This window comes from Poeciliopsis prolifica, unplaced genomic scaffold (genome assembly GCF_027474105.1).
Source record: "Poeciliopsis prolifica strain line A6 unplaced genomic scaffold, Auburn_PproV2 SCAFFOLD010, whole genome shotgun sequence".
Taxonomy (NCBI): Eukaryota; Metazoa; Chordata; class Actinopteri; order Cyprinodontiformes; family Poeciliidae; genus Poeciliopsis; species Poeciliopsis prolifica.
The window spans coordinates 1691056-1902876 of NW_026562385.1; the positions used below are offsets into that span (position 1 = coordinate 1691056).

Sequence of the window (211821 nt, forward strand, 5' to 3'; positions counted from 1 at the left end):
CCAAAAAGCCTGGATTACAAAAACAACCTGATGACGACTAAATCTGTCCAAACACGTACCCCCCATCCCAAATCCCCCCTTCCTGCCTAATGTTGAAGAAATCATGAACTGGGTCATGCAGGCTCCAAAAGTCAGTGCTATTTCTGTCATGTAAATACATTTAGTTTTGCGTTGGTTGCAGTTCAATGTGGCTCTATGTCATAAGCTGCACAAACCAGGGTAGACAGAGTGCACCTGAGCAATCGGAGCTGATTCAGGAAGCAGCTTGAGATCAAGAAGGACTGCATATGACTGCCTCCCCCCACCCCCCTCTTCACCCCTGCCTAAAATGTTTCTTCTCTCATCAGACAAAAGGATTAAAGGCATGTTTGAGTACACAGAAAATTCTGGGCACTTCGGAAAAACAGGCGAGGGTACATGCGAGCTGTGATACCAGCTTTGTTGTCCTTGCTCCTTTTGAACTCGCTGAAAAATGCATGCGGGGAAGGTAAGCTTCAAAGAGCTGTCACAGCGTATCTGTACGTCTGCCATTAGATCCTGTGAGTTAAAAGACAAGCAGTAACGCACACTAACAGGGAACATCTGAGCTACCACAGGCTAAATAAAGTCTGCTGTTGCTTCTCATGTGTAAACAGGGGCGGTATTCTCTTCTTACCCTCCACGCTGTGAGATTGTTAAGATGTCCTCTTACTAAAATGTCCCTCCCACCCCAACGTCTTCGAACTTCTCAATGTCAACAGGAGCTCATTTGGTGCCATTCCCTGCTCTCTCCTTTTATTTCCTCTCTCCTCAACCTACTTGCACCTCATGTTCCAACCCCTACTGATAATGATGTGCTGATTATGAGGCTCTTAGGCCAGCAGATTGCTCTCCAGTCTCATTCGCATGCAGTGGAAAATTGCTGCTGTCTTGGAGCCCCCACCCTGCTGTGCGTATCAGGCAGGTTGACATTAGCAAGCTGCTGGGAACAGCGCTCAGGCATGAGGGCAGGTGCTCCGTCTCTGTCTCCATAACTGCTCTGCTGCAGAGGAAACAGAGGCTGCCTGATGCTACGAGCCATGCTGTGGGGGCACCACAGGCAGGTGTCAAACAATACAGCATTGTGTAGCTGACATTTAGGCATGCATGCTTTCAGAATAGGTATTTTCATTTGCCAAGTGACACACCACGGGTTCACGGTTTTGCAAAGAGGGCTGAGAAAAATGACTCCTGCATCTATTAACATAAAAAAACACTACCGGTAAGTTATTTAATGAATGCCAGAAATCCTGTGCTATAGTGTTCTTAATTAAACAAATTAAGCCTCTTAGTTGGTTAAATTAATGTTATTGACTAAATAGGTGGACTAAAGTCATCTCGCCAGCCAATTATGGCCTAAATTAATTGAAATCGGACAGTCAAATTAACTCAGCACTAACTAATTTATAAACGCCTTTTATATTTTTTTTAATCCAATTTTTTTCCCCCTACTTTTTTTAAAGCTTTGACATTTTCAGTTAATGTTGATTATCCGGCCAAGTCTTCAAGGAAATTTTCACAGCCGTTAATGGCGGCAATTGCATAATTGCCGCCCTGGGTGAGACCTTTCTTTTGCGACCACCCTAACTAATTAAAATGCAAGAAATCATCAAAATTTTGGGTTGGGAGAAATTACAGAGCAGTCCTGCACAAAGATTGCAAAATACTCTCCTCCCTTTTCTTAGCAGCACGCAGGTGCCACCAACTCCCTGTGGAATGCACTTACGTAAGCGCAATAGAAAACTTGTTGAAGGGGCAACTGGCAAGTAAATACTAAATTTCAATCTGTTGCCTCTGGACTCCCGTTTTTCTTATCCTCACCATTGCAAAAGACCCAGAGCAAAATCTGCCTCTGTTCAAAGCGTTAGGAAAAGTACTTGCTCTGTTAGTGGTTAAAACCCAAGTCATTACTTCAGTGTAGCCGGATGTGGCAGAAAGTCATGAAACTTTTAACAGGTGTATATTTACCTCTGTGTTGCATCATCTCTCCTTTCAGTCTGTTGACATTTGGGAACTGAAGGGGTCGATTGCTGTAGAGTTAAAAACTAAATATTTTCCCATTCTTGGCTGAGGAGGGATTTCGGATGCTCAACCTTCTTCTTTTCTCTTTAGCCATGTCTTTAAATTTGTCAGTAGCTGAAAAAAGGCTGAGCTGTTTATGGAACCTTTTTTTTCACTTGTTTAAATTTGCCTAGAAAGTAATTTGATAATAAAATAATAACATTTGTAATGGATTACCTTGGAAAAAGAAATATATTTTTGATGCAATGAAATGGTGATTTTTGATATGATAGGAGACAAAAAAAATCAAACCCCTTCTCACAATTTTGTATCATTTGGAGCTGTAGAACCAACCTGCTCAGCATCTGCCTTTTGTAGCTTACCCTTATTTGTTAGAGGGTGTCTTTGACTACTTACTGGACAACATGTTGCCAGGTTACTTTAGGTTAACATCAGCAAAAAAAAATTCAAATAGCAAACCAGCTCAGTTTCTGAAAGCTGCTCTCGTTCTATCAACTTGCTCGATCTGAAATGGGTTAATTTAAACAAGCTTTGTTTAAGATTGGCCCTGTGCTGCCTCACTTACTCATGCAAGCACATGAGTAAGTGACCATGAAACACCAAGCTTTTCATCTGTAGGTAGACGTTTGTGTTTCCATGGAGTATGTCTCTTTTAAAGTAGAAAACAGGCTGATAACTCTCCCCATCTTTGTTTCCTCCTCCTATTTCTTTTCTTCTACACAGCCCATCATTTGACACACATGTTGCTGATTTTGCAGCATGGATGTGGGTTTTTCTTTCTTGTAAATGAAAAAGCGTTCTCTCACAAGTGCCAGCAGATTGCATGCACACTGCGCGGAGCTGCTGCATCAATCATGACACCTCGTCTACAGTACCTCACAGATAAAATCTGATTTATGCCCAGTAACAGATCACCTCACAGCTCCTTCTCTGAGACAGAGGTATGGCTGCAAATTGAAACATGAAAAACACATCCGAACTCCTGCTGCAAGATGAATAACAGTTTCTGAGCAAAAGACATTAGTGGGAAGCATCGCATACTCATGTTCAGATTTGTTTTCTCTCCTCAGCAAAACCTAAATTCATTCTTCTTCATCAATCCTGGTCAGTTTGTAAAAGGAAATGATTCTGAACGTGTACCTCTACCACATTGTAAAATCTTAAAGCTACAGCATGCAACTTTTATAAAAATATATATATAATTTTTTTTTTACATTTAAAATATGTATTGTTGGAACTGTCCATGTTGTGACAGTAAAGTGAGACAGATAACCTGTGAACAAAACAAAAATCAAGTTGTTCTGCTAACTAGAAACAACCAATCAGAGCCCAGGTGGGGGGACAGGGGCGGGGACTCTAAGCACTGTAAATAATGCTTATGTTCATGCCGCTTGCCCTCTGTTGCTCTTCTGATGGCAATAGCTGCACAGGTAGGAACTGGTGGAAGTCGATCTTTTCACGGATTATCTCTCTCAAATTATAATGTCACAACATGGTGATAGTTTTAACAAATATGTAAAGAAAGTTATTTATTATTTGCAAAAATAAAGTACTAAAATACTGTATGCATAGACAAAGGTAACCTGAGTAAATGTGTAAGTTAGATTTGAAATGATAATTTCATATAATATGTTAAATATTGAGCATGGAAGTCCTACTAAAGGTCATGCCACAGCAGCTCAATCATATTATGACCATGCCATAAACAAGAAACAAGAGACTGGCCTTTGCATATTTTTCTTTGGCCAGCAACCTTAACCTTAACTGAGGCAGAAGAGACTTGAAGTGTTTTAAATATTGCTCTAGGTTCTTTAGTGACTTTGTAATAAAACCATGCCCTCTTGCAGTAAATTTGGTAGGCCTTTCTCTCCTAGAATGATCCATCACTGTTCTATATTTTGTCTCTCTGCAGAAAATGTCTCTTACTGTAGTTCACTGGACTCCTTTTGAAACCTTTTGTAACACTTGACAGCATGTTAGATGTCAATATTTTTGCTTCTTATCTGCGATTGAATTTCTTTAGATCAGGCCGCAACATATTCCTTTTAGAGATACTGTAGTTTGATTTATGCCATCAGATTGATTCTGTTAAAGTAATTTCTTCATTCTACTTGACAGGGAGTAAAAAGGCCTGGATAGTCAGGGGAACTGAACTGAAAAACAAGGTTAACTGAAGTTAATTCACAATTTAACAAAGGGTGGTTGTAACACATTGGCCTTTTGCAGTTGGATTTTACAGTGAAGATGAAGAGTGAGGCAAAGTCAGCTGGAAACAGTAATGATTTATTCTTCACACGGCATCAATGAACTCATAATTTGTGTGCAAATTATTATGTGCAAATCTATGCTTAATCTGCAGTGCTAAATAAAGTGTTTGTTAATAAAGTGCAAAAAGTGCTTTTAAAGTGCTATACAGTGACTAAGTAAAATAGTCCAAGGAATAAAGATATCTTCATTGCTGTGGTGGAGACCAAGGAGCCAGTTATGTCTTCACATAGCCCTCAATGGTGTGGGTAGTCTTTCTCTTAATAAAAGTAACATTTTTTGTTTGATGGATTGAAACAATTAAGAATGTCCAAAAGCAAAGACAGAAATCTCTAAGGAGAAAATACTGTTCAATGCAACTGTATATTTTGTTTAAAACAATATTAGGTAGGCCTCAGAATATTAATAATATCAAAATATTATTCCACTATTTCCAGGGGGACAACTCAGTTAAGAATATTGCCTTGAATCACTGGCATAATTGGTTTCCTCCAGTCTCACTTTGATGTAAATAACATTAGCAATTTTCCACTCATTTTGCATTGATCCTTCTCTGTGGAATTGTGCCCCAAGAAGCGGCTGGAAATTGAATGTCTCAAACCGAAGATGTGAAACGCACATTTCATTCAAGCTGTCAGAGAGGCTGCAGCCACCTGAAAGATGCAACATTACTTGGATTGATTTTGTACCTTGCCCAGCAGCGATTCCTGTCCACCATGGGCTGAGGGAAACGAGCTCCAGAAATGGCATGCACCTACGTGCATATGTTACATTTGATGCACCACCAAGTCAAGCAGTTACTGTATAAATCTGCCTTATGCTGCTGGACGGCATATTGTCGCTGTTTGCTTTCAGAATGGCTATTTTCACAAATCGACTCTCCTTTAGCAATTTGACATTTGCTGAGTGATTGCTGTGTTTCCATGTCACACCGCGTGACCTTCAAAACTCAGAGTTGACGATTATTGTTTCAGCTGGCTTTCCAAGTCCATGATGGACTGTGCAATATGAAGTTAAAGCAGAAATCATTGCTGCGAGAGTTTCTCTTTTTCCTCTCATCTAATAAAAAACAATATGCTTCTTGCTGATCGTTGTTGTCAAATTAAAAAAAAGCGCAAAAATTGAGTTTGAGCTCTGCATACACAACACAGAAATCGATGATTACCTCACTTTACTGCAGTTATGAGTTTTTTGTGAATGAATCAATTTAGCTGGTCGATTATAACAACCTCTTTCTTCTTGCACAAGGCAAACAGTTCATGAATCACGAACAGATGGTATCGAAGCTGGAATGCGACAAAGTGAATCTACTAACATCTCAACTCTGATCATTTTAGATGAGCAGCTAATAGTGCTTGACTTTGTCTTTTATCTATTTCTCTGTAAAAGTAATTCAGAGCACTTTCTTCTATAGAACAGCTCTGAAAAGTGTGGATAGCCATGTTAATTTGTGTGTTTGTGTGAGATATTGACAATGACTCAGGTTTAAAAACAAGTCCAGCTTTGCTGTCACTTAAATCAAGAATAATTGAACAAAAACAAATCTTCTGTATTTAATCTGATGTGTTCTACATGTAATGCAAATGTCCTTTTTCTGCATATGTTAGGGATGTGAATGTAAAATGGCAGCCTTTTCATTCATAATAAACATCCAACTCTGGCTAGAATCTTCTAAACCCTTTTGGAGAAATATGTCATGTAAAAAAATTACCAAACGTAAACCAAACTGACAATGAAACATGGTGGCAGCAGAATTATAATGCCGGTGCATAAGATTATGAGCAATTCACATAAACTATTTAATCATAATTTGATTAAAAACCCTTTAGGTTTCTTCTAGAGAGTTGTAGTATCACACTGATTTTGTATTTCAATAAGGTAAAACATCCAAATCAACTAAAGGATTGTTTAAAGATTCAAAGATTTGAAGTTCAGAATGATGTACCCAGAGTCCAGAACAAATTCTGTGGGGTTTCCTGAAAGATTGTAGACAAGAAATGTCATCAGGAACAAATGTCAAGATGTGGCATACAGATAGACAAATTCCAAAAGAGCTATGTTTCGCATTACATGTGATGTGAAAAAAGGTTTAAAGTGACTATGGTCTCTTTTTTTACATTATGAAAAACGGGGCAGTATGTTAATAGGGTTGTGTGCAATTTCAGAGTTACTCTATATGTAACCCTAAAAAAAAATCTGTTGCTCCTTCTAGCTCCTCACGCTATCTTTTGGCTAATGGCATCATGCTGCTAAATCCTTTGGCCGCCAAGCCTCGCCATGGTATGTTATGGCATTATAAGATACCCTGGGCACCCTAAAGATTAGCTGGGATGAATGCCGTTTTAGATGCCAGAGGACTGTTTCGATTACACACTGGTATTAGCATGTGAAATTCCTCCCAGAGACTGTATAGTATGTTTAAGTGTGCTGCAGCAATACCTGCTCATAACGGCATCTGTTCAAAACAGAATCCACACCCATACTTGGTTTTAATAGCATTATGTTCCAGATCTCTGTGGTGCCCTGTGCCAGATGTTCATTGCAGTTTGGAAAAGCTGAAGGTTGTACATAAGTATTACCCAAGGCAGAGTGGTGACTGTCGCTTGACATCTGAAAGTGCAAAGATATTTGAGATCTAAAGATTTTGAAACACCCAACACTGAGAGAATAGACTTTAAGGAAAGAAAAAAATAATGAGCGTGTTTAACCCAGCTGTGCCAGCTCCACAGAAATTAAACGATCGTCTGCTCACTCTGGATCTGTTAGATGAATTTTTCACGCTGAAGATTACAGGGTGGAATGCTTGTAATCAGATCAATAGGTTTGAATTATTGGACCGTACAGATGCCATATCATTATTATTATAGCACATTAGCCGGTGAAACTTCAGCACACTGATTGGCCCAAGTAGCTTTGCTGTGACAGGTTGATTTATGCAGTTTTCTGTAGCTTGGGGTAGCATAATCTAAATGAATGTTCCAGAATTTTAGAATCCTCTCATGTGGATTTGATACAAGGTTTCATCTTTATACCACATCAAAAAGAAAACTTCAGATTAAATTCAGAAGCTTTGCAGCAAATCCTTGTAATTTTTATAAATGAGAAGATTGTGAAAAACACGAAAGGGACTTTTCTGAGTTAGACTATATGTCTTTAGATTTAAATGTAGGAGATGTTTAAAGTCAGAGAAAAGTGACAGATTTTAATTTAGACTTGAAAATGACAATACAGCACCACACCATGACATACAAACATTTGGTAAGACAAAATGGAGACACATAAACAAAATACAAAAACATTTACTGGAGACATTAAAACTTGATGCATTTTGCAAACGAGGTTTTTCAAGAGCTAGAGCTAAATTAAAAAGAGAGACAAACTATAGAGAGGGGGCCTCCTTTATTAGTCTTTCTGCAGGGAAATTTGCAGTTGTTGCTATTGACAGCTTTTATGGGATTTGCCTCAAGCTGACACATTGATTCTCATAAAGGAACAATGAAAAACATCCTACCAAAAAAAAAAAAAATCCCTGGCATAGAAAACATCAAAGCTGCTCAAATTTGACAGAGCAGTTCATGTCAAGGGGTTTATTGTCTCTCAGGTAATTTCTGAGTCCCAATATGCAGTCCACGTCCTCAGCTGTTTAACACCAGAGTGCCAAAGCCACACGCGGTTAACAAAGCAAGTCATCATTTTCATTAGGGAAGCCACTTGAGCTAATCATAGGAAGCTCTTACCGGATGATTGTGCCAAAAACATAAGGTGTCCTTGTGACGTCAGGGCATTGTGTTTGAGGCTGGTCAGCTGCAGTAACTTCGCCAGACACACACTTATGAGAGAGGTCATCTTTGTCATTAAGAGCATGGAGCCAGACCTTTTATCCTGGCACTGAATATTGCTGCTCTATAAAATTGATTCAGAGACAACCAGTAATTGTGTCCTTTAAGTCCATTAAATGTTCACCAACGAGCAAGCCCGCCATTGTCTTTTCGAGTTCAATCTAAGACTAAAGAGACTGAGTACATTCCAGGTTCATGTGGGCTTTTTTTTTTTTTTTTTTGCCAAGAGGCAATAAGATAGGGACTGTGAGATATTATCTCCTGATGATGCAACGTCTTTCTCCAATCTTTACAGCCATCCAAACCCCCAGCAGAACGGACCCTGGGCTTTCTGCAGCTTCAATAGTTTACAATTGACTTCTTATCTGTATTCCCTACAGTGCAGTCTTTTGTGTTAGAACTTGGGACTTACAGCTGTCAAGTGATTGCACTCAAACCCACCAGAAACAGCTTTATCATTGCTATTTCTCAACAATAGTTGAACCCGGATATTTACATATACAGTATAAAAACAGAACAAAGCTTTGTTTCTCCCCAATACAATATGACTGAACCTTTCCTGATTTGAATCAGTTATAATTACAAAATAATTTCTAATTTACTTAGAAACTGAATTTTATTATTTTCAAATGTTGAAACTTATAGATTTCCTTGGTAGTTTGAATGACCTTTTGAACAGCTTCATCCCACAGGTCTCTCACAACGAATTGCTAAAATGTTGGTGCATTCCTCCTGACAGAAGAGGTGTAACCCTATCAAATTTGTGGAATAACTTTCTCACACACACACCTTGGGGCTCTGTGATCAGGCCACCCAGAACATTGACACACTGAGTGTGTTGATAAACACATTTTGAAAAAGGAAAAATTCATCTCTGAGGCACAGAACTCTGCTGTCCTGAACAGTATAATAAGTTAACATTCTCAATCCCACACATGTATGATCGTCCGAGCACCCAATTTCACCTTCAACATTTGGAAATTGTACTCAAGGTTGACACATTCTTATGAGTGTCCTTCATTAATATTTGTATGATTACAAAATATTTGTATGTTTACAAATAAAAAGTGTGGGCAGTTTTTCATTTATGAGGTAAATGTTTAGAATACTAGAGTTTTGTTTCAAATTAAATAGTAATTCCACATCAGAATGATTTCCCTGTTTTATATTTACCCACTTTATCAAACTTTGGCAGGAAATCCAAAAGTATTTTTAAAAAAGCTTTATGAAATGTTCGTTTTTCTTTGTTTTCCTCTAATCTTCCAGTTTACATTAACATGTAGCAATGAAGACATTCCAGCCAGTCTGTTCCAACTCCGTTTTGTCAGCCATAACAACTCGACAGTGGCTCCCAGATGGTTATGGCAGGGGATGCCAAGTAGCTGCTCCTGGAACTCCTTCCGTCGAGGAAAAACAAGCATGAGCGGTTGTGAAAGGGGCTGAGTGAGGCCTGTCTAGTGTTTGCACACACATGCACACAAACACACAAACACACTCCTACATACATGACAGGATGTGGGAGAATCTCAATGAGTTATTTGGACAGAGGGCAGGTCACCAGCAGATTAATGGAAGCTGAACACAGACTTTGTGTGAGTCAGATTTGGGTTTCAGTCAGGACGCAGATGCGGAGCCTTGAGGGGAAGCTACCACTGGCCCGTGCGGTTCTCTGTGACACTTCATCACAGCTCACCTCTAGTGGATGTGACTTTAAATGCACCAGAGCCAAAAACAGCTACCGCCATGCTTTTTTGTCACTTCTGATCTCACAACGCAAGGCTGGCATGTCTTATAAATTCAGGCAAAAGGGCAAATCTCCTCAGTGTGTTTCAGAAGTCTATGCTCTGCTTCCTGCCACAAAGAAATTCCTGTCTATTTCTAAAAGCCTAGAAATGGTTTCCAATTAAAGGTAGAGTTTAAATCATTTTTAAAAAGTATTAGATTTGTAAATTTTTTGCCCAGCATTTTAACTTTTTGGTTGAACCCAAGAAATGTAAACAAAGGTAGCTTTATTGAATATCAATTGAATTATCCATGTAAGCTTAACTGTGGTGCAAAAATATTGGACTTTTTATTTTGCTTCTGCTATGTATTACCATACAGAATCTTTAACTGCAAAATTTACTTTAGTAATAATGCTTCATTCTTCTACAACTAAATAAGCTTATTGTATTTAGAGAAATCGCAACACTTTTGAATTTTGCCCGAATTTATTTTGCCAGCTTGTCTTGGAAAAGGTTTCACCCTGTTATTCTTAAGACAAAAATCCAAAACAATTCTGCAGTTGCTCCAAAAAAAAATGTTTGACTTTCAGGGGATTTCTCTTGCCAGGAAAGCTTCCTCCCTGTTGCTTTCCTGGCAGGTTCTTTGTTTTTCTTTCTGAACAGGACTTGTTGTACTTAGCTTCCACATTTCGACCCACCGTTTCTTTTAGGATATTCGAGTGTGTATGTTCCTGTGAGGGTAAGAAGGGCATTAAAGACTGAGAAGAGGAACACTTTTTGTTCTCATTAAGATCAGCAGGTTCTATTCGACTCAGGACTATATTCAGATCCACGTCTTTGAATTTGTCTGGCACATGATGGATGAGAAGGAAAAAATGAATAAGAGGTGTCCTTGTAGACAACAAGTTAATGAGGTGAATGCACGTCAAATCTGTTCCAACACGTTGGACCAGTTGTTACAAGGGTTTGCATCTTGTCGATACAATTTGTATCGACAAGTTTCACTCGACATCTGTCGAGTGAAAAAACTAGAGTGGTGATCCCAGTACAGTAGGAAGTAGACCGGAGTGCATAAGTCAATAACTAAAGGCTTTCTCAGTTTTCCTGAGAGTTTCTCTGCAGTTTTTGAAAGAAACATCCAAGTGATCAAATTCTGAAATAGCAGAGTGGCTTTCATCCTGACTACATCTCTGTTTTTAAATCACATCTTATAACACATCTTTTTACCTTGATTTCTTTGCTACCATGTGACGTGTTGACGTTAGTTTGTTTTTATTTTATTTTAGTTTTTGTACTTGGATGGGTTTATCTGTTTTTTTTGTGGGGGGTGCGGAGGGGTTTACATTTGTGTATTTTATTCATTTTACTTGTATTCTATGTTCAAGGACTAAATTGTCTAGACTCCAGAGGTTGGGCAAAGAGGAATACTGTAATAACAGTTGGAGCTCTTTACCGTAGACAAACAGTCAAAATATCATGCAAATACCTGCTCTGCTGTTGTTAGAAAGATTAAACTGTTGTACTGCAAATACATTTGTTTCCATTGATCATTAAGAATTTATTTAAATTTTACAAATTGTATGAAAAGAGGGTTTTTTTCTAGTCTAAAATTTTGACTTTTTCTCATTGTTAGAGTCTCAATATATTCTCAGAAACAAAATAATCAGAGTATTTTTTTAACTTAGTTATATTTTTTCTTCAATTTTAAGTGCTTCTTTGATTGTTTTTGCTAGGTGTCTATCTGGAAAACTACATTGCACAATTTGAACTTAAAATGTTTCTTATAATTTCCTTATTAGATGAAATTTTGCTAAAAACTGCTTCTGCAGTTTTTAGAATAGACAATGGGTTTAGAAGGAGCTGCTTGTTCCGTCAAAGTCAATATAAATTTTATTTTTGGCCCGTTCACAATCTCAGTAACAAAAAAAGAAGATTGCTTACCCAATCCTTTTCCATGTCTCCTTAACATTGTTTTTTTTTTTTTTTTTTCTGGACTAGTCTGTATCCCATTTATTGCTTGGTCCTCTCTGCGTCTTTGTTGTTCTAATTTCCTGTTTCCTTGTCTCCAATGCTTCTTCACGAACTTTGTTCAAATGTCAAACAGCAGCTGCCAGTGCCTTGCAACTGCAGTTCATGCTCATAAATCTGTGCTAATTCTCCACCTCTCCTCTATAGTATATAAATCTTCTCACTCACAAGACCAATGGCCCCTTTTGACGAATGGGCAGGAGAAAGCACTCTGAGCTGAGCAAACTCCAGAAGATTGTGCAATTCGCCCAAACACAGACACAGACGGAATTACAGTATAAATGAAATTCATATAGAAGGGGCTTCTTAACAACTTTAATTCCTGATGGAATTCTGTATGGTAGAAAATTGCCTCTTATGCTACTTTGTTATCTCATGTAATTTCTAATAGTTGTTGCCAAATGAAGTTTCAATTGGACATCAACATCATCATTTGGAATGAAACTCTGGAAAGAGAAAATATCACTTTTCATTTCATCTCAGATCTTACTTTATCTTTTATCAATAAATTTAGTTCTGAGTAACATAAGCCTTTACAGGGAATTATTTCAAAAGAGAACCATGTTGTGAAGATTTAGTTGTCGGGTAATAAACACGGAACAAACCAGCTTATTTTGTGCTTCATTAACACAAGTTGCAGGCTCACTTGATCTCCATGTGAACACATTTCATCAAGTTGATCATGCATCTTGACTTTTTACAGAAGTCCAGTCATAATTGATTTGTTTGCCTCAATAGGAGCAAAAGGAGAGAAAGAGACAGCTCACTGGATCACTGAGTGCCTGAAGCTTTCCAGACATTTTGATGACACAGTCCCTTGCCACAGTTTGTACATTTGTTCATCACTTTCAGAACAAAATGAAAGTGCAACAGATGTTATTCATCATTATAAAAACCCTGTCATGGTGTCGCTTTGTCGCAGTTCGCACTGTCAGGTCCTTCATATCGCCACGACGAGGAAACAAATGATGGTCAATCTCCAAGGATGTGTGGATAGGGGCGGTGGGACTGATCAGACTGACATTGTTGACATTAACAAAACAAATTGCTAATAAGAAAACTCACTGGTCAATATTTACAGTCAAAATAAGCAGAGGAATTGTTTTGGAGATGCAGGATTATTCAGGATGTTATAAAGCTAAAAGCTCTGCTAAAGTTAAAAGTAGAACCTAAAAGATCTGCTAATACTATTGTTTCTGTACTGTTTATGGACAGCCATAGTAGGCCACTGGCAGTCATCAATTGATATCGTTCTTACTGTTACTAGCTTCAGTATTCCTGTTTTAGGCCTTATAATAGTAGATTAAACGGCCAACTTGGTGGTCCAAAACTCATTTGAACCCCTCAATTTATCACTGAGGTAATAAATTAATATTCAGTTTTCTAAAAGGTTATTCATTATGAACTCAAATTATTTAACATATTACTTCATGAAAATATTTTTACTTTAACCTCAAATGCAAAATAAACATTTACAAAATATATATTTTCTGGTCATACTGAACTGTGACATCACTGCATTATTTTTATTGGTTCTATTATTCTTTGTTCAGTTTTATCTTAATAGTTAAGTTAGGTTGTTTCTAGCTTAATAAATCCACGCAAAGCTTCCCCGGCCAAGAATTGAGTGCATGGGAATACTTTTCAGAAGGCTCACATTTCTGTTAGAAATATTCTTTTATTTATCCAATGTAATGTAATCTTCTAAAACAGCAAAGTTTGAATGTCATTATCTGCAAGATATGATCACTTCTGGTTCAAAATATTTTACTCCATGTGTAATGAGTTTATTAAATACAGTATGCAAGTGTCATACTATATTTCAGCAATGAATGACAAAAACATATTCAACTTTATCACAACATTAAAATTTTGGGGTGTGGACAAAAAGGACTTTCCATACTTTAAGAGTCTCCAACAGAAGGTGGGGAAATACTGACAGACACAACACTAAATACTGAGATTATTTTAAAACAACTGTTAAAGACTCATGCAACCAAGTTATTGTTCTTTTTTTTTGTGTGTGCTAGCAGATTTGTTCGACTTTCAGCTGAATTGTGAAGGATAAACATCACATATGTGTAAAAAACACTTGGCAAATAGGAAAATATTTGCACTGGTATAGTTTTTTTTTAGAAAACAAATATCTTATTAAAAGGAGTGTACATTGTTGAAAGGCACTATGTGTATAAAAAAGCCAAAATGACCCTGTTTCGATTTTTCCCCCTTTTCTCTTACATCAGTAACTTCACCATTTTACCCACCATTTAGGTTTCACTTCACACCCACTTGACAGGACTGATGTAGAGATACAGGATGCAGGAGTAGGGACCGTAAAGGATTGGACGTATAACTTGGGGAAAAATATGAGCATTTTACCGGTCCCACTGACACCCTGCAATAGCAGGTGCCCCGCCTCACTCCCAACTCCTGCTATAATTCATAGAGTTCTGCTACGTCTTCCAATGACAAGTCCTGTAAATCTCTGACTGGTTTTACTGCTTAAAGTCCTACTCATAGCTTATCTTGACCCATCCTCCCAAGGCAAGCTGTGGAAGCCCATTGTAAACATCTCGCCAAGCACTAGTGGAGCCGGTGATGGAGTGGCGGAACTCGGATAATGCGTGTCAATGTGTTCGCAAATGTTTGATGGGTTCTGCACACAATCACAGTAAAATTGTTGTGCGCTGAGGTCAGTGTCTGTCTGTGAGTAAAGAACGTATCTACAGCTGTAATCTGATTATCCAGACTCTAAGCGAAGGGCTTATGAGGGTTAAGTACTGCTTTCCATTAGTTGTCTGACACTTATCACCTCGATTCATTACATATTATTATCCCTGATATAATCTGAAACGACAAACACATTACAAAACCAAACCGTTGCTTTACTTTTGGTTCTTTGAATTTAGGAAGCATGAATCTTTGCAGCAGCCTTTCTTCCTGACAACAATCTTCTGGCTGACTAGACTTAACAGTCCTTCTGATTGTTATGTATGCATGATTGATGTTTAAGTGAGAGATGGGAGCATATAAGGGTCTCCTTTAGAAATAAGACCAAGGATATTGGCTGTAATTTATACAACAGTGCAGGAAACTCCCTTTCGACAGAATGTCACCTGATGTTGAGTGGTTGTAGGTGGTTGCATGTTTTTCTGACAACCCACTTGCCGTGCTCATCAGTGGCTGCTTGTGACCGTCGGTGTGTGTGCACTTGAGGTGATGGCTGTGCTCAGCACAGGTGAGGACTGTGTGTGGGCTGCTGTCACCCACCCTCCATCATTCCTCCTCCGCTGCTCCACCTCCCCCCCCTGAATCTCACAACTGTTTCATGTCATTCATTAATGGATGCCCCAGGGCCAACAATAGCTCACTCCGGCCTTTTATTGCCGTCAAGGTCAAATCTACTTCACTGTCGTTCACCTGTCACGTTCAGCCCGCTGACATTTGTGTTACTGGGAACAAGAGGGAATGTGTGTCTCTCTGCAGAAAAGAGGAAAGAGCAGTGAAAGAGATGAAATGACAGTGAGGAGGAGGAAAGAAAATAATAAAATGTCAGGAGAGCTGCCATGTGAACAGATGTAGTCTGTTCTCTGTCCTTGATTAACTGTGATGAGTGGGGCCCCAATGAGGATATAATATGTAAGAAAAAATATAAGAGCAATCTGTTTCCTAGGGAGCATTTTTACTCATAGCGTCTGCAGGTTTTTTTTGTAATTAGTTTCACAAGACAGTTGAAGAACTAGTAAAATTACATGACTACAAATGAGTAATTTCAACATCATTATTCGTTTTTTTAATAAATAAAAGTACTTTAATAAATCACACACTGCTTTGCTGCTGAAATACAAGTTTGAATGTTTGTTATGCATTGGAACCACCATAGTTTTGACAGTACATCCAAACAACGGTCAGTGATCGCTTCATCAGTTTGTTCACAACTCAAATCACTGTCATCTTACACAAACAAGCAGTGTCTGGAGACTGTTCCTGTCTCCAGTCATCTTTTCCTCTTCCTCCTGTTAGGTACAGAGCTTCACACTGCTGTGTTCATGTCAAACTCCAGCTGCAACTCATCCACAGCCACATTGGTTTTAAAGGTTAGCCTCAAACTCCATCACTCTGCTGGGATGTAGACTTACTCACCCAGTCAGTCTTGTTTTAGCTTGGTTTCAATCTATGAGTGACTCAACAGTAGTTTATTTTTCGCCATCTGCTGTCGTCTTGGACCTAACACATTTTTCAGTAGACATTAATCTCCCTTACTTCTGTTGAACCATCATCAGAGGAAGCATTTCTAAAGCTGGCTAGATGTATGAAACAATAGACCTAAATAATCTCTTATGTTTCACAATTGAGAAAAATATTTGCATTTTCATTAATATCTCTGAAATAGTCACACAAAACAACATATTTAGTATTTAGTACCTTTTTGATACTACATCCATCATAATTCTTTTCTTTTGGAGATACTAAATCCATCATTTTTAGTATTAAATAACGCTTACAGAGATGCATGACTAAATATAGCAGTACACTTTTGCAAAATTAGCTTTCGTATCTTAAGTATCATACCTGCAACAAACCTACAACTGAACTCTAAAACATTTTGGCACATAGTTTGTTACAAAGTTCTGGCAACCCTTATAAAATGCAGAAGAAACATACTAAAATCCCTCTAATCTATTGCAACAAAACATCACAAAATGTAACATCCAGCATCACATTTTGGAGAATATTTAGACTGTATTTTTTTATTTTTTTTATCTTTTAGGTTTTCCCCATTTGGGTTTTTCACAATGATTGAAAAAAGCTAACCCAAAGAAAAAGAATGTCATTGTAATCAAAGCCATAAGGAGCCAAGATCCCATTATAGGCAGCTGCTTACTGTAACAACTTCAGTGTAATAACAAGGGGCAATCACCCGTTGCAAAATAGAAGTGTTTGCTTTTGCAACAGACCTGCTCTGATTGTTAAAAGCACCTGACAATATTATGGAAATCATCTCTCTTTGCTTATATTTTGCTTGCACTAGTCCTGTTTTAGCAAAAACTGTATGTGATGTTGACAAACTGTAAAGCTACTTCGCTTCTAATCAGGCCTCAGACTAAGATGAAGTGTTTGTATTCATTTGTTTCTGTGCATACAGGTTGAATATTTAGCTGTTATTTTTAAACGATGTTTGGGAGCTTTGGTGGTCTGAATCTGAGCGCTATCAGTACTTCTTTGAAAGTCGACTGAAGATGAATTTATAGAGAAGATGTGGAGAGAGAACTTCAGCTAGAGCAGAATTGACTTCTGCAAAATTACTTTCAGTCGATATGAAGCAGGTCTCTGTGATCTTGGAATAGTTTTTTTTTCCAAGCTAAAAAGCTGTGGTGAAGGGCTCCTCCTGCTTTCTGACTAGCACTACTCACTCATTTGAAAATGACCTCCGTGAACACAGTATTCTGCAAGATACAATGTGCATTACGTATTGCACTGATAGTTGCTCTGATCTGATATCAGAGCTCTAGTCCCAAATGGGAACTCTACAAATGCTGTGCACTTACTATTTTGCTACTGCAGTTTTTATGAAGCTATATTTATATTCCCACCATGTTGTAGTAAGTTACCTCTGGTACCACTCACATAATAGGCTGTTGTCATCTTGAAATGACTCCCCTTATCTCTGTTCCTTCAATAATCTAGTTTCAGTCCAAAACTTTTCCCCATTTTGTCCCTCACTGACAAATGCTGTTTATACATTTTCAGCTTCTTTTAATGGCAGCTTCCTTCACATTACTGCACAAACCAAGTGGATTTGTGTTCTGTCATCACTGTGATTGGCTCTTGATTGATGTAGTCAGAGCTGGTATCAGAGTGACATTGAAGTGTCTCTCAAGTGTTTACACAGCTTTGATTTGGCATCAGTCTTAGGAGAGGAAAATAGGTAAGCTCTTTTTTAAAAAAAAAAAAACCTGTTGCTTCTATATAAATCTTGATTTTAGAAAAAAGGCTTCATCACCCCAATAATTGTCTTGTCTTTTTTATCACAGCAGCCATTTGTGAAACTGTTGCCATCTTCTTCCATTTTCCCTGGACTAACAAGGTTATTGCTGTAGTTGTAATCAAATAATTGTTTCATTTGTTCTGCATGGTTCATTATCCTTGCTTTACCACTGTCCCTATCTTGTAGGTCCCATGACAAGAAAGCCTGAGAGAGAACATCTCTGCGAAATTTCACACTCATAACAGAAAAACGCTTCTGTTCCGGTCGCAAACGTTTTGACTTTGCAAGAACAGAGAACACGTCTGTTTATAGTTGCATTTAAGGATGTCATGCTGATTCAAAGGGGAGATTTCTTCTCTGTTCGTCCCTCATCTTGGGAACGACAGAGATGATGACTGAAGCTTGGCCTCAGGGGTACGGTGGGGGGAGGTCTGATATCAGCGAATGCATTTGAAAGTTAGTCAGGCTGTTCGGAGAACAAACACTGCAGATGGCAAGAACTTTAGATGCAGCTTGAAATAGAAAAACTCACCCAGCGTTCACAACAGACTGACAGCCAATTATCAGCATCTCTTTTCTTCACAGTGTTCCTTTTTTGTACATCTCCCATTCCGATTCGGGACTTAAGAAGAAGGCCATTTTTTCCAGACAGTGATTTCTTCCAATATCTCATCTCCCGGCGCCTTTTTCATTCATGTGTGCGTTTTTTGGGTTTTTTTTATAACACCGAGGCAGGATCTCCCATGGGGTTACAGTCTTGCAAGCCTTACAACTGCAACTGCTGCCTACAAAGCAAAGAGGAATGCAGACCGACTGGTGTCTGCCCCTATATTTGTGAGGATTGGAGATATTGCTCTGACCGCTGTTGTGACGTCTGCTGCCAGATGTGCGTGGACCTGTGCTCTGGCTTGTGTTCAGGAGACTGCAGCTACACTTTCTGCACACTCTGTCTTGTTCTGGTGCAGCACTGCCTTTTACTTTTCACTGCCCGACAAAGTGAAACATCAGAGGTACAGCGTAAGTAGAATTGTGATAAGGCTGCTGTTATACTAATTACCTTGTTTCTATCCCAGCTAACTGAATGTTTTATCTATTTTGGAAGCTGCAACCCCAGAACAGCTTGCATAGCTGAGCATCGGAGACAAAAGCACGACCAGAAGCCTCGAAATAACTCACAGGTGAAACATAGTTAGCTGCACAGCCCTAATTGTACTTGTTCTGAAGTCTTGGCAACAGCTGCGGGGCCTTAATGCAACTCGGTCCTTTGTTTTCCTGAAGAAACAGATAAATGGGAAATTCAAGTGCGCTGTCTCTAATGAAAAGATTTCTCAGTTGAGCTACTAAACGCGAGCAAATTCTTAAAAACTTTCAGCCAAGAGTGGCCCAGAATTCATCCTGCCACACTAATTGTACACCTGCAAATGGCATTTAAAGATAAAAGAATTGCAATTCTTCATAAGACGTGAGGCTAATTTCACAAAGACTTTATTGAACACCAGGACTATTCAGATCCAAAAGTTGACTTACATGCAAAATAAGAAGACACAAAGCTTTGTTTTCTTGCTGTCAAACATCAAATAAGACTAAACTTTCGTCTTTCAGAAATTAATTGTATTGTCAAATGGTGGAATAATGGAATCTTTCTTCAAATTCAGCAGTTTTAACATATTTCTTTAATATTTGGTAGAAATGCCTTTTAAGCTGTGACTCAAATATGTTTTAGTGTTCTTCCACAAGCTTAACCAGTAACTTCACAGGGATTTTGTTCCTTCCCTCCTGACAAAACATAAAATCAGTCTGGAATGTGGTTCTGACTCACCTTTTCATTGTCATTTGTTTTTTAATCAGACATGGCATTTCTCAAAGTTTGTCAATGTCTAGCTTTTTATTTTCCTTTTGGAGTAATGTCTTCTTCACATGGCATGATTTAAGAAATGTCGTCAGATTTTCCAAATCTCTGTGAGCATACAGAACTGATAAAAGTACAACAGGTTTGATCAACACACCACACACGACCTGATTCCACTCACGAACATTTCGGTTAAAGAAATTCCAATAAAACCCCCCAACATACCATACGTGAATTTAGAATAAACAAACACGGATGACGATGTGGAAGCAATAGTGATAATTTGTGTTATAGTTAGTGTCAGTGTCAAGCTCTGATTGAATAAATAGCCTTATATTTTTAACCTACTTATGTTATGGTAATGATGGATAGTTGAAAAGTTACCGTGTTTATCAACTGCAGTACCAGTATTGCAAATTGAGTGGGAATAAGAAATGTGATTGAATTATTTTAAAAGACATGGAATGATTTGGCTTTATCTGTTGCTGAACAGCAGAAAGTCCTCAGCTATACTGAGCTGATCCGCAGGAAGAAAACACCTGAAATTTGATTCCTGACAGACGTGTAGAAAGTTGAATCAATAGAAAGTGAAGCAAAAAGAGCAATGCAGTGTCAAGGTTTTGATCGCAGTTTGTTGTTTGAGGCAAACCCACTGAGGTTTTGTGGATGTGTACAAAATGACTTTTCTTCTCTTTTTATGCTTGGCTGAAAGCAAATGCACATCACTCTGCCTGGGAGGACCACTGTTGTGCTTATATGCACATAACTGCAACCTGCACTCTAGAGGCTTTAGACACTGTTTACACATAACAAATTTGTCAATAAAAATAGTGGGTAAATGCTAACATCAAGAAAAAAGCTGAGAAGCCTTATTCACAGAAAAGTTCCAGAGTGAAACTAAATAAAAAGTCCCCCAAACCCAAATTTATATGTCAAATAAACTGAATTTATGGTCTCAAGTCATTAATGTACTTGCGAAGAACGACATTGATGTCATTGTCTAAACAATTACCAACACATCAATATTAAAATTGATGCGTTGACCCTGTGTTTAAATGTAAAATGTGTTGAAAGTCAAAGTTACTCTTTGATCACTACATACATGTTTCTGGCAGTGAGCCATCTCTTAGACCTGACAGCTACACCAGATGACCATAAATGGATAAAAATAAAAAAGTTGATAAATTCATTGGTGAGTGTGAAGAAGGAGTTATCACAAGCCGTGATGTAGTCCAACAATGATGTCTGTGCCGAACTGCAAGCACCCAGATATAAACACAATCAACAAAAACGTACTTTTTGATTTCAGCACAAACTTGCGTGGTTCGTCGAGTGATGCACACGCAGTGTTCCTGCGTCAGTTGTCATATCCAAGCTAGCTTGTAACTTTGAGTGTCAAACATTTTCCCAATTCAGATATTCAAACAAAGCCATTTGCGGACTAAAGCGATCCAGTAGGGAGTCACATAATGATGTAACAATGTCTTCTTCCTTTTTAAATTTTTTTATTTTTATGGAGGTTGGCAAGCAACTTACTGATATGCATTACCGTCATCTACTGGAAAGGAGTGTGGATCGGGACGCTGCATGTATGTTCTCCCACCAAACAAACAAACAAATAAATCAATAAAACTTATATCCTTTCTATCAATTTTGTTTTCTTTAGGTATTTCATTAAAGAACAAAAATATTCAGAAATATAATTTTTTTCCAAAATATCTTGTATATTTAACTGTAATTAATTTTCTTGTTATCGTCATACTAATTCCCTTTTCTCCACAGAATATTTAGAACAGAACAGCAAAATATGTTTTACTGTCTCTTCTTGAAAACAAAAATCACAATTTCCTGTTGGATGTTTTTTTTTTTTTTCATTTTAAATAATGTACTACTTAAAATGGATGTATGATCAAAACATAATCTGGATATAATGGTTTCCTATGTAACGACATCATCAGGACATGTTTTCTTTCAAATTGAATATATTCTTTTTGGTCACGTGTTTATTTATTTTTATGTTTTTGGGGGGTGAAGGGGTTTATTTTGATAAAAGTGCTTAAGCTAGAAGTAATTGTTTAATTTTTTGTTTGTGTGTGTTTGTTTTCCCTTATTCTTGGCAGAGCCTGTGACTATAAAAGACGGCTCTGCACTGCAGGGAGTCAGTCTTAAACTCCCAACAGATAATGATGGTGATGGACTTCTGTGCTGCTATGAAGGTACTGTTTTTCTCCTTTTGTACATTTTCTTTGTATGTCTTTTTGAATTGTTTATTTATTTATTTATTTTACAATGGGCATCCTGCCTGGAAGCCCATTGTAAATACGCAACTTTTCTCACCTGAAAAAGAGCACAATAAACACCCTGGAATTGAACTACATCTTTGATGTATCATTTCTTGTCCAAGTCATAACAGAGCCTAGCCATTGTGAGACACTTCTTATTTATTACATTTCTTCAAAGAATCAAAAAGTTCATAATTTTAAAAAAACTGTCTTCTAAAGCTCTTAATGCAAATGTGTTATTATGACAATAGATTGGTCATTTGCTAAATTGTGTTCAACTTTTCTAATAGTTCAACCCTTTTACCATTTTAATTTTGTGAATTTACAACCACGACATTCAGTGACTTCTGAGATTTTATATGATTGTGTTGAATCATGAATTGGAAGAAAATAATTTCACAAAGAAAAGTTTGGCATCCATTTTCATGAATCAATGTCTTGCAGAATAACTCATGAAATTCTATCATTACCAGCTTTTGCAAAGGAGCTCAAAGGTCAACAAAACCGGAAGGAAACTATCTGTGAGCATAAATTATTGAATCCACAAACAAATTCTTATTTGGTTTGAATCAGGATGCTGACATGAATATGGTTGGGATTGGATTATTTGGCAGTAGATCTGTCAAGATGTTTAGGGTTGTTGTGCTGGAAAGGGAATCTTCGCCCCCTATGTTGTTTGTGCCGCTGTTGTGATTTTAAAGAGAATTTTCCTGTATTCAGCTGCATCAACCTTCACATAAACTCTCATCAGCTAAATAGTATTAATAAAAAAACCCCATCCCAATAGCATTAAGCTGCCACCACCATTTTTCATGTGCAGTGGTAGTTTTCTACAAAACATAAAATTTTGAATGTAGGTCAAAAAGTCAAATTTTCATTTGACCAAAATAGCTTTTTCTACTTGTTGTTTTTCTTTCACCAATACGTTGAGGTGGCAAACAGTAAACATAACTTCTATCTTTCTATCAATGGTGGCCTATTCGTCCCTTTGTGACATTACACCCAGATTTATGGAGTTTCCTAACCCGAACTAATACATGTCCTTACAACATGTTCTAATACCGAAGCTGTGTGTGTGTTTTGGAGTTTGCACTTACTGTTTCTCTTTAATATAGTTTGGTTCATTCTGTGCACAGTGCTTTAATTTAGTTTCTGCTCTGCTTGACTTTCCTGTTCCTGAGGTTCTTTGTCATCTTTTTGGATTATCCTTTTGAGTCATTTTGGTCTGCAGAATGACTGTTTAGTTGTATATTTCTGGTATTTTCTGTGTGACTTCATCTACCCCCCTCATTTAAACTCACTTGGTCATATTTTTACCTCCCTGCTTCTTTCTCAGCAATTTCTTAAATGCAATTATTCATGTTTCCCAGCATTTAAACCTCTAAGTTGCTTCTTTGTGTGATGCTTTTGTTGTTCTTCATCAATAATGTTTGTCTGATGCAATCTGTCCTGTTGTTGCCCTACCTCGGTTTTGGGTTTGCTTCAGTTTTTGTAAGATTTTGGATTGTCTTGTATAAACTCATATCCATCAAATGAGTTTATTCAAGATAGATAGATAGATAGATAGATAGATAGATAGATAGATAGATAGATAGATAGATAGATAGATAGATAGATAGATAGATAGATAGATAGATAGATAGATAGATAGATAGATAGATAGATAGATAGATAGATAGATAGATAGATAGATAGATAGATAGATAGATAGATAGATAGATAGATAGATAGATAGATAGATAGATAGATAGATAGATAGATAGATAGATAGATAGATAGATAGATAGATAGATAGATAGATAGATAGATAGATAGATAGATAGATAGATAGATAGATAGATAGATAGATAGATAGATAGATAGATAGATAGATAGATAGATAGATAGATAGATAGATAGATAGATAGATAGATAGATAGATAGATAGATAGATAGATAGATAGATTCTATAATAATAGATATTTCTATTAGACCTATTCTTAATTAATAGGATTAATACAACCCTATTGTATTAATCAACTCAGACATTGATCACACCATAACTTGTATTGCATTTTTACCCAGCAGGTTTTAGACTCCATGTTTGATGCTCCCTTATCAGTAATACCATTCTAAAAAAAAATAAGAAAGTCTAACATCTTGTGAAAAAAGGAAAAAAAAATGAGGATGTTAGTTGTCCAAATTTGTGTTCATTGCTACAGTTGTGGTCTTGTTGGATGAAATTTGGAAACACTTGGATTGTACGCTAATAATGAGAGGTATTTTTTTAAAAGTTAATTTTTCAGTTTCCTATTTTAGTTTGGGAGCTCTTTCATTTACAACCCTTTCTGTATGACCTAAGGTTATTTGGGGCTCCAGCACCAACTGCATCTGTGCAAATTAACAAAACACTACTGTTATATTGGATTTTTATTGCTCTGTCTCCCAGTGCAGAGGTTTCTAATCCTTAGATTGGTAGCTCAGTATTCCCAAAGACTGCTGCCATGTTTCACAAAGTCAAGCAGAGCGATTTAATAATATATGCCTCCTGGCCAGAGCTAGGTCTCATACAGATTGACAGCTTCCCGTTTTTCTTACTCTTTATTTTTTCACCTTAAACAGGATGAATTACGAGTTGTAAGCAAAAAGAGAGAGCACGAACTCAAAGTTAGCATGACCCACAGACGACTTGCACATATCAAAATGGTCAGTGGAATGTTTATCTCCCCTGTCTCTCAGGCTGACTGACAAGTGTGTATTGAAGAGAGTCTCACCGCTTCCTCTCACAGAGACTGAAAAGACGAGGCATGAGCTGCAGGTCTGATGAGGTCGGAGATGAGAAGGCCAGAAGATTTGACAACAGGTGTAAAAATAGCTGTCTTCCCAGTGCCGGGGATTGCATATACGTGAATTTGCAACTTCACATGATCCCATGTGTCACAGCGAAAGTCTTATAACCACTTTCTATCTTTCTGCAGAGTAAAAATCGCAGCTTGGTGCCATGATATGATGGAATGAAAGCGGTATTATAAATGTCTTTTTGCTTTGTCTTTCCAGATCAGTGGTCCTTACAATGAGCTCAGGATTATTGTTGTCATCATGGCTGAACAAAAAGCTGCTGAGCAGAAGTGAGATTTTCCTTATCTGATGAAAATGATATTTTTTTCCCGAATCATATCCAAGTGATGGCAGAGATGGGATGTTGGACTTTTATCGCTTTGTTTCCACCTCATCACTGTAAAATCTTGTTTGAAAAAGGATTTCAATCTGAGCTTTTGCTTTACGAATATGAATACATTCTTTCTTTCGTTTCAAAACTAACTTACTGTAAAAGTATGCTACTTAATATAGAGTGCAAATGTGTGCTTTTTTTCATAAGGGAGATTAAAGTGTGAACAGACTGAGGTTTTTGCCCACATTCTACTTCAGAGCACTCAAATTTCAGCAGGAGTGAGCAGCACTTTGAAGAAAACAAAAACATAATTTGGTTTCACACTCACACAATATTATATATTTTAAAGAGGAAAGAGTGCCCCAGGCCACGAGGCACCATTTCTCTTCCTCTGAACTAAACCTTTTTATTATCCTTCACAAAATAGCTAGTTTATGGTAATTTCACTGATTGGATGAGCCATGCCCCGAGCATCACAAAAGGTAGGGAATGAGGAAAATATAACATATACAGAGTGATATGTATAAGACTGAATAGTGCCCTCAATAGTCCTCACGCATCCACCTGTTTTCTCCTCTTTCTTGTTCCTTTGGGCATTGAAGTGCATTTGGTCTGGTCCACTGCTAAGTAACGGTCCCTTTAAAATTCAGCAGATTCACCTCATGGCCTGCTCCTTCCTTGAGGTGACCTCATGTATTTTGTATTGTCAGTTAAAAAAATCCTGGATTGAGATTTTTGACTGTTTTTTAGGAATCGCTTTTCAAAGCAAGTTTCAAAAGTGTACATAGCCTTGCACATGAGCATTATTACCCTTGCAATAAATTTTGTCATTTGAAATGTGACTATAAGCCTCCAATGGCATGATCTTGTCTATAGTTAACTGGCAAATGTATGTGATAACGATCAAATATTTTGCAAAATACTAATGAAACACTTTGCATATTTTCACATTTCTTGTCTTGTTCCAACCACAATCTCCAGTGGTTTGTAACTATACTTTATACATCTAGTCAAAATAATGCATTATTTTGAAGTAAAGACTGTTGACTGATATGGCCAAAAATATTTAATCACAATCCCAGCTACAAATCTTTTTGTGCAAGTCTGACCAAACCTTGCACATCTAGAACCATTCTGACATTCTTTGTAAAATAGCATCACTTTTTAAGATGTTTCACGTCTTTAATTAAACATTAACTGTGCAATTCTTGAATATGATTTGATCTAAACCATGCACTTGGTTCTTTGACTGTAACTTTGCGGTTGTTGTTAAGCTGGAAGGTGATAAGTTTCCCAAAGTTAATCCCATTTTCTTCTTTCTTTAGTCACATCCATTTATGAATGGTGACCAATCTTGCTAATAAAAGAAAAACAATGGCAAGTTGTTGTCACATTTTATTATAATAAAGATGTATTGATCATTATGTTCAGTATTCTTTCTGATGCAGCATTTTATCTCTAGATTACTATTTTACAGAGAGGTTGACTGTTTTTACTGATTTAGTTGACTTCCAAAGATAGTGCAACATTGCACTGGAGTTTATTCAACAATAATATCATAAAGTGGGCCAAACACAAATACAGGTCACATTTTTCATAAAACTATACATTATAGTTATATTATACATTACTTTGTGCTGTCCTCATGTAACAAAATTAAAGTAGGATCCAGATAAAGGAAAAACTGGGGATTAAATCAGAAAATGTGAGGATTGATTTGTCTAAAGTGGAAATGCCATCTGGTTAACAAATGCTGAAGAGGAAGAAACAAATACATACTGCCTTATATTTGTGGCAAACTAATCTGCACATTGTCTTTTGCTAACAGCTGAGAGATAATTCTTTCTGTATCAAGTGTACTTCAACAAATAGCAGAATGTATCTACACAGAGTGGTAACAGTAATAAAAAGTCACGGTGAGGCAGGCCCCAAATGACTCCGAATGTACCTCAAAAACATGCAGAGTGAGGAAAATGTCTGATGCAGTGGGGATTTTTACCTGACTTCGCCGTCTTTCATCTTCCTGCCTCTCTCTTATCTCTCAGTGTTTGAGTAGATTCCTCTCACCTCTTTTTTTTTTGTATCTGCGATCTCCTCTCATGAATTTCATTGCCTTCATTGAACGTTTTCTTGGTTTGGAGTTTGGAGTGATGCTATGCATTGTGTGCCGCTGTCAGTCAACTAGATTACAGCACATGGAGGGTCTTTATTGTTCATTCTCCAAAAATAAGCAGTTGGCTCCCAACATCCTGGCCAGATATGTCTAAAGATGTCTCCTTTTTTGTCACTCTGGGGGTTTGTGATATCAAAAACAAAACAAAACAAAACAAAAAACCCCAAAACAATCAAATCTAAAGATAAAATTAGATTAGATCCTGCAAAGCTTCCTTTTCTGATTCCATGCACATGCTGATCTTGAACTCGCAAATGTTTTCTGATCTAATGAGCAAAAGGAAATCAAATAGATGCTATTCAAACCATTTCCACTGTATTTGTTTAGCATCAAACAGCATATCCTCTCCTCACTTGTCAACACACTCACTCACCTGACAGTTTAGATAGACATTGCTTTGTGTGATATACATTGCTCTTCCCGTAGAGAAATGGAATGAGCTCATCTGTGACAGGGAAATTAATATTGCTGCAGAGAGAGGGCTCCTTTAGGATTAAAGATGCACAAGACTTACCACATCAAAGGTGATCTCAAGTGAGACTGTCTGAGTTTTCCTTTTTTTTTTTTTTTTTCTTTTTTTTTCTGCTTCCTTCATGTCCAAATCAAACTATTGCAAAGAAAATTTGGAAAAACAAAAGCATAAAGCCCTTGAGGCATTGTTTTCTTATTTTCATCCTTGATATTGTTTAGTTATTTAATGGCTTCACTTTTGGAATTTTTGTATTTTTGAGCGCATTTCCCCTATATAGTAACCACCCGCAAAACAAATGGCTTTAAAAGTTTAATTATCTGTCAGAGAGTGGAGATGGGTCGGAAGATGGTGTTTTCCTGTAGTGTGGGGTTTTAGACTCTGAAGATGTATAGGTGAGACTTAAAAAGGATCGGGAAGAGTGTATGATGTCTTATTTTTTAAGTTTTTATTTTCAAATTGGATTTTTTTTTTTTGACCACTCAGAAACCTCCAGCTTATCCTGCAACCCAGTCCTCCCACTCAATTTCCATCCCACCATGTGAAAATTGGACTGATATAAAGATGTGAGCTTCTGATGGAGAAGGCCGTCTAAGATCGGGGGAAAAAAAGAGGGCAGGGAATGGCAGAAGATTCAGACGGTGAGATATTGGGGAGAGTGTGAGATGGAGAGAGACATGGTGGCAGCACACTGATTTCACCATTTTCAGGGCTGCAGATCTCTCACCTAGATCTTTCTGTGATAGCTTTCCCTCGTGACGAGAAACTACAGTTTACTTTCAAATACTGGAAGCGTATGCATCACCTAGCAGTTTATAAAGAAAGTGTTTATACAGATGGAAAAAAAACAAATGCCAAAGAAGTCCAAAAACATGATATAATCCTTTTGGATCCACTTAGAATTCAAAACAGGGCTGAGTTGAAACAAAGCCAGCCTCCAAAGCCCATCTCTCCTTCTTCTCTTCTTCCTCCTCCTCTGTCTCTTCGTCCTCTCAGGTGGACAGAACAAAACTACGACAATGCCATTGCTCATTTTGATTCATTGCACACAGCAATTTAATAACAGTCAAACACAAATCTCTGTACTTCAAATGCATCTCCAGTGCTCTTCCAACAATGGAGTATTTAACTGATTGAACAGCATGCATAAAAAGGAGGGCGAAATCGTTAGCTAAAAGTAAAGAGTGAAATCAATGAATAGAACCGAAGCCTAATAGTCTGGTGGAACAGTGTGTGTGCTGTTAGTCTGCATTCATAATATATGGGTTGACAGCCCATTAGGCCCTGTTAAAACAAAATCAGATTCTGGCCTCTCCCCAAAAGCCATTAGCCGATGGGGTCAACCTGAAGACAACCTGGTAATTGACCGATTGATTTAGGAAAATTGTTGGTCTCTGGGAAAAGCAACAATTTTGTTAATTGCATTTTTAAAAGTGCGCAAAGGGATTACAGGTGTGTAACAGAAATGACAGTACTGAGATTGGTCCAGCAATCAACCTGTCCTATTACTGCCATTTTCTCTTAGAACATGCCCTCCCAGCTCTCAACTGCACATCAAGCACATTACCTTGAGTACTGAATTGTTGTAAAGGGAAAAGTTGAAAGCCCTGCTGAGGGTGTAGAATAACAAAAACAGAGATGATGCTTTGTTAATGATGTTTAAAAAGTGGAATGTGCATGATTAAAGGATTCAGGTTGATCAGATAGGACAAAAACGAAAAAAGCTGAGTGAGGTTACATCAGTAAATTAATTACATACTTTTTTGGCTTTTGGCCTTATGGATTTAACAGGTGTTCACACACCTATTTAAATATCAGATTTTGTAATGTAAAAATGAGGTTTTGAAAAATCACTTTTTATATGACATTCATCCTGTCCAGTTCAAATGAAAAATACTTTAATAGAAGTAAAATTCAAGTACTTTAAATAATAAATCTTAAACCTTCAGGACAATACTGTGTTGAAGCAATTCTTGATTTCGGTTCAGTATTTTAGTTTTTTTGAGTTCACACTTGTCATCAGATTTAGTGAAAGAGAGAAGTTCTGCATGTGAATGCTGGTCAGGAAGGTTGTCAAAAGGCAAGTAGCAAAACTGAAAGAGCTCTCAGTATTTTGAGTAATTATTGGCTCTGTTCATGTGAAAATCATTACGTCCATTTCCCATATTTCTGAACTATAGAGTAGGGCTAAGAGTTCTCAACTTTCCATTGTATCTCTGGCTGTATGTTATGGTCCTAGCAGAAGGAGAACTTCTGTCCCAGTAGCAAAAGGTTTTGCAGCCTTTTACTGTTTTATTTTCCCCAGGACCCTCCTGAATTAAGTCCAAACTATCTTATCTATTCTAATCAGCTACTCTAGTTCTACTGAAAAACGTTAAACCACACCATGATACTTCCATCACATTTTATTATTTTCATGATGTAATGAGGGTAATCTTCAATGTGAGTTTTTTTTTTCACTTTGCACTTTGGATGTACTGCTGGTCAAAAAGTTCTGTTTTATTCTCACTTCTCCAGGTAAACTGCAAAGAGAATTTCTTATGGCTGTCTTTTAAATATGTCCACAAAGTATTTCTAATATAATATAATATAATATAATATAATATAATATAATATAATATAATATAATATAATATAATATAATATAATATAATATAATATAATATAATATAATATAATATAAAACAGTGAAAAGCATATAAATTTCCTTTTATTTCACAGATATATGAAAAGTTTCATATATGTGTTGCCGTATCACATAACTTCCCAATCTATGGTTTGTCAATAAAATACTTTGAAATTTGAGGTTGTGATGTAATGAAATATTAACTAGTTTGAAGTGTGTGAATACTTTTGCAAGGAGCTGCATGTAAAACAAACAGCAAACAATAGATGTTTGCGTGTTTCCATCATGTTGCAGGCTGAATTTTAGGGACATTGCACCAGGACTCAGAGGACCTCACGAAAACAAACATGTCTGGATTTCATAAAGGTGAGGGAATAAAGACAGCAGCTACTACATTACCTTTGGGAAATCTGATCTGCCTGTAAACAGCATGGAGTGTGCAGCACAGCACCTTTAAGCATCCACCTATCTGACCTTCTGTCAACAAATCCTGGTGGTCAAACCAGGAGCAGTTGCATGTCTGATGAGGAGAAGTAGGAGGTTGAGGAGGAGGAGGAGAACGAGGTATCGCATGAGGTAGACACTTTGCCCTGCAGGCAAAACTTTCGACAGTGGTGGAAACCTGCTGCTTGGTTACAGTGATGAACGACTTTGCCTACCCTCTGATAATTGCTCACTCAGGGGCAGAGAGAGGTCGATTAATCAAAAGGAGCAGAGGTACTGCAAGACTCCTCCACCTACAGCAATTCTTTGCATAGTACCCCGCCACCCCCGCTCCCCGGGGAAGACCCGGAAGGTTTGACACCAGAAGGAATTGGTCTGGTCAAGAGAGTGTCACTCTGTACTGACAGTCGGCCACCACCTGGTGGCAGACAGTTTAATGTACTGAGCGTAACACTCATGAGATAATAAAAATGAAGATGGGAGGGATGTGAAGAGTGAATCACATTTAAGAGACTGTCAAATATAATAGTTGTCAAACTAACTTGAAGCAATTTGCTCCAAAAGGACTGTCTTGTTTTCTTTGTTGGCGTGACAGCAAACATATAAACGAAGGTGGGTAGAGAAAAGGCCACTTAATTGATTTTTTTAGACATAATAAAAAATGTTTCTATAGATGAAGAGAAAGTGTTTGTTGTATTTTAAAGAGATAAGGCAATCTCAAGATAAAGGATTGCAGACAGCCATGTACGATCTTTAAGAGAATAAAAAACATTTCTTTGGTCTGAATGAAGGGAATTGTCACCAAAGCTCCGTCTTTTTTGCTGATATTGTTGTGCTGTGTTTAAAATTTCGTGTGAAAAGGAGCAAGTTTTGAAACTATTCTGCCCTTAGATCTTCTCACATTGCAGGATCCAATACGTTTAGTCAGACTGATGTTTTGTGTGAGAGTTCAGCAACAGAATGGGGTTTGAGGTTGATCAATCTCTGATCTGCCTCGGAGGGAGTCAGAGTGAAAATGGCATGCATTTATAATTGCATGCCATTTACAAATGCAGGCGGTGCATGCTGCGCATCATTCTAACCAGTGGTCTTAATATCACCCAGCTGACTCTGTGATGTTTCTTTCCTATCACAGTTTCAGCACTCAGAAACCTTTGCTTTGCGTTTCTAGTGGATCAGAAAACATTATGTAATACCAAAAAAGGAAAATAGATACCGTTGAAGCCAGAGGTTTACAAAGGTCTTATTCGCAGCAACAGCAACAAAAAAACACCCTGGCCATCTTTGGTAAATATCCCTCACCTTTATGAAATCCAGACATGTATTTTTGTTTTCAAAAGAAATGGTCAGATATGGGTTTTTAGGCTTTCTTTTTTTATGTATCCATTGAAATAAAACAATTTTTTCAACTATTATTATATTGTAGGTTCTAATTTGCTTATAACCAGCCTGTTGTAAAATTCATGGCTTCCATATGACAGTGTGACGTTTCCACTGTCAGTAATGATTTTGTTTGTCATCTGCTTTTGTTTATCCACTGTTTTTTATTAAGTCAGCACTTCATGCTTTCCTCTGCTCGACAAACTTTATGGAGATTTGATTTGATCATCCAGTGGCACTTGACACTATTGAGACTCCCAAAAGCACCAAAAACTGTTGAAATGACCAGCAGCTATTGGCCTCATTGGTCAGCAAACTCATCTGACCTAAAGGCCACAGGAAAGTATGAGGTTCCATACCTAACAATACACCCAAGCTAATAAATCAGACTGGATTCCCTTAACGTCTCATCTGTCCCACAGGCGGCCCACCTTCATGCTGCTGCACAGTTATGTAGTTATTCATGTAGAAAGAGGTCCGACTAAGTATTGAATGCATATACTGTACAGTTCATAATTAAAATGAGATATCTGCCTTAAAATCTTACTTTTTGGTTTAAATGTTCAAATGATATCTAATTTTCTGAGAAACTGATATAAGTGTTCGCCTTCAAAACTTAACTGAAATAAATGCTCTGGACATATTTGACTTTCTGTAATAAACATATCTCTTTCATTTCTTATTTTGAATTAGAAGTATTCACTCAGTTATGCCAAACTCTAAAAGATAAAATATATGTAGCTCTGCTGTATGCTGTTCTGCATGTGAATGCTATGATTCACAAAGAGACTAAGCCTAAAATATCAATCTTTGAGTCAAATTGCTGATGAAGGAAATTACAGTATTAAAAGAATCAAACTATTGTTTTTCTAAATGTTTGTGTGTGCAAGTGTGGGTATCGTCTAGATACAGATTTTTAGGTGCACAGTTGTGAAATATCTCCTGAATGATGGAAGATTTTACCCCATACAGCTCACAGAAAACGTTTGATTTGCTGAGATAGTAAGCCCTCTATAGTAAGCAACTCAAAGAAAAGAAGAAAAATATCCTCAAAATTGACATGATACATTTAAAAGGATGAATCCAGATAAAAAACATATTGTTCTTAGTTTTCTTAAAAAAGATTAAAGAGTGTCTCTTCTTCATGACTTCTAATTGTGCCAGGTGGCTCACAAGTTCCTCTTACCAGCCTAATGTTGTTATATTTAGATTTATGGAAGATATTCTGCCTCTGTTATCAGGACTGAGCTCACTTTTTATTGCCTCTTTTATTGGTCTATAAAATCCTTGAATACACTTTCATTCAAAGATGCCTTGTGTTTACATGTGAAGTTATTTGTCTGAAAATATCCCTTTTATGGAAGTGGTTACATTCTTAACCTTAGAAAACATAGCAATTGGTTTTACTAGTATTTTATGACTGACTTTTTCTTTCACTGAGTTATGTTTGTGCTAACAGCTGTAAAAAGGTTGTTTTTTTTTCTTTTTGGAGAGAAGAATAAATTACTTTTCATTTTCTCCTGACAGCTGATTCAATACCAACTGGCAGTACAGTACGCAAGTATGCAAACCCTAATTGTCTAAATTGCTTTAAGCATCGGAGAATTATATGTTACCTCATTAGTAAACAAGCGTTAGCTTGTCAAGTTAATTTATGCTAATTACGCATATAGAGGTTTGTTTACTTAGATTAGATTGTGTGTAAAAATAATTTTTGTATTTGTTTTTTGTGGATTGCATTGTTAAAATTAATATTTTATTCTACTGCACTCATAATTAGACTGTGAGGTTGTTATACTGCATACCTGATGGAAGTTCATGACTTTCTGCATTTGTGTTGGTCATAAAGTATGATCAAGACAAGTCTAATGGTCCGAGTAAGCCATTAGAATTGGCTAATGGCCGTTAAATTAGTCTAATGGCCTAATCTGATGTATGCAATTAGATCAAATTCATATTTTGGGACAGGTAATCCGAGCAGATGCAAGTCAGGTAAAACCTTCCCAAGTTAAGCAAACAAACAGCATTATGCTTCTTTAACTTGATGTGAATTGGGGATCAGAAATAACAGAAAACATTTCTGCTGCTGCTTGTCAAATCTGGGTGAAAAACATACTGCTGATTCAAAAGTTTAAGTGCACTCACTATGACATTGAATGTCCTCAGGTCTGTGCCTTATGAGTTTGTTTGAACTTTTCTTTTTCAATGTAAAAATATGATACAGGACTCATCTATGCTGAACTTTTAAATCCAGTTTGGATACAAGTTGGAATTCTCTAATCCTCATAAGTACAGACTCAGATAAACACATTCTCAACTGATATACCGCCTCATGCTTTTGTAACCATCGGTGAGTTTACTGACAGTGACATAAACTCACCAAAAACAGTCTTGGTGTGTGTTTGGGAGATACACGAGTTTATTTGTGTCACATTGGAACACAAAATATAATTTAAAACTCCTTGACGTTTTTGTCTGCTTTGTGCAGTGCACCTCTAGCAGCAAAACAAATTCACAGCATATTTCCATGATGCTATAGTACTAAATAATTTCAGTTAGTACAATCTCGTCCAAGCAGACTTCTTCTTATGATGATCTAAAACTTAAAAACATTGTCTTGTTTGAACATAAAACTTAAAAGGTGATTGTTAAGGTTTTGGCTTGTTGGGAGATGAAAATTGCAGCATATTTAGAATTTATTGGTTTTAGATCAGCTCTCTCTCCACGAGGTGAAACTTGTCTCTTTGGTGTTTCTTGCAGGTTTCCTGTTTAGTTTTAGTGGTTCCATAAACTTGATAGTGTGGTCAGGTAACCCAAACAAAGCTTACAGTAAATTATTGATGTTTTTTTTAATCATTTAGTATAAGGTTAATTACATTTTCCACTGCAAGTAAATCTGTTTGAATTTTTATTGATCAAAATCAAATCTTCATGTGGTGAAGCTGAGAAGCCAGAGGCATATTTTATAGCGGAATAATTTCCTCTCTCCAAAAGGAGGCTCACACACACCCATTCTCCTAATCTTCCAATTCAAGTCAGCATGAGACACACCACAGTTAATTATCCCTCCAGGCTGAGTGCGGACATTCTCATCCTAGACCTAGCCCTCCGTCCCTAACTCCTTCCTCCGTGGGTAAGAGCCAGTGCTTTTAGATGGGCCCACATGAGTCCACATCACACAGCTGGCCATTAAATGAAAATCAGTTTGCCCAATCTCATCCCCACACACAGCAATCTACATCTACCCTTCCCATACCACAGTCTGCAGGCAGCCTGCCTATTCCACTGTCCAGTTTATTTGCTGTGTGTAAAATGGCTGCCCTAATCTGTCCCAGCGTGGACCACACAGCTGCTCTAATGAGAGGCGGAAAAGGGATGCCTGACATCTGGGACTCACATTATTGTCTCTCCATTTTACTTCCTCTGACGGCTTATCTCAGTTTTAGCTCAGCTCGTCATATTAGACTGGACATCAGCAGTGTGATCAACCCCAACAGAGGAAACAAGCAGCACGACAATCTTTTAGAGAAATATATAAAGCCATGTGTCACGTTGCTGCGAAATCTTTAATGAGAACTCATTCTCAAGCTGTTTGCTTGCTACATCCGTTTTACATACAGCTGTTAAGATGGAAGAAGCGTCCTCTCACTTGCTGCACAGCTCATCTGCCAGACAGTTGCAGGAATTAATTGCAGACTTGGGGCCCACAGTGTAACCGCAAACTTAGTTCACTGTGGAGACTGGTACTGCACTGGCTGCCAGCACAACAGGTTTTGGCTTATTTTCCCCACACAGTATATCTTCCAGCAAACATGTCCATCCAGCATTTGAACTCATTACAGCTCAATTAATTCAGGTCAAACAAGGAATTAAATCAACACATTATCTCATGTTTGTTTTGAAGTAAAGAGAATCAGCTTTTCAAGGTTTTAATGATCTGTTTCTGTTTAAGTTTTACTGTAGGTGTTAAAGCATTGCCCAGCCCCACAAGTGCAGAAAAACCATCTGCGGTTCTCTGACACTCTGCATATAGTAAAGTGATTTACTGATTGATCTTTTCGCTGCATGCTGGACATGCTATGTTCTACTCTGTCAAGCACTAGTGCTTTAACCCCAATGTACAGGCTCAATTAGTCAAGAAGACTGATGGTGTGCTCAAGGTGAAAACTAACTCTTGACTGTATGCCTATCTGTCTTCACGCTGTCATTTACAAGATCACTGGTGGTTCCAGCATAAACGCCGCCCCCTGTCACGTCCATCCTTTTGGGTTTACAAGAATATGACAAGATGACAGAAAAAAAAAAGAAAAAGCTGCACATAGTGCACACCACACACAATGGCAATCAAGGGAGTGAGCAATAACTCACATATCAAAACCTGCCAGTGCACACAATCATGGTGCTAAGGGTTTCCTGTGCGTCGTACATGTAAAAAAATAGGAAACAATTCTCTTGTTTGAAACTAATGAAGACCCAATTAGCTCAACCATCCTCAAAGTGTTATGTATATTAAAAAAAACATTCTGATTAGTGTTGCCTGTTTTACAAAAATAAATCATCTGTAAAGAGAAGGAATGCACATAAAAAGCAAGTATTAACAGGTAGTTAACACAGAAGGCCCAAGATAAAAACCGTAAACTTTGCTCGCTTTATAGAGTGGATACATTTAAGCATGGCAAATTAATTATGGCTGTGATGGATGGCAAAGGCGAAAGACGAAAATAAAAATCTACAGCTTGCAATAAAAGAAGCAGAGGGATGTGAAGAGCACGGGTGGTGCCTGTGCATGAGTGAGTAAAAGACCGGCTATCACAAGCTGCTCGCATTTGCCAGCAGCTTTGGGTCTCCTCTCTGCAGCTGTAGATGTACGTTCACACATAAACAAGATAAATTGATTACCACCTCTTTCTGATTGCACCCCCCGCGCCCTCTCCTAAATCTAAATTGCAACTCCAGAGACAAAAACAGGACATCTAGCTGAAATGAAATCAGTCTCTCTCTCTTTCTTTCTCTCTCTCTCTGTCTGTCTCACATGGACAAATAAAAGCTCCAACCTTTTAGTGAGAAAAGGGAAAAAAAAACAAAAAAAACTCAAATTATAATTTGCCACCTGGGACATTGCTGTCTCCATTCTGTTCTTGGTATTGTTTTAAAATATGAAAACAGATTTCCTTAAAATGACAACGCTTTTATCCATTCATTTGACTTCAGCTTCATAGATTCCCTCCACATCCTGCAAACAATTGGACATTATTCTGCCAGAATCCCTATCTGTCTAATTACCTACTGACTTTACACTCCATTGACTTGGGTTCTTAGCTTTTCAAATTATACAATGCATTGTGCTTTAAACAAAGACAAAAACTACTTAAAATTCAAAGATTAGGCTCATTGAAGTATGTCAGCAGTTTTGAGAGCACATATCTACCATGGAATAATTCATATCCACATTCCCAATCACTCATTTCAACACATGGCATCTGCCCTCATTCATATCTGAACATGTTTACTCTCGTACTCCATGCTCTACAGTGAGCTGCAGCTATGCGTTTTTTTAACATGGACCACAAACTACTTCTTTATGTTTTCTGTCTGTCACTCAGACAGGACACTTCATATGAGAAGGAATCTGAAAGCTAATCCTTACTAGAAGCCATTATGTGTTATGCTTGTCCACTGTTTGAAATGCAACACCATGTCGAGCCGAAATGTTCCCATTTGTACTCTTGTCTGATTTAACTTAAGAGTGTAAGCCTATTTAGTTGAGGATGCTGGAAAGCGTGCCAGGCCTGAAGGATTTCTTTGGCAACACTATGGAACAAAACAGCTGAGCTTACAAAGCATCACTGGCATAAAGATGAGGGTGATATCACTTTATATCCTCACCAGTCACCCATGCGTGATGCTTGGCCGGTTCTTGGAAGCGGACTCATTACCAGTGTCAACAAGGGTAGCGCTTTTGCCAGAAATCTCGCTGCGCTTTATTTTCATGAGTGGCAATTTCCTTCTGTTTTTCCATTAGCAGTTCGCCAGTCAGCTTTACAGATAAGCTGTGAGAGGGCTGTCTATGCAGAAATGTTTTTTAATCAAATGTGTAAGTGTACAGTAAGTAAGACGGATGTGAACAATTGACATTTGTTTTCAAAAAGAAAAAAATAATAATAACGGAAGAATTAAATGAGAGCACTCAACAGCTGTGTTGTAACTTTCGACATACTCAGCAAATTATTTAAAAAATTTATCTGTGAATTCTCAATAAATAAAACAGGTTAAGACATATAAACTTCAACATAATCTTGCTATTAGGCAGCAAGAAACAACTGATCACATAAGTTTAAAACTTTAGAAAAAGCATTACTTCAGCTTCATTTTGGTTAATATGTAAATAGATGAAATAAAACAGTAGAGAAAAATCTGTGCCATATTACTTCGATTTGAAATGGTTTTAAAACTTTTGCAGATGTCAAAAGCTTGAAGTTGAATTTAAGAGAACTAACAGCATGTTGACAATGTTTGTTTCCACAGAGCAATATTCTTAAAAAACATAACAGGACTGAAATAAACAGAGTAGTTTTGATGGCATAAATCTTCATTAGAAAGTTTTTTTTTTTCTTAACATGTTTCACCAGACAAACAATATAAAACAATAGTGATGCAATGCCTCACAACATAATAAACTGAATGATGAAAAGCTTTATAGCAATAGCTACATCAAGCTAATGTAACGTGTGAATGCATAGAAATAAGTGCAGTAAAATAAGTCATTACAAGAATGAATGAATAAATAAATGGAAAAATGTAATAAAGCTTTCTAAGCTGCACTAACATCTTTTATTTTATTGTAACTGACAAACCGGTTAAGCCTTTACTGGCCATAAACTAATAAGTGGAAACAAATAAACCCTTTACAGATTGTTGTGAAGCATCATTTGATATTTTTAACAGAGGAGGATTTTTTACAAGTGTTTCAGAGGTGATTCATAAAGTGGTGAAATTGATATTTAAAAGCAGTCTTTTTGGTGTTTTCTTTTGGTAATTACCTGAGAACATATTGTGTGGAATTCAATTGGATTTGATCCGTTTTTGCAATTTCCCAAATCTTTGTAAATTCAGAGATCTGGGTCAGTCTTCACATTCACTAGAGTGAAAGACTTAATAAAGCAAATAAGGTCAACAATTTGGAGATTTTTCTTTTCTTTTTTTTCAGGAACAAATAATTTAACCCTGTTTTCTAATGCCCCTATATTATATTTCCATGAAGGCCCAATAAACAAACTAAATATTTTTACATGCAAAGAGCGTGTCTGCTTCAGCTTTGTTTGTTTCCACTCCATGGACTCACTAGATCAATGGAATGCTGTTGCAATTATTACCATCAGCAACCATTTGGAATGATTGGATTTGCTCCAAAGACTGAAAAATAGACTTAGGCTGTATCGTATGGTCGACTTTGCACTGCTGTAAATCTGTAATTGGATAAATTGCGAGCAAGAAAGCTACTTCCCAGTGGGGAGATTGGAGCGGGGGTGCTGATGTCAGTTCAGGTTTTTCTCCTCTCAAAAAAATCATTATTGTGCGGAAAAGCTCTTGTAGCGCCGGGCACCAACATCAAATATTGACTAAGAATGAAAGTTTTGTTTTACAAAAAGACAGTCAATTTGTCTTTTGATATTTAATTGGACAATTTGGAATTTGGAAGTCAAACCTTGTTTAAAATATACTTGAAGAAGTTTTATATTTAAAGCTGGTGTTGGCAGCAGAAATAAAATAGATTAAATGTTTTTACCTCCTACTTACTGGTATTTAAGCTTTAAAAATTCCAAAGAATTCTCTTTTAATTTTTTGCTGTTTTTTTTTTTTTTTTTTGTAAGATTTGGCGCAGTCAGCAAAAAGTCTAGACTAAAAAAATAAAATGACATTTTGAATACCTAGAACTGGTGCAGCATCACATGAAATCAATTTAATTGAATGGAAAATAAAATAAAAATAAATGGCCATGAGTTACTTTGTTGCAGAATTTGATTTTTCAGTCTTTACTTTGCAATTTTGATGTCATCAGTATGCATTCCTATGTCTCCTTTCCATCCAATCACTGATAATACAAATTAAACAAGGTCACTTTTCACTCTTTCACTTCAGCAATCTCCTTTGAAACACTGTCTCAACAGACACAATTATTACATGTGGCTATGGTATCAGAGGGACCACAGGCATTTTAAAGTGGCAATAACCACAAGATTGCAACATTGATATTGCACTTTAATGCAATCTCAGGAGCCTCTGAGCAGCCTCGGTTTGATTGGATAATACTGGCGCACCAAGCTCTCAGGCATAAATCTTCATTCATGTATAAATCACTCAAAAATAGAGCAAGAGGATTTGAGTCACAAATCCTAAAAAAAGCAATAACCACATGAGGAAGGAGAAGTCCAATACGAGGCATTTTCCACGTTCACTGAGCCATGAGAACTTGAAAGAATCTGAGTAGTGTAGGAAGTAAATGATAGGGCACAAGGCTGTTCAATACACTTTTGAATAAACCAATCATTCCAGTGATTGTTATGGAGACAGTCAATCAGGAGGCAAATCCAGTGCTGGTTAAATACACTTCAGCATGTGATGAGCAGAAAACCTCAACTGTCCAACTGCCAAAAATGACAATGGCTTCAAAACGGATTCTTATCTGTTGAACATTTTCACATTTTTGTCACGTTACCTAACACCTACACAAACTACAATAAAAATAAATAGTTTTTAAATATATTTTCCACTCATACAGCTGCTCTCTGAATTCCTCAAAACTAGTTTAGAGAACGTCAGTGAACCAACAGCTTCATGGAACCTAAAAAAAAGTGGGGGTAGCATCATGCAGTTGGGATGCTTTTCCACAGCAGGCATTGGGAATCTGGTCAAAGACGACGTGAAGATGCATGTGGAGCAAAACAGGACACTCCTGGAAGAAAACCTTCTAGAGACTGCATACGACTTGAGACTGCGATGAAGGTTCACCTTCCAGCAGAATGACAATCCCAAAACTACAACCAGGGCTACAGTAATTTAGATAAAAGCATGCACATGTTTTAGAATCTAAGTCAAAGCTTGATGCAACTAAAAATCTTTTTTTAAGAATTATATATATATAAAAAAGCTGTTTGTATATGCTATCCACGTAAACCAGCTGAGTTTGAAGTATTTTCAAGCAACAATTTCTCTGCGCAAAACTGGAAGCTAGATATTTCTAATACTTGCAGCTATAATGGAAGCAAAAGCTGACCCTACAAAGAGTTGACTCGGGAGGTTGATTGCACATGCCTGAAATAGTGTTTGGATATTTGTCATAGAAAAATTAATGAATCTATGCTTGTTATCTGTTTCTCACAACATTTTGAACAACAAAAAAGAAAACATAGATAAACAAAAAAGAGAAAATGAAAAAACTAGACCTACGAAGGTCAGTTTACAAAAAAAGGAGCAGGAAAAAGTATAAAATTATTGACTTCCATCCACTTGCTACCCTATAATTTATTACCATATTACATGATTCTGTTTACAAAAAAATAGCCTTAATACGCATCGATATAGAATCTCTGAATTGAATCCATATGTATGGTGTTTATTTATACACTGTCAACATTGAAATAAATATCCAATTGGCTAATAAATGATTGCAATAGAAATGCACATTACCAAGCTCTGTACTGAAGACATATTAAACAATGTGTAGGCCTACATTCACATTCACACACACACACATATTAATAATTAATATATTCTGCAACCTAATATAACCTGACTTCCTCTCTATGGAACACATGTTTCTTGCACATGCACTTTTCAACTGAATTAAATCAGCAGCTTGAATTGAATGTCTAATTTGTTCCATAATTTCACTCCACAGATCGAGATGCACAAAAAAAGGTGAAGACAACCACGCGAGCTACTGCTTCTATTTCCCAAAGTTGTTCAGCTTTGTTGTGGTTTATTGCCAATGAAATGCATTAAAGTTTGTGGTTGTAGCGTGAAAAAATGTGAAGAAGTTATAGGATTACAGGTAATTTTTGTTTACATGATATTTGCACTCTGCCTTTTGAATTTTAAGCCTGGAATATGAGATCCATCTAACAGAATTAGGTGCAGCCTGAGCATAATCTGCCGGAATATTTGTCAGTTGAGCACTGACCATCAGTTTTATCTTCCACTATATGGCTTAATTTCTCCGGTAGTTTTTTTTTAAAAATTTATTTACTGTGCAGTAACGTGACTTCAAAGTGCTCTTTGATATGGATCTCCTGTAACATCATGACCCAAATTGCTGATCCTCAGAGATTCTGATGAAAGGCCCAAGAAAGCAAAGGATCTGATCTATAAACTGCTGTTCATTAAAACAGAAACTTTATTAGCTTATGATTATGACTCTTTTGCCAACATTATGCACAAAGGACATCTATCTAATGATAGGCTACTTCGTCACAGATATTAGCAGAGTAGAAAAAGGGGTAGAGGGTTTCTTGGACCCATATCCGAAAAGTGTTGGGCTGCCACCTAATGGTTCAGCATTAATAGTTTATTAGATATATAAAAAATGCCAAATTCACCACATTTTGTTTTAATATATAAGGTTGAAACTAGATATTTGCATTCACAATAGAAAAAGAAAGATTTTTCCTAAAATATGTTAGATTAGATCAGGGAAAATATTCCTGTTTTGAAAATATTTTGTAAATAATTTCCATTTACTAAATGGCAAAATACTGAGAGGGATTCTCTAAATATTTGTATTGTCTCCTTCAAATTCACACATTTAATTTCATTAAACTTAGTATGACTTTTAAAAAAATATCCACAGGTGGAGTTAAATATCCAAAGCACAGACAGTGCTTCCTTGTATGCCATGCAGTGTCATGCTGTCTTTTTATACCGTGGCGTCTTTGCTGTGACACTTCTATAAAAGTTTTTAAGCAGAGTTTAAATATTCTATATTAAGTGTATTAATAAGTATTATATGAAGACATCCAGTGCTTTGCATGACCATGGCATCCCTGTGCTAAAGTAATATGTGATGTATGGAAATTACATATTTATCTGCACCAATAACTTTAAAAAATAAGAAGAAAATTGATCCAAATGTACAGAGGACAGACAGGTGCAGAGGAACTTTGATTCATTTCCTTCCTTTGTCTTGTTTTGCATTGATCCCATCAACTTGCTTTCAACACTGAGAGTGAATGGCATGGGTATCACAAGACATTTGTCTGGAACCAAATTCTCCCACTTCTACATGCGGAGCACAGTCAAAGAAATTCATATTCATGCAGCACATTTCAAGTGTCACCTACTAGTATTCAGCCCCAAAGCACACTCCCAAGCTGCACGGGCCACGGAGGTGCATCAAAGCATCCCAATAATAAAAACAGTTGCCACAAGATAGATGATTTAGTTTGAAAGCAAACCACCCTATGTTCCATTTGAGATAAAAAAAAAAAAAAACTTTTCCTCAGAGAACAATTTCCGCAACATATTTTCCATCTTCCCTTTTATCTGCAAATGGACTGTTTCAATTGGCACATTTCCATTGTTTGGCTGTTTACTTTAGCTAAGAGAGTGATGGTATTGCACACAATGCAGGTCCTTTAAACACATTCATGGATAACAGAGGTGAAGCAGTGTCCAGTAACTCAAATAAGAAAGTAATTCAACAACAGGTAAAATATTCAACACTTGCGTTTTTTGTCTTTTTACAACAAGTATATCAGTGTTTTAGTTTTGGGAAATACATTTTAATTATTTTAATTAGGCACGTTGAATTTATTCATGTTTGCCTGCTGTGTCCAGACCAATTTATTTCACAATTGTAATTGCACCAGTTTCAGATTTCCTTTCTCCTTTTTTCCCCCTTTGTTTTTTCTGTCAGCAGCCTTCAAAGCTGTTCCAAGGACTTTGAGGCTGAAAATAGGAACAAAAACCATAATATTAATTCAGGGTTTATCACAATGGGCAACATGTTAAGAATGAATTACAATCCCAGGAACATTCCGTCAATATCAAATGTCAGTTGTATGTTTGCATATATATAAAAAATTTATAGATAGATATATCTATTTATTGTTTACTACAAATACAAAATATTCACTAAATGCTTTTTTTGAAGGCTGTTCTTTTAGTTAACTTCATAGCATGATTGAATCCTTGTGACTTAGTCGTATCTCTAGTGTAATTACTGCTGTGACTATCTGGGCAGGTTTCAGCAAATATCTGTGTCCTTGCAGCTAATTTTTGACTTATGAAGAGAAACACGCATCCTATTGTCTCTCCTACTTTGAAGAGTGGCTTAGAGAATTGGACCAAGTGCCAAACCATATTTATGGATATTTATTGTACCTTGCCACGATGTGACAAACGTGCCAACAGCACTGAGCTCAAAATTCATTTTACTTTCTAACAAAAGGCTTTTGGGACAAATATAACTGCAAGTGAAGACAATGAGACTGGAAAAAAAAAAAAAAAAAAAAAAAAACTGAAGCTCATTAACATACTCATTACCGTTCACCTCATTGTCCACAAGAGGTCAGACATAAACAGCAGAAGTCGTAAATAGCAGTAAGACTTATCTGTGCGCGTTTCAACTGCAGGCAAAAGTTTTCCAGGCCGCTCATAGCAAAACGCCTCATTTCTTTTCATAACTCGCTTTCAGACGAGCACAGTCGAGCTTCCCCAGTGTGAAGACACAGTTGAGAGATAAAGCGGGCCAGGCCAAGCACACAGGGCTTGATAAAGATGTTGTGATTTTTTTTTTAATCGCTTTAAATTTGCTCAAAATTGTGGCTGAAGTTCACTTTTTTTCCCTCCTTCTTCTTCTTCGTTTTAAAAGGGCAAGATGTTCGCGGGGTTGGTTTGCTATTCTCTTCCTGTTTTTTACGGGTGCAGTAAAGACGTTCCGGCCGCAGGACTCAAGTTGTTGTCACGCCTTCCACGGACAAGGAGGCAGGTTCACACAACCCGCGATCTCGGGATGTAAATTTACTCTTTGTACTGATGTTTTGCAGCCATGGGGACAGCAACGGGACTCAGATACTGTTATCTACACTTTTTCAAAGTTGTAGCAAATAGAATATTTTCCTCCTAATTATCTGCGACAGCTTTTCAACAAACCTACTTTTTCTTTTTCTTTTTTTTTCTCCCCCTTCTGTTACCCAAAACCAATGAACATCTGAGAGTCCAAGAGAGAAACTTGTTTCACAGCTTTGTTGGATTGACTCTTCAAGCAGTAATGGCCATTGCCCGGCTTGATTATGTGGCTCCGTGGTGGACATACTGGCTGCACAATTTCCCACACTTCAATTTTCTCTTCCAGTCGGTCGACAACGCTTTCAGACCGGAGGAAGCGAGCTATCAGCAGGTCGGTAACTGTACTTGTGCGTCGAAGCGCACGTATTTTATTTGCTCAACACTCACTTTCATATGTAAATATTGCATCCGGGCAGCCTATATTTTTGGGCAGAGAGCGCCTTAAACTGCTGTGTTGAGAAATAAAGGACCCTCTGTCACACACTTTCCATTATTTTCATCTGTCCACACCAGGATTTTTGTGTGTAGTTTGGTCCTGATCTAAGGAAGTTGGAAATCATGCTGTACTGCCATTTTCACATGATAACCCGTGACTTGTATTAGGAGAGTTGGTTATGATGTGCTTCTGTACCCTTACGTCAAATATCATCAAATGTAAATGATTCAAAACATGTTTAAATGTACTTTTTAGTATTTAAAGCCACTAGGACTTCAAGTATCAGAAACTAATAGCTTTATTTCCACAGGAGAAATAAGTTTAGTAGTCATGCATATCAGACTTACTATTTCATTTATAGCATGACATTTTCCCCCCTAACCTATAATTAACATTCTGCATATCAGCAAAAAATATTTCTGTCAAGTTTTATTATTATTATTATTATTATTATTATTATTATTTCTAAAATCTGAACTTCTCTTTTTACTCAATTTTCATTTCCAACATCTTTGGAGAATACCACTCACCTCAAAAATTCCTGTTATCCATATCCAATCAGATGTGAAGTATTAAAATCGACACTTTAAACATAAGTTGTACTGCAGAAGATAAAATAAATTGCTGTACACAATCCATCGTGGAGCTCAGTTCCTGTGATTAAAATGGGATCTGTAATGAAATGCATATTGCAAAAGTCATGCTCAGTTGAAGTCAGATTTCCACCTGCAATCCACAAAAAGAAAAAAAAAATAGTAGCGTTTATCTGTTTTGTACTCCAATTTCAATTTGGTCTCTGATATGTTTGCTTCCATACAGGGATATATTGCTATATCTCAGTACTTTAAGAATCAAAGCATACACATAGCACCTAAAATTAGATGCTGTTTTTCTGTTCCAATCAGTCATACAGCTTCTTTTTTCAGGTAGGAAAGTAACAGTTCTTATTTTATATAAGCCTCTGTTTCTTTAATCTGCATTGCTTTAAGAAAACGTAGCACCTTCTCAATCTCTGTGAAACTTGTGTATTGCTCACAAGTTTCTATCTATCTATTTGAAACGTATGAAAAATGTTGAGAAAAACATCACTAACATAAATCTGTGGTTGCCTTTTGTGATTTAATTCAATTATAATGAAATTGGCTTACACACTTTAGCCAATTTCATACTATCATCTTTTTGCCACCACAGATGATCAATATTTTCTGGTTAATGTCAGTTCAGTTGTTGTTCTTTAGTGTTTGTCTTCCGTCTCTCTCCCCGTCATGCATCTGTTCCCTTGTTATGGGCCTGGCATCCAGTGGAAATTGAAGTGTCAACATGTGTAATTACCAAACAATTGAGTGGAAAATTAGAGAAGCAAGTAGAGGCAGCATTGCTGCTGTAAAGAGCCTGAACTGAGTTGTTGTGACAGAAAATCCAACCAGTTTGAACCTCTCATGGGCTCACTTCTGGCTCATCAGAAGTGACCTCCACTAAACCATTAGCGAGTCAGTGGATTAGCAGTTTGGCCTTGATTGAAGTTAAGATGAGACCAGTTGTCCTCTACTCATTGTTTGGGTTGGTTTAAGCTTGTGCATTTAAACTTAAATGTTTGATCATTTTAAAAAGGAAAATCTGGATTAAAATGGGGAAAAAGATCTGAGCATTACATGAATTCAATCATGTGTTCAACAATGAGTCCATGTTTCCATGCAGTCTGGGAAAGTTTGAAAATGTAGTACATGCAGTACCTGGAAAAAAAATTATTTCCAGATTTTATTCCCTCATCCATTTCCACAGACTCTCATCCTTCTTTTCCTCCTTCCTTCCATAGATTTCCACAGATATGATTTTGAATAAACATATAATTTCGACATAAATATGTGCAGGAACCTGTTTTCATGGTTTTGTTAGAATCCACCAGCTTTTTTGTCAGAGTCTAACCATATTACACTAATTCAAATTCAGCTGCAGTGCCAACTGAATCCAAATGTAATGATTAGTCAGAGATGAAGGTGTAAAATCATTTTGTCAGTCAGCCAGGCATCCACTTTGAACTTTTCAGCATTGATATTTGCAGAGCAAATTATTTGCAAGTACAATTAGGGTCATGCTTTTGTCATGTCTTTGAACCTAATCGACTGCTGCAATAATATGAGTTTCAAGTCCTTAAATGATCCCAGTAATGAAATGTGTTTCATGTGCATCGTTTTATTATTTGTTAACAAAAGGGTTTTTCAAGTGAATAATTTCCTGTTTCTTTTTTTCTGCAACAGTGACCCCTTCCCCCCTTGTGTGTGTACAGTCTTCAAGCTTCAAATACTTTGCACATTCAGAAATCACAAGACTAAAGGAAAGACACCAAGTCACATGACCCTCCCTTCCAACAGTCCTGATAATTTTGTCCTTCTCTCTCAGCCGCAGTCAGAGATTATTTTTAAGATGTACTTTCCCTAAGACGACAAAGAGCTATGCTCTTTTTTTTTCTGTCTTAATTTTATGTGGTCAACGGTTAGCAGTAATAATGTTAATAATGTTGACAAGCGTGATATGTCGGCTCTCTAACCTCAGTAACATCTTTGAACTTGACTGCTGTTGCTCTTGGCGGGTTGTTTTGACTCAATTAATCCACCACAAGGTCGATGGGGTCAGCACTTACATAAGATTTGTTGACAAATTTAAAAAGCTCATAACAGCCATTAATTTCACTGATGGTATCTTTTTTGTTTTCTTACTTTTCTCAGTCTCTAACAGTTTTGGCTTGTGCTGGTGCTATCGGACTCGCTCTGAGCCTCCTAATTCTGGCCGTGTACTTGGTGTGTCTATTCTGCTGCCGTCGGAGCCTGGATGAAGAAACCAAACGGCCCGACACCTGTTGTGTCACGTGGGTCGCAGTTATTACGGGTCTCATAATATGGTAAGTTATAAAATAATCCTATTGAGTTTGGTCTTTTTCCAGAGCTGCATCGAGATGAGGATGTTGGTCAATTAAGTGACGCAGTCACCAAATGAACCTGGTCATTATAGGTTTCGTCTGGATTAGCATTTACTGGTGTCTCAAATCTAATTCTCTCTTAAATTGTCATTGATGCCTGAGAAAAAAAAATCTAGTAAACAGTTGTAATGAAGTCTCCAGTTTTCTTTGTTAAATTTACAGCTTTTTGTGATGATCTTGGATGCAGTGGCTTTTTATTTCTTTGTATCTTCTGTTGTTTTAAACTCCTTGACCTCACAGAATGTGTTGCTCTGTGCATGTCGGTCCATGTGGATAGGGAGTGCTATTAGAGCAGCCAAGACTACTTGAAAATCTCACAGTGCTCAGCTTGTCATCTCCTGACAGGTGTGCCATCAAGCAGGATTAATGGCTTAGTTTTTGGTGCTACAAAAATCTCTTTTTTGATAAAGATCCCCACTGTAAGAGCACAGTCTGCTTTGTCTCAGTTTGTTACAGCACTTTTAGATAAAATGATGCTTGAAACGTTCCACAAACTTTATGCATATTATAAATTTGTTTTTGATAATCATTCAGTGGAGAAATAGTCTGACTTTATTTAATTTTTTATGTTTTCTAACTTTATATCATTCATATCATAACTAGAACAATTGTAAGGCACATTTAGCACCCAAATAAAAGGAGCCTTCTTAATTGTGCAAAAGTAACAGTGTGAGAAGAATGTCCTTAATATCCTACTGCTATGTGGCTTTTAATTTGGTAGTTTTCCCTAATATACAAATATTTATTCTCGAAACAAAATCCAAGACTATTTAAATCTATTTAAATAAGAGCAAATCTTACCTCCACAAGTAAGTAGCACTCTCACTCAGCCTTGAACTCAAAAATCATCTCCAAAGGTTGGTTTTCTCACATTTCACAACAAAAACACGAAAGTCAGGAGAATCACCTATTGCAATGACCTACAATTAAAAGATATAAGTGCTGAAAACTCACAACACACAGCAGAGGTGGGCACTCCTGGTCCTCAAGGGCCGGTGTCCTGCAACTCTTGGATGTCTCCCTGGTCCAACACACCTGAATCCAATAGCTGAATCACCTCCTAAATGCAGTCAAGTTATCCAGAGTCCTGCTAATGACCTCTTTATTTGACTCAGGTGTGTTGAAGTAGAGCTACATCTAAAAGTTGCAGGAGACCTGTATTTTACCCTGTTGTCCATTTAACTTTCACCAGCTTCCCTGCACCTGCTATAAAAGACCACTGTGAGGCTTCCACCTTGATATTTTCCAGTTAGGATGATGTGTATACAATAATGTGCAGCATTAGCTTTCGTTCGTGCAAAGCCTTTTGTGTGTTAGCCAGGAAGGTCAGAGTTGCTCGTATCTGACCTCATTCCACATGTTTCGGTGTGTTCCCTACACGTGTTGTTTGTTACAGAAAACAAGCATCTCTTTGAAAAATGACTTTATTCTTGGCAGTGTTCTATGAGACTGAGATTTATAGAATGCATGACTAATAGTTTTCATCTAAACAGATCTCAAGTAACCTGAGGATCTTTGCAGAATGCCTAGAAATTGAGAGGCTGCATTTGCTGCTTTTCTGATTAATGTTCTTCTTGCCCAGCCTGTCAGTTTAGGGCACAGAACTTCTCAGAACTTTCTCTCTGACTTGTTTGCTGTGTTCTTTCAATTTGATGATGCTGTATGTTCACTAATGTTTCCTGACAAATCTATGTGTCCTTGTGGAGCACTGCAAAAGTGAGTGAGTGAGCTTTATGTATTTTGTAGCTTTCACAGACATAAATAAAATTCAGAGCATAAAAATTGAAACATGATACCCACAATTTATTTCAATCAGCTCTAAAATGAATTCACTACCTTTTGAGCAAGAAAAAGTATCAAACCATATACAGAAGACCTTCCATCCCATTTATATAAAAGGACACTGAGTGCAATGCTTGAAATAAGAAAGACAGCTTGCAAACATTTTCATTTTAACTGTTATTTCTGAGTGCAGCATCAGGTTTTTAGAGCCATATAACACAAAGACAGCTTGGCTGTATTCATCTTCCTTTATGTTATACACCTTTGCATCAATAAGAGAGAAAAAAAGAAGGGTATTGGAATCAAGATGAGATAGTTGGGTTTTATGGGTAACTAGACAAGTGTGAAGCTTTTGGAGTTGCATCGTAGAAATGAATGTGCATTTGCATATGATTTATTGTCGAAAGGCACCTAAATTAAACCAAAAGAATTGGGTTTAAAAAGATCTTAATTTAATTGTTACACTGATCCAGTTAAGGTTGTGACACTGATGGGATTTAACTTCGTTAGCTCCCTTTATCTATACCTAACAACTACTACAGCACATGAAACTACTGCTGCATGCAATGCTATGTAAGAGGGCATGATGTTGTTATGGAAGGTTGTTCTTGACCTCACTATGTCATGTTTGCTGTGGTAACTATTGCTTTAATTATAGCACAAAAATTTTAAAGAAGTGCACACTGTGTGATATTTCTCTTACATCTGAACAGGATATTCCACAAATAAATGGGATTTTATGGCCAATCTACTTCAGAAATGTCCTTTAATTGATGTTGTTGAGATAATCATAGATTGTTGGATTCCTATTTGACCTCACAGAATTGATTATGTATAATTAAAGAAGGACGTGCCTCATCACATAAGGTCCTGTGGTTGATAGTGTTATCAGATCAGCGCAAGTCATCTGGTTGTCAGTGACCCTGTAAGAACACATGGGATGTTCTGGTGTATTGACAGCCAAGCTAGCAGCAAATTATAATGCGCAGATTCACATAAAAATAGGAATATTAATTTTTTTAAAAATAGAAAGAAACTAGATGAATAAGAGGAGAGTACCCCAGATGTTAAAAACGCTTAACTTTACAGCTGTCATATGGTGGGATGTTTGTTTGATATACTGAATATGTTCTTCTACTTTTATAAAACCAAATTTTGGTTTTATAAAAGTAGTATGCTGTATGTGTTATTCACTACATACAGCTTTACAATCAGCACATTTCATTAAATTTACAGCTATAAGAGACAAAGCACATCCCTTAATGTTTTTTTCTTATAAAAGGATTGGGGTAAATTCAATTTAGTTATTAAATTTAATATAAAAAAATTCTCCCTTGATTCAGTTTCAGTTGCCTCTAATGTAGTTTGGAGTCTTTTTTTTCCCCTACTGGGGGCTGTGTTGTTTAGCTCCATGCATAGAAGACAAACAGAATTTCTTGTTTACTCGTTCACACAACAAAATATTGTGGCATCTATATATCCTGTTCTTTGTCCCGGTTCTTTATTGCTTTCCTTTCCTTTTGTATCTTCTGGTTGCTACAGGGAGAGGTTTTGCACTGCCTCAAAATTCCTAATGCTTCCCTTGAGGCTAAACTGCCCCATGATGTTCAGTGTGCCTCATTATTGTTTCATTACTGAGTCATTAGGTGCTCCTCATTGTTGCTGATGTGTCATCTTGGCAGCAGGGTTAATGAAGAGCTTATTGTGAAGGCCAACACATATCAGCTCAAACACAGAAGCTTTGAAAAGCATAAAGCACATCAATGTTGTGTGGTTTCTTAACCAAACTCAATTTAGTATTTTTTTAAACACAACCGTGTAGCTGAACTTATACAGACTACTCTAATTGCATCTGTTTTTGGTTAGATTTGATTGTACTTAATGCGCCCCCGTGACCTTTTTCAGAACTAAAAGAGAGAAACGAAGCAGGTTTTCTGTTTTATGTGCAAATCTAAATAACCTCCACCATTTCTAACTATGATGCCTAATGTTATTTAAATTATAGAAATGGAATAAGAAGTTTCAAACATGTTTGAGTTATTACTGCTCATTTTAGTGTAGATTGGTTGAAGTAGGGTTTAACTAACTGATCTAATCCTCCCTACTGTGGAGGCTTGGGCTCAGTTCTGGGAGACCAAAGAAGGTGAGAATAATGGATTGGGGGTATCTCACTATGGTGCCTTCTCTCTTGCTGGTTTGAATGCAGACACGGATTCAGCCATCACGAACTCATGTAACAAAATTTTTTAGTAAGAAACATGAAATTGTAATGCACAGAGCACATGGATAATGGATAGAGAGATATCCTATTGAAAATTATGAAATTCAGTTTGCCATTCTGCTGAGGTTTTGTGTGATCCTTGCCCATATTTCGGCAAAGTACAAAGAGACAAGTGATACAAACGTTGTTGGTGAATTTATTCAAACACAAAACCGATGTTAAGGCATCACAAAGGTGTGTATTTAATGTTTTGCTAGAACGAATGTACACTATTTGCATTATAGTTGAAATGTAACAAAATGAAATCCTGCCAACAAATCAAATAATTTCCTTTTTCTAAAATTCTCCATCGTGCAGTTCTGCTGTAGGCGTGGGTTTCTATGGGAACAGCGAGACCAACGATGGGGTCTACCAACTGACCTACTCCCTCTACCATGCCAATCACACTCTGGATAGTATCAACAGTCTGGTGAGAGAAGCCCTCCAACCTCTGCAATTCACAACATCATGAATATTGAAAATGTCATGTTAATCAGATCAGTATATCACCTCTGCTAAAAGCGTTTACTTTTATTGGAGGTAAAAGAGTCAGTTATATAAGGTAAAAATTCACTTCTATTTCATACTTTGCCAGCTTCATAAATAGTTTGGTTTATGAAAGCAGGCTGTTTATCTGCAATACAAATCAAGAAGTTGACCAGGCAATAACAGTGAAACTAGAAAATATGATCTCTAAGATGTGCTGTGAATGCTTCTTTCATTATTAATAATTTAGAAAACAGCAAATGTGTGATCCTTGCGTGGCATGTTGGAAGAACAGCATTACAGCCGGTAAACAACAGAGCCCACTCTGTTTAGAGCAGCACTTCACTGCAGTGGGTATGTATCCACTGTTTTTGTCACACTAGGGGAATTTAGGTGACTTCTGTTGGAGGATGTGTAAATGGGGATTATTTCCATACAACTCCTGACCTGTATTCAGGGAAGTTATTCTGGGAGGCTTAGGGGCAGAAGGAATTGGAAAGAAGAAGGAGAGTAAGAAAGCAGCCTCGCAAGAAGCAATAATCACAATGAGGAAGAAGAGGATTAACTCCCATCTGCTGTGCATTAATGGATGCTAAGCCGCTCGTCTTTCTATCTTCTGCAGTCCCACTATCTATGGCACATGTGTGTATTCTTGAACATGTCAGTATTATATAGCCACTTAAAGGGCTCATACATCACATATTTTATCACCATTGAGACAAATTAGCGTTCCAACTAGATTGTTATTTCTGTCTATTAATGGCAAAATGAGATTTGCATGACACTTTAAACTGGGCGTGAAAACAGAAATTTGAGATTATCATTGTTCTAATGTTATGTGCTTTGTTAAAGGACACTTTTTAAAAAAGAGGATAAGTATATTTTAAGCACTTTTCAGAAGTTGAGATCTTTTAATTTGCCAAAAAACCTATTACCATATACGGATAGCAGCAGAGAGCATATAATGGCACCATCTGCAAACCTCTTCCGGTAATCTCAGAAAATACTGTTTTTTTTTTTCATAAAAAGATGATCATGATGGGAAGGGGTCAAAGGGAAAAGTGGGAAAATGGTTGTTTATTGGCAAGACAGGTAAAGCATTGAGTGAGCACTTTTGCTGCAGATATCCTCTTATGCAGAAAATGTGAATGACCTCCATGGAAGTGAAGCAGACGCACTTTCCCTCACTCACAAAAAGGACTCTTTGCACAAAATGCTTTTTCCCCTGAATTATGACACAGTTGGAATCTTGAATTCAAGGGAAGAAACAACCAATAACTCAGTAAGGAAAACATGATATAAGTTATGATGTAGCTTGGACAAATATCATCAGAAATGAGTAAACAAATATTCCAAAAAGATGGTCTTGGCCGCTGTTTGTGAGCATAAAGTTTGTTAGTTAAAAAACATCTTTGCAACGTGCTTTCATTTTTATGTGTCCACCACTCCTAGCCTTCTTGTATTGAAATTATTGTTTTTGTCTCCAAGCTACTACTCTCAGACGTTGTTTTATTCAGGCCCCTATCCGCCTCACTGGATCCATCATCATTTGAATCTTCATTTTAGGAACTCAAATAAAAGCTGGAGGTTTTTCGTTTAACTTTTACTACCTTTGCTTTGGGTTTTATGTGTTATGCTTTTGGGTTTTCCTTTGGTTGTAGATTGTTGTTTATTCTCTGTTGTCTTGACCTTGCTCTTTTCCTATTTCCTTTTTTGCTTCTGTATTTTTACATTTCAGTCATAACAATTCAAATGACTAATCCTGAATATAACTGAGAAGTAAATTTGTAAAAAAAAAAAAAAATAATAATAATAATAATAATATTTGCCCTTTAAGGTCCTTACAATACTAAGTTATAATATAACAGTTAAAACATTTCTTACAAAACAACTGAAAAACACAGCAAGCCAATTTTGGGAAAGTTATTTTTAACTACATTATTCAGTGCTAGATGTAACAATAACTGTAGAGGTGGAATGCAGCTTTGATTATTCTACACTCTTTCAGTTGACTTCCTCTCAGGTTTCCTTTATTGATTCAACCCTAAAGCATGATATATATCATGGCTGCATACGAAGAATTAATGCTCCCCAGAGAAACAAAGGCTTTCTTGTGTGCAAAATTGTAGGCTGATGCATCTTACTCCACTTACAGAGCTGATGACTTGGGCATCGAGCTGTCCTAGAAAGCTGAAGCTGATTTTGGTAGTGTTTAGTCTTGCAATTTAGAGTAAAAAGACAATTTTTTTTTGTTAGTGTTTTTGACTGGTTTGAGCGGTTTTGTTTTTCACCTATTTTGCAGCATTTTGGTAATTTATTTTTTATGTTTTGTAAAGAAGTAATCCAATCTTAGTCATCCTTTCTATTTTCATATCAGCTTCACAGTTCTTTACCTAGGTCAGTGATTTTCTCTAAGAAACGTTGATGCTGCTCATGGCTTTTAAGGGTGTTCCTATAATGAAATTGACAGGCTGCCTGTGATGTCTCATAGTGAGAAAGATTAGATACAGACCATTCTCCTTTTGCTATTGAACGGGGCCTTTGATTGTTCACACGCTTTCTATAATTCAGTCTTGTTTCTCATGTTCAGCTTGCAATATTAAGGGCTCTTCACAGCTGCCAGGAAATAATGGGTGAGAGAACATTGCAATCACACTGTATCGAAATGTGCATTTCCAATTTAAGGGAGTGCACACATTTTTACGTGCTGCTTCCTTTTTAAAGTTAAAAGCTCCTTTGTGATTTTTGCAACCAAATGATTGCTACTTTTTGCCTCATGAATATGTTATATTAATTGTCTTTTTTCTGGAACCTGATTCTAAGTCTTTTATCTTTGTTGACTTTAAAATTCCACGATTAATTTTTATAGCAAAAGGAACGAAGTGATACTGTTGAGCCGTGGATTTAAAAAAGGTATTTTAGGCAAAGCAGCAGCAGAGTCTCAGTTACAGCCATGTCCAGTATGGAGAATCTTCTTTATGACCCGCTTTTCTGAGTGGGAAAAAAGAACTATAATCCATTTTTAAAGGGAGACAGGGCAGTCCAGATTAGGGAAATGTGGACCACCCCCAGCAACTTCCACAGCAACTCACTGATGGATTCCATTTTTCACAGTCAGGCAGAAGGCGTGTGGATAAGATCCGAGGCGTTCTGGCAGGAACTGTGAGGGATGATGAACATAGGGGTGGGGAGTGAGAGCAGGTTACTGGCAATCGTAACACTCTACCCTTTGGGACTGCTTCAGTAGAGGCAGGGCCTGTATCTGTGCAGCATCTCCACATCAGTGCTCATTCTGTGAACCTACTTAGAAATCATTCTTGGCATCTCTCAGCAAAACTTAATCAGGGTTATGATGTTTCTGCAGTGTTGAGGAGGCAGATAAACTATCTTCCTTGAGATACGGTTTCATAGTGAAGGACTGAACTTTCTCGGCTAAGTTTATCTAATGAGTTGAAGAAATGAAAAGTTATGGTGAAAAAATGCAAAGAAAGAACTTCAAGATACTGCTCACTGATGATGGGCTGCAGAATTTAACATCTGTTCAGGATAACTTTGCACCATCAATTTTTTGTAAAGTTTAGAACCCAAACTGAAACGCTTTGATGTTTATTTTTATATGTCTTTGAAGATAAGAAATCCTATGCAGTTTAACATTTAACCAAACTGCATGATTGACAACAAACCCTGTACACACGCTTTTTTAAACATGTAAATCTTTGCTCATTGCTTTAAGTTTTTTGCTTAAAATAGTCAAAGTTATATAATAGTCAAAATAAGTGAACATGTGGCAGACGGTTGCTGAGAACTTGTTAGGAGCTGGACATGGAACATTATGGTCATAGTGAGTGTTCAAGCGAGAAGGACATTTGAAAAATTGTATAAATTTAGCAGAAAATACTGTTCTTAATCAACCTGTTCTAAAAATTCGGAAGGATCTGAAAATATTTGCTAATATGAAATCCAAGAAATATGTCTTAGTGAAACGAACTGCTAACTTCTTGTTCTAAGCACAAACACTGGTTAAGACAGAATTTTGAAAATTATTTGTTATTCACAGGTAATAGAAAGCATTCAAAAGTGAACATAAAAATATGCTGTATTTGTCATCAGAACAAAGCAGAAAAGAAACATGGTGGGTGTTCGAAAATAGCAGCTGCGAATTGCAGACAAAGGAGGGCACCTGGATATAGAAAAATGGAGGAAGAATACTCAAATTTATTCAGGAAAAGATTCCAACAAGGGAAATGAGAATAAATATAAGATCCCCTGCTGTCTTGATATCAATTGGTAAGAAACTAATCTAGCAGAGCTGAGTTTCGACTGAATCATATACATCAACTTGATGACCTCAAATGCGCAACTCCTCTTTGTTTAATTAGAGGGTTAATTAGAGATGTATTGATCAGAGTTTTTGTGGCTGACTTACGATTCCTGATTGTTTTCAAACATCTTATCTCTTGATATAGATTTGATCTGATTCTGTGTTCTCTAAAAATAAAACAATTTACATTGAAAAGTTGAATGTTTTCTACTTTGTGGGGAAAATTACTGTCATCGCATAATGTATAACAAACAAAACAGGACCGGATTAAATAGTCGTGCTCTGCATTGTTGGAAATCTACATTTACAATGAAATTTCCCAGGTCCTTGGGCAAAAACACCCACAGTTAAAACCTAACTGTGCATTAATTTTTATTTTTATTTTATTTTAAATATAAAATATAAATATTCCCACATTTATTTTTGTATTCTCTGTCACTTGTTCAGAGTCTTGAGGTTTTAAATCTGTCTGTGAATTAAAAGAACAGTGACTCAATTCCTTTGTATTCATTCAAAAATAAATGCAAAATGTATTTGCTCTTTTTAGTGATGCTTCTTGTAAATTTCATGTAATCAAAGACTTGTGCAATAACATGTCTTTAAAGAATTATTAGTTTTACATTCTGACATTATTTACTCCTGTAAAACACAGTTGGGAGATATGTTATGTATATTAGCTCTTTTATCTCCTATGTTGTATTTTTTATCTGTTTGTATTCTGATTTTGTAGTTGATCTAATTTATTTTTGTTTGAGGTGCTGCTGTGTTAGTGTGATACAAATTTTTCCTCTGATTTCACATTCTTCTTTTTTGTCTCTTTTGTCTCCAGTGTGATAACCTTTTCACAGACACTTTTTTAAAATGTATTTATTTTTGTGCTTGTTTAGGTTGAAGGAGCTCGAAGCAATGTGGAAGCTGGACTTAAACAGCACCTAGAAAGGCTGGATGAGATCTTTGCCACAAAGATTGAGTATCTCCAGGCTCTGCGCTTCCTGCAACTAATGGTCAACAACATTATCCGCGAGCTGACGGCTCTGCCAGACATCAACAAGTCCGAGATTGACTTGGCAGCCATTGCAGACCAGACTGCTTTCATTGAGTATTACAGGTAGGTGGAGCTTAAGCAGCTCCACTAACTTGATAGAGATGATTTTGGTTTATATGCATGCAGATGGGGCAAACATGCTGCTTCGAATGAAACAGCAGTAGAGATACAACTCAGACACAGAGCAGATGGGATTTTATTGATCTCTCCTGAGAAATTCAACCCGGAAAAGCTATTTGTCCTGATTGCTAAATAAATGGAAGTTGAAATTGAGCTCATTTTCCATCATGCAGTTGAGTTCTTACACATATGCCCTCCCCAGATAATTATGCATGGCAGAGTGCCTATTTAGTCATAAATGATCTCCATATCCGAAAATGGTTAAGTCAATGCTAGTGTGTAAGTTCCTTGATGCCAGACATCAGTAAATCTATCTGTCTGTCTGTCTGTCTATCTGTCTGTCTGTCCATAATCCTGTAGTTACAGGAAGTTACAAGAATACAAAGTGATTCCTCAAATTCCAAGCAAAGCGCAACCATCCACAAACACACATTGTACTATTAGTACTAAAACCTCCCAATAACAATTTCATTCATCACCCACCAGGACTCCACATGGTGTGTATTTTTTCTACCAAAACCGGATTTTCCTTTGGACCACAGTTATCTGACACTGATCCCCCGGCTCTTGATTGGATTTTATGTGGCCATTGAACAACCTGCAGCAGAGTTTTATTGAACAGAAAATGTTACAGCAATCCAGTGCTACTTGGGGAAAAAAAATGACACTATTCTGTTATTCTAGCATTATAGTTTTCTCTACTCTCTCTTTGAATTCACTTACGTCAAGATGCTTCAGCAGTTCTGCTTTCAGAGACAAAGTAAAACTCCACCGCCTCCATTCATTTATGGTCTTCTACGAGTGAAGTAATGGTTTATTGAGTTAAGAGTACCTCTGCACTTCTTTGTAAGCAGGAGGGAATCATATTCGGCACTAATTATATAGCACAGAATGAATGGTCTAGTAAATGGTGAGTTCATAGTGTCTTGAAGATTTGCCTGCTTGAATCACGTTGCAAATATATCTCAAATGTATCATGCTGTTGAGCCACTGGGTGCTGAGACTTACTCATAGGAACTTGCTTGGCTGGCCCCAGAACACATATATGCACACTCACACTTCAAGAGGAACCTCAGTGTCAGCCATTCTTGTGAAGGACATTTTCAGTGGAAAATGAAAAATTAATGTCCATGGATTGGCTGTGTTGAATTATTAAGCCCAACAAGATGGAAATTACCTGCTACAGACAGACTCTTAGTAGAAGACAAGGGTGCTGATAGAAGAGCCATACAGACATGTTACACCTCATTCGTGGACAAATGTCGGGCCAGCATGTGCTGATTGTATGTTTGCATATCGAATGTTGTTTGTATGCAAAAGGTAACAGTGAAGCTTTTTCTTGATGCAGCACTCTTCTGTTTTGCAGATGGCTGACTTACCTCCTGCTGCTGATCCTTGACCTGGTCATCTGCTTGGTCATGTGCTTGGGAATAGCAAAACAGTCTCAATGTCTGCTGATCACGTAGGTACCATGAATGCGAACTTAAAGGAATCTGCCTCTTATCTCAGTGTAAGGCTCCATTTTCTGTGTGTTTGTTGTTCTGATTGAGAGATCACAGTAAGGATGGGCTTCAGCCAGACTCACTGGTACCATAAAAAATGACCCCCTCCATTAACAGAACCCAAGATAGCATTAGATTTTCAAATAGCTCTTATTTATCTCCTGAGTGGCATCTCCTTCATCTGCAAATACAATTACAGCAGCCTTAATCTACCAAACCCTTAGTCAAAGCAGCTGATTGAAAATAGCTTCAAATTAAAAAAACTAAAGAAAATCGACAGAGACGGTGCAGTAACGCTTGGTTCTTTAAATTTACGGCAGTGATACAAACCAGCAATGATGTCTGACAGGCAAATCCACATTTCAGGCTCCCTATCCCATTTGCCCAATTTAGTGCAACCTACGTGTCAGTGTTACCAGATGATGCTCAGGATCGCTACTCACATCCCTCTCTAATGGGCCCCCACTAATGCCTATTGATCGGCTGAGAAGGATAAGACTGCTCCCTTAACTAATTATTAAGTGCTCTCAGGCTGCTTTATTGGTGCTTTCAAGAGGGTCCGAAGAGTGAGTCAGTGCAGCGAAGCCGTCCTCTGCCTTTTTATATCCATCACAGGGCCATTTTTTCCTCCTTTTACACCGCTTATCTAGCCCACACGCAGAGCCCTTTCTCAAGCTTCATGCCAGCAGTCACTTTAAAAATCTTGATAATAGTTGGAAAATTTTGTGCAATAGTATCTTTGTGCAACTCTTCAACATTAAAGCGCTGTCAGTTGTCAGTCCTTTAAGGCTAAGCAAAACTAGACCACCAGCCGTCTCTCCAATACTTAATGGTGGTTAGAAGCCAGCAGATTCCGACTGGAGCCTGTGAAACTATTACTGGAGTTTAATTAAGTAGAACATTTTCACAGTTTCTTGTTGGCTTTAATCTATAATGCACCACAGCATTGTGGGTTATGCTTATAAGCTGATAAGAGTAAATCTTCAGTCAATAGACAAGAGGAAAAAGCACATTTATGGTTTGAAATTGAGATAGAGTCTTATTGAGAGAAAGTATTTTGTAGATTTTTGTGAAAATCCTTCTATAATATCTATATCTGCCTTTAACACTGTCAGTCTCCATAATGCTCTTATTTTCTCTAGGATCATTGGTTTTGTGATACTATCCTTGGTTCTAAGCTGGGCTGCACTAGGAAGTGGCACCGCAACAGCTGTGGTGAGTAAAAGAGGCACATCTGTTATAAAACAGCTTAAAAAAAAACATTTCCCATTATGCTGCTTAAAGAGGCTTTTTCATTTACTTTCTTATATTTGTTTCATGCAGTTCCTCCGAAGAGGATATCTGCCAATAAGCTTCTGGACCAACTAATAAACATGTTGATTTCTTTAAAGGAGTCTGTGTAGTTTATATTAAGCTCTTTACTAAGGTCAGCCACACAGTAAAGCTGATTACGCATCCCAAGTCTTTTAGATCCAAGAGTCTTTAACCTCACTGCAAACAAAGGAGCTTCCTAGCTTTAATTGCGGCTTCTGCTTTCTTTAAAATCTCTTTTTTAAGATCTCGTTCTTAAAGAAAGCTTGTTTGTCTCCTGCTTCTTTTAAGGTTCCTTATTTTTCACAGCTTGTTCTATCTTAGAAGCTCTTCACCATGTGTTCAGCGCATCTAGGTTTTATGTGGTTAATGGTGCTCGCATTAGGAACGCTGTTGGGGGTTTAGAAGATAACTCTATGGTTCCAGCCTTCCCCCATCCCTCGTGTCCACGACAGACAAACCTCACATCTGTGTGTTGACACTGAGGATTTGACATCTGGTCAAAGTTTCAAGGGAGACAAAAGGAAGAGACTGTGTAAAAGTTTCAAACCAAAGTTGAAGGCAGACCAGTGAAGACGCTACTGCTGCAGTAATCAATTCGGCTAAAGATAAAAGCATGGATACATTTCTATAGATCTTGCTGGGATATTAGGTCTTTATTTCTAGAAATGTCTGTCAGGTGACGGAAGGCTGACTTTGTCATTGTCTTTATTCGTATTTGAAAGTCCAGGTCGGGGTTCATCACTACAGCAAGATTTCAGGCCTGATCATTCAGTTCTAGCTATAATAAGTGAGGCTGAGTGCTGACTTTTTATCATTCCAAAAAAAATAAATTCCAGTTTGATGAAGGATTGTGTTTAGGACTACAAAACAAAAAAGTTTACCTTCCCTAAAGTTGCCTGTTAATTGACATAATTTGAAGGTGATGTTTTTTTAAAGACTCTTGTGTTTTATGGTGAGAAGTTTTTGAAACCTGGCCAATGTCTGGAGTGAAACATTACTTCCTTTTTACAGGCAAAAGTGCTTTCGTCACATTTGATGTGACTTCGACCTTCAATCAGGAAGTTACAAATAAATGTAATTTTGAGGTCCGACCCCTTAATGGTTAAGTTTAAAGCTGATCAAGTTCAAAGTTCTTAGAAGGAGCTCATGTGTAAAATATCAAGATAGTGGATTTAAATCAAAATGGCTGATATCCTGTTTTGATGAGAAACTTTTTTCTGCCCTGCATAAATATGGATGTATATACAAATTGTAAAACTACTTTGTGGAGCTGCAGCTTAGGGGTCTCTGTGGAGCTTTTTTTCCTCTCTTTTTTCTTTTTGTAACCTTTAATACCCATAGATTTTCACCACCCTTAATGCCTGTGTAATGCTTGTTGAGTCTTTGCCAGTTTTCCGATTTTCAAGAAGGCAATTCATTTAGCAAAAAACTAAACCAAAAAAACAAAAACCATGGGAGAATAAATGTTCTCAATAGCACTGCTGAGGGGTTATTATTCTAGATACATAGATAGTTTGGCTTTTGCCGATTCTCATCCGCTGACCCATTAGCAATTGACTGCAGATTATTATTTTTTAAATGTCTCTGCAATAAAGCCTCCAAGATGTCAAACTCAGATTATCTAGAATACTTGGGTAGCATTTGTTTGTGTTGAGTTCTTTCATCCATCTTATTGTGGAATAACAGGTGAACTGGGGTAAATTTACCAAACAATTATCCTCATCAGTTAGCCAACCTGCTGGCATCTTTCCATATACAATATACATCAGAAATGTCCTAATGTTGTTGTTTTTTTTTGGTAGCAAGATCAACTTGCGTGTAAAAAAATCTTGTTCTCCAATGTAGGACATTATGCAAAAACAAGCAAATAAACTTGTTGCACCTACACATCATTAGTTAAAAAAAACATGTTTTTTTTTCATATGAGACATGATGATGGTGGTGTCCTAGAAAATCCTCAGATTTATACATATTTGATGAGAAGGAGCATAAACAAAATGTCCCTACAAGTATAATGAGACAGAGATGGAGAGCAACTTCCAGGCAGTCCTGGGTTGAAAACAGTGTCATGTGATTGGGACAAGCGTGTGCTTCATGCAGGAGTTTGCATGTTTGATCGTCTTTCTTGGATTCAGGACTTTAAAACAATTACTGTGAAATATGCATGCATTTACTTTTAGTGTCTCATTATGCTAAGTTACAGTCAGATTACAGAGTGGTGATCAGCGTTTAAGGTCTTTGGTTCGGCAAACCATAGGTTTGTGGTAGTCTTACACAGATTTCACTTTCAAAGACTAACACTATTTGTGTCAGAATGATACTAACGAGCAAGTAGTTACAGACTATAATGAGCCTGCTGAGTCATTTGTTACATATGGGTCTTCTGTAGTTTTGTACCATAAACATAATGAGATTCTCTCAATACACAATTCACTAAAAATACCACAGTATTCCTGTAAAAGCAGAATGTATAGTATGATCTAATTTGTTTAATTTAAAACAGAGATGTTGCAAATTAATCATGCTCCTTAAAAATAACATAACATTAATTATTATAACATTTTTGTAAAGTGGTCTTGATGTTGATACAAAGTTAGTGAAATGTTCAACTTATCACCCACAAAATTTAATGTTAATTTTCAAGCAAATTTAACTATTACATATTAAGCACAGTTGGCATTCAGCTTTATGGAAATTATGAGGCTATTATGAGTTAATTCATTATGCCATCTGGATGGACGCCTGATTCATAAACATGTGGCTCCTACCTTTACCATTATAAAGTAGTTAAGAAAATTTTGTCTTCATAAATGTAATGAGTGGTGCTCCATGTTTAGTAGAAATCTAAACGTATCCAAACTGCTCAGGTTGTTTCTAAATGTGAGGGAAAGGGTGAGGAACCTTTTTGCAGTGTGCAGTAATGAGTAATGATTTTTCTTAGCAGTTTTAAGATTGTAGCTTCTAAAACTCAGTATAGTTTATTGAATGTTGCCAATCCAATGCATAAATATATATATGTGTGTGTGTGTGTGTGTGTGTGTGTGTGTGTCTGTGTTGCATCACTTGTTGGTAGAATCAAAGCAAGACTGCTCCCTGTCATGTCCTTTTGAGCCTACTTCACAGTGACAAGTTGGAAAAAGACACCTCTTGATGGTGACTGACATTTACGACAGTGGACATATTTGAAATAGATGGGTGTTTGATCTGGAATGATAACATGTTCCTGGTTGCCTTTGAGCTTTATTGGTGTCAATTGAGTTCCAGCTTTAAAATATGTGTGTGGTGGAGGGGGTTCTAGATACCATATTTGAAACCATCCTGTCTCATGGGGATAAAGAGAAAAATGCCGTTGGTCTGTGTGTGCACATTCGCGATTCTGTGTTGATGGATCAGAGACAGTTGGAAAACTTAAGTACTTTTCTTTCATGATTAGCAAAGCGTGGCATTTTTCTGTAAGGTCAGCAATTCCTAGAGCCTATTCCAGCACACTGACGGTTTTTATCGTTTCTAAAAATGTATGCGTCTGTATATGTGGCGAGATCTGGGTTAAAATAGTTTACTGCAAACTCATGCACTATGACAAACCACTTTAAAGAGGATGAAATCCTGAAAACCAAGATGTTTCTCTTGCAGAAACATTATCTGTAACTCCCCCATCTGAATGAAGTTTTATTCTGTTGCTTCACATAAATTTGGGTTTGCACGTTATGCAATTTGTAATGCATTTACTTTAGGCGGTAATGTGCTATTGTTTTCTCCCAGGGCACAAGCGACTTCTGTGTGTCTCCAAATAAATTCATTGTTAACCAAACCAAGGATTTCCTCACTGCAGGTAATTTATCTTGCACAGACACCAGCTCTTGTCTCTGAACATTAAGGCATGATACTAACCTTCCTGTTTCTCTCACCTTGCAGATGTTGCACACTATTATTTGTTCTGCAGTCCGAATCTGCAAAACCCCTTCCAGCAGGTATTGACCAAATGTCCTGGCTATCTTCTTATCCGGGTAGTCATTCGCAATAAATCACACACTAGTAAATCGATTACAATTGTAAAAGGTGTGCTTTTTCTTGTTAGATGTAGCTAATTTATTGCGAACCCCTACTTGTGAAAAAAAAAAAAAAGAAAGAAACGCGGGTCACAGAAGATTTATTATTGCCGCATTACTTATTTTAGGTTTCAAGTTTCAATATAATTTGTGTGTTTATTTTCGTCTGTATGACCCATACTTCTGGTGCTTTTATCTGTTTGGGTTTAAGCCCCAAAGTAATCAAGGATGGAGTGCATACATTCTGCAATATATGGATTTTAAGTTAGTTGACATTTTTGTCTTAAAAATCCTTTATTTAATTTGTCTTTTGTAATATTTTAATTTCTCAAAAGACTAAATTTTAGGTATCAGTTCAAGTTATAATTGCAAAAAATAATAGCCCTCAATCCTTACAGTATTGTAAGGATTGAGTTTAAACACTTTAAACAATTCTCTATATAATCAATTTTGTTTCTCAAACAAAATCTAATGAAATGACATTTTTAACCTCTTTTTATAACATGAAATATATTTTTTAAATAACATTTTTATGTTGTTCTGATGTGTTAATGCAGCGGCTTTTGAGTGTTTGAAGTGTGTTTGCTTATCACTTTCTTTTAAATTACTTCTTAATGAAACATTTGTATTCCTTTCATGTCCCTAAAAAAGGCAACTGTGTTTGAAAAGCTGATCCACTAACATCCTCCTCCCAAATAATAACAGCAAAAATGCCACAGCTGCTGAGCATTCAGATTAAAGCTGGCTCAATATTGCAGGTTTGAAACTGAACTGCTATTCAGAAGCTGATCATTTTCAAGGCAAACCAGACTGAGTCACAAAGCCTTGTCAAATAAACACTAACCCATTTTTACGTGTACAAGCCTAACAGGAGGGAGGATTATTATTACTATTTTAGAACATTTTCAATGACAGATGGTGTGATCTCAAGTGGCTCTGCCTTCATGAGACATATAATATACATCTCTCTGAGAGGATAAACCTGTGACCTATAATTACTTAAAAATCCTGGATGTTTAGCTGTCATTATGGCACCCATGTCTGCAGCAAAGTGATGCCTGCTTTGTCTGAAGAGATAATCCCTAATCTGATGGCCCACTTGATATAAACATTGCTCTTTTGTTTCTGTTTAAGATTATTAGTGCAAAAAGGGGAGATGATAGTGGGAAAGATAATTTATGTGGTAGGATAATGTAGGCCTATCTATTTAAGGTCTTCTTTAAGCCTTTGTTAGCACCAAATTTGTTTACAAGCTAAATCTGCATAAACACTGCTCTCCTTAATAAGATCCTCATTGTTTGTTTTTGATATTTGCCTATGTGGTATAAGGACTGATTGTGCTTTTTTTTTTTTTTTACAGTCGCTAACAATCTGCCAGCGTTCTCTGACCACAATGCAAATCCAGATCCAGGGCCTGCTGCAGTTCTCTATGGCCATTTTCCCCACAGCTCAGGTATAAGCGGTGGCCCCAACAGCCCACCATTTCCCCCGGGCTGTGGAAGGTTACATATCATTGTCTCCCCTTGTGCACCCTTTCTTTTTTTTTTTTAAAGAGAGACCTTTTAGGGATCCAGAGGCTGTTAAACTCCACAGAGTTCAATGTTCACCAGTTAACAGCCTTGCTTGACTGCCGCGGGATACATAAGGTAAGGTCAGAGTCTGACTAGGACACTTTTTAATAGAAATGCTTTGAAACAGAGCTCAAAGCCACTTAGAGGCCCAGCTTGGCTGATGTTTGACCTTATCTCTGTGTACTTCTATGTACTGACACCACTTTAGCAGTTTGCACGCTGTGTGTCTGGGAGAGACGGGCTCTGCTCTCCAATTTCAGTCTAATAATAAAAGACCAAGTTTCAACTTATCTCACCTGTTTTCATTTTAGATAAGAAGGCTTTGCATATATCAAAATTGGACTGAGGACTACATTCAAATGTCAGCTGGATTGTAGAATGCTGAACCAAAAGGCCATCTTTCCAGAAATTTATACCAGTTAAGTTACATATAACATAACTGTATTATTCACTAACAAATGCAGACAGAAAGTGGGGAAAGTGAACTATTATAAAGACGCTAAACCTACGTTGAACTAAGTTGATACAACTAGATGTACAAGAATGTAGCTGATCTTTAAAAGTGGCTATGGCCGGCCAGTAACTTAACAGATTTCGACAACTCTTTAAGAACATTCAAGCTGTGAGATGTTCACTTATCATCCTCAGAACTTTAAGTTGTAGCCTACCAATCAATTTGTCATTCTGCTTGAATTTCTCCATTTGATTCCCTTTTTTTTTATTTTTTTTTATTATTTGCATATTCAGCTCTCACAAAAATGAGAAAATGTATTCTGGTTGTATCTCCCTTGCATGGCTGCATGAACTGGCAGTCCATTCATTTGGCGCAGCATGCATTCTGTAATCATATCACTTTAGCTTACCCAAACACTATCTCTCCTTCCGACTGCCAAGTGATGGGATTTTTTTTGTTACCTCTTCACACTGGAGCAGACTGGAATGATAGCGATGATATAACTGTACTACAGGTGCATGCATGGTGTGTGATGAACAGATAGAACTGTGCTCATTATCGGCCTGTTTGCCTGCTGATCATTTCGGCTGATGCAGCGATTCTGCAGAGACATTGTTTTGACTGGAGAATCATCTTAATGGACTGTTGAGGACACAGTAAGGTTTTCATCACAACTTGACTCAAAATAATCTCTAAAAATCTGTGGGAGATCTGTCTTTTCCATACTTCTCCGGTGGCTTTCTAAAATTAGGGTCATGTGTTTTTATTTTTTGCAGTTTCTTGAAATTATTCAGTATTTACATGTAAAATGGTTGTAATGTCACCACAGGAATGTGTAGTCAGTCTAGTTGATTTTTTCTGATTTAAAAGTACATTTACAGCAAAATAGCATAATAAAGAAAACAGTTAATATCCTAAAATGTTGTTCAATTAGTGACAAACTATATTTTAAAAAGTTTGAGAATTCTGCAGCCCTGACAGCAAATGCCAAACATTAAACCACAACTTTATTTTTCTCAGAACTTGCTTGGCAGATTTAACAAGCACATCTAAGCAGCAACGCATCCTTAACATGCATATCATCAGAATTAGTCTTGAGATTCATATCTCGACAACTATCTCTGCAGTGGAAGACTGGAATTGCTGATTGTCCATCTGCAAAACAACACACAGCCTTCTGCATGCAAAAGCCTTGTTTCAACATGGTTTTCATGTACTTCTCTAGTTGTGGATGCGTTTAAGCTGCTTTATAAATAAAAAAAGTAAGAGTGCAACAAGATTCATATCGAATCAATTAAGGAAAAGCATGCGAAGCCAGCCTTCCTTGCTTGCTCAGAATGGTGTCTGTGAGGGTAAAATGTGCACTGAAGGTTTGCTTGCCTGAGGAAAATCTATACAATTTATTAATACAAGTAAAAATGGCTTTTAGGACATTCAATGATACGATGTTATGTTTTCTTTCTTCTGAAGATTAAAAATGATCTCTTTCAGGACTACCTGGATGCCCTCATGGGTGTGTGCTATGACGGCGTGGAGGGGCTCCTCTATCTCTCTTTGTTTTCTCTTCTGGCTGCCTGCGCACTCTCTGCCATGCTGTGTGTAATTTTCCGACTGTGGACATTAATGGGCAGCAGGTCAGCACTGAGTGAACCCCCCTACCTCATTGTGTACTGCCCATCGTGTTCTTTTGCAAAATGTTCACCCTCCGTTTTGTCTGTCTGTACTTCTGTCTCGTCGTGTGGTTTTTTTAACTTTCATCCAGGGAGAAGGAGTACAACGACATCGATGAGGAAGACCCGTTCAACCCACAGGCGCGCCGGCTGTCGTTTAACCCCAGAAGGTCCAACACACACAGTTTCTGCAGCTACATCAGCAGCCTTGGCAGCCAGGCCAGCCTTCATCCTCCTCCTCAGTCTCAGTCTAATTCCACCATACAACCTCCTGAATATATGTAAGCTCAGCAGCAGATGACTGTGTTTTTGAATCTGGATATTTAACCTCTTAGATTTTTCCTCTCTTTGCTTAACAGGAATCAGTCCATGCTGTTCGGAGGAACCCCTCGATATGAAAACGTTCCTCTCATAGGGGGAGGATCTCCGCCTCCTTCGGTTCGTTGGCCTTATGGGGCTCTAGTGACCGTAGTCTGATAATGATATGCAACAGCATGCAGAAAGTTATGCAGAATGTTATAATGCAAAACAGAAGTTCTCAAGAAACTTCTGTTCCAATTTAAGTGACTGAAGAGGGACATCTGATGGCCATATGTAGAAGTGCATCTCCTTTGTGGATCTTTCTTCTTGTTTGCTATTGATATGTTTTGATTTTTTATTACAAGATAGTAGTAATTCATTCTTTAGTTAATGCTAAACATTTCCTCATATGTGAGCTGGTTAAGCACCATGTGTTTTGCTTCAGTTTAGTAAAGCTCACTTAATTGTAGCATAGTATGTGTTTTGTCTCCAGAGTTTAGTGATAAATAATAGATAAAAGATGGAAGACAGATAAATCCACAGTCCACATCTTGGCTTTGTGATGTTTTCTTCCTGCTAAGATTTCTTGCTTCTGTGGCTTGAGCAGCTTTCACAGCATACCAAAGACTAAAAACACCTTTTGTGTGGGTGAAGGCAAGCAAGAATCTGAATCATTGTCTAAAATGTTGCTATGCAAGGCACATTTTTATCAGTTAGCGATATCTCTGCTTTCTGTCTGCTCATAACAGAGAAGTTGGAAGCTTTAATAAAACACATGCTAAATAAGAACTTGAGTTTGCCTACATTTGTAGTTATGATTTGGATTATTTTTTCTTTTGGTTTTGCTTTCCTACATTTTGCTTTTTTAATTTTCATGCAAGCAGTTTATCAGTGGCATGTCTAACAGCTCTGTGAAAAACTATTTTCTTTTTTACTCCTCAACTCAGACTTTGACAACTGTAAGTTTCTATTGATGTTCATTCTCTTCATTTCCATTCATCTTCATTCCATATTTTTAACGCACACCTTAGAATCCTTAGATATTGTAACTTTGACCCAGCAGCTCTCAGTTACCCTAACTCTAGCACTGTCCAACTGTTGCATGTGAGTGTAACTCTACCTTTTGCTTATGCTCTCTGTGTTCTGTTTTACCTGCTTTTCACAACAATTTGTTTTTTTATGTCCAAATGATGTGAGTTTAAGACTGAAAATTAAGGAGAAACTGAAGTTATTTTCTAAATTGGCTACACATTAGATAATTTATACATATGTGATAACCAAACTGCATCAACAGCACTTTAAAGCTAATTTCATGTGTCTCTTACTTGCAGTATTCACCCAGTATGAGGACCACATACCTGTCCATAACTGATGCCCAAATCAGACACTTGAGGACTGACTTCCAGGTGTAAGCTGCTGCCTGCTAAACCCTTCTCCGTGCATCAGTCAGAGCAACTGAGTTCCTGCTGAGAAAGCTGTCTTCATGACATAATCCTATTTACGGGAACAACAGACTCTTGTCTGATCTCAAGCATGAAAGCAGGTCATATGAGATAGTTACTTCAGTAAGACATCAGTGCAGTGTTTGAAGATGCCAGAATGCAGTTTTGAAAAGAGATGGCCTCAAAGGAATCAGTTTCTTTTATGGAAATCCTTAAACTGAAATTGAGACATGTCTATCAGTCAAATTAAAGTTGAACTGAAATAATTCAGCCATGTTTTTTTTTTAAGTGTTAGGAAAACCTTTGACAATCATGACTCAGTACTTTGATGGTGAATGAGAAGAAGAATTGATTCTATCAAGATCTTTGATCAACAACAAATGTGTTTGACAACAGTGGGACAATCTTTTGACATTTCTGTGACCTCTCGTGCAACACGAAACATAACATCAACTTTTCTGAATATTACTTGCATATGTGTTGAAAACTTAATCATAGCTTGTAATTTTGCTTAGAAGAGCCAAAGATGCCTTTTAATAATAAGTCTAAATGACATACCACTGGTGTTTTATGCAACATATGAGGACATAGACGCATGTGTGAAATAAAATTGACATTTAAGTCTTTAATTATTTTTTATCTTTTTCAACTTTGTTATAAGTAAGAAAAAATATATATATGCATCACTACAAATAAATGGTTTCTCATAATGTTGTGGCTTATATAAATGTATTTTACTAAATGGAAAACAGTTTTGAAAGATATTTCTGTAAATGTTATTATTTGCTGTTTGAATGCTGACTAATATTTCAAGCTACAGAAAAAAATACATCAGATTTTACGTCTGATTAGATTGGCCTACAGTTGTAGAAATACTACTTTTAAAAGAATTCAGTGTGACATGATGCATTTAATATATGCTGAAGACAAAACTAATCATACACCTTGAAGATTTTGATCATTTTCAGTCAGCCAAAATAGTATCTGCTTTTCATAAAAAAAATATTTATTTGTATTTACAGCTTAAGAGAAAAGAATACATCAAATTATTTATACACTTCTCAATAATTTATTTAAGTAAAAACTTTAAAAACAACATTCTTGTAATTAAAGAAGAACCGTCTTCAGCAGCAATAGATTAGTGTAGTCATTTATCACTTCAGTTCCTCACTTTTTTGGAGGGATTATCTCACTCTTCTTTACACCACTAGATCTTTAAGGAACAAGATCATTTGTTTCTGCTTACCTCTTTCAGGATCCATCAAACAGTTATCCAGGTCCAATATTTATAAAGCAAGTCCACATATAAGCCTTATGAATATTTTTTAAAAAGTTAATAAGAAGTGTTTGTACTGATCTGCTATGTTCTGTTTTCTCTAAGCATTGCTTTGTTCACTGTGATCAACCATCTCTTCATGTGTCCTAAAGACATAGTTTCAGCAGCCTACTAAAACTCAAACCCCTGTTTACCTGGAGGTGCTTATACCTCCTGGTTATCAGTTAATCAATAGTTAATACACTATTTGCTGTGTACTATTTCAATAGTGTAGACTTAGAAATAGTGAAGCTTTTCTCAGCGACTCTAGTCACAGTAATGAAAATGATTTTTTTTCTGTAATTATGTTTTTTGAACAAAAGATTGCCAGAAACAACAGAAAAATGTGGTAAAATCACAAGTTCCAGATTTTGTACCATGGTTGAACACAGATTTGCAGCTCTGACACATCTGTCAGGTCTAAAAAAAACAATTTGAAGCACTTTGTAATTATGCTTTGATTGTTTTAAATACGATACCATCCTGGAATCAGGATACCACTCACGGGTAATTTTTTTGTGCAAAGATGATTGCTCTTAATGGCAGTAAAAACAAAAAACAAAAAAACAACAACAACAACAAAAAAATCCCCCAAAAACCCTAGTCCATTTGTTTCTTTCATTCTTTTATACTGTTACATCAACTTGCAAAAATGTGTATTTTCATAAGAACCTTTTTACAGACCTAAAATCACAAACTTATTATCTGGACTGGAGAACCACTAGTTATTTCCTCTATAACTTGCTGTATAGTCATTAAGAAAAATAAGTAAGTTCATAAATAAATAAAATAAAAAATACATACATACATACATACATACATAAAAGAAGGAGCTGTCCAGGGTGCTAACCATCAATCAGTAGGGGGTGCTGCAGTTGAAATATAATAGTTTTTCTTTTAGCTTTATGCAAACTGATGCCATCATATGGCTGTTGTTATATTCTATGTAATAAATTATTTTTGCATAAGATTAAGAGGTACCGAAAGATTTTAAACTTAAATTCCGAAGCGAAGTCATACCTCGGACGTTTCGTCCTTCCTCGCCTGCCGTAGGAAACAAGACGAAAATCGTGCGGACATGGCGTAAGCAGCTAGCCTGCTAGCCAATTGAGGCTGCTTTATTACCATGACAAAATGCTCTACAACGAGTCGCATTGTGTGTGTCGATAAGGGAGGATGTGGCTAAATAATGGGAAACGTCTTTGGGAGAAAGAGCCGATCCTCTCGTGTAACGGAGCAAGACAAAGCCATTTTGGTAAGCCGAACAGGGAAGCTCCGTAAGATGAGCTCAAAGCTATCAAAACAAAATTATCTGTGCTGCATTACATGGAATACCGCTTGCCGGGATCTATCCTTGGCATTTATCTCTGGGTTTGTGTTTACTTTTGCAGCAACTGAAGCAGCAGAGAGATAAACTGAAGCAGTATCAAAAGAGAATCACCTTACAGCTGGAGAAGGAGAGACTTCTGGCTAAGCAGCTGCTAAAAGATGGCAAGAAAGAGTAAGCAGACTTCGAGATGCAAATGACAGCAGTTTGTAGCAGATCCCAACCAGTGGCATCACTTGTTGTGCTTTAACATGTTGCAGAAAAGCACTGCTGATGCTTAAGAAGAAACACTACCAGGATCAGCTACTAGAGAAAACCGAGAGTCAGATTTCAAACCTCGAACGTATGGTGAGTTTAATTTCTTTATTCTTTAAAAATATTTAAACATGTGTCTTGATTAAGCTGAGGTGAAGTCCCCTGATGCATCCATGAGGAAAATGAGTCGACTGTAGAACCTTGATCTGCTGATTTTCTGTTCCTAAAACACTTTTCTTTAGTTTTGCATGAAAACAACATTTCTACAATAAAATAATAATTCAGGTTAACCAAAAGCTACACAGACAGTCAAACAGGATTTCATCCTTGCTTTAAAACAGGTGTGTCAAACTCATTTTCGTTTTGGTCCAAATCAAGATTATGAAGGCTCTTAAAAGGCCGGTTGTGCCAGAATGTGTTGATAAAACTTGTTCACAAACTGTTAATATGCCAACGAATACTTAAAATTACATAATATTATTGAAGATCTTTTCAGTCCCTTCAGGAACTAATAATAAATGTGACTGTTTATTTACTCGCTGTATAAATCATGGACTAAAATCATACATCAACTAAATTCTCAAGAAACTGGAGGGATTGATTGATATAAATTGGCAGTAAACAGATAAAAACTGCATTGATATGATTGATAATATAATATTTAATCACACTTAGCGTTTAGTCTAGTCTGTGGAGAGCCACATGAAAAGCTACGGTGGGCCGGATTTGGCCCCCGGGCTTTGAGTTTGACACGTGCTTTAAAACAAAGACAAAATCATTATAAAAGTCACAGTTTACACTGTGTTTGGCATTTTATTTACCTTTTACACAATTAGTGTATTCGATGCAGTTAGCATTACGAGGCGTAGACTTCATTTTCTCTCTGTATTCCCTTGAGTGAATTGAGTTTTTACTCAATTCATTGTGAGATTTCCAAACAATTTCCAAATCCAGCATGATCTGTGACAATCAAATTCTTCAAAATAGACCAACTTTGCTGTAGTGTTTAGCTTTTATGTATTTTAAGTTTCAAACGCTAAAATTACTAGCCTAAACTTAGTTCTTCACCAGACTTTGTGTTAAACATCTTGGTGGTATTGAAAAATTTCACCGTTTTCTTAGAATGTGAAATCATGCTTAAAATGATCAGAGTCTCCCCCCCTCTGTGTGCAGTGTTAAGTTAATTGTTAAATCTTAACAATTGACTTAAATGTAACAAAACAACCCAATTCACCAATTTTGAATTGACCGTTTTGTTTTGTTGGTGTGCTTATCATTTATTCTGCAACTACGTTTTTAAAAATGTATTATTTGTTAACAGGTTCAAGATATTGAGTTCATGCAAATCGAGGTGAAAGTCGTCGAGGGGCTTAAAATTGGCAATGAATGCCTAAAAAATATGCACGAGGTACATATTTAGTTTTCTTTTTTCTTCTGTTCTCTGTTTAGAAATGTACCTTTGCACAGTCGTTGCACCCTTAAGTTTCTGTACTTCAGTGTACTGTGTCAGAGTTTCGTCTGATTGAAATGCTTTCTATAATGTGATCCCTGCAAAAAAAAAAAAAAAGTTGAAGCAGTGCAGAAGGCTTTTGGATCGTGATACAACAACATAGCTGATGCACATGGCTTTGAGATTAAAGGATTAAAGAAAAGCCTCGTCGACATCACTCTGAGTGTTGCACATGCTTAGATACTTAGACCTTATGTAGAGGATTTGCAAGTCTGACAGAATGTGAAAAAACTAACATTTTAGTCTGAAATTTAAAACCAAATCCAATGTGTGTGTTTTTTTTCTTCCACAGATCATGTCGATAGAAGACGTGGAAAAAATCCTAGATGAGACCCAAGAATCAATTGAGTATCAAAGGGTACTTCAGAGTAACCTATATGCAAATGATTCCATTTCCTGTATATTTTTAGTTGTCTACTGCTTTTAAATGACCTTTTTTTGTTTGTTTTTTACTTAAAATAGTGCAGATATGTCTGTGATTAAGATGCGGATATGCATCAACAAGTCTGTCTACATTTTGCATTTGCAGCACATAGATGAAATGTTGGCTGGAGTCATGACACACGAGGATGAAGAAGCAGTTTTAGCAGAATTAGAAGCTATCACTCAGGTGGGTTCTAAGATGGATGTTAATATTTATTCTAAAAATGTCTCAACAACCACACATCTCCATTCGCTGCTCCACATAAATTTATCCATAATGTCGATCCTGAACTGTTGGTTGCGTCTTTTGGAGAAGAGCTGATTCATATTAATTTGCATATTTAATTTCAGATTTTTAATAGGTTTCCAAGGGATTTTCAACAAGTCACAGCCGTGTAAGAATCTAATTACAAGTTGTAACTGAAACAATGAATTATGCAGATTTATATGGATTAAAGTCTGCATTGTGTTCTAATTGTTTTTAATGATACACTCTGTCAGACTGTGAAAAATGACTATGTTTCATAATTATGTGTTGGCACCGGTTCAATGACTGCATTTATTCGTATTATATAAATAAAACTCAAAGATTAGAGTGAACTGAAAATAACAGTATTAAGGGTAGAGTTCATCTTACTGGAGAAGAGCAGCACATTTCACATTTTCCTTATCAGTGTCATTGAGGTCATGTACTGCCTAACTTCAATTATAAATCCAGTTAAATTCAGTTTTAAACAGCCACATCAGAGGCTTCATTGAGGAAAGAAAAGCAACACTGAAACTTTCAGGCAGTTTTTTATGGCACACGTCATTTTTAATAATTGCTAAGTTAGCAATAGCAGTTACTAATGCTGACTGACACCTAAATTGTTGCTTAACTTATCTTGCACTTTGGATTTGCTTACATCTGGTACAATAGAAACATCTACTGTCCAGGTCTAAGAATCAAACTTTCCATCATTTTTCTTATACCAGATTTGGTTATAAATGTCTGGATTAAAACAAGATAGGAGATACAATCTTTAATGAGAGTTTATCTCTTGAAAGATGAGTCAAACTTCAGGAATTATTTGGCTTGGAAAAAAAAAAAATCCCCAAAACATGTAACCTTTCATGTATAATTTACAATCTCACGCTCTCCAGTTGAAAGAGTTTTACATCAGCTTCTACAAGAAGGAGAGGGAAAAAACTGCTTAAATGTACACCTTTCAAGCTCCGCTACATTCTGCAGTGAACCATGAAACTCACAAAGTAAGATTTGTGGAAGAAGATGTTCTGGATGGATGAGCAAGATATGGATCTTTTTGGCTTTACTTGAGGAATACCACACCAGTTTATTTTTTTATACTAATGGCTTCAAGATGCTTGAGGGTTGGTTCTTAGGATAGCATTTTTAATGAAGAAGTTTCTTATTTCAGCCTCAAGCTATCAATAAATAGAATAAAGGTGCGCACAACTCTGTGTTCATGAAGTCTGTAGATACCCTTTTCTTTTAGCTTGTGAACGAAACATTCCTTTAAACCTCCAGATGGTTTTATTTTTGCTTCTTTTTTTTTTTTGTTTTTCTTTTTTTTATTCAGGAAGAAGATGTAGCACTGCCAGAGGTTCCCACTGCCCTTGTTCCAGAGATAACAGAAGCTGCTAAAGTTGAAACAGGTAGACTTTATCTATTTATTCTACTCATCAAAAAATGTTTCAAACTTAATTTTCTTTTTTTTATTTTTTTAGAGAGGAAAGAAGCAAGGAAGCAAGAGGACAGAGAGATGCTGGCAGCCTAAAAGAATTTCTGGTTGATACCCAGCACTGATCTGCGAATAAAGCCCCTTTAGTTTTGTAAGAAGGGGAAGATTTGTATCCAACATAAGACTTTTCCCTCAATTTACACAAATATAAAGTGAAACATTGCATTTCTGTCTGTTTAATTTGGAGTTGTTTCATAGGCACTGTGCTGGTTGAGGCATTTAGAAAAAATAGGATTTTAGATGTTTTAAAATGGCCATGAATCATTAATGAAAAATAAAACCGTTTTAGATAATAAACTAAGCTGTAAAAAAGTTAACAGTTCAGACTTTTTCTATCAAGTTGTAGAGCATGCATTTATCCAGAAGAGGGCATTGTTTGCTGTCTTATCTGTGGTAATGCACTTTGACAATGTACTGCCTCCCCATGACAATGTCATCAGTGCAGTGAACGTTTTTATTGTCAAGAAATAAAAAGCTTGCTGAAAGTGGGAGTTACTTGGGAGAGGAATGTGATATGTGCAGCCCTAGATTTGGAAAAGTGGGCATCAATTCATGTGAAGTTCAGAACAAATAGATCCCAGTGGTGTTTCGCAAAGCCTCTATGACTGGCAGCGTTTGTACCTGAAATATCATATTGGAACCTGAGAAGTCGACTAACTGCGGATGAACTACACATATACCGAGACCTGAAACACGTTATCCCAAATGACCCAGTGAACATAAATCAGACATATGACCCAAAGAAAAACTGTTTGCCAATTACGTGAATCCATTACTTTATAGCACAAATCAAATTTATAGAATCGAAATAAATTATGTGTATTATTCAGGCTCCACTTGGTCATAGGTGTGGGAGGCGTTCACCAAATCCACAATTTAACAAGATAATGCGACATTCACGACTATAGGAGTTTTGCCTTTGGTGTATTTGCAGTAAAATTTAAATTATTAACCATTATGTGGCTATTTCCTTGGGTTATGCCATGACTCTTTCTATGTTGTCTGTGTACGTCATGTTAAGAATAACTTCGCACAGTATGTTGATACCACCCAATATCTTCGAGATAGTGAAACATACGGCATTCGGGATCGGTCCGTGAATGCAGCAGCGGGCTGTCAAGCAGCGGAGAAGGAAGGTGTGTTTAGTTTGCAGGTTTCGGGAGCGCAAACCTCATTCCTGCGGTGGCGTTTTTGTCGCTCGCTGTGAGCTCAAACCTGCTTTTTCTACCTGTTCATTCATTCGTTTTTTCTTTTCTTTTCTTTTTTTTTTACTCGGATAAACGCTTTTGCGATAAAAAACCGTTTATGGTCCTGGCTGAAGATTTCACCATGTCTCGCACTGACGAGGTTCATCGATTGACGGAAAATGTTTATAAGGTAAGGCTGAACTGACGAACAAAGTTTGGAGATATGCATTGTGCTTATTTGTTTGGCCATTAAAATTACGTAGAAGGCTTAGAAGTGCACTGGTAACGTTCTTGTTAACATCTACCCCCCCAAAAAAAGCGCAAAAGCTGAGTTGGTTGCAATATTTCAAATTCACAGTCTAAAGAAAAACAACATCCAGCCATGTTTCCCAGGTTAATTAGGGCGACACCTTTCAGCCAAAACTGCTCACGAACCTGCAAAATCAGGGTCACCGTCTCATTACACGAAGGCCTGTTGAGTTAGTCCGCCTCTGTGCTCATGACAGTTTTAGGTTCGGTTGGGCTATTCCCTGTAAACCGGTGGATTTATACAAGCCCAGTTCTTTGAAATGGGAACAGCCTGCATTCCACAGGACTGCGTTTGGCAGGGAGGGTTGAGTCTCTGTTGCAACAAGTAAACATTTGTTCTCTTCCTCTCAAACCTGATTTTCATACAAAGACATGTGTGGTCTTGGTGGCTACAGTTTAATTCTAAAATGCAGGAATGAGGCTAAAAAGTTGATTTTATTTGAGGATAAAAGCCCTATCAAGTAGATTAGTTTATCTGATGTATGTTATCATTTGAACCAGCATGGAATGACACCTGATGCATAAACGGCTGATACAATCATTTATATATGTTTATGTGTATAGACAGACACACATATATGGTGCTCCAACCTGGTTCTTGATTCAAGTCCTGTATCTTCAATTTATTTTTTATTTTTTTTAAGATGTCCAGTCCTATTGGCTAAATTATTTCATACAAATTATTTTTGCTATAAATTTAATTTATTCCAGTAATTTAGCTCACTATGAAACACATTATGCAGATTAATTACACTGACATTTTCCTGGTTTTAGTTTTGTTAATTATGAGAATTTCTCCTTACAGCTATTGAAAACAGGACAGTAATAGACCAGGAATTTGCACCAGATGAATAACAAAACAATTTTAAGAAATATAGCCTTCGTGAAATGTATGTTTAATGCTTAGAGGTTATTTTCCAAAGGTACTAACGATCCCATCAAAACACATATAGCAATTTTTTAAAATGTGGCTTTACGTCCTTCCTTGTCTTCAATTTAAAACCTGATTCATTAAACAAAAATAGCTGAAACTTATGACTAATGTTGATGATTCTGGAAACTTTGATAAGCGTGCAGTCTTCCAGAGTTGCAAGGATTTGGTAGGTCCTCTTTTTAGGGTCAGTTGAGGTTTTCTATTCATTCAAATGCAAACGCAGCAGTAAACCTATGTCACTGGGGAGGAGGCACCCTGTCAGAGCCGTGACAGGCAGGAACTCTGAGGGGCAGTGGAGTGATAAGGCAGTCCCTCTCCTACTCTGGGGATCTGACCCAGTGGCAAATGACACCCAACCAAGACTCCTTTTTTTTTCAGTTTAAAAACATAAAATAATGAGGTTCAATTTAAAAAATAAAAAAAGAAGAATTTTTAATTGTTTTTTTTCTTCTGCTTGTTAAATGTATTTAACTTTTTAAAATAATTTTGAATAATTATTTAGTTCACTGCTGTGGGACGTACATGGTTAAAGAGGGAATTCTAGATATAATCAGTGATACAAATAGTTGAAGAAAACTGACCAATACCCTAAGATTAATCTTTTAAAAAACATGGCTTTTTGTTTTGTTGTTAAAACTGCAAATCTAAACTATGCAAAGCAGAAATGTAAATATTTGAGCAGCATCAGTCAATTAGTGATGGTTCAGAAATTGACCATTTGGGATTGTGTTCAGCGAGTCAAATACTGAAAAATCAACTTAAACATATTTACTGCATGCATAGTAAGTAAGAACTGCCACCAGATACATTTAATAAAAATTTATCTACTTCACCCTGTTTTTTATTTTTAATTTTTTGTAATTTTTTTTTTGTAGTAAACCTCTGTATAATTCTGTATAATCTTTGGAAGAAAGATTCGTGAGTAAATAATGCATTATTTAATATTTAATTCAAATCATAATTTTGCATTTTGGGGTGTGTCTTAAATATTATAAAAAGATCCTAACTTGTGAGGAAAATCTTTGGAGCCTCTTCTTCCAATGACTGTGATCGACAGTCTTGTGTCATCTGCAAACCAAAGATGATAAAAGTCAGTTGAAAAAGTTAAGTTGAACCAAAATTTCTCACTAAAATGAAAGAGGATTACACTTAGTTTAGTACACCACCATAATTTCAAAGCAGTTTAATCCAAAATAAAAAAATTTCAAGACAATTTTAAGCTAAATAATTTTCTTATTTTCTTGATTAACTTGATTTATAGATTATATTAAATATTGGAGAACATGTATTGTATTCTGATCCTCAAAAGGCACTTTAGATTGATAATTATTCAATGTTTATTGATTAGAATGTTTTCTAAGTCAGTCCCTAATTTTTTTTAAATCAGAGTGGAAAACCGCTAATGTTTGTGAAGAAGTAATGATTGGTTCTGCAAGTCTGCTCTCTTGCAGTTTCTCTGCCATGTAGGCATTCTGAGTATGTCTGTAATTTTTCATTCTATACTATGCAAGCAAAGATCTTTTGAGGAAGGAGAGTTGTTAAAACATGTGGTGTCTGTAAAGAAGTTGCAGCAAGCAGCTGGCAAGATACTGAGTAATCATCAGGGTAATGAGGGAGGTAAATGCTGATGTGTCTCGTCTTAGCCCGATTTACTGTGTGTAAGGGTGAGACTAGGGATTTTGAATCTCCCCTGCAAGCGTTGTGCTTTCAGTAAAGGTACCGGGCACACCTAAGCTTTGTGAGATGATCTTGATCAGCAAGGGAGTTGGCATGGGAAACCCAGCAATTTTTGCATGATCCTTTGTTGACTTGAGTTTCCCCTCCTTCCTGTAGGCAGGCAGCCCCAGACATGGCGGTTTGCATCTAGTTATCCCCATGCTGACTTGGTGAGACGGATACTTAGGACTGACACTCTGTTGATGTGTGTCTGCACTACTGTCATCTCCACCAGCTGGTCATGTCTGCATAGGGTGGCGCTTCAGGTCAAGCCTCTTACGAAGCGGACGGCTGAAGTCTGAGCGATGACCTAGCTTGCTTAAAGTGAGCAAACAGATTGATTAAAGCAGAAGCTCAAGAAAAATGAGTGTGGCTTCATACACTTTTATCCTAAACGGTGAGCAAAATGGAAGGCTCCACTGAGGCAAAGTGACCCAGCACGCCCTGTTGAGGAATTTTTTTTTGTATTTACTTAGTGTTTGTCAGAAGAAAAACACTCTGTAAATACTCAGTATCTCTGCACTGCATGTATCTAGGATACATGCAGTGCAGGTTTTAAACACACCCTGGGCAGGTGAGGCAATAGAAGGGTGTGACTCACTTTCAGCAACCCTCGGGACAACTCACATTTTCCCATGCATTACCACACCCCGATTGTCAACACAACCTGGAAAACAGTGGACAGTTTTGTCAAATATCTCTTAATGTTTTGATCTATTTTGCCTTGTATGAGCTAATGGTGATGTGAGTGTTTGTAAGATATTTTCTTGCAACACTTTGGACACTTTAATTCCAGCTGAAGATTGCTTAAACACCAAAGCCTACCTTAGCATTGTTGCTAATCATGTCCATCCCTTCATGTCCAGCTTCAATATTTTTCCAGCAGAATAATATTGTTATAACGTTCAGCTCATCTAAGCTGGGTTCTTGATCAAGGCAATGAGTTTGCTTTACTCCAGTGGCCTCCACAGTCACCTGAATCTGAATCCAGTAAGAACCCTTTTAGATGTAGTGGACTCATCATGAATGTGCTGCCAACAATCTGTAAAACCTGAGTAATGACATTACTATATTAATAAAGGTCCAAAATCTTTGGAATGTCTCAACTATCTTAATCTGTCATGAAGAGTTAAGGGAGTTTTGTATGCAAGAGGAGTCCAACACCGTACCCACAAGGTGTTACTAATGAAGTGAACAGTGACTGTAATATGTAATAGTTTGGGTCTTGATTGCAACCTTATCGTGAGTTTCACCATTATTGTCATTTCAGCCATACTTTGTTGATAAGAGAACTACACCGAAACAGGTTGTCTCTTAGCAACAATGTGCCATTATTCTTATGCATTCTTATGTGTCAAATAACTCTTTTTTTATTTTTTCAAAGGGTGCTGGGGAGCTACCACTCGATCTTTTACAAACATGCATGTCTATCTTTGAAGAGATTTCATGAGGATGCTTAAATTCCTCATAAAAGCTCCCAAATGGGTCTGACGTAAACAGGGCTGGACTGTTGTATAAATTCAGCGCTGATCCTGTGGACTCTCCTGAAGAAACTGTTTGGAGTCGCTTGTATGAAGACATAACCCAGAGCTTCGTTTGCTTTTCTTTTTGTTCTGGCAGAGTATGGTCACATCAGACACTGCTTGTTTAATAATACAAGATTTAAAAGAGTCTGAAGAGACTCAAGCTCCATAACATCTGCTTCCAGAATATAGTGCTTCAACAAGTTGATGCTTGCTGAAGCCTGGGGCTTTGAAATGATTGCATTATCCACTGCAGGAGGCTCCATAATCTTCATTGCTTATGGAAGAGCAGATTTTGTTCTGTGCCTTTGACTGCGATGCAGAGAGGACTATTGCTCTACACACCCACCTTCTCTGCACGTCTGGGGGCGGATGGTTTAGAGACATTTCTCTTTTTTTCTTTTACTCAACGTTGCTTTTTCAAGGGCAGAGACTGGCAGTACTAACTGTGTACAGGCTGCAAAGAAGCCTCGGAACCGTCACGATGCATGCAGTTGATTTGAAGTCACGTTGTGAATGTGGCTGCTGTCTGAAATGACACTATAGCAAACATGAATGTGACTGTGCTTGAAAAAAATAACACTGTTATGTGGGTGGGAGAAAAAAAGATAGAGAGGGGGAAAATAGATGGAGACAGTCCAGATCCTTGTTGAAGTCCCTAATTACTGAAGAGGGAGAAACTATAATTATAGACTGAAAGAGGAACAGAGACGGAAAATTCTAGTAAGTACTGTGTAAATGCAGTGGACAATGGCCTTTCATGGAAGGGTCATAAACCGAACGTCGACATGCCTGTGGCAATTGTGTCCATGTCTGAGACAGTGGCTGCCACTTTGGGCAACACTGACCACACTATTTTACACACATTTTGCAAGTGGAGTAAGCAACAAAATCCTTACTACTCTGCACAAAGGAGGTAATTCTGCATGCATACCCACATGAAAACTGTGGCATTATGTTAAACTTAAACACATTTTAATAATTTTGAAGTCTTGCATGCTGACAAAGAATTAAAAACCTGCAGAAAAGGTGATTAAGGTTCAACCTCATTCTGTCTTAAAGGGTACTGAACACTTGGTTAAAAAGACTGACCTTCAAGAAGCCTAATCTGAACAGCCCTCATGTTTTTATAGTTAATTTTAGCTAAATATTAGAAATGTTTTCTGTTCACCTTGCAATGTGATAAAATAAAAATAATAATAGCACAAATTCTTAACAAAGACCATCCATAGTTAATAGGAACCTTTTTTTCTAAAAACGTTGAAATTGCCACGCTAAATAAAATATGCTGATATCTTTTGTGAAGTAATCAAAATGTTTTCATCAATTATGAGCTATTTTTTTTTCTTTTAAGTTTAAAAAAAGTGGTCAGCTTGGTCAATTTTGAGAGAATTAGAAAGGGAGCCAGTGATCTCTTCTCCAGAATAGACTTTATTTTTCTGGATAAAGAACTAAAGCTTTAAAGTAGGTATGGATCTTGGTTGCCATAGATACCAGCCTCTCTGTAGCCGAATGATGCTAAGGTGTTTTTTGGGGGGTCACTCTGACTTCAGAAGGCAGTGAACAAAGTAAATGGCAGGTCTTATGGGTAAATAATATGTTATGCCGTGGCACCAAGAGGTGAAGAAGGAACAATAGAAATAAATTTTACGGCAACTTGATTTTCCTCAACCTGAGGCCTCTGAGACTATTGGGGCCAAACACACTAATAAAGTTTAATGTTTTGTCAAGTTGTGACTGAATCAGCTGAAATAGTACCTTGTAGCTTTTTCCATAGTGATAAAAGAAAAAGGGCTGGAAGTTTTAGGGGTATTTAGAGGGGGAGGCAGTTTTAACACGACAGTTTTGCTTATCCATAGAAATCATGACTACTGATCTATTGCACACTGGAAGCGGTTTATAGATGGAGCTACCATCTGCAGTGAAAGTAAACCAAAGATAGTCAAAAATGATATATCAGCATATTCTTCCTGGTCATAAGGTAACAGAGATGATTGCAAAGACTGCATTTCTAAAGTTTAAAAACTAGTTTGCAAGGTGCTAATTACTTTGCTAGAGAAAGAGAAGATTGGATGTTTTAAAGGAATTATTCAAAACCTATTTAGATATAGATTGTTGTTTTTTTTTGCCACATTGGGGTTTTTGTTCTTTTATTGCACACACAGTCATGCTAGACTTAACGGATGTGAAAGCAGCGTCTTAATTCTATTTATGTTCGAATTGGAACAAATATTGTAATTTCTGAAAGATCTGGAATAATAAAGTAGCAATATTTATAAATCTTTATTTTGTGCAAACAGCATTAATAAACTATTAATTTATAAAGACTTGTCATGGGCTGGTATTAGATGCTCACCACATGACAAACCTGACAAAAATATCACTGATACATGGTGTTACAGTATCTAAACAAGAATTAACAAAAAGCATGAAGTGATTTCTTCTAACAGCAGCTAAGATTATACATCCATTTGTAATAATAAACCAATTAAAATCAAAATTAATTTAAGTCATAGTTTTCAAGTGAACATTCCCATCATACCCGTTTTGGCACGTTTAGTACGGTAACACGTGTATATGGCTAATTACATTTAGTTAAAAATTAAACAAAATACAGATTAATTGTATTTTTAGTGAGATATGTGGCAACAAGCTGCTTAAAAGCCATTTGCAACTATTGACAAGTCATGCCACTTGTAGCTTTTCTCAAAGGCCACTCAATAAATACACTGTAAGAACAAAAACTTGAGCTCTTGGGGCAACAGGAATAAAAATACTTTGTTTTCTGAAGCCTAGGTTTGGGAGATCTTACAATTTGTTCTTGACACATCATCATCTAGGAAGAATTGTTTCCTAGTGTGGTGTCTGGTGAACACTTTGTGATTGGTCTGAAATGTGAAGTGGAGATGGTTATTACACTCCTAGAAGTTCTTAGGCCAGGACTAGAAATTGCCCTGGCCTAAAAGAAGTCTGTCCTCATCCTGGTCATCTTGAGTGAAAGAACAAATTTCTGTGTTCTTATGAAAGAAGTTAAAGCTGTAAAGCTGTGCCATTCCTTTAGTTGCAACATCATGGTCATGTGTGCTTTTCATGACCCTGCTGTACAGATTTACAATTTGTCTTTTTCAGTAAACAAGGGAAGAGTGGAAGACGTATTTCAGCCAGCTGATGGAGTGGAGTGACAAGTTGGGCACGGCTGCATGACTATTTGCTTCTCTTGTTTTGTTTTTTTTTCTCTGGCTCAGGAGTTGCTTAATACATGGGAAGGAGGAATGAATTTGGGACACATATGAATTTGTTGAGTCTTGACGCCCAGATAACAACCACTGTAGACAACTTATGAACATCCGCCAGTCTATTGACAATACTTTGTTTCACAATCCTCTCAATACTGAAGTTATTCATTTTTCTTGTGCAACTTTTACTAGTACACTCAACTTTCCATGAACATGCCTGGTCACAGGTATGACCTTTAATGGTTTATGCTTTCTGTCTGCAGTTGTCTGATGGACAACTGTCAAGTCAGCAGTCTTTCACAAGATTTTGTTGGCCAGCCCATAACATCCAGTTTTTACATATATTTAAAATTGGTTTAATCTTTCAGTCAAATTTCCTGAGAAGTTGACTTTTATAAATCATAATAAAATGATCAGAAACATGGTTCAAATGTTTTACTGAGTATAATGAATATTGCAGGCAGTAAAATTCAGTGAGTTACTGATATGAACATTGTGACATTTTGTCATTTCTTGTTGTGGATAGATATAGGTGTATGTTAATACAACTAAAGATTTCTCCCGTTAAAGATCTGAAAGTCTTTGGTCTCCCTTATGTGTGCCTGTCTGAGTTTGACATGACTAATTTGTCACACAATGAAAGATTCTGTAGTTTTACACAACAAAAGAAAAATTGCATGATTCTGAAGGAATGTCCTCTGTTCAGTCTTAAAATGTGATCCTTTGACAGAATTTGTTGAAGAAGCAAATATTCACATGATGTTTGCTTTCAGATCAAACACAGTGCATAGTCCACTTTGGTGAGGAAAAAATTGCAAACTTTGTGTGTGCTTTAGTCAGGATAAATGCAAGTACCTTAAACCATTCAGCGTAATCTAAGTTCATAAACAGTCATATTATTCTCCACATTCCTTCTACCCTCTGTTAATAATTGCTTGAAAATCCCAATACATAGCGGACACGTTCCTGTAAATCTTGGATTGGCTGCCTCAACAATCTGCTTGTATGTAAAGAGAAAACTCAGAGCAGCAACTTGTCTATTTTTCAGCTTGTACTGAAATTAAATTATCCTTTCTCTGGCAAAATTTAATAAGGAATGCAGCCATTCCAAACTGTGTTCTGTCTTTCCAATATGGCAACAAGTCTGATGTTATCGGTTGTGACAGCGAGGGGAAAACTATTTGTGATCAGCTGGTACTGGCCAAAGCACCAAACTTATTCCCTTGGGTGAAGAAAGAGATAAATAACTGTAAAGTTTGGCACAGAGAAGTCTCTAGAAAAGTCCAGATATAATGTGTACATATTGTCTGCTTTTCTTCAGGGCAGCTTGTTGTTAAAATGGCATGAATCATAAGTATATTTTAACAATCAGTTAATTTCTTAAGTTACTGAATAACTTGCCTGCAAAAGATATTCAAGTTTGATGTTTGTGCATACTGATATAAGTGAAAATGTTCATTTGGCATTTCATATTGTTGTCCTTTTCTTGATGGAAGTAGCTGGATTATCAGAAAATCAATTATCTAAATTGTGAAAGAATTCCAAGCTCCAAGGAAGCTGGGAAAAAAAAATCAATCTGTACCCCATTCTGGTTGTAAACAACATCTTTAAACTCGATACCAATCAGCAAGGGATTCTTAATTCACTGTGTGGTTTGTTGTGATTCATCTGATCAGCTGTACTTCACTTGTGGCAGATACATGTTCTGTCTGATCACCTGCTTCCTGTCTTTGAATATGCATTTTCTTTTCTAAATAGTTTCTATGATGGACTTTCCAGATGTTGCAGGTCAGGTATAAAGTTTTTATTTTATTATTTTATTTTTTTAAACTTTATACCCTGCTGCTCCCCTTTTCCACCAAACACTTATCAGTTTCAAGTCAGCCATTCTTCCTCCTGAAGGACACTAAAGCCTGTTTAATCCAATCACAGTGTCATGCAGCAGTAAGTTCATATCCTGTTCAGACTTCTGAGAGAATTAGATTATTCAAGACTAAATTACCACATTGGTACTTGCACTCTGTGGGTTCAGACAGAATAATTTTCACACATTATAATCATGAATTCTTTTTGGTTGTCTTGATTTCTGTGGTAATTTAGAAAATATTTACATTCTCCCCTTCCCTTTAACCTGATTAATCTTTTTGTGTTTGATGCAAGATTTTAAATGCCTGTCCGGTTTTCCTGAGGTTGTAATAATTGTATTAAACGTTTTAGTTCTCTAAGGTATTGGGAATACTTAGGTTAGGTTGCTATTGTTTTTGTGAGCTTAAACTTACCCTTTATAATTGTTCTTTTCCTCATTATCTGTCAAGACTATCTATATGGCTTGTTTAAGTAATTCTCATAAATTTAGGTAGGATTACATTTTTAAGCTGTTTGCTATCATAAACTAGTGTAGTATTTTCCTGTAGGCTTCTCAACAGTTTTTTGAAAACCTGCAATGTTGTGTATTCACCTATCACAAGCTTACAAATCTGTGACATCATCTAGGGTTTCCCAAATTGTTTAAGGGCTTAGTAATCAAATTAACCTCTGCACATTTTTGACTTTGAGGAAAGTAAAAATGGGGAAAAAAAAAACCTAATTTCAGAATTCTGATATTTAGAAAATTAAGATAACTTGGTTAACCCTAACAGAGCTAAGACACTAACAGTTTCGGTTGATGTAATGTAAATCAATCATTTTATTTTGTATCTGAACACTTGTTTATAACTGTATATCACCCTGCAGATTTTGGTAGACTCTGCAATCAAAATTGTCATTATTTGGCTGTTTTATTGGTGGTGTTACTCCTGGATTCGGTTCCTCAGGCAACACAAACTGAGGTTTCCCTCAAACTGTCTTGCCAAATAGTAAGACACAGCGGTTCTGATATGTCTGAGCTTGATTCAATGCCCTTTGCCAAGGAGACTGACTAGATCTCTTGGAAATGCAGCTCTTCTGTTAAAGGCATATTCTAATATTCATTTCTTTATCTTTTTTTTTTTTTTTTGCTAAAAATGGTCTTTATGTTTGTGAATCTACATGTCATTGTCTTTCTTTATATTCTCTGTAGGTTACTTCATTAGCCTCAGCTGCCTTTTCTACCTTTCACTGCATGGCAGGTCTCTGCAGTGTGACAAATATATTAGTCAGGAGTGTTTTCTTCACCTGATCAGGGGGTTTCTCAGGCCCTCCAGGCAGGGTTGTGGTTCCAAAAGAAAAAAAAAAAGGATCGGGGGAAGGGCGCAACTGAACAGCTGATGGGATATTGGCTTGTTTCAGTGTGTGAGTGCCCCTGGTTTTAATCAGCTGGTGTTACTTTCAAATTGCCCCCTTAGCATGTCATTATATTTGTGTGTGTGTGAAGGTGTAAATGTGTGACAGGGGAGAGCAGAAAGACTAAGCAGGGAGGAATGACTCCTCCATTGACTGCATTTGCTGTTGACTTAAGATGTTTTGACCTTGTTTCAGCGGCTTCTTACAAATTAATTTACTCTGAATTGCTTTATCCCTAATGTTTTCATGTATCAACAGTCTTTCTAGTTGAAATGTCTTTTTCTTTATTCTTTTTTTTTTTTTTTTTTTTTTTTTTTTTTTACATCTCAGCCCTGAGACAATCATTTGATTAATTTTGCAGAACACATTTCTTTGCCCTCTTTCAATTGTTTGCTTTAATTTTTGACTTTAGTTCTAGTAAGTGAATTTCATTCTCGGGAATGATGGAGACCACGTTTCAGCCATAATTATTCTTTATTTTCTTTTTAAAATGAAAGATGATACAACTGATGTGGAAGTGAATATACTCCACATTAATTCTTAATTTTTCCCACTTCCTTTCCTCTTTCCACCATGTCATACAACCTCAAGTGTCTCCTGGCCCCATTTTCCCAATTAGCTTCTACAATTAGGGTAACGATGTAGTACAGGAGAACTGGGATGACAAATTTAGCAACAATGACAGGAAATGAAGACTGATTGCCTCCTTGTCCTTTCTCTTCTGCATGACATGTGAAAGCGCATTGTAATTTTGTCTCTTATATAATACTTTTTATCTCTGAGCCATCGTGTAATTGTATGATTAGGTTTGTCCTCTAGTTGCATTTATTAGTGTTTTTTTTTTGTTTTTTTGTACCCTGGTTGTGGATCAGGAAGCCTGTTTGCAGTTAGTACAAGAAAAGCAGCTAAGCTTGTGTCAATTACCTTTGACCTCTTCAGTGGGAGAGAGTGCTGTAATGACGGCTCACTGGGACTTGTGTTTTTATATAATCCTCCCACCCATTTAAAACAACGTCATTCTATTATATAGTTTTTGTATTAATGTAGGTGCTTAAATAAGTGTGCTTTTGTGCAAATAATATTTATTCATTTTATTTTTTTGGGCTCCAGTGCCCCTATAAAAAGGGATACCTTTTTATTTTCGTGACTAGTTTTACTATTTATACAAGCATATTTAACAACTGAGTTGGAGTTCTCCAGTTGTTTCAGAATATGATGCATAAATACCCAAAAGACGAGTGAGGTATGTTGCTCAAATGCAAGTTGTTTTCATAGATTTGACCATGTGATCTTTGCAATCCACACTGACATTTTATAATTACTGTTGGTACATTACAAATGTTTGGATTGCTACCTTTTTACCAAAATAATAGATGACTTGACTACATCTGCTAATATTCTGTGATCAACAGTGGAAATATACCTGCACAATACGAAAACATTCAAATCATGCAATGACGATGTGATTTGCAGTAAATAAATAACAACTTTACTGTCTCAATGTTATGCTTTTGTGTGAAAAGTAGACCCCAGGCAGGAATTTACTGAACTTCTGAGCAAAACCATGAATGTATTACTTCCATCTGAAACACATTGTTTTAATGACTGAGTTTATCAGAGAACTACTAAAAATGAAAATGGGTTGTATTTCAGATTTTGCCCTTTTCATATTCAACTGGCATAGAGAGCCTGGATGCCTAGTATTTACATAAATGGTGTCGCCATTAAGGCAGTTCAATGAAATATTAATATTGCACATATTGATATAGTGATAAAACATGGGATGTATGTGGAGTCTGAACTAAAGGTTTTTTTTTATTTTATTTTTTTTCAATTTTTAAAATTGAAATATACCACCATTTTAAAATTCTATTATATTCCATTCATCAACGGTTTTGTGTGGGCTTACGTTTTTTCAGATTATTTGTTTTTGCAAATTTTGTTTTAAAAAAGCCATAATTTGTTTACGTTTGATCTCTAAGGACTTTGGTACTTATCGCCTGTGAGAACTGTCAAAAATTGCCATTTTCACTGGTTTCACAAACATAATGAAAGCTCTACAAGTAACAAATGGCTTTTGTTTCTTAGCATACAGTTATCCAGTTCAGGTTTCATTAAGTCTAAGTGCTTTAGACTTTGAACCACAGATGCTCAAATGCAATCAGGCCACTTAAAGCAAACACACCATAGCAAAAAAAAAAAAAAAAAAAAAAAACAAAGCAGGAAAAACGTGACATAAAACTATAAAATATTTATTTAGTGCAGAAACAGACAACATTCTAATTGGAGCACTGCCTTTACAGAAAGAAATTTGGTTTTCTTGTTAAGGATGACCCAATCAGGTTATGCTTCAACAACATTAAACTCACCTACCAATGACTAAATGCTCAAGTTTATGTTTGCCAGTTTTCTTGGCAGTTACAGTTTTCTTGGCAGTTTATGAGGACAAAACATGAAGACAGATGTTTTGTCCTCATAAACATCAAGCAGAAGAGCTTTTAGTTTCTAAGCATGTTTGATTGATATCCTTTCAATAAATCAGCATATTGACAATACCAAAATGTGTTTTTATTCAGAGCCATTTGCTGAAATGCGAGGCAAACTTTAGCTTTAGCTAAGTTTACTTTCTAATATGGTGTGAATTGCTAACAGTTTGTCTCATAGCAAATTATGAGACAAACTAGTTTGCTATGAGAAACTATGTCTGTTTCAGTTATTCACTTTTGGTCTCCAGCAGAGCTTTGGTCTCACAAAGCATCCTTCACCCATATCTTCCCCACTCAGCTCTTCCAGACAAGTGGCAGAAGCAATTAGCTAACAGCTGGTGAAATTGTAAATCTGCTAAGGTTATCATACATATTGCGGTTCAGTCAAACACTCTTTAGAATGGATGTAAACAGCAAGAGAAGCACTGTCAAACACTCTTTAGAATGGATGTAAACAGCAAGAGAAGCACTGTTATGATGAAATGATGAAGGCAAAGTGCCTTTAAATATAGGAGCTTCTTAAAAACACAGAGATCAATTTCAAGGTATCAAATTATTATGTAAATTTTTACAGAACATTTTTGTTACTAAAGGTAACATGGTTACTTGATTATCCTTTCAGTCCATTTATTATTTCAGTTTCAGTTACTACTTATTCATGTACCTCTTTTGGTCATTGTCTTCCCCTTTCTGTGAACCAGTTTAATCTACTTGTGTTGTCCAGACTTTCAATTTGAGCACAATCGGGTCCTACATAACAGAAGTTACTGTTGGTAGTTTACTGTTAATGAAAGCTTTTGAGTTGTTCAAATGTGAGTCATTGATATTTATTTTGTAGGTGGGTTATGCAGCACTCAGGTCACCTGAACTGCAGCTCTTTACAGTACAGTGGGCATACACAGAAACATGTGGTTTGATCAAACTATTGTCTCATTAAAAACAGACAGGAAAAAACAAAGGAACAAAGTGCTGAAGCTAACTGAGGAAGGAGGATGAGCTTGTGGGATTGTTTCAGGTTGTCAACGATGGCACATTGCATATTCTTTTTGCCATTGTGTGGATTCAGGCAAGAAGTAGATGATTAAGCTTTCTCCCACAGTATTGATGGTTTATGTTGGTGCCGTTACTGCTGCAGCACTATTGTGGTTGTCTTTCTGTCCTCGGGTTATTCTTGAATGTTTGACTGGGGACCAACTAATTGGAAGAAGTCCTGGAGGAGCACAGGAGAAGGAAGGAGAAGAGAGGTAGATGTGAAGCACAGGAAACTATACAGTGAGAGTCAGGTATTCTCCTTTCTCAGGAATCAAGACTGACTTCTTTTGCAGTTCAGTTTTTCTGCAGCAATGCAGTGTACAATTCCTGCTTTAAATAGGTTTTATTTATTGCTAATTGCAATCACATCAAGAAACGCTGATGAGTCAACACATTAAACACCTCAGAAAAATATGTTGATGCTGCTTCTCCAAAACAACACACTATGCTACATGATACCCAATTTAACGTGCTGTACTTTTTTTCTTTGCAGTTGCATTTTAATTTCATAGTTGAGAGTTCAAGAATAGAAAAATGACAAAGGGTGTGGATACCATTACAGAGCCCTGTACACTTGACTCTCAGACTCTAGCACAGCTTGTATGTCCTTGTGAATAGACATGGAATAGACTAATGCTCTGACATATAGCCACAAACATGCATTGTGATTTTCAATTGCATTTCATTCATGTTTTCAAAAATCTTACACAAGCATTATTATCACTGCTGTTAAAATAACACAGCTATGTTGCAGTTGTAAAACAAAATTACAATATATTTACCTGCAGGTTTTGATTTCACATAGATTAAATATCAAATTTAAAACCACAAATTTATGTTTTAAGTACAAACCTGAAATGTCTGTGTCAGCCAGAACACAGAAGAAGCATTAGACTGTAATCTGCTAAATTAATTGCTTATTTTAATTAATTAATAATTATTTTAATAATTTTACAAAATGGTGTCAGGCACTAGCAAAAACCTACATTGAAACTCAGCAAAAGAAGGTAACTGGCTAGTGAACAAATTTCCTTATTTTATATGCTTGTAAATAACACCAAGAACGATGGGAAATGATGTTTGCAAGTTATTTTGAACAGAATCTTCTTCAGACATTTCATCAACAATACTTAAGTGAGTGATGGGTGGCACCCTCTGGCATCTAAGCTGTGACAAATATTTTCAAGTAGCAAATTTCCAATTTTTTGAAAGTACCAGGACGATTCCCCTCACATACTCTTATTAAGTACATAGTTGTTAGGAAGATTACCTTCACCCACTAAACACACATTTACCGGATAGCATGCAGCTATAGTTGGTTGAGGAGAGTCTTACTTGATACTATGTTAAACTTGAGAAATCCCAATTCTTTGTTTTTAAAAGGAATTTTAAATCCTGAAAAAAAGTTATTTGAAATATGTGAAGATTGCACATTGCACAACAATGGCATACTTTCCAGTTGGAAATTCCTTTTTAATATGCAATTTAAACATCCAACTTTTTGTGGTTTAAATGTTTTTATTCTTTAACTGATTTTTGTGGATTTGAAGGAAGGAGGCTAGTGAAAGACACAAAGTGAGTAGAGAAAGGCAAACGTCCTCTGTGCTCTTGACCCTGTTGTAGTGATAAGTGAGGCTTCCATCCTCCAACAATGTGGTGCTTTTTGTTTTTCTTTCAGACCATCATGGAGCAGTTCAACCCCTGCTTACGGAACTTTGTTGCCATGGGGAAGAACTATGAGAAGGCCCTCGCCAGTGAGTCCTTTCTTTTCCTTCATTCATTTTTTTCTGTGCTTCACTGCAGGTTTAGGCACTCAGCCAAGACAGCATTCTCGCATTCTTTCTTCATGTTCCTGTACTTCATCTACCTGTCTTCATGTTTTTCATGAAAGCTAGATCATCTTTGTCCTTATACTCTGTGGCCAGGTCTTATGAGTTGCACTATGCACTTCTTCTATTCTTTAATTTTGAAGGGAAAAAAACTACAAAATGCAAAAGAAAGGACAGCTCTCCATTAGCAGCTAGATTTTTGCCAATAGACTTTCCACAATGGCCTTTTGTCTTTTGAAATCTTTGATTTGTACTTGGATTACAGTGCTACAAGAGGTTTTCCTCAAAACACCCCTGAACCTTAACATGACCCCAGTCCTCACGAGTTAAACTGGCCAAACCATTAGAGATTTTTCTCCGTCCCCAGGCCAGCACTCCTATTCCCTTACACATGCAATAAATAATCCTGACCGTGGTATACCATGGGAACAGACTGGTAGGGGTTCGCTGAGCCATTAAAGACCCACTTTGCAGAATTGATTCAACCCAAGGGACTTAGCAGCTCTGGGAGGACACATTTCTATCCATATGGTGCAATCTCTGAAATTATTTAACACTACCAATGCCAAAAGAGTTTCATTTGTAGGGTTACAAGATCTGAAGGTGGGTGTACTCTACAGTTTTTTGTTTTTTTTTTACAACCCACAGACAGTCAACTAATTACATAGTTCTTAACAAGTCCAAAAAACACAAACTGTGCACAAAGCATATACTTTTGTGCACAGTATATGCTTTGCACAGGCCATCCTTGTCAGGCCATCACCAGACAAGGATGGCCTGTGTCCTGACTAAAATGTTTACAGTTCTTTACAGTGAAGATTTAGTGATGGGTCTTTGAAAAAGGCTCTTTTCTGGTAATCCCATCTGCCCATCTGTTGTTTTGGACCCCTTACCACGCTTTTTGGTGGTGCTGTTAATATAGGTCCAAGCTCTGTGTGAAACCTTCTTTTAATTGTACACTTGATATTCCACATTCTTCAGGTGTTGAGGCATCAGCAAAACTGTCTGTTGCGAGGAAATCTGTTTTAACTCTGTGGCATGCAAGTATATACTCTCATAAGCTGACATGCATTCATACACATGTTCCACAACAAGGCAAGCCCAGGAACTGTTTGGCTTTAAAAAATGACCTGGTGCAACAGAGGTGGAAGCAGACATGCTGTCCTCTACAGCTGGTCCAGCTGTAACTGGTACCTACATTAGCATATGTCAATCAGCTTAGAGGACTTCTTCTGTGGTGCAGTATCTACATCTGTGCATTCGAATTAGCCTGTCCCTGTCATTCTATTTTTGTAAATGTGTCTTACACCTGACAGCTGTCTCCATGTTTGGGTCCAATCTGTCAAATGTCCATCAACCCACCCATTCATTTTCTTCCGCTTCATCTGGGGTCGGATCGTGAGAGGAGAAGCTTCAGAAGGGAGGCCCAGACTTCCCTCTCCCCAGCCACTTGTTCCAACTCTTCCGGGATTCCCAGGCATTCCCAGGCCAGCCGAGAAACGTAGTTCCTCCGTGTCCTGGTTCTTCTCCGGGGGCTCCTTCCGGTGGGACGTGCCCGGAACACCCCACCAGGGAGGCGTCCAGGAGGCATCTTGACCAGATACCTGAGCTACTTCAACTAGCTCCTCTCAATGTAAAGGAGCAGCAGCTCTACTCTGAGTCCCTCCTGGATGACTGAGCTTCTCACCCTATCTCTCAGGAAGAGCCCAGACACTGTACGAAGAAAACCCATTTCGGCCGCTTGTATCTGCAATCTCGTTCTTTCAGTCATAATCCAAAGCTCATGACCATAGATGAGGGTAGGAACGTAGATGGACCGGTAAATCAAGAGCTAATTTTTTGACTCGGCTCTCTCTTCACCACGACAGACCGGTACAGCGCCAGCTTCACAGCAGACGCTGCGCCAATCCACCTGTTGATCTTCCGCTCCCTTCTTCCCTCATTCATGAACAAGAATGAGAGTGGGGACCACCACCCCAGTCTGCCAATCTAAGGAAACTTCCCCCAATTTCCAAGCAATATTGCAGAGTCGCGTCAGCCAACACAACCTTACAACATCTGTCAACTGTACTGATGTTGAATTCACCTTTAAAAGCAGCGGTCATTAATTCCCAGAGATTGGCGAAGCCCCTTTGGACAGCTAGACAGAGAAACTTGCATCTACCCTGCATGACCATTTTGGCAGTACATGAACATTTTCAACAAGGGGATTCCATTGGTTAATGTTTTGGATCCATGCTGGCTCTTTATTTAGTCCTGCAAAAAAATATAATAACTTTATTTGTGTAAAGTATTGAATAAAAGTTGAGCAGCATTTTCTCAATAACAAGACAGGGTAACTGCGATGGACTGACCAGGAACCAATCGGTTACAGAACAAACTTCTACCACCATTGCAACTGTCACACTTACAAATTGAAGCAGAAAATAGAGAATCAGAATTAAGTGCTCTTCCTTCTTGAGCTTTCATCTGGGAATTGCACAAAATCCATCTCAACAAGTTGCAATTGTATTTCAGAAAAACTGTGGGATTTACTGCTCAGTGATTAAGCTCCTTACTATTAGCAATACAAGCTAATATTAATATTTTGCAGCTTATTGCACTTTTAGACACTGCTGAGACATTTTCACTCAAAACATTTGTAAAATCCTGTGCTTCTATATGGTTTGATAAAGCACAAATCAGAAGTGGAGATAAATTATTTGCAGAACACATCTGTCTCTAACTCTTATATGGGATGCAGGCATATTGAATTTTGAAGACATAGCTCATGAGAAATCTCGTCCAAAACTGACTTTGCCACCTGTACATTTCAGAATATTGCTTTTTTTTGTTTTTTGTTTTTTTTATCTATTTTGAAATATCAATATCTAAAAATCAGCCCCACAATGAGACTCCATTCTTCAACCCATCATAGAAGGTAGATTTTTTTTTTTCCTTAGCTTGTAAATAGCTTTGTTGGCTGTTTTAAATTGCCTTTCAGCATGGTATTTCTTGAGGTAATAATTGTAAAATATTTGAGAAGCACAGGATTATAATCCTCGAATTCTCTTTAACTTTAATCAGTACCAGAGAGGAAAATCATTTTTCATACATAACTCCGTTCAATCTAGCATACTGATGTGAGTGGAAGGCAAATCCCTACACTCACATCTTCACCATCATCAGCTTGAATCTTTGTAAGGAACACTATATGCTGTAATTCATTCTTCAATCAGTGGTCTGCCTGCCTGTTCACAAGTGAGATGAAATGAAAAGGAAGACAGAACAATGCCAGGTAGCAGCATGTGGTTAGTCACTATTGGTGGTTCCTTAATAGAGCTATGATGTTTTCTTGGAGCCGTTATTGATTTCTTTGTTACCCGTTGCTCTCACATTGAAATGAGCTTCAGTAGGAAAAATGCTTGGCTTGATTTTTGACTCGCAATGATTGATTAATATTTGATTTTTGACTGACCCTAACCACATTGAGCTACAATAATCTAGATTCTTTTATTAATGTTTTCGAGATTGACTTCTCGAAATTTAGCAAAAGAGCTCATGCTGTGGGTCTTTTTGACCGACATGTGAAGATCATATAAATCTGTTCATTGACAAATCCATATAATATGCTCAAGTTATTTTGAAACACAATTACATAGTTCAGTTTTCAACTGCCATTTTGTATAGTATCATTATTTGATTTTTCTCAAGTAGCCATATGAAGTGAATTACAAAACAGTCCACCAGTTTAGGGACATTTCATTCTCGTTTAATATTAGAGGCTTTAAAATAACTATTCAGTGTCTGCTTACATGCTGGTTGGATGACATGCAGTGATGGGACTCTAATAAATCCAGCTGTGGGAGCTACTCATAACTGGGTTTAATCAGAGGTCATATGTCGTATATCAAATCTGAAATTAAGGTAATCTCTTTAACTTATCAAAATACCTAGCTACTATATTTGGTAAAAAAAAATATACATTTTTTTTACCAAGAAAAGGGAAAAAAATGTATATCTACACATATAAATGGAAACATTGTTTGCTAATGTCCTAGACAAACTTAGTGCATCTATTTGTAAAATAAATTTAACCAACTATATATACATTTTTTCAAGTGTGAACAGTTGTTTTTTGGAAACCTTTAAACTAACTTCTGATTTATTCTGTGTCTTCAGATGTGACATTTGCTGCAAAAGGCTACTTTGATGCTCTGGTACGAATGGGTGAGCTGGCCAGTGAGAGTCAAGGATCCAAAGATTTGGGTAAGTAACAAAGATCGTTTAGATAAACTCAGTTTTTGTTGGCACATTGTCTTTCTCTCTGTGCTTGCATTAGCATTACCTCTTTATGAACCTGCATCAATGTATGTTATTGTTTGCTTTCTGTTTGTGATGGCATTGAAAATAAAACGTCAGAGGAATGAAGGAAGTCTTTCTTTTTTTCTTAACTAGAATTTCTCCAGAATTGTTTCTGTTCTAAACCAGTTTATGGTTCTATACCAATCAAAGAGCTAACCAGAAAATAGCATTTCTAACAATGAGTAATGTGTGGGTTGAACATGATTTTATATTTGTTAGTGTAGAAGATGTTTTCATCTAAGCTAATGTTTCATGTAAAACAAAGTAAATTTGCAGTGAGAAATTGCTTCTCATTAACATAGATGGATGAGAAAATTGTCATTTTGTTTGTAGAGAGGCATTCACCTGCCAAACTCGACACCAGACCCACGTTAAACAAACTTAACAGAGCTCTTTTCAAAGGGTAGTGTTTTTTGACATGTGTTGCAATTTCTTATGCAGAAATGTGCTCACACAACAATGTCATTTTCTTCAACAAGTCTGGTTACTCTTCAGGAATGTTTTTCTGATTTGGTCAAACATTTTTGAAATTTTCATGTTTCTTCACTAAATAACTACAAAACTGTTAAATGGCTAAAAACTTCTGGATGGAAATTGCAAGGTCTTTGTCCACTGAGGAAGCTGTCTGCAGAAAAGTGTAGTGTGTTTCAGTAGCCATTTTGTAAAAGCAAAATAGAGGATACAGGAAGGGAGCAGGAACCCTGTTGGGAAAGGTCATGTCATATACTGAAGAGAGAAGTATTCTGATCTAAAATTCTTGGTGTGGCTAGTAAAATCTAACCAAAATATTTGACCATTTTCATTTTGATCATACTGCAACGGCGGACGCAATTTCTATGTTACTTAGTCATGTTTGTTTCAATAGATTTGTTTCACCTTAATGGAATTGCTTGAAAGTATTTTATTTAACCAATTATCTTTTTCTATTCTATAAGATGCTTGATCTGAAACTTTTAAGTTTGACAAAAAAGGCAGATATTGAAGAAACGTGTGCAGCAGTACATAAATCTATGTCTATGTTCTAGAAATTTTCACATCATTTTAAAAGTATCACCTTACCCTCTCTTATGAGTAACTTTCCAGCTGATTAGTGACTGTTCCCAGCACTGGTTGTCCTCAGCACATAGGAAAGCAGCTCACGTTAAAGAGATTCCCTTTGCACTGATTGTTCTTTTAACTGCATGATCTGCTTAGACGTAGCTGTTGATTTGACGGGGCCTTTGTTTCAGTGGAGCCGAGTTTCACTTTGGGTTTCTTCCCGCCCAGCCACCAGGGACTGACATGAAAGTGCTTGCAGAATGTTTTATTCAATGTGTGACCCAATCTCACTGTCTTGCAGCATCTGTGAGGATTTCTGTTGTTTCCAATATTTATATGATACTTGTGTCATGTAAAATGTGCTATAAAATGTTGTACTTTTAATGCTAATTTTCTGTTTAATTTTCTGCATTAACTTTGGTTGATTCTTATTCTTTAATGCTCTCTGGTAAATTTGGCACATTGTGGTGCTGTAGCCTACATGACCTGAGAGAGGTGAAGACAATCTGGTCGGTTGTCATTGGTAGAGGAAGGGACCCTCCAAATGTTGAAATATGGGCATGAAGCTTTTCTTTGATATCATTTTGAAGATAAATGGGGGGCCTAATTTTTAAATTCAAAAGTCTACAGTTAAATTACTGTGCATGCCAAGCATTCAGATTTAAGGGTTTACTTGGTAACACGGCAGCTGATTCTAATACATTGTGAAGAGCCTTAGCACAGGAAGCAAAACACATTTTTTTTTAAAAACAAACTTGCATTTTCTTATGATTGTATCATACATTTGATTCAAACTTTGATTAGCTTCACAAATTGACATAGTGCATTGAGAAATAAGTCTTGGATAATCTTGACCAGAACTCGTCTGAGTCTGCAAACTGGCTTGGTAGTCAGTAAGATTTTTTTAGAAACTTGATTCTGTTTCTTGAAGGCATTCAAGATTTATTTTCCTTCTTTAAGATATGCAATTCCACAGCACCCATTGTCACATTTTTTCTGTAAAGTGTGCTTTATTATACCTGTTTCCCAAAAATGTGTGTGCTTTGATTGTTAGAAAAGGGCTGAGTTTGAGGCAGCAGTTTGGTTTTTGTTAGACATTTACTAAATTACCCACAAGCCATATGTTATACAAATGCATCTAGCAATCCATTACAAAAATCAAGGTATTGTTATCTTTAGGAGAAGCTGAGGTCTCATAGTCTGCAGTTTGAAAAACAGAAAATAGAAGTTGTAAGGTTTGTGATTTGCCCCTTTCCATCACTTGTACAATGCACTGCCTAAAGCCAACAGTTCTCTACACGGTAGACTGTATCCCAGGGGAAAAGTTGGTATTTTATTTTCCAGTCACTAGCGTAGGACTTTTTGTAGCCTCCACCCAGAGGTCAGCTGCATCATCATGACCTCCTGTTAGGATATAGCTCAGTTTCCTGGTTGACTGACAGGAGGGTAAAGAGAGATTCCCAGATTAGAGGAAAATATCAAAATCCAACTAAAAAAATTGACATTTCAGACTTGAGAACGAATCCAAAAGGTACATGTTTTCAAAGAGGATATATTAAGGTTGCCTTAGCTCTCACTTTATTTCTTTACCAAGTGAATATTTTCAAGTTTTACAGATGTAATATGAACCTAAATTAATTTACCTCCATAATGACCCATATTGTCTGTTTAGCTTCATCATTCACATGATTATTGTATGGTTCGAAACAACTGATTGCTTAAAGTAAACATCCTTTGTTTCACATTTATACATGTTCACAAATAAAGCTGGATTTAAAATATTGCACCCTTGTTGCACCTATTTTTAAAAGCTTGTTAATGCCACAGCAGCTCTGTAAGAAACAGACCACAAATGGTCCCACCTACACACCTCAGAGTCGCCAGCTGCTTTTCAACTCCTCCTTCACTTCTCATCCATTACTTTTGTTTACTAGTCATTGACACACATAAAGCGAGGACTTGAATTACCTTGTGAACCAATTTTTTCTGCTGGTTATTCTCAACTCAACATCCAAGCCTTATGTGTTCCAACTGGAATCCATCCTGCCGAACTGTAGTTCATGCTTGTCATGAATAATGGTGTTTATGTGCGTTTTCTGTGCATAAACCACGTGTCTTCAACTATTTGTTTGAGTGCTCCTAGAATCCACTTGTATATATCTCAGCCTTAAGAGACAGTCTGTATTTCTCCCACCAGTCCCACTACTCCCACACTCTCCCGCCCACATATACTCCGCTGGTTGTGCTAATCATCGCCTGTCACTTTGCCACCCACACACTCATGCATGCACATGCATGCTAACACATACAAACACAGTTTCTCTCACTCTCTCCATCTTTTTCTACCAATTTTCCACTCTGTTCCACTGTTTCTCCTGCCCTCCTCTCTTGTATTTTTCCTGTAGAAGATCTGAGCACCAACTCCCTCAGTGACAGTTGTGGCTTTCTCAGCCTTTAAAGGAAATGTTGTTAGGCACAGAATGTTCATGATGGTTTAAATCAGTCACTCTTTATATCTTCATGGGGAAGATATAAAGAGTATATAGGGGACACCTATATACAACCTGAACTCCAGCCAAATTCATTTGCAGGCATATATTTCTGCTTTAATTCTTATTCAATTTATTATCATCACACTAATGACACCTTTATGGTTGTTAAACTATGTTTTCAAAATTGCTGGTAGCTCTCCCTGGAGCTGGTAAAGCAGGTAGGTAAAAAAAAACAATCAGTATAAATTTTTTACTTCTATTGCTTTATAATTAATCAATCAATCGATCAAATTTTATTTGTATAGCACATTTCAGCAAGGCATTTCAAAGTGCTTTACATCATAAACACAAGAACACAAAGTCATGCAACATATAATAGACAATACATTGTTACATATTACATTTCAAAAACAATTCTAAACAGGTGTTTTTAATTGCGATTTAAAAAAAGTCAGGGTTTCCGCTGTTTTGTAAATGGGTATAATACATTTGTTTCTGTAATATTGTTTGACACTTGGTTAGTTTTGGTATTTAATAATGCACAATAAAGCAGAACATTTGTTTCTAGTAGGACTTTCTGTTTAGTGTGTCAGTTTACAAACATTTTTTTGCATTTGTAGTTTTTGAGAAGTTGTAACTCTTTAACGTTACTAATTAAAGAGTCTGCACACTGATTGGACCACTGGTTGAAGTCATCCAAATAAACAATTCTTCCCATCTGACTAAACTGTAGTCGAATATATTTACGCATATTTACCTTTTGCTACTTATTCTAAATTTTACATTTTCAAATCTTGTATCTAAATTTTGCTCTTATAAGCAAAAAAAAAAAGCACTGTACTTTAGGACAGTGCTTGTGATATCTGCACTCTAATGCCTTGACTGTACAAAAGTCTGGAAGATTTTAAATATAGGTTCACATCACACAAAATAAAATAAACATACTAATTGAACTGATAAAAAGAAAATGGATGTACCTATTGGGATAGGACATTATATTGAAAATGCATTGTCATCGGTGTTCAATATCACAATTTCAAATGAGTGACATTCCATGCTGTGCATACTGTGAGATATATGGTATTGTTTGTTGGTTAGAGCACCAGAAGCTATATTGGAAGACATCTGTTTTATGTTTCAAGGACAAGTATGCATCTGGCTGCTGCATCAAAGAGTTTTGTTTTAAATAGAAAATATGAGGGTTTTTTTTTTGTGTCAGCCTAGCCTTTTCACTATTTGGGGTCAATGTTTGTTGTGAAGTCAAAAAGATTCATTGTAATGCATACCTTGTTTATTGCACATCATCATCATGACTTTCAACATGGTTATTCTGCATTATGTTCCAAATGTTGTGGAAGGGGTTAGTCTTGGGTCTTGCTTTACCCTCCTCTGCTGTGTGAAGGGACCTCTGGGTATAGGAATAGGCTTGAAATATTGGCACAACTTTTCAGTTTTGTCCCATAACTGTCAGTTGGAAAGGAGTTGCTAGTTCCCTCAATCTGACATTAGTAGTAAGAGCAGTAATTGATCCGTAAGATAACGATTTTCCTTGCAAGAAGCAGTGGTGAGCTCTATTTGTACTTGGATGATGGATATTTTTCAGTTCCCGGTAGGAAGTACAATTTGATCACTCCAAAGTAGAAATGAACTTTGCCTCTCAAAGCTAGCCATACCTGGTTCCACTGTACCTTTTCCAAAAACGCATTTCCTTCCACTCCACTTTTGAACCATACTTGGATGCAGCACTCCTTGAACTGTCAGCATCTATTGCAATGACCATTTGTGACTTTTATGCCTTGACAAGCTTGTAAGTGGCAGCTTGAAAGTAAGCAGTCTTCACCATTGTTGTGCAGGTCATAGTATATCTGCATTACAAATCTTTTTTTTATTGATCATATGTAATATTGAAATTAAATACTTTGCTAGTGAAATATTTAAATTAAAGAATATCATTAAAGGTAATTTAAATGTACCTAAAAATATTTACTAGTTATGGTATTCTTTTTTTGTTCTACTTAGTGAACCTTTTTTAAATAACAGTCTCTTCTCAGAAACCCAAACAAGCATTTAAAGTGGACAAATTTTCCCTGTCCTCTACTTTTATTGTCTCTTTAAACCTCTCTAATCACCACATGTCAATAAGAGATAATGCATTCTTCAGCAACAATTTGTGGCTGGGGAAATAATATTTTAATAAAAAAAAAACTGAAACTATATTAAAGCATTGAAGTAATTTGCCCCCTCCCATTCTTAAATGTTTAAACACACTCCCAGTTATTATCTAAAGGAATAAAAGAGGGTTGCACAAGGAAAGTTGGGCTGCAAATTGATGACGCAGTAATGTGTTTCTAGGTTAATGGGTCTGGGACGTTCACATGTATTTTCTGCTGGTGAATTGCTGCTGCTTAAAAAAAAAAAATTAATAACCGAGAGCAAGGGTTAGTGCTTGCAGATGAGGTGTTGACTCTGACATGCTGCATTTGAGTGAACACCCAGGAGTGCACACCTCAGCTCTCCCTGTCTTTCTGTCACTCCATCTTCAGTGTGGCCTACCTCGCTCATCCTCTAGCACCTGTCCCTGTTTAAATGAGAGCAGAGGAGCTCTTTTCTTAGCTCTGCGCCACCCTCCCTGGAGTCCCTGCTTTCTCATGCTCCATTTCTGAGGCACACACTGCATGATGGGAAACCAGTGGCCCCTACACTCTCCATCCTGACACAATCACTTCGCCCTTCAGTATTCATGCTGCAACAATTTAACTAAAACAGGTGGATCAGCTGGTGTTGCGATATTTAACGTTCTCAGTGAAATAAAATACAATCTGGACAGTTGAATGTGAAATCATTCTCAAGTTGTGGCACAGTTTGTATGTATAAACACGAGAAACGGCTTGCTGTCGGTGGCTGAACATGACGTAAGTTATAACAGACACAAAACACTATGTTGCTAAGCAACTCGGTGGCTCTTGATTGTTGGCAAGGGAAATAAACTTGAATTTTGCAGCAGATTTTGTCCTTTTTCACCGTTTGCTCAAAGGACAGCATATTAACTCATTTACCTAAAACTGTACACTATATCCAACCCCATGTATTACATTTGTATTGTGCAATATACTAGAATCGGAAAGTAATGTTTAGCAGCTAATAATCTTAATGAATATATGGTAGAAAATATACAATATGAATACAATGTGATGCAGTGATGGTATAACTGGCAAATACATATCTAAACAATGTCATCATTCTCCTTAAAGTTTATTGACCCCAGATAGAAAGCAAAAATAAATTAAAGCTGCAAGCAGCCTCGAACGGCCCTCGCAGCCAAGCGCCGCTCCGGCCTATTGCCACCGCGGGGTACGAGCAACCGCCGCCTCACACCAGCCACCACAGAAGCTCTCACGCAGTTTTCAGCGCCTCCGCCCGCACCGCGGAAGCAGTTGCTCAGTTTCCATCAACGCTGCGCACGTGCTAAGACAGAAGTTGTTGCGCAGTTTCCGCGCCCGTCCACCAGGCGGTACGCATCTATGCGTTCGGCGGCTATCCTTCAAGATGCAAAAAAATGTGGTATAGATTCATTGGTTTAGCGAGGAAATACAGCTGGCGGATTAATGTAGGGGCGCAGTGGAGTCAAAATACATTTCAATGCTGTTTTGCTCTTTAGAGGTCAACAAAGGTCATACGTATCCAATTTGGCGCCAGTCGGATGATCCATGTGTCATTTAGAGCCGATCATATGCACGTGGCGAAGTAATGCAGTTCGTCATTTCTACACCCCAATGCGGTTCGGTCAGCAGCCAGCATTCATAGAGTTCATCATGTTATCATTTTTAGTCAGTATTCACATGATGAAACCCATATAAATTATAGAATAACAGTAAAACATACAGCAGAAAAACATGTGACTGCCTCTTAAAAGTGGGCGGGGCTACAGTGAGGTCATCAAGTGACCATGGAAATGTGTTCAGGGCTGTTCTCTAGAAAGACAGAGGAAGTGTGATGATGCAGCTGTGATCTTGCATTTGGAAGTCATTTAATGTTGATGTTTCATGGTAAATAGTGAAAGTTTTACACTAAGCCACACCCACATGCTTGATGTTAACTACAACTGAGATCTAAATGCAGTGCAACTTTAACGTTATCGTGAAATGAGTCAGGAAAATGGTGAAGGTTAAGATGTATCAGTTTAATAAACCGCACTGTTCAGTAATAAACCAAGGGCAATGCACAATAACAGAGCACAGTTAACTTTCAGCACTTTAGAACAATAGCACAGACTGAATCCCATCCATTAATTAGGTATTAATCACAGGAAGTGCTGCAACTAAATATTACAACCCCAATGGATCTGTAAAAAGATACTTAGCATTTTGTCAGAGCTCTTTCAAACGACATTTTAAACATCTTCTATACATAATAACAAACAACTCTGAATTTATGAAACTGGATGTATCACACACACTATTCAGTTTATTGAATTAGTAAAGCGCTTCGTTAGCATTAAAAACGTTGCAGGCCTCAGGCATTGGGTTAGCATCCTCCTCAGAATAACTGTTCCAAACATGACGGCTTCCAGAACCAGCAGGAAGGAATAAATTACTCACCGCACCGCGAGTTACGACTGTTTAAACGAACAGCAATGGGCTCTTTGCACCTGCCGCGCTGACGTCACAACTGTATACCGAATGCGGCTCTTTTTCCACTTTCAGAAACTATGACTGCTATAAAAGACAAAGTCGTACTTAAGACACAAATAAAACAATACTATGTACTTTGTTTAAGTTTCATGGATTTCCAAGCCATCCTCAATTAAGACAGCTTGTAAATATTCGTTGCTACAAGTTAAAGCTACCACTTGAAGCTAACGCCGTACACACCGCTCTAAACACTGTCTTAATGAGCCATTCACAACAAGCATGCAAAAGTAATAAAACGAATTAACACAGAAACCTTAAGCAACACGGCCATATTTTTCTAAAAGTAATAACTCTGAATCTGAACACTCAGCTGAACTAGAACTCCGATACCAGAGTAAGCTCTGTGCTCGTTTTTCTTCGTCATACTTCAAGCAAAAAGTCTGAACTGTAATCTGCTCCCCCTTCCCCGCTGCTTTATTGTCGTTAACAATAAACACACGTAATATGCTTGAAAATAAGGCACAAACAGTGTCCGTTAGAATGGCTGAGAAATCTTTAGATAATTAAATAGCAGATTTTACTAGAAAGCTAGCAGGCTTGTGCTAGCAGTTTAAAGAAAATAAAACTCACCTTCATATCTGTGAATGTATAACGAGGCGAACATCTTAAAACCTTTCTTTGCCTTACTTGTTGGGGTTTCGGATCGATGTACATTATTAATTGTTACCTTGGAAAAACATTTCAGCCGTGTTTCCCGAACGTGTAAGCTGAGGTGCAAAGAGCCCATTAAACTTCTCCAACTCCGGTCCAACAGAGCCTTCTTGCTCCAAAGCGTGGTTCGTATTTGCAACTCCAAAATCCAAGCAAAATGTTGAGCGTAATCCAGTTCTGTGGCTCCAAAAAGCAGGCAAAATGTTCAGGAAAACTTTGCAGCTCCAGCTGTCGCCGGCTGACTGTTATTACGTAGCGTCGATCTGTTTCTCATTGATGGAGTACCACTGCCTCCTGCTGTCGCAATACTGGTATTGCACTAGCAGTTCCAGTATTTCTCCACAAGGTGCCAGTGGTACTCCATCAACACTGACCTCAGTGTGTTCTTACTTCGCTGTGTCATAAGTTTTGCTGAATGACTTTGTTTGTATTATTTCTAGCAAAAATGAATGAATGTTTGTACTTTAACCACAAAATAAACTTAAATATATAAAAAGTTATAATAATGTATATTTAAATAATTAATAACAACATAACCTATGGGCTGCTGTTTTCTAGGGGGCGCTATAGAGAAATTAGGCCACGCCCTACAAATATTGTGATGGATTCCAGTCGGGGAGTGGATAAAATCATCCTTGTGAGTTTGCAGCAGCTGAGCCCGAAAATGTGGTATTGAGAGCCAAACGTATGGCGATGGCGTTACAGGTAACTTCGCCACGCCGCCATGCCCACCTGCTCTATCGTAGCTGGTTGGGGTTGGAATCCTCAATACACCAACATGTCTTCGGTGTCTGGGCACAGTTTCATGTTAATGAGGTCAAAGGGTCAGATAGCGAAAGTTCACAGTAAAACATTACACTTCCTGTTCTCAGGGGGCGTGGCCTAAGTGATGTCATCATTCGACCATAGGGTAATGTAGGAGACCCGATGATGATCAATCACAGAAACTTTGGTGCCTCTGTGAGTTTCTGTGTAGGAGATATAGCAGTTTATGTTTTTATGGCGAGTAGGTGAACTTGACCCCTGCTAACCCCCCTTCAGCATACTCAAAAACTCACGTTTAGATAACTTTAGATGGGACATGCCTTATGAACAGACTGACCGAGTTTGAAGCCGATCAATCAAAATCCCTAGGAGGAGATAGATCAAATATGAAGGCTGTAAACGGCAAAAATGGAGTAAAAAACCGAACTTGAATCCAAAATGGCCGACTTCCTGTGGGGTTTAGACCATGGCTCCAAGAGACTTTTTTGTACGTCCTGACAAGGTACACATGTGTACAAAGTTTCGTATTTGTAGGTTAAAGCATGGCTTGGGGCTGATCATTTAAAGTTTTCTAGGGGGCGCTATAGAGAAATTAGGCTACGCCCACCAAATATTGTGATGGATTCCTGTTGGGGAGTGGATGAGGGTCCATCCTTATGAGTTTGCAGCAGCTGGGCCCGAAATGTGGAATTGAGAGCCAAACGTATGGCGATGGCGTTACAGGTGACTTCGCCACGCCACCACGCCCACCTGCTCCATCGAAGCTGGTCGGGGTTGGAATCCTCAATACACCAACATGTTCTCTGTGTCTGGGCACAGTTTCATGTTGATGAGGTCAAAGGGGTCAGATAGCGACAGTTCACAGTAAAACTTTACACTTCCTGTTCTCAGGGGGCGTGGCCTAAGTGATGTCATCATTCGACCATAGGGTATTGTAGAAGACCCGATGATGATCAATCACAGAAACTTTGATGTTTCTGTGAGTTTCTGTGTAAGAGATATAGCAGTTTATTTTTTTATGACGAGTAGGTGAACTTTGACCCCTGCTAACCCCCCTTCAGCATACTCAAAAACTCACCGTTTAGATAACTTTAGATGGGACATGCCTTATGAACAGACTGACCGAGTTTGAAGTCGATCAATCAAAATCCCTAGGAGGAGATAGATCAAATACAAAGGCTGTAAACGGCAAAAATCGGCAAAAATGGGGTCAAAATGGGAACTTCAATCAAAATGGCTGACTTCCTGTGATACTTGCACTATGACATTAATTGTAAATTTTGAGCGTCTTGGGGAGTTCTACAAGTGTACCAAATTTCATGTGTCTACGATAAAGTAAGTGAATAGCAGAGGGTAAAAAAGGGTGTTTTTCCAATTTCTAGGTGGCGCCGTAGAGACATTTCTGTTGCAATTTTGCTACGACTTTAAAATACGTAAATTTTAAACAGGCTTAAGGCCTCCGCCAAGTTTGGTGAGTTTTTGAATATGATAAAGCCCCCAAAAAGCCAATTCATTTGGGTGGAAGAATAATAATAATAATTAAAGCTGCAAGCAGCCTCGAACGGCCCTCGCAGCCAAGCGCAGCTCCGGCCTATTGCCACCGCGGGGTACTAGCAACCGTCGCCTCACGTCAGCCACCACAGAAGCTCTCACGCAGTTTTCAGCTCCTCCGCCCGCACGCGGAAGCTGTTGCTCAGTTTCCATCAACGCTGACCACGTGCTAACACAGAAGTTGTTGCGCAGTTTCCACGCCCGTCCACCAGGCGGTACGCACTGATGCGTTCGGAGGCGCTCCTTGACGATTCAAAAAATGTGCTGCAGATTCATTGGTTTAGCGAGGAATATAGCTGGCGGATTAATGTAGGACGCGCAGTGGAGTCAAAATATATTTCAATGCTGTTGTTCTCTTTAGAGGTCAACAAAGGTCATACGTATCCAATTTGGCGTCAGTCGGATGATCCACGTGTCATTTACAGCCGATCATATGCACATGGCGAAGTACTACAGTTCGTCATTTTTCATCATTTTCAGCTGTGTTTCTAAAGCACTCTATTTCATTGTTGTAGTAATACTTACTCAGAGTGGCGAATTACTGAAATGGTTTGTAAGAAGTAAGAAAACGCTACATTTACTGCATGATTTAATTCAACAAAAATTATCTGAGACATTTCTATCCTTTTAGAAATGTCATGGCAACGCTCTCACAAAGTTTTCACGCCCATCCGCCCGTGGATCTGTTTGTCATTGGTGGAGGAACACTGACACCTACTGGCGAAATACTGATATTGTTCTTCATCCTGTTTATCTGCTGTTTCATTTTTGGAGCAATACTGACCCCAAGTGGCGAATTACTGAAATGGTTTATAAACGTCAAAATGGGATCAAAATCTGAACTTCAATCTAAAATGGCCGACTTCCTGTGGGGTTTAGACCATGGCTCCAAGAGACTGTTTTGTAAGTCCTGACATGGTACACACGTGTACAAAGTTTTGTAATTGTAGGTTAAAGTATGGCTTGGGGCTGATCATTTAAAATTTTCTAGGGGGCGCTATAGATAAATTAGGCCACACCCTACAAATATTGTGATGGATTCCTGTCGGGGAGTGGATGAAGATCCATCCTTGTGAGTTTGGAGCAGCTGTGCCCAAAAATGTGGAATTGAGAGCCAAACGTATGGCGATGGCGTTACAGGTCACTTCGCCACGCCGCCACGCCCAGCTGCTCCATCGAAGCTGGTCGGGGTTGGAATCCTCAACACACCAACATGTCTTCTGTGTCTGTGCACAGTTTCATGTTGATGAGGTCAAAGGGGTCAGATAGCGACCTTTCAGAGTAAAACATGACACTTCCTTTTCTCAGGGGGCGTGGCCTAAGTGATGTCATCATTCGACCATAGGATATTGTAGGACACCCGATGATGATCAATCCCAGAAACTTTGGTGCCTCTGTGAGTTTCTGTGTAGGAGATATAGCAGTTTCTTTTTTTACGGCGAGTAGGTGAACTTTGACCCCTGCTAACCCCCCTTCAGCATACTCAAAAACTCACCGTTTTGATAACTTTAGATGGGACATGCCTTATGAGCAGACTGACCGAGTTTGAAGCCAATCAATCAAAATCTCTAGGAGGAGTTCGATCAAATAGGAAGGCTGTAAACGGCAAAAATGGGGTCAAAATCTGAACTTCAATCCAAAATGGCCGACTTCCTGTGGGGTTTAGACCATGGCTCCAAGAGACTTTCTTTTAAGTGCTGACATGATACAAATGTGTACAAAGTTTCGTAATTGTAGGTCAAAGCATGGCTTGGGGCTGATCATTTAAAATTTTCTAGGGGGCGCTATAGAGAAATTAGGCCACGCCCACCAAATATTGTGATGGATTCCTGTAAGGGAGTGTATTAGGATCCATCCTTGTGAGTTTGGAGCAGCTGGGCCTGAAAATGTGGAATTGAGAGCCAAACGTATGGCGATGGCGTTACAGGTCACTTCACCACGCCGCCACGACCAGCTGCTCCATCAAAGCTGGTCGGGGTTGGAATCCTCAACACACCAACATGTTCTCTGTGTCTTGGCACAGTTTCATGTTGATGAGGTCAAAGGGGTCAGATAGCGACCGTCCACAGTAAAACATGACACTTCCTGTTCTCATGGGGCGTGGCCTAAGTGATGTCATCATTCGACCATAGGGTATTGTAGGAGACCCGATAATGATCAATCACAGAAACTTTGGTGCCTCTGTGAGTTTCTGTGTAGGAGATATAGCAGTTTATTTTTTTATGGCGAGTAGGTGAACTTTGACCCCTGCTAACCCCCCTTCAGCATACTCAAAAACTCACCGTTTTGATAACTTTAGATGGGACATGCCTTATGAACAGACTGACCGAGTTTGAAGCCGATCAATCGAAATCCCTAGGAGGAGTTCGATCAAATACGAAGGCTGTAAACGGCAAAAATGGCCCCAAAATTGGACCTTCAATCCAAAATGGCTGACTTCCTGTGATACTTGCACTATGACATTAATTGTAAATTTGAAGCATCTTGGGGAGCTCTACAAGTGTACCAAATTTCATGTCTCTAGGATAAAGTAAGTGAATAGCAAAGGGTCCTTTGAAAATTTCTAGGTGGCGCTATTGAGCCATTTCTTATGGGATTTTTGCGATGACCTTAAAATACAAAATTTTGAAACTCCCTTTACGCGTCCGCCAAGTTTGGTGAGTTTTTGAAAATGATAAAGCCCCCAAAAAGGCCCCTCTTTAGGGGGGCAGAATAATAATAAGAAACAGTAGGAAAATTAAAGCTGCAAGCAGCCTCGAACGGCCCTCGCAGCCAAGCGCCGCTCCGGCCTATTGCCACCGCGGGGTACGAGCAACCGCCGCCTCACGCCAGCCACCACAGAAGCTCTCACGCAGTTTTCAGCTCCTCCGCCCGCACCGCGGAAGCTGTTGCTCAGATTCCATCAACGCTGGCCACGTGCTAACACAGAAGTTGTTGTGCAGTTTCCGTGCCCGTCCACCAGGCGGTACGCACTGATGCGTTCGGAGGCGCTCCTTGACGATGCAAAAAATGTGGTGCAGATTCATTGGTTTAGCGAGGAAATATAGCTGGCGGATTAATGTAGGACGCGCAGTGGAGTCAAAATATATTTCAATGCTGTTGTTCTCTTTAGAGGTCAACAAAGGTCATACGTATCCAATTTGGCGTCAGTCGGATGATCCACGTGTCATTTACAGCCGATCATATGCACATGGCGAAGTACTACAGTTCGTCATTTTTCATCATCTTCAGCTGTGTTTCTAAAGCACTCTATTTCATTGTTGGAGTAATACTTACTCAGTGTCGAATTACTGAAATGGTTTGTAAGAAGTAAGAAACGCTACATTTACTGCATGATTTAATTCAACAAAAATTATCTGAGACATTTCTATCCTTTTAGAAATTTCATGGCAACGCTCTCACAAAGTTTTCACGCTCATCCGCCCGTGGATTGGTGGAGGAACACTGACACCTACTGGCGAAATATTGATATTGTTCTTCATCCTGTTTATCTGCTGTTTCATTTGTGGAGCAATACTGACCCCAAGTGGCGAATTACTGAAATGATTTATAAACGCCAAAAATGGGGTCAAAATCTGAACTTCAATCTAAAATGGCCGACTTCCTGTGGGGTTTAGACCATGGCTCCAAGAGACTTTTTTGTAAGTCCTGACATGGTACACATGTGTACAAAGTTTTGTAATTGTAGGTTAAAGCATGGCTTGGGGCTGATCATTTAAAAGTTTCTAGGGGCGCTATAGAGAAATTAGGCCACGCCCACCAAATATTCTGATGGATTCCTGTCGGGGAGTGGATGAGGATCCATCCTTGTGAGTGTGGAGCAGCTGGGCCTAAAAATGTGGAATTGAGAGCCAAATGTATGGCGATGGCGTTACAGGTCACTTCGCCACGCCGCCATGCCCACCTGCTCCATCGTAGCTGGTAGGGATTAGAATCCTCAATACACCAACATGTCTTCTGTGTCTGGGCACAGTTTCATGTTGATGAGGTCAAAGGGGTGAGATAGCGACCGTTAACAGTAAAACATTACACTTCCTGTTCTCAGGGGGCGTGGCTTAAGTGATGTCATCATTCGACCATAGGGTATTCTAGGACACCCGATGATGATCAATCACAGTAACTTTGGTGCCTCTGTGAGTTTCTGTGTAGGAAATATAGCAGTTTATGTTTTTATGGCGTGTAGGTGAACTTTGACCCCTGCTAACCCCCTTCAGCATTCTCAAAAACTCACCGTTTTGATAACTTTAGATGGGACATGCCTTATGAACAGACTGACCGAGTTTGAAGCCGATCAATGGAAATCCCTAGGAGGAGTTCGATCAAATACGGAGGCTGTAAAGGGCAAAAATGGGGTCAAAATCTGAACTTCAATCTAAAATGGCCGACTTCCTGTGGGGTTTAGACCATGGCTCCAAGAGACTTTTTTGTAAGTCCTGACAAGGTACACATGTGTACAACGTTTCGTAATTGTAGGTTAAAGCATGGCTTGGGGCTGATCATTTAAAATATTCTAGGGGGCGCTATAGAGAAATTAGGCCACGCCCACCAAATATTGTGATGGATTCCTGTCGGGGAGTGGATGAAGATCCATCCTTGTGAGTTTGGAGCAGCTGGGCCCGAAAATGTGGAATTGAGAGCAAAACGTATGGCGATGGCGTTACAGGTCACTTCGCCACGCCGCCACGCCCACCTGCTCCATCGAAGCTGGTCGGGGTTGGAATCCTCAATACACCAACATGTCTTCTGTGTCTGGGCACAGTTTCATGTTGATGAGGTCAAAGGGGTCAGATAGTGAAAGTTCACAGTAAAACATTACACTTCCTGTTCTCAGGGGCGTGGCCAAAGTGATGTCATCATTCGACCATAGGGTATTGTAGGACACCCGATGATGATCAATCACAGTAACTTTGGTGCCTCTGTGAGTTTCTGTGTAGGAGATATAGCAGTTTATTTTTTTACGGCGAGTAGGTGAACTTTGACCCCTGCTAACCCCCTTCAGCATACTCAAAAACTCACCGTTTTGATAACTTTAGATGGGACATGCCTTATGAAAGGACTGACCGAGTTTGAAGCCGATCAATCGAAATCCCTAGGAGGAGTTCGATCAAATACGGAGGCTGTAAACGGCCAAAATGGCCTCAAAATTGGACCTTCAATCCAAAATGGCCGACTTTCTGTGATACTTGCACTATGACATTAATTGTAAATTTTGAGCGTCCTGGGGAGCTCTACAAGTGTACCAAATTTCATGTCTCTAGGATAAAGTAAGTGAATAGCAAAGGGTCCTTTGAAAATTTCTAGGTGGCGCTATTGAGCCATTTCTTGTGGGATTTTTGTGATGACCTTAAAAATCAAAATTTTTAAACAGGCTTAAGGCCTCCGCCAAGTTTGGTGAGTTTTCCAATATGATAAGGCCCCCAAAAAGCCCCCCAAAGAGGTGGGAAGAAAAATAATAATAATAATTAAAGCTGCAAGCAGCCTCGAACGGCCCTCGCAGCCAAGCGCCGCTCCGGCCTATTGCCACCGCGGGGTACGAGCAACCGCCGCCTCACGCCAGCCACCACAGAAGCTCTCACGCAGTTTTCAGCTCCTCCGCCGCACCGCGGAAGCTGTTGCTCAGATTCCATCAACGCTGGCCACGTGCTAACACAGAAGTTGTTGTGCAGTTTCCGTGCCCGTCCACCAGGCGGTACGCACTGATGCGTTCGGAGGCGCTCCTTGACGATGCAAAAAATGTGGTGCAGATTAATTGGTTTAGCGAGGAAATATAGCTGGCGGATTAATGTAGGACGCGCAGTGGAGTCAAAATATATTTCAATGCTGTTGTTCTCTTTAGAGGTCAACAAAGGTCATACGTATCCAATTTGGCGTCAGTCGGATGATCCACATGTCATATACAGCCGATCATATGCACATGGCGAAGTACTACAGTTCGTCATTTTTCATCATTTTCAGCTGTGTTTCTAAAGCACTCTATTTCATTGTTGGAGTAATACTTACTCAGAGTGTCGAATTACTGAAATGGTTTGTAAGAAGTAAGAAAACGCTACATTTACTGCATGATTTAATTCAACAAAAATTATCTGAGACATTTATATCCTTTTAGAAATCTCACGGCAACGCTCTCACAAAGTTTTCACGCTCATCCGCCCGTGGATTGGTGGAGGAACACTGACACCTACTGGCGAAATATTGATATTGTTCTTCATCCTGTTTATCTGCTGTTTCATTTGTGGAGCAATACTGACCCCAGTGGCGAATTACTGAAATGATTTATAAACGCCAAAAATGGGGTCAAAATCTGAACTTCAATCTAAAATGGCCGACTTCCTGTGGGGTTTAGACCATGGCTCCAAGAGACTTTTTTGTAAGTCCTGACATGGTACATGTGTACAAAGTTTTGTAATTGTAGGTTAAAGCATGGCTTGGGGCTGATCATTTAAAAGTTTCTAGGGGGCGCTATAGAGAAATTATGCCACGCCCACCAAATATTCTGATGGATTCCTGTCAGGGAGTGGATGAGGATCCATCCTTGTGAGTGTGGAGCAGCTGGGCCTAAAAATGTGGAATTGAGAGCCAAATGTATGGCGATGGCGTTACAGGTCACTTCTCCACGCCGCCACGCCCACCTGCTCCATCGTAGCTGGTAGGGATTAGAATCCTCAATACACCAACATGTCTTCTGTGTCTGGGCACAGTTTCATGTTGATGAGGTCAAAGGGGTGAGATAGCGACCGTTAACAGTAAAACATTACACTTCCTGTTCTCAGGGGGCGTGGCTTAAGTGATGTCATCATTCGACCATAGGGTATTGTAGGACACCCGATGATGATCAATCACAGTAACTTTGGTGCCTCTGTGAGTTTCTGTGTAGGAATTATAGCAGTTTGTTTTATGGCGTGTAGGTGAACTTTGACCCCTGCTAACCCCCCTTCAGCATTCTCAAAAACTCACCGTTTTGATAACTTTAGATGGGACATGCCTTATGAACAGACTGACCGAGTTTGAAGCCGATCAATGGAAATCCCTAGGAGGAGTTCGATCAAATACGGAGGCTGTAAACGGCAAAAATGGGGTCAAAATCTGAACTTCAATCTAAAATGGCCGACTTCCTGTGGGGTTTAGACCATGGCTCCAAGAGACTTTTTTATAAGTCCTGACAAGGTACACATGTGTACAACGTTTCGTAATTGTAGGTTAAAGCATGGCTTGGGGCTGATCATTTAAAATTTTCTAGGGGGCGCTATAGAGAAATTAGGCCACGCCCACCAATATTGTGATGGATTCCTGTCGGGGAGTGGATGAAGATCCATCCTTGTGAGTTTGGAGCAGCTGGGACCGAAACTGTGGAATTGAGAGCAAAACGTATGGCGATGGCGTTACAGGTCACTTCGCCACGCTGCCCACGCCCACCTGCTCCATCTAAGCTGGTCGGGGTTGGAATCCTCAATACACCAACATGTCTTCTGTGTCTGGGCACAGTTTCATGTTGATGAGGTCAAAGGGGTCAGATAGCGACAGTTCACAGTAAAACATTACACTTCCTGTTCTCAGGGGGCGTGGCCAAAGTGATGTCATCATTCGACCATAGGGGTATTGTAGGACACCCGATGATGATCAATCACAGTAACTTTGGTGCCTCTGTGAGTTTCTGTGTAGGAGATATAGCAGTTTATTTTTTTACGGCGAGTAGGTGAACTTTGACCCCTGCTAACCCCCCTTCAGCATACTCAAAAACTCACCGTTTTGATAACTTTAGATGGGACATGCCTTATGAACAGACTGACCGAGTTTGAAGCCGATCAATCGAAATCCCTAGGAGGAGTTCGATCAAATACGGAGGCTGTAAACGGCAAAAATGGCCTCAAAATTGGACCTTCAATCCAAAATGGCTGACTTCCTGTGATACTTGCACTATGACATTAATTGTAAATTTTGAGCGTCCTGGGGAGCTCTACAAGTGTACCAAATTTCATGTCTCTAGGATAAAGTAAGTGAATAGCAATGGTTCCTTTGAAAATTTCTAGGTGGCGCTATTGAGCCATTTCTTGTGGGATTTTTGTGATGACCTTAAAAATCAAAATTTTTAAACAGGCTTAAGGCCTCCGCCAAGTTTGGTGAGTTTTCCAATATGATAAGGCCCCCAAAAAGCCCCCCAAAGAGGTGGGAAGAAAAATAATAATAATAATTAAAGCTGCAAGCAGCCTCGAACGGCCCTCGCAGCCAAGCGCCGCTCCGGCCTATTGCCACCGCGGGGTACGAGCAACCGCCGCCTCACGCCAGCCACCACAGAAGCTCTCACGCAGTTTTCAGCTCCTCCGCCGCACCGCGGAAGCTGTTGCTCAGATTCCATCAACGCTGGCCACGTGCTAACACAGAAGTTGTTGTGCAGTTTCCGTGCCCGTCCACCAGGCGGTACGCACTGATGCGTTCGGAGGCGCTCCTTGACGATGCAAAAAATGTGGTGCAGATTAATTGGTTTAGCGAGGAAATATAGCTGGCGGATTAATGTAGGACGCGCAGTGGAGTCAAAATATATTTCAATGCTGTTGTTCTCTTTAGAGGTCAACAAAGGTCATACGTATCCAATTTGGCGTCAGTCGGATGATCCACATGTCATATACAGCCGATCATATGCACATGGCGAAGTACTACAGTTCGTCATTTTTCATCATTTTCAGCTGTGTTTCTAAAGCACTCTATTTCATTGTTGGAGTAATACTTACTCAGAGTGTCGAATTACTGAAATGGTTTGTAAGAAGTAAGAAAACGCTACATTTACTGCATGATTTAATTCAACAAAAATTATCTGAGACATTTATATCCTTTTAGAAATCTCACGGCAACGCTCTCACAAAGTTTTCACGCTCATCCGCCCGTGGATTGGTGGAGGAACACTGACACCTACTGGCGAAATATTGATATTGTTCTTCATCCTGTTTATCTGCTGTTTCATTTGTGGAGCAATACTGACCCCAAGTGGCGAATTACTGAAATGATTTATAAACGCCAAAAATGGGGTCAAAATCTGAACTTCAATCTAAAATGGCCGACTTCCTGTGGGGTTTAGACCATGGCTCCAAGAGACTTTTTTGTAAGTCCTGACATGGTACACATGTGTACAAAGTTTTGTAATTGTAGGTTAAAGCATGGCTTGGGGCTGATCATTTAAAAGTTTCTAGGGGGCGCTATAGAGAAATTATGCCACGCCCACCAAATATTCTGATGGATTCCTGTCAGGGAGTGGATGAGGATCCATCCTTGTGAGTGTGGAGCAGCTGGGCCTAAAAATGTGGAATTGAGAGCCAAATGTATGGCGATGGCGTTACAGGTCACTTCTCCACGCCGCCACGCCCACCTGCTCCATCGTAGCTGGTAGGGATTAGAATCCTCAATACACCAACATGTCTTCTGTGTCTGGGCACAGTTTCATGTTGATGAGGTCAAAGGGGTCAGATAGCGACAGTTCACAGTAAAACATTACACTTCCTGTTCTCAGGGGGCGTGGCCAAAGTGATGTCATCATTCGACCATAGGGTATTGTAGGACACCCGATGATGATCAATCACAGTAACTTTGGTGCCTCTGTGAGTTTCTGTGTAGGAGATATAGCAGTTTATTTTTTTACGGCGAGTAGGTGAACTTTGACCCCTGCTAACCCCCCTTCAGCATACTCAAAAAACTCACCGTTTTGATAACTTTAGATGGGACATGCCTTATGAACAGACTGACCGAGTTTGAAGCCGATCAATGGAAATCCCTAGGAGGAGTTCGATCAAATACGGAGGCTGTAAACGGCAAAAATGGCCTCAAAATTGGACCTTCAATCCAAAATGGCTGACTTCCTGTGATACTTGCACTATGACATTAATTGTAAATTTTGAGCGTCCTGGGGAGCTCTACAAGTGTACCAAATTTCATGTCTCTAGGATAAAGTAAGTGAATAGCAATGGTTCCTTTGAAAATTTCTAGGTGGCGCTATTGAGCCATTTCTTGTGGGATTTTTGTGATGACCTTAAAAATCAAATTTTTAAACAGGCTTAAGGCCTCCGCCAAGTTTGGTGAGTTTTCCAATATGATAAGGCCCCCAAAAAGCCCCCAAAGAGGTGGGAAGAAAAATAATAATAATAATTAAAGCTGCAAGCAGCCTCGAACGGCCCTCGCAGCCAAGCGCCGCTCCGGCCTATTGCCACCGCTGGGTACGAGCAACCGCCGCCTCACGCCAGCCACCACAGAAGCTCTCACGCAGTTTTCAGCGCCTCCGCCCGCACCGCGGAAGCTGTTGCTCAGTTTCCATCAACGCTGCGCACGTGCTAAGACAGAAGTTGTTGCGCAGTTTCCGCGCCCGTCCACCAGGCGGTACGCATCTATGCGTTCGGGGGCTATCCTTCAAGATGCAAAAAATGTGGTATAGATTCATTGGTTTAGCGAGGAAATATAGCTGGCGGATTAATGTAGAGGCGCAGTGGAGTCAAAATACATTTCAATGCTGTTTTGCTGTTTAGAGGTAAAACAAAGGTCATACGTATCCAATTTGGCGCCAGTCCGATGATCCACGTGTCATTTAGAGCCGATCATATGCACATGGCGAAGAACTGCATTCGTCATTTCTACACCCAATGCGGTTCGGTCAGCAGCCAGTATTCATAGAGTTCATCACGTTATCGTTTTTAGTCAGTATTCACATGATGAAACCCATATAAATTATAGAATAACAGTAAAACATACAGCAGAAAAAACATGTGACTGCCTCTTAAAAGTGGGCGGGGCTACAGTGAGGTCATCAAGTGACCATGGAAATGTGTTCAGGGCTGTTCTCTAGAAAGACAGAGGAAGTGTGATGATGCAGCTGTGATCTTGCATTTGGAAGTCATTTAATGTTGATGTTTCATGGTAAATAGTGAAAGTTTTACACTAAGCCACACCCACATGCTTGATGTTAACTACAACTGAGATCTAAATGCAGTGCAACTTTAACGTTATCGTGAAATGAGCCAGGAAAAATGGTGAAGGTTAAGATGTATCAGTTTAATAAACCGTACTGTTCAGTAATAAACCAAGGGCAATGCACAATAACAGAGCACAGTTAACTTTCAGCACTTAGAACAATAGCACAGGCTGAATCCCATCCATTAATTAGGTATTAATCACAGGAAGTGCTGCAACTAAATATTACAACCCCAATGGATCGGTAAAAAGATACTTAGCATTTTCTCAGAGCTCTTTCAAACGACATTTTAAACATCTTCTATACATAATAACAACAAGTCTGAATGTATGAAACTGGATGTATCAAACACACTATTCAGTTTATTGAATTAGTAAAGCGCTTCGTTAGCATTAAAAACGTTGCAGGCCTCAGGCATTGGGTTAGCATCGTCCTCAGAATAACTGTTCCAAAGATGACGGCTTCCAGAACCAGTAGGAAGGAATAAATTACTCACCGCACCGCGAGTAACGACTGTTTAAACGAACAGCAATGGGCTCTTTGCACCTGCCGCGCTGACGTCACAACTGTATACCCGAATGCGGCTCTTTTTTCCACTTTCAGAAACTATAACTGCTATAAAAGACAAAGTCCTACTTAAGACACAAATAAAACAATACTATGTACTTTGTTTAGGTTTTCATGGATTTCCAAGCCATCCTCATTAAGAGAGCTTGTAAATATTCGTTGCTACAAGTTAAAGCTACCACTTGAAGCTAACGCCGTACACACCGCTCTAAACACTATCTTAATGAGCCCTTCACAAGCATGCAAAAGTAATAAAACGAAATAACACAGAAATCTTAAGCAACACGGCCATATTTTTCTAAAAGTAATAACTCTGAATCTGAACAGTCAGCTGAACTAGAACTCCGATACCAGAGTAAGCTCTGTGCTCGTTTTCTTCGTCATACTTCAAGCAAAAAGTCTGAACTGTAATCTGCCCCCCCCTCCCCCTCCCGCGCTGCTTTATTGTCGTTAACAATAAACACACGTAATATGCTTGAAAATAAGGCACAAACAGTGTCCGTTAGAATGGCTGAGAAATCTTTAGATAATTAAATAGCAGATTTTTACTAGAAAGCTAGCAGGCTTGTGCTAGCAGTTTAAAGAAAATAAAACTCACCTTCATATCTGTGAATGTATAACGAGGCGAACATCTTAAAACCTTTCTTTGCCTTACTTGTTGGGGTTTCGGATCGATGTACATTATTAATTGTTACCTTGGAAAAACATTTCAGCCGTGTTTCCCGAACGTGTAAGCTGAGGTGCAAAGAGCCATTAAACTTCTCCAACTCCGGTCCAACAGAGCCTTCTTGCTCCAAAGCGTGGTTCGGATTTGCAACTCCAAAATCCAAGCAAAATGTTGAGCGTAGTCCAGTTCTGTGGCTCCAAAAAGCAAGCAAAATGTTCAGGAAAACTTCGCAGCTCCAGCTGTCGCCGGCTGACTGTTATTACGTAGCGTCGATCTATTTTCTCATTGATGGAGTACCACTGCCTCCTGCTGGGGCAATACTGGTATTGCACTAGCAGTACCAGTATTTCTCCACAAGGTGCCAGTGGTACTCCATCAACACTGACCCCAGTGTGTTCTTACTTCGCTGTGTCATAAGTTTTGCTGAATGACTTTGTTTGTATTATTTCTAGCAAAAATGAATGAATGTTTGTACTTTAACCCACAAAATAAACTTATAGATATATAAAAAGTTATAATAAAGTATATTTAAATAATTAATAACAACATAACCTATGGGCTGCTGTTTTCTAGGGGGCGCTATAGAGAAATTAGGCCACGCCCTACAAATATTGTGATGGATTCCAGTCGGGGAGTGGATAAATATTCATCCTTGTGAGTTTGCAGCAGCTGAGCCCGAAAATGTGGTATTGAGAGCCAAAACGTATGGCGATGGCGTTACAGGTAACTTCGCCACGCCGCCATGCCCACCTGCTCTATCGTAGCTGGTCGGGGTTGGAATCCTCAATACACCAACATGTTTTCTGTGTCTGGGCACAGTTTCATGTTGATGAGGTCAAAGGGGTCAGATAGCGAACGTTCACAGTAAAACATTACACTTCCTGTTCTCAGGGGGCGTGGCCTAAGTGATGTCATTATTCGACCATAGGGTAATGTAGGAGACCCGATGATGATCAATCACAGAAACTTTGGTGCCTCTGTGAGTTTCTGTGTAGGAGATATAGCAGTTTATGTTTTTATGGCGAGTAGGTGAACTTTGACCCCTGCTAACCCCCCTTCAGCATACTCAAAAACTCACCGTTTAGATAACTTTAGATGGGACATGCCTTATGAACAGACTGACCGAGTTTGAAGCCGATCAATCGAAATCCCTAGGAGGAGATAGATCAAATATGAAGGCTGTAAACGGCAAAAATGGGGTCAAAAACCCGAACTTGAATCCAAAATGGCTGACGTCCTGTGGGGTTTAGACCATGGCTCCAAGAGACTTTTTTGTACGTCCTGACAAGGTACATGTGTACAAAGTTTCGTATTTGTAGGTTAAAGCATGGCTTGGGGCTGATCATTTAAAGTTTTCTAGGGGGCGCTATAGAGAAATTAGGCTACGCCCACCAAATATTGTGATGGATTCCTGTTGGGGAGTGGATGAGGGTCCATCCTTATGAGTTTGCAGCAGCTGGGCCCGAAAATGTGGAATTGAGAGCCAAACGTATGGGATGGCGTTACAGGTCACTTCGCCACGCCACCACGCCCACCTGCTCCATCGAAGCTGGTCGGGGTTAGAATCCTCAATACACCAACATGTTCTCTGTGTCTGGGCACAGTTTCATGTTGATGAGGTCAAAGGGGTCAGATAGCGAACGTTCACAGTAAAACATTACACTTCCTGTTCTCAGGGGGCGTGGCCTAAGTGATGTCATCATTCGACCATAGAGTATTGTAGAACACCCGATGATGATCAATCACAGAAACTTTGATGCTTCTGTGAGTTTCTGTGTAGGAGATATAGCAGTTTATTTTTTTATGGCGAGTAGGTGAACTTTGACCCTGCTAACCCCCCTTCAGCATACTCAAAAACTCACCGTTTAGATAACTTTAGATGGGACATGCCTTATGAACAGACTGACCGAGTTTGAAGTCGATCAATCAAAATCCCTAGGAGGAGATAGATCAAATACAAAGGCTGTAAACGGCAAAAATCGGCAAAAATGGGGTCAAAATGGGAACTTCAATCAAAAATGGCTGACTTCCTGTGATACTTGCACTATGACATTAATTGTAAATTTTGAGCGTCTTGGTGAGTTCTACAAGTGTACCAAATTTCATGTGTCTACGATAAAGTAAGTGAATAGCAGAGGGTAAAAAGGGTGTTTTCCAATTTCTAGGTGGCGCCGTAGAGACATTTCTGTTGCAATTTTTGCTACGACTTTAAAATACGTAAATTTTAAACAGGCTTAAGGCCTCCGCCAAGTTTGGTGAGTTTTTGAATATGATAAAGCCCCAAAAAGCCAATTCATTTGGGTGGAAGAATAATAATAATAATAATAATAAACAATAGGAAAACAATAGGCCTTCGCAGCGCTTAGCTGCTCGGGCCTAATTAAAGCTGCAAGCAGCCTCGAACGGCCCTCGCAGCCAAGCGCCGCTCCGGCCTATTGTCCACCGCGGGGTACGAGCAACTGCCGCCTCACGCCAGCCACCACAGAAGCTCTCACGCAGTTTTCAGCTCCTCCGCCCGCACCGCAGAAGCTGTTGCTCAGTTTCCATAAACGCTGGCCACGTGCTAAGACAGAAGTTGTTGCGCAGTTTCCGCGCCCGTCCACCAGGCGGTACGCACTGATGCGTTCGAGTCGCTCCTTGACGATGCAAAAAATGTGGTGCAGATTCATTGGTTAGCGAGGAAATATAGCTGGCGGATTAATGTAGGACGCGCAGTGGAGTCAAAATATATTTCAATGCTGTTGTTCTTTTTAGAGGTCAACAAAGGTCATACGTATCCAATTTGGCGTCAGTCGGATGATCCACGTGTCATTTACAGCCGATCGTATGCACATGGCGAAGTACTACAGTTCGTCATTTTTCATCATTTTCAGCTGTGTTTCTAAAGCACTCTATTTCATTGTTGAAGTAATACTTACTCAGAGTGGCGAATTACTGAAATGGTTTGGAAGAAGTAAGAAAACGCTACATTTACTGCATGATTTAATTCAACAAAAATGATCTGAGACATTTCTATCCTTTTAGAAATTTCATGGCAACGCTCTCACAAAGTTTTCGCGCCCATCCGCCCGTGGATCTGTTTGTCATTGGTGGAGGAACACTGACACCTACTGGCGAATACTGATATTGTTCTTCATCCTGTTTATCTGCTGTTTCATTTGTGGAGCAATACTGACCCCAAGTGGCGAATTACTGAAATGGTTTATAAACACCAAAAATGGGATCAAATCTGAACTTCAATCTAAAATGGCCGACTTCCTCTGGGGTTTAGACCATGGCTCCAAGAGACTTTTTTGTAAGTCCTGACATGGTACACATGTGTACAAAGTTTCGTAATTGTAGGTTAAAGCATGGCTTGGGGCTGATCATTTAAAATTTTCTAGGGGGCGCTATAGATAAATTAGGCCACACCCTACAAATATTGTGATGGATTCCTGTCGGGGAGTGGATGAAGATCCATCCTTGTGAGTTTGGAGCAGCTGTGCCCAAAAATGTGGAATTGAGAGCCAAAACGTATGGCGATGGCGTTACAGGTCACTTCGCCACGCCGCCACGCCCAGCTGCTCCTTCGAAGCTGGTCGGGGTTGGAATCCTCAATACACCAACATGTGTCCTGTGTCTCGGCACAGTTTCATGTTGATGAGGTGAAAGGGGTCAGATAGCGACCATTGACAGTAAAACATTACACTTCCTGTTCTCAGGGGGCGTGGCCTAAGTGATGTCATCATTCGACTATAGGGTATTGTAGGGCAGCCGATGATGATCAATCACAGTAACTTTAGTGCCTCTGTGAGTTTGTGTGTAGGAAATATAGCAGTTTATGTTTTTATGGCGTGTAGGTGAACTTTGACCCCCTGCTAATCCCCTTCAGCATTCTCAAAAACTCACCGTTTTGATAACTTTAGATGGGACATGCCTTATGAACAGACTGACCGAGTTTCAAGCCGATCAATGGAAATCCCTAGGAGGAGTTCGATCAAATACGGAGGCTGTAAATGGCAAAAATGGGGTCAAAATCTGAACTTCAATCTAAAATGGCCGACTTCCTGTGGGGTTTAGACCATGGCTCCAAGAGACTTTTTTGTAAGTCCTGACAAGGTACACATGTGTACAACGTTTCGTAATTGTAGGTTAAAGCATGGCTTGGGGCTGATCATTTAAAGTTTTCTAGGGGGCGCTATAGAGAAATTAGGCCACGCCCCACAAATATTGTGATGGATTCCTGTCGGGGAGTTGATGGCGATCCATCCTTGTGAGTTTTGAGCAGCTGGGCCCGAAAACGTGGAATTGAGAGCCAAACGTATGGCGATGGCGTTACAGGTAACTTCGCCACGCCGCCATGCCCACCTGCTCTATCGTAGCTGGTCGGGGTTGGAATCCTCAATACACCAACATGTCTTCTGTGTCTGGGCACAGTTTCATGTTGATGAGGTCAAAGGGGTCGGATAGCGAACGTCCACAGTAAAACATTACACTTCCTGTTATCATGGGGCGTGGCCTAAGTGATGTCATCATTCGACCATAGGGTATTGTAGGACACCCGATGATGATCAATCACAGAAACTTTGGTGCCTCTGTGAGTTTCTGTGTAGGAGATATAGCAGTTTATTTTTTTATGGCGAGTAGGTGAACTTTGACCCCTGCTAACCCCCCTTCAGCATACTCAAAAACTCACCGTTTTGATAACTTTAGATGGGACATGCCTTATGAACAGACTGACCGAGTTTGAAGCCGATCAATGGAAATCCCTAGGAGGAGTTCGATCAAATACCAAGGCTGTAAACGGCAAAAATGGCCTCAAAATTGGACTTCAATCCAAAATGGCCGACTTCCTGTGATACTTGCACTATGACATTAATTGTAAATTTTGAGCATCTTGGGGAGCTCTACAAGTGTACCAAATTTCATGTCTCTACAATGAAGTAAGTGAATAGCAAAGGGTCCTTTGAAAATTTGTAGGTGGCGCTATTGAGCCATTTCTTGTGGAATTTTTGCGATGACTTTAAAATACCTAAATTTTAAACAGGCTTAAGGCCTCCGCCAAGTTTGGTGAGTTTTTGAATATGATAAAGCCCCCAAAAAGCCAATTCATTTGGAGGGAGAATCATAATAATAATTAAAGCTGCAAGCAGCCTCGAACGGCCCTCGCAGCCAAGCGCCGCTCCGGCCTATTGCCACCGCGGGGTACGAGCAACCGCCGCCTCACGCCAGCCACCACAGAAGCTCTCACGCAGTTTTCAGCGCCTCCGCCCGCACCGCGGAAGCAGTTGCTCAGTTTCCATCAACGCTGCGCACGTGCTAAGACAGAAGTTGTTGCGCAGTTTCCGCGCCCGTCCTCCAGGCGGTACGCATCTATGCGTTCGGCGGCTATCCTTCAAGATGCAAAAAAATGTGGTATAGATTCATTGGTTTAGCGAGGAAATACAGCTGGCGGATTAATGTAGGGGAGCAGTGGAGTCAAAATACATTTCAATGCTGTTTTGCTCTTTAGAGGTCAACAAAGGTCATACGTTTTCAATTTGGCGCCAGTCCGATGATCCACGTGTCATTTAGAGCCGATCATATGCACGTGGCGAAGTAATGCATTTCGTCATTTCTACACCCCAATGCGGTTCGGTCAGCAGCCAGCATTCATAGAGTTCATCATGTTATCGTTTTTAGTCAGTATTCACATGATGAAACCCATATAAATTATAGAATAACAGTAAAACATACAGCAGAAAAAACATGTGACTGCCTCTTAAAAGTGGACGGGGCTACAGTGAGGTCATCAAGTGACCATGGAAATGTGTTCAGGGCTGTTCTCTAGAAAGACAGAGGAAGTGTGATGATGCAGCTGTGATCTTGCATTTGGAAGTCATTTAATGTTGATGTTTTATGGTAAATAGTGAAAGTTTTACACTAAGCCACACCCACATGCTTGATGTTAACTACAACTGAGATGTAAATGCAGTGCAACTTTGACGTTATTGTGAAATGAGTCAGGAAAATGGTGAAGGTTAAGATGTATCAGTTTAATAAACCGCACTGTTCAGTAATAAACCAAGGGCAATGCACAATAAGAGAGCACAGTTAACTTTCAGCACATTAGAACAATAGCACAGGCTGAATCCCATCCATTAATTAGGTATTAATCACAGGAAGTGCTGCAACTAAATATTACAACCCCAATGGATCGGTAAAAAGATACTTAGCATTTTCTCAGAGCTCTTTCAAACGACATTTTAAACATCTTCTATACATAATAACAAACAACTCTGAATTTATGAAACTGGATGTATCACACACACTATTCAGTTTATTGAATTAGTCAAGCGCTTCGTTAGCATTAAAAACGTTGCAGGCCTCAGGCATTGGGTTAGCATCCTCCTCAGAATAACTGTTCCAAACATGACGGCTTCCAGAACCAGCAGGAAGGAATAAATTACTCACCGCACCGCGAGTTATGACTGTTTAAACGAACAGCAATGGGCTCTTTGCGCCTGCTGCGCTGACGTCACAACTGTATACCAGAATGCGGCTCTTTTTTCCACTTTCAGAAACTATGACTGCTATAAAAGACAAAGTCGTACTTAAGACACAAATAAAACAATACTATGTACTTTGTTTAAGTTTTCATGGATTTCCAAGCCATCCTCAATTAAGACAGCTTGTACATATTCGTTGCTACAAGTTAAAGCTACCACTTGAAGCTAACGCCGTACACACCGCTCTAAAACTGTCTTAATGAGCCATTCACAACAAGCATGCAAAAGTAATAAAACGAAATAACACAGAAATCTGAAGCAACACGGCCGTATTTTTCTAAAAGTAATAATTCTGAATCTGAACAGTCAGCTGAACTAGAACTCCGATACCAGAGTAAGCTCTGTGCTCGTTTTTCTTCTCATACTTCAAGCAAAAAGTCTGAACTGTAATCTGCCCTCCCACCCTCCCGCTGCTTTATTGTCGTTAACAATAAACACACGTAATATGCTTGAAAATAAGGCACAAACAGTGTCCGTTAGAATGGCTGAGAAATCTTTAGATAATTAAATAGCAGATTTTTACTAGAAAGCTAGCAGGCTTGTGCTAGCAGTTTAAAGAAAATAAAACTCACCTTCATATCTGTGAATGTATAAAGAGGCGAACATCTTAAAACCTTTCTTTGCCTTACTTGTTGGGGTTTCGGATCGATGTACATTATTAATTGTTACCTTGGAAAAACATTTCAGCCGTGTTTCCCTAACGTGTAAGCTGAGGTGCAAAGAGCCCATTAAACTGCTCCAACTCCGGTCCAACAGAGCCTTCTTGCTCCAAAGCGTGGTTCGTATTTGCAACTCCAAAATCCAAGCAAAATGTTGAGCGTAGTCCAGTTCTGTGGCTCCAAAAAGCAGGCAAAATGTTCAGGAAAACTTTGCAGCTCCAGCTGTCGCCGGCTGACTGTTATTACGTAGCGTTGATCTGTTTTCTCATTGATGGAGTACCACTGCCTCCTGCTGGGGCAATACTGGTATTGCACTAGCAGTACCAGTATTTCTCCACAAGGTGCCAGTGGTACTCCATCAACACTGACCCCAGTGTGTTCTTACTTCGCTGTGTCATAGGTTTTGCTGAATGACTTTGTTTGTATTATTTCTAGCAAAAATGAATGAATGTTTGTACTTTAACCCACAAAATAAACTTATATATATATATAAAAAGTTATAATAATGTATTTAAATAATTAATAACAACATAACCTATGGGCTGCTGTTTTCTAGGGGGCGCTATAGAGAAATTAGGCCACGCCCACCAAATATTGTGATGGATTCCAGTCGGGGAGTGGATAATATTCATCCTTGTGAGTTTGCAGCAGCTGAGCCCGAAAATGTGGTATTGAGAGCCAAACGTATGGCGATGGCGTTACAGGTAACTTCGCCACGCCGCCATGCCCACCTGCTCTATCGTAGCTGGTTGGGGTTGGAATCCTCAATACACCAACATGTCTTCGGTGTCTGGGCACAGTTTCATGTTGATGAGGTCAAAGGGGTCGGATAGCGAACTTTCACAGTAAAACATTACACTTCCTGTTCTCAGGGGGCGTGGCCTAAGTGATGTCATCATTCGACATAGGGTATTGTAGGAGACCCGATGATGATCAATCACAGAAACTTTGGTGCCTCTGTGAGTTTCTGTGTAGGAGATATAGCAGTTTATGTTTTTATGGCGAGTAGGTGAACTTTGACCCCTGCTAACCCCCCTTCAGCATACTCAAAAACTCACCGTTTAGATAACTTTAGATGAGACATGCCTTATGAACAGACTGACCGAGTTTGAAGCCGATCAATCGAAATCCCTAGGAGGAGATAGATCAAATATGAAGGCTGTAAACGGCAAAAATGGGGTCAAAAACCGAACTTGAATCCAAAATGGCTGACTTCCTGTGGGGTTTAGACCATGGCTCCAAGAGACTTTTTTGTACGTCCTGACAAGGTACACATGTGTACAAAGTTTCGTATTGTAGGTTAAAGCATGGCTTGGGGCTGATCATTTAAAGTTTTCTAGGGGGCGCTATAGAGAAATTAGGCTACGCCCACCAAATATTGTGATGGATTCCTGTTGGGGAGTGGATGAGGGTCCATCCTTATGAGTTTGCAGCAGCTGGGCCTGAAAATGTGGAATTGAGAGCCAAACGTATGGCGATGGCGTTACAGGTGACTTCGCCACGCCACCACGCCCACCTGCTCCATCGAAGCTGGTTGGGGTTAGAATCCTCAATACACCAACATGTTCTCTGTGTCTGGGCACAGTTTCATGTTGATGAGGTCAAAGGGGTCAGATAGCGAACGTTCACAGTAAAACATTACACTTCCTGTTCTCAGGGGCGTGGCCTAAGTGATGTCATCATTCGACCATAGGGTATTGTAGAAGACCCGATGATGATCAATCACAGAAACTTTGATGCTTCTGTGAGTTTCTGTGTAAGAGATATAGCAGTTTATTTTTTTATGGCGAGTAGGTGAACTTTGACCCCTGCTAACCCCCCTTCAGCATACTGAAAAACTCACCATTTAGATAACTTTAGATGGGACATGCCTTATGAACAGACTGACCGAGTTTGAAGTCGATCAATCAAAATCCGTAGGAGGAGATAGATCAAATACAAAGGCTGTAAAAGGCAAAAATCGGCAAAAATGGGGTCAAAATGGGAACTTCAATCAAAAATGGCTGACTTCCTGTGATACTTGCACTATGACATTAATTGTAAATTTTGAGCGTCTTGGGGAGTTCTACAAGTGTACCAAATTTCATGTGTCTATGATAAAGTAAGTGAATAGCAGAGGGTAAAAAAGGGTGTTTTTCCAATTTCTAGGTGGCGCCGTAGAGACATTTCTGTTGCAATTTTTGCTACGACTTTAAAATACGTAAATTTTAAACAGGCTTAAGGCCTCCGCCAAGTTTGGTGAGTTTTTGAATATGATAAAGCCCCCAAAAAGCCAATTCATTTGGGTGGAAGAATAATAATAATAATAATTAAAGCTGCAAGCAGCCTCGAACGGCCCTCGCAGCCAAGCGCCGCTCCGGCCTATTGCCACCGCTGGGTACGAGCAACCACCGCCTCAGGCCAGCCACCACAGAAGCTCTCACGCAGTTTTCAGCGCCTCCCCCGCACCGCGGAAGCTGTTGCTCAGTTTCCATCAACGCTGCGCACGTGCTAAGACAGAAGTTGTTACGCAGTTTCCGCGCCCGTCCACCAGGCGGTACGCATCTATGCGTTCGGCGGCTATCCTTCAAGATGCAAAAAAATGTGGTATAGATTCATTGGTTTAGCGAGGAAATATAGCTGGCGGATTAATGTAGAGGCGCAGTGGAGTCAAAATACATTTCAATGCTGTTTTGCTGTTTAGAGGTCAACAAAGGTCATACGTATCCAATTTGGCGCCAGTCCAATGATCCACGTGTCATTTAGAGCCGATCATATGCACGTGGCGAAGAACTGCATTTCGTCATTTCTACACCCCAATGCGGTTCGGTCAGCAGCCAGCATTCATAGAGTTCATCATGTTATCGTTTTTAGTCAGTATTCACATGATGAAACCCATATAAATTATAGAATAACAGTAAAACATACAGCAGAAAAAACATGTGACTGCCTCTTAAAAGTGGGCGGGGCTACAGTGACCTCACTTGATGACCATTTCCATGGTCATCAAGTGACCATGGAAATGTGTTCAGGGCTGTTCTCTAGAAAGACAGAGGAAGTGTGATGATGCAGCTGTGATCTTGCATTTGGAAGTCATTTAATGTTGATGTTTCATGGTAAATAGTGAAAGTTTTACACTAAGCCACACCCACATGCTTGATGTTAACTACAACTGAGATCTAAATGCAGTGCAACTTTAACGTTATCGTGAAATGAGCCAGGAAATTGGTGAAGGTTAAGATGTATCAGTTTAATAAACCGCACTGTTCAGTAATAAACCAAGGGCAATGCACAATAACAGAGCACAGTTAACTTTCAGCACTTTAGAACAATAGCACAGGCTGAATCCCATCCATTAATTAGGTATTAATCACAGGAAGTGCTGCAACTAAATATTACAACCCCAATGGATCGGTAAAAAGATACTTAGCATTTTCTCAGAGCTCTTTCAAACGACATTTTAAACATCTTCTATACATAATAACAAACAACTCTCAATGTATGAAACTGGATGTATCACACACACTATTCAGTTTATTGAATTAGTAAAGCGCTTCGTTAGCATTAAAACGTTGCAGGCCTCAGGCATTGGGTTAGCATCCTCCTCAGAATAACTGTTCCAAACATGACGGCTTCCAGAACCAGCAGGAAGGAATAAATTACTCACCGCACCGCGAGTTACGACTGTTTAAAACGAACAGCAATGGGCTCTTTGCACCTGCCGCGCTGACGTCACAACTGTATACCCGAATGCGGCTCTTTTTTCCACTTTCAGAAACTATAACTGCTATAAAAGACAAAGTCCTACTTAAGACACAAATAAAACAATACTATGTACTTTGTTTAAGTTTTTATGGATTTCCAAGCGATCCTCAATTAAGACAGCTTGTAAATATTCGTTGCTACAAGTTAAAGCTACCACTTGAAGCTAACGCCGTACACACCGCTCTAAACACTGTCTTAATGAGCCATTCACAACAAGCATGCAAAAGTAAAACGAAATAACACAGAAATCTTAAGCAACACGGCCATATTTTCTAAAAGTAATAACTCTGAATCTGAACAGTCAGCTGAACTAGAACTCCGATACCAGAGTAAGCTCTGTGCTCGTTTTTCTTCGTCATACTTCAAGCAAAAAGTCTGAACTGTAATCTGCCCCCTCCCCCCTCCCCGCTGCTTTATTGTCGTTAACAATAAACACACGTAATATGCTTGAAAATAAGGCACAAACAGTGTCCGTTAGAATGGCTGAGAAATCTTTAGATAATTAAATAGCAGATTTTTACTAGAAAGCTAGCAGGCTTGTGCTAGCAGTTTAAAGAAAATAAAACTCACCTTCATATCTGTGAATGTATAAAGAGGCGAACATCTTAAAACCTTTCTTTGCCTTACTTGTTGGGGTTTCGGATCGATGTACATTATTAATTTACCTTGGAAAAACATTTCAGCCGTTATTCCCGAACGTGTAAGCTGAGGTGCAAAGAGCCCATTAAACTTCTCCAACTCCGGTCCAACAGAGCCTTCTTGCTCCAAAGCGTGGTTCGTATTTGCAACTCCAAAATCCAAGCAAAATGTTGAGCGTAGTCCAGTTCTGTGGCTCCAAAAAGCAAACAAAATGTTCAGGAAAACTTTGCAGCTCCAGCTGTCGCCGGCTGACTGTTATTACGTAGCGTCGATCTGTTTTCTCATTGATGGAGTACCACTGCCTCCTGCTGTCGCAATACTGGTATTGCACTAGCAGTACCAGTATTTCTCCACAAGGTGCCAGTGGTACTCCATCAACACTGACCCCAGTGTGTTCTTACTTCGCTGTGTCATAAGTTTTGCTGAATGACTTTGTTTGTATTATTTCTAGCAAAAATGAATGAATGTTTGTACTTTAACCCACAAAATAAACTTATATATATATAAAAGTTATAATAATGTATATTTAAATAATTAATAACAACATAACCTATGGGCTGCTGTTTTCTAGGGGGCGCTATAGAGAAATTAGGCCACGCCCTACAAATATTGTGATGGATTCCAGTCGGGGAGTGGATAAATATTCATCCTTGTGAGTTTGCAGCAGCTGAGCCCGAAAATGTGGTATTGAGAGCCAAACGTATGGCGATGGCGTTACAGGTAACTTCGCCACGCCGCCATGCCCACCTGCTCTATCGTAGCTGGTCGGGGTTGGAATCCTCAATACACCAACATGTCTTCGGTGTCTGGGCACAGTTTCATGTTGATGAGGTCAAAGGGGTCGGATAGCAAACGTTCACAGTAAAACATTACACTTCCTGTTCTCAGGGGGCGTGGCCTAAGTGATGTCATCATTCGACCATAGGGTAATGTAGGAGACCCGATGATGATCAATCACAGAAACTTTGGTGCCTCTGTGAGTTTCTGTGTAGGAGATATAGCAGTTTATGTTTTTATGGCGAATAGGTGAACTTTGACCCCTGCTAACCCCCCTTCAGCATACTCAAAAACTCACCGTTTAGATAACTTTAGATGAGACATGCCTTATGAACAGACTGACCGAGTTTGAAGCCGATCAATCAAAATCCCTAGGAGGAGATAGATCAAATATGAAGGCTGTAAACTGCAAAAATGGGGTCAAAAACCGAAACTTGAATCCAAAAATGGCTGACTTCCTGTGGGGTTTAGACCATGGCTCCAAGAGACTTTTTTGTACGTCCTGACAAGGTACACATGTGTACAAAGTTTCGTATTTGTAGGTTAAAGCATGGCTTGGGCTGATCATTTAAAGTTTTCTAGGGGGCGCTATAGAGAAATTAGGCTACGCCCACCAAATATTGTGATGGATTCCTGTTGGGGAGTGGATGAGGGTCCATCCTTATGAGTTTGCAGCAGCTGGGCCCGAAAATGTGGAATTGAGAGCCAAACGTATGGCGATGGCGTTACAGGTGACTTCGCCACGCCACCACGCCCACCTGCTCCATCGAAGCTGGTCGGGGTTAGAATCCTCAATACACCAACAGTTTTCTGTGTCTGGGCACAGTTTCATGTTGATGAGGTCAAAGGGGTCAGATAGCGACAGTTCACAGTAAAACATTACACTTCCTGTTCTCAGGGGGCGTGGCCTAAGTGATGTCATCATTCGACCATAGGGTATTGTAGAAGACCCGATGATGATCAATCACAGAAACTTTGATGCTTCTGTGAGTTTCAGTGTAAGAGATATAGCAGTTTATTTTTTTATGGCGAGTAGGTGAACTTTGACCCCTGCTAACCCCCCTTCAGCATACTCAAAAACTCACCGTTTAGATAACTTTAGATGGGACATGCCTTATGAACAGACTGACCGAGTTTGAAGTCGATCAATCAAAATCCCTAGGAGGAGATAGATCAAATACAAAGGCTGTAAACGGCAAAAATCGGCAAAAATGGGGTCAAAATGGGAACTTCAATCAAAAAATGGCTGACTTCCTGTGATACTTGCACTATGACATTAATTGTAAATTTTGAGCGTCTTGGGGAGTTCTACAAGTGTACCAAATTTCATGTGTCTACGATAAAGTAAGTGAATAGCAGAGGGTAAAAAAGGGTGTTTTTCCAATTTCTAGGTGGCGCCGTAGAGACATTTCTGTTGCAATTTTTTGCTACGACTTTAAAATACGTAAATTTTAAACAGGCTTAAGGCCTCCGCCAAGTTTGGTGAGTTTTGAATATGATAAAGCCCCCAAAAAGCCAATTCATTTGGGTGGAAGAATAATAATAATAATAATAAACAATAGGAAAACAATAGGCCTTCGCAGCGCTTAGCTGCTCGGGCCTAATAATAATAATAAACAATAGGAAAACAATAGGCCTTCGCAGCGCTTAGCTGCTCGGGCCTAATAAACAGTACAGAAACAATAGGCCTTCGCAGCGCTTAGCTGCTCGGGCCTAATAAACAGTACAGATACAATAGGCCTTCGCAGCGCTTAGCTGCTCGGGCCTAACAATAGGCCTTCGCAGCGCTTAGCTGCTCGGGCCTAATAAGAAACAGTACAGAAACAATAGGCCTTCGCAGCGCTTAGCTGCTCGGGCCTAATAAGAAACAGTACAGAAACAATAGGCCTTCGCAGCGCTTAGCTGCTCGGGCCTAATAAGAAACAATAGGAAAACAATAGGCCTTCGCAGCGCTTAGCTGCTCGGGCCTAATAAACAGTAGGAAAACAATAGGCCTTCGCAGCGCTTAGCTGCTCGGGCCTAATAACAATAGGAAAACAATAGGCCTTCGCAGCGCTTAGCTGCTCGGGCCTAATAAACAGTAGGAAAACAATAGGCCTTCGCAGCGCTTAGCTGCTCGGGCCTAATTAAAGCTGCAAGCAGCCTCGAACGGCCCTCGCAGCCAAGCGCCGCTCCGGCCTATTGCCACCGCGGGTACGAGCAACCGCCGCCTCACGCCAGCCACCACAGAAGCTCTCACGCAGTTTTCAGCGCCTCCGCCCGCACCGCGGAAGCTGATGCTCAGTTTAAACTTCTCCAACTCCGGTCCAACAGAGCCTTCTTGCTCAAAAGCGTGGTTCGGATTTGCAACTCCAAAATCCAAGCAAAATGTTGAGCGTAGTCCAGTTCTGTGGCTCCAAAAAGCAGGCAAAATGTTCAGGAAAACTTTGCAGCTCCAGCTGTCGCCGGCTGACTGTTATTACGTAGCGTCGATGTTTTCTCATTGATGGAGTACCACTGCCTCCTGCTGGGGCAATACTGGTATTGCACTAGCAGTACCAGTATATCGCCACAAGGTGCCAGTGGTACTCCATCAACACTGACCCCAATGTGTTCTTACTTCGCTGTGTCATAAGTTTTGCTGAATGACTTTGTTTGTATTATTTCTAGCAAAAATGAATGAATGTTTGTACTTTAACCCACAAAATAAACTTATATATATATAAAAAGTTATAATAATGTATATTTAAATAATTAATAACAACATAACCTATGGGCTGCTGTTTTCTAGGGGGTGCTATAGAGAAATTAGGCCACGCCCACCAAATATTGTGATGGATTCCTGTCGGGGAGTTGATGGGAATCCATCCTTGTGAGTTTGGAGCAGCTGGGCCCAAAAATGTGGAATTGAGAGCCAAACGTATGGCGATGGCGTTACAGGTCACTTCGCCACGCCGCCACGCCCAGCTGCTCCATCGAAGCTGGTCGGGGTTGGAATCCTCAACACATCAACATGTTCTGTGTCTGGGCACAGTTTCATGTTGATGAGGTCAAAGGGGTCAGATAGCGACCTTTCAGAGTAAAACATGACACTTCCTTTTCGCAGGGGGCGTGGCCTAAGTGATGTCATCATTCGACCATAGGGTATTGTAGGACACACGATGATGATCAATCACAGTAACTTTGGTGCCTCTGTGAGTTTCTGTGTAGGAAATATAGCAGTTTATGTTTTTATGGCGTGTAGGTGAACTTTGACCCCTGCTAACCCCCTTTCAGCATTCTCAAAAACTCACCGTGTTGATAACTTCAGATGGGACATGCCTTATTAACGGACTGACCGAGTTTGAAGACGATCAATCAAAATCCCTAGGAGGAGTTCGATCAAATACGGAGGCTGTAAACGGCAAAAATGGGGTCAAAATCTGAACTTCAATCTAAAATGGCCGACTTCCTGTGGGGTTTAGACCATGGCTCCAAGAGACTTTTTTGTAAGTCCTGACAAGGTACACATGTGTACAACGTTTCGTAATTGTAGGTTAAAGCATGGCTTGGGGCTGATCATTTAAAATTTCTAGGGGGCGCTATAGAGAAATTAGGCCACGCCCCACAAATATTGTGATGGATTCCTGTCGGGGAGTTGATGGCGATCCATCCTTGTGAGTTCGGAGCAGCTGGGCCCGAAAATGTGGAATTGAGAGCCAAACGTATGGCGATGGCGTTAGAGGTCACTTCGCCACGCCGCCACGCCCAGCTGCTCCATCGAAGCTGGTCGGGGTTGGAATCCTCAACACACCAACATGTGTTCTGTGTCTGGGCACAGTTTCATGTTGATGAGGTCAAAGGGGTCAGATAGCGACCGTCCACAGTAAAACATGACACTTCCTGTTCTCATGGGGCGTGGCCTAAGTGATGTCATCATTCGACCATAGGGTATTGTAGGAGACCCGATAATGATCAATCACAGAAACTTTGGTGCCTCTGTGAGTTTCTGTGTAGGAGATATAGCAGTTTATTTTTTTATGGCGAGTAGGTGAACTTTGACCCCTAACCTCCCTTCAGCATTCTCAAAAACTCACCGTTTTGATAACTTTAGATGGGACATGCCTTATGAACAGACTGACCGAGTTTGAAGCCGATCAATCGAAATCCCTAGGAGGAGTTCGATCAAATACGAAGGCTGTAAACGGCAAAAATGGCCCCAAAATTGGACCTTCAATTCAAAATGGCTGACTTCCTGTGATACTTGCACTATGACATTAATTGTAAATTTTGAGCATCTTGGGGAGCTCTACAAGTGTACCAAATTTCATGTCTCTAGGATAAAGTAAGTGAATAGCAAAGGGTCCTTTGAAAATTTGTAGGTGGCGCTATTGAGCCATTTTTTATAGGATTTTTGCAATGACCTTAAAATACAAAATTTTGAAACTCCCTTTACGCGTCCGCCAAGTTTGGTGAGTTTTTGAAAATGATAAAGCCCCCAAAAAGGCCCCTCTTTAGGGGGGCAGAATAATAATAAGAAACAGTAGGAAAACAATAGGCCTTCGCAGCGCTTAGCTGCTCGGGCCTAATAATAATAATAATAAACAGTAGGAAAACAATAGGCCTTCGCAGCGCTTAGCTGCTCGGGCCTAATTAATAAATTCATTACCTTGACTACAGCTGTATAAATGTAGAATTTTTATTTTTATTTATTTTTTGGCAAATAAATGTTATATTTTCGATTAATGCTTTTATCGGAGCATCATATTGCCCCGCTTAGATATTTGTTGGTTTATTAAACAACAAGCATCACCAAATGCATATCTAGCATAGGAAGCCTTGCAACATGATTTACTTAATTGGGTTGTGATACATGTTAGCCAATCAATTCTATGTCATGCTAATATTATAGTGATATTTAGACAAAATTGTGATTATTCAGCTTTGTATCCATTATCTAAATCCTGAATTATTGACTTTTAAAAAATACTTTGAAGCCATAAGCAGAGGTTACATCTACTACAACCCATTTCTCCTGACACCTGTCGGTCAACCTACAGATGTTGTACTGTACATGTTGCATGTTATATTACACAACCTTGAAGATGAAACCTGGGGCTTGATATCAACTACATTTGTAACCAATGTCTGTTTGCTGGTCGCATAATGGACCGCAGAGCTGTTTATGTTGTACTTATTTCATTTACTTTAACTCTAAGTCAAGATGAAAGGTAGTACCTTAGCATTGTTTTAATTGAATACACTTCAGGATTAAAAACATCAACCATAGAGGCTTAAACCAAAAGGGTGTTTTTTGTTATGTTTTTTGTTTTAAGTTTTGCATATTAGAAACCAATGCCTTCTATTTATGTTTAAAGTCGCTTAATTATTTGTGAGTGATATGGCTGGGTAAAATACTCAGATATTTTCAGTGAAGGAGCCCAGTTTCAGTATTCCCTCAGCTCCTCTCTGAATCTAAACATATCAACATGACTGCACTGTTTTATTTATTAGCTGAAGTCAGCTGCAAAGAACTGCATAGTTATAGCTCTGGAGATGATACGCAAACTTAAAATGTGAGAGAAATAAATTAACTTTGGTTTTATATTACTCTTTAGAGATGTTACTTGCAACTCCATATTGTTCCTTATTACTACACATCAATTTTTTCAGCAAATACAGCATTTGTAAAAAAAAAAAAAAAACATGTTCGACAGTCAGACATTACCGACATGAATTAATATTTCTGACAGAAAAATGTAATCTATCTCTACACCAATTGACATGCCATAATCTTGAATATGAAAACTGACTTGTAGGACAAATTGTACTAATTAAAATATGAGGTGTTGCACTTTTAAATTGAAGCTTTCATATTTATAAATTCTTTCATGGTTTTTTCAACTTGTTTGTGTTTTCACTTATTAGTTTTGATTTCTTTCAGATTAGGCAGCAAAATCAGCACATCTAAAAATGTATTACAATATTTTTTGGATGTGGTGTCATTAAGAATTTGCTCTAAAATTCACGCCATCCATTCATAAATAAGTCAAAGCAGTTTAGTTACATTTTTGTATCAGATATCTACTTCCTGAATGGGTCCTCTGTGTTGTGGAAAGGATTTATTGATTTATTTTCTGTTCTAACACCTACTGTTTTGGAAAAGCACAGGTACAAACAGCACCTTGACCATGTTGGCGACATGTGCTGCATTCACCATAACCAATACTACATTCTGGTGTTAATCATTTATTTATTGTCTATGAAGATGGCTTAAAAGAAGTCAGTTAGAATAAAATGCAAAAGTTACCTATTGCCATGTCTTAAATGTTATTTTAAGACTACATCACTGCTTTTCCAGTATTTGAAAATTCATCCTACAACTGAAAACTTCTCAATCCTCTCTTTTAGTATCTAAGACAGATAAATGAACAACAGAGTCTGCATCCTGAACTTGAAATGCACCAAAACAGAGACTTCTGTTTTCCAAGGACAAAAGCTTCAACTCTCTCTGGGACTCAAGTCATTAGCAAATGTAATGACGAAGTAAAACAAGCTGGTAGTAAGAGTATGTTGTAAGCATACTATTTCACTGTAGTGTATGCGAATGACTGATTGGCATGCTAAAATTGTAAACAGTAGATATGGATTATTGATATGTCTGAACAGTATTTGCCACACAAAAAGAGCAGCATCCATGTGTTTATTTTTTTTCTACATTTAAATGTTTTGTGAAAGATAAATGTTGAATGCTTACATAACATCTCCAATATTAAAAATAATTTGAATGTAAATTGTTAGATTTTAACATTTGAAATGCATTTAAAAAAAACAGAAATCTTCAATATACATTTCTACGCAACTTTAATAGTATTATGAATACATCGCTGGTTTTGGAAAAATAGAAACGTCAGTTTTAAAAGAGGCCAGACTTTTCACCTTCTAATCCCAAATTGTTTTTAATATGCTGCACATTCCCTCAGATCTTCTTAGAATTACGGTACTTGTAACTGCATTCTGGCCTACTTCTGTTTGGCATCTGCACGGATGTTGTTAAACCTTCATTGTGGCCTGAATGCTTGACACCATTGCTAGTTAAAAAAAAAAATAGCAACAGCTGTGGTAGCAGAGCTTCCAATTTTAGCAGTGTGTCATTTAAATATCAGTAGTTTTCTCCTATGAGAGGAGAGTGAGGAAAGGGTTCAAACGGAATTTAGCTTCCAGGCTATGAAACTGGATCTGTTTGTGTTTATGTAAAGAAGAAATAATATACTCTCAATTCCCCTCTCATTTAAATTAACTACACTTAGATGATGTAATGTCACAGAAAGTATAGTCACACTCACATGCCCACATGGAGTCTCAGCTATTACCTTCGTCTCACACATTTTCCTGCATCCCTATTATATTTGCCCACTTGTTTGTTTCCCCTAGGAGTTGGAATGCGAGGAAGGCAGGTATTAACATCCCTGTTAAGCCACGCATACTGTGCATGCGCAGTGCCGAAGACAGACTCAGCATGTGGGGGTACACACACCATTCTTCTCCATCAGAAGCGTGGTGTGTATTATGTAACGAGAGCTGATAGTAAGGGTGGAGCTTTCTAAATGGGGTTTTGTAGCAACATTTTCAAGTGCTGCTCCTCATTTTATGGCTTCTCCCATGGCAACAACCCTAGTATTATCCTGCTTCTATGACAACCCCTGGTGAATCTGGTGTGACCTTCACTAGTGATTAGGTGTCTCTCCATCCACCTCCATTCTTCTCTCTGATTCTCCCTGTTCAGCATTGCAACCGTCCACTTTTTTTTTCTACTCAATAGCCCACATTCTGTTACACTGCCTTTTCTTTTTTTTTTTTTTTTTTTTGCTCCACCTGTGTGGGTGTAACATCGCTGCTCTTACACAAGCAGTCAATAAATACATCCACAGTACACAAGCTGATGTCACACTTCAGGGTAGAGTCTGCTCGTATGCACACAAATCCTGCAGGCATGCGTCCCTACCTGACTCAGTGTTTTAAGCTACTAGGCATGTGGCTGCTTGTTGCATAGCTCCAGGTGCAGATCAGCCTGAGCTCACCTTCAAACAAAGAAACTATTGTTTTCTGTTAGCCATAGAAACAGGCAAGGGTTCAAGTGAGCTCGGAAATATTAATAGAGTAATGGCTCATGTTTATCGTCGTGGTTATCAAACTAAGAGGATACACTGACGTGTTTTACAGATTTCAAACCAACAGCTCTTACACTGAGACTCGTGGGTTATGTCATATTTGCCAGAACTTTTTGTAGGAAAGACATTAAAGTAGCACATCACATTTAAATTCTTCTCATTATGCCTCAGTGCAAATTACTGATTGCAGTATCAGATGCTGAAATGCACTTGTTAGTCGCAGCGTAATTTCCCTGTTGTTGTGTGCTCTGCTATTAAAATTGCCATGGCAACCATTTGCATTGCCAGAGTGTGATTTTCTGTATCTTTTCTTTTTTCTATGCTTTGGCTCTGTACAGTCTGTAGTGATGAAACCAGAGAAGACAAATACGGATGCAGTCACTCTTCAGCCTCCTGACTTCCTTTTAATATCCTGTCCTGCTGCATGTTTAGATGACATATGCATCTCCGTGCTTTTGTTTTGCAGTCCAGTGATGATGCTCATTAGTTAATTGATCCAGCTAGTTGAAGCCAACAGAATGGCAGGGTTTCTAAGCTCACAGGGCTCTGATCAGGGAAGTGTAAGCTGCTTAGAAGGCCTGCTGGGAAATGACTGGATGCCTTAGCCTCTTTCTGTGCTTCTGTGAGACAGAAGATCAACTGACAGGTTGCAGCATGGGCAAAAATGTTTATCCGTGTTTGGCTACAGGGAGATGAGACTATTGGGGATAGTTACTAAATCTCTTAGTTTATCAAGTAAAGTAATGGCTCAGTAAATAAAGATGCTTAAGTTTTCAGAAAATAATTGCATGTTTTAGTTGTAATACATGTCATCAGAATGAATAAAGATGGTCTTTGTGTACCACCTTCCTAATGGCGGCTGGGCTGTATGATGTCATGATGGCCTTGAGAAAACTTGAGCATTTTCAAAGAATAATTTTAAAACATTAAAAAATAGCACATTGCAATTTGATCAAGCTTTTCCTGGTTGATACAGATTTCCTTTTGTCTTTGAAATCCAACCATAAATCCAATTTTGACTGATTTCAACTCCCTGCCATGCTCTCTCTAAACACTACAAGCCATAAAACAGGAAATTAAGCAGCAGGTTCCTCTGACTAACTAGTTGTGATTCTAATAGAAAATGAAGCTTTAAAATTAGCACCCATGCAAGAAAGAACATGTACCCGGATAATAATAACTTCTTTTTTTTCAAGTGAGAAAAAGCATTTTTCTCACATTTTTTTAGTCGATACATAAATGTAGATCAAGGAAAACATGGGTAACTTTGATCTTTGGCTGGCTGATTGCATTTCTCATAAAAAATATATGATTCTAATATGTATGGTACAGTGACTAAGTTAACCGTAACTAATTTATAACTAAACTGTCTGTAATCAGAACTGTGACGATGATGATAATAATAATAATAATGGAGGAACTGGGTTCCTGTCTAAGAAAGAAATTCAAATAATTTACTTGTGTATCTGTAAAATACCAACAGTATTAAAAATATCAGTCATAATACTTGGCTATATTTCAGTTACGTGCGGTCAGGTTCATGGCTGGTGAGGCACTGACTTAATCAAAATCATAAGATTTTTGCATGTCATTTTTTATTTACGGAAATTTCATGCAAGCGGACAACGTTGAAGAGCAAAAAGACTAGACTTTCACATACCATCCACAGTTGTGCTGCCATGGTAGAATCATTACGTTAACTCGATGAAACTTGTAAATATATATATTATTTTAGTGCTCTGATGCAGAACATAGGGAAGCCAATCCCACCAATCCTTGGTGAGGCTCAGCTCGCTGCTGCCTCACCAGCTGCACTTCTGAGCATTTAAATGGGGAAAATGCGAAAATTCAGCAATTTTGAGAACAAAAATAATCAAAATTGGTAAAGCTAAATGAAAAATAAATACTTCTCAGTACAAAACACAGGATGAAAATAGCTATATAAATTATCTTATCATTATATTATTCTTCCATGATGACAGGTGAAGCTCTGACTCACCTGCCTCACCTGACTGCAGGTCACTGCTATATTTTTCCTTTCCTCCTGTTGTCATCAGTGCTTCCATCACTTTGTGACTTTCTGCATGTTGGGCATGTGTTGGATATGAGCCTCTTCTGCTACAAGATCCAGTCCAAACGACTTAACATTACATGAGAAGACAAAATGCAATTTCATACCACTTGGAATATTTTAGCCAACAATTATTCTACTCCAAACAGTCCTTTGTGGTATGATTATTTAACACACTGATATTACAATGACAATTTTGTAATTTCATGTGTACTGTAGCTCAAAATGCCAAATATGTAATTTTCTAAATATTGCATTTTGTTTCTTGGTATTGCTGAAAGTAAAAAGAAAAGTCATACTTCCCTGCATTTTTAAAGTCCTTCCATCCTTGTCCTCTGTTCTCCTCCTCCTCTTGCTGTCTGCTGACATGGAGACCAATCCAAAGCCTTCTGTTGCAGAATTAAAGTTTATACTGAAACCTCTTCTGCAGGAGTTCTAACTTCACATACAAAGCTCTGTGAGAAAGGCTGACATGTGCTCGTAATAGGTCATCGTTCACAAGAGGAAACAGCAGGAAAATGTGAAATGAGCCAGGAAAAAGTTTTGACATAAAGCGTAAGCTTGCAGTTTCTGCTAAGGTCTATAATGATCCTTTTTCAGAATGGATACTGACATAAAGTGACATATATTTTTACTTTGGCAGGGACATTTTTAATGTAACCCCCTAAATAGAATGGCTGAAGGTAAAATGATGGTATGAAATTGCATAGATATGATAAAGTGATGACTTTTAAGACTAAAAAAGTTTGACATGCTGCTCATTTATATAAGGCTACATCAATCTGAGTGTTTTATCTTCATCTTAAGAGCTTTATACACACTTTAAAATTTCAGACGATGTCAAAGAGGTGTTGGGTGTTCTTCTCAGGAATATGTCAGCCTCATCTTTTGTCTGTACATTTGAATTTATTGCTGTCTATCCACCAGGTCTCTGTTTTGTATGTGTCCTTTGCTCAATGTGCTTCTTGTTTTTCTTGACAATGCTCTGCAATTTCAGAAGAGGGAGACTGTAGGTATACAAAACGATAACTCTAGCTGCATGAACCCTTCATTATTTAGCATTTCAGTTGATTAATTTCACAGGCTACAACATTTTTTTTAATCTTAACAATCTAAAAGACATCTTGATGTCTTTAGAAAAACACAAACTTTAATATCCAGCTTGTTTCCTTTTTAAAAAAAAGTTGATTCAGTTGTACATGAAGTTGTTTCAGTCTCTTTCATCTTGTAACAAGCCTCCATTGTGCTGCTCATTGCCCCAGTTTAGTCTCTTGTTGTGTATGTTTGTAGCTTGTGTTTGTGCACGTACTTTGCACGCTGGGGTTTCTGTTTTTTCTTGGTTTCTTTTAAATATATATATATTTTCTCCTAGTTTCTTCCTCATTCCTTTTTCTGTTCATATTAAAAGGTATTTATGCATTTTTTCTATGTCTCTGTTTCTTTGTCTGAAGGGGACGTTCTGTTCCAGATGGCTGAGGTCCACAGACAGATCCAAGTGCAGCTAGAGGAAATGGTTGGTATTTCAAGCAACTGTGTGTTTTAACAATGACTTCATTTATTGGAATGCTTTAAGAATAAATATATAAACAGAAGAACAAGGACATGCAATTAAGTTTATGCATGTTATTCAAAACATAAATCAATACCTGAGCTCTTTGGTAAATAACTCTCAACTCAAACTGATATTAAAAAATGACAAATATTTAATGTGGGATGGATATTCTGTTCCAATTAATGCTGCAGCCTTTCTATCACTTCAAACACCTTTAGCAGGACTGTCCACCATACATCATCTATCAGAAATGATATCACAGCATAGAAACAAAGATTGAGATCGATTTATTAATTTAACTTCCAGTGCATCTATAAAAATGAATGTTCTTGGAAGGGTGGTCAGGAGGACAAAAATTCATCCATACACTTGGAAAAAAGATTTTGAAATTGTGAAATAATTGCAAAAATATTTTTACACACGTTTTATGTAAGTAATTTTAACATGTTACTTTTATATTATTTCAGGTTGAACAAAAACAGAAAATTTGTTAAATTTACTGCTTGTATGCTATTCTGTTTTAGCATGCCAACTGGCTGATCCAAGCTCCACACATGAAAGAGAAAAATATTTTGTGTACTCAAAGATTTCTGTCTACACTTCAGTAACAATCACTGCTGCCTATTCAGTTTAAAAACATATAAACCACAGTTCGTATCAAGGATTTTCTAAGCATTAACTGTTTATTTAATCATTTGTTGTTTTCTTCCTCAGCTTAAATGCTTCCATAATGAGCTGCTTTCTGAACTTGAGAAGAAGGTGGATCTAGATGCTCGGTACTTGACTGTGAGTATCAGAATTTGTCGCTTGGTTTCCTAAATCAGATTAGCGCTAAAATGTACACTGCAGTAGTTTTATTTTTAGAAAGCCGTGCAATGTTGTAACGATGGTGCAGACAATGCCTTATTCCAATGAAGTAATAATAGATTTGCAGGCAACACTGTTTATCTTAAGTTTGGGCTTTAAGTCTACTTCTGCAGTATTTCATGTCTACTAAGCTATTGGGGGTACACTGATTATAATAAGCCCCTCATAGAGTGTGTGTAAGTGCTGCGGAGTGGGTCTACTTGTGATATCTTTAGAATGAGTGGGTAGCAGCCGAAGTGTACAGCAATACCGCTGTGCGTCGTTTTGGGGGATGGGATAACGTTTTCATTTTTGTGATGTATTGTTGGAAGAATCCTGTCATGAGCTGCATTAGCTCACAGCTCCTTGCTTATGCAATTTGAATGCCATTTTAAAATTTCATTTGTATTCAACAGACAAAAATTAAATAATCATATTGCTTCTCATCCTAGGGTAAACCCATTGCAACCACTGACACACCAGATGGGTTTTGCTTATTTGAATGAATTTCTTTAATTTATTTTATGCAAATAAATACTTTGAGAGCATTGGAAAAAGTATTCATAACAGTGAACACTTTTTTTCACATTTTTCATGTTACCACCACAACCTGTGATATATTTTTTAGGATATTACGTGAAAGGCCAAAGATAAACTAGTGCATATTTGTCAAGTTGGAGGCACTGACAGATGTTTTTATTTTTTTTAATAAAAAGAAGAACTTGATGCACACTTGCTTTCATCTGCCTTGAGTTAATAGCTTGCAGAACCAGTTTCTATATTGTTTCCATTTTTGTATGATGTGTTGGACATTGTTGCACGAGATGTTTAAAGCTTAGTTTATTTTTTTGGGACCTAATAATAATTTAAACAGATAATTTAATCTGCACAAATGTATCCCTGTCCTGCCTGTTGTGTTCTTTGTGGTTCCATTTGTTCACTAATGTTCTCTAACAAGCAAGTGAGCTCATCACAGAACAGCTGGTGTTATCCCAACATCGTATTTCCACTGTTTGCTCATTAGGTGATTTAACACTAGGACTACTAAAGACAGTAATTTTGTCATGGTAATTGATTTAGTTGAGATCTATAAAAACTCCAATTGTAGCAATCAAAACTGACATGCCATTTTAACAAATGCAGAAACACTCCCTTAAAATAGAACAAAATAAAGTACGATTTTCAATTCACAATTATGGGCTACTTTGCATTGGTTTGTCACATAAAGTCCTAATAAAATTCATTGTCTGCGTTCTTTGTTTCACATGGCTGTAAGAAGATTTTAGATCATGTGAAACCGAACAGAGGGATCACTATGTGGCCATGAACCAACAGCAGAACCCCCTGTTTCTAAACAGAGGTTGTTTTACCAATGACTGTTATATTTTGTACCTGTACCAAACTTGCCTGGGGTTTGCTGTTTCAGTACAGGGAACAATGGAGAGAATAAAGAAAAGGCATGTTTGACTTTTTATTCAATAAGACCCAGCTGATAGAAATGTTTTTCACAATAGGTATTTAATCCTACTCTTTTCAGCTAAGATTTTTAGTTTTTTTTTTTCCAGCACAAGTCTTAGTTCCTGGGAGATGAATCCTGAATGTCAGCAGTGAGGCAGCCTGTGTTGGCTGTATCACTTTACCTCAAACAACAGGAGAAAATGAGCAGATGACTCATTCATTTTATTGTTATTGCTTTAGAAAGCTGATAAAGGTCCAAAGGCCTCATTTGGCCCATTCTGTTGCGATGTATTGAACAAATTTGTGATTATTTAAAAATTCTCTGCAAAGAAGAGCAAACACTTCATGTCTTTCTGCAGGTGTGCGACAAGAGAGGCTCTTTCTCTGCTTCTTTTTCTCGAGAATACCTGCATATGTGCTCATTTCCATGCAGTATGCAAAAGCGGGTGTTGGACCCCTGTTCATAAGCTTTTCTCTTCCAATTTTTCAAACTGAGAGACCACACGAGCTTTCCCACATCACATGTTGTTACTATAGCAACAGAGCTGATAAAGCCACGGAAACAAAGTTGTTGTTTTTTTTTCTTTTTTATTATTATTTTTATTGCTAAATCAACAGTCCAGCAAACCACATGATTGAAATTAAACAAATCAGGAGCTCATTAGGGCTTTTTTGACAATCCTGTCATTGTTTGTTCCAGGCCGTCACTGACATCTGATTGTTCATATTCGATGAAAATCATGCTCACAGAGATTTGATCACAGGCGTTGTTGATTTCAAAACAAAACCCACAAGAGATTAAGAGGATTTGGAGTTTAGGAACCAAATGTTCTCAGCACTTTCTTGAATCATGAAAGCAATATCTTAGCCTTTTTGAATGTAACAAGAGATGAGAGTATCCCAATGTGCACTCTCTTTGCCACATTATGATGATCCGTGCTTGTCAGCCAGAACAATAGTGTTTAATATTTAAATGCTTTGATTCAGAAGGGCGGAGACACCAGACCTCAAAGGGAATACCATCTGTCTTTGGAAATTTCCCACTAAATATTTTGATTCCTGTTAAAAGTAAGCAACCTATACCTCTATGTTGGGCTGAAATGTCAGTTTAAAATAGGAGGAAAAGTGTTTTTCTTATTTTCTTTTAATTAGTAAATAAAAAGTCATCAACAAGAAGTACATAATTCAGCTTGAGTTTGGTGGACGTCTAGACCAATGAGGACTAAGTGAATAGTTTGTTTTCAAGGAGCTGGCCTGTCCAGCAAGCACCAGGGTGCTTGAGTGGTGACATCATGAGTGGAGCGGTTGACGGTGACTAACAGTCAGTTGAAAAGGAGAGTGAAGGTCACCACAAACGGATGCCTCTATATATACAATAGAGAGCATCACAAACAGTAGGAGAGCTTTGTGGGTTTTTCATGAGACTGAATGCTTATATTGTGGACATTGCCCCCTACAAGGGGATAGGTGGTATGGTTGTCACACCAGATATTACAATTTTTGTGAGAAAATAACCAGAGAAATCTTCTCACTTACTCTTGGTTCTTAATAAAAAGAAACCCAATTGTGTATGACAGAAAATATTTTCTTTTTTCAAATGAAACTTTTATGCACATCTTTCTGTTCCATAATCAGTATCTCGTAGAACCACCTTCCAATCTAATCTCATATACGTACTATACATTCTGTGCTTGAAATTTTATACTTTACGAAAGGACATAGCCTGGTTAAAAACCAGCCACTTGAGATGCACTTTGCTCCATACCAGCCAAGAGGGTCTGGAAACAATTGCTTCCGGGAGACTTGGACTGTGTTGCGATTTAAATTTTACTCATTTGCTAACAGCTTCATTTACTTCTGCCTTTGCTAAAACTACACCGAAATTAAACTTACACCGAAAATTAATGTAATTGGTCCCAAGTTCTCCTTCTGTTTGCTGATTGACACCTCATCAGAAATCAATCAGAAACAATATAAGTTAAGGGAAGAGAGCCCAGATTGTGCTGGAAGTGATTTTTTTTTCTGAGCGGCATTGCACAGGGAGCAGAAATTCTTCGTGGTTTTTTTCACAGATTATCCATCGTGTTTTACTGTCACGACATACTGACAGGTTTAATGTGTATTTATTAATATGTTTACCTGAAAACTTCACTCTAAAACATATCAACTTATCCCGTATGTCCCTTTGATTATAACTTTTAAAAAGATTTGACTTTGGAAGAAGTGTGATTTCATGTTATTTTTATTTCCTGTTGCTCTACTTAGGCTGCCTTGAAAAAATACCAGCTGGAACACAAGAGCAAAGGGGAGAGTCTGGAAAAATGCCAGGGTGAACTGAAGAAGCTTCGAAGGAAGAGTCAAGGCAGTAAGAACCCTTCAAAGTATGGAGAGAAGGAGATGCAGGTGAGCCCCCTGCTGAGTTCCATCTCAGATCACTTTACATTAATTCCCTTTCATAGAGTTTCACAAAACTGTCTGAAACTCTAAACTTAACATTTTAATTAAAAAATGTGTGCTCTACATGTTGAGAAGAAGAAATGGCTGAGATGGTGGTAAATCTCTAACATCAATGAAAATTACATGCACTCTCAGGTCAGTTTGTTCTAATTTCTGCAGGTTGCATTGATTTGGGGTAGAATTGGAATCAAGGTTTATGAATAACAGTGAAAAGGACTTCAATATTATTTTTATATAAAGAAAATGCAGCCAGGATGGGGGCAGAGGCGACATGGTGTCTTCAGTGGGAAGGCCAATGGTGACGGTTTGATTATGAATTGTGTGCCCTTGGAAACCTTTATTACATTTGCACACTTAAAAGCAGAAACACTGACACTCCTCCAGGCAGCAGGGAAAAACAAGCTACAGTAACTGAAGTACTGATGGTTGAGCCAATTAATTTTAACAGTGTCTACATACACATCAAAAAATAAACCTGTTTTATACATCAACACATAATTGAGAAATTATGTCTGCACAGTTTTCTCCTTTGCTCTCATGTGTTCTACAAAGATGTTTGGACCTTCTGATAAATGTTAAAACATAATTTACACTGTCAGAAAACAATTCAACAAACTTTATGTTGTTGAACAATCCTGCATGTGCAACGAATGTTGATTGATGTGAAGTGAACTTTAACTGTGTGGCATTGCTTAATGAGTAATGTCACATTTATTTTTTTCCTTCACCCAATGACTTACATGACAGGGCAAAGGGTTCAGCTGCTGGACGGACAACAAACAGCCCTGACAACATTCCTCTGCACCAGACATCATCACTTGTGATGTTTTCTTGTTGCTTCCTTGTATAGTCTTGTAGCAAGAGGGAAAGCAAGGGAGAAAAGCCATATGTGAGGACAGGAAAGGTCAATGCATTACCTGGGAAGCAGGAATTTAGATTGCTTTATAGGATGGGGGCACAGATGTGAGACCAACAGGTCATGGCTCGCAGAATTACTGAGCCACTTGTGGCCTTGCAGTGAAGTCCAGCCATCAGTCAAGTAAAGCGTATCTTTCAGATGCAAACTTTTCAAAGGTTTTTCCAAAAGTTTTTCACTCTGTCCACTCAGTTTTCAAGCTGTCACAAACACAGTTGCACACACATCCACTACCATTTTGTCTTCGGTGGTGTGGAAGAGCTGGATTGATCTGACTCAATTGTCACATCATGTTTGTTCCATTGTGTCAGGTCTGTCTTGAAGAGATGATGTATTAAGTGTCATCATAAGACAACAAGCGTCAGAATGCGCTCAACAGTGCGGTCAAGCATGAAGCACAGCTTGAAGTGGGAGCATTGATTGTGGCCCCAGAATCAGTAAATCTGTAAAGAGCAGAGATTCTACGTGCACCATGAAACCTCTCTGTTTCTTCTTCTGATTGAATAGCCTTTTAAGTGTATTTATTTGCAGAGTTCTTAATTTCAAGTTTGTTTCATTAAGTTATTTTTATGCATTAAATTTTATAATCTGCACACTTATTCAGTTGTTATTCCACACACTTGAGACATATGGGGACTGTAAGATTGTATATTTCCTACAGAGAAAATATTTCCTCTGAAATATTTGACACCCAAGTCAAATGACAGATTTTTCCTCATTTTCATTTACTCTCTTTGTTTGGAAAATATTCCACCAAGGAATGACAATCCATAAATGTTTTTATTTATAGAATGGTAACATTAAGCCATGTTATATATTTTCGTTTATGATTTTTGTAATTCATGATCATAATCAATTAGAAATCAATCAGAAAAATAAATTGTTTGCCTTGTGAGGAAGTACTGGGTTGTATATATCAAGAAAAGTATGAGTCTTCTATGCGTTTCTCATAATTTAAAGTAGAGCATTTAGCATTACTCTACACAAATAAAAGCCTTCAAATGAAGATTTAAAAAAATCAGAATAATGAAGAGGTAGTAATCCAAATGAAAAATCAACTTTTTCGATTACTATACACTACTCCTGAAATAACAAGCAACATCATAACAAACACAAGTAAACAAGATGATGTTTTATTTACTTCTGCAGACTAAAGCATGGGTACCAAAGTCCAATCCTCAGGAGCCATTATTCTGCTACTTTTAGACATGTCCCTTCAACACATCTGAGTCAAATGACAGATTTTTCTCATCATTTTCATTTACTTTGTTTGCTCTTATGATAAACTAATAAATCTTACATTTTAATTTGAACAAACAAAAAAAATGGTTCACTCTCCAAGTATTGATTTTTGCCTAGCTGGGATTATCCCATTGCTTCCCCCCTATTGTGTTGTCATGGCTATTTAGTTCATACACAAGTACCATCACAACCTTAGATGCAAGAATAACTAAAAGAAGTGAAAAATAAATTTAAAAAATCTAAATCATAGATTTAAGAAGGGAAACACTATTCCACAGTTTTGTAATCCTAATAATAATGTACATTAATTTTATTTTATTTGTAAATAGTTGGATTTTTATTTAAATTAAATTTACAAAATACAAAAAGCCTTTAAATATTCTTCTCATATAATCTTCAGATTCATAGAATGGTAATATTAAAACATAACATCTTATAATATAATAGAATCTCTCTTGTAGTGCAAATGTCTGAGAAATTTAAAACAGCTATTAGCCTAACATCTCACTTCAGCTGAATCACTCGAACCAAAGAGAGAAGTAAAGTAGAACATTTTACTTCTTTCCATGCTCAACATAAATTAGAGTTTATGGATGGAGTCTGCATAACTGATCAATTAGGCCCATCTGTGCAAAGTGAAGGGCTCATCATATTGTGGACTCATAATTTACAGCAACTTTGCAGGAGAGAAGAAAAATCAATCTCCCTTTCTCATTTTCAGTCTGCTCACTTTCACTGATCATATCACAGCTGTGGGCGTGTGAGAGAAAAGTCAACTCGTTGGTGCCTGAGCCCACAAGAAGCAAAGCTCGCAAATAAGAGAGCGAGAGCCCTGCACTCCCACAAGACCTGTGCTTCACAATTACAAGTGTCCACCTTGAAAAATAGTTCAGTCTTGTGACAGATTGGATGGTTTAATTTGTGCGGATAGAAAATCAGCAGGAGGCAGGCAAGAAAAAGACGAGTAAATGCTGTAGAGATGAGGGCAGCATTTCATCCTCCTCCACCACATTTGTGATGCTTTGGAAGATGAGAGAGACTGCTTTTTTACAAGTTGGTGTCTTGGTGCAGTCCATCAGTGAAAAGAGACGACAATAAAGAGACCACCCACTTTTGATAGTCTCTTTGTCTCTCCTCGTCTTCTGATCTTTCTTGCCTTTAAACACTCGCAAAGAACCATCAATAGGTAAAGTCTGATGAAATGCTAATTATTTCATTATGTAGACTATGAAGAATACTAAGGAACTATATAAAGGGATTCTATCAAGATAAACTCTTTTGTGCTGCATTGGATTTTATTAAGATGAAACAGAGAGAGAGATGGAACTCCAAGCTAAGAATTCCTATCATAAAACTGATGTTTGACCCACTGCACCTTTTTTCACAAAATATAACAGTTTCTGATCTATAGACTTGCATATTCAAAGTATAATTTTTTTTAGAGTACTGGCATTAAAGCAATGATAATATACCCAAGGTGTTTTTGCATTTAGATGTCTCAAGTTTATTTCTTTTTTTATTCGAAAGAGTAGTGCTAATGTAGCACCAGAACAAAATGGAAGCACTAAGTAGTTTAAAACAGAGTTGGACGATGCTTTGAAATTTTCTCTGTACTTACAGCATTCCGCAGTGTTGTTGTGAATCCAGGTGTATTCTTCACCTTTTAAATGCTTTGAGAGCCTCCATCCCAGTGGCTGTAATTATTGAAAAATGTGTTGGCAGTGCACAGTAATGAAGTGCTGAAGTGTTGGGATTTCGTCCTGAATATGTCAACGTAATAAGATGTACAAAGAAAAACTTGTAATACTGAGTACTTAAAGCCTGGGTGTTAACACTCCACTGACATGTAGCAGTTTTCATTTCCATCCATAACCTGTGCAGAACAACTCATTCTTTCCTTGATGTAACTTGAGGTCACTGGGAAATAATGGTGCCAGGTGTCTGCGTGTGCTTTTCCCACTGCACTCATTGTCTTGGGTTACTTTCGTGACCTTTTGAATGGCTGGAGAATGGGGCCATGTTGATTTGACAAAAGGCGAGCACACACTGCCTGAGCCGCTCCTATTAGCTCTGGCTAGAGGTGTTTCAGCGGCTAGCAGCTTGTGAGTCACAGACTGCAAATACGAAAAGGGTCACTCCGCCAGAGAGACAGAGGGACAGTCGCTTTGACTGTGATCTTTTAAAGGGTACTTGCAGTGGACAACTTCTGACGTTTCCAAGAACCGGTTCATGAATGCATGTAGGTGTTACATCCAGATGTAATTTCCCAAACTTCCTTACCATAATGGGCTCTTCCATCTTTCTACCTCCTTTTGTTATCTTTGCTGCTACTGCATAGACTGAGTCATTCCACAACAAAATCACAATCCTTTTGTTTTTAGAGATGATTAGAAGGAATGGAAGTCATCGTTCCACCTCTTAGTATATTTTGGCAGCCATATAAACAACTCTTGCTGACATGATGCTCCTATTTCAACCAAACATTAATTAAAGAACTGTAACCACTAATTAAACCAGCATTTTTTTAGCCTTTGTGCTAAGTCCAGCAAAATAAATCACTCAAAATGGTTGAATTAGTGTCATCTGGAATTATAAGATTCTCATTTGGCTAATGAAAGACCTAACTCTGTGTTGCTTGAAAGTGGGAAAGAGTGTGCCCTGCTGGTCACTAAGTGAAACAACACTTGGACTGGGGTCACATACAATTTCTTTCTTTAAAAGCAGTAGGAAGCCTTAACAAGAAAAATCTTGTATTTCTTAAACCTTTATATATGTATTACACTTCATCACAGAAATGTTTACTTAATTTTTCCCCTGAGACTCAAAACTCAGACTGGTCTGTTATTCCCTGACATATTATCAAAGGTGAATGCCAACACTTAAGGTAATATTTACAGAAAGAAACATTTGGAAATATATTTGTCATGTAATTTGCTGCAACCTGCTTCAAACAATGGAAGTGCGTCACAGAGTAGTGCTACTTTAAATGAAGTAAAGATAATTGACAACATTTTAATTTATTCTTTATTCAGTGTTTTTTGACATTGCCTCTTATTTCTACCCTCCACACACCAGAAGATCAATCTTTTGCAAATGTTTGTTTAAGGACTTGGAAGAGCTGGCTGAACACACTCACAAGATGAATGAAAACAGTCATAGCAAATACATGTATTTCTCAGGTGTTTTTTAAGCACCTTTTAAAAACCAGCTACTATGGGCAAAGTGCTATAAAGCTAAACGAGCAAGATCTGAATACAAAAGCAAACGATGCTAATACTTGCATATGATTGTGTTTTCCCTTTCAGTTTGTGGAGACCATTAGCAATAAGCAGACAGAGCTAGACACCTTCATAGCTGAGGGCTACAAGACGGCCTTGTCAGAGGAACGCCGCAGATACTGCTTCCTGGTGGACCGACAGTGTGCTGTGGCCAAAAACAGCAGTGCCTACCATGGAAAGGTAAGTCAAAATGCTCCTAAAACCTCGATTTAGTTCAGTTTTCTTTTCCATTTAGAAGTGAGTTATTTATGACAGAAAACGAAAAGATCAAATTCTGAACTTTTTCTACACATGATTGGCACATTTTTCAGTGTAGTTTAAAAACAGAGGTGCCCATGCCGTCGTCTAAATTGGTTTGAATTAACACATCACTGTTGCTATTTTACATTGTTTTCCATCCAATGAATGTGAAAAATGTTAAATGAGATAACTAAAAATGGTGTTTTGATAAGGATAGGACTGTGAATGACATGAACGATGTGGTCAATGGCTTTAGCAATTTATTTGTAAATGTGGGGCCTAAGTTAACTGAAGATATTCACAATTTAGGTTTCTGCCTGTTATTGATCTCTGTAAAATTCTCTAGAAAATTGCTTTGAGAACAAATAGAATGAACAATTCAATATGTGAATCCCAGGAAGAGTACAGCAAAGAAAATTTAAACCTCTATCCCTTTTTAATGCTGCTGTTGCCTCTCTTGCTCTGTTAGGAAGCTATTGTTTAAAGAAATCCATAATAATGAATATTTTTAGTTTTGCACTCATCAATTAGGGAATATAGAGAACAAATGGACCAAGATGACTGGTTAGATGAAGTTAAGCATATCTCTTGAGAATGCTATTTGAGGCAGATATCTAACAGAGCGTGTCACGGTAAGCACACTTTTCTCAGCAAAATATGATGGTGTCAGCATCTTGCTGTAGGGATGCTTTTCTTCTGGAGAAGATTGATCGAGTTAAATTCAGGGCCATATTGCAAGAAAACTATCAGTAACTGCAAAAGAGTGGGGCAAAGGTTTGCCCTCCAGCACAACAACCCTACATCTGCAGTTAAAGGCACAATATTGGTTTGGCCAGGAAATTGTGAAAACCATATAAATTTCCAGTGGTCAGCTATGAAGTACTTTTAATCATTTTTACACTAATGTTAATGTTATTTTCCAGTATTTACATTGATATTTGAAGCAAAGGGTACTGAAATTCTAACAAATTTACTTCCTTATTTTACGATCCAGAAAAATAAGGAGTTGAAGAAGAATGAAATCCATTTACATATGTATTCTTGTTATTGTGTGGGTGTGCATGGTTCAAATGCATGCCTCTCTGTTCCTCAGCAATTTCAAATCCATGGGTAATGGAGTGCATCAGTCACCTGGGATTATGGGTGGGTGAAAGCTGCCAGCCTGAAGATGTGGCTGCAGGAGGATGGTGTATGTCGACCACATTCCCTCCTCCCCCCTTTCCCAATATGAAGTCTAGTCATTAATCAGCATGTGGGTGTGTGTGGGAAGTGTTCACCTTCACCAAACTCATGAACATGCTCCCAGAGAGTACCTTATGTGCAAGATATCTGTGTTACCCTGGAAATGTTAGTGTAATCTCATTGTATGTGAAAGCACAAAGCCCATTTTGTGCTTGTGTGTGTTATTTACATATACTCTTTTCTGGCAAACATTAAACAGTATTTCTATACTAGTGAAAAGAATAGCTGTGTCCACAGGCTGGGAAACATTGCAGTGGACAGCTTGGTTGTGTGATGGTCTGCTTTACCCACGCAGCACATCATCAAAGCTGCACAAAGAGCAGTGGTCAAGGATACACACAAAGAAACATTTATATGGACTGGATATGGAAGGATAGTACTGAATAAAAATGCCTTTTCCAGTATTTACATTGAGCCTATCTTTTTGCTTTTTTATGTATTTGTTTCCACATCCTTGTCTGTGTTCTCTCAGGGAAAAGACCTTTTGACTCAGAAGATCCCAGTGTGGCAGCAGGCCTGCTCAGATCCCAACAAACTGCCTGACAGAGCCATGCTGCTGGCCCAGCAGATGGGTTCTGCTGCTCTTGGAGGCACAAGTCCCCTGCACTCCTCCAAATCCAATCTGGTCATCTCAGACCCCATACCAGGGGCTCAGCCTCTTCCTGTTCCCCCGGAGCTGGCTGTTTTTATGGGGAGCGGCCTCGGACACCCAGCGGTGAGAAAATGAATGGCTGATGTTTTATCTGTCTGAACAGCACTGAATTTGACTTCGAGCCACATTAACACCTTGAGTCATTCGTTCTGTTTTTATTGGTGCAATGAATCTGTGATTACTGTAATTTAAAATTGAAATATTGTCAGAATTCTTCTGATTTTATTTGCCCCACTTGCTCCAGAGGCTGATGGGCCCAGATGGCATGTCGATGGTCAATGGGACGACAGGAGTCCACGGCGAGGAATACTGGACAGATGGGGGTTCAATGTCTGTGTCTCAAGTTAGGCCAGCATCCCCTCAGACTCAGGCACAGGGCCAGGCCCAGGTCCAGCCCCAGAGACAGGTCAGCGATGTCTACTCCAACACCCTCCCTGTGCGTAGGCCTGCTCCTGCCAAGAATAAAAACCCAGTGGGTAAGCTGCCATGGTCACACCTTGGATTGCATCATACTGTCATCAATCTATGAAAATTAATCAAAACAGTCACAAAAATATTTGACTACTAAATTTTTCTTTCTTTCTTTTTTTTATTATTGAAATGTGTTAATAGATTGTCATGTAGCATGTGGTAGCTGTCTTCTCACCAATCCTTCTTTATTTAAAATTCATCTTTCCTCAGGAGAGACACGGACTCTGCCCAGGTCCAGCTCCATGGCAGCCGGACTGGAAAAGAACGGGCGCTCACGCGTTCAGGCCATTTTCTCCCATGCCGCTGGCGACAACAGTACCCTGTTAAGCTTCTCCGAGGGAGATGTCATCACCCTGCTAGTGCCAGAGGCTCGTGATGGCTGGCACTATGGAGAAAATGAGAAGAACAAGATGTATGTCTAGTTCATTTTTTTTTCTCAACACATACTATAAAAACATATTTCTGTTTATTTATATCATTTATGGATTGTAAAAATATATTTTGAAGGATTTATCTACTTATTAATGTGTGTCATATATTTGAAATAATTTCATTTTCACCAGGCGTGGCTGGTTCCCATTCTCCTACACACGTGTGCTCCCTGAAAGTGATGGCGACAAGCTCAAAGTGAAGTACGTCCTGCTTCTTTTCATGAATGGTTTTAAAAGCTCAAATGAATTAAAGTCTCAAAACTGATGTCTTTTTGCAGTTCCAGTCTCCATCATGGTAAAAGCAGCAGCACTGGGAACCTGCTGGAGAGCGACGCATCACTGCCCACACCTGACTACGGCCTAACTGCCCGACTGTTGGCACAGAGCTTAGCACAGACTCGCCCACGGCCCTACAGCATGGCAGGGTTCGCTCCACAGGTATTACTAAACCATGAAATGTGCAGATTATACGATTGTTGCACTTGTGTGCTTAATTTGCAGCCTCCATCTGAGTTAAGGCTTTGTTGCATAATTGGTTATGAGTAATCCTGCAGTATGTGAAAAGTTAGACTTCTGCTTAGTTTTTTGCTGCCACCTAGTGTCTATATTTTAAAACAGGGCTTTACCAGACTAAAAAAAATAATTCCTTTTAATTTCCAGCCTGCCATTGAGGATTATGACAGCCGCTTTGCCACAAGGTATGTAACCCATCTTGCATTCCCATGAATTTATAGTCGGTGCTTTATTTTTTTTTTAAGTAAGTAATACATGAGTGATTTTGAGATATGGTAAATAAATTCTTAATGGAAGGAGCAACTGCTGTACATAAACCATATTGTTCCAGTGTCAGTTTCAAATGCCAAATGTTAGTTTCACCAATTTCAAAGCAGGAAAAAAGTTAATCAGCAAAATATGATTACTGTGTCATAAAAACAAAAATAATACACATCTTAGAAGTTATTAGGGTTTCATTTGTGCAGTTGATTTGCACCATTGTGATTGCCCATTGTGAGTAGCTATGAAACAGAGCTTACAAAAATAGCTGGACGTTTGTATTTTCAGCGTCACTATTTAAATTTTCTAGTAATAAAGATTTGTAAGTCTATCTTTTTGGCAGGAAACGTTTGTGTTTTTCTTTAACATGTGTAAATATATGTTGAAGGAACTGCAACGCTTATCTGGTTTCAAGGCCATTTTTTGGATTTTACTTTCAAGATGACTGTATGTCAGAAAATCTTTACTTTCACTTAAAATACATTTTATATCATAATATGAAAATTGGGGTGGACATGTTTTTTTATTTGGTAGAAAATCTTCAATCAGTAGCAACAACAAGCGACTGGTATTTCTTCTTATGTTTATTGGGAGATCAAAACTGAATATAAAACACCTTTTGAAATTGAATATATATACTTTTTTTTCTTTTTTTTTTTTCTTTTTAGATTTTTGTCTCTTTCCAGTGTTACAAAAAATAAAATCTACTTTACTGAATACATTCAGGCAGGATCAATTTACCAGTTCATGGTCCAAAAGCTGTTGGGCAAGACAATTTGAATTTTATTCATATCAAGTTCTTGATACACTTTAGGTTTGTTTTAGGATAACAGTTAGAATCTAGAGTGCTTGTTCCTGTCTAATCAGCCAGAACATCCTTCTTATGCTTGTATATAAATTTGTGTGAGGTGGTGTGTGCTTAAGAGAGCAAACAGTGTCCTGAGATGGATGTGTATCTGTCCAGGTGTTTATGACGTACGTGTTGTGACAGTTTACGTCATGCTGACATCATCTCAGCCATTCCTGCCTGGAGCCTTTTGGCACCAAATGTTTAGCTGCTTTTCACAATCCTGTCTGCTCTAAGTGTGTGTTTATTTATTCTGTACTGGTATTACCATCTTCCAGAGTGTATTTACCCTCACAGATAAATATTACACCCCTCCAGCTATGGAGATCAGTTTGTAATTTCCTCATCAACAGCAGCTCCTTTCTTGGGTCACCATTTTGTGTCATAGAAGCAAATATAAACCGTTAAACTTTGATTTGGGGAATGATTTTGATTTCTGTTTAGGGGTGTTGATGATGGAATTGAAGCTCCAGTCTTTCATGATTTTGACAGGTGTGCTTGGAGTTTTGTAGGTGGGGTCAACAACAGATTTCCTGAACCCCCATCTACATTACTTCTGAATGCCACCATGCCTCCTTGTGCCTGTCTTGTCTCTCTCCATTTCTCTCTCTGAGTGTGTCCGACCTGGCAAGCTTCCTTCTCTCTTTGTTCCACAGTGACAGTCCTGATGGCAAATTGATTTCGACTGTGTGAGAACAGACATACAGACAGACACAGACAGCTCCGGATAGCACAGGGGCCTCCTCCACTTCCTCCTCCCCCATCTTTTCCTTCCTCTTCCACTCCCCTTCCTGTCCACTTGTCTGCACCTCTGCCTCCACTCACACCCCTTCTCCGAATGGAAGAGGCCAATTTCATCCCTCCTTTCTGTCCTCTCTTCCTCCCCGGGTCCCTCCTTTTCCTACTCCTGTCCGTCCTGGGTTCTGCTGCTGCTTCTGGCGTTGGTGTGGACAGTAGCGGCTGGTGGGTGGAGGATTGCGTTGAGCGTGAGATCCCGAGCGGGGCCTACCTGCTCGGCATGCAGCGATACGGACTCTGAACACTCTTTCTGATCACAGTCCGCACATCTCGGACTGTTCTCTCAAGAGACTGCCTTTGCTACTGCTCGTCTTTCATGCATGTACATGGTTGTGTCATTTTGTCAGAAACTGAAAGACATGTTCATGTACTGTTCAAGTGCCAAAAGTCTTCAATGTCGTTGTACTTAAAGCCACTGACTGAATGGCCTTTTTTTAAAGCACCATGGGGCCCCAATACTGTTGAGTTCCCACCAAAAAACAGGCTGAAAAAGCTTTGTTTCAACAAACGCTGTCCAGCAGCTTGCTGTGTTTCTGTTTTGAGAACTGCCACAGGTCCTTCTGTGCTTCCTTGTGTCAGTGCTGGAACTTTCTGTCCAGGGGGTGTGTCATATCTGCCTTACTTTGCTTGGTTTTTTTTTGTTTTTTTGTTGTTGTTTTTTCGAATAAACACAAACATATAAATTCTTTTGTTTTCTTCCCAGTCAGTCTAAAATAAATGTGTGCTTGGTTAAACTTCACACCCTCAGGCATACTTGTTTATTTTTTTGCTTTTTTGCATTCCTGGCTCACTTACTGCCAGATATCTTGGTTAAATTAAAATAATGTTTCTTTTTTCTCCCACTTAAAGCTGTACTGGTGAACCTTTTGTTGACTATTCTTAAATTACAGCTGTGAATAACTTGAGATTTACTTATCAACACAGCTTTCTGCAATTTTCCCTGTTTTTTTTCCTGATTGTATTCCTTGAGTGGCTGTGCAGTTTTGGTCTTTTCTTTTGAAGGAAAAAAAAAACAGTAATGATAAACACTGTCCTTGTAACATATTTACAGAAAAAAATGCTAAACATTCTGATGAGCTGAAGCGTTTATCTTATGCATGCTGTGGAGGGGGAAACCAGAAAAATGTGACACTGAAAATTGACCTTGAATGTATGGTGACTTTTTACAAAGGTATTCTAAATAAAACACATCTCTATATATTAATAAACTGTTCTGGTCTGACGAGGAATCTGTTCTGCCACTGACGAGGCATTTTCCTTGTTTCAGTGTTTCTTTATGCTTTTTTTTTTTCATTCTAAAAAGTAACATTTTGTGAGTAGTTCCGTCACGGCTGTGTCCCATGCATGTTTCATCCCTGCCTCCTCCGAACACCCATATTACATCTGCACTGCCTTCTGTCCTTGTGGGAAAAAAGAAGAAGTAAGTGAAGGTGGTGTTTTGTTTCAGTATTTGTATTGTGGGGAAATGAATCTTTCCTGCCTGCAGACATTCCTTGGTTTTTTAAATTTTTCTTGTGAGAGTTGTACTTGGTTTAAAGAAATGACTCGTTTTTCGTAGTTGATTTTGGTCCATTCATGGTGAAATCTGTCTCCGTTGAGGTTGTGTTGAATTGAGATGGCATGTAGAGCATGAAGTGTTGCACTCCTGATATACGTTTTTCATTTAAATCTTACCAACGTACAGTATGTTTGTCTTGCATCAGACTAACAATTGTCCTTACAAGTTGTTGTTCCATGCATGATTTGAGGTATGAACCATTCAAACCCCAAGGTTCTCTTTACCTTCCAGTTTGGGTCCAGAATTGTCCCGGTTCTGAGGGAACAGGACCGCTGTAAGTCCCTCAGTCTCCATCGCCTCTCAATAAACTAATCACCTATGTTTTACTTCTCTTATGAATGCTTTGTCTCATCTCTTTTTGCTAATCGTCTGCTGGAATACGATATTGGAAAAACTGGTCTTTTTGGTTTTTGGCAATCTGGCACTGTGGCAGGCCATGGGGTTGGGCTATTTTTTTTCGTCTTTCTTTCCATAATCCAATATCATCCAGATAAGACACTAACCACGCATGGCTACATACAGACTCTGACAAATGTGTTGGTATACCTGGTAAGAATGAGTAAAAAGCCTTAAAATACATTCATTTATATCTTATCTCTCAGGAAAAGTTCAAGCTTTAATTTTATTACATTGTATTGGGGGGGAAAAAATCTTAAAATCATTATTTACTAAATTACCAGTTGTGCAATACTTAATAACTTTGACAATACATTTATAATAAATGAAAGAAAGCATTCTTGAGTTTTATTTTGACAAAGATTAATTTGAACATGTCCAAATAAGATTCATTACAGAATCATATGAACTGCGACTCTGACATTACAGCATTGGCCCAATAATAATTCTTAATCTCGTGTTGATTTAGGAAGACTGTTCATTCTCAGAATAATTTATGTTTGAAACTGGCACCTTGACCTACTTGGATTCATAGGCTAATCACTATCTGACCACTTGGGAGGCCGCTTAGAACATTGTAATTTAATTTACCACTGGTCAGTTTGTCTTTCGAACATGGAAAGAAACAATGGCATGCAGATGTTACATTTATGCTCATGATGCATAGAAATGGTTATTTACACATAATGGAACTAAGTATACATGTAGTATTCATAAATTCCCTTATTAGCAGCCAACAAATGGTATGTGAAAAAATATTTGATTAAACATGAAGGCTTAGTAATGCCTTCATTTCTCTTTCAAAGACACCAAGAACTTTTAGTGGGAATGCCATAGTCACATCTTCAAACTGCAAGTTAGTTGACTTTACTTCTAAATTTAAGGATTTTGCAAAAAAAAAAAAAAAAAACATTCAAAATCTACACCTGATGATTTACCCTAACTTGATAAATGTGCTGAAATTAAAAAAAAATTGGATTGGGTGCTTTTACACACATTTAACTAGGATGCCAACACATTTTTCCACTTCTGTATTACAAACTGTTTTTCATTAATGTTTGAAATGTTTTTTTCATCTCATGCTTGATCTCACAAAACAGCAACTTTTTTTGACCACTCTTAGACTGTAAAAGTAAACTATCCTTGGGTGTGGTTGAAACGTCTAATCATGTTTCTGTGGGTGTCTGTATAGATCAAATTGGGATCGTGTTGACTAATAACTGTGAGTGTTCCTTGTCTCCTCCCTCCTCTCTCTGCAGCGACCGGTCCCTCGAGCTCTTCCTCCGTCCTTCCTTCTCTGACGAAAGGTCTGCACCCATCTACTACTAGCAACCTGCCGCCACCTTCTTTCCACTGATGGGCGCCTATTCTATGAGAGAAGACAAGTAACCATGACTTGCATGTTTTATATTTACCACAAGAGGGCCCAGAAGTGGGATTGTCTCAACAGATGACTTGCTCAACCTCAAATTTAGTTTCTTCTTTTATTGAAAAATTTCTTTTGAAGTTCTTAGAAACCAACAACTTCAACCACAATTAAATGTCTCTGCCTGAACTTTTAAAGGTGATGGTTTATAGATTTATTAAGTTACTTAGGTCACAACTGTTATTGTTAAGGTAAAGTTACAAAGTTTTTCCTTTATCTGCTTTTCTGTTAAAATATTAGTTTTTCTTCTAAGTTTCATCTGAGTTTTTCTTTAATATGTAAAGAGGAGTGGGATCTGAAAGCAGGGCCACAGATCAGTTTGTCACTATGCTTCAATTTAGCTTCTTTTAGGTCATTAAGATGATTATATTTGTTAGTGGTGATGCAGGACACCCAGACTTTGACTCTCCTGTGCCTTCTCTGCTTTTTTGCTGGTTTTGTAAACAAAAATAAATGTTCTTATTGTTCTGTTATATTGGTTTAAGGGTAATTATGTGCAGTAAAGTTCTGCCTGTTTTTTTTTTTTTTTTTTTTTTTTATCCTGCCAATATTATGGAAATATTTCAGAGCTACAAGTTCACAGTAATACCCTAAAATATTTTTTAATTGCTATTTCTTTCCTTATAATTTTAATTTTATTAATGTCTAATTCTGTAAATGATCACGATATGGGGAAAATCCTAATACTGTCTTTTTTTTTTCTTTTTAGCATTGAGGGAGTGGTTGATATTCAGATAAACTCCAGTATTATCTTTTCAGATCTTTCATTCTCAGTATTACAGGGCACTCTGATCTAAAACACACATGTTTTACATAAATTAGAAAGTGTGAAGATGAAGACTAAAGAGGTTAAAATCAAAGAAATATTGTTTGGATTAATGGGCAGCGATGCTTTCCAGTAAGGCATTGTACTCTAAATTATGAGTTTGTTTTTAACAAATGAGTCATTTACACTGATGTGGTCACACTTGCATCACAATTAAGTGTCTTTTTTATTTTATTTTTAAATATAGCTGCCCTTGTCTTTATTTCTATCTTCACTCCCAGTTTGTACTATATCTACACTGTAAAGAAAATGTGTTTAAATTATCCTGTCAAATAAATTTAAACTTACATAGTTGGCATACTTTGTCTTTGTGCTCTCACATTTGACTGTTAGCTTTTACAAAAGCCCAGCGATGTAAACAAATAAAATATACCACAAATACAAGAAAGGGGAAAAAGTACTTGGATTTATTCATATTTTCGGAGGGGAATGGGAGAAGTACAACAGCGATTACTGAGAAAAAAAAAAAAAGGAAACCGCAACAATGTCACTTCTGGTGCAAAGAGCAACCTTACCTTCCCCAAAGGCATCTGCCATTTAAAAGCCAAAGGGCTTTGCAAATTTTCTTTGGCAAATTCAATAAACGCTCATCCTGAATTGCATTTTTGAAACGCTCATACAAAAATACTGACAACATTTTCTTAAACTTCCACAACTTAAAAGGCAAAGTGAGAGGGAAAGGCATTGAATCTTGGAGCTACAGGAGGATAGAAAGGGAGGGAATACAGCAGTTGATACAGCATTAATAATTCTACTTAAGCTACCTGCTACATGTTAATATAATATTCATACAATATACCAGATATGTCCCTTTCTGAATGTCTTAGTTTCACCTCAGGCTCAGGCATTCACCAAAAGTGTAACAGCTCTTTTGTATACAAGACATTTTTTAGTCATTTTCTTAGAAAAGATAAATTAACATGACAAGTGACATTCCACATTTATGACTGGGATGTTTGTAGTGACACCACAAGTTCTGTGGAAACAGCTCTCGATCCATCTGATTGTTCTAAGAAAACCATTTGGGGAAAAAAAATGAAGAGTAAACACCTGCACCTGGCACTGTGAATGAAAACAAAATATCTGGTGTTTGGCCATTTTGTTCCAGTTTGGGGAAAATGAAGTGTAGCTGAGGCTACACAAAGTGCAATTTAAACCAAAAGGACTAATAATTGTGACTTAGGTACTGGCATTTGCATTTCAATCAGTTGAATTTTCACACAAAGTGAATATTATTTGATTTCAATTTAAAATACCCCTCAACTTTTATGGCTTTCTGTGAAGAAACTGTCAAGTACTGTTTTCTGCCTTTGATACAATAATCAATAACAGTCTTAAAGTTGCCAGAACTAGTTTCCAAGCAGATGTGAAAAGGCAGCTAATGGGAGAAACAGCTATTTTTCCATTTATATTTTAAACAGAAAAACCATTTCCATAAAGGAACGGCAGCTTCATAAAGCAAAATTATGTTAGATCTGCAGAAACAAGATTCCCACCCGGTCCCCCAAACTATATTATATAAATTTGTGTCCACATTCTGTAGTTCTGTACTTAAAACCAAATTTTCACTCGAACTGCTATTGCACTTATGTCAAGAAATAAAAGGTTTGTGCAAATCAATAATGTATCTGGCCACAATATGAGACAATGTCTCATAAAGGTTCTCGAAATCAGATGTCCCAAACACTAATAAAAATAAAACTCTGTATATCATCTTGAATATAATAACGCTGCTTTTCTGTCTCCGCCTCCTCTGGTCTCTCCTTTGACACTCAGTGTTTTGGGTTATCTTCAGTATTCCCTGTTGGACACAAGAGATTTTTGAACACAGAACCACATATGACGAAGCACTCTAAAGTGTATAGGTGATTGTTTATTACATACCTGTTGTGTCTGTGTGGGAGTCAGATACGTGTGTGATGGAGAATCGAGAGACCATGAAACGGTTAACTGGAACAGCAACAGGTTTAGGAACTTCGGGTGCATCTGTGATAGGAGTTTGTGAGGACTCGGGATCAGGAATGGGGTCAAGTGAGGGTGGACATGTCTCCACAGAGTCCTCATCTTCCCATTTGTAATTTTCATCTGTGTAATGTTAAAACATAGTACATGTTAGTGTCGTCTACAGTGACATGAAGACGACACCTTTTAGCTAGAGTGGCTGTGACTGTTGGCATAAGTTTTTTACTGGAGATTCTATTCAAATGGAAATTGGTGTTTCCGGTCAGAGCCTTAGCTAAAAGTTTGGGATAAACAAACCAACATAATGGCATTCTTAGTGCATACCCTCCGCTGAGTTGTTTCCCTCTGTTTCTTTAGAAAAACAGTGAGCATCGTCAGTTGGAGCCTCGAGATCTGCGTTTGACATTTCTTGATGACTGGGCTCCGCTCCAGTGGGAAATGAGCAGTCAGCCAGTTCTCCAGTAGGACTCTCCTGAAAATTACATTGTTTAATTCATAAACTCCTCAGAAGTCAATATGGTACAAATTTGATACGTTAACGTGCCATACCTGGTCAAACAGAAACACCGTCACGTCGTCAAAAAAGGATACCGCTTTTTTCTTCCTCTCCAGCTCCTCACAGAAGGACTGGGTAAGCATGGAGGGCATCTTCAGGAGGCTGCGGAGGTGTCTTGCCCTGCTGCAGTCACTCACCACTACCGGCACTGTCCTGAAATCCTCTTCGCTCTCCTCGCTCTCTTCATCTTGGATGTTGTAGGTTCTCAGCTCTTCATCAGACTCACTTTCATCAGAATCATCTTCATCCTCAGCCTCTTCCAGCGGAGCTCTTACGTCTTCACCACAAAGCTCCAACAATGACGAGGAGGTGGAAAGGTCCTGAGGGCCATTGGATTCCTCCCACAGGCTGTCGCATTCCTCTGCGTCGATGTCCTCAAAATCCTCCTCATTTATTCTCCCACCCTCCCTTTGGTTTTCTTCATTGACATGACTCTGTCCAGGCACCTCTTCCTCCTCAGTGGATCCCTCAACATTTTCATTTTCTTCACAGGGTTTTTCTCTGCAGTCGGAGTGGGAGCAATGAGCGACAGATGAATGGACAGATGAGCAGCTTTCTGCTCCCCTGCAATCCTCTTCATGGTTTGCAGAGACTTCCAGGACAGAAGAGGAGGGCTCTGACCCACTGAGGGAGTTCAGCTCAGATGCAGGCTCATTCCCCGAATGTTCATTGTCCAACCCCAGATCATCAGCAGGAGCAGCTTCTTTGGTGAGGCACCCACCCATCTGTGGAGGAAATGGTGACAGCATGGACAACTCAGGTGTTTGAATATTGTTGGGTATGTACAAACTGGCCTCTGAGAGATTTGCCAAAACACAACTTTTGAGTTGTCTCAGGTTTGTTAAATTCCTCCCACAGGTTAGACTGTTTTCAAGAGAATGTTCACCTGCAGTGTTAAAAGTATTATCAGGACCATGTTTCCTTGATTCTGCAAAGAACCCGTTGTCTTCCTCTTTGGGACTCTTGTCACTTTCTACGTCATAGTCCGAGAAGTAGGCTGAATCCCTGTATTGATTATCAACAAGGCTCTTTACATGTAGCTCTGAGGTGATTGTTGAAGTGCAGACACCCGGCCCTAAACCAACATGTAGCGCAATTTCGGATTCTCCACCCAACCCAGGGCAACTTTCACCAAGTGGATCTCCGAGCTCTTTGAACATAAACTCTGGAGATTCATTATTTTCTGTGTCATAGCCACTGTCCAGAGATTTGGGCAGGATGGGTGTGTTGTAGGGATCAGGGCTGAAGGCCTGGTCGCAGGAGCTTGCCACAGATGAAACTACACTAATGGCACCCAATGCATCCGAATTCACCTCTGAAATCTTTTTTGGGCTGAGGTCCTCCTCCTCAACTTCACTGAGGTCAAGGTTGAAGTCAGCAAAGATCCCTGACGTAATATCGGCCATGTCATCTTCCTCATCCTCACTGTAGTCACCAAGTTCAACCAGGCAGCTGCTGGTGTCCCTAATGTTTATTACTTGTTGCTGGTTTCTGCTGCTTTTGGACGGTTCTGAATGATTCAGCCTTAAGCCACTCAGACTAACAGATGTTCCAGCTGAAACTTCCTGCCAGATGTTGCTTCTCTGCATATCAGACAAGATCCCTGTTTGAGCAGTCTGAGGGACAATATTTTCTTCACCAGTACTACTGCTATTCTTTCTTGGGCCGATAGGAGCATTGCTGCTTTGAAAAATATCCAAACCTGGAGGCTTCTCCTCTTGAGCCGACTCTTTGTGGCATATCTGGATGTAAGAGTCTAAACCAACAGACATGCACAATGCACTCCATTCAGGGCCTTCTTCGTTGCTCCTCAAGGTGCCACAAGGCTTAAAACTTTGGAAGGTTCTCGTGGTGTCCTTGGTCAAAGCCCATACATCTGTTGTATCAGGTTGAACAGCCTCACAGTTGTCATTCACACTGTCTATGTTTCTGCTGTCAAAGCTGTTGTTGTTGGCTGAACGGTTTGAGATCCAGTTGGTTTTATCCTCAACTTCTCTACTTTTCCGTCGATCCGATTGCAGATTGCCATCATCATCTCCTACCTCTATATCAAAGTGGTTTATAATGGGTAGCGTCTTTTTGAGGGGGCCCAACATATCATGGCAACTTTCGTTGACTGTGCTACGGCCTGTGTGTGGTTCAAGGTATGGATCGCAGAATCCTAAACTGGGGCTGCTGACAGCCTGGGATAAACTGCGTGGGTTTTCTAACATAGCACGTGTATGAAGATGGTTTGTTTGAATCTCTGGTGTATTTTTGAGGGGAGAGGATTGCTTCTGTGTCTTAGGTGGAGGTGAGTCATCACAATAGATTGCGTTACTGTTATAAGACAGAAGTGAATTGTATGAACAACCTGACTTCACTGGACTGTTGTTAGATGAAGGGCTCAGCAGTGGGTGTGCGTGTAGTTGAATGTTGGGACTTGAATCATTTGATTTGGTGTTGTCAGTGGTGGACCAGTAAGGACCAGCTTTGTTTTCAGATGACAACCTTCTGGTAGCAGATTCCAGTTCTGAACAATAGTCGTCAATGCCATCATCAATCTTGATGTTGCACTGGACAGGTTCTTCTATACGAATGTAATACTCACTGCTAATAGAGGGGCTGTGGGCACTCAGCACTGGAACGACACTGGTGTGTTCTGATTCATAATAGGATGGGGATTTGCTTGATGTCAGACTGTCAGCCTTGCAACCCACTGAGATACTCCCTGTGTTAGAATAGTAAATATCCTGGTAGTGTGGGTTCTCCTGACCCAGTTGCCCGCTGGTGGAGGAAGAGCAATAAGGCTGCTCAGCTCGGCCCGGCTCCCACTTATACTCAAAATTGAGTCCATGGCTTGTCTCGGTGACGGTCAGGAGGTCATCCCCTGTGTCAGAGTGAAAGCTGTCAGAGAAATGCTCCAGGAGGGGGAAGGAGGACGAGGCAGAAGAGGCCAGCTCCGCTGCCTGAGTTTGGTCTGCATTGGGGATGTTAGCAGGGGTGGGAGTGAAGACCAGGGATGCGGATGCAGCTGTGTGCGATGTGCTGCCAAGTAAATTGGGTTTCAAGGCATTCCAACGTTGCTCAAAGTCTTCCTCAGCTTCACTTGAGCCTTTGGCACATAGGTATGTGACCAGAAGGTGCACTTCCTCACTGCTGGGCCTGAGCTCTGGCTGCAGCCAGCAGAACTGCATAACTTCATACCTGAAAAGGTACAAAAATATTTCAGATTCTTACCAGCTTATCAACAAAATTAATGGGATCCTGGATGAGGAGGAGTTAAAGAATTGATCCTAGATAAACAGCTAAGCAATTTAAAGAGAACCTCAGAGGTCAGCACTTTGCAGCTACACCTGGCATTTATTTACAGCTCTGGCCAATAACTTACAGGGTATATAAGGAGGGTGCAGTATGGTTGCTGACTCAGTAGAAATATTCTCTGTGTGTGTCAGTGTAGCTTAGTGCCAAATGTCTTTCTCAGAGAACAACAACAGTGAAAAATTAATAGGCATAAACAATGTTGAGCTATCTTGCAGGTAAAGATGGATGAGGTGATTTAACTCTGCTTTATATGCCAGGATGGTCATAAAGAATAGAAAGACGATTGATCAGTTGCTCTCACTTTCAATGAGAAATATAACTGCAACAGTCAGATACAACAACAAAAAATGGCTGTTAATGAAACAATTGGCCAGTTAGGCCTAAAGCCTGGTGATGTTGAATGTCTAAAGTCCTAACATGTCTAGGGATCAATGCTGTATTTACCCTAAATGGGTAAATAGTGAAATCATGTCTCACCAGCGGTCATCCAAGGGGAACTGCAGCTGAGGTTTCGGTAGCTTGAGCTGCTGCTCCTTCACAGCATATGTCAACACCTGTCTGTCAGAGTAATGTCTGTACGGCTGGTTTCCCAGCTCATACAGCTCCCATAAAGTCACACCCAAAGACCTGGAGGAATGGAAGAAATGGAAGTCAAGATGCTTGATGCTGCAAAATGAAAAAAATATATATATAATACAAACAAGGACAAAATCAATAGCAACACAGTGCCACAAAAAGTATGTTCTTAGTTGAAGAGATCATCAGTTTTTGAATTTTTATTACACTTACAGATGAAGATTTTTCTTTTATTATTAAAGGAGCTATTGAAAAATACAAACTTTGAGGTTATTTTTTTATTTGAAGTGATTCCAAGGAAGAATGGTATGGCATGTTTTATTGCCCTGATTGAAACCCGAGAGTATTTAATCTTGAAGTCCGACTGCTGGCTCAGCATTCTTTTTTAAGATTTTGTAGTACATAGGAGAATTCATATTTTCAATAAGAACGTTTCAAGATTCTTTAGTAGTAAAGCTTTTGAATTTATCCATTTTACATTTGATGTTTAAGTTTGATAAACTAAAGCATTTTGAGACAAATAAGCAAACCCAGAAGAAATTTTTAAGGTTGGAAATAAATAAATTCTTATTGTTGAAAAATAAAACAATATTAGAAGGAAAAATACCTAAGAATGTTGCGTAGCCTTAATACAGCTACATCTGTGACCGTATTCTCACCATATGTTGCTGCTTTTGGTTTGATCAACAACCAGCAGGTTTCCATGGACTTCATCTATGAGTTCTGGTGCGATCCAGCGCAGAGGCACCCAAATCTGGTCTTGAGTTATGAAATAGTCATCCTGCATGAGCAAACATAGAGCATGAGGTTTATGAATGGAAAGGGGGTAAAAAGTAAAACAAAAAGGTATATTTGATTATAGAGCTGACCTTATAGCGGCTATGAGACAGCCCATAGTCGCCGATCTTCACAGACATTTCTGATGTAAGAAGGCAGTTTCGCAGGGCCAGGTCACTGTTGTGCCAAAGAAATACTGAGATGAATTTGCATCAAGTGTTGACAGACATCTTTTGTAGAAGTCTATTGTTAATTTTTTGTTTGTTTGTTTGTTTAAACCTGGTTGCACAAGCAATGAAACATTCAGTCTAATCTCACCTCTTTTACATGTCGAGTTTTTCAGCGTGGCGGTCATGGCAAGGAAAAGAGGTTCACCCCCAGCAACAAAATCACTGATGCTGGAGTTTGTGTGAAGAACTCAGGCAGCACCAGGATGTTGTTGCAGGAAGAGACCAACAGGGGGCACACAAAGCCTTTGATTTGATGTTGCTCATTCAGTGCAGTAAAAGCAGGTTTAATTGTTTAGAGACTGGGACCATTGTTATGTACCTGTGGATAAAATTGTATTTATGTAGGTGGAGGAGTCCTGAAGCAATGTCACAAGCCATTCTCTGCAGGATCAAGGCGTCTGGAGTCTCGGAGTCCGTAGCCCGACAACTGCCGAGGTAATTCTTAAGATCTCCCTGAGAGGAGGAAGAAAGGAAATGAGGGTTTTAAGTGTCCAGTCTGTTCATGATTACAAGTGATGCAGGGCCAAAAATAGAAATAAGATATTATATATATTAGGGAGCAAACAACATTTTACACTAAATTGTTTTCATACCAGAGGACAAAACTCCATGACCAGTAGATAGGGAGTGACCTCTGAACATTGCGCCAGGCATTGCAGGAGTGCAGGATGCTGAAGGGTTCTGGCACAACAACAAACACTTAAATAGCACCCATTCTAAGAATAAATAACATTAAATTGAAGCTTGTTACTTTTCATGGCACTGACCGATATGATTGGGCCTCTTCTAGGAACTGGATCTGGTCCTGGACGCTTGCACTGGCTTTCAGCTCCTTCACCACCACCTGGGTGGTGCTGATGCCTGCAGTGACCTCCCCCAACAAAACCTGTGGGATTATGGAAAGAAAAAACAGAACAGCCAAGCATTTTTTTTTTCAGAGACAGACTGGCAGTGGGTACATAAAGAAGAAACAACATCAATATAAAGCTGCAAAGTTTAAAGGTGGAAGAGGGAGTGGTGTGAGGAGAAATTCAAAAGCTGCAGTAAGATTTTAAACTGCAGGAAATCCACTGTAACTGTGAGTTTCTTCTCATTTCTCCCAGAGTTGACACCCTGACAGAAGTGCCACAGATTGTCCTTGGCCTTCTGAGTTGCATATCATTAACTTCACATTCCAGAGTAAAAAAACATTAAATGTAGTAAGAACAGTGCAGAAAATAAGTCAATTAATTATAATCAGGCAGATGAATCAGTTTATCTAGACTCTATTAGAAAACTTTATTAAAATAAAATAAGAGAAACATATTACCTTTCCAAACCAGCCATGACCAATCTCTTTCAGATACAGCAGACTATGGCGGCCAATATCAGAAGATTTCAACAGCTGTACTGAAAAGGAGTAACAAACAACTATCAGACTGGACAGAACTGTATACTCTACTGGTGGATTTGACATGTTAAGTAAAAAAAAAAACTGCCATAAAAATTTTTTATCACGAAGTAAAGCATTCACAAAAAGTTTAGACGCGCAAAATAAACTCAACATCCAGCATCTTGCCTGCAATTGCTACACAGGAAGCACGATTTTGCACATTCACATTTCTGGTGAAATGAGTTACCTCCTTGAATCCTCATGGTTCAGGAAATAGAGGTGTCCAGGGTGAGTGTTGAGATGATAATGACAGCGAGACGGAGTGGCCAGCCACTCTCAGTACTGTGATGGGGTCTGAGTCCATGACCCCAACTGAAATGGTGCGCCGGTTCAGAGTGTGAGAACCAAGAGCCCGATGCCCCAGCTCCTGCCCCAGGCATCTCAGCCCCCTTTGTGTGTATGTGAAAGAGATCCCAACAGTCTCAGTGTGTGAGACAGCCTCGGCAGGATTTAACCCGCCGGGCCCTCCAACAGCTGAACAAGCTCACCACTCTGCCTCCCTCCATCTGCAGAGCGCTCATCCTCCAACTGGAACGTACACACAAACATGCACACTGTCCCCCTCTAGGGCTTTCCAGCTGTTGAGCAAATACTGAAATCCTTGATTCCGACACAGCGCCATACTGAATCTACTTTAAACATCACGGAAAAAGAAGAACCTCTAAACCAATCTACCGATGGTTCCTTTCTCCCAGCACGCAGATTTTCTGGATAAGCATCGAGCCCGGTGTGACCGTCACACATGTTGGCTGTATGCCGTTTGACGCAGAAGCTCTGGGTGCAGCTTCAAGTCATCCAGTAATGACATAAAATCCACATAATGCCCCCCTGTCACCAAGGACAGCAGCATTCCTCAACTGAAGATGAAACAAACACAGCTCTGTCCAATGCAAAAAAAAGATCTCTGTCATACACATTCACCACCCCTATATCAGCCCCCCGCCCTCTACCCCTGCTCTTAGGCCCTGGTGCATGCCACCAACCTTTCCCTGTCTCTCTTCATTCTGTCACAGACCCCTCACTGTATTCACCCTACAATGCCAGTCCTCCACTGGTGCGTTCCGCGGACGTTTTAGCCCAGCCTCGCGCTCCCCCACTGGTCAGCCGGCTTAAAGCAGTGCTATTGTTCAGTTCGCTCACTCATACGCTCACGCTGTGTCTCCTGGTACCTAGTCCACCAAGCAGACACACACACATACACAAGGCCCATTCTCTGCTACAATGCTGGATGGAGGTTGACACAGTCATAACAGACTTGACACCTCACTTCACGACCACCTCAGCTTACTGATGAATCTCTGCTTCATGAAAGAGTTGAAGAGCACAATAATTCAAACGCTATATTATTCCTAACTTGGATAGCATGACGCCGATTGTGCATTTGTGTCCTGCTCATTGCATTCCCAATGAAGATGGTACAATCGAGCCTTGTAAGATCTGTGGGATGGCGGAATGAAACAAGCTCACACGCATACTTCGAGGCATCTGTCGAAAAGCATAATTTGATCTCTTGAATAAAAGATAAAAGCAACAAATTGGACAGCAGGGATGTCAGATCAATGCGAAACACTGAGCCGTGTATCCATTCTGACTTATAATTGATCTTTGCAGCAAGCAGCATTCATATTTTTTGTACAAATTGTTCAACAAGCATTTTTTAATAGTAATTACAACATTTATCAATTTATTGCACATGTTGTTATAACTGGTAAATAATACCCTGGCCCTTGCTATTATGGTTTTGCTAATTATGTGTGGATAACTAAACTACAATCATTGACTTTATGTGTATAGATTTGTCTGATTCACTTGAAATACCTATAAATGATACACATTTCCTTTTGCATTAATCCTCCAAGAATCTAGCAGTAGCATTAAGTTTCACTGTGTTTACATGATCACCTTCCTTCTCCTTATTCTGAGGCTAAAACAATCTTTCTTTCACAATCTCTCCTTTCGCCATTCGTTCATTCCTCGCCCTGCAACACCTGCACCAATCACACAGCCGTCGCTACGAGGGACAGAGGCAAGGCCGTGGATTGGCTGCGAGCCCGAGGCTGCCTTGTCCAATCACTCTCCGTGCTCTCATCCTGGGATACCGAAGAGCAGCAGCTACAACCTTTCTTTCTAACCGAGCCCAGCGCAGCGCAGACAGCCAGTGAGTCATGCAGGGGTGAGACAAATCGAGGATGTGCCACATGCTGACACAGAAATGAACATGCACATTTTAACTTGAGACAGGATGACCTGACGAAATATAAACAGATGAAATGAGAAAAAAACCCAGATAAAACTATGTCATTACATTACACAAAAAAGATGAAGTAGAGTCATTTACACCAGCAGATGATTGCATTTATTGATAATTTATTCTGCTGCACATTTCTAACAAAAATAATTACATATGGGAAAATACAATGAAAAATTCAAAGTTCACGTTCTAACATTAAAGATTGGTCTACAATGGTAGAATGGCTTTTTCAACAGTTTGACTTGAGACAAATACTATGTGTATCCTTCCACAAACTTTGAACAATAGTGCACTTGAACTTTGGCCTATTTTTCCTGTCAGCACTGATGTGACTGAGTAAGGTTGTAAAGTGCATTACAGCCTTACTCATTCAGTGTTTCCACCTCTGCCTTCACATTTTCTATTGAACTGAGATCAGGCTTTTGCATAGCCACTCCAAAACACTGACCTGCTTTTTCCTAAGACACTTTGTAACTCATCTGTCTGTATGCTTAGGGTTCTGGGCTTGCTTTTCAGCAAGTTGGTACTGAGTTTGAATCAAAATCTTGGATCTATTAAATATGTATATATATTTTCTGAAAAATTGTATTTCTCTCATCATTCTGGCATGTGGCAAATTTAAATAAAGTCAGTGATACTAACTGACTTGAAGCAGAAAATGTATTGTACTTTTATATTTATGCACTGAATATAAATGTTGAGTTTCAACTGTATGTACAACGATGTTCTGTTGAGAGGAAATGACCTCCTCCATTAGTAATTAATGTCAAAAAGGCTTAACTAATATGTGGTAATCACATTTAGGGAAAAAAAAAATGTCGTGACAGTGTAGTTTCTTACTTGATCTGCCTGGCTGCTTGGAGACAGGCAGGGAGACCTCAGTGAGGGGAAGGATGTAAACCTCGGGCCCGTTCTGGGAGGAAGGCGAAGCCAGAGCGGCGAGGTCTGCCTGGTACTCTTCTCCCTCTGTGTTTTCAAATTCCTATTGCGAGGACAGACACTGGGATTAGTCATCTGCTCCCAACGAGCGAGTGGGAGACAATGGCTCAACTGTCGAGGCATTAAAATACACTGAGGCACATTCACCTACCCATATACATTAGTCATGTAGATTGTGGCACACATTAAGATGCTCACATACTAATACAAATGAATATTCAAACTGTATAAACAAAGACTTTCTTTAATTTCATTAGAAGAGAAGTCCAGTGAAAAATACAGTGGACAATATTTTAGCAATTATCGTGACGCTTTTCGTAAAGGATTTTCAAGATTTCACTGATAAATATCAATAGCACTCAATGTGGACTCATGAAAAATGTAGCATATGTGAGTCATGGACAGATTCAGGCAACTTGACTTCCTCATTGCTGATTGCTGTGGGCTGCCTCACACAAGACCTTCACAGTGCAAAACTAAATATCAAAGTGGTTTACTGATATTTAGGAAAGCAAAGGTACAGTGAAGTCAAGTAATGGCAGATCAAATGTAAATACTTGTTGAGAAGCTCAAAACCTGTGTAATATGATATCAAGCATGAACAATAAAACATATATTTTATGTAGTGAAGGAGGAGTTAATTTGACTGCAATCTATGCAGGAAATTAAGCCTGGAAACCCAAAATTGTATCATAGATAATGCTTGAATTTTCAAAAAGTGATATATTTTGAACATTCTATATTTTAATTGCCTTCTTAAGGATAAATAAAGTTTTTTTAATCGACTGGACTGAAATTAACACTTTGTTTGAATAAACTCTTTGACTTTTGAAGGCAGTTGGTCTGGATTTTATTCGATGGTGTTGGAGTAAAATAAATTAAGATGCACACCACACCACAAAAACGTTTCAGATATTTCTTTGGAAAAAAAAAAAGAAGAGAAGATCAAAATTTTCTTCGACTTTGCATTTTCATGCTACATTTGTTTTTGTAAAATCCCATAAAATCCCACTGAAATGAATTGAGTTTTGTTGTTATAACACGACAAAAGTTAAAGCAGTGTGAATACTTTTACCAGACCCCGATTATGACATCATGCCAAACCAAGACTGCAGTAATCTTTTACTGTGCATTGGATAAAGTATGACTAACCTTTAAAAAGAAAAGGTTAACTGTCTACTCTACATTAGGAGAAGGTAAAGAGAGAGTGATCTATATTTAGCCACCGCAGAAAAATGGCCTGCACATCTCCCCTCCACTCTCAACACACATACATATGCAGCAGTAACGTTGAAAAGCTGCCAGGCTCTCTTGCTCCATATCGCACCTATTTCTCTTTGCTCTTTGTCTGATTTATTTCTAAAACTAATATTCCTGCCACTCGGTCCACTGCAGTGTCCTTGTTCGCTAACCATTGTGCAGCAATCCCATCATAATCTTTCTCAAACCATATGGGTTCTTATTTGCTACGTCAGCTTCACTGTTCGATGTTATGTCACACTGCACAGATAACTCAGGCTTTTGTCATGTGTTAGAAGACATACAGCTGCATCGCTTGTTCATTTTCTGGTTTTCTTTACAGCTCTGGTAGATACTAATGTTTTTCTTTTTCAAAGTCCTATTAGAGAGATGGAACTATATTGTTTTTTCTAATTTGCTAAATATGTTTTTTGTCATTTCAGCCACTTTTGATTTCATTGTGAATAGATTATGTGCCTCATTAGGTAGCAGCATTTTAAAGGAACCACATTATCAAGATTAAATAAATTTTTGGTCTTATAAATCTTGTTTGATTTGAACTTGAACTAATAGCGCAGTTGAACCTCAGTTACATTTGCAAATGTGCAGCTTTGTGGCGCCCAAGGTGAGGGTATCAGCAGACACTAAATTCTTGGTGCAGCTTAAAGCTGAAATTTCTCAAGGTACACTAACAAGCTGATTCACAGTAGAAAATCGGCTGTTTTTCACACACACACACACACGCACACAAAATCTTGCAATTTTGTCTATTATTACAAAGTTATCCCATTGCGTCACAAATTACGCTGTCAAAGTAAACAGTATCTTTACATGGTGATGAAGGTTTTCTAAGTTTAAATGAGGTGTTATTGATCCATTTAGAGGCAGAACATATACGTATTTATGCAAATGTATGCAAGACACAGTAAGTTCAAAATGAATCCAATTCTCAAAGACCAGTGCAAAGTGCATAGGGATGGCTAATGTGAAAAATGTACCATTTGCTGAAAGCCGGTGGAATTTGCAACAAAGGCATAGAAACAAAAGAAAAAAATTAAAAATAGTTGCAGGCTTTGAAAAGAAGAGCGAAATGTCACAAACATTATTATTAATCATTTCTGTAAGGTAAAAATACATGATGAAGACACTTTCAGTTCAGCTTTATGAATATGTAAATAACAACCAGAAATGACAGTTAAAAGTGGCTTATTTATTCAGACGTATTTAATTGCAATCAATGCGGCATATATTAATTAAATCAATCAAAGGAATGAATCATCCAAATGTTTCTGGAATTAAACGATTTAGAATACCATCCAGATTCCTCCTGTTTTAGAGTGAAATGATTTTAAAACAATATTGATAAGTAATTTAATTTTATCAAGACCTCGATCTAGCACCATTTAGCTGAGTGGAGACATTTATCTTTAACATTTTCTCTCAGGGTCAGAGCCACTCTTGATGTCCCAAAATATCTAACCACATGATCCCTTCAAAATTACAGCACATATTGTTAGTATATTTGATTTAGAAGAGGGTTGGTTTTTGAAAATCTATGTACAGCAGGGCTGCATTCAAGTATGTGAAGTCATCCATTTTGTCTGTGGTTAACTATGTGCAGCCATAAAGTAAAACTTGAAGCAATAGCAGATTTAAAGATAAGCAGGGAAAGTAAAAGGGGAAACTGGATAAGAGCTAGTTGGACTACAATGGAATATCTGGACAGCTCAGCGTGTGTTTGAGTGGCTAAACGTGCGCGCACAGGAATGTGTGTAGGTGCGCTTCTCATTCAAGACGACCATCTGCCACTCTCCTCTGAGTGAAGTGTGAAAGGGAGCACCTGGCTGTGAGTCAGCAGTGCGTAGATCCCAGGAGAGCCTTCAGTTTAGAAAGCACTTAACACCCAGCCACACACTGCACGCTCCAGTAGGAACACAGTGATGGAGAAGAATAATGAAGCTTTTACCACAGCGCTGTCCCACAAAAAAGCACAACTTACAAATAAGCTTTGCGGAAAAGAAAATGAAGTGTTGGAGCTATTGGAGTATTTCTTTTTAACTTCTGCTTCTAATTGGATGCACTTCATTCTCACAAGCAGGCCTGTTTGAAGTAAATGTAGTTTGAAGCTTTGACTCATTTCTCCGGAGGTGTCTATGAGCAAAACACTGAGTCACAAACAAATGTTTGGTGGCCAAATGTTCACTTTAAAGACTGAAAGATAATATCACTGGAAAAATCAGCAGTGCCATTTTAGCAAGTGAAACAACCTGTCCTGTATAAATGACCTCTTTGAGCACACTAGTGGCACATGTGGACTAAGAACATGTTATCATTCAATCATGAAGTTTGCTTCTCATGTGAAGTGAACCACACACCTCTCAAAAGATAAAACAATTTTAAAGAAGTAAAAATTGTATTTCAAAAATAGCATTTTTTTTTTTTAATATGTCCATTAACTTGTCAATAGATAGTAGAAAAATGTTTATCGTTAATATAGCAATGTAAACTTTTTACAATTTCTGACAAGCTTTTTTGAATAATCCCACTCATATTTTTGAAAAAGCCTCTTCGGTCAGTGGCTCCCAGGCCTCCTTACTATCACTGTAATCTTTTGGGTAGATATTTATTTGAGATCATTTAACGTTTGTCCAGTCTAAGGTCCAGAGAATGAAATAAACTCACATCTCTGTCAAGCCACACAGTTAATGATTCAGTTAATGACTCATAAAAATAGAGATTCATGGATTATTCAAAGTTCTGTATTAGAAACTCAGATTAGTTTGAAAAAGTCAAGTGTGAATCAGATTACAGCAAAACAATATTCATTCAATTTTTATCGAATATGATGTGTTTATATGTCACTACAATAACTACCTTTGATTAAACTTCAGATATATTTAATATTTAAGCATTTAAGTTTTTCTTACATGTGAAACTCCTCACCACAAACACAAACAGTATTCTAGAGATTACGTTCAAACTTTATCCATCTGTAATTTTATGAAATAGGCATAATAAACTGGCATATTGCCAAGACAACAGCAAAGTGCCTAAATAGGTATTCTGTGAGGTTTGAACTCGTGATCTCCTGCATAAGGTAACAGTGTCTGGAGGAGCCATCTATTCACTGGGACAATGCTAACAGAAAAAAAAAAACATCAATGCTCTTTTATGAGGTGTTAGATTACAGGATCACATCTGGAGAGGAACATGCATATGAAACATAATTATAGCTTGTTATTTTTTTCAGGGGCTGGAAACAAAATGAATGCTAAGCGTTCTACTTAATTGGCTGCCCTGTTTTTGAATTATAGTTTGGCACCAATGGAAACAGCTGCATAGTTACGTATATTGTGCTGAAAATTTTTTTTGCTGTTGCACACAGTATTCCGTGAAAAAGTCAGCGGAGAGATCTGTCTTCTCCCCGATGAAAATATTTAATCCTGTATTTCAGACTGCAAGCTGATTTGTGTTAGCAATCTTAAGCTAAGATGCGGCTGCTAGGGTTGTGAATGTAAGTTATCCACTCTAAGCTCCATTAAAATGCATGAGAAAATGGACTTGACAAAATTAAAAGATATCTAAATGCTAATTCGCTGTAGGAGCAGCACTTTAAAGGGGACATTTGAAATTCTTTGTACATGCAGCATGTTGAGAGATTCTGCTCTGGAGACTTCTCCGTTTTTAACAGTGCAAATTACTGCTAGGTCTGATCTCATGCTAAGTTTGGTGAACATGTTTGACACAGTGTGAGTCGCTCATGCTGGCTGTCAAAGGTAACAGAAACAATGTATGGCTGTCTGGGATGGCTGTGTGTGAGAGGTTGGGGCGGTTGCACGGGGTAGAGGGGGGGGAGGTGTCTTGCTTACATCGCTTACACTGAAAGAAGGAAGCATTGTAAAAGATTTAGAAGGTTGGCTGTTTCTGAATGCTGCAGATCAATAATTAATTCTTCTCTTAAATCTCTTTAAAATTCAACTGTTTCTCTCTATTTCTTTTTTTCCCTCTGTGTATCTCCTGTTTTAAATTTATTGAACACATTAATTATCACTTTACTTAAACCTTTTCACATACTTGTCATTAAATATGTGAAAACAAGCAATAAAAAAAAAAAGGCATAATTTTATATCCATGCTTCCAGCCGGGGGCAGCAGAGAGCTCACCTTAAAGCCAATGTCTCCCTTCTTGCAGCAGAGGCAAGCCAACATGAGGAAGACAAACGTGAAGAGGCCGGAGAAGGAGATGGCAACAACCGCCAGAGACGAGGGCCAGGACAGCTCGCTCAACGGCGCCCCGTCTGCAACGTTGGAGAGACATGCAAGTGTTAATGGGTTTGAAGCATCTGGAGATCAGATGGCAAGCAGAAAAGCCACGCAGGAAATTAAAAGCTAAGTAGAGATAAAGCTGATTTGGATAAGCAGAGATGAAATGTACCAGCTTGATAAAAGAATAAACACTCGTCATTAATATGGATTCAGGTTCTTATTCTTATAATAGTCACTGCAGTCTGAGCCATGTAGAGAGAAAAAAAAGCTACTAAAGTAACCCATAAATTCAATTGAAGCCTAATATTTAATAAAAGAGTAGTTCATTTTTGCTTTAGTGTGATGGATGTAGCTTTTGCATTCCGATTTTCATTTTTCTTGCAGCAATAAACGGAAATCTGATTTGCGGCAACTGCTTTTCACTACCATCCACATAAAGTTGTTAAAAAACACTTCTGTTTAAACGAACTGTATTTTTTAAGAAGCTCACATTCACAGTCAGCCTACTGTGCATCTTTATTCATTTTCATTGCTTCACAGTTTTTACCAGACATAATTTCCAACTATCTAAGACATGGGAAACACATGTGTCAGATTGCCATTCAGCCAGACTATGAGGCCAGATGTCTGAATTTACAGCACAAAGACAAACTCTGTTTCAGTTAGAAACATAAAAACAGAGTAAAAAAAACAAAGAGGAGGCTACTCACTACAGATTATTGAAAGGTTTTATACTCTCTGACCTTTTCTCTTATTTTTATGTTGAAAATGTATTGTTAGGTTGGGCATCTAATGATTGTAGTTCATCATGTAAAAACAGGAAGGTAATGAAAGAACTCCAAACCTACAAGGACACGGTCCTTCACTTAAACTTAGGCTCAGGTAAGAACTGTGCTTTAAACATAATTTTGACCTTTATGTAAGAGTTACACAGAAATTGTCCTTGTTATAAGTTTTGAAGTCCCATAGGTACCACAACAAAAATAAAGAGACAAGAGGAAAAGATTAGTTGAAAACTTAACATCATCCTGAACACACCATCCATATGATAAAACATGGTGGTGGGAGCATCATGCTGTGGAAATGCTTCTCTTCACTGGGACATAGCATCTGGTTGAAGTGGTTTAGAAGGTGAATAAAACTAACCGTAGGAAAATTATTTAAAGAAAACTGCAAAAGACTTGAGTCTGGGGCAGGAAGTCCACCAGCAGGGCAATGAGCCTAAAAGTACAGTCAGAACTGTAACAGATCTATAACAGATCAAAACATATGCACAGAAGAATTTTAGAATCTAGATGTGTAAAACTAGTAGAAGTATGCCCAAAAAATATTGCAACTGAGACTGCCGCAAAAGACGGTGGTACTGTGCAGCACTGATTAAGTGTCGGCTGAATACAAATGCATGGCACACCTCCTTAAATCTTTATGGAATATTTTGTGTTGGTCCAACACATAAAGTGTCAAGTAATATATTAAGCTTGTTATGATGTGAAACACTTTGAACTGCTTTGCTGCTGAAATGTAGTATACAAATAAACTTGGAAACTTTTGCAAGGCATTGCAGATCACCTTTTTATGTGTGAAAACCAAACACATGCAGAGACAGAAAGAAAACAAGCCCGGATCTCCACCATGTACCTCGGCGACAATAGTCTGTGAGGCATGTGAGTGGGTTGTTTCCAGCTCGGTGGCTGAGACCCCTATGGTCCTGGCCCATTTGGCTGCCGGGAACACACTGTTCCAGACCTGACAGCTCCCACAGCCCAATCAGCACAGCTTCAACCCAAGCCTGACCCAAAGGTCACTGCCACAAAGCCTCTTATGTATGAGACTGGCATACACAAAAAACTGAATGCTGACAGACATAAACATGCTCCTACCTGAAATCTTGCTCCTGAAAGTGTTGCACATGTGGGCAATGATCAGATAACGTATCACCTTGGCAACATACTGATGGCCAGGAAATTGATTGGCTTTAACAGTGCGATAAACTTCACCCCTCCTTTCTTCCTCCCTCCCTCCCATCTTTCTTTCATCACCTCTGAAAGACAGTTAACATTTTGCCTGTTTTTGTTCCCTCTTGTTTCACTCTGGTTGCAGCGGCAGCTTGACACAGATTAGGTTTTTCCGCAAGTGCAAGAGTTTGTAAGATGGAAAAATGAAACTAAAGCCAGCAGTATTCTTTCTAGACCCAATGCAAGCCCTTCCACAAAGTGAGAGTGTGAAATGAGATGGCATGAAGCAAAGAGGTCAGCTTCCATTTTTCACTTAACCAAGCAGCTTGATGGAAAAGAAAAAAAAAGGTTCCTAATCTTAGACAAACACTTTCAACACAAGTTGTTGAAGCTTCAACAAGTTGTGTAATTTATTTTAAGTTCACAAACACTATTTTGTCTGTTGATAGTAAAACACTGAATCTATACATTTATTAAGGAGGGAATAAAGAGGATGTGTATGGTGCAGCTGGTGTAAAAGCTTCAATAAAGCATGCTGTTCATAGGGCAGGGAGGGAGCACACAACAATTAACATATATATGGATGTTGCCATTTCTGGAACTGGCTGTTAAAGTTGGCTGATGTGGCCTGAAAGAGCTACAGTTAATTGAAAAATAGATTTAAGACATTGTCCTGATTTTCCTCTACTGATTATATTTTCACAAAGAAGGTATTGGCTTGAAGAAGTTATCTACCGTGAAATGTTGTCAACCCTGATTTAATGTAACATTAACTTTTACACCTCTGCAGTGAGGACGAATCCATCGATGAAAGAAAGGTTCAAATACAGACTGTAATTAGATAATTGACATTCGTGGAAATTGGCAGCTAACCCAAACTTCAGCTTTTTTCAGTGTTTCCAGTACTAGCATGCAATGCTGGTATGTTTATTTTGTGTCACTACTTGTGACAGAAAATTTCTCCCTTGAGTTTTCAAAATATCTTTAGAAGTAAGTCTTGTAAGTATTTTAATCTTAACCCTAGGCATAGGTTTTAACATAGCTGAAGCAAGAAAATAACTTCTGACCTCATTTTTTTCCTCTTACCAATCAAATAAACAAAAGTTTGAAGGTTCTGAGACCCTAAGAACCTATAAGTTCCCCAGCTAAAGAAATAAAAATGTTGCAGACCTGAATTTATTTTGTGATTCTCTGTATATCAAAACGAAAAGTCTGAAAATGGGGACAATATGCAAGAACCCTAATCATGTTCTCTTGATGTCATGCTTATTGGTGCAATAGGCATATATACCCTCAGAAATATACATCAGCCTGCTTTGCATGTTAAAGTTCCAACAGATGGAACAGCATATTGACTTTTAATTCACTATAGGAAAACTCTGTGCAGGTTCTGCAGGGAAAATCTAGGGGAACCGTTTTTATAAGTGTGACCATTTGAAGAATTCATCTTTCTCTCTCCCTTCCCCACTCCCTCACGTCTCCTTTTCTTTTGGGGTTTATGAACAGAGTGACGACCCTGGTTCCTCCATAAATATCTGAGAAGCCCATGTTACATTACCAGCTGCACAGAGAAATGAAAATAAAGCACTTAAAGCTCAGTTCATTCCAGCTTTATTAAAATGCTGTCTCTGGGACTGGGGAGAGAGAGATGAGTTATGTCCCAGCAGAGAGGAGGGCAAGAGCAATGATGTCACCCTGCCACCTCCACATTTCAGGCTGACAATTAGGGGGAGGCTGTGGGGCAAATGGCTGGATGACAAAAGGTTAAACTTGCCGGCTTCGGTAAAGAAAACACTAAAGGATATTAAAAAAAGAATAAAGAAGAGCATTTCTTTTGAACTTTTCCAATGTTTGTCATGCTGCAACAGCAAACTTTAATGCACTTCATCAGGATTTAGAGCACAATGTAGTTTTGCAATTATGAATCAAAAAGAGGTTCCCAAAAAATCTTGCTTGTCTTTGTTCACGCTCTCTCATAAAATATATTGCAAACATTACTCCTTCAGCAGTTATTTAATCAGTAAATAGTTCCCTATGTGTTTATGTTGCTCTCAGTAAAACTACAGCTGCCCCGTGAAGGCAGAGGTTTGTTAGAAATTATCGCCAGACTGAAGAGCAATATTGACATATTGGCCCACACATGCCATGGTGAACTACAGTTCCACCATCTTGCAGTGATGTGTGATATTCTTCAGCAGAGAGGAGTATGGGTCAGAGTTAATAGGCAGATGGCTTGAGTTAAATGCAAGGTGAAAAACATCTAAAACATGGTGGAAACTTCCATCAGGATAGTGACCCTAATTCATGTGTTACAGTGGCCCAGTCCAATTCCAGACTCAAAAAAAAAATAGCAGAATGCTTGGCTTCATTTTAATCATATTTATGCAGAAATAGCATATATAAGGTTATGAAAGCAGGAAAAAAACACTAATAACCTATTCAAGCATGAGCTGCTCATGCTACGTCATGAATAAAACATTTCTGTGCAACTAAAGTAATTCAACAGTGGATCTTCATCTGCTCCTAAAATGCATAAATGTGATGAATTAATCAAATATGTTCCTAATAAATGCAAACATTAGGTGAAGAGAAAAAGAGGACTTTGAATATAGAAGGTTTACACTGAGCAGAAAGAAGCGATTAGGACACTTTCACACACACAAACACACGCACACTCACATCAAAGCCAGTGTAGAGATCTGAGCATGTGTGTGTACACCAACATAAACCCAAGCAGAAAGAATGATGTACTGCTTTGGCCTGACCGTACGCCCTCTTTTGTACCTTTAAATTGGTTTTGCTTTTGTATGCTTCCTGTGTACGCATAAACACATCGACACACGAGGCTGTTCTTGGTTTTGATGGAGGGACCTGCAGAGTAGGCACCGAGCCAGTTCACACATAATACCAATCAAACTGCTGTGAGAAATAGTCAGGCGAAGAAAAATGGTGAGGAAGACGGTGCCGTTCCACATGCATATTAAGAGTTTGGTGAACAGGATGCAAATTCAGACATGCACAGCACATCTCAACTCACAAACCAACTCAAATCATATTATACAACACACCCACACAAAATGGTCTACTTACTAGACTTTTTCAATACTACAAGGACATACATGCACATTTGTGGTTATGGTTAACACAAATGCAAGCACATTGTAAATCCTGCTGTGTAAATGTCAGAGAGAAACTAAAAGAGAGAGCTTAGTAGAGAAAAAGGCTCTCTTCATCACTCCAAGAAGGCTTTTACATTTAGGACAGTGCTTCAGGGGCAAACATGCTGCTCCATCTGCCTTAGCTGGGCAAACAAATACATGACATAGTGAAGAGAAATGTTGGGAAAAGTGGTTAGCTTACAGGAGAAATCAGATGAAAACATAGTGGGAATGATCCATTCAGAGCAGCTACAATACTTGATGAGTGATGCAGTTGATGCGCAAAGACAAATAAAAGCAACCAGAGATGTAGAAAAACATAGCGAGACCAAGGAGGACATAAGTGTAACAGAGAAAGCAGAAGGATGATAGGACCGTCAGAGACATCACACTCATGGGGCACTCAGTGACCAAGGGGAGCAGAATGACATGATTAATGGCTGGATATGGTGTTCTCCACAAGCTCACTTCCTCTTTTACAAATCTCAGGCACTCTGTAGAAGGCTGCAGATGGGAGAGGGATGTCCTAGCCTGCAGACAGCTATGATGACTGTCATTAACTGGGAGTGAGAGTTCAGGATTACCAGCATCACAGGACTGTCATGCTGGCAGAAAGAAGGGATACAAATATTAACTCAGTCTGCACTGGTATGGCAATTTGTAGACTCGAAAAGCCAATTTAAAACTCTCAAGACCCTTGTGTCTAAAGGACTTCTTTGGTAATATTTTAAATCAAAACCAAATGCAAACAAAGGCGAATGTAGAAAATGGTTAAATGATGAGATTAAAAAGGAGTCAAGATTGCCAGTTGCACTATCTAAAAATAAAATTAAAACTACAAAAAGGTATTCTTTCTTTCATCATTGTTTAGTCATCTCACATCAGGTGAAATACTCAAATATACAAAATAAATAAATCAACTATCTACTTAACAAATATCAAGTCTTGCTTAATATTTCTGCAGTTAGTGTGGAAAACAGCCCTTTTAAGTAACAGTAAATAAAGAATTAGCTCAGATTCAAAGTTCATGAACAGATAACATATTGAATTATTGCTTGGCATAAATCTAATTTAATCTCCTGATTTAAACGATAGTTAACAGCAGCACCGTTAATGTTGTGTTATTAGCTTAGAAGTAATCAATATTGAGGTGTAACGCTTTTTGTGCCTGAATGTTAAAGATCTAAACACAAACATGTTTTCCAGGCGTTGACTAAAACTAACTAAGCTGAAACTAAAGATAATGTCTATTGAATATTTAAATTTGAGTCTTTGTCTTTTAAGCTGATTAAAGCAAATGCCACATGATAATCAGAATTATTTACAACAAACCAAGTCAAATACAGCAGCACACAAATCAAAGTAAGAATAAGATGCAGTCTGTGTTTCTGTGTTATCAAAAATGACACTTTTGTGTTTCACGTTATACCATTTATATTAAAGTAGAAGTCCTATAAGGCATGTCTTACAGTCACGGAGGTACAGAGTTTGCCAAGATAATCACTATTCACTCATATATTTGACAGAGCAGGGCTCTGAAATGACATTCCAGAGCTCTGTTTATACCCCAGGCAGATAAACATAAATTAGATGCATGTGCAGGCACTGGTCTGCAGATGACAGAAGCATTTGTGCAAATATGCACTTGAGATGAACTTAAGACGACATTTTGGTGAGACTCTTGTGTTACAAACAGAGCCAGTGTGTGTTCAAATGCGGAGATGAATGCCTGTGAGTGTACAATTTTGAAAATATAAGCAAAAATACACACGTTGCATGAAAAGGCCTAGTGTGGCTAATATGTGTGCATAGATTCATTACATATGGAGTGATAGAATGTTTTGTTTTTTTGGTGTTTTTTTTCTGATAGTTTTAATTATTATGACTTGTGTCGAGTGAAAAGTTAAATTCTTCTTAGAAAAAAAATGGGCATTAAAAAATTACTTTATGACAACAATCTTATTTCATGTCCATGTTGTGGCCTATATACCATCATGAGCAACTTGGAAATCATGAACACTTCAGGAGCTCCACATGTGGATCCCCCCTTACTTTTAAGTCCACTTCGCCCAACCCCTTCAGTAGGCTGGTATGTCTAAATTAAAATCCAGTTTTTATTGATCAAATATAGGACTGTGACATTCTGAGAAAATAAATTGTGGGTTTTCATTAGCTGCGAGCCATTAGGATGTGACTGCCTGTTCTGATCCCGCTCCAACCAATCAATACTACATTTCCAAGTGTCTTCTGCTTTTCTAACCACTGTGTGTTTCGGAGGTAATTTCTTCTCATCGTTAAACCTACCCAAGGTTCATCAGTAATACATCCAAGCACGCTAACCATTCCGGTAACGTGATGTGAGAAAGCTCAAAATTTTAAACCATTTGGAACACTAGATAATACAGTTCTTGAGAAGTAAAATACCGTGTGTTCATCCTCTTGAACACACACAGAGAGGAACAGCAAGCCTCCAACATCTGCAGCACCAATGAAGCCAACAGCCACCACATCATTACACACACAACACAGGGAGGAAACATTGAAGGTTTCCCCTCACTGGCTAAATCCACTTCATTCTTATCCCAGAGGCAGGCTTACGCAACTGAAGTGCTTCGTGTTACACATGGATAGATGAATAATCAAACAGTCAGCGGTGGAAGCACTGTCTTGTGCTGACCAAGTCAGTGGGAGGAGCTTCCCATGTAAAATATCTTTTTCTCTTGGGATGTTGCTAGCACCTTTGGTAGAACCTGCAGCGACGTTTCCATGATGCCGAACCCCCATGCAGGCCTTCCTTGCCTACCGAATGATTGACAGCAAGAATGTGTTTCATATTTTCTTGTCTGCATCAATGTAAAATCCACACATGTCATCACTGCCACCTCCAGGCATCATAGGGGAGTGCTGAAAAATGGACTCCCATGGTGCTCCACTGTTAGCTTACTGCTGTAACACAGTTCTTATACAGGTCACTCTGATGTTGGTTTTGTCTTGACAGCTCTCTGTGTTAATATGCATCACAGTGGGAGCTAGGTTTTAAGATAAGCTTCTTCACAACATGTTTATGAGCTCTCCGTGGTGCTGAAGTAATGGTGAGCCAGGTGCTGGCTAAAAAGGGTGCAGATTCCACAGACATCAAATCCAATTTCTATCCTGCGAATGCTGACGAAGTCAGAAAACCTACACCGCCACGGCGGTGTGCCTGTCCCTGTCAGCTTGCATAATGCCCCAAAATGTGACGAGGACCTTTCCTCGCTGTTGTTTTTCACAATCCAGAAGTAATGTGCAGAGGTAGAGCACACTCTGTCCTCTCACAGCCTGCGGCGCAGGGAGGAACTGCAGCTGTGGAGGTTAGGCGGAGGGGCGCAAAAGTTCAAAAGCCACACGTCTGAATGTGAGCTCTTGAAGTTGAATCAACCCTGAGTTCATGTGAAAATTTGCAAAACACACAGGTGAACAATACTGTTACACTGCCAGGGCATTTTTCTCATTGAGATGAGGAATGAGTAAACATCTGTGTTATGTTTATATGTCTACATTTTGGGGGGGGCAAATCTGTCAGTGCCACTTTAGGTGAAACTCCTTCAGTTTATATAAATGCATCTCAGCAGTTTCCTTTTAAACATCTAAAACTATATTTCTTTGTGTTTCTCTGTCCTCTTCCTCCCCTCAGAAGGGGCCGGCCCTCTCGCGCACACCCCCTCAATCTCCTTAGCAACATTGATTTTAAGTCTAAACACAACGCACAGCCTCAGGATCTACTGAGGTGCTGCTTGTCTTAGAAATCTAGATTATTACTTTCTTATATCCAAGAATTATACACCATCTTATTTGTGGCCTCACATTCCTTCAATATATTTAGCCTAGTAAAAATTTTCCTCTATCTGAGTGAGAGAAATTGCTGCATATCCTGGTTGGACTTTTTCCAGACCTACAAACTCATTCAGGAAGACAACAAAAGGAAAATTAAATTGAAAACAACCCAGGAGAGTCATGGTTAGCTGGTGTTTTATCTATAATTGAATTAAGAACCACTTCTGCAGTAGGACTGTTTCACATGGGACTCTCCTCACAGGCAGGGACAGCCAGCTCAGCATCCACGACCTGCTCGTTTAAACAGGGAACCAACAGCCAACCATTTGTTTAGATTCAAAGCTTCCAAATGGATTAGATCTTGACCTAAATATACATCTATTCAGTACAATAATTGCTGCAAAGACACTCAGTATGCACACTGACCAAAAATTCAGCAGGCAATTTGATTTAATTGGAGCCCTTGTGACTTCTAAAGAAAGGCAGAAAAATGGACAGGCAGGTAGAAGGGAGAGGAATAATTGGACTAAAGGGGATAAGAGAGCAACCAGAGAGGATAGTTTGGGAAGGACAGATAAAGCTTGAAACTTGAGAGTCAGCTGAGCTCACTGTCATTTGTATGCTCAGCACCACTGCGTCCAGTGCAAGGACTCTCTTTCGCCCTGTTAACATGTGCACACGGTTATTCCAGCCTGAGCCCTTTGCAGCCAGTGTGTTAGGGCTCGTCTACCTGCTCAGCAGTCCCAAAGCACTGCAGCACCACCTGGGCTCATGTCTGCCAAAGATCCCATCACTGTGACATCTGGGGGGGATGATTAAATGCTGCATTGTGGGCATCGAGAGGAGCAGTCACCTCAGACAGTTGAACCCTCCATTTAGCATGCACAATCCTGCATAACAGCATTGTGCACGAAGCGCGTGTACACAACTGCACAACTGTGTGGGGACTGTGCAAATTCAGTGCAGATACAACTTTTAACCCTCTTGTCGCTGAGCTTTGAAGGCCTGACAGAACAGGAGCATCTGAAATCATCTCCATTATGCAGGCAGACTGAGGTGCTTCATAATCATGATGAGGCAGCAATGTCACACCAGTGACTGAAGAAAAAAAGCCCAAAACAAATATGTCGCATCATTCAACATATTAAGATGACATCTATCAGTGCGTGAAATTGAGAAGACGCATGCATCGGCAGATTGATAAACGCCCTTTTTTATTATTTGATTCCTACCTGTATCAAAGTGGGAACTGAAAGCGAAGCTGGGATTGAAAAACGCCGAAGACATGACAATCACTTGAAGGACAAACAGCATCCTCCTCACTGCGCTGCAGAAGACAACAAGTCTATAAACGAACAAAAAAAAAGGGAGAGGGGGGGGAGAGATGTGAAGGATAAATTCCTGACTCAGGGGCTTTGGAGATTCAAATGACCTGAAGAAGAAGAAGAAGAAGCTGTAAAACGCCGTATTTCTTCTTCCATCGCACCTCGCAGAGAGAGCTCCGCTTCGCCTTCAGCTCCGGCACGTTTGCAGACAGATGTTGACAGCGGTTGTCATCGTTACTACTGTTATTTTTAATCGCATCTATTTCTGTGACAGCGGCGTCCAGTTCAGCGCATCTTCTTCATTCAGAGCACGTAGACGGTAACCAGGTGAAATCCGCTGATTTCTAATCAGTTCTCTGAGTAAAATCCCCGCCGTTTCCAAAGATTCAGTCAGATCTCTGATTGCGCCTCTTTTCTTTCTTTTTGTTTGTTTTTTTGTTTAGAATAAATCTCTGTTTACATTTTGGCCCAAACGAGCTGCAAGCCTCCCGCTTTCTGACTGGACAGCCGGGTCGTTTTTGGAGATGTGACCGTCACCGTTGCGTATTTGGGTTTCAGTTCTGTACAGACGAACCGAGCAGCAAACGTGCAGAAGCTTGAAGAAAACGCGCTTCCGTTTAATTCCTTTCAAAATATTTATTTTCGCAAGCAAACGGATCAGTGCTTCTTTTACGCTGAAAATGGTCTTTCCTTGTTTCCGACTTTCTTTAACGAACTGTCGACCAACCGAAGTCCTCACTCGGGATCCTTGATGGATATTTTTGACACTTGAAATACTGTCCTGCATTTCAACCGAGTTGCTGATGAGTCAGGTTACTGGAGGAAATCTAATTAATTTGGCTTTAACTATTTATTTATGGTCTGAGCAAACTTTCCTTTAAAGTCAAAGAAAAGTATGCATTTTTGGTTTGTTTTTAAATGGAATAATCCAGTGATTCAATTAAAATATGTTTCTGTGATCACCTGAAGGTAAATGAGTTATGGTTAATAATGACAAATAAAACTGAAGCTACAATTTGTTAACTAAAATTAACATTGTTGAAAAGCCTACTTCCTTATTTCAGCTGCAATATCTGAAGTGTAAGGTCAAAATTTGGTGCACATAACAGCAAAGTACAGTTTATTCAGTTCCATCTCAAGGACTGAACTCAAGTTGTAGATCAATTATTTTAGAAAAAAAAAGCTTTACTTCAGTCTGTCTGAACCATCAGAAGCAGTAAAAATAATGTGGATTTTAGTAGCTGGGAAAGACTTTTGAAATGACAGTCAGACAAACATCCCTACTTTTTTCCTCTTCTCAGGCCAGTACAGATAGTCTCTGTCTATTTACAATCCCTGGCTGCATCTTGCAGGTTTTTGGCCTCAGATCTCGAGGTTGATGGCAGAAGCTCGTCAACTTTGACCACGGACCTATAAAGATTTCCTGAGACAAAAGTGATGACAGGATTGAGGTTTACTGCGAGTGAATACACACAAGAGACCACTCCATTGCTTTCCTCAGAAAGAGGTCTCACTCTTCCATTCTATTGACAGTTACATAAAAATACTCAAGTGTACTAAAGCGCACAGAAAAATCACTTTAGTGGGTTTGCGGTTTATTGATTGGCATTTATTTTTAAATGAAATAAAACTTTTAAGACTTGTTCACAGGAGGCGGTTGGCTAAGTTGATCAGCAGGTGAATAAAATATTCCATAACATAAAATATACATATACAAAACAAAACAAAAAAACCTACAAAATTTTCTGAGGACATCTGGAATATCTATACTTTTTTCTAAACAGGAAATACTTTTTGTTTTAACAAGGAAACATGTTTTAGCAATTTATTTTTGTGGTTTACTCAATGAAGTATCACGTTCATACAAGCCAAACAATATGTTCTGAGTAGAAGGACTTCTTTTTTGGAATACATTATCAGAACACTGACTTTTTCATGTTGCAATATGAGGTAGCTCTATTTTTCTTTTGTCTGAGTGGCACCTCTGGGATTGTGTCTGATGTTGCATTTGTCATCAATGTGAGTTATTTCCATGCTTTTCCTCTCTCTGAGCTCCACAGCTAGAGAATTTGGGATGAAACCAGGAAGTATTGACCTTAACCAAACTTTGTACACACCTTTAAACAATTTAACATATATTTTTATGGGATTGTTGACTTCAGCAAAAAAAAAAATAAAAATTCTTTAACTACTCAGATCAAACCAATGCTAAACAGTTTAATGAAACACTGAAGAAATATTGCCCACAGTGTGAACAGCACAGCGGTGGAACATATCTAAAAAGCTCTTGCACCATAAATAAGTGCAATTTCTTATGTTTTGACCTTTTTGGTAGTTTTAGTAAAGCCTCTTACTCTTTTCATTCTAAATCACACTTGTTAGCCTACATGAAATACGCGTCTGAGGTTAAATCTTGTGCTAATAAATGTACATCTGGAAACTGCTAGCATCCACAGCCCTGTCCACAGCCTATTAGTGGAGGGAGCAGAGGGTACGCTGCCTGCCAAATGTGGCACTCCATGCAACATTAATCTAGCTGGGCAACACTTTCTGGCATAAACCAAATTCCAATGCTATGGAGGGTGAAGAGTGGCAAATTTCAATAAATAAATATCATGAAATAATTAATTCAGTACTATTTGAAATATAAAAAATATATGTAATTTAGTGCTAAATTAAATGGCACTAAATGAAACTTAATTTTGTGCTGAATTAAATATAGAATTATTTAAATGTGCCAAAAATAAAAATGTTGGTTTGCTTTTTAACATATGAGTTATTCCTTTTTCGTACCTTTTTATAAATTATTTTATGTTCATGTCCTTCATGCTTCTAATACTTTTTGTGTAAAAAATGGCAAAATATCCCAAAATGTTCATATTTCCCACTCTAGTTCACAGCATTAATGGAAGAATAACTAATCCTACTATGTTATCTTTTTGTGTATTTCTCTATATATAATTTATGTGTTAGTCTGGCATCATTAAAACGATCTAAAATAAGACCTGAGACATACCCTTGCAGTTTTCCTTTGTGACCACTAGAGGACATCAAAATGTCATGATTTACTCTGTCATCAAACACAACTATCAAAAGAGATTGTTTCCTAATTTAACACGTTTACATTTTTAATTTCATCAGAACAATGATAGCAATTGATACATTTGATAATTTTTTAATCGATTTTATTTTCCAATTGAGTAAACGTCAAACTTGAGCCAGTTTAACAGATGTGACTTGCATTAGCAGTACCATGCCTAATAATAAAATTAGCAGCCCATCGATATTATTTGCTTTAAAGACTTTAAAAATAAAGCAAAAAATATAAAATCAGCATAATTTTATTTGAATGTACATTTAATTATGCACTTTGCTGTGATGTAGCTCTCGTAGTGGAGGTAGAAAATTGTTTTTATGTGGATATGAATTACCTAAAATGAGCAGCTACCAGTAAATAGTTTATATTTTTACTGTGCTAATCTTGTTAAAACAAAAAGATTAGTGCTTTAATACTACTTTTATTATTGTTCTCACACAGAGATAATGTAAAAGAAAAAATCTGCCAGTATCAGAAAGAAGAATGACTTGTCACACACAGTAAAATTTCCAGAGTAAATTTTACACAATTTGAAAAAATTTTACTCTAAAAAAGACAACATTTGGTCCCAGTCTAAATAGAGTAAAATTTACTCTCATGGAAGAGTTGAAATTACAGATTAAAATCAACACAATTTAGTGCAAAAATTTTAATCAATGCCAAGAGAATTTACTCCAAGTTGTTTAAAAGAAAAAATACTCTACCGTATTTTAACTCCAAGTAGAATATAATTTACTCCAAAAAGCATTGCATTCTATTCTAAGTAGAGATAAATTTTAATCTAATTAAAAATGAATTTTACATAAAATAGAATAACACTTTATTCCATATAGTATAAAATTTTAGTCCTAATTTAATTTTATTCCATATTGTGCAGTTAAACATTTAATTAAATTCTAAAGTATTACCAAATGTAACTATTTCACTGACGAAGCAATTGTTTTACAGCTATAACACACAGCTGTTTGTAAGAGTACAATGCATAGACCAGAAATCAGAATTTGGACAGCCATTTTTTATTGTTCACAGAAAACAGCATGGAACAATTTAAACATTTGCGTCTTCATGACTGTATGACACCTCGAAATGAAAAGCTCTGGAACAGTAAAGCTCTTCTACATAAATAACATGAGGTCCGTCTCTTGTACACATTGACCAGATCACGATCAAATGAAGTGCCAAACATAAAGTGAGCTTTAAAAAGCTCATCAAATCACGCTCCTCTGAGTCCTTACTGCAAGCAGGTATGGTTGACAGCTCTCTGCGATGCCTTCAAGGTGCTCCTTGATGCTGGTTCTTGTCTGTGGCAAAAACAGAATAAAACATTATTAGTCTTAGGTTTCAAAGAAGACAGGGTTCTAATAGATAAGGCAAATTACTTTTCAGGATATCTTAAATGTCACTTGAAATGAAATTGAAGACCAATTTCATAAATGTTTCCTTTACTCTAACCTTACCTTGACAAACTTCACAAGATGTTCACTGGCTTGTCTGGCTGAGAGTTTTCCTGGTCTCTTGTATCCAGGAGGTGACTGTGGCAGGAGGTACACCAGGATCAAAATGGATGACATGTCACTGTCCCATCCTAGAAGAAAAAGTTAAAGAAACATGTTACCAAAACTTCTTATTTGCAACCATGTTAATACTTCCAGAGAAAGCTTACCAAATCTAACTAACAGCAGGAGGAGGTGCACTTATATTGAACCAATTCAAATAAAATTCTGTTACATAAAACACTTTCTTTATAAGTAATTGCAACTTACCATTTTCCACTTCTGTTGTGCCTTCAGCATTGTAAAGGAGGTTCTGAAGGTCATCAGACTGTGTGAGACCGAGGCTTTGTTTGAGGACTTTATGCTTGTAGACAGTGGGCCACTTCTCAGGGAACTTTGCAGAGATGGCTTCCCCAAACATCAACATAAAATCTTGCTCAACCTGGAGAATAGATGAAGTGAAGGTTTTAAAAATCATTTTGTTAAGTTTTCTTATTTAAACTTTGTTGGTTAAACTGAAGTGAAAATAAACATACCAATCCTCCTATGTCCAGGAATCTTGGGAAGTCCAAAAAGATACTAGATGACTTTGCTGGGTCATGAATCATCTTCTGACGAGAGTTGAAAGTCTGTTTCATGTTCCTCATAACAGTCTCTTCATCAGCTGTGTGCTTCATCAGTGATTATCATCAGAAGATAGTCTTCTTCTCTCAAACAGTCTCTCTTATCAGTTGTTGGTCCCCCTAAAAAAACATATATATGTGAGACTCCATGTTAGGATTCATAAATAAGGCTTGGGAACTTATTGTGCAGTTTGGTTGCAGGATGAAATGTGTACAAATATAAATCCATATACCTGTTTGGGTTTGTGACAGTCTGGGGACATTTTTTTGTCCATTAGAAGCTTCCCTCTGTACAAACTTCAGTCTCCAAGCCAAATACCCACTTCCATCTTCTGCATTGTAATAATGCTCCTAAAAGTAGGTGAATGACAAATGTTTTTAAAGCTGTCAAAACAAAGACAACCGTGACAACTTACAGTTTGCATATAAAGCACAACTTGAATTCTGTTTTTTTATTATTATTATTTTATCGTTGCTCTACGAGCTGCAACCCTAGGATTCACTAAAATAATACTATGCTAGTAATTTAAAGAGAAGTTACTAGCATAGCCTTCTCGCGCTTTTTTCTGGGCGGAATACTGACTCCACATGCTAGCAGAGCTAGCTCCGACAGTACAGCTCAGTCTCTCAGCTTAAAAATAGCGACAGCCTCGACTTGTGAAAATAAAATAATGGACGAAGCATTGGACAGCATTGATGTTTTTTCTGCGTACATTGCTGTAAACTGCTAAATTAAGATAGCTGAAGTACACATGCTAACTAGTTAGCCAACCATGTTAATTCCTCGCTGCATCCCTCCTTCCCCCACAACCATACAGCAGCACCTTATCACACCTTTAGTCTTTATATATATATATATATATATATATATATATATATATATATATATATATATATATATATATATATATATATATATATATATAAATCCCACGTAAAATATATCTAAAACCCGTTTGGGGACTTACCTGGCACATAGCTAACCTTCGCCTCCGTTTCCACTGCGGGATGACAAGATGGCGGAAGAAACGAAACTTAAGGAACTTCAGTGGGCGTGGTCTTGTTTACTACGATATAATTTCCTCTATTTTTTTACTCCGATTCTATTGACCAACTGAAATGATTTCACTCTCTAATGTATAAATTTGACTCTTTTTGATGAAAATAATGTTAACTCCGAAAAAATTACTCTCCTATTTTTCCTGTGCAGGAGTATTTTTAACATTTGCAAAAAATTAAAACAGAAGCACTGACTTCAGGGAAAACTGAGGCAAACTATTTACCTCCTACAACTTCAGGGCAACAGTTCCAAGAAAGATAGTGTACTATTTTGGGCCTCATGCTAAACTCACGATGAAACATAAATCTAGTCAGAAATAGTTCTTTGAAGCTTAAGGAACTGACTTAGTCATATCATAATTGGCCTCAAAATCTGAGTTTATGAACCTACATAGATAAGTAGAAATATTTCTAAAAACCACTCTGATAAAGTCTTTGCACAGTGACGTGATACTGAGAGAAAATAACATCAGGAGCTAAGGAGTTGATGTGACTCTGAGCTGAAAACAGAAAGTTGGAGGCCTGATTACCTTCCTCTGTGGCTCTGCAGCTCCACTGGAGTCATTGTTTCCTCTGGCTGTGATGGACGGAGCTGGACACAAATGAGTGTGTTGCTGCAGGCAGAACCAGAGTCTGACCGCTGGCTGCCCCTCAGTCTCTTTTTACAGCTGGTTACACATTTCTATGCAATGTTGGAAAAACTAAACTTAATAGTAAAATTATAAGTTTTGTTTTGTAGAAGCGATACTATTTGAACCTCCACTGTGAAAATGTCAGATTTTAGTAATGGCAGTGATGGCAGCAGAAACATTTACAGGGTGATACTAAATAATAATAATGATACTAAAACTACTACTGCTACTACTACTACTACTACTACTACTACTACTACTACTAATAATAATAATAATAATAATAATAATAATAATAATAATAATAATAATGAAACTTCTGACATGTGAGGAATGACTGTTTACTTTATTATAATTGTTTACATAACTGTGTAGTTTAAACTTGTTTTGTAGTCAAGAACCACACATTTATTAATCAGTTCAAAAGTTTAAGCAGCCGTCACCTACTTCAGCCGCAGCTGTAATGTCTGTAGGGTCAAAGATGACACAGATGTTCAGGACTGTTGCCCAGTCAAACTCCTTTCATCTGAATCCATTTATCTCTACAGTTGTCTATTTGCTGATATTACAGATTCCATAGAAATCATAAAATTGTAATTTGAAGAAGGATATTTGCTGGAATATTCATAATAAAGCATATTTTATTTTCTGGAAAGAACCAAACTTTTCTTCAATTCAGAAAGGGGGAAAAATGAAGGAGTGATTTATATTTTTATGCTTCTGAAGTAACAGTCCTACTTAAACTAAGCAGATGTTGGAATCTCCGTCAGGATTTAGGCTTTAGAGAACAAATCTCATTATCATCCATCAGAAGTGAAGACACCAGATAAACGATCTGAAATTACAAAAAGATAAATATCAAAGCAAGTGAGCTGGTGCTGATCACTTAGCAGCTTATTTCAATAAAGGGTGGAGGCAGTTAATGGATGTATGTTTTTTTTTTTTAAAATGCAGATTCCTGTAGTAAATTTTTTTCTTTAATGCCAACTTAAAGATGAATAGACACTTCAAACTGATTGCTTGCTGTTTCTATCATCTCTGGCAGCAACAAAGCATGATGCTTTCTGCGTCTTGCTGCCCAGGTGGTTAACAGATTGGATTACAGTAGACAGTAAGAATGTTATTTTTTTGACACCTCTGTCAGACGCCACAAGGAGCGCTGTTTCCTCCAAACCAATGAGTGAATGTCGATGAACGGAAAAAAGCATGAGAGGTCATTTCATAAAAAAAAACATGTCCTGATTATTTGTGACTCTAAAACTTTTAAAACCTGTCAAGAGGCTAAAGTTAGAAACACTTTACTGTTTGATGTACATGAATCCAGCTGTGTGAATGCATGCTGAAATATTAGATGGTGTCACCACTCATCATCACTGATGTACCGAGGAGCAGGTGGAGGAAAAGTTCTGAGGTTGGAGATCTAGTTTTTTATTTGTGTCATTCCTGAAGGATTTTGATCAGTTTTTGTCTGATCTGCCTTGTAAAGATATTTGGACCTCCATCACATACATGCCATTTCATCTTCACTACAGTAATCTAAATAAAGTTACAATATTTGTCCATTTAATGTGTACGTCTAAACCTGTGATCTAGACTTTTTCAAAAATTGTGGTCTTTCATAATAAGTTTCATAATATATTTTTTAAAAAGTTAATTAAATAGGTTCTTTGAATCTAAATTCATATATCTGCTTACATAAGTTATAACAATGGAGTTGAAGGTTGTGGTTCTGCTCTGAACATCTGGAACTCGGAAACTGAAACATCATTTTGGGATCTTAAAGGCAAGGAATAACCTTCTGATTTTATAAATAATTACCACATGCATTGAGTCCAACACTCTTACACAAGTTTCTGTGTTCAGCAGAACACAGCAGCAGGAAGGCCTGATCTAACCTGACTCAGGAACTGGACAACTGGACGTATGCTATTGTAACTCAAGCTGCTGATTTCTGACCATGCCTCTGTTCTCCCTGAATGCACCGGGTGAGTCGCACTGAACCACTGAAGCAGGAAAAAGCTCTAATAGATGATAATCTAAAAGTGTGAACTTATCTATAAACTTACATAATGGATAGAAATTGTTTTTTGTCTTTTGAGAGAAGGGAATGTTTAATTTAAAAATTTCTTCTGTCAATAAAGAATCCACATTTTCCAAGTCCTGTAACAACTTGAGACAATTATGTAACATGTTATTGCTCTTTAAATGATCTCACTGTAGCGACTCAGCCAAAAATAAATGAGGGACATGTTTCAGCCTCATTTACCCTTTGCTCTGACGTTTGTCATTGAATGTGGGGCTGTTCCTGTTTAGCAGCTTTCATCTACTTTAAGAGTTGGTTCTATTTCTCCCTTTTCCTGGTAGATTAAGCACAATAGAGCCAAAGTTCTTTGAAATGTTTTTTTTGAGACCATGATAATTAATTTATGTCTAGATGTGTTCAAGATCCAGTCTCTTTTCTAAGCAGAGAGGCTGGATCTTGAGAGTTTGATAAAGTGGAGAATTTTGTAAATGAGATTTAAGACGGTGGATTAACCAAACCTCAGTGGCCGATGCCCACTGAGATATGTTGGACATATCATAGCTCAGGAGTCCTACCAGCTTTGGTTTGAGGTCTCCACATGGAGCCCAGAGCAGGACTATAGATAGGAGGATCATCAAACTGGTCAGAACAAGGAAGAGAGACATTCAGAGCCTACTGACTTTTTCTGATATGAATATGAATTCTTTACAGCTTAGTGTAAGAATATGACAACTAATCAAATCCTGATTAAGAAGAGCATTGTAACCCAGAATTACATGTAGCAGAATGTCCTCAATTCATAGTTTTATAACTTTCTGCCACAAGATGGCACCTTTTAACAGATTATGTGTGATTTTTATCATCACAGCTTCACAGATTAGCAATGATTGCTCCTAAAAGTGTGCATTGTATTTTATCAATGGTGAAATTATAATCACTTCATTGGGAAAAGGATATCCTTTTACTTACTTTATAGCATTATAAACAGTGAATATGTTACAGAATGTTCCTTTACATATCTGTAATCATGACGTCACTCATAGACCTTTTAGTTTTGAGCTAAACTTGTGACTATGACTTCAGATCCATCACCAGTCCAGTTTTGCTTTCTTCCTTTGCTTTGCAAAAATAAACAAACATCAGCAATCAAGTAAGGTTACAAACAATATGTTTCATATTAAAGATCACAAATATGAAAACCTTCTGGATGGCATTTAATTAGATGCAGTCAAAACAGTATTACTGGTAACACAATCAGAGAGAAAACAGAAGTGAGGGAAGTATCTGTTTTTAGTTGTGTAAAATGAGGACAACCTTTTGGTAGTTGACGGCAGATCAAACTGAATTTTCATTCTCTGTCAGTGAAGCATCACCTACCTACGCCTCCCTCTCTGTTCTCACAGGATGCAGCTGCAGACCTCGGCTTCATTTTTATACCTTGATGCAAACGAGGGGCTCAAGTTTGTGGATCTGCAAACCGTTTGTGGATCTGCAAACCGTTTGTGGATCTGCAAACTGTTATTTCTAGTTTCAATCCTTTCAGTTCAAATCAATTCAGTTTATTGGCATAGCGCCAATTCGCAAAAAAGGCCATCTCAAAGCAATTTACAAAAAAAAAGTAATTTAAATCAGACAAAGAAGACATTTCAATTAATTCCAAATTCAATTTATTAATAAAATTGATTTAGCATCTTTCATTTCAATATCAGTTAAAATATTGTAATGTGTTTGATAATGTATGTAGGAAGTTCTCAAGGAGATATGAAACAGAATCTGGCCTGACTGAAAGAAGAAGGTGATCAAACTAAACAAATCAAGTTTTAATCTATTAGTTTTGGACAGTATATGTTTTATTTAAATGTTGAAAATGAAAACATTTATATTTGTGGTCTCTTTAATTTGAACTAAAGACAAAATCTATTTAGTTCAGACTTTGCAAAGGCAGACATTAAACTTAAAATATTTTAAACGTTAAGAAACTGACAGTTAAAACCTCAGTGTTTCAAGAACTATTACTTCAGAAACATGACCCTGCGTTTTAGGAGAAGAGGCCTGCAGGTGTATCCTGTGAGAACAGAATTGTGATGCTTCACTGACCGTGGATGGAAACCTAAGTTTCACTTGTTAAATTCATCAGATTTTTCACTCTTAAATGACTGACTAAAACTTTTTGCCTTGTCACAACATTACTTTTGGGGGTGTGCAGAAAACAAATATTATAGGAAGAAACTGAAAAGATATGTTTGATTTTATTTCTCCTTAAATTGACAAATTAACAAATAGATCATTTGAAATTAAAATGTTACATTTCAAAGTAGATTTATTAATAAAGACAAAAACAGGCATAAACATGTTTTATTTTTTAGTTCTGTATTGTTGAGTTTGTACAGTTTATTTTATCTTTAATTCCTTTTTTGATTGTAAATCAAGACTTGGATTTAATGGATTTCAATGCTTCACTTTAAAAAGTGATAAAAGTGTAAAAAATAAGCATAACTTTTTACAGACATGAAACTAATAAACTTTTGTAGAAAATGAATTTGTAAATCAAAGTATATCTGAATTATAAGGATCGTGATCATTAACTATTGATAAAAGACATGTAATGTTTTGAATGTTAATGTTGTTAGTGAATTTATTAGCTCATATTTATTTTTATTATTTGTGGCAACAAGAACTGTAAATAGGTCACTTGTTCTTAAGTATGTTTATAAATGGGTACCTGAGTCTGCTTCAAAGTTGATGGATGTTTTTGATCCTATTTGCTATGAACTATAACATTTCAAATGAAAGCAAAGCAAATGGTTAAAAAACACAATAATGCTTTGAATTCTAACTAACACTGAATTTGGGGAGGATTATAATTTGTCTGCATCTTTATGTTAAAAATTCAATGTACTTTACATGATAAAAACAAAAGAATCAAGAAACATATTTTCTCAAATGTCATCAAAATCATCATCATCATCATCATAAAACTTTGGAGAGAAGAAATGAATTAATCTATTAGCATAAATGATGTCAGTTGTTTCCAAGAAGAAAATGTATTTTTTCCAACATATTAGAGTCAAAAACCATCCAAACCATGAAAGACTAAAGCTCCTCCTCCTGTCTCTTCCTCTAAGTGTCAGTGTCGTATTAAATGCCTCCTTCAGCACCTTCTATGCTCATCTTTTAAACTATTCTATCGGCAGTAAGGTCACTTTAGAAGTTTAAAGATTATTCTTAGCATAAACTGACAACATGCTGGGGACCCTCTGCACACTTATCACTGTTCTAACATGTAAGGAGGATGACTTAGTGCAAAATGTAGTTAATGTTAGATTACTCAATCTGAGTGTTTCTTTTGACTTCATGTCATCTTGTTGTTTGCAGGTGTGAGCGGTGCAACGGTGGTGACACAGAAGCCTCCAGTTGTGACAGTGAGAAAAAGAGAGACAGCCACCATGGACTGTAACCTGGGGACTGTTAGTAACAGTGCTGCTAGTTGGTACAAACAGATTCCAGGAGGAGTTCCTCAGTGGGTGCTGCGTTTCTACCACGGCTGGAGTTCACCAACCTATGGTTCAGGGTTTTCATCTCCGAAGTTCACATCAAATCATCAGTCAACAACAGATTACCGTTTGCATATCAACAGTGTAGAGGAAGGAGATTCTGCAGTTTATTACTGTAGTACATGGGATGACTCTGCTGAAGAGTGGGTATCACAGTGATTCACACTGTGACAAAAACCTGCTCAATAACACTTCTGCTTTTGCTCTCACTTGTGTCTACATTTTACATAAATACTGTTCAGGTCAATTTGACCTGACAATCAAGTTGAAGGGTAAAAACAATAAAAAGAAATTTCAATTCCATGTTTCCTTGCAACCATTTCACATATTTCACCACACACACACACACATGCACACCTGCACGCACGCAAGCCCACTTTCTTACTACTCTCCTTACTTCACTAGAAAACTGTGAGAAAGCAGGTGTTCATACAACTTTTGACAAGAACCTTTTCTATTTCCGTGGACACGCATGACTCATTTGTACTGATTAATCAGCGGGTCAATTTGACCTGGAACAAATAAAAAACAGTCTCAAGTTCATATATATATATGTAAATATATATTATATATTATTGTTTTTTATGTGAAGGTTTTTTTTCAATGGACATAAAAAAATGTAAATTATATATTTAATTTTTCACAAAAAAAAATTTATTTAATTTTTGATGGCCAAATGAATAAATGAGTGAGTTGCCATCATTGATCCTTTATAAAAATAAATAAATAAATAAATAAATAAATAAAAACCTTATTGCACATATATTGAATGAAATGGTTAGCATTAGATTTAATAATCAGGTACAAAAAAATATTGTGGAGGATTTGTTTGGGAGGTTTTTGACACTAATGCATGATTAAACACTCCATGGGTCAAATTGACCCAGGAACATTATTGCTGTGTTCCTGGGTACAGAATCATTTCTGTACTACAGAAATGATTCATTTTCATTGAAATAAAGAAACAACAGGTAGGAGAATGATAGGTTTTGTGAAGGAAGCCACCTTCTGGTGATCATTCCACACACATTGGTATCATGTCTGGAATCACAATATCCTGCACTTGTTTCAACTCTGTCCTATATTTTCTAACCAGGTCATTTTGTCAAGCTTCCCCAACGCATCTTTAAGATCATCAAGCTGCAAATAGGGGCCTCCTAGAACAATAGGTACAGAAATTAGACAGAATTTTCAAGTTCTCAATAAATTTAATAAATTCTCTTCAAAGATGCTAAAAACTAAAAAACATCAAAAAATATATTTGATTAAAGCTCCTCCTCCTGTCACTCGTAAGTGTCAGTGCTGTATTAAATACCTCCTCCAGCACCTTCTCTTTGATCATTGTCAGCAGTGAGGTCACTTTACACATTCCAAGATCATTCTCAGCACATACTGACAACATGCTGGGGACCCTCTGCACTCTCATCACTGCTCTAACATGTAAGGGGGATGGCTTACAGCAGAAAGAGGCTTATGTTAGATACATCAGTATGTATTTCTCTTGACTTCATGTCATCTTGTTTCCAGGTGTGAGTGGTGTGACAGTGGTGATACAGAATCCTCCTGTTATGATGGTGAGGAAAGGAGAGACAGCCACCATGGAGTGTAACTCAGCTGTTGATGGACCACGTTTCTACAAACAGATCCCAGGAGGAATTCCTCAATTTGTTCTAAATTTTTATAAGGACTTTAGCTCTCCAAAGTTTGGTTCTGGTTTCTCCTCTCCCAAATTAGCAGTTAGTTTTTTGTCAAACTCAGATTATCGTTTTAGAATTAGCAATGTTGAAGAAGGAGATTCTGCGGTTTATTACTGTAGGACATGGGATGACTCTGCTAAAGAGTGGGTATCACAGTGATTCACACTGTGACAAAAAACCTGCTCTATAACACTTCTGCTTTTTCACAAATGGAGGCATAAACTGTAGTCCTCATATAAACATAATCTAGTCACTGCATTATGAACATAATTCAGTCGCTGCATTTTGAACTCTTGTTTCAAAAACCCGAGTCATGGTGAATTTAATTCATAAACATAAAATCTTAAGTAAGGTGTTAAACTGTAACACTTTACATTTTATTTCAGATGTCAGGTTTTCACATCACCTTATTTAAACCGTGAGCCAAATAGACCCACTTACAGTAACCTCAAAAAATGGAAATTAGATCTGTAGTTGATACCACAGAAGTTTGTTCTGGTTGGATATTTACCAAAACAGACTGATGATCCAGAACTGGACTGAGAATTAAACGGCAGCAGGTTTTCATGTGTGTTGGACTGCTCACCCTCTACCAGTCTGGGACAACCTCTGTAGACATGGTGCTCCTGTAATCATGCATGAATACAGTAAAATAAAAAAATAATGAATTTTGTAACCAACATAAATTTTTTAATAAATTAAAACAACACCTCAAGCATGTCTTATACTTGTGTAATCCTTGAACAACAACAAAGTTGACCTTAATTTAAGTTTTAACTATAGACACAAGTGGTGTGTATTCACTGTATTTGTATATCTATCGCTCTGCTTTTGTAATATGGCTAAAAAACAAGTTTTAACAAACATCTGTCCAGAGCTCTCCTTGCTATTTTGATGATGCTGTTTCTAGGCAAAAAAGTGAGTACAATTTAAAATAATTCATATAAAAAAATTATTAAGTTTTAAGGTGTAATATTTTCTTGATGATTAAAATAATGTAATTTTGTCATAGTTGTGATGCGCATAAAATTTGAAGAAAAACAATGTCACAGTATTACACAATTTTTTAAACAGTTGCATTTTTTTATGCAGAAGCGATTTACAAATATTGTAATTTATGTAAAAGAGAAATCTGACAGTTCTCAGCATCATAGGATCTTTTTTTTTTATAAATTATAAAATCTAATTCATTTTTTTTTTCTTCTCTTTTTGACCAAAGACTAGTTTCATTGTTTAAGTAGTTAAATTATAACAATAAACTACTTATCTTTAGAGTTACACTGTCAGCCATGATGACCATATGCAAACATAATGCTCCTCCTCCTGTCAGTCCCTCTTATTTTCACTCACGTATTAAATGTCTCCTCCAACACCTCCTCTCCTTATCCACTAAACTCATCTGTCAGCAGAAAGTTAATTTCACATCTTGGAATCACACACTGACATCATGCTGGGGACATTCTTCACTCTGATCACTGTTCTAACATGTAAGGAGGATGACTTACTGCAAATTGTAGTTAATGTTAGATTACACAATCTGAGTGTTTCTTTTTACTCTATGTCATCTTGTTTGCAGGTGTGAGCGGTGCAACGGTGCTGACACAGAAGCCTCCGGTTGTGACAGTGAGAAAAGGAGAGACAGCCACCATGGACTGTAACCTGGGGACTGTTGATAATACTGTGTACTGGTACAAACAAATTCCAGGAGGAGTTCCACAGTGGGTGCTGTATTTTTATCGGAGTTTTAGTTCACCAACCTACGGTTCAGGGTTTTCATCTTCAAAGTTCACATCAACTCATCAGTCAACAAAAGATTATCGGTTAACCATCAACAATGTAGAAGAGGGAGACTCTGCAGTTTATTACTGTAAAACATGGGAGGACAGCAAGGCTGTATCACAGTGATTTATACCATGACAAAAACCTCAACACAAACACTTCTGCTTTTTGACAAATGGTGAACTGAAATAATATTTAGAAAGAGAAAGCTGCTGGCAAAAAAAAAATAAAAATCCCCAAACTAATAATGAGGATACAAGTAATGAACAGATTGTGAAATGAATAAACTTCAAAGCTATCATATATAATGCACGTTTTTATATGCTGTATAAAATAATGAAAATGGAGGAGAAATCTGGAGCTGCACACTTTGAGAGCAAATAGAGAGGAGTAGATTGATGACAAAAGATTTAAAATGCATTTCTAATCTGCTGTCATTGTTTACATTACTGAGTTAAACTGGATATGTTTAAAGGTAAAACAAGAAATAATTTATTTAATTAAATCTGTATCTCGACTCAGTTCTCCTTGCTCAGAGCTCACATTATAATTATCAACAATTGAGAAAAGTAAAGCATTCAAGTTGACAGTTTGTCAAATGGCTGTTACAGTTTTCAAAGTGAGCAAAATTTGATGCATCATAATAATTTTTAAAAAAATATCCAGAAGACAAATGCTCATTTATCTAACACAGTTGAGGATGAAACAACAGCAAATTCAAAGAGATGAGTGACCAGCTCCCCTAATGGAGTCGCATGTCTGCCTCCAGTACCAAACACCAGAAATCCTGACAGCCAAGAGGTCGCAAAGGTCATTTGGAGGAAACCTGACGTCAGCTAGGACAAAGGAGTTTCATGGGGTGAGAAAATAAAATTACTTTAGAGAATTAGCTGATTTAAATAATATGAAATAAAAAACACTAAATATGACTGCTACTATTACTAATAATCATTATATCAATACAGTTATAAATTCATAATAAAACATTAGTTCTGTAAGCATTCATATTCTTCAAGTACTGCAATGTCCTTGTGTGTCAAAACATATTTTTTTAATTAGTGATGTAAATATCTTAAGGATTGTAACATTTTAAACTAGACAGAATTTATACACATTAAAAAGTTATTGTGCTATTATAGTCTTTATATTCAGCTAAATGTAAATCTCAGAAAGCAGAAGTGAATCAGTCAGAGGTTTTTGTCATGGTGTGAATCACTGTGGTACAGCTTCATCAGCAGAGCTATCCCATGTGGCACAGTAATACACTGCTGAGTC

General features: G+C 38.3%; 4 protein-coding genes and 1 gene segment (V, D, J or C); 4 read left to right on the forward strand and 1 right to left on the reverse strand.

Moving 5' to 3' along the window:
* Positions 1 to 44878: 44878 nt before the first annotated feature.
* LOC129363684 (protein tweety homolog 2-like) lies at positions 44879 to 71323 on the forward strand. Of its 5 annotated transcripts, none has more exons than XR_008606341.1 (14): positions 44879 to 45655; positions 48487 to 48659; positions 53098 to 53209; positions 58474 to 58694; positions 60118 to 60213; positions 61396 to 61468; positions 65330 to 65399; positions 65483 to 65538; positions 66977 to 67069; positions 67170 to 67262; positions 69133 to 69275; positions 69404 to 69592; positions 69671 to 70570; positions 70943 to 71034. XR_008606341.1 is itself a non-coding variant. In XM_055035925.1 (14 exons), exons 1-14 carry the CDS (start codon positions 45527 to 45529, stop codon positions 71021 to 71023), a joined length of 1608 nt encoding a protein of 535 aa, XP_054891900.1. In that variant the 5' UTR covers positions 44880 to 45526; the 3' UTR covers positions 71024 to 71323. The 5 variants fall into 5 exon arrangements, 4 of the variants coding, with proteins under 4 accessions (XP_054891900.1, XP_054891901.1, XP_054891902.1 ...); XM_055035925.1 differs by having other exon boundaries at positions 44880 to 45655; positions 69671 to 69749; positions 70943 to 71323; XM_055035927.1 differs by lacking the exons at positions 44879 to 45655; positions 48487 to 48659 and adding an exon at positions 53516 to 53619 and having other exon boundaries at positions 53153 to 53209; positions 69671 to 69749; positions 70943 to 71323.
* A 1931-nt stretch (positions 71324 to 73254) lies between these two features.
* On the forward strand, positions 73255 to 78120 carry LOC129363685 (charged multivesicular body protein 6-like). Its single transcript, XM_055035929.1, has 8 exons — positions 73255 to 73623; positions 73760 to 73869; positions 73956 to 74043; positions 75272 to 75358; positions 75753 to 75818; positions 75990 to 76070; positions 77464 to 77539; positions 77612 to 78120. The coding sequence occupies exons 1-8, from the start codon at positions 73558 to 73560 to the stop codon at positions 77659 to 77661; spliced, it is 624 nt and encodes a 207-aa protein (XP_054891904.1). The 5' UTR covers positions 73255 to 73557; the 3' UTR covers positions 77662 to 78120.
* A 641-nt stretch (positions 78121 to 78761) lies between these two features.
* baiap2a (BAR/IMD domain containing adaptor protein 2a) lies at positions 78762 to 167104 on the forward strand. Of its 4 annotated transcripts, XM_055035924.1 has the most exons (15): positions 78764 to 79002; positions 94988 to 95063; positions 99300 to 99386; positions 146850 to 146911; positions 147665 to 147736; positions 151520 to 151657; positions 157175 to 157327; positions 159102 to 159344; positions 159526 to 159757; positions 159963 to 160164; positions 160316 to 160384; positions 160462 to 160621; positions 160844 to 160881; positions 164392 to 164434; positions 165816 to 167104. In XM_055035924.1, the coding sequence occupies exons 1-14, from the start codon at positions 78931 to 78933 to the stop codon at positions 164417 to 164419; spliced, it is 1632 nt and encodes a 543-aa protein (XP_054891899.1). In that variant the 5' UTR covers positions 78764 to 78930; the 3' UTR covers positions 164420 to 164434; positions 165816 to 167104. The 4 variants fall into 4 exon arrangements, with proteins under 4 accessions (XP_054891896.1, XP_054891898.1, XP_054891899.1 ...); XM_055035921.1 differs by lacking the exons at positions 164392 to 164434; positions 165816 to 167104 and adding an exon at positions 162759 to 163675 and having other exon boundaries at positions 78762 to 79002; XM_055035923.1 differs by lacking the exons at positions 164392 to 164434; positions 165816 to 167104 and adding an exon at positions 162461 to 163675 and having other exon boundaries at positions 78763 to 79002.
* A 95-nt stretch (positions 167105 to 167199) lies between these two features.
* On the reverse strand, positions 167200 to 195141 carry aatka (apoptosis-associated tyrosine kinase a). 4 transcript variants are annotated; one of them, XM_055035917.1, is made up of 15 exons: positions 194751 to 195141; positions 194497 to 194609; positions 184237 to 184370; positions 178736 to 178877; positions 175522 to 175601; positions 174980 to 175098; positions 174806 to 174893; positions 174532 to 174665; positions 174075 to 174159; positions 173865 to 173986; positions 173107 to 173256; positions 169320 to 172512; positions 169095 to 169242; positions 168693 to 168893; positions 167200 to 168609 (listed from the first exon to the last, which is right to left on the reverse strand). In XM_055035917.1, exons 2-15 carry the CDS (start codon positions 194576 to 194578, stop codon positions 168581 to 168583), a joined length of 4707 nt encoding a protein of 1568 aa, XP_054891892.1. In that variant the 5' UTR covers positions 194579 to 194609; positions 194751 to 195141; the 3' UTR covers positions 167200 to 168580. The 4 variants fall into 4 exon arrangements, with proteins under 4 accessions (XP_054891892.1, XP_054891893.1, XP_054891894.1 ...); XM_055035918.1 differs by lacking the exon at positions 194497 to 194609 and having other exon boundaries at positions 194697 to 195141; XM_055035919.1 differs by lacking the exons at positions 178736 to 178877; positions 184237 to 184370; positions 194497 to 194609; positions 194751 to 195141 and adding an exon at positions 175832 to 177877.
* An 11573-nt stretch (positions 195142 to 206714) lies between these two features.
* Positions 206715 to 207229, forward strand: LOC129363453 (immunoglobulin kappa variable 3-15-like). The segment is given in 2 exon segments: positions 206715 to 206799; positions 206892 to 207229. Coding segments are annotated over 2 exon segments (378 nt in total).
* Positions 207230 to 211821: the final 4592 nt, after the last annotated feature.

Bases quoted from the DNA above. Each gene is read 5' to 3' on its own strand.
- LOC129363685 (XM_055035929.1), top strand. From the start codon at position 73,558: ATGGGAAACGTCTTTGGGAGAAAGAGCCGATCCTCTCGTGTAACGGAG. The intron at 74,044-75,271 runs GTGAGTTTAATT...ATTTGTTAACAG, and splicing joins TTTCAAACCTCGAACGTATG to GTTCAAGATATTGAGTTCAT. The intron at 76,071-77,463 runs GTGGGTTCTAAG...TTTTTTATTCAG, and splicing joins AATTAGAAGCTATCACTCAG to GAAGAAGATGTAGCACTGCC.
- LOC129363684 (XM_055035925.1), top strand. From the start codon at position 45,527: ATGGCCATTGCCCGGCTTGATTATGTGGCTCCGTGGTGGACATACTGG. The intron at 53,210-58,473 runs GTGAGAGAAGCC...GTGCTTGTTTAG, and splicing joins TGGATAGTATCAACAGTCTG to GTTGAAGGAGCTCGAAGCAA. The intron at 58,695-60,117 runs GTAGGTGGAGCT...TCTGTTTTGCAG, and splicing joins GCTTTCATTGAGTATTACAG to ATGGCTGACTTACCTCCTGC.
- aatka (XM_055035917.1), bottom strand. From the start codon at position 194,578: ATGCTGTTTGTCCTTCAAGTGATTGTCATGTCTTCGGCGTTTTTCAAT. The intron at 175,099-175,521 runs GTAATATGTTTC...ATAATCCCACAG, and splicing joins GTCATGGCTGGTTTGGAAAG to GTTTTGTTGGGGGAGGTCAC. The intron at 173,257-173,864 runs GTGAGAATACGG...CCATTCCTCCAG, and splicing joins ACCAAAAGCAGCAACATATG to GTCTTTGGGTGTGACTTTAT.
- baiap2a (XM_055035921.1), top strand. From the start codon at position 78,931: ATGGTCCTGGCTGAAGATTTCACCATGTCTCGCACTGACGAGGTTCAT. The intron at 146,912-147,664 runs GTTGGTATTTCA...TTTCTTCCTCAG, and splicing joins AAGTGCAGCTAGAGGAAATG to CTTAAATGCTTCCATAATGA. The intron at 160,165-160,315 runs GTATGTCTAGTT...CATTTTCACCAG, and splicing joins GAAAATGAGAAGAACAAGAT to GCGTGGCTGGTTCCCATTCT.